The sequence below is a fragment of the Hyperolius riggenbachi genome, chromosome 2 (assembly GCF_040937935.1).
Source record: "Hyperolius riggenbachi isolate aHypRig1 chromosome 2, aHypRig1.pri, whole genome shotgun sequence".
NCBI classification, from domain to species: Eukaryota; Metazoa; Chordata; class Amphibia; order Anura; family Hyperoliidae; genus Hyperolius; species Hyperolius riggenbachi.
Window position 1 is genome coordinate 358,664,607 of NC_090647.1, and position 243,246 is coordinate 358,907,852.

At 44.5% G+C, this 243,246-nt stretch overlaps 1 protein-coding gene across 2 annotated transcripts; it reads right to left on the reverse strand.

Annotated features, from left to right (window-relative positions):
* Nucleotides 1-905: 905 nt before the first annotated feature.
* On the reverse strand, nucleotides 906-229,417 carry SYCP1 (synaptonemal complex protein 1). Of its 2 annotated transcripts, XM_068269680.1 has the most exons (33): nucleotides 229,271-229,417; nucleotides 220,153-220,269; nucleotides 207,961-207,997; nucleotides 207,838-207,884; nucleotides 198,858-199,022; nucleotides 181,956-182,023; nucleotides 177,978-178,051; nucleotides 163,507-163,565; nucleotides 143,125-143,194; nucleotides 139,709-139,782; nucleotides 122,310-122,418; nucleotides 108,658-108,752; nucleotides 104,491-104,675; nucleotides 92,919-92,986; nucleotides 87,836-87,897; nucleotides 71,119-71,235; nucleotides 70,402-70,506; nucleotides 69,542-69,645; nucleotides 65,291-65,366; nucleotides 60,288-60,355; nucleotides 52,883-52,964; nucleotides 51,316-51,378; nucleotides 47,629-47,691; nucleotides 42,087-42,149; nucleotides 40,377-40,493; nucleotides 39,240-39,350; nucleotides 36,188-36,280; nucleotides 16,155-16,229; nucleotides 13,272-13,322; nucleotides 12,993-13,184; nucleotides 12,534-12,677; nucleotides 10,463-10,549; nucleotides 906-2,889 (listed from the first exon to the last, which is right to left on the reverse strand). In XM_068269680.1, exons 2-33 carry the CDS (start codon nucleotides 220,261-220,263, stop codon nucleotides 2,749-2,751), a joined length of 2,976 nt encoding a protein of 991 aa, XP_068125781.1. In that variant the 5' UTR covers nucleotides 220,264-220,269; nucleotides 229,271-229,417; the 3' UTR covers nucleotides 906-2,748. The 2 variants fall into 2 exon arrangements, with proteins under 2 accessions (XP_068125781.1, XP_068125782.1); XM_068269681.1 differs by lacking the exons at nucleotides 143,125-143,194; nucleotides 163,507-163,565.
* Nucleotides 229,418-243,246: the final 13,829 nt, after the last annotated feature.

Consider the following 243,246-nt stretch of genomic DNA (forward strand, 5'->3'; position numbering starts at 1 on the left):
ACAGTGTAAGAATTGCAGAAATTTAAATATTCCCCTTGAAAACCAAAAGGTGAATTTTAATTGGCTATTGTAAGCCCCACCCACTTTCCTGAATAATAATCCCAATTTAATAGTGGCTACAGGGAAAATTTTAGAAGGCTCTAGCTACTGCATTTGGACGAATAAACGTTTATTCGTCACACTGTGATTCTGAAGTGTGCCACAGAAAAGAAAAGTATTTATTTTTGATCTCCTCTGCAGAATTTGAATCATTTCCAATGGACATAGATGAATATTTATGTTATCTTTTCTGCAGGCTCTTGAGCTTTGTCCACAAATTAACTTTAAAGTATATTTCCATGTTAATTTTTTAAAAGACTGCACTAATACCAGCGCTGCGTAATATGTTGGTGCTTTATAAATACAATGAATAAATAAATAAATAAAAATACTCCAGTTAGCCATGGCAACAGTTCACAATTTGCAGCCTTGACAAATTTTCGCTTTTGCGTCCCTATTTCTGTTATTATGCAGTTCGGTGTACTCACAGGCATTTTATTAATGCCAAATGTCTGCTCACAGCCCATATGGAAAAAAACACCCAATTCTATTTCAGCAAAGTTTGGCAATGGAGAGACAGGTTGAGGGGATTGTAATATTTAGACATGCTTGATTATACATGCTTAAATATATGCAATAAGTCTACTTTCTTCAAAGGAAATTTACATGTAGCCACAAAAGTGAATCGATACTCTTAAGATTTGCAAAAACCAGAAGATATTTGGACTTTTCTGTTGCATCATTGGCTATTCTATAGGCTTATAGTTTTTCACATTGCACTGTATTATATGGCTGAGTCCATCCCCATTAAAAAAAAGTGAAAATACACCTTCATGGAAAATAAATATATTAGATTAACCATGGAATTTGTTAAATGGCTTTAATTTAATAAATAACATTTAATATATTTGGTCAAACTGAATAGATGAACACAGAAACTAAGAAACAATAATATATTGATCTGTTATGTATATGTTACAACATTAATCCTCCAAACTCCTCAATTAGTAAATTATGCAAAACGTTATAATAAGCCAGCTACAGCAGGTGGGTATGTACTCAGCCCTTCGAAAGGAGTAGGAGCACTCACATGTATAGTTCAAAGGTTTGCCTAAACCAGCACCCCGGTGCTGTGAGGGGCCAAAAATGGTCGGCACCACCAACGGTATTAAAAGTTCAATTGCATTTATTCATGCAAAAAGGTATATGAAATAAAGCAACAGACTGCTGTTTTTTTACTGAAAAATAATTTGTCAAGTTGCATTAAGTGGTCACTATATACAGCTTGAAAAAGGTTTTTCCAAAACAGCAGTCTGTTGCTGCTTTATTTCATGTACCTTTTTGCATGAATAAATGTAATTGAGCTTTAAATACCGTTCGTGGTGCTGACCCTTTTTGTCTTTGGTGGGTATGTACTGTTGGCTGTGTGGATCCGAAATCCCTAGCTTATACAAATCTAGCTCATGTACATAGAAAACTACTGCAAACAACAATAACATGCTAACAATCAGCTATGTTTGAAGTAAATGTAAAGCCAAAAAAATCAGGTACTTACCTATGTACAGGGAAGGCTCTGGATCCTATAGAGCCTTCTCTGTCTTATCTTGCTCCTCTCTTTCCAGCATTGTCACTCCCGTTGTTTGTACTCAACCTAGTGGTTTAATACATGTCTGTTAGGCCTTGATAGGCTTCAGAAACACTTGTGTCCCCGAGTGCTTCTGAAGACGGGTGGCTCTGTACTGCGCATGCGTGAGCGTGCTTGTGAGGGCACTCACCATGTACAGTGCAGGCCCATCTTCAGAAGCACTCGGGTATACAAGTGCTTCTGGAGCCTCCCGAGGCAGAAAATTAAATGGGGTGATGATGGTGAGAGGACAGGGAAGGCTCTATAGGATCCAGAGCCTTCCCTGTCCTTGGTAAATATAACTTTTTTTTTTTAGCCTTTACATGCACTTTAACAGGTTCTGGCATTCCGCAAGTACTGAAATCTTCATTTACCAGGTTGTCCTTTTGAAGTGTATTGTGTAATATACAGTGCTCTATACTAAACAAGAAATGCTATGTAGGTGTGTGTGTTTGTTTAACACTTTTTTTTTGTAAATACAGGAAAACTACAAGTATGTTGTTATATTAAACAGTGTCTAACATACACATGTCAAGTAGTAATGGCTATATCAACAGAACTTCATAACACACAGAAATGTGGTGTGTGTGTGTGGTGTGTGTGGTGTGTGTGTGTGGTGTGTGTGTGGTGTGTGTGTGTGTGTGGTGTGTGTGTGTGTGTGTGGTGTGTGTGTGTGTGTGTGTGTGTGTGTGTGTGTGTGTGTGTGTGTGGTGTGTGTGTGTGTGTGTGGTGTGTGTGTGTGGTGTGTGTGTGGTGTGTGTGTGTGTGGTGTGTGTGTGTGTGTGTGGTGTGTGTGTGTGTGTGTGGTGTGTGTGTGTGTGTGTGGTGTGTGTGTGTGTGGTGTGTGTGTGTGTGTGTGGCGTGTGTGTGTGTGTGCGCGCGCATGCGTTTAGGGATACTATTTTTAATGGCCTATGATAAATATATTTTAGCTCTACAACCTTTCTCAAAGGTACTTATAAAGTGAAACCACTTTTACAAACTTACTTAAAACTTAGATCATGAAATAATTGCAATGTTCAAAAAGTAAATGTCAAAAAGTAAACAATTAGGAATGTCTTGCATATTTCATCAGTTTAAACATTTCAGCGAAACAGTTTTTCAGCAATTTTCATTTTTCTTTTTCGGTCTACTTTGGGGAAAGCAGTGAAGTTTGCTTCTTTCTTCTTTTTCATGGCAGACACTTTGATGGCAAGACCATGCTTTGAAGATGTTTCTGTTACAATCTAAATACATAAAGATCAGTAAATACACATATCCTGTACAATAGTAACACATGGTGAAGTATCTTAATTATTCTGTATTTTTATTATGTTCGATTTCTAGGTGAGAATGATAATATCAGCTGGCAGTGCATACACAGCTGTGTATTACCCCCTTAGACTGCCGCCGATGTCTATAGGTGCTCTGTGTTTTCCCATCCATATGTCACGGATGCATGACAGGGATGTCTATTGGCATTTTTATGTCCCCATATTCCTTTGCCACAGATGTCTAAAAGCAGGGGTGTTACAGCTGATAGGGGGCCCAGTGGGTACCTAATGTATTCACCAATAACTTTTTTGTGTTTCTCAACCCTCTGATTTTGTCTCATTGCCCATAAACTATGAGCAGTGTTGATTGCATGATAATGTAAATTGCCCTATTAACTCATATTCATAAGGTAGGTGGCATTGCTTAAGAGTGCCTCCATCTGAGGGCCACGTGAAAATTTTGCTAAGGGGCCCCATGATTTCTAGCTACGCCACTGTCTAAAAGGCATTTAGTACAAAGTATTCGCTCAGTGCCAACTTTCCACTTTACTTGAAATATGCAAATGTTGATGCAGAACTATGCAAATGTTACTGCAAATCTATGCAGCTTGAAAATGGACCAGAGAAATGCTTTTATTGCAAGATTTCATTAGTCCATTTTACAATAGAGTTTCATAATAATTAGTATAATTCTGTATCATAATAATTAGTATAATTCTTAATTATCTCAAACTTATTTGCACCTTAATAACAATCCTATTGACTACTTTGGAATTTGGTACATGTAGATTTGGACAAGACATTAACTAAACACAATGAAAACAAATGGCTCTGGCAAGTAGCTTTTGTAAAAAATAGCTGGCAGACTAAAGGTTAATAGGTTTAAAGCTAATGGGAACCGTATGGTAAAAAAAAGCCAGATAATTACCTAAGGAGAGGGAAGGCTGTGGATCCTAATGAGCCTTCCGTCTCCTCTTCGGTGCCCTCGGTGCAGCAATGTCCCCGGTGAGCAGTATTCAACTAATTCAGTCAAATACTGCTCACTCCGCTGCCGAAGGAGGCTTCGGAAAGTCTTTTTGAGCCCGAGTGCTCCCAAAGACGGGCTCACTCCATACTGTGCAAGCACACTCTCTCGTACACAGGAGCGTGCGCAGTATGGAGCTGCCTGTCTTCGGGAGGACTTGTCTCACAAAGACACTTCTGAAGTCCCCTGCAGTGGGGGATTCAAACACGGGAGCCAGCGCTGCACCGAAGGCACCAGGAGAGGAGAGGGAAGGCTCATTACGACCCACAGCCTTCCCTCTCCTAAGGTAAGTAAGAAATTATCCTTGAGCCTGGCTTCACACTGTAAAGGCTGGTTTCACACTGGTTTCACCTGCACCGCATGGCACCATCAAAAACAGGCCTTCAGGGAACCTTCAGGTTCCCTGTCTGGCCACTGGCCAAGCAAGAAGTGACGCGCGCTTGCCATTACTTCCTGCTGCAGGTATGCAGAAGCATATTGTTAAAATACGCTTCCGCGCCGCGTTAGTGATGGTTTTAAAATCTACCACCATAGACTGACATGACTTCTGGGACGATGCAGATCGCGTTAGTTGACGCATCACCGTAGTGTTAACATGAAAACGCCACTTCCTTCATATCGCACCGTACCGTGGAAGTATGAAAGTCTTCATAAACTTTCATTGCCCGGCGGTGGGGTGCGCTAAAAATACCGTACTGCCGCAGTGTGAAAGGGCCCTTAGAATACACATTGGTGAAAGGTAAAACTCTCCTTGTTGCGAACACAGAAAGTACTAAAATATGATTTGGGTGTATTGTGATGTCAAAAAGTTTGAACAACTCTTCAAACATCTTGCTCAATATGTCCTACATTTTTGGACAGGACCACACCATATGCATAAACCTAGCATCTTTAAGTCCACATCTGGGGAACCTAAGTGAACCTCCACTGTGAATTCCAAAGTGAAAAAGAGTCAGAATGACACTTACTATGACTGTTCCCCCTCTTTTTTTACCCAATGCAGCAAAGGTTGATAATTCAATAAAGCAGCAGGTAAGCTTTGTGTCAGCTCTAGAATGCAACATACTGTGGCTGGCCCTGCACTACTTCTTTATTCACCTCACCTTTCTGAGAAAGGCTGGCTCAGTGGCACAGATAGAAGCAGAGTACCTCTCAGGCCACACCATGAGGCTCCTCCCACCCACAGATGACACAATCTCTTAGCAGTCTTTGCAAATGCAGAAAACTGTCATGGCAGTTTTTCAGAAAGGGGGTGTGGTTTATAAACAAAACCTGGATTTTATGGCATAAGTGGTCAGTTTTTAGACATTTGTCTTGCTACTCTGTTATAACATCTGTTTCCTGAGCCTGTTTTTTTTTTTTTTTTTACACCAGAGGTCCCATTAAAATGCCACCACCACTCCTGGGGAGCACATGCATGGCACCTGCAGCTCCCTCTGTGTGTAGTAGTGTGAAGGCCAAGGTTATCAAACCCCATAAAACTTTGAGAAAGCCCCGTGGGTGGGGCAAATCACATTAGCAGGCAGGGGAAGTGAACAGCACGTGTGAGCGCTCACTAAGCCTGGGATGCCGGGCAACTTTACCACTCTCCCCTAGACTAGAGTGACGAGCAGCCGGAGTCGTGTAGGAGCGGTGGATGTTGGGCAGCAGCCCTGGACGTAGCTCACTCTAGATGGTCTGAACGGCAACAAGGTCGTGAGTACAGGGGAGTGATCCTCCCGTTCCACTGCACACAGCACCTCTGATGTCAAAAGGAGGTAGATCATTTCTTGATGCCTCACAATACATTTTAAGAGGACATAGCCATGGCAGCACAATGAACGACAATTGCAGATCAAGCAGGTTACAATGACAAGACATGGAGAGGTGTTTTCCAGGATTGTTGTGGCAAATTGTGTAGAGACTCGCTATTGGCTGTAATGGCCAGAGTTCATAAGCAGGTGTATGTATAGGAGTCTGGAAAGATCATTGCCATCTGTTGCAATAATAGAAGAGCAAGATTATCTCATTGGGGAATTGCAACTATTGAGTGCATAACACTGGAACTGTTAATTGGGCTTAAAGTGGATCCGAGGTGAACTTTTACTCATTGCATAATTGTGTTCCTTTCCTATTGTTTATAGGGCATTCCTCAAGTCAAATACTTTTTTGTTTTTGTTTTTATACTCTAATTCCCAATAAACTAAATAAACCATGCCCACAGGTTTTCAGAGAGCCTTGGCAGTAGCAAGGGCTCATGGGAGCTCAGGAGGAGGTAGAGGTGTTACTAGCCATTGATTTCAGAGGCAGAGGGGAGGAGGGAGGAGGAGGGGGATTAGGTTTTTTTCACAGGCTGAGTGCTCAAGAAACGGATAAGCCTGCCTCTGTGTAATGTTTACAAACAACATGGCTGCTGTCATTGTATCACAGGAAGACATAATCATATTCTATTAAAGCTGTTTGCAGCTAGATTTGCTGTGTAAACCATCTAAACTTTAGATAAGATATATAGACAAGTTACTTGTTATAGTTAGTTTTTCATCTCGGATCCGCTTTAACCTGAGATCTCAGTGGTGCAATGTGAGTGTGTGAGAGGCCCCGAGGTGTGCACTGGTGGAGGGCCCTCATATGTCACATAGTGATTGGGGGAGCAATCTGGTTTGCATAGGCGAGAGCTGGCCGACCAGTAGGGGTCAGATCCCTCACTATGACAGTGGGATTTTATATGAAGATCACTAGTAATGGTCATTGTTTTTATGGGTAATTTTATGTAAGTCAGTAGATTACCACATACTATATTTTGTATGCCACCAATTCATAAATATTTTCTATAAGCACATGAGCAGCTTCAGTTTGAGTTTTTTTAGTAGAACTGAGTGGTCTGAGATACTAAAGCAGCTCCTCTATTGAGTGGTGCAAGTAATAAGTGTTGGGCACCCACTTTTGATTGTGTGTTTTTTATTTAAATCCTGACCGAACAGCGCCTCATCTATAGAACAGCGGCATGTTGCTGCACTATTTGTCAGGCGGTCCTGTCCTGTCAGCTACAGTCCTGCCACTCATAGCCATGTCAGTCTATTCAGTCAGACCTGTTGCAATGTATGCATTACCTACATAATGCAAGTTGTGTTATGTGCACAACACACTATGCTTCACTACTTAGCATAAAAACTGACATTCGCTATCTGCACACAACAGTTTTACTTATGTATAGTGAATCAAATCCTATGTGAGTTCCTACATGTTTGAATATCTCACTAAGGCCCTTTTCACACAGGCAACTAACAATGGGTAAATTCAGCTGCTCTCCTTGTTAGTTCTCGGTACCGACGCTGAACAGGCAGCCCCACCATAGAGTCAGATCTGAGCAGAGATTCGACATGTTGCAGTCCACTGCCGCCCTGTAACACTACGTGTATCAGTGCTTGACCCGCGTGGTGTTACAACTGCTGCAATTTGGTTGCATTTAAATTGCACCCAATTGCATTGGCGGGCGGCAGATGGGAACCTGACTGCTCTTCAAGTGCGCAGTTCAGCCTCCCATCTGAAAGAGGCCTTAATCCCACACTGCCACAACTCAGTTTTGTAGAAGAGAGTATTACTAATTAATGAACTTCCCTCCAAAGGCTTGAATTTTAGTAAGGGATTAAAAGTGTAAAATACATACTGTATGTATGCATATGTATAAAATGAACATCAGTTCCAGAATAACATGCCCTACAAATGTATTTTCTCCTATGTTGCTGTCACTTACAGTAGGTAGTACAAATCCTACAGATATGACAGGGTTTGGATCAGTCTCCTCATAGGAAATTCTCAGGGCTTTCTTATTTTTAAACACACTTACTAAACAGCAGTTGCTCAGTCTAATTGCCGAAATAATGTGCAAGGAAGTAAGGAGATTGGCCAGCCACATGTGTATACAGTACATTTATTTTCATTTTTTATTTTTTTGTGATAGTGGTCCATTAATCAACTGAAGAATTGCTGATTTCAATTTTTTTCTCATCCTAGGTACACACCTCAGGAAGATTAATCAATCCACTTACAAAATCCAACAACAATTGTGGTAGTACAAAATGACACATTTATCTTTGAGATAAATTGCTCATGTAGCCCTGACATGTTATCTGTAAACTACTCTGGAAATAGGGTTGGCACTATACATGCACAATAATAGTTCATAAATCAGCAACTAAAAAACAAGAGGAAAAAACACTTAATTGTCTTAAAAAATCTATCACTGCATTTTGGCAACCTAGGGATGCAGACAGCAGTGCTGAAATGATTTTTTCCCAATACAATACTTAGGCCACATTCACATCATGAAACTCAGATGGCTGTGCGTTCGAAATGCAAAGCGCACGAAATCTGTGTTTCTATGCGTTGTGTGGCTGATCCCATTTTCTGAAAGTGAATGGGTCAGCCGCGCATTTTGGTAAAAATGCGTGCAGCATGCGTTCCCAGACAGCACTGGTCCAGAACGCATGCAGTGTGAACATCAGACAGTGCAGTCTATGCACTTTCTGATGTCATGCGTGTCGGCCTCCTGCACAGATGTCGGCAACGCGTGTAGTGTGGACGGGGCCTTATTAGTCAAGCACAGTTTTTTTTTTCATAAGCATATAAATAGAGACAATGAAGCAAAAAAAAATATATGATATAATGAATTTGTTGTGTACTATGAATAATTACTAGAAGATTAGCAGCAAAGAAAATATTCTCATATTTTTATTTTCAGGTATATAGTGTTTTTTTCTAACATTGCATCATTCTCTAATATGAGCAGATTACACAACACTCAGCATTCAAAATGATTCTTTCAGAGCAGTCTGTGAACTAATGACCTCTCCTCTGCCAGTGAAAAAGTAAATAGTTAAGGAACAGTTGAGATAATAAAAAAGTCAGAAAACAGCCCTCTCCACGACTTTGAAAGTCGTAGAGATTAATGGCTTTTTTGTATAGAGATAACAACTGGAGTTTCTTAACTCTTCCTGTACTGGAAACAATTAGACTGATGTATCTGATCTGAATGTTTTATTTCTTAGCTGTACTACACATACAAATCATAATATCATAATTTTTTTTTCATTTCAGTGTTTCTTTAACAGGACACTGTCCCCCACCCCCCCAATTATTCTGTCCCCTGTGCCCTCTGTTCCTACTTCCTGGCCTCTGTCTGTCCCCGTGTGACTTGGCTGTACCCTTGTGTCACCTGTCCATACCCCCTATGGCCTCTGTCTGTCCCCCTGTGTCAACTGTCCATCCTGTGTCCTCTGTTTGTCCCCGTGTCACCTGCCTGTACCTTTGTGTCACCTGTCAGCACGCCGTGTCACCTGTCCATCCTGTGTCCTCAGTCTGTCCCCGTGTCACCAGTCCGCACCCCCTTTGTCACCTGTCCATCCCGTGTCCTCTGTTTGCTGATCCCCGTAATCCCCGAGCCAGCTTCACAAGCCATTTACCGCATGTTCAGCTGGAGAAAGCATGCTTTTTTTTATCCCAGCACTGACGGAGGCAGACATCGTTGCACAGCTTTTCTTCCGTCCGGTCTGCCCCCCTCCACAGCATCTGGCACACTGCATGTTCAGATGGAGGAAATGCTTCCTTTCATCCCCGCGCTGACAGTGGCAGACACTCTAATGCACCGGCTCTCCGGCTCCAGCCCTGTCTTTGGAAGCTTCTCTTCTGTCTGGTCCGCCCCTCCACAGCATACTCTGCCATTCACTGTTTCCTATCCAAGCCACTAACCAACTACCAATCAGGCGAGGCCAATCAGGGAATAAAGTGATTGGCCAAATGACGAAGCCTTGGTCCCGCCAGGGAGACCATTGCGTCCAATAAGGAAAGGAGAGAAGGGAGGAGGGCGGCCCTGATTGGCGGGTCTGGAGCAGCGCCCCTCTTTGATTGGTAAATAGCTCAGAAAGGAAACAGTGGGTGGCAGTGTACCAGACGCTGTGGAGGGGAGGGGATCGGATGGAATTGAAGCTTCCAAAGACAGGGCTGGAGCCAGAGAGCCGGTACAGAGAGTGTAGTCTGCCACCATCAGTGCGGGAATGAAAGGAAGCATTTTAAGCATAGCAATTCTATGGGGACATAGTGCTCATTGTTATAACTGATGACATTGTATGACGTGTCCACAAGATGGGACACTGATAATAACATCAAGCTCAAATGTCAGTGTGAATGTCATCACAGAAATAATCTATTATTTTGATCCAAGATCACCTGGTGTTCTTTTGGTGATGGAAACAAGAGGGACATGTAGGCCTTTGGTGCTAATGTGAACCTAGCACAAGGAAACTGAGGGTTGCATTCAGGCTAAGAGCACTTGAAGGATTCAGTATAGTGGTACAAAGCTTTGTCTACTGTTAAGGCCTTTTCAGTTTCCCATAGCAATAGACAAGATTCTGGCAAGCTTCCTTCTTTATTTACATTTATGCTACTGGTCTGTAAACATGCTGTTATCTGTTTGAAGAAAGCAGTAATGTTTTGGTTGTGTGCAAGCTACTGTTCTCAACCACTCTTACATTTCAGGACACATACCTTTGTTGGAGTTGCAGTGTAATTCTTCGGGAATGCTTGTGACGTCATACGCAGAGTTTTGAATACACCATCATTTTTGTATAATCCCTATAATAAATTAATAGAAAATAGCTGTTATACAAAAAAGAAAAGTTAAGCAATTTGAAGGAGCAACCCTGGCAAAAAAATCCACGGCTGTTTCTGGGGATATATGTACATTTTCACTACCCATGGGTAGATACAATATTTCACTATGATGGATAGATACGTTATTAGTCATTGAACCACATTAAAAAAAAAACATGTTTCCTATTGTATCTTTTAAGTGTACCTGAAGGCAAACAAAGTGCCCCTAGGGAGTACTTACCTCGGGAGGGGAAAGCCTTTTGATCCTAAAGAGGCTTCCCCCGTCCTCCTCAACAGTGGGGATCCAGCACTGGGACCCCTAAAGATCCGCCGGCAAGGGCTTGTCATAGGTGCAGGCAGACGCAGGAGCAGATTTTGGATGGGCTCTGGCAGAAATAGCCAAGCCCGATTGGGTCCGCTCTGCTCAGTAGAGTGGATCTGATCAGTTTTGGCTATTTCCACTGGAGCCCAATCGGGAAACCACTACTGTGCCTGCACACACTGGCTTGCACCGGAGTTGTTTTTGTTGTGGGGCACTAGTGCTGGAGTTGTTTTTGTTTTGGGGCACTAGCGCTGGATCAGGCCTGCAGAGGAGGATGGGCGAAGCCTCTTTAGGATTTAGAGGCCTCCCCCTCCCGAGGTAAGTATCTGATTTTTTTTTTTACTTAAAGTCGCAGGTGTACTTAAAAATTAATTTGCTCAAAACTACAAGTTCTTTTTGATTTTTTTTTTTTTTACCTTTGTTACCCCTGCAAAGTTGGCGATTCTAGCTTGTAATTACCAATTTTTTTTATTTTGTACCACTGTCTATATTTGGTGTACACCCATTGTCTGTATTATTATGTACACTGCCCCATGTTTGTTTCTTACTTTTGTACAGCGTCCTTGAATATGTTGGCCCTTTATAAATGAATAATAATACAGTAGAATTTCATTATAGTAAACTCTAATATATTACAATTCTGGATTAATAAACTCAGTCCTCAGGTCCCAGTAAATGCGTTTGTATAAATATACAATATATGGCCAATTCTATTATAGTAAACTACTTTTCAGGATCCCTTGGAGTTTACTATAAAGGGATTCTACCTTAATAATGTATGGGGGCTTTGCTATTAACCACTAAAATTGACAACATTGACTTCAATGCAGTTTGGGAAAAAGTGCTCCTCTGGGGAAGAAGGGCAAATGACATTATTGCCATGGCAAAACAAAACTGAGGGGGTGGGGCTACATACTAACATCCTGTTCATAAAGATACATACTAACATCCTGCTATATATAGATATAAAAAGTGATTTTACTCCTGAAACCAGGGTAGAGAAGAGAAGGTGAAGGTGGAAATCCAGAATAATATAGTACGATCTGCAATGTGTCATCAAAGTGCGTTTTTAAATAAAGAGACGAAAAGAGCTCAGTGCAGACTGCTGCTGTAATTGATCAACCAAACATTTTTAAAACAATAACATAGATTTACTTAAAGGGCCCAGTTTGTCAAGACCCTAAAAAATGAAAAGCATCTAAATCCATACAATTCATGCACATCGTCTACAAGTTTTTTTTTCTTTTTGGGGGGGGGGGGGGGGGGTGCAATTACTACAAGTTACATCCCTATTTCTGATGCTGAAACCAGGATGATAAAGGTGATGGTCCTGTGCCTGTGATAAACACTTCTATAGATGCTTTGAATAGTAGTAATCGTCAACAAACTGCTCCCCATCCCCTTTTTGGACCTCTGGCACTGTCCTTTGCAGGATACGGTACACTGTATCAATTGTTACGTATAGAGTGCTTGTGGGGCCCCAATGTAAAACTTTCACTGGGGCCCATAGCTCCTTAGCTACGCCACTGCATAAATACTAGGGACATAGATATTTATGAAATGTGATCTTACTTTTTAAAGACATGAAATTTGTATGAAAAAGAAGACAAAAAGAAGTCAAAGTAGAGTCTAGGGGCATTTTACCAGAATGTCTGTGCGTTCAGAGCTATCAGAATTAAATTCAAATTCCAAGGCAACTTTTCTTTTCTTCTGTCCTTTATCTTCTGGACGTGCTCTAAAGTTGTCAGGTAACTTCTCACAGGGTGGAGGGGTCTTCACAGAATATGTCTAAGAAATAAATACATTCAAGTACATGCATATAGTATACAGATTTATGTATACACAGCATAGTATATTCGACATTGAATCTGTTGTCAAAGCCAGAAATGTATGTCTAGAAATCTGTGCATAAATAGTCTATTTACCTTATATTATCCCCTAAGCTAAACATAACAATAGTCTTGTCTATAATGAGAAGATACTTTTTTTGTTGGCATGTCTTCTGATTAAGCGTGAATGAAGAAAAATGACATAACTGGAGTTACATGTCCTGCCTAAAACCAGAGATGGTTACACAGAACAAAAAGACATAACGGTACATACCTTTGGACCTGTGTTCTTGAAAATGTGAGAAGAGGTCCGTGGAGTAGTGTCTTTATTTTCAGCTTTGTTATCAGGCTCACCTTGGGATAGTAAGTCTGCCAGCATTGTTCTCCTTGAATAAGATGATGATGTTTGTATGTTACCCATTTTGATTGGTTGCTTTGGAGTTTCTGAGAAAACAGTTTGGACTTCCTATGAAAGAATCACAATCTCTAGAAAGTTTGTATTAGAGATATACATTTTCACCACTTTCTTTTAAAGTTATAAAATCTAACCTACCTTGTCTTTTACATTTGCATTTACTTGTATTTTCTCCTTCACAATTTTTTCCTAGAAGAAAATATTTGACAAAATCAATTACATAAGTAGAATAAATGTTTTTACCCTACAGGAAGAAGTAAATACTAAAAGTTGTTTAACCACTTCACATCCAGACCTTGTTTCCACCTTATGGACCAGAGCAGATTTGACATTTGAGCTATGTCCCTATTTAAAGGGACCCTGAGCAGTAATAAGAAACGAAATTGGTACATACCTGGGGCTTTCTCCAGCCCACCGTAGTTCTGGAGGTCCCCCGGCTTCCTCCTGGCTCCTCTCCCGGTCCCTCCGCCTCATACAGCACCGCCGACACCCGGTGTCGCGGCATGTGCAGTACTGTCACGCCGGCCGACCGTGATGACGCACCGAGTGATGAGAAAGAGTGTCACCATTAAGAAAGTGGGAGCCCGACACCCGTCCCGGGTGTCACCGGTGCGATATGCGGCGGAGGGACCGGGAGAGGAGCCAGGAGGACGCCGGGGGACCTCCCGACCTACGGTGGGCTGGAGAAAGCCCCAGGTAAGTACCAATTCCATTTATTGTTACTGCTCGGGGTCCCTTTAATCAGCAATAACTTAATTCCTTCTTAAAGCATCTTAAACTAGGCTTTCATTGTATGGTAATTTTTTCAGTCGAACAATTTTATTTTCTATGCATTTTAATGGGAGAAAAAGAGGAAAAAAATAGAAAAAAACACATTATTTCTCAGTTTTACCAATTCCAGTTTAAAAATAAAAAGCGCTACTGTAGGTAAAACACACAAATTTGCTTTGGCTATTTCTACCGTTTATCACAAAACTTAGATTATGTTCCTGTCACAATTTATGGTGAAGATATTTGAGTCTGAAAAATACTGTGTGTATTTTTCACTATGAACTGAGAAAATGAAAGTATTTTCAATGGTGAAAATCAATCTCATTGGCTCAGGGAACATATTTTACCTTTCATCAATTAGTGCAGCAGCAGATAGTGCTGAAGGTTTGCACAGAAGCAAGCTCAATCGTGCACAGCTGTGCTTCAACTACAAGACGTACATCCACGTCCTGGCTTAGATGAAGTCACAGAGGACATAGATATACTGTAGTGGTGGATAAAGTGGTTTCAATAAATATTTAATATTAACAATCTAACCAATATGAATGTATTATCTACACACATGGACAGAAATAGAAATCTTTTACTGGTAAACCATTCACAACACAGTAATGTAATATACTTTGTATTTAGCGTATCATTCCTAGTATGGAGGCTTTTTGGTCTAATTAGGCCACTTACAAAATTATGATGGTTCTGGTTCCCCATGACTTCACCAATAACCCTGAAACAGGGCCAACCCATGGGCCCTATCAAAGTAATCCTATCTATCCATATCTTGCAGGGCATAGCAGTGAGTTAGTTTAAGAACCTGTACATTCTAGCAAGAGGATGTAGTATGCATTTGCTGTGCTACTTTAATTTGTCAACAGACATTTAGACAGCCAGACACACACACACACCTCTTTTTTTTTTGAATGCATTTCAGTGGCTCTGCCTTTCTGTGGTGGTGTGGAGGATGTAGATGGCGGCCCTGGTGGTGGGAGCTCCTGGGGCGGCTGCATGCACCCCCCCCCCCCCCCCCATCATTGGGTGATGAAGCTCCCAGGTCATGCATCTTGCATATTCTTGCAGCTGGTTGCAATTCGCAATTAAGTAGGAATCTTTCCTGTGGGGGCAACATGGACTGTCCCCCGGGTGGCCAAACCTGGGGGTGGGCTGTCTGCGGTCCTCTGCTCTCCCCAGCAGGGGTGCAGTCACTATGTTCCTGAGCTGTGAGAGTGCTTTGCTTTGGGTGCTGTCAGCGCTGCCCCCCGTTTCTTGGGGGCATGGGAGGCCTACACGCAGTGCCCTAGTTGAGATGCAAGGAAATTTCTGTGGGCCAACTCCTGCAGGTCATAGCAGCGAGTTCGTTTAAGATCCTGCACATTCTGGCAAGCGGATGCAATATGTATTTGCAATGCCCCCTTAATTTGTCAATAGACATTTTGGCAGCCAGTATATAAGTTAGGGGATTCCTGGTATGAGCACACACCTCTCTTTGCATTTGAATGCATTTCAGTAGCTCTTCCTTCCTGTGGTGGTGAGTGTGTTGGGGGTGTAGGTGGTTCCCCCGGTTCTGGCAGTGCCTGGGAGCTGTCTGTACCCCCCATCATTTGGTGATGTCGCTCCCAGGTCATGCATCTTACATACTCTTGCAGCTGGTTGCAATGTGCAATAAGGTAGGAACACTCCCAGCCATGGGAGCACAACAGGGGTGCACGCATGGCCAAGTGGTGGAATTACTGGGTCGCCCAGCGGAGGTCCCAGGTGGCCTGGGAAGACAGCGAGGGACTGATCAGCCTGAACGGGGCTGGAGCAAGCTCCAGGTATGTATACATTTTTTCTTTTACTCGTCTCAGGTACACTTTAATGGCAATTTTTTTTTATTTGTTAGTTTGCTTTTATCTGCATACAAAACACAAGCAATTCACACTGCTTCTAGCAAAAAGGAACAGTTCAATTCTTATATAATGTGAAAGGAGCAAAGCTATTATAACCTAGAAACAGACTAATGCTGGGCATACACGGCTCATTTTCGCCGCTCGATTCTCCCATTCGATCGCTTTGCCGCTCGATTCTGCAGTCAATTCTCTTACCTTCCGCTCGTTTTACTTATCTTTTTTAACTCACTACTATCACAAATCGAGCGGCGAAACGATAGAGCGAGAGATCGGACATATCGGAAATTATCTATCGAGCCATCTAAATGGCTCAAACATGAACCATGTATTCCCAGCATAACAGTGCCATCATGTTACATGAAATTACCTTTTCTTTTCTTTCATGCTGTAGCTGTGCCTTCAGTTCAAGCATTTCATTATTTTTGTCCATCAGATCTTTCTCCTTAGAATAAAGAAGTGTTTAATGTTAAAATTCTAATCGACAATCCATATATAATGCACTACATCAAGACGATGTACATATATTACTGCGCTATAATTATTTACATGATGGACAAATATTCGTGAATACTTACTGTATTGAAATAATCTCATGCTTTTCTTAAAGAGACTATGTAACAAAAAAATCTCCCTCTGGAAGATACCTGGGGAAGGGGGAAGCCTCAGGGTTCCAATGAGGCTGCTTTGTCCTCTGTAGCCTGGGGGAATCCAGCGCTGGCTCCCCCAAAACTTTCTTGACAAAGCCTGACAATTACTGCGGAGGAGTGGCAATATTTACCTACCGCGATCCTGGACAGGCGCAGTAGCGGCTCTTCATCTGGGCTAAGGCAGAAATAGCCGAGCCCAATCGATCCGCTCTACTGCGCAGGCGAAAGGGGGGGGGGGGGGAGGCGCATTCATGACTTAGAGGTGGGGTTGGAGGAGGTTAAGTCTTTGTATGCAACAAAATCAAGACTTAGCTGACATTCACACAGACATCCAAACACTTAAAGATGCTCAGAAAGACCAACAGAAAACAAGGACAGAAGGAGTAACATCTGCATAAGGGGCATTCATTGATCCTTATCTTGAAGCTTTGTTTATTTCCCTGTTCCTTAATTTGCCTACTGCAGATATGTGGATGGATAGAGCCCACAGGGCCCTCAGGCCAAAACCCAAAGAAGGGGAACCACCTTGTGATGTGGTCATCCGCTGGCACTATTACTCTACAAAAGAAGCTATTCTATCTGCAGCCTATTCTAATCCGGACTTCTCTTATGGCGATGACACCCTGTCGTTTTTTCCTGATCTTTCCCCCCACAACATTGCAGAGATGCAGGGAGCTAAAGTCTCTCACCACTCTTTTGAAACATAACAAGATTAAAGAGATGGGGATTAACATTCAAACTGTCGATCACACATGGAATGGAAGGCAGCTAACAGTGTTTGGCCCCCACATGATCTGAGATACTCTTCATAGGCAAGGACTTGCTGAGTCGGCCTCTTCTCCACCACCGTTGCCCCGGGAACGGTTATCCCTCCCAGGGTTCCTTGAGTACTCTGCAGGGTTTCCTTGGCATTTTCCCCCATCGTGGGGGGAAGTATAATAGAGCACATTATAATAGGAGGTACTGTAAAAATAAGCACTAAATTGGGGGTGAGAATAATAAGCAAATTAATAAAAAGCACTAGGATAATTAAGGAGACAGTATAATGAGTGGCAGTGTAATAAGGGATAGTGAAATAAACAGCCTCACCTACTTTTGAAAACCATGCCCCCTGCAAAATAAATGCAGGGGTTCCTCGAGATCAAAAAATTGTTTACATGGGGTTCCTTGAGATCCAAAAGTAATTTGCAGGGTTCCGCCAGGGTAAAAAGGTTGAGAAAGGCTGATTTAGATGGTATTACTCCTGCTACGTCCAAGTGGCAAGATAGATTAGGCAATGTTTGGACTGTGAAGGAGAGGGACGATATTTTTCTTGATTTGGCTAGGTCTTCTATCAATTGTGATCTTAAAGAGAGAAGCTACAAAATTCTGTATGACTAGTATAGAACTCCTGCTTTCCATTTTAAGAAGGCCTTCTCCCCTCTAATACTTCATTTAGAGGATGTGGTCGACCTGCAGACCAGGAACATTGCTGGTGGTCTTGCCCATTTGTCCAGGCATTTTGGGCTAAATGCTTCCACTAGGTTTCTTTGGTCTTGGATGCAGGTATCATTTCAAATCTCTGGACAGCCTTATTCTGTAAGAACAGTCTTACCCTCACTAAGTCTAAAAAACAAATTATTGGTCCACCTTTGCAATGCAACTAAAGCCATCATAGCTAAAGAATGGAGGTTTCCTTCCATCCCTTACTTATAAAATGACAGAATTTTATTGGCTGGAAAAAATCACATCTTCCCTGCTTGAGCAAGACGATCGTTTTGACGAGGTGTGGTCCCCTTGTTCAGCTCGATATGTCCCTTTGTAGTCTTTGTTCCTGGCCTGCAGCCCCTTCGTACTTACATAAAGTGCCTTGCTTATCTTTGTTTTATTGTAATCTGGATCTACAGTTTTTCTTCATATCTCCTGAACGGGTTCTTGCACGCCCAATATCTGATGTGTACAGTGATTAAAACTTTGACAATTTTGCACTATTTGTACCATTTCATTTTATCTTATTAAATAAACTTTTTGTTAAAAAAAATATCACTGTATAATTTGTTTAGATAATGTGCTCTGTTAAAATGCAGAGATGCTAACATGCATACAATTGTAGGGGCACTGCAATCAATTGCAGCATGAAGCAATCTGCAATAGTGTAAAATCACCTTTAAGGAAACGTATGTGTGCATGCTCCAACATTCAACCAAATACAGTGGGATGCGAAAGTTTAGGCAACCTTGTTAATCGTCATGATTTTCCTGTATAAATCATTGGTTGTTACAATAAAAAATGTCAGTTAAATATATCATATAGGAGACACACACAGTGATATTTGAGAAGTGAAATGAAGTTTATTGGATTTACAGAAAGTGTGCAATGATTGTTTAAACAAAATTAGGCAGAAGTAAAAATTATGCACCACAAAAAATAAATGAAATCAATATTTAGTAGATCCTCCTTTTGCAGAAATTACAGCCTCTACAGTAAATGCTTCTTGTAGGTTCCAATGAGAGTCTGGAATCTGGTTGAAGGTATTTTGGACCATTCCTCTATACAAAACATCTTTAGTTCAGTCAGGTGTGATGGCTCCCGAGCATGGACAGCTCTCTTTAGCTCACACCACAGATTTTTAATTACACTCAGGTCTGGCGACTGAGGTGGCCATTCCAGAACGTTGCACTTGTTCCTCTGCATGAATGCCTTAGTGGATTTTAAGCAGTGTTTAGGGTCGTTGTCTTGTTGCAAGATCCAGCCCCGGCGCAGCTTCAGCTTTGTCACTGATTCCTGGACATTGGTCTCCAGAATTTGTTGATACTGAGTGGAATCCATGCGTCCCTCAACTTTGACAAGATTCCCAGTCTCTGCATTGGCCACACAGCCCCACAGCATGATGGAACCACCACCATGATTTACTATAGGTTGCAGGTAAAATGTAACAGGTCCCCCCTCTGTGCCCGCACTCACCGGAAGAGCGTCTTGCTCAATTGCGTATCAGATCAAACTGCTTTGCCAGCTAAAGAGATTCAAGCAGGTGATAAAAGCACATCCATTTATTGGATTAAAAGCATCCGCAGGCTTACAGTTCCAAGGACACAAGTTTCGGCTCCACCGCGGAAGATCTAGAGCCACTCGCTCCCACTGCTTGTCCTGCTTCCGGATTACGTCAGTGCGCTCCTCCGACTCCGCCCTACGCATTTCGTCACGATCCGTGACTCATTCAGGGGCTGGAGGACAGCACTGACGCAAGACTCTTAAGGCTGCATGGCGTTCCCCCCGCCCTGGCTCCACCCGCAACTACGCCCTCTCTTGCTGCTAGGTTACCATCAGAGCGTGCTGGCTCAGTATCTTCGCCGTGCAGCCGAATTACAGATCAAATTAAAACATGATAAATTACCATACAGTACTAAAACACTAAAAGCCACAACCCAGTGACATCTATCAACAGGGCACCCAGCGCTTTACATTAATCTGTGTTAGACATCCCTCGTACTAATCATCAACCCATACACATACAATCCTTCCGATATCCACCTAATTATCTAATTAATACATATTACAGTAGTGCATACCACCTATATTACTATTATTGCACCCCCCACCCTATTGAACAATCCCACTTCAATCAGCAGCAGTGCGCAACCACTTATCATCAAAGTGACATTCGTCACTATTTCTACCCAATGATTAAACCAGTGGTCATTATAATATACCTACATGTGACATTACTCCCTCCAGTGATGCCACCCATTCAATTCATTTGGCTACTCAGTATCACTGTGATTAAGTGATTAAGTGACAGTGCCTCCTCTAAACCAATACCAAAATTTAATCCTTATTGCTAGATCAACTATACTACCCCCCCCCCCCCTTGGTGTAAACAGACCCCCCTTTTTTAATGTGACATTGCAGATCCTTATACAAGCTACATCCATAGAACTAATCTATTCATATAAAGTAACCAAACTTACTACATTCTAATGCAGTTTAATCTACTATACAGTACATAACCCCATCCTCTATCGCCAGGCAATATAGAGCTTATCAAAGTTTATCTCCGTGCCTTCTATTCTTGAAGTGACAGTGCTCAATCTTCATATTAACAAACATCCTAACCCAATTTTATCATTTCATAAATTTGCCTCAGTGCAACTTGATGCCAAACCTAAATAAGATACATCGTGTAAAACAGTGTAAAACAAGCTGTGTGTGATAACCCTAATTATTTGCAATAAAACAATTGATGTCTAGTTCTATATTCAGACCTCTTGGCGTGAAAGAGCCCATTCTGTAGATCCATTCGGTCTCCTTTTTGCAAAGCTGCTGCAGCCGATTAGACCCACGCCAATGTGGCCTTACATGTTCCACTGCAACAATTTTCAGACTTCCTGGATCCTTATTATGTACCTCTAGGAAATGGGCCGACACACTATGTCATGTATACCCCTTTCTAATATTATACATATGCTGGTACATTCTTTTCTTTAATGGCTGGGTGGTCCTCCCAACATAATGTAAACCACATTCACAAGTGAGGACATACACCACATACGTTGTGGCACATGTCATAAATTGTCCAAGTTTGAATTCACGTTGGTAGACATTAGATCTTATCACATCCGTACTCACACTTGCAGTATCACTACAAATACAGCACCCCCTGCATACATGGTAACCCGGCCTCTGCCACGGAATGACCACCCGTCCTGGAGGGTTGACACAACTTGGTACCAAAACATCCCTCAAATTGGGCGCCCGTTTGTAAATGAACTTAGGTTTCTCTGGAATAATGAGATTTAATCGAGCATCCTGCTGAAGTACCGGCCAATGTTTATGAAAGATCCTTTCCACCCGTTTAAACTGATTATTGAACGTGGAAATAAAGGGGAGCTCGGGAGGTTTAACATCCCTATTTCTTCTCCCCCCTATCAACCCGTCCCTATCCATATTGCCCACTTCTTCCTCCAATAAGTGGATCTTTCTCGGGCTGTATCCCTTCTCCACAAATCTACGTGTGAGTACATTCGCTTGCTCAACATAATCTTTTTTCTGGGTGCAGTTCCTCCTAATCCTCTGGAGTTGGCCTTTGGGGACCGCCCTCAGCCAAGAAGGGTGATGACAACTCCCCATCGGAATAAATCCATTTCTATCGGTCTTCTTAAAAAAGCACCGAGTAGATAACTGCCCTCTATCTTTGTAAATGGTGAGGTCCAAAAAGTCAACACTTTCTTGTGTCAACCACTGCCTCCAACTTTATATTGGGGCACAATTCATTCACCCTCTCCAGGAACTTACTCCACTCCTGATCCGAGGCCCCCCAAACTATAAAGAGGTCGTCGATGAATCTCCGCCATTCAACAACCTCCCCAGAACATATCTGAATGGCCCTTTCCTCCCACTCTGCCATATATATGTTAGCCAGGGCCGGGGCGAACGGCGCCCCCATGGCACAGCCTTTGATCTGTACATAGAATTCACCCTTATGCCAAAAATAATTTCGGGACAGGGCAAACTCCAGTAATTCCATCAAAAATTCAATTTGCTTCAATGGGAGACCCCCCTCTCTTTTGAGGACTTTTTCAACTGCACTAATCCCTCCCTTATGGTCAATGTTCGTATACAGGGATGAGACGTCCGCTGTCACTAGCAGCGCCCCATCCCTTACTTCCATCCCCTCCAGGACCTGTAAAATGTGCAATGTGTCCTTCAATACCCTTGGTAATTTAGCCACCATAGGTTGCAGGAAATAATCCAAATACCTACCCACCCTATACGTTACTGAGTCTATCCCATTTATTATGGGACGACCCGGGGGTTGGGACATAGACTTATGTACCTTAGGTAATTGGTAAATGATTGGGGTTCTCGGATTCCTCGGTACCAGATGCTCAAATTCTTTCTCATTTATTAGACCCTCATCCAATCCCCCTTTTAAAAGATCAATCAACTCCTTCTTATAGGCAGACACCGGGTTACCATCCAACTTCCTATAGGCTGATACATCCCCCACTAGTCTATCCAACTCTCTAAAATACTGTTCATGATTTAAAATCACAACCCCCCCTCCCTTATCTGCTGGTCGGATAATTAACTCTCTCTCTTTCAGCAGTTTGCAGACAGCCCGATCGTTAGTCCTGATCTGGGCGCTCTGCACCCGCTCCAAATCTCCTATCACCAGATTTTTAAAGACATCTATAACCGGTTTACTAGCATTATTTGCTGGATTAAAAATAGAATTATTACGCATAGTGGAGTGGACATAACCCCCACCCTTATTGGCTTTGTTATTTGGACCCTCTTTGTCCAAAAAGTATCTTTTAAGATTCAGTCTGCGTACAAACTTATGAACATCGATGAATGTTTCAAATTTATCTAAATTATTTTTAGGGGCATACTTCAACCCCTTATCCAGCAATTTAACCTCTGATTTCTCTAATTGTACTCCATTCAGATTGAAAATACCTTCCCCCTTTGCTACTCCCTTCTTTTCTTGTACCCTCCTTCCTCCACTGATTCCTCTTCTGGCTCTCTTTTCCTGATGTTCTTTGGAGTGAGGTGGGGGTCTAGGTACCATTCGTCCTGGCGATATCGGAGTTTGTGAAAAAAAGGAGGAGGAGGCTCCTCATTCACATAGGACTGTAACGGCTCATATCTATTATAAACTGGAAGGTCTGGTGGTCCCAGATTTTCCAATAGTGGTCTACCCCCATTCAAATATGGTGCCCCCCTACCCCCCCTGACAGGTCTGGGCGGGTAACTTGATGGATTGCGTATAAATGGGCGTGCAGGATACTGACCATATCCCCTACCCCTCCCCGATCCCCCGCCCCTCCCCCGGTTGGGGGCTCCCATAGGTTGGGGCTGTGGTCTGGGCTGTGGCTGCAACCTTAGCTGGGCTGGACTCGGTCTTATTGGTTTGTACCCTCCCCCCCCCCACGCCGCACCCCCTTGGGTCAAACTCCCATTCCCCCTCCTTTTTGCTCACCCTGGGGTTCAGCTGCTCCCCCACTATTCACCTCCATTTTGTCAGATACTGCATCATCATTCTTTACTTTTTGCCATTTATAGGCCTCATGATTTTTATATGCTGAAATATCCTTACTAAACTGTTTCTGCTTATCCAAGATTATGTCTTTTTCATTAGCATTCAAAATCTCCTGTAGTTTCGAAGATCTTCGTTGAAACTCCTCTGTTTGTTTAAATGGGTCAAGTTTGACCTTTAACACATCAATTTCACCCCCCAGGCGTTCCAGCCTCCTAGTCTTCCTTTTGATCAACAACTTAACCATGCCCACCCCACATGTTTTAGCATACTCAAACCATTCAGTATTATTATCCACCCCCTCCTCCCCATCTGTAGGCATAATGTCCCAATGATATCTCTTAGGTACTAGACCTTTTTTATCATATTTATGTAAAGCAGCAAGGTCCCACCAGGTTTGTAGTTCTTTCACCATATTATGCTGTAAAAGCTTTAAGTCCTGATCCAGATCTGTTAGAATAGGAAGTTCCTCATTAAAGATTTTATCAAGGTCCACATTCCTGTGTTTCCTGAATTCGAACACCTCCATGTTTGCAGCAGTATAAAAGTGAATAGTCTTACCAAATCTTCTTTATGAAAATACTGCGCTCCACTCGAGAAAAAGCTCACACCACCAAAGTCAGGGGATCGCAATTACCAAAGGTTCACTCCACCTTGATCAGTAATACTCAAGTTCAATCACTGCGCATACTTCAATCCCTGTAAGGTCATAAAAACATATAGTGCCCAATATTGTTTGCATCAGGCTATATCTAACACCCGTGCTGCACACCAGGGGGTAGTGCCACCACCTTACAGGGGGGGTGGGGGGGCACCATATTTGAATGGGGGTAGACCACTATTGGAAAATCTGGGACCACCAGACCTTCCAGTTTATAATAGATATGAGCCGTTACAGTCCTATGTGAATGAGGAGCCTCCTCCTTTTTTTCACAAACTCCGATATCGCCAGGACGAATGGTACCTAGACCCCCACCTCACTCCAAAGAACATCAGGAAAAGAGAGCCAGAAGAGGAATCAGTGGAGGAAGGAGGGTACAAGAAAAGAAGGGAGTAGCAAAGGGGGAAGGTATTTTCAATCTGAGTGGAGTACAATTAGAGAAATCAGAGGTTAAATTGCTGGATAAGGGGTTGAAGTATGCCCCTAAAAATAATTTAGATAAATTTGAAACATTCATCGATGTTCATAAGTTTGTACGCAGACTGAATCTTAAAAGATACTTTTTGGACAAAGAGGGTCCAAATAACAAAGCCAATAAGGGTGGGGGTTATGTCCACTCCACTATGCGTAATAATTCTGTTTTTAATCCAGCAAATAATGCTAGTAAACCGGTTATAGATGTCTTTAAAAATCTGGTGATAGGAGATTTGGAGCGGGTGCAGAGCGCCCGGATCAGGACTAACGATCGGGCTGTCTGCAAACTGCTGAAAGAGAAAGAGTTAATTATCCGACCAGCAGATAAGGGAGGGGGGGTTGTGATTTTAAATCATGAACAGTATTTTAGAGAGTTGGATAGACTAGTGGGGGATGTATCAGCCTATAGGAAGTTGGATGGTAACCCGGTGTCTGCCTATAAGAAGGAGTTGATTGATCTTGATCTTTTAAAAGGGGGATTGGATGAGGGTCTAATAAATGAGAAACAATTCGAGCATCTGGTACCAAGGAATCCGAGAACCCCAATCATTTACCAATTACCTAAGGTACATAAGTCTATGTCCCAACCCCCGGGTCGTCCCATAATAAATGGGATAGACTCAGTAACGTATAGGGTGGGTAGGTATTTGGATTATTTCCTGCAACCTATGGTGGCTAAATTACCAAGGGTATTGAAGGACACATTGCACACTTTACAGGTCCTGGAGGGGATGGAAGTAAGGGATGGGGCGCTGCTAGTGACAGCGGACGTCTCATCCCTGTATACGAACATTGACCATAAGGGAGGGATTAGTGCAGTTGAAAAAGTCCTCAAAAGAGAGGGGGGTCTCCCATTGAAGCAAATTGAATTTTTGATGGAATTACTGGAGTTTGCCCTGTCCCGAAATTATTTTTGGCAAAAGGGTGAATTCTATATACAGATCAAAGGCTGTGCCATGGGGGCGCCGTTCGCCCCGGCCCTGGCTAACATATATATGGCAGAGTGGGAGGAAAGGGCCATTCAGATATGTTCTGGGGAGGTTGTCGAATGGCGGAGATTCATCGACGACCTCCTTATAGTTTGGGGGGGCCTCGGATCAGGAGTGGAGTAAGTTCCTGGAGAGGGTGAATGAATTGTGCCCCAATATAAAGTTGGAGGCAGTGGTTGACACAAGTAGTGTTGACTTTTTGGACCTCACCATTTACAAAGATAGAGGGCAGTTATCTACTCGGTGCTTTTTTAAGAAGACCGATAGAAATGGATTTATTCCGATGGGGAGTTGTCATCACCCTTCTTGGCTGAGGGCGGTCCCCAAAGGCCAACTCCAGAGGATTAGGAGGAACTGCACCCAGAAAAAAGATTATGATGAGCAAGCGAATGTACTCACACGTAGATTTGTGGAGAAGGGATACAGCCCGAGAAAGATCCACTTATTGGAGGAAGAAGTGGGCAATATGGATAGGGACGGGTTGATAGGGGGGAGAAGAAATAGGGATGTTAAACCTCCCGAGCTCCCCTTTATTTCCACGTTCAATAATCAGTTTAAACAGGTGGAAAGGATCTTTCATAAACATTGGCCGGTACTTCAGCAGGATGCTCGATTAAATCTCATTATTCCAGAGAAACCTAAGTTCATTTACAAACGGGCGCCCAATTTGAGGGATGTTTTGGTACCAAGTTGTGTCAACCCTCCAGGACGGGTGGTCATTCCGTGGCAGAGGCCGGGTTACCATGTATGCAGGGGGTGCTGTATTTGTAGTGATACTGCAAGTGTGAGTACGGATGTGATAAGATCTAATGTCTACCAACGTGAATTCAAACTTGGACAATTTATGACATGTGCCACAACGTATGTGGTGTATGTCCTCACTTGTGAATGTGGTTTACATTATGTTGGGAGGACCACCCAGCCATTAAAGAAAAGAATGTACCAGCATATGTATAATATTAGAAAGGGGTATACATGGCATAGTGTGTCGGCCTATTTCCTAGAGGTACATAATAAGGATCCTTGTTATGCCCAAACTCAATTTTAGTTTCATTAGTCCACAGCACCTTGTTCCAAAATGAAGCTGACTTGTCCAGATGTGCTTTAGCATACCTCAAGCAGCTCTGTTTGTGCTGCGGGCGGAGAAAAGGCTTCCTCTGCATCACTCTCACATACAGCATCTCCTTGTGTAAAGTGTGCTGAATGGTTGAACGATGCAGTGACTCCATCTGCAGCAAGATGATTTTGTAGGTCTTTGGTGCTGGTCTGTGGGTTGACTCTTACTGTTCTCACCATTCATCGCTTCTGTTTATCCGAGATTTGTCTTGGTTTTGCCAATTCAAGTCTTAACTTGAACTGAGCCTGTGGGCTTCCATTTCCTCAATAGGTTCCTAACTGTGGAAACAGACAGCTGAAATATCTAAGACAGCTTTCTGTATCATTCCCCTAAACCATGATCGTAAAAAATCTTTGTCTTCAGGTCATTTGAGAGTTGTTTTGAGACCCCCACACTTAAAAGAAAATTAAAAGAGGAGGGAAACTTACAATTGACGCACTTAAACACGCTTTCTCATAATTGGATTCACCTATGTATGTAGGTCAGGGGTCAATGAGCTTACCAAGCCAATTTAAGTTCCAATAATTAGTTCTAAAGGTTTTGGAATCAATAAAATGACAACAGTGCCCAGGTGTACGCACCTGCCTAATTGTATTTAAACAATTATTGTGCACTTAATGTAAATCCCAAAAACTTTCACTTTTCAAATATCACTGAGTGTGTCTCCTATATGATATATTTAACTGACATTTTTTATCGTAACAACCAACAATTTATACAGGAAAATCATGACGATTACCAACGTTGTCCAAACTTTCGCATCTCACTGTATTAATTGATCAAAAGGAGTCAAAACCACATCAGATATTTAGACACTGAGGCCCATATACAATTAACTTTTCCTCTTGTGATTTCTCCAAAGAGATAATTTTCATATTCTCTTTAAAATAACTTTTAAGCATTTTACAATTGGAACAGTACTTAACATTTGGTGGAAAAGTACTGTCAAAATAATTTTGAGTATTTTTTGCTTGCTGGTGGTTTAACCAGCTTAGCAGTATGGATGAGCTCAGCTCGTCCATGACCACCGCGCTGGATTGCTCTGGCCTTGGTGGGCCGATTCTCATAATTTTTTTTTAAAAACCGCTCCCCGCCGATGCGCCCCTACTCGCTGTGTAACAGCCCCCCCCCCCCGAGACCCCGTGCGCAGCCTGGCCTATCAGCACCAGGCAGCGCTAAGGGGTGGATCGGGACTCCCTCCAACGCCATGACGATGACGTCTTCCCGATCGTTGCCATGGCGACGGGGGAAGCCAAACGGGAAATCCCGTTCTGAACGGGATTTCCTGTTTGCTCCGATTGCCAGAGGCAATGGGAAGGGACGGGGGGATGCCGCAGCACAGCGGCTATCAAGCAGCTAGCGCTAGGCTAGCTACATGATTTTAAAAAAAAAATTTAAAATGTGCAGCGCCGCCGCCCTGGCCGTTCTAATAGAACGCCAGGGTGGTTAAAAGGCATTTTATAACAAGGTGTGAAAGCATCACCTAGGAGAAAACTCAGGAGAAAAAGTTGATTGCATATGGGCCTGTATATGTACAGATCTACACTTCATATTGATCTTTTTTTTTTTTGCAGAATTAATTAATAAATGAACGGACTGATTGGCAGTCAATTCAAAGGAACAAATAGACTGCCTGGTCGAATAAAGAAATTGACTTCTATATGCCTGGCTTCAAGTTACACTGAAGCAAAAAAACACTACCGTACTGCTTTCTCATCTATAGATAGTAGAGTTGGACCGAACCTCCGATTTTAGGTGCGCGAACCGGGTTCGCGAACTTTCGCGGAACGTTCGGTTCGCGTTAAAGTTCGCGAACCGCAATAGACTTCAATGGGGATGCGAACTTTGAAAAAAAAAAAATAATTATGCTGGCCACAAAAGTGATGGAAAAGATGTTTCAAGGGGTCTAACACCTGGAGGGGGGCATGGCGGAGTGGGATACACGCCAAAAGTCCCCGGGAAAAATCTGGATTTGACGCAAAGCAGCGTTTTAAGGGCAGAAATCACATTGAATGCTAAATGACAGGCCTAAGGTGCTTTAAAACATCTTGCATGTGTATACATCAATCAGGTAGTGTAATTAAGGTACTGCTTCACACTGACACACCAAACTCACCGTGTAACGCACCGCAAACAGCTGTTTGTACTAGTGACGGCCGTGCTGGACTGGTGCACACCATGGCGAGAGTGCAGGTTTTGGTGGCTTTACAGCCCATATGGTCGGCCTGGCTGATGTAGCTGAATGACAGAACAGTGACTGTCCAGCTGATCAAATTTGGTCTGACCACAATGAAGCAACGACCTTATTATCTTTTGTGTGCCCCCCGAGACACTCATCTAGGCGCCGGTCATTGCTTCATTGTGATACGCAAGCCCCTTCACCACGGCAAGGTAATGATCACGAAGGGGAATGGGCGCATGTACATGCCTTTTCTTTTGTTGTTGCAGCTGCCCTCAGTGCAGCCAGAAAAATTAGGCAGTCATGTACACGCACCATAAAAATTATTACAGCGGCCGCTGCTAGCAGCGGCCTAAAAAATTCAGCAATCCGCCTGGAGTCCCGGACCCTGTTGGTGGTGGTGGAGAAGGTAGTGAAGCGGCCTGCAGGCAGACATGCTGTGTGGAGGGACTGGGAGCGACTTAGTCTTTTTGGGGCAGGCCAGGCAGCCAGTCACACGGCGTGCAGGCAGAGATGCTGTGTGTGCGGGGACTGACTTAGTCTTGGGGCGGGCAGCAGCCCTCCGGGATCCATGCCTCATTCATTTTGATAAAGGTGAGGTACTTAACACTTTTGTGACTTAGGCGACTTCTCTTCTCTGTGACAATGCCTCCAGCTGCGCTGAAGGTCCTTTCTGACAGGACGCTTGCGGCAGGGCAGGAGAGAAGTTGGATGGCAAATTGGGACAGCTCTGGCCACAGGTCAAGCCTGCGCACCCGGTAGTTCAAGGGTTCCTCATCGCTGTTCACAGCAGTGTCTACATCCACACTTAAGGCCAGGTAGTCGGCTACCTGCCGTTCCAGGCGTTGGTGGAGGGTGGATCCGGAAGGGCTACGGCGAGGCGTTGGACTAAAGAACGTCCGCATGTCCGACATCACCATGAGATCGCTGGAGCGTCCTGTCTTTGACTGCGTGGACACGGGAGGAGGATTAGTGGCAGTGGTACCTTGCTGGCGTTGTGCTGTCACATCACCCTTAAAGGCATTGTAAAGCATAGTTGACAGCTGGTTCTGCATGTGCTGCATCCTTTCCACCTTCCGGTGAGTTGGTAACAGGTCCGCCACTTTGTGCCTGTACCGAGGGTCTAGTAGTGTGGCCACCCAGTACAGCTCATTCCCCTTGAGGTTTTTTATACGGGGTCCCTCAACAGGCAGGACAGCATAAAAGACGACATCTGCACAAAGTCGGATCCAGTACCCTCCATCTCCTCTTGCTCTTCCTCAGTGACGTCAGGTAAGTCAACCTCCTCCCCCCAGCCGCGAACAATACCACGGGAAGGTTGAGCAGCACAAGCCCCCTGCGACGCCTGCTGCGGTTGTTTTCCTGCCGCTGTCCCCTCCTCCTCCTCCTCCCCCAAAGAAACACCTTGCTCATCATCCCCTGAGTCTGACTCGTCTTCTGCACACGACCTCTCTTCTTCCTCCTCCTCCCCCCTCTGTGCTGCCGCAGGTGTTGAGGAAACAGCTGGGTCTGATGAAAATTGGTCCCATGCCTGTTCCTGCCGTAACGGTTCCTGGTCACGCTCATTCGCAGCTTCATCCGCCACTCTACGCACAGCACGCTCCAAGAAGTACGCGTAGGGAATTAAGTCGCTGATGGTGCCCTCACTGCGGCTCACCAGGTTGGTCACCTCAAACGGCCGCATGAGCCTGCATGCATTTTTCATCAGTGTCCAGTTGTCGGGCCAGAACATCCCCATCTTCCCAGACTGTTTCGTTCTACTCCAGTTGTAGAGGTACTGGGTGACGGCTTTCTTCTGTTCTAGCAGGCGGGAGAACATGAGCAGGGTCGAGTTCCAGCGAGTGGGGCTATCGCAAATGAGGCGTCTCACCGGCATGTTGTTTTTACGCTGAATTTCTGCAAATCGTGCCATGGCTGTGTAAGAGCGCCTCAAATGCCCACAGAACTTCCTGGCCTGCTTCAGGACATCCGCTAAGCCAGGGTACTTTGCCACAAATCTTTGAACCACTAGATTCATGACATGTGCCATGCAGGGTATGTGTGTCAGCTTCCCCATATGCAAAGCGGCAAGCAGATTGCTGCCGTTGTCGCACACCACGTTGCCTATCTCCAGGTGGTGCGGGGTCAGCCACTCATCCACCTGTTTCTTAAGAGCAGCCAGGAGAGCTGCTCCAGTGTGACTCTCCGCTTTGAGACAAGCCATGTCTAAGATGGCGTGACACCGTCGTACCTGGCATGCAGCATAGGCCCTGCGGAGCTGGGGCTGTGTAGCTGGAGAGGAGAACTGCCACTCAGCCAAGGAGGAGGAGGAGGACAGCGAAGAGCATGTAGCAGGAGGAGAGGAGGTGGCAGGAGGCCTGCCTGCAAGCCGTGGAGGTGTCACAATTTGGTCCGCCGCTTTCTGCTTGCCATCGTTCACCACCAGGTTCACCCAATGGGCTGTGTAGGTAATGTAGCGGCCCTGCCCGTGCTTGGCAGACCAGCCATCCGTGGTCAGGTGTACCCTTGACCCAACGCTCTTCGCAAGAGATGACACCACTTGCCTCTCAACTTCACGGTGCAGTTGGGGTATGGCCTTTCTCGAAAAATAAGTGCGGCCTGGCATCTTCCCCTGCGGTGTTCCGATGGCCACAAATTTACGGAAGGCCTCAGAGTCCACCAGCCGGTATGGTAACAGCTGGCGAGCTAACAGTTCCGCCACGCCAGCTGTCAGACGCCGGGCAAGGGGGTGACTGGCCAAAAGTGGCTTCTTCCGCTCAAACATTTCCTTCACGGACACCTGACTGCTGCTGTGGGCAGAGGAGCAGGAACCGCTCAAGGGCAGAGGCGGAGTGGAGGAGGGTGCCTGTGAAGGTGCAAGGGAGAGAGCGGCAGAAGCAGATGATGCACCTGAAGGAGGAAGAGGAGAAGGAGGGTGACTTTTCTTTTGTGTGCTGCTGCTGCTTTTGCTCAGGTGGCCATCCCATTGCTGTTTGTGCCTTTTCTCCAGGTGCCTTCGTAAGGCACTTGTCCCTACGTGAGTGTTGGCCTTTCCACGGCTCAATTTTTGTTGGCAGAGCGAACAGATGGCTTTGGTCCGATCTGAGGCACACACATTAAAAAATTTCCACACCGCTGAGCCACCCTGGGATGTGGGCACTATGGGGACCTCAGCAGCTGATGCTGAAGGGCAAGTTGGCTGGCTGTACATAGGTGGCGATACATGGTGCTGGACTCTGCCACCAGCTGTTTCTGACGAAGAGCTGCCCCAGCTTCTTTCAGCAACTTCTCTCCTCCTACTACTCTCTGACTCCCCCTCTGAACTGTCCCCCTCTTCATCTCCTCTATTGGGAACATACAGAGGATCCCTATTACCGTCATCATCGTAGTCATCCTGCCCAGCTTCGCTTGCCTCAGACAAATCCAAACTTGCACCATCAGTAGGTCCTTCATCCTCCTGACACGTTACATCCATAGTGTTGCCGCGTAACTCAGACATATTAGCTGGTGAAAATTCATCTGGCTGTAACAACAATGGCTGTGCATCAGTGATTTCAACACTAAATAATTCTTGCGAAGTGTCAAATGCAGCGGAAGTGGTGCTAGTAGTAGCGCTGGTGGCTGAGCAAGATGAGGTGTTCTGTGTCGCTAAATACTCAACCACGTCCTGACAATCTTGGGAGGTGATGGGACGTGCCTTCTTCCGAGCACTGTACTGTGGGCCAGGTCCACACGAAATTACATTTACACGACCTCGCGCAGACCTGCCGGGTGGCCTTCCTCTGCCTCTGCCACTACCTCTTCCTCTTCCTCTACCTGTTTTGTCCATATCGGGTATGCACGGAGTGGTATATCACTCTGCAGTGGCGGGTTCACTGAACAGGTATACAGTGGCGGGTCCACTGAACAGAACAGGTATACAGTGGCGGGTCCACTGAACAGAACAGGTATACAGTGGCGGGTCCACTGAACAGAACAGGTATACAGTGGCGGGTCCACTGAACAGGTATGCAGTGGCAGGATCACTGAACACAATAGGTATGCAGTGGCGTGTTCACTAAACAGGTATACAGTGGCGGGTCCACTGAACAGAACAGGTATACAGTGGCGGGTTCACTGAACAGGTATACAGTGGCGGGTCCACTGAACAGAACAGGTATACAGTGGCGGGTTCACAGAACAGGTATGCAGTGGCAGGATCACTGAACACAATAGGTATGCAGTGGCGTGTTCACTAAACAGGTATACAGTGGCGGGTCCACTGAACAGAACAGGTATACAGTGGCGGGTCCACTGAACAGAACAGGTATACAGTGGCGGGTTCACAGAACAGGTATGCAGTGGCGGGTTCACTGAACAGGTATACAGTGGCGGGTCCACTGAACAGAACAGGTATACAGTGGCGGGTCCACTGAACAGAACAGGTATACAGTGGCGGGTCCACTGAACAGAACAGGTATACAGTGGCGGGTTCACAGAACAGGTATGCAGTGGCAGGTTCACTGAACACAACAGGTATGCAGTGGCGGGTTCACTGAACAGGTATACAGTGGCGGGTCCACTGAACAGAACAGGTATACAGTGGCGGGTCCACTGAACAGAACAGGTATACAGTGGCGGGTCCACTGAACAGAACAGGTATACAGTGGCGGGTTCACAGAACAGGTATACAGTGGCGGGTCCACTGAACAGAACAGGTATACAGTGGCGGGTTCACAGAACAGGTATGCAGTGGCAGGATCACTGAACACAATAGGTATGCAGTGGCGTGTTCACTAAACAGGTATACAGTGGCGGGTCCACTGAACAGAACAGGTATACAGTGGCGGGTCCACTGAACAAAACAGGTATACAGTGGCGGGTCCACTGAACAGAACAGGTATACAGTGGCGGGTCCACTGAACAGAACAGGTATACAGTGGCGGGTTCACAGAACAGGTATACAGTGGCGGGTCCACTGAACAGAACAGGTATACAGTGGCGGGTTCACAGAACAGGTATGCAGTGGCAGGATCACTGAACACAATAGGTATGCAGTGGCGTGTTCACTAAACAGGTATACAGTGGCGGGTCCACTGAACAGAACAGGTATACAGTGGCGGGTTCACTGAACAGGTATACAGTGGCGGGTCCACTGAACAGAACAGGTATACAGTGGCGGGTTCACAGAACAGGTATGCAGTGGCAGGTTCACTGAACACAACAGGTATGCAGTGGCGGGTTCACTGAACAGAACAGGTATACAGTGGCGGGTCCACTGAACAGAACAGGTATACAGTGGCGGGTCCACTGAACAGAACAGGTATACAGTGGCGGGTTCACAGAACAGGTATACAGTGGCGGGTCCACTGAACAGAACAGGTATACAGTGGCGGGTTCACAGAACAGGTATGCAGTGGCAGGATCACTGAACAGGTATGCAGTGGCAGGATCACTGAACAGGTATGGAGTGGCAGGATCACAGTACAGGTATGCAGTGGGCTGAGGGCTCACTGAACAGAACAGGTATGCAGTGGCAGGATCACTGAACAGGTATGGAGTGGCAGGATCACAGTACAGGTATGCAGTGGGCTGAGGGCTCACTGAACAGAACAGGTATGCAGTGGCAGGATCACTGAACAGGTATGCAGTGGCAGGATCACAGTACAGGTATGCAGTGGGCTGAGGGCTCACTGAACAGAACAGGTATGCAGCCAGGAAGAAGTTAAGCCTAACTAATCTTTCCCTATGAGAGACAGTCTGCAGCAGCTCGCCCTACTCTCACTAATGCAGGCACACGAGTGGCCGTAATGGCCGCCGCTGCCTGCCTTATATAAGGGGGGGGGGGGGGGGGGTGGGGCTCCAGGGGCTAGTGTAGCCTAATTGGCTACACTGGGCCTGCTGACTGTGATGTAGAGGGTCAAAGTTGACCCTCAGTGCATTATGGGGCGAACCGAACTTCTTCCGCAAAAGGTTCGCGTGCGGTACCCGCACGCGAACCACCTACGTTCGCGCGAACCACGTTCGCCGGCGAACCGTTCGGCCCAACTCTAATAGATAGTTTCCAAAACTATGTGCAGTTTAATAGCTGAGCTTTCAACTGTGTTTATGCAACTGTATGTACCACATATTGTCTATTGAATACCTATGTTATCAGCTGCACAGGTTTTGAACACTCTGTCTGGTCAGCCGACCATTTATTTATTTGCAAATAACTTGAGATCCAACTCTAGAGACAAAAGTTAGACATGACACTGAAGCGAAAAAAAACGTATAATGCAATGAATTATATGTATAGTACAGCTAAGAAATAGCATAACATTGGTAGCAAAGAAAATAGTCTCATATTTTTCCAGTACAGGAAGAGTTAAGAAACCAGTTATCTATGTAAAAGAGCTTCTCTGAGTTCTTCAACCCAACTTGGATGGAAGACAGTCCTGTTATCTGAAGCACTATACATAAAAGAAAAAGTGAGAGAGCTTCAGAAAAGGTTTTACTGCAGGGGAGATCAAAGAGTCATTAGCTCTGCTTTGTTTTATAGCTTAAAATAGTGTGTGGTTTGTAAACTGCAAATATTAGCGAAAGATGCAATGTTAAATAAAAAAAACGATATAACTGAAAATAAAAATATGAGACACTTTTCTTTGCTACAAATGTTCTATTTATTAGTCGTACTACACATACAATTCATTATATCATATGTTTTTTTTTCGCTTCAGTGTCACGTCTAACTTTTGTCCCTAGAGTTGGATCTCAAGTTATTTGCAAATAAATAAATGGTCAGCTGACCAGACAGAGTGTTCAAAACCTGTGCAGCTGATAACATAGGTATTCAATAGACAATATGTGGTACATACAGTTGCATAAACACAGTTGAAAGCTCAGCTATTAAACTGCACATAGTTTTGGAAACTATCTATAGATGAGAAAGCAGTACTGTAGTACATTAAAACTAGCCATACACACATCTATTTACCTGATTGATTTCTGGCTGATAATATCACTTTGCTGAAATCTGCCAGATATCTGTTGCTTCAAAAATACTAATAAATATCCCTTTCGATCACTTTTGTGGTGTATTGTCTGATAGTATAATAGGTGTGGTGGGTGATTGATGCCCAATATTGTTGCACTGCATGGACCAGTACAATGCTTGCAGTTCGAATGATGCCCAATGGATTTCTGCTGAAAATCCACAGAAATTTGAGTTTGTCATGAACGGTAGGGATCGATCATTATTCGGCTGCATGCCAATCGAATAGGGATCAATCAGCTTGACATTTCAGGCTATAATTGACCCATATATGGCTAGCCTAAGATAGTCTGGTAATCACAAACAATAGAAACATTGAAATACCAGCAGCGCTTTGGAACAGGTTGTTTCCTGGTTTCTTGCTCTGAGTTGTCCCAATTCTGCATCCTTCTCATCAATCATTTTATCATACTGATGCTGGCAGGAAAAATAAAAAAAGTAAAATTTTAGTCAACCACTAAAGCATGAGACATTGATAGAGAACAAAAACACACAATCAGCTACACATTCACATATCAGTTTAGTAAGGCATCTTCAAGCATCTCCTGATTTTTATGCATTGTCATTTGGGATTTCCAGGATCATTTAGCAAATGTGGCAACAAAAAAATGTGCCCCTCGGGGGTACTTATCTCCGGAGGGAGAAGCTTCAGGATCCTAATGCGGTTTCCCCCGTCCTCTGTAGCTTTGGGTATCCAGCGCTGGCTTCCCCATAATCCCGACAAGTACCGCGCAGGCGCGGCAATATTTACCTTCAGGGATCCAGAGCAGACGAAGTAGCAGCTCTCCTATGGGCTCCAGCGGAAATACACAATCGGGTTCACTCCACTGCGCAGGCCCTTGCTTCTGCGCAGTAGAGTGTACTGGATCGGGCTCACATATTTCCGCCTGAGCCCAAACAGAAAACCGCTACTGCGCCTGCAGTGGATTGTGGGAGGTAAATATATACCTCCCTGGTGTTCCAGGGCTTCAAGCGCTGCACGGAGGGATGAAGGAGGGTGGGAGAAGCCTCGTTAGGATCCAGACGCTTCCCCCTCCCGAGGTAAGTACCCCCCAGTGGCTGTTTTTATCATTACAGGTTTAATTTAAGGTAAAAAAAACCTGCTGCCAGGTGATAAAATATTGCAAGCCCCACTTGTCATTGACATAGCGGGGAATGCTAAAGATTAAAGTCTAACACTTTGATCACTGCCGTCCCCGCACTGCACCACCTAATATAAATATTATGCAGGTGTATGAGGGCTACCGATGCTTGCCCCGCTGCTGGATCTAGTCCGGCATGGCATCAGGCCACTCTAATCTAAGGGCCTCATCCATCAAGCTGCACTGCTAAAGCTGCGCAACTTAATGTGCAGTAGTGCACGCCTTACATAGCACCGCTCACTGCTATGTAGGAGCGTGCCTTCACTTATTTACGCGCATTGCTTCCTTAGCAATGTGCATAACTTTCAATTCAAGCGGTCCTGTGAAGTATCGCTACTGCGATACTTCACTAACAGCCGCTAATATGACAATGAACAATGTTAGTGAAGTATCGCTGTAGCGATACTTCACAGGACCGCTTGCATTGAAAGTTATGCACATTGCTAAGGAAGCAATGCGCGTAACTAAGTGAAGGCACGCTCCTACATAGCAGTGAGCGGTGCTATGTAAGGCGTGCATAGCGCGCACTACTGCACATTAAGCTGTGCAGCTTGATGAATCAGAGCCAAAGTGTCAGACTTAGTCTGACACTTTCATTCTCACCAACACCACACTGCGCCCCATAATTACGCTTGCACACGTGTATTGCGGGGCAAAGCAATGGCTTGTGCTATCCCCACCTCCTGCTGATGGATGGGTCGCCTCCTTGCACTAGTGTGAGGGGATAAAGGCACACACGGCAGCAGCACAGGCTGTCATGCATGTTAACTGATATCAGTTGTCTATCAACTTGCTTTAGTAAATTTTAGATCAGATTTTAGATAAACAAGAAGTAGAAAGGTTGGTCAGCACACCAGCTTCTCAATGAGCAAGATTTAATGAATCACATGTCAACACCAAAGTTAACAATTGTTTCGGGGCCACAAAGGGTCCCCTTCATCAGAACAGTGCAGACAAACAATATTACAAGAAGTTGCACCAAACATATATACCTTGTGACATAATAAAAACCACCCCTCATGATCCAAGGCACTCCCCCTCCCTCCACAATGTAAACATTACCTTCCTCCCCATATACAAATGATAAAAGGCCAAAAATTGTATATATAACAATGACCCCAATATGGGCATGAGACTGCACATAAAGATCTATTACTAAATAGAGCATAATCCATGCACCTACCCAAATCTATAGCAGAAGCCCTCCTGTCAATCATATATCGTGTTTGAATCCATTGGCTCCCTCAGCTCGCGCCAAGCCGCCGTCACCCGCTTGTTCAGCCGCTACTCTTACCGGCTCTGCCTCCGTCGAGGGTTGCCATAGCAACCCCCTTCCCAAGAGGCCACACTGCGGCCTCCTACCAATCAGCGTACCATACGCTGGTTCCACTCTGCCCCCAGCGCACGTCACCAACTACGTGGGACCACGCATGCGCAGAGAGAGCTGCGTCTCCGTAACCATAGAGATGTCCGCATGGTTACTTGCCGGTGGTCGCGCATGCGTCTGAACGTTCGCGTTAAAACAACCATAAGAACGCCAAGAGCCAGATTTTAGATAAGACTGACAGTGGATGATTGAATAAGCACTGTTACACCGATGGCCACAAATGTCACTTTATCTACCAAACTGAGCACCTATAGCTACAAACACTGTAATGTCTGTAGACTTCCTTACATAAAGGAGTTATACAATTGGCAGGAAATGTCTTAGAGCAGGAGCAACAGCACCAAGTGGACTCAATCCTGATCATGTCATACTGCAATACAAGAATTTGTACCATAACAGTGAGGCTAGGTTCACAGTGCTCAGTTGCGTTGCAAAAATATTCTGCATGTCAACTCTCTGCTCATACAAATCTATGGGCCTGTTCACAGTAACGGATCGCATTATTCTAACTTGCTGCACGCAGGCTTTGCATTAAAGTCTATGTCCAGTCTCAATTGCAGTTCACACACATTCCAAACACATGCTTTGTGCAACTGACCACTGTGAATCCAGCCTGAAAAAGTAGTTATGCACACCAGTTAATTTGAGTGCCACCATAGCCCACAAAATAAATTTGGCACCGGACAATGGGGGCCAGGCTGAGGCAATAGGGTTTGCGTTCCAACAATGTAAAATACCGGCTACAGCTGGGGTGACTAAAGCTTGAACCCCAAGAATGTAAAACACCGACTGCAGCCGGTGCTGGTGGCTTGAATTTGTTTATTATTATTACCCACTTTCAGCTTACCTTATGTTTTTCCATTAGTGCCACCATTTCAGCAATCTTGTGCTGACATTTAATGTCTGTCTCTCTTTGTAGTGTCATTGCTTCCTCAGATGCTAACTTTAATTTTTGAACCTTGGAAAAGAAAACAGTAAGTACATTCAAAATAGTACCAGAGAACCAGATGACAAGTCTTTTAAATCAAGTTTAATTCTTAATTGAGAAAAAAGTATCAGATCTACATATAGCAACAGCTAAGCCCAAGATAATTCAGGACCAACATACAATGTATTAACGTGAACCTGAGTTGAATATAAACCAATGAGATAAACAATTGTGTCTATCCTCCTACTCCTAAAAAGGACCGTTTTTTAGATATCCCAGTTTTATTTTATACTTAAAAAGTAAAAAAAAAGTAGATTTAATGTTTTAGTATCTCTGCTCATTAACACAGCCTTTCCCAGAGCTAAACTATATGAACTATTGACCTTTTTATCTTTTTATCAATCAGAAGCAGTTATTTTCCAGCAAAGAGTTTTATGGCTATAATTCCTTATCAGCGAGAGTTGCGCTACAGTCCGGCTAGGTTCCTACTGGAGAACTGCTGAGATCTGCAAACCCAAATGTTTAACTCTTTAACTCTTTCAGGCAGGAAAAGAAAAAGGAACACAGCCTAGTTATTAATATAGTTGGCACTGCAGTGATAACAGATGTGACAGAAAGGGATGGGAGTCTTTTTCTGCACTCACTTATAAATAAAAACATGGTTAAAAATAAACATTAACTGAAATAAAAACACAATAACATTTTTTTTTTTACTAAAGATAGTAAACCACGTCATTAAAAAAAAAAAAAAAAATCCACACTTACAGTGAATGCATATAAAGTACGGTAGATGTTTTGCCACTGAAGATAGTGAGAATTTACTCCCATAAATATTTCCCCAGCCATGCACCACTTTGGTTTTCTGTATATTATACACCTGTTTTTTTGTACACGCACCTTTACGGTACTTTTGCAAATCACATGCAGTGCAAAACATACAATATTTTAAGAACTATAATAAAGCATTGAAACAACCATGTGTAACCAAGCATTGAAACAACCATGTAAACAACCAAGCATTGAAACAACCATGTGTAAAGCAGTAATGTGCCAAACCTCTTCACGTAGAGCTTCATCTGTAGCTGTCCTATTTTCAATTTCCATTTGTTTGCTGCAGATTTCTGCTTCATGTTCCATTGTAGCATTTTTGATGTGAGCTTGCAATTTAATTACCTTTACACATAAACATAATTCATCAGTTTTCAGTGTTAAAAGTCAACAAGGCAACAGGTTTAAAAGCAACATTGGTATGAGTATAGTTATTTTGGTTGAAAAAAGACATACGTCCATCGAGTTCAACCAGAGAACAAAGTACAACACCAGCCTGCTCCCTCACATATCCCTGTTGATCCAGAGGAAGGCGAAAAACCCTTACAAAGCATGGTCCAATTAGCCCCAAAAGGGAAAAAATGCCTTCCTGACTCCAGATGGCAATCAGATAAAATCCCTGGATCAACATCACTGGACATTACCTAGTAATTGTAGCCATGGGTAGTACTAATGGTAAACAGAACGTTAGTTACAGAACTGAGTCTCATTTTTGTTATTTTCATTATAAAGGCTTCGTGTTTTAAGATTGAATTCTGCACTGTAGTCATGACAGTCTGATGTTAAATCTGATTTTTTTACAACTGCAAAACAAACAGGAATAATGACCTGTTGAAGTTTCCAGCAATAAAGCCTTCTAATCTTATCAGCATTCTTTTCTCAGTCAGATAATAGCTTTTTGCCTTCTATTTAAATTTCAGGACTTACATGGGTAACGCAACAGCAATGCAAGTGTATGGGGCCTTTTACATCGCATTGCATTGCGCCAGAAGCTTCCGAATTGCCTCTGAACCAACACAAAGTCATTGGAGTCAATGGGCGATGCGTGAACTTAATCGACAGGTGCCCATATACGCTGATGACGGGAGTCCCAGTGACGTACTACCTGTCCAGCAGGGAGCATGTTAACTGGAGGGGGCGGCTGTATGCATATGACCCTGTCGGCGCACCTCGATGCAGAGTCATATATTTGTAATTTGTGGCGTTGAGGTGCAATGTGACAGGAGCATCGCACCGCAACGCCAAAATTAAGAGTAAAACCGACCTTCAGGGACTTTTTAAACAAAAGTACCATATTACCAACTTACCTCCGCTCAATGAAGTCAGGACTGTATAAACATATCAATAAACTCAACTTAAACAGTATATACAGTACATTCAGTTTTAGTATGTAACAGTTTAGAGCACTTGCAACAATAAAATTGACTCCTCTTTTAAACAAATTCTTTTATTTCTAAATATTGTTAACTAGACCTTAGACCCGTTACAATAACGGTCACTAGGCTTCGACCGCTACACCCCTCTCAACCCCCCTCCCCCCACCATGCCCCCGCCGCATCACAGTGCACGGTCATTGCACGGCTGTAATGCGCACACACAAGCCCCCTCGTCCTGTCGTTCTGTAGTGTCCAGCGGCCGCCAGCATGCCGTGCATGCGTGCTGGCAAAAAGATGTGGCGGGTTTTATTGTATAGGATAAGTGGGTTGCAGTGAGTATGAGACACATGCTTCTGTTTCTATAAATACAATTTCACCCTCATTGTGGAAATACTTCAAACATAGATAGAAGTACAGGACTGAATGTTTTGTACAAGTTATTAATTTACTAAACAGTGAAACAATACATGACAAGCAGTCAACTTGCATCAAAAATTAGCTTTGGAAGGGCTTGTATTTCTGTCAAGTCAGTTTCACTATAAGAAGCAACGTAGAAAAATACCTCAGCTTCTAGAACACTACATTGCTTGCAGCCTTCTTTTGTTTTCCTCTTGAATACTTTTATCTAAAAATAAATATGTAAGATGGTTAATATTATTTGTAAAATGTAACTTAAGTTGAAACTTTACAGTACAATTTAAGCACACCTGACCTGTGCTTTTAAACTGTTGTCTTGTACTTACCTGGGGTTTCTTCCAGCCCCCAGTAGTCCGTTAGGGCTTTCGGTATCCTCTGGGTCCCCTCTGTTCTCCCGCTGGAAGGATGGGAAACTGCAGCTCCAGTCGCGCCGACTGCACACGTGCAGCCCTGTACCCACACCCCCTTCTTGATCAGCTCACGTCACCGGGAGCGTTTGACAGAAGCGTCGTTCATTCTTTTGAAAACTATGCAAGTGCAGAATGCTTCTGGTGAGGGAAGTGCAATCAAGAAGGGCGCCCAGATGGGACCACGCATGCGCAGTCGCTGCGCCTGGAGTTCCAGCTGCACATCTTATGGCATTGCCAGCGGGAGAGTGAAGGGGAGCAAGAGGAAGCTGAGGGACCTCATGCACTACAGGGGGGCTGGAAGAAGCCCCAGGTAATGAAAAATTAACAGTTTTAAAGAGACTCTGAATCGAGTCTAAATTCACGGTTTGAACGTTTATTAATGCTAAGCACTATAGCTAGTGCTAAACTGCCACATCCCCGCGGCAAAACAAGGGGTTTATACCCCCCAAATCCCCTCTGCAAAATTCACAACTTTCTTGGTCATGGATTTTGCTGCCCATGAAGGCAGAGCTTAGGTCTGTAGCTCTGCCTCCATGCGCTTCAATCTGCCCGCGGATCTCCACCGGCGGGCGATCAGCGGGATTGACGCGCTAAGAGGCAGAGCTACAGCCCTAAGCTCTGCCTCAAGCAGTAAGCCCTACCCGGATTTAGCAGAGGGGAGTTGGGGGGTATAAACCCCTTGTTTTGCCGCGTGGATGTGGCGGTTTAGCACTAGCTATAGGGCTTAACATTAATAAAAGTTAAAAATGTGAATTTAGACTCGCTTCAGTCTCTTTAAGCACAGTTCAGGTGTACTTTAAGTAGTAATATTCTTACTTAAGAGCCAGGAAAGTCACGGAGAACCAAAGCCAGTAGGATTTTTATAAACAACCTAAAAGCAAGCACTTTCGCCTTCCAAAAATAGAAGGTATTCACAAGTAACTTGTATTCAGCTTTATATGAGCTATAATTAAATCCATTATCTATTACTTCAGGAATGTGGTGAATATACAAATCATTCCTTTAGGTCTGTATATAAAGACATACAGTGGCTTGCAAAAGTATTCGGCCCCCATGAACTTTTCCACATTTTGACACATTACTGCCACAAACATGAATCAATTTTATTGGAATTCCATGTGAAAGACCAATACAAAGTGGTGTATACGTGAGAAGTGGAACGAAAATCATACATGATTCCATTTTTACATTTTTTACAAATAAATAACTGCAAAGTGGTGTGTGCGTAATTATTCAGCCCCCTGAGTCAATACTTTGTAGAACTACCTTTTGCTGCAATTACAGCTGCCAGTCTTTTAGGTTATGTCTCTTCCAGCTTTGCACATCTAGAGACTGAAATCCTTGCCCATTCTTCTTTGCAAAACAGCTCCAGCTCAGTCAGATTAGATGGACAGCGTTTGTAAACAGCAGTTTTCAGATCTTGCCACAGATTCTCGATTGGATTTAGATCTGCACTTTGGCTGGGCCATTTTAACACATGGATATGTTTTGTTTTAAACCATTCCATTGTTGCCCTGGCTTTATGTTTAGGGTCATTGTCCTGCTGGAAGGTGAACCTCCACCCCAGTCTCAAGTCTTTTGCAGACTCCAGTTTTCATCCAAGAATGCCCTGTATTTGGCTCCATCCATCTTCCCATCAACTCTGACCATCTTCCCAGTCCCTGCTGAAGAGAAGCACCCCCAGAGCATGATGCTGCCACCACCATATTTGACAGTGGGGATGGTGTGTTCAGAGTGATGTGCAGTGTTAGTTTTCCGCCACACATAGCGTTTTGCATTTTGGCCAAAGAGTTCCATTTTGGTCTCATCTGACCAGAGAGCCTTCTTCCACATGTTTGCTGTGTCCCCCACATGGCTTGTGGCAAACTGCATACGGGACTTCTTATGCTTTTCTGTTAACAATGGCTTTCTTCTTGCCACTCTTCCATAAAGGCCAACTTTGTGCAGTGCACAACTAATAGTTGTCCTATGGACAGATTCCCCCTTGAGCCGTAGATCTCTGCAGCTTGTCCAGAGTCACCATGGGCCTCTTGACTGCATTTCTGATCAGCGCTCTCCTTGTTTGGCCTGTGAGTTTAGGTGGACGGCATTGTCTTGGTAGGTTTACATTTGTGCCATACTCTTTCAATTTCTGAATGAGCACTTGAACAGTGCTCCGTGGGATGTTCAAGGCTTTGGACATCTTTTTTTAGCCTAAGCCTGCTTTAAATTTCTCAATAACTTTAACCCTGACCTGTCTGGTGTGTTCTTTGGACTTCATGGTGTTGTTGCTCCTTCATGGTGTTGTTGCAACCTCTGAGGCCGTCACAGAGCAGCTGTATTTGTACTGACATGAGGTTACACACAGTTGCACTCTATTTAGTCATTAGCACTCATCAGGCAATGTCTATGGGCAACTGACTGCACTCAGACCAAAAGGGGCTGAATAATTACGCAGTTATTTATTTGTAAAAAATCTTAACACAGGGTCCCTCACTAGATAGTAGCTTTACAATTTGTGCATCTTAATTCTTGAGAGTTTTTGGAGAGTTTCTGCACATCTTCCAGCAGGACAACGATCCTAAACATAAAGCCAGGGCAACAATAGAATGGTTTAAAACAAAACATATCCATGTGTTAGAATAGCCCAGCCAAAGTCCAGATCTAAATCCAATCGAGAATCTGTGGCAAGATCTGAAAACTGCTGTTTACAAACGCTGTCCATCTAATCTGACTGAGCTGGAGCTGTTTTGCAAAGGAGAATGGGCAAGGATTTCAGTCTCTAGATGTGAAAAGCTGGTAGAGAAATACCCTAAAAGACTGGCAGCTGTAATTGCAGCAAAAGGTGGTTCTACAAAGTATTGACTCAGGGGGCTGAATAATTACGCACACCCCACTTTGCAGTTATTTATTTTTAAAAAACTGTTTGGAATCATGTATGATTTTCATTCCACTTCTCACGTGTACACCACTTTGAATTGGTCTTTAATGTGGAATTCCAATAACATTGATTCATGTTTGTGGCAGTAATGGGACAAAATGTGGAAAACTTCAAGGGGGCCAAATACTTTTGCAAGCCACTGTACATTGAAAACTGCAAGTGCAAGCTATAAATGAATATACTGTAGCTCTACAGGATTTGTGACATGGAGTTGTTACATTGTACACAGTTAAGTCACAAGAAACCAGGACTTCTAAGATGTTTGTAGAGGACTGATATAAACAAATGTATGTACAATTTTGCCTTACTAAAACAATGCACTGTGATAAGCATATATCCAGAACCACTGGTTTACAGCACACCTAAAACCTATTTATTAAAAAAAAACAATTTTAACCATACCTCTAGACAGCTGCTGATAAAATAATTATACTAAAATGTAATTTTTATTTTAGGAACTGCCAATTCAGTGTAATGGCAGCTGCCATTTAAATTATCGTCAGTTCCCTAATCTAATTACACTGCATTCCAAATGATTATGCAAATTCTATTTAAAGCAGAACTGTAGATACGTATAAAACACACTGTTTCACTTACCTGGGGCTTCTGCAAGCACCCAGCAGTTGTCCTGTCCCGCGCCTGTTCTCCACAAGCCTCTGTTCTCCCGCCTCCGCTCCGTTCCTCAACTTGTAAGTTGAGGCCAGCGCAGCCCTGCCAAGCGTATCCTTTCTTCGCGTTCCCCTCTGCAATACCGCTATTGCAGAGGGAAACACGAAGAAAGGATACGCGTGGCCAAAGCCGTGCAGACGCAGTGGCTCGACGGCGAAACCGAAAGTAGCTGGCGGCGGGAGAACGGAGGCTCGTGGAGAACCGGCGCGGGACAGGACAGCTGCTGGAGGCTTGCAGAAGCCCCAGGTAAGTGAAACAGTGTGTTTTATATGTATCTACAGTTCTGCTTTAAGTCTCATAAAGATTAAATATTTAGTTTTACAATTAAACTCATGGATTGTATTGTGTTTCAGGGCTCTTTTGATCACTGAAATCAATCTCAAAAACCTCTGATAACTAGTTTGACAGGTGAGCCCAATTAAAGGAAAATTACTAAAAAAGGGTGTTCCACATTATTAAGCAGACCACCATTTTCAAGCAATATGAGAAAGAAAAATGATGTCTCTGCTGCCAAAAAGTGTGAAATAGTTGAATGCCTTGGACAAGGTAAGAAACGTAAACGTAAGCATGATCTTTGTACTGTTCAAAGATTTGTGGCTGACTCAGAGCACACACCGGTTTGTGCAGATAAAAGCAAAATGAGAAAGAGTTCTGCCAAACAAATACATCAGATTGAGAGAACAGATGCTAAATGCCACTACAAAGCAGCGATCACATATTTGAAGCTGCTGGTGCCTCCGGAGTCCTTAAAAAATTCAAGTGCAGGATTCTCCAGAGGATTTCAGTGCATAAACCTTCTATTCAACCACCCCTACCTAACCTAAGGTCACAAGCAGAAGCTGTTGCAGTGGGGCCAGAGCTACAAAAAGACTAATTTTAATACAGTGTTGTTTACTGATAAGTGCCATGCAACTCTTCATGGTCCAGATGAATGGAGTGGTGGATGATTGGTTAACAGCCACCACATCCCAACAAGGCTGCAATGTCAGAAAAGAGGTGGCAGAGTAATGTTTTGGGCTGGAATCATGGGGAGAGAGCTGTTTGGCCCCTTTAGGATTCCTGAAGGTGTGAAAATGACCTCTGAAAACTATGTGGAGTTTCTGACTGACCACTTTCTTCCATGGTACAAAAAGAAGAACCGTATTTTCTTCAATAAAATAATCTTCATGCATGACAATGTACCATCTCATGCTGCAAGGATTACCTTTGTGTCACTGACTGCTATTGGCATAAAAGGAGAGAAAATCATGGTATGACCCCCATCCTCCCCCGACCTCAATCTTATTAAGAACCTTTGGAGCAACCTCAAGCAAAAGATCTATGAGGGTGGGTGGCAGTTTACATCCAAACAGCAGCTCCGGCATCATGCAAAGAAATTCAAGCAGAAACTCTCCAAAAACTCACAAGAATTGAGATGCACAAATTGTAAAGCTACTATCTAGTGAGGGATCCTGTGTTAATATGTAACTTGACTTGTTATGATGTTTTTAATTGAAAAAGCGCATCGCTAATTCCATTCACTTTTATGAATGGGATCAGCAGCGCAATGCATGTCAGCGCAGACGGCATGCAATCGGCTGCCCTTGGGTCTCGAATGCACGGCAATATGCATTGCCTAATGTGAATGAGGCCTTAGAGCATGACCAAACTTATATATAAATATTTATATAGACGTTTAAAATACATACTTCCTGTTGTAGCTCTTCAATTGCCTTATTTTTGTTTTCCACTTGTTTCTTCATGGTGCATAGCTATGATATGAAACAATATAAATAAAGTTGAAATGCATAATGGACAATAGCAACTTATACAATGAGCCGATTTGATTTGTTGCTAGTTAAAGATAAATTTGATTTCTTAATCTCACAAACACGTGAGTGAGAATCAATGTCCACATTGTATCACTTCAAGGCAAACCCTAATCCACTGTATTAGTTATGATCTGCATGATCCAGCAATTTAACCTTTTGGGGACCAGCAGGTGGTGCTGCCGCCCTGACTGGACGTTGATTCAACGTCCGCGCTAATGAACCGTCCCGACGTGATCGTGAGCACCGGGGAGGGGAGATTAAGCTGTCATATGACAGCTGACACCTTCCCTCAGTGATCAGCAGCCATTGCGCATAGATAGAGCCTATCTATGCGCCCCCGCACAGCAAAGCTAGAAGTTAAGGTTTTCTGTTTTAATGACCTGAGGAAGCGGGCTGCGTACCGTGAAACGCGTTGTCAACAGTATAACCGTTTTGTAATAAAGACTCCCTGTTATCCACCCCAGCGAGTCTTCTTTAGAGGTAAGAAACCTCTTTTTATATATATTAATAGTTCTTATACAGTTAGTATCTACACCTTGGGCGCCTCCCCACAACCTTTTGCAAGCAATTGTAGTTATGCTTATTGTTTGTGAACATTGGCGCTCCCTTCCTCACCACTGACCCCAGCAGCCTGACTCACACTGGTCCTGGTCAGGTAAATATACGGTGTCACCGTTATCATTGTGCCACCTTGCACAGATTGCCTCCTTATTATTGCACTTCATTAACCACTTGAAGACCACAGGCTTACACCCCCTAGTGACCAGTATGTTTTACAATTCAGGCCACTGCAGCTTTAAGGGCTCGCTGCAGGGCCGTACAACTCAGCACACAAGTGATACCCCCCCTTTTCTGCCCTCCAACAGAACTTTCTGTTGGTGGGCTCTGATCACTGTCCAGATGTTTGTATATATTTTGATCTTATTTTTAAATAAATTTGCCTATTTTTGGAACACAGTGTTGGGTCTATAAAGTAGCCAAGCGCCTCTGCCTCCCAGAGGCGCTTGGCCACTTTATAGACCCAGCACTGTGTTCTCCAAACCTATTGCCTGATGGAGCGGGATAGTGACCTGTGAAACGCGTTGCATACTTGGAGCTTCTTAATAAATTGGTACTGTTATTTATAGCAACAGTTCACTGTCTGGTTCTTTTCTACCAGAGGGAGGTGAGTCCACCAATTTCCCCCTTTTAAACAGATTTTAATTATTTGACTCTTGTTTGGCTCCTCTGTTATACCTTTCTTGCGATTGATCTAGTCCAACCTGGGTGGAGGGCTGTATCCCCATTTTTCTTGTCTACAGAGAGCGACTTTTTATTACCTGAGTGGGGTCAGGTCAAAATTCTCCCCACCTGCCTTTCCAGTGGTTGCCTTTGCGGCGACCTATGCTTGTGAGTATAATATCATACCTTCTTACATTGCACCAACAACTGATTGAAATACTACACCATATTTGGCTCTCGGTTTCATTTCTGTCTTTTTCAAGCCCTGTATCACTTTTATGCTGCTGACATGCACTATGCACTTTATTCATATATTTTTGAATCACAGTCAATTGTTTACAGCCTGCTTGGGTTAGATTTGTTTTGTTATTCACTAACTGAATTCCTAAATATAGGTTAATTGTATATTCACACAGAACCTGCCACACATTTGATCTTATGCCACATGTTATTTTACAATTTATAGCTAATTGGAGTGTGGCATAACTGTTTTCCAGATCAGGTCGTGGCAGATTCCTGGTGACGATTGCTGAGTGTTAGCACATTTGCACTTAAATTCTCTAGTCACATTAAGATAGTTTATACAGGAGGCAATTATTCCTCATTTTCACTTAACGTACCGTTTTCTGGTCCATTGCCACGTCGTTTATATATTATATATAGATAGCTGATTGTGGTGTGGCATTACATTTTCTGGACCAGCTCGCAGTGGGTTGTAGTGATGGCTGAGAGAGCACCTTAGATTTTACATTACTGGGATCAGTGGGCCCGGGGGGGGCCATGCATCGTTTTTAAATTGTTGGTTCAAAAAAGTTTTTGTATTCAGATTCGTTGTTGGCTATGATCTTAAAGTGGACCTGAACTCTTGCACAAGGCAGAAGGAAAACACAAACAAATGTACCCTTTAACTTTAGGAACTACCCTAATGGAAATGCTTCGATTTGTGTCTTTTCATGGTAGCTTTAAACATGTAGAATGACACTTTGCCATTATTATTAATTACTCTTATTGATTTATAAAGTGTCCACATATTCCATGGCATTGTACAAAGTTATCGGGATGCAATCCTTGGACCCAGTGTCAGACCCTACGCTGGTGCAGTAGGTCCTGGGTTCCTCCTGGTGTACGACAATGTCCAGCCTTATGTGGCCAGAGTATGCAGGCAGTTCCTGAAATATGAAGAAATAGATATGACTGACTTGCCCCATGCTTGCTTGACCTAAATCTAATAAAACATCTCAGGGACATCATGTTTTGGTCTATCTGACAGTCAGGTTGCACCTCAAACTGCCCAAGAGCTTAGTGATGTCCTGGTGCAGATCTGAGAGAGGATCCCCCAGGGCACCATCCATCATATCATTAGGGGCATGCCTTGACTTTGTGAAGCATGCATACAAGCATTTGGCGGATATATAACCTACAAAGTACGATTTTGCTCTGCTACAATAACATTTTGGCAAAGTGGACAAGCCTGCTGCCTCATTTTTCCACTTCAATTTTCAGGATGTCTTTGAATTTAGCTTTTTGTAGGCTGATAATTATGATTTCCATCAAACAACATGCCATCCTTTTTTTGACACATTATGCAGTCCACATCAGTATAGATATCCAGCATGCCATTTTTTTTTACCATTGAGATCTGATGTGTTTTAAAGTAAACCTGAAGGGAAAAAAGACCCCAATTAGGGTACTTACCGCGGAAGAGGGAAGGCTCTGGATCCTCCTGAGGCTTCCCCGTCACTCTCCTCCTCAATATTCCAGCGCTGAGACTCCTGCAAGCTTGTCTGCGCATTAGCACAGTGCTGAACAGCGGCACCATGCGACTGTGCAGTTCGGGCAAGCTCCATGGAACTTTGGGGGTCCAACAGAGGGATGAAGAGGGACCGGGGAGGATCTAGAGGCTTTCCTATCCAGAGGTAAGTATGTACATTTTTACGTTTAGGATCTTCCAGGTTAGCTTTATGGGAGGCACTGAATGCTCGGCTGTTCACATGTCAGACACTGAAAATTGGCCTGAAGAAGTATATCTTATACCTCCAGTGTAAATAAAAAAAAATATATATTTTTTAATTTATTCTATATCATCCCTGAGGTAAGCTACCTCTTTTTTTCTATTATTACTTTTAACACAGTTTTTATTATAACCTGGCCGCCTCTTTTCTGATGTTTTCAAAGAGTTCCTTTAATTATTTTTTTTTTGAGCAGTGGATTTTGTGGAAATCATATAAACTGCAATAGTGGAATGTCTTGAATGAATCACATTAGAAGTAAATTCCACTAAGATAAGCAATAATTATTAAGACTATATTGCTAAATAATTGTTTTATATGGTTTAATAAATACCTTGCTTTCCGACAGTTTTTGCTGCTTTTCCTTCTTGGAAAATTCATTTTCAAGTTTTCTTTTCTGTTGTGCAAACATTTTACCAAAAATAAAAATGAAATGATTGATTTAACTTTATAAAAAAAAAAGGCGCTTCAAAGTAAGCTAGTTCCTCTTAAATCAGCGTACTCAAATCACATGTTCTGTGAAAACATACATATAAACCAAAGAAAAAAATGTGTTGCTTTTAATAATCAACATAATATACAGTTAAAGGGCCAGAAATAGGCCAAAATATAAAATACAATAAATCAGAATCAAATGCTATGATATGCTTGATACAGATTATTAATGCACAGGATCATTCAATCTCTCATACACTCATGGACTTCCTCCTTTATGAAAAAAACATGTTATATAGCTCAAAAAAGGGAATAGTTTCCACAATGGTACTCCACAGTATATAATCACCATCATCACGTACTTGCTTAAAGGTTGTGCAATCAGCCTACTCTTTTGATATGCTACAGGATAGGTTTCAGCTTGGAATTTACACACAGATCTATGTAATTTTTTGAAGCAAGTGCCTGAACTTTGTTTACATTAACTAATGACAGGATCCAGCCAGTCTACCAAGTATCAAGTACTGTATCAAGTATATCGTAGCATTTGGTTCTGATTTATTGTATTTTATATGTTTGGCCAATTTGTGGCCTTTCAACTGTAAGTTACATTAATTATTAAAAGCAAATCTTTTTTAGCATTACTATTTTTTTTTCTTTTAAATTATTGATTGCTGTTATATTACACTAAAAACTAACAGAAAAGCAATCAAATGTATTTGTTCATTTTGTATATTCATCTGCCTTTCCTGGGAATGGAAAGGAGAAAATGTGTTCTGTGCCTTAGTAATGTAATATCTGTTTATTCGATAGTTCAGAGGATTCCTATACCCATCTCTTGTATGAATGTCTGTCTGTGTGTTTGATTAATTCTGATGTCTGATCTGGGTATGGCCCTTAGTGTAGTTCAGAAGCATGTCCCAGAATTGGTAGTTTGTATTGTTCATTTGAATTTTTGAGCCAGCTGTGGGGGTGACCTGGCAGCTTGCTATGCCCATAGGTGTGGGCAGGCAGGGACATGTTCATTTGTGGCAAACCAAGCCAACTCAAGCAAGCGTTCGGGGCATTTGGGTTCACAAACCAACATTTATAAAATGCGTTTAAGTACACAAACAGGTTTACTAATATTCTAGTATTCTGATATTCTAGGTTTATTTATCACATTTTATAGGTCTATCAAATTTATATGTAAAACCAATTGTGTATAACAGGGCTATGGCATTAAGGTTTTGCACAGTCATCTCAGTATCCTCAGAATCCTTACCATGTCATAATGTCTCTACTATATTCAAGTCTTGGGGAAACTAGATAAATGATTAATTTCTTTTTGGAATAAGAGAGAAAAGGTGTAGAAGAAACCAGCACAAATATAGGGAGAACATATTGTACATACTCATTGCAATTAGGATCTGGCCTCTCAGACTTTCAGCGCATAATGCAAAATAAAAAACTAATATTACCCATACCTCTTCTTCATACTCATTTAACTGGCTCCTAAACTGTTTTTCCTTGTCCTTCATTTGATCCGTTAAAGCATCATTTTCTTTTCTGTATATAACATAAGGGCAAAAGGTAATTTTTCAAAACACAAAATATTTCATTAACAGTTTATCTCAAATTGTACAGCTAGGCATTCAACTGGCACTTGATTTTTCAAACTTCTTGAATACTAGACTAAAAATGATACAATTTAGGTTTACTACAAATCTTCAGATAGATACAATATATACAGAATAATCAGTGACCAGACCATTCAGCCAAAGGCCTGGGGAACCCTCTAGTGTACAGGGTGTAATACTGCAAATTCTTAGGCCTCGTTCACATCATTTATCGCAGATGGCTGTGCGATCGGAACGCAACGTGTCCGATCGCACGCCATCTGCACTACTATGCGCTGTGCTGCAGATCCCATTCATTACAATGAATGGGATCTGCGCTGCGATTCCCAAAAATGCATGCAGCACACGATAGCGCAATTGCGCTGCTGCGCAGTGCATATGATGATAATTGTAGAAGGGCTGTCTAATCCCTTCTACCGTTCTTGCGTGTTGCACACTATACGCGCTGCCAAAATGCGCACGGCAGCGCGTATAGTCTGAACGAGCCCTTAGGCACTAGGCAGTCTGCAGTGCACAGCATACCGCTATTGTAACTTCCATAGTAGTGTGTCCTGCTTGTTCTCCCTTTTTCAACTTTGCCATTACATATATTTGTGCAGGGCCGGATTTCTTTGAAGGCCACAGAGGCCATGGCCTAGGGTGATAAAATCAGATAAGATAAGAAGGGCGGCATGACTTGAAGAGAGAAGAGGTCATATGTCAAAGTAAATCATCTCTTCTGGTCCCGCAGCGCAGCCATCCAGCACCCTGCTCTGCACTAATAGCTGAATTCCAGAGTTCCCCAATCCATGCTTCTCTCTCTCACATTTCCTGGTGTGTTATAACAATCAGGATCAATCATAACTGTCACCTGATAATCTATTCCTCTGTATAATGGACATACAGATGATGTGAGAAATACCAGAGATTTACATTACAAAGCAGATATTATTATTATTTATTGTATTTATAAAGCGCCAACATATTACGCAGCGCTGGACAATAAATATATACAATGATAAAAGGATGACATACATAGGGTTATACACATAGAACAAAGTTATACATGCAAATTGTACAAAATACATGATCATGCAATATGGGCTGGTTAGGTAGGCCCAGTAATACAATTACAGGCTGTCATAGGACAGGAGCACATGATCCTGTAGATTACACTAGGGAGTGGAGGACCGTGCCAGAGGCTTACAATCTAAAGGGAGGGGTGGAAACACTAGGTGGGGCTGTTAAAGATTCCTTAGAGAGTTACTGTGTGGTAGGAGGTAGGTAGGCCATCATAAAGAGGTGGGTTTTGAGGGCTTGCTTGAATGTGTTGAAAGAGGGAGCAAGTCTGATGGGTGGTGGAAGGGCATTCCAGAGGGCCCACCCTCTGGAGAAATCCTGCAGCTCTTGAGAAATCCTGCAAGCGGGCATGGGAGTGTGAAATGCGTGGGGTAGTGAGGCGAAGGTCGTTGGAGGAACGGAGGGGGCGACCTGGTGTATACCTGTGAACAAGCTCCGAGATGTAGGTAGGGCAGGTTTTGTGCACAGATTTATACGCCAGGCATAGAATCTTGAAACTTATCCTGAAACGGATAGGGAGCCAGTGCAGGGATTCACAAAGGGGAGATGTGGATGCAGAGCGGTGCGAAGAATGGATGAGTCTTGCAGCCGCGTTCATCACTGATTGAAGGGGGGCAGTGCGTTTCAGGGGGAGGCCAGAAAGGAGGGAGTTACAGTAATCAAGGCAGGAGATGAGGGCATGGATGAGCAGTTTGGTCGTGTCCGGGGTTAAGAAGGGGCGGATCTTGGAGATGTTATGGAGGTGGAAATTGCAGGCTCTGGTGATGTTTTGGATGTGTGGGATGAAGGAGAGGTCAGAATCCAAGGTGACACCCAGACAGCGGGCCTGGGAGGTAGGGAGAATGGTTGTGTTGTCGATTGTGAGGTGGAAATCTGGGAGGGGTGCAGCAGCATGGGGTGGAAAGATCAGGAGCTCAGTTTTATCTAGGTTAAGCTTTAGGAACCTAGCTGACATCCAGGAGGAAATTGCTGAGAGACACGAGGAGACCTTGTTTATGGTGGTGGAAGAGACATCGGGAGTATGGAGGTAAATCTGAGTGTCATCTGCATAAAGGTGGTAATTGAAGCCCAGGGAGGAGATAAGCTTGCCAATTGAGGAAGTGTATATGGAGAAAAGAAGGGGGCCTAGAACAGAGCCCAGGGGGACCCCAACTGAGAGGGGGCAGGGGTTGAGGAGGAGCCATTGAAGAAAGTGGTGAAGGAGCGATTGGAGAGGTAGGAGGAGATCCAGGCCAAGGCAAGACCATGGATGCCCATGGACTGTAGTGATTGGAGGAGGAGGGAGTGGTCAACAGTGTCAAATGCTGCAGAGAGGTCAAGGAGGAGCAGGATGGAATAACTGCCTTTGGCCCTGGCAAGGGTAAGGTCGTTGACCACCTTGGCGAGGGCTGTTTCAGTTGAGTGCGCCGGTCGGAATCCAGACTGTAGGGGGTCAAGTAGGGTATTGGTGTTGATGTATTGGGTAATGCATTGGTGGACTAGGCGTTTGAGGAGTTTAGAAGCATAGGGAAGGAGGGAGATTGGGCGGTAGTTTGAGGGTAAGGATGGGTCGAGTGAGGTTTTTTTCAGCAGGGGAAGTACAGTGGCCTGTTTGAATGCTTTGGGGAAGATGCCTGTGGAATGGGAGAGATTGAACAAGGAGGTGAGGACTGGGGCCAGGTCAGGGAAGTGGGGACGAAGAGTATTCGCAGGTACCGGATCACAGGGAGAGGATGTGGGAGGGGGAAACCACTAGCAGCAGGCTGACTTCATCAATGGTGGCAGGAGCAAAAGAGGATGGGACAGGGGAGCAGCTGGGAGGGAAGGCAAGGGGACAACCTGAGAGGCGTTGGGAAGGGAGGGATGGAGGAGGGAAATTTAATTGCGTATTGTTGCAATTTTAGTGGTGAAGTGGTTGGCAAAGTCGTTGGCTGAGAAGAAGGAGCTGGGAGGGGGAGGAGTGGGGTTGAGGAGGGAATTGAAGGTAGCAAAAAGCTGTCGAGGGTTGGAAGCTTGGGTTCCAATCAATGCTGCAAAGTACCTTTGTTTAGCCTCAGAGAGGGCAGTGTGGAAGAGTAACAGTTTGGCCTTGTAATCTAGGAAGTCAGAATTGAGATGTGATTTCCGCCATTTCCGTTCGGCTGCTCGAGTTTCTTTCCTGAGGTTACGTGTGTGGGTGTTGTGCCAGGGTTGGGGGGCTTGTTAGGGCGGAAGATTGAGGGGGCAGCTTGATCTAAAGCAGATGAGAGGGCAAGGTTATATTGTGCAGCCGCTTCATTGGGGCATGTTAGGGTGGGTAGGTGGGAGGAGAGGGAGAGAAGGGGACTTGCTAGGACATTTGGGCTGAGGTTACGTAGGTCTCTCTGCCATCGACCAGGCTGAGGGGTGGGGAGAGAAGTTGTTGGTGGGGAGATGGTGAAGGTGAGGAGGTGATGGTCAGAGATAGGGAAAGGTGCGATGTCCAGGTTGCTGAGGGAGGTGGACTTTGAGAATATGAGGTCAAGAGTGTGACCAGCGTGGTGGGTGGTGGAATTTGTGTGCTGAGAGAGACCAAGGGATTTGGTGAGGGAGAGTAGCTGCTTGGCAGCCGTGGAGATAGGCTCATCGATAGGTAAGTTGAAATCCCAGAGTATGATGGTTGGGAGGTCAGATGACAGGATGTGGGGGAGCCAGGAGGCCAGGTTGTCCAGGAAGCGTGAAGTTGGAGCAGATGGGGGGTGATATAGGACCGCAATGATGGCTGGGAGAGGTTGGTACAGGCGGATTACATGGGCCTCAAAGGATGAGAAGTGCAGAGAAGGGGGCAGTGATAGGACCCGGAAGGTGCAGTATGCGGAAAGAAGCAGGCCCACTCCTCCTCCAGACCTGTTGTCAGGTCTGGGGGTGTGACTGAGATGCAGTCCCCCATAGGAGAGAGCAGCGGCTGCGGTACAGTCAGAGGGGGTGAGCCATGTCTCTGTGAGGGCGAGGAAGGTGAAGGATTTGGAGAGGAAGAGCTCATGGATGGATGTGAGCTTGTTGCGGACAGATCTGGCATTCTATAGACCACAAAACAGAGGGAGAGAGTGCCTGGGGGTTGTATGGATGGGAATGAGATTATTATGGTGTGGTCTGCGGATGCAAGAGGAGTGTGGAGGGGCTGGAAGGGGGGTGGCTGGGAGTTTAGGAACCAGTGGGGGTCTAGGGATGGGTGGGTTGAGGATGGAGGAAGAAAGTACTGGGACCAGCTGGAGAAGCAGGTGGAGGAATAGCATGTGGTAGTGGTGGAGGGGTGACAAAGGGTTGGTAGGAATATAGAACTAAGTTCCGCTGAGTTTTAATGCAGGCATTCACAAACATCAGTGAGCTCTGCTAGTTTCTTCACCTCTTTTACAGCTTTGACACTGACCCCAGCAGTTGTTAATTACTTAATCTAACCCTAATTTATGTTTCTCTTTTTTTTCCTAGCTAGCAGTGATCTCTTGTCTGCTTCAGTTAACTCCTTCCTGGCTCATTTTCTGTCCTTCAGCTCCTACCATCTATGAGAACTGCAGGAATAAAAATGCTGTTTGCTTCCCTTTCATTGCTAAACTGTCACTTTAAAGGACACCTGAGCTGTTACTATCTCCATGCTCGCGTGTTTGGTTTGGCATAATTCTCCTTTCCTGTAGCAGTATAGCGATGTACCCTCTTAGCCATCAGCAAAAGCAGATAGTTTTGAATCAGGATGATACCATTTATTGGCTTAAAAGAAAAAGAGTAATCTTTCTGCTAATAAACCTTCCTCAGACTTTGTTCTTGTATACTGTCAATATGTTAGAGCACACCACCATATGTACATTCAACATTCAAAAGAGATGCATAGATTTTTCAGCAAATATAAATAAATGTCATTCAGATGCTTTAAAGTGGAGCTGAACTCTTGCACAGGACAGAAGGAAAACCGAGAAATGTACCATGTATGTATTTAGAGAGCCTGTATAATTCCCCCACCTCTGCGTCTAATCACAACTTGTAATTTATCTCTACACTTTGTCACCTGACTGCCACAACATCTAAGCTCATTTGAAAGCACAGGATGTTAAAAATATGTCTTCCATAAAAGCAGGAAGTAGACACACTGCAGATTTATTGCAGGATTTGTATCAGCTGTAACAAAGAAATGTTTTTATTTAAAGGTTATGTTGTTGCGTATCTTATCAGAGAGGAAGTTCTGAGTTCAGGTCCACTCTAATTACAACAGAACATCCAAAGTGGCTCTTGACAGGATGTTTGCTACTTACCTGTTCTGTGTTTTGGATGGGCTTCTCTCCATTGCACTGCCCTGCCACCTGTTTGTGGCTCCGACTGCAGCCAGTCTCACAGAGGACAAATAAGCAGCACATGATCTGGCCACTCGCGCTCCCTGTAATTTCTCGCTCCTGCCCATGGCCGGTACAGTGTTATGCATTCTTAACAAGTACCGGTCATACATCAGCGTCATTTCTCTAGTATGCATGCCCAGAACACTATTGGCTGCTGTGCACATTCGGGCAGGAGCGCAAATTACAGGAATTATTTGTTGAATGGGGGGCAGAGCAGCACAACTGAAATGAGCCCATTCAAAACAATGATCGCTAGTCAGTGTTAGACAAAATATTTTTTTTTTTTGGGAGGGGGGGGGGGGGGGCACTTGTTGACAGCAGGCGTAGGGCACTGGAAAGTACAAATCCGGACCTGTATGTGTGAGTGTGTGTCTGTATGTGTATGTGTGTATGGAGCAAGAAGGCTTGGATATTTGTTAGATATGTATGTATACATTCTTTGTGATGTTTTTAATAGAATATGGTTTTTAAAATCAAGTTAGCCTCTAAAGCAGGCTTTCTCAACTAGGGTTCCCTGGAGCCCCAGGGTTCCTTGAGCACTCTGCAGAGGTTCCTTGGCATTTTCCCCCATCGTGGGGGAAGTATAATAGAGTACACTATAATGGCCTGAATTAACTAAGCAGTTTAGACTAGTGTACAGATAGGTTTTAGTCTACTGATTGTTTGGTATAATGTTTTAGACCTGTTTTTAGACCTAACATTCAGTAATTACACAATTCAAAAAGGCAAACAAGGAGTATCCACATCCACTTTTTCTGACAGAGATTAGACCAGCTGATTTCTTGTCGGTAAAGTAATTCTGTGAGGTATATTAGATGTGAGGATGGAACCTTTTGAATTAATTATGCAGGAGTTTAATTGTATGCAGAGGAGAGCTCATCAAAGGAGAGGATGTCAGTCATAGCTACTTGTTTGTGAATTGCACCTTTTGATCATTTCCCCTGCTTTACCCACCTAATTATCAAATATTTTAGACCAGATTTAAAAACAGGTCTAAAACATTTGGTAATAGTGAATTCCCCTTTGATGCAACTGACCAAACCATCAGTAGACTAAAAACCATCAGTAAACTAGTCTAAACTGCTTAGGGAATTAAAGGGACTCCGAGCAGTGCAAAAACTATGCAAAGATGCATATCATTTTAAAGCTCTCTTTCTCCTCTTTCCAATGATATATAAACCGCCACCCTACGCCTTTTATTTTTCGCTATTTTCGCAATTGAAATTGCCGCGGCCACGATTTCGATCACGAAAATAGAGAAAACTAAAATGCGTAGGGCTACGATTCTGGGGTCGTCAGAGAAAGAGGAGAAAGAGAGCTTTAAAATGATATCCATCTTTCCATAGTTACATTGCATTACACAGGGCGACTTTTTCTCAAAGTCAGCAGCTCCATTCAGCAGATCGAAATCGCGGCCGCGGCAATTTCAATCGCGAAAATAGCGAAAACTAAAAGGCGGAGGGTGGCGATTTATATAACATTGGAAGGAGGAGAAAAGGGCTTTAAAATGATATGCATCTTTCCATAGTTTCTGCACTGCTCGGAGTCCCTTTAAGGCCAATAGGTGGGTACGGTAAAAAGAAGCACAAAATTGGGTGTCAGAATAATGAGTACATTAGTAAAAAGCACTAGAATAAAGAGACAGTAAAATGAAGGCCGATGTAAAAAGGGGTAATGATATAAGCAGCCACTCCTACTTTTAAAGACCATGCCTCCAGCAAAATAAATGCAGGGGTTCCTCGGGATCCAAAAATTATTTGCAGGGCTCCTCCAGGGTAAAAAGGTTGAGAAAGGCTGCTCTAGAGAGTCTGCAATTTACGCATTAATACAGGAAAAATGTTTTTGTCCACAACATCGAGCTTTATACTTGCCTTAACAGCTTGACTGTTTGTTCTAAGCTTTCAATTTTCTTCCTTGTTTGATCATTTTGTTTGCTAGCCTAAATGTACCATAAAAAACAAATTACATCAGACCTACATGAACTAATTTACTCCAATGGTAAAAAAAATGCTGATTATAGATAGACTGCTACATAAATTGTTGTTGATATACGATGAATACAGAGAGAGAGAATGGCCGGCACTGCTGTTCATGCGTGTTATTGAAAAGTTGTAATCAGCACTTACATTTGCAGGAGGTAGGTACTATAGGAGGCTGTGTGGGCGTCAGGGCCGATGATCCCTACAACCATTTAGTGTAATGGTTAAGGGCTCTGCCTCTGACACAGGAGTCCAGGGTTTGAATCTTGGCTCTGCCTGTTCAGTAAAACCAGCACTTATTCAGTAGTAGACTTTGGGCAAGTCTCCCTAACACTGCTACTGCCTATAGAGCACGTCCTAGTGGCTGCAGCTCTGGCGCTTTGAGTCCGCCAGGAGAAAAGTGCAATATAAATTTTCTGTGTTTGTTTTAAATGGCCAATGTAACTTTTAAATGGCCAATGTAACAGCGGCACTTCTGCCTACGTGTGTGCACTGCACCCCATGCAACCTTAGGCGCCAAGATTTGCTGTACATACTACATATGTCAACACAAAGACAAATGCAAATAGCTCCACAGAGGCAGCTGTAGGAAAACCAACTTCTTTGAACTGGTCAGGAAGCAGCTGTTATTATGTTGCTGCAGACCTGAACACGTTTCAGCTGTTTTTGTACACTGTCAAAACTGTTGGAAAAGAGGAGGAGCTCCAGTATTAGAAGTCCCCAAAGCTGACAGGGATAGAATACAAAGGAAGGAAGGGAACACCCCCTTACCTAATAAAGCCGCTGTGCACCTGGAGCATTGTGCATAAAGAAAAAGGAATCCAGGTGCACACAGTTAAAAACATGAAGCTAGATAGGCTACATAGGAGAAAAGAGCAACAGAAAGGACTTGGCCCTGATCACACATGCAGAGACCAACAGATTAATATGGCCAGATAGGGGAAGGAGTTGTGTACATGTAAAAAGAAATGTAAAAAAGAGGAAAGGGACAGTGATGGCTATTTCTCAAGGAAACAGTTTAGACTAAGTGGCCCAAGGGCACTCGTTTGTATAATCCAGTGTGCTGCAGACTGCAGTAGGAGATGTTCCCTGAACTCTACCTCCCCCCATGGTAAATATGTGGGACAGTTTTTAAAGCAAAAAATTTTATGCAGTCTGGGTCATTCCTTTGACATGAAGTACTGGAGCTGGAGAAGAGGGAGGACGGCAGTGTGGGAGCGATCCGCGGGCATGGGACTGGAGGAAGTCCCAGGTATGTATAAAACTTTTTTTAGTATGTCTCTGGTTTCCTTTAAGTGTTGGAAAGTGTTCCTTCACTCTTGTTTGCATCTCTCGAGTGGTCTCGCCGATTTAGTATCGGTTACAGGGGCATAGCAGACAGTTAACAACAAACTTACTCCTGCATGATAACACATCTTTTCACGTTGTAGCCTTCCAATCTTACTGTGACAATAGGTAATTACTCACCTTCCTCTGCAGCCTGCGCCGGCTTCTGTTAGGACGGCGGAGGGTAACGATCGCTCGTTACCCTTCAGCTGCTGAGTCCCATGCAGCTCCTTGCCTCTTCCTCCTGCATGGCGAAGGACACTGATTTGACGTGCTTCTGGGTCAGGTATCCTCTGGTGCTAGGCGCATGTGTGCGCCTTTTCCTGTTTTATGCGGTGGCCGTAGGCGGCAGGGTTGCCAAGCGTCCGTCAAAAGACGGACTGTCCGTACAGAAGCTCTTAAAATAGAGCTGTCCGTACTGCCCGTATTTCCTGGGCAGTCGTCCGTCCAAAAGTGCATACATTATTAAAATCTATTCTGCGCATGCGCCTTTCACTATGCGCGCTCTTTTTCCACCCTCCCTCAGTCTCCCCTCAGCTGCCCTCTCCTCCCCGGGTGTCCCCTCCAATCAGCTAACCTCATTTGGAGCCGGTGACTCGTTGCCCAATAAGAGATGCAGGGAGCCGGCCCAGCCCACTGAGCACAGCAGTGAGACGAATGTCACGTGGAGGAGGACAGTGAGGAGAGTGTCACACGGGCAGCAGCCAGGTCAGAGCTGAGGTCGCAGCATAGACAGCACAGCACTCAGGCACACAGACACAGCCGCCGAGCCATGCAGCAGAGCAGAGCAGATCAGCAGCAGCCGACCGAGCACATGCCATCCCAGCTAACAAGTAAGGAAAAGACAGTCCCAGGCTCGCTGAACTCCATGGCAGCAGCAGGCTCTGTAATAGCTTTCCCTCATCTCATGTTTTATTAGGGCTCGCCTCGCTCCAGTCTGATAGCTGGCTGATTGTGACCACTGGCCACCAGGTCACAAAGTTCATTCATACATCATGCCTGTATTCAGACAGCAGGCGATGCAGAGGGAAGGGACAGCTTCAGCTTTCTACTGCACTGTGAGGTGAGGGGGGCAACGTAGTTCTTTCATTCCTAAAAGTGTTTGTGTGAACAGAACAGAAGGGAAGTATGGAAAAATACACCCTGTATGTATTTAGATAATTTAGCCTGTTTAATTCCTCCTCATTTGTGTCTATTTATTATTATTTAGTATTGCTGTAGCGTGACATCTTCTGCAGCACTGTAAAGAGTACATAGTCATGCCACTTAACTGTCCCCAGAGGAGCTCACACTCTAATCCCAACTGTAGTTATGTGTCCTCCATTGTGTATGTCAATACAATAGGCCAATTTTAGGGGAAGCCAATTTTTTAGTTATCTGTATGTTTTTGGGGTGTAGGAGAAAACAAGAATGTCTGGAGGAAACCCACGCAGTCACACTGAGATAATACAAACTCTTTGCCATGGCTGGGAATGGAACTAGGGACCCAGCGCTGCAACCACTACGCCACTATGCTGTCCACAATTTGTAATTTGATCTCTCCCTGTGTCACCTGACTGCCATGGCAGATAAGCTCATTTTAAACCACAGTATGTTAACAATATGTTTGCTTCCAATAAAGCAGGAAGTAGATACACTCCAGATTTATTGCAGGATTTGTATCAGCTGTAACAAAGAAATGTTTTTTCTTTAAAGGTTATTATGCTGTTGCTTATCTTTCAGAGCATAGAGGAAGTTCTGAGTTAAGGTCTGCTTGAAAGGGAACCTAAAAAAAGCAAGAGTAACTTATCTGGGGCTTTTACAGGCCCCCTCCCACCATCCGCTCTGTGTCCGACTCAGTCCGCGCGGTCACAAACAGATTCTCTGGTCCCCTGCAGCGCCCCACTTTTGGTTCCAGCGACTCAGCGGGTAAATGGGCCACTGGGCCTGTGCAGCCAGACAGGGTCGCACAGGTGCAGTCAGTGACTATTAACTTGCTGAGTGCCGGAACCAAAAGTGAGGCGCTGCAGGGGATCAGAGGATCTGGCATCTTCTGCAGCACCTTACAGAGTACATAGTCATGTCACTGACTGTCCTCAGAGGGGCTCACACTCTAATCCTACCATAGTCATAGTGTAATGTCCTACCATATTATTATTATGTATTTATATAGCACTGACATCTCCTGCAGCACATTACAGAGTACATAGTCATGTCACTGACTGTCCTCAGGGGAGCTCACACTCTAATCCTACCATAGGCATAGTCTAATGTCCTACCATATTATTATTATGTATTTATATAGCACTGACATCTCCTGCAGCACATTACAGAGTGCATAGTCATGTCACTGACTGTCCTCAGAGGAGCTCACAATCTAATCCTACCATAGTCATGGTCTAATGTCCTACCATATTATTATTATGTATTTATATAGCACTGACATCTCCTGCAGCACATTACAGAGTGCATAGTCATGTCACTGACTGTTCCTCAGAGGAGCTCACAATCTAATCCTACCATAGTCATAGTCTAATGTCCTACCATATTATTATTATTATTATGTATTTATATAGTACGGACATCATGTTTATTTTATCGGGAAACAAGCCTTCTCAGTTCAGGTGGGCTGTTTCACATGAGCCATATGCAGTAATCACCTGCTCCAGCTACAGTATGTTTCTTTCCTCCCGAAATTCACAAGAAGTTCCCTAAAAAGCCCGCTACTGACTCCGCCCCTGACTCCGCCCCCTGTCCGTCCAAAATTTGGGCTGTCCAGATTTTTTGACCATTTTGTCCAGGAAAAATGAGAAATTGGGTTGGCAACCCTGGTAGGCGGTACTGCACTTATGTATATTTTTCCCATATAAAATGTCTATAAAATTAAACAATTCTTGGAAAAAATATTACCCCAAGAAAGCCTAGATTGTCCTAAAATAATATATGTATCACTTTGATGTCATAAGTAATAAAAAAAATGTATTGCTGTATTATATAGTAATACAGTTGAATGCCAAGATTGTCGGGAAGCGTGAGGGGTAAAACCGAGGAATTTAAAGTGATTAATGATGTTTTATATAGTGCCATCATCTGCGCTCTCCTTCAACACCTTCAAAAAGGCCCTGAAAAACCCACCTTTTCACTCTGGCCTACCCCCCCCCCCCCAACCCCACTGGTGCTCTAAACCCGCAGCTGAACTCTGGTCCCCTACCTTTCGTGTCCCTACCTCTTCCTTTAGATTGTAAGACGCAGATTGCAAATCAGCAAGGTACTCCTCCTTGTGTCTCCTACCTGTTCACGCATCACCATTGCCGTACACCCATCCTATGAATCTGAGTGAACTCGACTTGCCTTATCTCCATGCTCCCATCCAGTAACTGACTAAGCATTACCTTGTACTCATACTGTGCTGCATGATCTGGTCTTTCTTGTATTCCTGTATTATCTTATTGCTGTGTTTCACCTCTAAATATTGTGTGTAACCTTAACTAATGTCCAGCGCTGAGTAATATGTTTGAGCTTTATAAATACAATAAATAATCATCTTCCATGGCACTGTGACATACTTATTCTACATCAGAATAACTCACCTTTGTTGTTTTTAAGGCATCTGCATATTCTTTGGCTAATTTTTCATACGACTCTGTAAGGTCTGCATGTTTCAGCCTATTAATTTGAGTACAAAATAACACAATTATAAATATGTCTGACTTACTGTATTAGTACTTAATAATTTGTGTTTATTATCTGTGATTTTGGGTAAAAAGTTTTTCAGTGTTAACATGGAGTGCTGGGGAAAACAGTGTGATTGTAATATCACATGACAGTCCCATGTACCCATTAAAGTGGACCTGTAATGAGAAAGATATGTATGGCGTAGATAAGTGTGGGAGCAAGAAGGCTGACCATCCCACATCTTTGTAAATATGCTTGCCAGAGAGTGCTTTTAGAAGAATTCAGGAAACCTTTAGGTCTCCTCATGAGGGGAAGGACTGGTCCAAAGCCTGTCAGTAAAAGGTAAGAACCATCAAATTAAAAACACTTACTGTAAACCACAGCCACATAAAAATAATTTACAGTGCACTTTACTCTGGAACAAATGTAAATCTATATTAATATATACAGATGAATTTAAAATGTTATAGTTTTTGTCATAGTGCCACTTTAGAAGACTTTCTAATTAAACATTAAAGAGGAGCTGTTAGGTATAGGGTCTCAGAGAAAAAAACACATATATCAGTAGCTAAATATTGGCTGTACTTACATTACATATGCATTTCACTGTCCACGTTTGGATTTCACAGAATTTTTATATAGTATTTGCAGAGATTGATGCTCCTGACAGCTCATGGCAGGTTCCATGTTTGCAGGGGTCTAGTCCTGGGAAAAGAGGTGAGTGGACTCACACGCCAAAAAATGGGCATGGTCAAGCATAATGTGGGCGTGGTCATGGGTGGGGCCAAATATACATGACCTTAGCAGTGATGTAAAAGGTCTGCCGCGGAAGTTTGAGCTCTGCCGTAGTGTATTCCCCCAAAATAGATGTAATCTGACAGCATTTCACCAAAAAGACACATAATCTGGTAGAAGTTCCTCCAAAATACAGATAATATGGCAGTGGTTCCCCCAAAATAGATAATGTGGCAGCAGCAGTTCCCCCAACATACACATAATTTGGAAGCAGTTCCCCAAAATACGCGAAACCTGGCAGCGGATAACCCAAAATACACGTAACACCCAAAATACATATAATCTGGCAGCAGTGGTCCCCCAAACATACACAATCTGGCAGCAGTTCCCCAAAATACCCGCAATCTGGCAGCAGCCGTTCCCCTAACATACACATAATCTGGCAGCTGTTACCCAAAATACATGTAATCTGGCAGCAGCCGTTCCCCTAACATACACATAATCTGGCAGCTGTTCCCCAAAATACATAACAGCGGTTCCACAAGAATGCAGATAATCTGACAGCAGTTCCTCCAAAATAGGTACCCTCAGCATAGGCAGCCAGGTCTATAGGTGTCCCCAGTATAAGTAGCCATGAGTATAGTAGTCCACAGTATATGTAGCCAGAGGTATATGTGCCTAGTATATGTAGCCAGGGGTATATATCCCCAGTATATGTAGCCAGGGGTATATATCCCCAGTATATGTAGCCAGGGGTATACGTGCCCAGTATATGTAGCCAGGGGTATACATGCCCAGTATATGTAGCCAGGGGTATATGTAGCCAGGGGTATATGTGCCAGTATATGTAGCCAGGGGTATATGTGCCCAGGATATGTAGTCAGGGGTATATGTGCCCAGTATATGTAGCCAGGGGTATATGTCCCAGTATATGTAGCCAGGGGTATATGTCCCAGTATATGTAGCCAGGAGTATATGTCCCAGTATATGTAGCCAGGGGTATATATGTGCCAGTATATGTAGTCAGGGGTATATGTCCCAGTATATGTAGTTAGGGGTATATGTGCTCAGTATATGTAGCCAGAGGTATATGTGCCCAGTATATGTAGTCAGGGGTATATGTGCCCAGTATATGTAGGCAGGGGTATATGTCCCAGTATATGTAGGCAGGGGTATATGTGCCCAGTATATGTAGTCAGGGGGTATATGTGCCCAGTATATGTAGTCAGGGGGTATATGTGCCCAGTATATGTAGCCAGGGGTATACGTGCCCAGTATATGTAGCCAGGGGTATATGTAGCCAGGGGTATATGTGCCCAGTATATGTAGCCAGGGGTATATGTGCCCAGTATATGTAGCCAGGGGTATATGTGCCAGTATATGTTGCCAGGGGTATATGTGCCCAGGATATGTAGTCAGGGGTATATGTGCCCAGTATATGTAGCCAGGGGTATATGTCCCAGTATATGTAGCCAGGGGTATATGTCCCAGTATATGTAGCCAGGAGTATATATGTGCCAGTATATGTAGTCAGGGGTATATGTCCCAGTATATGTAGTTAGGGGTATATGTGCCCAGTATATGTAGCCAGGGGTATATGTGCCAGTATATGTAGCCAGGGGTATATGTGCCCAGGATATGTAGTCAGGGGTATATGTGCCCAGTATATGTAGCCAGGGGTATATGTCCCAGTATATGTAGCCAGGGATATATGTCCCAGTATATGTAGCCAGGGGTATATGTCCCAGTATATGTAGCCAGGGGTATATATGTGCCAGTATATGTAGTCAGGGGTATATGTGCCCAGTATATGTAGCCAGAGGTATATGTGCCCAGTATATGTAGTCAGGGGTATATGTGCCCAGTATATGTAGGCAGTGGTATATGTCCCAGTATATGTAGGCAGGGGTATATGTGCCCAGTATATGTAGTCAGGGGGTATATGTGCCCAGTATATGTAGTCAGGGGGTATATGTGCCCAGTATATATAGCCAGGGGTATATGTGCCCAGTATATGTAGCCAGGGGTATATGTGCCCAGTATATGTAGTCAGGGGGTATATGTGCCCAGTATATGTAGTTAGGGGGTATATGTGCCCAGTATATATGTAGCCAGGGGTATATGTGCAAAGTATATGTAGCCAGGGGGTATATGTGCCCAGTATATGTAGTCAGGGGGTATATGTGCCCAGTATATGTAGTCAGGGGGTATATGTGCCCAGTATATATGTAGCCAGGGGTATATGTGCAAAGTATATGTAGCCAGGGGTATATGTCCCAGTATATGTAGTCAGGGGGTAAAAGTCCCCAGAATAGGTAGTCAGGTGTCCCCCAGCAGGAGGGGAGCAGTGCAGTGGAAGGAGAGCTGTGAGCAGCGGTGGAGAAGGGGGGACATCTACCCCCCTTCCCTCACCTTAGGGTGCTCTCTTTCCCTTGCTCCCCCCTCCTGAAGTAACGTGCGGGCAGCCGGCAGCGGGCGGGACTTACCTCTGCTCGTCGTCGGAACACCGGATCTGCGTGCCGCAAGTCTGGTCTGGTCCAGATCAGAGCAGCGGCACGCAGATCCGGCGCCGGAACGAGGAGAGGTAAGTCCCACCCGCTGCCGGCTGCCCGCACGTTACTTCAGGAAGGGGGAGCAAGGGAAGGAGAGCACCCTAAGGTGAGGGAAGGGGAGGGGAGATGGCCCCCCTTCTCCACCGCTGCTCACAGCTCTCCTTCCACTGCGCTGCTCCCCTCCGAACATGGCAGGGTGAACGGCATCCACGCTGTGGAAATAGTAAGTGGACGCCGTTCACCCGCGTCCACGCACCACTCGACCCCTGCATGTTTGTCTGTCTTGTATAAAGCCAATTGTGATGTAATATCCTCCCTTACTCTGCTTCCTGATGATTCGACTCACAAAAAAGATCCGGAGATCCGAATGATTCGGACAACACTACTGTGCAGTGAATATTAATTAGCCATGTGGCTAGGAACAATACCGGACTCGTGCAGTATACTCTTAAGGAACATGTGCCCTGTAAACAGCACACTGAATTTTCAGTGCTGTGAGCTGGGCTGCAAGATACAAGCTGCTGTAACATAAGACTGTAACTTCTCACTGTGAAAGCAGCCTTAGGGCGGGATAGGGAAATGAAGGGGAAGACCAAGGGAGTGCAGTAGGGAGAAGAAGCAGCCCCAGCATGCTTTGCAGTATCTGTTATGCGGCCCGCCGGCCTCCTTAGGAGCTTGGGAATAAAGAGGCTTGCTGTTCAGCAAAAATCAAAGTAAGAGAGATTTTTAACTTCAGTATTGCCTTTTTGGCTTCCTTCTAAACTGTTTAACACAGGAGAATAGAGGTTTACATTAGCTTTTGCAGCCTGACAGTTACTCTTTAAAAGTACTTTTATCTTTTAATTCATTTTAATGCACAATAGTAATGTTCACACTTACTCTCTAGAGTTCACTTCTGTCTTCAATTCTTCAATCTGTTTAGACAAACTGTCTGTATTCAGAGTTGAAGCATTCATTTGTGTCTTTAGAACATTAATTTCCATCTATGATGAATAGACAGTTAGAAAACAGATGATAATAGTAGATATTAGAAAGCAGAAAATGTAGTATAATGACAAGATAGTGCATGTATAAATTGCCCAGCAATGAAATGTACATGCATGTATTTTATATGCAACACAGATGCACAGGCATGCACCTTTGTGTGTGTTTGCATTTAGACAGCACCCTGAGGGCTTGTTCACATTATTTATCGTATGTGGCATTGTGCTGCATTGTAATGCATTGCTTTGCTAAGCTTAACTGAATAAGGCCACATGGTACATTCATTTTTCTTGTAATTTTAGACAATACTAGTTTCCTGGCTGTTCTGCTGATTCTCTGCCTCTTATACTTTTAGCCATCGACCCCTGAACAAGCATGCACATCAGGTGTTTCTGACAAAATTCTAACAAGTTTAGCTGCATGTTTGTTTCAGGTGTGTGATTCAGACTCTGTTGCAGCCAGACTGATCAGCAGGACAGCCAGGTAACTGGTATTCTTAAAAAGGAAATACAGGTCAGCCTCCATATACCTCTCACTTCAAGTTCTTTTTAAATAAGTGTCACAAAAATAAACCTGTGTTCTAATCCAATAATGTAAAAGTCTGCTGTGAAAACATTATACAGGTGTATTGTGGAGCAATGTATCACTCTGAAAATGTGTGTTTCAGTAAGGACTGGCAAGACAAATATAACTCGGGCAACATAATAAATAAATAATAAATGTTGCAGGTATGATATCGCCATTGATTTTCTCACATCTTTGTCTTTCAAAGTCTCTAACATCTGGCTCTGAGTTCCTTGCAATTCATCAACTAACTTGTTAAAACGTGTGTTTTCTGTCACCACATTGTGAAACTGAAGCTAGAAAAAAAGAACACAGTTTAAGTCAATTAGCAAAATTTAGTTACAGGAAAACTATTTTTCAGTTTTTGGCAGAATGTGAAAAAGTTGCAATCTCTTTTTATCAGTAGAATATTTTTTATTAATGAATCCTTTATTAAACAATCAGTACTACATGATAAAAACAAACAGGATTAGGGGGTGGAGTAGGTACAAATTATCAATAATTTTAGTCTAGTACACGGAACAAAGATACATGATCAACACTGCAATGATTTGATAATTAAACTGATATCAAATAGTAAATCACAATCAGTTGGGATCTGTTAGAATAGTTCCAGTAGTGCAAAAATTCCAATAACGTGCAAGCGCTAAGAAAGCAAGAGCTTAAATTAAATTGATAAAATGACAGTGCAAAATACCAATGAACCAAGTGAGTTTGCACGTATGTGGCAGTTGCAACAAGTCCGGGGGTGTTTGGGACACTGCAACAGGTGCTTATACACATGACACAGGGCACAGTGCCCATAAATGCAGAGCACATACCCCAAATATATGCAGCTAGCAAAGCACGTGTACATATATTTAAATCAAATTAAAAAATATTACTTAATAAGGTATACGCTACTATACCTGAAGATCTGCTAAGCTGGAAGCAAGATCGTGCTCTTTTTCCACAATTACTTGGTTTTCTGACTTAGCTTTTGACAACTGCCCTTCTAAATCTCGCAGATCTTGTAAGGACTGGTTCTAGATAAACATATGCATGTTATGGCTATTTTTACAGACAGCTACAAATTAACATTTATTTAAGTATTAATGCAATGCTACATTACACATCTGAAGTCCTAGTTCAGTCTCCCATATTTTTCTGCATATGATACTGAATTAGTAATGTACAATGTTTTGTGCACTGGGTACATTTTGAAATATATATATATATATATATATATATATATATATACACACATATATATATATACATACATATATATATATACATACATATACATATATACACACATATATATACACACACACATACATATATATATATATACTGTAAGGAAGCAGCCAATAAATCTTTTATCAGGCACATAACCCAAGCAACGCATCCCATAAAGCACCAAAATTTAATGGCAATCTGCCAACTTTTTACAGACTGAGCAGGTACAAGGAGACAGACAAGACTGAACTGTAGAGCTGGCAATAAAGAGCTCTCACCCTAACTATGTCGTTTGAGGGTAATAGTGGAACGGGGGAGTAGTCTAGATGCCAAACTTTTCAGTAAAATTGTAAAAACTGTAATTTCTACAGTATATAAAGCTGCAGGCTTAGAACAGCAAGGTATTTTAAAAGAAACATGTTTTGTAAAAAGGAAATATACGTGGGCTCTGTCTAAAGGTGCATGAGGTAACGTTGCAGTGTATGTAGCCTGATCCTTAGCAGACATTTAGTCAGGTTTAAAACAGGTTAACATGAGTTTATGTCAAAGTACTGGGAAGTGAACCTGTAAAACCATTATCAGACATGTCCTATTATCCTTTCTTCTGAGTTTTCTCCAAGGAGATATTTGCAAACCTTATCAATAAAATACTTTAGCTATTTTCATTTGTGGCTGGAGTGAAACTTTGGCATGAGCCATAAATTATAATAGAAGCATCCTCCCTTACTAAGATGCTTCTATTAATCAATGGTCACCTTTGACATTGGTGACACATTCCACTGAAGCTACATCTTGCCTGTCTACCTCCCATGCCATTATATCCATGCAGAAAAAAGTTGCCACTTTCCCACACTTGAGTGAGCTTGGGTCCATTGGGGAGAAAGAGGTGGCATTTTTGTGTGTGACAATGAGGTCCATGAGCCAACACAGAGTCATTACAGCAATTGGCAAGGGAAGGAGTAAAAAGGATTTTACACAAGAGCAGCATTTTGGAAAGAGAAGTGCCATGGACTATTGATTGCTACTATTTAGCAGGGCTGCGACTGGAAACTGTTCCTATTCTGAGTGCTGCGAGTAGGCATTCTCCCTACTGTTGTTATGACCTTCTGCCAAATAGCACTGACTATTCTCTGCAATTGATGTATACAAATGCCAAACAGGAATTCCTATTTATTAAATGCAACTCACCCCAGCTGGATAATCATTGATGATCACCCTGGATTTGTTCATTGACCCATTAGCAGCCATATATAGAAAAGCTATATGTGTGCTGCAGGGCCGATTTTTTTTTTTTTTGCCGCTGGGGAAGTGTGCCTTTGCCAGCCTGGCAGTGTATGCAGCGCGGTGCAGGGAGCTATGACAGCTATAAATACCTGCTACGGGTGGCTGGATCTGCTTCTTCTATCCTCCACTGGCAGCGCTGCAATGCCGACATCCTCTTCGGAGTTCCAATCACAAGATATGATCAACGTTGCAGCCAGGGCCGGATTTACAGCTCAGGAGCCTATAGGCACATAAGGTCTGGCGCCCTAAACTCCGCCCCTTAACACAGGCCACACCCCCAAACCACAACTCCTTTTATTACATAAAATCACACAAGGTAATGTAGATATTACCGAACACAAGTAGAGAATACCAACAATGCAGATATCACCAACAGAATGTAGAATTTAGCAAATCTAGGCTGATATTGCTAAAAACAAGCAGATAATACAACTGTAATCCAGATAATAATCCTGCAACAGAGGCAGAGATTACAAAGTGCACCCCACATAAGCAATACTCCAGAGGCTTCTCACATCCTCCTTCAGACTACTGCCGCTGTCATTCTCTTGAAAATCATGTTCCCACCTCTCTTCATGCACAAACGTGGTCGTGCTGCATCTGCGCAGTAGCACAGAGCTGCTCGTGGACAAGCAGCTACGGCTTAGTTACTGCACAGGTTTGAGTGTACTTGTACAAGCATGACGAGGTGTGTGGCAGCATAACCTATCAGACATGCTCCACTCAGATACAGCAACAGTGGGGGCCAGGAGGACAGAAGCCTCCACAGGATCTAAATGCTTCCCTCTTCTTAAATATGTGTTTCTTTTTATTTAAAATAGTGCCTTGGGTAAACATTAAGTACACATGTAAAAACGTAAGGTGCCCTTACACTATTAATCTGCAGAAGCTGCACTAACATACTGCTTGATTGTAATTTTGATCAATTTCTAGTTGAAATAAACTGACAATAGCAATCGGGCAGGACAGTTCCTTGCTGGTAGATTGAGAACAGGCCTGTGACACATCTTCCCTCCTAATGCTGGTCTTCCTGGGGCTTCATGCAGAGTATTAGCAAAGCGGAGCGGTCTCGTTCACCTCTCCTCTGTGCTGCCATCATCTCCTGCTCCACAGGGTGAGCCCGTGAACTGGCATGGTATGTGAGTGCATACATGCTGCCGTGTCATTAGAAGACAGAAGCACACAGGAATGAACATGCAGGCTGAAAAGGTGAGCAAAGCCCTTCACTGTGCTAATACTCTGCAGAAGATTATGCTCAGAACAAAATAATGATGATAATGATAACAGTCTGTTAGGACATTAGCGTATGACTACGATAGGATTAGACAGTGATCTACTCTGAGTACAGTCAGAGACATGACTATGTACTCTGTAAAGTGATGCAGAAGATGCCAGTGCTATATAAATACATAATAATTATATGTTAGGACATTTCACTATCAGTATGGTAGAATTAGAGTGTGAGCTCCTCTGAGGACAGTCAGTGACATGGCTATGTACTCTGTGCAGTGCTGCAGAAGATGTCAGTGCTATATAAATACATAATAATAATAATAATATGGTAGGACATTAGACTATGACTATGGTAGGATTCGATTGTGAGCTCCTCTGAGGACATTCAGTGACATGGCTATGTACTCTGTACAGTGCTGCAGAAGATGTCAGTGCTATATAAATACATAATAATAATAATATGGTAGGACATTAGACTATGACTATGGTAGGATTAGATTGTGAGCTCCTCTGAGGACAGTCAGTGACATGACTATGTACTCTGTAAAGTGCTGCGGGAGATGTCAGTGCTGTATAAATACATAATAATAATATGGTAGGACAGACTATGACTACGGTAGGAATACATTGTGAGCTCCTCTGAGGACAGTCAGGGACACGATTATGTACTCTGTAATGTGCTGCAGAAGATGTCAGTGCTATATAAATACATAATAATAATATAGGAGGAAATCAGACTATGACTATGGTAGGATTAGAGTGTGAGCTCCTCTGAGGACAGTCAGTGACATGGCTATGTACTCTGTAAAGTGCTGCAGAAGATGTCAGTGCTATATAAATACATGATAATAATAATAATAATATAGGAGGACATCAAACTATGACTATGGTAGGATTAGATTGTGAGCTCCTCTGAGGACATTATCATAGCTTGTGTGATAGACAGTTGGTTACTCTCTTTCCAGCCAGCTTGGACCCATGTCTCTTGTCTGTCTGAACTACAAAGTTTTTAGTACCTCTCACTGTGCTTCACTCTGTTCTAGTCCTCCATCTCTTCCTGTGCAGTCATGGTCAGCTACATGTGCCCTCCTCCTCAGGATGATACAGTAGCACAGTGGTCTGGCAGTCTCTGTCCGCTGACCTGGCTCAAGACAGTCCAGACCTCTCTCTCTCTGGCAGTGTCTGTCAGTCACAGTCACAGGACTCAGCGCAATGAGACTCACAATCTGCAGAGTCTGTGAATCTCCTCTCCCCTTTCCCGCCAGATACTGAACCTAGTACAGGGATATGTCAGGCGTGACAGGATGCGTGCGTGTCACTTTACTGAGCCGAAGGGAAGAACATTTTTTCAAATACCTGCCACTCGTGCATTCTGCATTTAGTGCCAGCCTGCTCTTCTCATCCTTGCACAGTCACACTCAACCCCATCCTCTTCCAACAGGAAGAAGCCGGGTTCTTTCTCCAATGCGGAGCCGGCTTCCTGCAGCGTTGCCTAGCAACGTTAACGCTACAAGCAGGTTTTGTCTGTATCTCTTAGATGAAAGTGCGGGCTGCGGCATGTGACACGGAGGGCGCCGCTGACCGGGACACGGGGACAGACATTCAGGATGGCGGGTGGGCGGCGATCAGAACTGAGGAACATGCGCCCCATGGAGCTGCACTTCTCCAGCCTCTGGTTCAGGCACTACTAACGGCGCTCTTCTCTCTGCACAGAGAGAGAGACAAGGGGAGTCAGGGGACACTTTGGGCGGCTACTGACCCGCCTTTTACAAACATGCCGCCTGTAGGCACGTGCCTAGAGTGCCTAATGTTAAATCCGGCCCTGGTTGCAGCACTACCCGGTGGGGGAAGAGTCTCTTCCATCACCCGTCTCCCACCACCGGGTGGCGCTGCAACACTGACACCATTCACTAGGTTACAATCACATGTCATATCATGTGACTGGGACTCCGAAGAGGATACCAGAAGTGCATCATCGCCGGTGGATGAAGAGGAGAATCCGATCCAGCCGCCCGGAACAGGTAAATATAAAGACACTCACTGTGCCGCTCTGCATAGCTGCATTATGTTGTTTGAAGACGCCCTGGCATGCGTTATCTATCTTAAAGGGAAGGTTCAGGGAGGGTGGGTTAAAAATAAAAATCAAATTCCACTTACCTGGGGCTTCCTCCAGCCCGTGGCAGGCAGGAGGTGCCCTCGCCGCCGCTCCGCAGGCTCCCGGTGGTCTCCGGTGGTGCGCCCGACCTGGCCAGGCCGGCTGCCAGGTCGGGCTCTTCTGCGCTCCAAGGCCCGGAACTTCTGCGTCCCACGCCGGCGCTCTGACGTCATCGGACGTCCTCCGTGCTCTACTGCGCATGCGCCCCAGGTAAGTGGAATTTGATTTTTATTTTTAACCCACCCTCCCTGAACCTTCCCTTTAAGATAATGCATGCAGGGCTGCTAATAGGTCAACAGCGAATAAAACTAAGGGGCACCTGTAGCTATCTATGACTGGCGAGGGAAGTAAGACAGAAGTAAGAGAGAAGTGACAGCTGGACCGGCCAGCACATTTTCGGTGCAGTTTGGTGGGGGTTTGTAGGTTCATGGAGGGTGAAGTCTAATGCTAGGTACACACCATACAATTTTCTGGCAGATTTACCTGCCCGACTGATTATTTCCAACATGTCCGATCTGAATTTCAATAGATTTTTTGATAGTTTTTTTAACCACTTCCCCACCGAGGGGATTTACCCCTGAAACACCAGAGCAATTTCACCTTTCAGCGCTCTTTCCATTAATTCGTCTATAACTTTATTATCACTTATCGCAATGAAATGAACTATATCTTGTTTTCGCCACCAATTAGGCTTTCTTTAGGTGGGACATTATGCCAAGAATTATTTTATTGTTGTGTTTTAATGTGAAAATAGGAAAAAATGTGGGGAAAAAATCATTATTTTTCAGTTTTCGGCCATTATAGTTTTTAAATAATGCATGCTACTGTAATTAAAACCCATGAAATGTATTTGCCCATTTGTCCCAGTTATAAAACCATTTAAATTATGTCCCTATCACAATGTTTGGCGCCAATATTTTATTTGGAAATAAAGGTGCATTTTTTCAGTTTTGCATCCATCCCTAATTACAAGCCCATAGTTTATAAAGTAACAGTGTTATACCCTCTTGACATAAATATTTAAAAAGTTCAGTCCCTAAGGTAACTATTTATGGTTTTTTTATTGTATTTTTTTTTTTTATTACAAAAAAATAAATATTTGGGGAGTGTGGGAGGTAATGAGTTAAGTTTATTGTGTAAAACTAATGTATTTGTATATGTTAAATGCTTTAGGGTGTAGTTTTACTATTTGGCCACAAGATGGCCACAGTGAGTCTTTGTTCATGCGACTTGTAAGCGTCCGGAAGGACGCTTACAGGAAGCACTATGAGGCTGGGAAAATCACGATGTTTCTCATAGAAGCAGCAGATCATTGCGGGGGCTTAGATCAACGAACGGGAATGGATTTTCCCATTCATTGATCTCCGGACGAGCGGGCAGCGGCGTGCACGAGCGGCGGGAGCGCGCACACAAGTGGCGGGAGCGCGGACAGCGGCGGTAGCGCGGGAGGTACGGACTTCTCCGTTCCTTGGTTTTATAAGGATGGAAAAAGGGACGGAGAAATCCGTACCGCGGGGGGTAAAGCGGTTAATCTTTTTTTAATCGATTTTCGTCCAGTTCTATGAAAATAGATTAAAAAAAGGATTGAAAAGACAATTTAATAAACGATCGGGAAATCGAAAAATCTATCGAAATTCAGATCGGACATGTTGGAAATAATCGATCTGGCCGGTAAATCTGCCAGAAAATGGTATGGTGTGTATCTAGCATTAGACTTCACCCTCCATGAACCTACAAACCCCCACCAAACTGCACCGCAACTGTGCTGGCTGACCCAGCTGTCACTTCTCTCTTACTTCCCTCGCCAGTCATACAGCTACAGGTGCCCCTTAGTATTAGCTAGAGGTGCCCCAAGTATTAAGTAGCTAGAGGAACTTCACTATCAAGTAGCTAGAGGTGCCCCTGACTGAAGGGACATCTCCGCAGTGAAATGCAGAGAGCTGGGTGAGTAACCTCTCATTCAAACTCTCATCAGGACTCTGCATGGGGAAGGAGGGAGAGAGGCACTGGGGAGGGGAGTGAGCCGCCTTTTCATTATCAGGCGCCTGTAGGCACGTGCCTACAGTGTCTTATGGTAAATCTGGCCCTGCTGTGGGCACCCATGCCTGGCAATATTGGGGGCACTTGTAACTGGCAATATTGGGGGTACCTATACCTGGCTATACTGTGGGCACCTATACCTAGCTATACTGGGGGCACCTATACTTGACTATAGTATAGAAACCTATATCTATCTATACTGAGGGCACCTGTACCTGGCTATACTGTGGGCACCCATGCCTGGCAATACTGGGGCACCCATGCCTGCATATACTGGCGGCACCTCTACTTGGCTATAGTGGGGGCACCTATACCTGGCTATCCATACTGGGGGCACCTATACCTGGGGTGGGGTGTAGGGAGGGCCCCATCCAAAGTTTCCCAGAGGAGGCCCAATGATTTCTAGTTACGCCCCTGCATAGGTGATTCAGTATACTTTGCCTGAATGTATTAAAATTGTTTGATATCAGTTGGCAACCCCTGCCTAGGCTATGAACTGTAATGAAGGTTGCTGAGAGGTTAGTGAATGATCAGCTCTATTAATCTAGTTGCTTGCCATCACCCACAGAAGTAACACAAATCTTCTTTATCCTGGATAGATTTCAAAAAGTTACCATAGTTTTAAGTTTTTAAGTGAGGTTATATATATATATATATATATATATATATATATATATATATATATATATATATATATATATATATATATATATATATGTAACGCTCGGTGAAGCACAGAGAGGTCTGATCACCGGTGACCAGCAGCGTCACGGAGAATACAGACGTATACCAGATTATATGTGATCTGCAGTATCACCGATAATCCAATATACCAGCTAACCTCTGTTCACCGGAGTAGAGTGTAGTGTTTTGGTGCAACAGTAACACTTAGAGGACTAGGCCTCAGTACAGTAAGACGTACTGTACAGATTACTTCCGCAACCCTGAGCTCTCCAAGACGGGAGGAGTCAGACTGCTAGCAGGAAGTATCTTCTGAAAGTCACCCTCAGGCGGAAGGGTTACTAACAGAACGAAGAACCTCCTCCAATGATGAGGTCGGTTCTCGAGGTCGGACAAGCCAGGTCGTACACACACAGACAGATAAAGTACAAGATCGAGAGGCAGAGACGGAGTCAAAGTACAGGCAGGGTTCGGCAACGGGGTAACAGGTATATCGGGGTACAGAATCAGGAGGCAGAAACAGAGTCTAGGAGCGAGCCGGGGTTCGGCAACGGTGTATCAGAAATAACGAGGTACAAGATCAAAGTTCAGAAGAGTAGTCAAGGCAGGCAAGAAGTCATAACAAATAATCACAATCAAACTAGTACTTTAAGCTATCAACAAATCTATCTTAGTGTAGGATTACAGCTCCAGCTGGTCCCGGCACACTAACGGATCTGACTAACGGATCTGGGTGCTCCCACATATGTGAACGCAACGCCAGACAAGGAACAAATGAACAGCTAGCAGTATATATACACATATCCCCTCTCCAGCACCTCCCTAAGTGCTGGACCAATGAGGAGTGAAGCTATGGTCAGCTGACCTGCCTGGTCAGCTGACTCTCCCCTGAGAGTAATAAATTATGTTTGAGTGCGCGCGCGCGCGTCACTCTGAATCTTGTGGGACTATGAGTCCCAGCAACAGCAGCCCCGTTCTGCGGTGTCCCCGCAGCGGGGATCTGCTGGCTATCTGCCGCATTCAGCGCGGCGGTTTCGCCGCGTTCTGCGGCCTGATGCACGGAGGCAGCCGCCTCATGATGCGAGGAGGCGGCTGCCTCTCCGTGCGAGAAGTTCCTGTGTGCGGAAGGAGCCGCCCGCCGCTGGCTCATGGCGGCGGCTCCTCCGCGCTTTCTCACAGTACCCCCCCCCCGAGGAGTGGACTCCGGACAGCTCCTTCCAGGTTTTTCTGGATGTACAGTATGAAATTCTTTCACTAACTCGTCCGCATGCATGCGATTCCCCGGTACCCATTGTCTCTCCTCAATGCCGTACCCCTTCCAGTGTACGAGATACTGCACCGAGTTCTGTACCGTACGTGAATCTATAATCTTTTCCACTTCATACTCGGGTTGGGCATTGACTAAGACAGGAGGAGGGGGGGTGGGACCCACCTGGACTGCAGGTTTGAGAAGCGATACGTGGAAAGACCTCACTCCACGCATACTGGTGGGAAGATCAACGGAGTATGTGACATTGTTAATCTTCCTAGTAACTGGAAACGGACCCACGAACCTGGGACCAAGTTTGTCCGAGGGTTGTTTCAGGGTCAGGTGACGGGTTGACACCCAAACCAAATCTCCTGGTTGGAATTTCCATTCCAACGAGCGTCTCTTGTCAGCCTGACTTTTCTGACTCTGGAATGCCTTTACAAGGTTATTTTTTATGATCCACCACATGTCCTTAAATGATCTCAGCCACATCTCCAAGGCTGGGAACGGAGTGGCCGCAACTGGCAGTGGGGAGAATTTAGGCAGTTTACCGGTCACAATCTGAAATGGGCAGAAACCTGAGGACGAACTCTTTAAGTTATTGTGGGCAAATTCTGCATAAGGTAAATATTTCACCCAATCATTCTGTGCCTCAGCAACGTAGCATCTCAAAAATTGCTCCAGCGACTGGTTGACCCTCTCCGTCTGGCCATTTGTCTGTGGGTGATACCCTGAGGAAAATGACAATTTCATGCCCATCAAGTGACAAAATGCCCTCCAAAATTTCGAAATAAACTGAACTCCCCGATCAGATACTATGTCCTCTGGAATGCCATGTAGCCTGAAGATATGGATGATAAATAAATCGGCCAGTTCCTGGGCCGAGGGGAGTCCTTTCAAAGGCACGAAGTGGGCCATCTTGCTAAAACGGTCGACCACCACCCAAATAACTGACATGCCTTCAGATCTGGGAAGCTCCCCCACGAAATCCATGGACAAATGGGTCCATGGTTCGCTCGGGGTGGGTAAAGGCTGCAAGGTACCTACAGATGCCAGCCGGGAGGGCTTGCTTTTTGCGCACACCGCACATTCCCTGACAAATTCTTTACAGTCAGCGGCTAGCGAAGGCCACCAAGCACATCTGGCCACAAGATCCTGCGTCCTAGATGCTCCTGGATGTCCCGCATTCTTATGGGAGTGAACCATCTCCAAGATCTGGAGACGGAAGGGTAACGGAACAAATAACACCCCGTCTGGTTTCCCCTCTGGGATATCCTGCTGAAAAGGACTCAAAGTCTCTTCCCAGTCCTCCCAAGTCTCGGTGGCGGCTAAGACCACATTTCGTGGGACAATGGTCTCAGGAACAGGGGGCTGTGCTGTCTCTGGCTCAAAACACCTAGAAAGAGCGTCTGCCTTGGTATTCTTACTCCCTGGCGTATAAGTGATCAAAAATGTAAATCTCGAGAAGAATAGTGACCATCGAGCCTGCCTTGGGCTCAATCTTTTAGCCCCCTCGATGTATTCTAGGTTCTTGTGGTCGGTATAAACTGTGATAGTGTGCTCCGCTCCTTCTAGCCAGTGACGCCACTCTTCGAAGGCCAACTTGATGGCTAAGAGTTCCCTGTTGCCTATGTCATAGTTTCTCTCTGCCGGAGAGAACCTTCGGGAAAAATAGGCACACGGGTGTAGTCTACCCTGGAGACCAGAACGCTGGGACAACACAGCCCCCACCCCGATCTCTGAGGCGTCCACCTCAACAATAAATGGAACGGAGGTGTCAACGTGTCTGAGTATGGGAGCTGAACAGAACAACCCCTTTAACTTAGAAAAAGCCTGTACTGCCTCGGGAGGCCAATGAGTGGTGTCTGCCCCTTTTCTAGTAAGGCTAGTGAGAGGAGCGACCACTGTGGAATACCCCTTTATAAACCTTCTATAATAGTTCGCAAACCCCAAGAACCGTTGCAATGATTTTAACCCCACCGGCTGTGGCCACTCCAGGACCGCGGAAACCTTGGCAGGGTCCATAGACAAACCTGAGGTGGAGATTATGTACCCCAAAAACGCAACCGACGTGACCTCGAAAATACATTTTTCGAGCTTGGCGTATAACAAATTTTGCCTCAGTTTGTCTAACACCATCCTGACATGGGTTCTGTGTTCCGAGAGGTTGTTAGAAAAAATGAGAATGTCGTCAAGATAGACTAGAACGAACTTTCCCAATACCTCCCGAAACACCTCATTGATGAGTTCCTGGAAGACGGCCGGGGCATTACACAACCCGAAGGGCATCACCCTATACTCGTAGTGCCCATCGGGGGTATTGAAGGCCGTCTTCCATTCATCGCCTTTCCTTATACGCACCAGGTTGTATGCCCCCCGTAAATCCAGTTTAGAAAATATGCTAGCCTCAGTGACCTGTGTGAACAAATCGTCAATAAGTGGTAACGGGTAGCGATTCTTCACAGTGATTTTATTGAGACCTCGATAATCGATGCAAGGCCGTAACCCCCCATCTTTCTTTTTGACAAAAAAAAAACCTGCCCCAGCGGGCGACCGGGACGGCCTAATGAAGCCCTTTGCCAAGTTCTCACGAATGTATTCCTGCATGGCAAGTTTCTCGGGGCCAGACAAGTTATATAAATGACCTCGAGGAGGCACACAACCGGAACGAAGATCAATGGGACAGTCGAAGGGACGATGCGGGGGCAACTTATCCGCGGCCTTGGGACAAAATACATCGGCATAATCTGCATATTGCTTTGGTACACCTTCCACCTGTACCTTGGTTAGACCCAACATTAGTCTCCCCAAACACTGCTGGAAACAGTGAGGTGACCATGCCGTCAACTGTCCTGTGGCCCAGTCTATCTGTGGGGAATGTACCTGCAACCAAGGCATGCCTAGGATAATAGTGGAGGTGGACATCTGCAACACATAAAACTGTAACTGCTCCCCGTGTAAAACCCCTATGGTGAGTCCCACAAACGGAGTCTGTGACAGGGGACAGTTCCGCTGCAAAGGGGAGTCGTCAACTGCCGTGACCTGGATGGGGGGTCTCACAGGAGTGAGTGGTAACCCCAACTCCTGAGCAAACTCAAAATTCATAAAGTTAGCCGCTGAGCCGGAATCAATGAAGGCTTCAGTGGCAACAGATTTATCTTCCCATGTGACCGTACATGGGAGAAGTAATTTTTTTTCCTTAAGGGGTGAAGTCTGTGTGCCTAGGGTGTCACCCCCCACTACTCCTAGGCAGACCCGTTTCCCGCCCTATTGGGGCAGTTTCGCACCCTATGCCCTGCCTCTGCACAGTATAGGCACAGTTGTTCCGTCATCCTCCGCCTTCGCTCCACCTGGGTCAATTTTGAACGACCAATTTGCATCGGCTCTGGTGGAGGCAAGGCCGGAAAGGGTGAGACAGGCGGAGGTGCTGGTTCAGAGGCTGCAGCAACCGGTGCCGTATACGAAGTCACCCTGACACGGTGACTTCCCCTAGCCTGCCTCTGATGGCGTAGCCTGCGATCTACACGAATGGCCGATGATATGGCCTCATCAACTGTCTTGGGCTCTGGTACTGTCAACATTAAGTCAGAGACCTCCTCCGTCAACCCAGACAGAAAATAATCCATCAGAGCGAAGTTATCAAATCTAGAGGTGATTGACCACCTACGGAACTCCGCCGCATAATCCTCGACCGACCCTCTGCCTTGCCGCAAAAGCTTGAGTTTCCGCTCTGAGGTCACAGCAAGGTCAGGGTCGTCGTAGATTATGGCCATGGCCTTAAAGAACTCGTCTACCGAAGTCAGAGCGGTATCGGTAGCAGGCAGGTTATATGCCCAGGACTGGGAGTCCCCAGTCAACAAGGTTTTAATAAAGATGACCCGTTGGGCCTCAGTCCCCGAGGATCGGGGTCTCAATTCAAAATACGACAATACTCTACTCCTGAAATTCCGGAAGTCAGACTTGTGGCCGGAAAATTTATCAGGGACAGGCATACGGATGTCGTCACTAGGAGGGGATCGCACTGAATCGACTGATGTCTGGAGGGTTCTCACAGAGCCTGATAAGGCATCAATTAAGGCTTTGTGCTGGCCTAGTGCTTGATGAATGCTATCCACCGAAGTGGCAAGCACAGTCAGAGGATCAGTGCGTTCCATCGGTATTTTTGGTCTGGCGTTCTGTAACGCTCGGTGAAGCACAGAGAGGTCTGATCACCGGTGACCAGCAGCGTCACGGAGAATACAGACGTATACCAGATTATATGTGATCTGCAGTATCACCGATAATCCAATATACCAGCTAACCTCTGTTCACCGGAGTAGAGTGTAGTGTTTTGGTGCAACAGTAACACTTAGAGGACTAGGCCTCAGTACAGTAAGACGTACTGTACAGATTACTTCCGCAACCCTGAGCTCTCCAAGACGGGAGGAGTCAGACTGCTAGCAGGAAGTATCTTCTGAAAGTCACCCTCAGGCGGAAGGGTTACTAACAGAACGAAGAACCTCCTCCAATGATGAGGTCGGTTCTCGAGGTCGGACAAGCCAGGTCGTACACACACAGACAGATAAAGTACAAGATCGAGAGGCAGAGACGGAGTCAAAGTACAGGCAGGGTTCGGCAACGGGGTAACAGGTATATCGGGGTACAGAATCAGGAGGCAGAAACAGAGTCTAGGAGCGAGCCGGGGTTCGGCAACGGTGTATCAGAAATAACGAGGTACAAGATCAAAGTTCAGAAGAGTAGTCAAGGCAGGCAAGAAGTCATAACAAATAATCACAATCAAACTAGTACTTTAAGCTATCAACAAATCTATCTTAGTGTAGGATTACAGCTCCAGCTGGTCCCGGCACACTAACGGATCTGACTAACGGATCTGGGTGCTCCCACGTATGTGAACGCAACGCCAGACAAGGAACAAATGAACAGCTAGCAGTATATATACACATATCCCCTCTCCAGCACCTCCCTAAGTGCTGGACCAATGAGGAGTGAAGCTATGGTCAGCTGACCTGCCTGGTCAGCTGACTCTCCCCTGAGAGTAATAAATTATGTTTGAGTGCGCGCGCGCGCGTCACTCTGAATCTTGTGGGACTATGAGTCCCAGCAACAGCAGCCCCGTTCTGCGGTGTCCCCGCAGCGGGGATCTGCTGGCTATCTGCCGCATTCAGCGCGGCGGTTTCGCCGCGTTCTGCGGCCTGATGCACGGAGGCAGCCGCCTCATGATGCGAGGAGGCGGCTGCCTCTCCGTGCGAGAAGTTCCTGTGTGCGGAAGGAGCCGCCCGCCGCTGGCTCATGGCGGCGGCTCCTCCGCGCTTTCTCACAATATATATACAGGATCTTTGAAAAGGAATAGAAAAACCCATTTTTTGCAAAAGTATAAACCAATTTATTAATAATCTTAAAAAAGACACGCAGTGTTTGTCCCTAAAGTGCAAATCCCCATAAGTTAAAAAGACCCAGGAAACATGTCCTAATCACCAACTGCATGTAATAACCCTGGCAGAGGAGAGAGATCACTCCAGGTAACGCTCCCTGCCTTAACCCTAAGTGCACTTTGTAAAGCAGGCCTGCAAATAAAGTTCCTGTTGCTGTGAATAACAGGAATAGAGGAATTTATAGATTACAGATTAGTGGGAGACGGGGCGATTTCGATAAGATTTTATATCAGAAGGAATGTATGTGGATTTACAGATGTGATAGTCTAGTGCCCAAAGGTCTCATTTCTGATTTTAATTTAAAAGTGTTCCTGTAGCTGTAGCCCACGTTTCTCTCAAGCTATTTATATTATTGAGGTAAAGTGTGAGTGATGAGTGTGTGGGGTTTGGTTTATTTCTCTCCCCCCCCCCCCCCACCATCCCTCCCCGAACATTCACTTATTGTCTAATTAAGAGAAAGAATAAGAAATTTGCACATAAATGAAAGCCATCATTGGATAGATAAAAAGAAAGCAACTTGGCAGGGAAAGAGTTAATGGAAAAATCCTGTGATGCACCTACTATATAAGGCCACTGGATGGCAGCACAAGTGCTTTTGATACTGAAGAAATCTGGCACTCAGCTGAAACGCGTTTATCGATTGTGGTTGTGTTGGGCCACTGTTGCTGGAGGAGGTGTGAGAAGCCTGTGCTATTTGCAGCATCCATGTGAGTGGAGAGGAGAGAGGCTGCTGCGTGTCCCCCTGACTACTTCGATACCATCTTTCCCCCACAGGGAGACGTCCCTGATGGGGCAGCAATCTGAGAAGCCATCTAAACTCACCTGCTCCTCTGCAGCCTTAGTGGGGTAGAGCACAGCGTGCGGTGACTCAACCACCTAAGGCCCGGAACCTGTGTCGTGTCACTACTGCCTGCACCCAGGAGGGTGCTGGTAAGCTAAATCACAACTCTGTTGATTGATTATTATAACCCTTAAGCACATATTTGCATTGTGAACTGCAACCTGCTGCATATGCTTTGCATCCCTGTTTGTGCTGGATAATACTATACACAAGCTTGCTGCTGGAGTAGCTTGCACTTGCATATTAGGTTGGATGTATTCATCATCCTGAAGCATATATTTGCATTGTGAACTGCTACATGCTGCATATGCTCTGCATCCCTGTTTGTGCTGGATAATACTATACACAAGCTTGCTGCTGGAGTAGCTTGGACTTGCATATTAAGTTGGATGCATCCATCATCCTGAAGCATATATTTGCACTGTGAACTGCTACCTGCCGCATATGCTTTCCATCCCTGTTTGTGCTGCATAATATTATACACAGGTTTGCTGCTGGAGTAGCTTGGACTTGCATATTAGGTTGGATGTATTCATCATCCTGAAGCATATATTTGCATTGTGAACTGCCATTTGCCGCCTATGCTTTGCTTGTGCTGGATAATACTATATACAAGATTCCTACTGGAGCAGCTTGGATTTGCATATTAGACTGGATGCACTTTGTGCTTGCCATTTATAGTGTGAACGCAGTTGATTTGCTGCATGTTGAACTTATCCTGCTTATTGTTCACAGCACCAGTGTTATTCATAGCAACAGGAACTTTATTTGCAGGCCTGCTTTACAAAGTGCACTTAGGGTTAAGGCAGGGAGCGATACCTGGAGTGATCTCTCTCCTCTGCCAGGGTTATTACATGCAGTTGGTGATTAGGACATGTTTCCTGGGTCTTTTTAACTTACGGGGATTTGCACTTTAGGGACAAACACTGCGTGTCTTTTTTAAGATTATTAATAAATTGGTTTATACTTTTGCAAAAAAGTATAAAAAAAAAGATCCTGTATATATATATATATATATATATATATATATATATATATATATATATATATCTATATATCTATATATATATATATATATATATATATATATATAAATAAATAGTAGCTCACTAGCTTTTTAGCAGCTGTGACCAGGTACCCAAGCAAGGGTTGGAAACATCAGCCCTTGCATAGCAGACAATAAATCAAGGTCATGTTTGTATGTTTATTTATAAATGGCAATCTTCTTCAGTTTAGGAGAGCAACTGATAGCACCATGTTGTTCCTCACTCTTCCAGTGTGTGCGTTTTTCTGTGCAGGAGAACATAGGTAACAGTTTTTTTATGATAAACATATGTGGGATAATGGATTGATCATACTTATCTCCATCATAGGGAGCTCAACACAACTAAATATGATTTAGATGTTTTACTATACTAGTTGCATATAACAGACATTATAATATTTACATTTAGCTGAATTCCTGACTAATATATTTTTGTAAACTTACCAAATCACATCTGAGTTGTTCTATCTCTTGTTTAGCACTGTCATTTGCTTTGGAAAGTTCCCCTAAAAATCATCCACAATAAACAACTGCATATTGTAATCATTAAACATTAACTTAAAAAAAATGTATTCAGTTACTTTAAATGTACTTTCGTATCTGTATAATTCAAGTCCTTGAAAAACAAAAACACTGTTTTAGTAGATTCCAGAAGGGAATCTTTTAAAACAGTGGGGTAATTGGGCGGACCATATACCGTAGATGGTGCTATATATGAAATAACAGCATTTGTTTATTTGAACTGAGATGTTAGTGTATGTCCTATATTGCTAGATATTCCCACTGTTTCTTCCTTTTTTCCCTCTTCTCATTTCCTCTCTCTCCATCTCCCTAAATTATGTCAATTTTATATTCATGGAGACACCTCCATGAGGCTCAGCAGTGAGTAAATGGAGATGTGTCCTCTTTTAAGTTTTAGCACCATCTAGCTGCTTTTGGTAATACTACATGCCAAGAAAGTTTGCTTTAAAGCAGATCCGAGATGAAAAAGTAACTATAACAAGTAACTTGTCTATATATCTTGTTTAAAGTTTAGATAGTTTACAGCTTAAAACGTTTATGATTATTTATTGCTGTGATACAATGAGGGCAGCCATGTTGTTTGTCACACTACACTGAGGCAAGCTGATAGCATCTCCAGCCCTCAGCTTGTGGAAAATTTCACTCCCCCCCCCCCTCCTCTCCTTTCCCTCTGAAATCTCTGGCTAGTAACCTCCTCCTCCTGCCTAGACTGAGCTCCCATAAGCTCTTGCTACCTGGGACTGAGTGCCAAGGCTTTCTGAAAAGCTGTGGGCGAGGATTGTTTAGTTTATAGGGAATTAGAGTATTAAAACAAAACAAAAAAAATATTTGGCTTGAGGAATGCCCTATAAACTATATGAAAGGAACACAATTATGCAATGAGTAAAAGTTTATCTCGGATGCACTTTAACTATGTTGAAGTGCAGACCGCTTCCTGATAAGACGTACGCAAGTGCAACGTCTTATGTGTACTAACGTACGCATCACATGGGATCAAGCGGTGGAGTTAGCGGCGTGATAAGCATGGAAGGTCGGAGCGGACGCCCGACAGGTATAAAGAACCCCGAGAGAGGACAGATAACGTGCACGGAGCCTCTGAAGATGCTCAAGTGAGCGAAACGGTCATAAGGTGGACCGCTGCTCCCACATTGCCCCACAACTTAACCGCTTTCAAGGGTATGTTACCATGTTGAATATGCTGCTATGATGGAAGAACCTGTTTTGAATATGTCATGGTTTTAAGAAAGCCTTTCACATTAAAGCTTTTTTATAAGTAAACCACAAGAAGTGCCGGATACATAGATTTCTAATTCTAGATTAAAATGGATTAAACTGCAGCATTGCACTGTTCAATTCAGTGCAGTGCTGTGGGCTGTTGATCTACCACCGCTTCTGCCCCACCCCAGATTGACCTAAATTTTCCATCCCGTTCGTTCGATATTTTGATAGATTTTTGGTCCATATCGATTGAAATGCGATATCATTATACATCAAATTAGATTCTGCCAGTAATGGGAAAATTGATGTATGTATGGGCATTTTAACCAGTTCACATTCCAAGGTTTTTACCCCTTAAAGGGAAGGTCTGAGCTTAAAAAAAAACAAGATCTACTTACCTAGGTCTTCCTCCAGCCCCAGCAGCCTATCTGTCTCTTGCCGCAGCTCCGCTCCCAGCCGGTGTCCGGGATCCCCTCCGTTGCAGATGCAGACCTCGCCAGGTTGGCATCTTAAGCTCCTGCGCAAGTACGCAGCTGTGCCGATTGCACTCATGTGGCTTCGAGCGTTCTGTGCCTGCGCAGAACACTCCAGACCACGTGAGCACGATCACGAGCAGTGCTGCTGCGCGTGCAGGCGCAGAAGATGCCGACCTGACCAGGTCGGCATCTGCAATGGAGGGGATCCCGGCACCCCGGAGCTGCGGTGAGAGACACATTGGCTGCCAGGGGCTGGAGGAGGCCCCAGGTAAGTAGATCTGTTTTTTTTCAAGCTCAGATGTTTCCTTTAAAAGGGTTCTGTGGGGGTTTGCTAAGGATAAAAAACGCCACTTACCTGGGGCTTCTATCAGCCCCCTGTAGCAGTAATGTCCCACGCCGTCCTCCTCCGATCTGCCGTTCCTGCTGCTGGCACCGGGCATTATTCATCTGGCATCGTCGAATAATGCGTGCTGCCGTTCGCATCATCAGCAGCTTACTGCGCAGGCGCAGTACGAAGTTTTCTTGTACTGCGCCTGCGCAGTAAGCTTCTGATGACGTAGGCGGGAGTGAGCACGGCCGCAGTTGGACGGCGTGCCGTGCTAGACTGGGACTGGCAGCGGAGAACGGCGGATCGGAGGAGAACGGCGTGGGACATTACTGCTACAGGGAGCTGATAGAAGCCCCAGGTAAGTGGCGGTTTTTAACCTTACCAAACCCCCACAGAACCCCTTAAGGTTCCTGAGATTTTTGACACTTTAGCTGTGTCGCTTTGGATACAGCAGTACGTTTTTAATTGCTTTTAGCATCTTTGTGATATTTACTTTGTTATTTTTCTGTACAGTCTAGGCTTTCTCTGAGTAATATTTTTTCAAAATATTTTATTTTATAATCATTTTACAGGGACAAATTAGGCGTAAATGCAGAAAATACAGTTTTTTTTTTTAATTTTCACCCTTTCTAATTTGCACGTTTGTATTAACTGGATGCATTCACTAGGGCAGTGTTCCCCAACCTTGTCCTCAAGGCCCACCATCAGTGCATGTTTTGTGGAAATCCAGTGAGGTAGTAATTACCTCATCTGTGCACGTTTGTGGTTTTCTGCAAAACATGCACTGTTGGTGGGCCTTGAGGACAGGGTTGGGGAACTCTGCACTAGGGTGACAGTTCGCTTGCACCAGTGCTGTACAGGCAGTGGCAGAGCAATGCATCTGTGGCCCCAAACTCTTGTCCTAGCGATCGTATCCGATGGATACAGGCGGCAATCATTAAATGTGTATAAACAGGCACAGGTATTGCAGGGATTATTAGGCTAGGCTAGGTAGGGGCTAAAACTTAGGGGGGGGGGGGGGGGGGCGGGGTAAACAATTTTCATCTTATTGAGACCCTGTCACTTCAGTTTTTTGTTTGTTTGTTTTTACTGATGATTGTCGCTATTTGATGTAGCAACAATCATTCACTTTCACAAAGAATCGTGCACTTGCAGGAGAGCACAATACACGAGCAGCGGTGAAACGGAACGGCGTTTTTTAATCTTGGACGTAGATTCTATGTCCTGTATCATACAGCAGCACTTTTAAGGATGTAGAATCTAACGTTAATCTCCAGATTTTTCTTATTAGCCACCAGTCAATAAAATCACACTAAAGAAAACATAGGCAGGTTTGCAAGGTCCAGGGAAAAAGACTTCTTGCTGAAACTGAGTGACTTCTTAGGGTGCATACACACATCCAAGTTTATGTATTATGAGGGCCAACAGATTCTGAATACTATGAACAGATAGATTATGTAGGCAAGCTCTCCTACTACATGGAAATGGTAAAATTGATCAGTCATTGACCAATTAAAATTGGATGTGTGTACACACACTTCGTATTTAATTGTATCAGGGCATATCTCTGGAACACCAACTTGTTTAGTTTTGCATTATTTTACTTAAGTTAAAGAGAAACTCCAACCAAGAATTGAACTTTATCCCAATCAGTAGCTGATACCCCCTTTTACAGGAGAAATAGAATGATTTTCACAAACAGACCATCAGGGGGCGCTGTGTGACTAATTTTGTGCTGAAACCCCTCCCACAAGAGGCTCTGAATACCGCGGTACTCTGGGCAAACTGCCACAATGTAACAATGTTCACAGACAGGAATTGGCTGTTTAAAGCTGTCTGTAACAGCCAGAGCAGCTAGAAACAGCTACATAACTTGCCCACAGTAACAATGTCACCATGTAATACATGTCAGAATGTGAATCTGGGAGAGGAAAGATTTTACAATGAGCAAACACTGACTAAATCATTTCTACATAATTATTGTAAAAATGAAGCACTTTTTTTATTAAATTATTTTCACTGGAGTTCCTCTTTAAGCTCTAGTTCTGCACTTTATCCTTATATGCTTACTTGGGAATTTGGTGGCAAATGTATTTGACTGGTGCTAGTACCAGTGATCACTCTACATCATTGGTAAGTTCAACCACAAGCCATCACCGCAAGTATTAGTAAGGCCCCACCATTACCTGTGCTCTCTTAATTTGCCTTTTCATCACTATCTACGAAATACATCCCAATGTATGTGTCTTATTTAATTACTGTACTCTAGCATTTCCTTATAGTCAACATTTTACTATCCTATCTGTGTCGGTATGAGGGAAAGTGGTTATACTCTATACTTAGTGGACAGAATTCTGAATAGGAGTATGCTAACTCTGAATCTTGAATGGGAGCATTCTAACTCCTGAAAAGAGTATTTACACTTTAAAATTTGAAGGGAATATTACAATGAAATTACTGGCCCATTCCCCACACTTACGATGCAGGCAACACAGGTGGCCATCACAACTCCCAGAACTTGCATTGCTACATAATTTTTCCTAATGTGGTTGTTATTTCCATTCATTATAATAAATGAAAAATCGCAATATTTTGCTGGTAACTATGCCTTGCAATTTGACAATAAATCCCAACGCATGGATGGAAACATCAGACAGAGCAGTCTATACGCTTCTGATGTCCATGCGGATCAAATCACCGTGCATTGCCAAAAAAAATGCTTTCTCACGACGAGAATGTGGAGAAGAGGCCTAAGAGGTAAATCTAGCCTTGTCTCTGCATTGCACAGTTTTGTTGTTTTTGCATACTACTATTTTTTTTTTCAAAGTTTGGGTCTCAAGCTTATCTACTATCAGATATTTTACTGCACGTATCAAGCTTCATTCATTCAGAACAATTATGTCTGTGATATTTAGCTGCAATATTCATATAACACTACAGAATAAAAAATACATTTATTTAGCAATATAACCATGGGTTTTACCAAGTTGAGCAGACGTTTCTTGTGTTTTCTGTGCAGCATATTTCAATTCATTATCTTTTACTTGTAACCTAAAACAATAGATTTTTTTTTTAAATTATCAGAATATAGTTTAATTTATTTTCTAAACATCTTATCTATCTGATGGTCAGATCTGGTAACCATCTGCCAGTGTATGGGCACCCTTTAAAGAGGAACTTCAGCCTAAACAACCATACAGTCATTAAGTTACATTAGTTATGTTAATTAAAATAGATAGGTAATATAATCTCTTACCCACCCTGTTTTAACCGGTTCAGCACCGCAGTGCCGAAAATCTCATGCATCCGAGCAACGTTCACCTCCCATTCATTCGCCTATAACTTTATTGCTACTTATCACAATGAATTGATCTATATCTTGTTTTTTCCGCCACTAATTAGTGTAACGATCAGTGAAGCACAGAGAGGATCTGATTACCGGTGATCTGCAGTATCACTGGGAATACAGATGTATACCAGATTATAAGTGATCTGCAGTATCACCGATAATCTGATATACCAGCTAACCTCTGTTCACCTGAGTAGAGTGTAGTGTTTGGTGTAACAGTAACACTCTGAGGACTAAGCCTCAGCGCAGTAAGGTATACTGCACGGATTCCTTCCGAAGACCTGGACTCTCCAAGACGGGAGGAATCAGGCTGCGAGTAGGAAGGATTGTCTAAAAGTAACACTCTGGAGGAAGTGTCACTGATAGAACGGGGAACCGCCTCCAACAGTGAGGTCGGTTCTCGAGGTCGGACAAGCCAGGTCGTACACACACGGACAGATAAAGTACAATATCAAGAGGCAAAGGCGGAGTCAGGTACAGGCAGGGTTCGGCAACAGGGTAACAGAAATATCGAGGTACAAGATCAGAGTTCAGGAGGATAGTCAGGCAGGCAAAAGGTCAAAACAGATAATCACAATCAAACTAGTACTTTAAGCTTTCAACAGAAACTAGCTAAGTGTAGGATTACAGCTCCAGCTGGTCCCGGCACACTTGCGGATCTGACTACGGATCTGGGTGCTCCCACGTATGTGATCGCAACGCCAGACAACCAGCAACTGAATAAGCAGCAGAATATATAGTTGCTGGACTCTGCTGCCCCGCCCGAACCATTCAGCCAATCATGAGTCCTGCAGGAATCAGCTGACCTTCCTGATCAGCTGACACTTCCTCTGCAGGTATAAAGGTCCTGAATTCAGGCCCGCGCGAGCATAGCTCTCCATCTGCCTAGGTGCACTAACAGACCCAGCCACACCAAGCACATGCTGCTGCATGCAAACAGCCGCTTTGCTGTCAGGACATGCGGCGGCTTTTCCGCGTTCCACCACACCACCAGACGCGTGCAAACCGCCGCGTATGACGCGGAGTCAGCCGCCTAGCTCTTGGCACACGCGGCGGCTTTTCCGCGTTTCCTCACAGTACCCCCCCCCCCTCCGAGGAGTGGACTCCGGACAACTCCTACCAGGTTTCTCGGGATGTAAAGCGTGAAACTCTTTCCTTAATTCGTCCGCATGCATGCGGTTCCCAGGTACCCATTGTCTCTCCTCAATGCCATACCCTTTCCAATGCACCAGATATTGTACTGAGTTCTGTACAATGCGCGAATCTAAGATTTTCTCTACCTCATACTCGAGTTGGTCCTCCACCATCACAGGAGGAGGAGGAGTAGGACCCACATGAACCGCAGGTTTGAGTAGGGACACGTGAAACGACCTTACGCCCCGCCTGCTGGCAGGAAGATCAATGGCATAAGTGACGTTGTTGATCTTCTTGGTCACAGAAAATGGACCCACAAACCTGGGGCCCAGTTTGGTAGATGGCTGCTTCAGGGTCAAGTGACGTGTGGACACCCAGACTAAATCCCCTGGCTGAAACTTCCATTCCATGGAACGTCTCTTGTCCGCTTGACCCTTTTGACTTTGGAGCGCTTTCTGCAAATTCTCTCTAACAATTCCCCAATTGCCCCTGAGTGACTTCTGCCAATCCTCCAGTGCGGGAAACGGAGAAGAGGCAACTGGCAGCGGGGAGAACTTGGGCGACCTCCCTGTCACAATCTGGAACGGAGAAAAACCAGAAGAAGAACTCTTCAAATTATTCTGTGCGAATTCTGCAAAAGCCAGAAACTTTACCCAATCATTCTGTGTCTCCGCAACGTAACATCTTAAGAACTGTTCTAAAGACTGATTAATTCGTTCGGTCTGCCCATTGGTCTGTGGGTGGTAGCCTGACGAGAAAGACAGCTTCATGCCCATTTGGTGGCAAAATGCCCTCCAGAATTTAGAGATGAATTGGACTCCCCGATCGGACACAATGCTTTCCGGAATGCCGTGCAGCCGGAAAATGTGGATGATAAATAGGTTGGCCAATTCCTGGGCTGAGGGGAGTCCTTTCAAGGGCACGAAATGGGCCATTTTGCTGAAGCGGTCGACTACCACCCAAATGACCGACATGCCTTCAGACCTGGGGAGTTCACCCACAAAATCCATGGACAAGTGGGTCCATGGTTCACTCGGGGCGGGCAAAGGCTGCAAGGTACTGACAGGTGCCTGCCGGGAGGGTTTACTCTTGGCACATACCGCACACTCCCTGACATACTCCTTGCAGTCTGTTGCCATAGAAGGCCACCAAGCACACCTGGCGATCAGATCCTGCGTTCTGGCAGCACCAGGGTGACCAGCATTCTTATGGGCGTGAAACATTTGTAAGACCTATAGACGAAAAGGTAGTGGGATAAACAAAACCCCCTCTGGTTTTCCCTCAGGGACATCCTGCTGAAAGGGACCCAAAGCTTTTGTCCAATCCTTCCAGGTCTCTGTGGCTCCTCAAAGGAGCTATGTGAGAAATTTGCCTGCTACTTTGCTGACAAAGTATCTTTTATTCGGTCTCTCATTCAGTCCACAGCACCCAAGACTCATGCAACTAATGGAAATAGCTGCAAAAACAACCTAACACCCTGGACTGATTTCAAAAGTATTAGTGAGGAAGAGATCTCAGACACCCTCTGTCGTCTCCACCAGACAACCTGCGACCTGGACCCTGGACCAACTAAACATATGCTGAAATGCCCTGACCTGCTTGGTCCAGCATTTCACAAAATAGTAAATTGCTCTCTGCAAGCAGGGAGGATTCCTACCTCTCTAAAAGAAGGAATCATCAAGCCCCTTCTCAAAAAACCTTCCATGGATCCAGATGCTATGAGCAGCTACAGACCTGTCTCCAACCTCCCCTTCTTAGGTAAAGTTATTGAAAAGGCTGTCTATCTGCAACTTGAAACCAGGCTGTCAGTAAACAACATCCTGGACCCTCTACAATCTGGCTTTAAGAAACACCACAGCTGTGAAACAGCCCTCATCCAAGTCTGCAACGATCTGCTCATGGCAAGGGACAGAGGGGCATGCTCCATCCTAATCCTGTTGGATCTCTCAGCTGCTTTTGATACAGTTGACCATGAAATCCTGCTTAACAGACTGCAGGAGTACTGTGGCATCAGTGGATCAGTCCTCCAGTGGTTCAGATCATTCCTGACTGACAGAACACAGAGAGTATCCCTAGGACCTATAATGTCCAAACCTGCACCTCTACAATTCGGAGTGCCACAAGGATCAATCCTATCCCCTCTGCTGTTTGCAATCTACATGTTGCCACTCGGTACACTTATCCAACGACATGGCCTGACATACCACTGCTACGCCGATGACACACAGCTATACCTGTCCTTCAAACCTGGTGGAACAGACCCTACCCCAAAAATAAACTCTTGCTTAGCTGAGCTTCAGGCATGGATGAATGATAACTGGTTGAAACTGAATGCTGACAAAACTGAGGTCCTGTTTGTCCAAAGCCAGTGCTCGCCATCAAAACAGCTCTATCCTAAAGCAACACCAATCAGGATTGGGAATTCAGACATAAACAGCTCCAACCTTGTGCGCAGCCTTGGCGTACTAATCGATGGGGAATTGAGTTTCAGAAACCAAATTTCATCTGTAGTTAAATCTTCCTTCTTTCATCTGAAGAACATTGCAAAGATTAAACATCTGATTCCCCCAGAGGATCTTCAAACCCTAGTCCACGCCTTCATCACATCACGGCTGGACTACTGCAATGCCCTTTATGCTGGCCTCCCCAAAAAAGACTTGCGTCGCCTGCAATTAGTGCAGAATGCTGCTGCCAGATTGCTAACAAACCAGCCTCGCCACTGTCACATTACACCGATCCTTCGCTCACTGCACTGGCTACCAGTAGAATGGAGAATACTCTTCAAGATTGGACTGCTGACATTCAAATCCCTGCACAATCTGGGCCCTGGATACATGAAGGACTTGCTGAAGCTGCACCACACCTCTCACAACCTCAGATCAGCAAGTTCTATAAACTTGGTCACTCCCAGAGTGCACCTCAAAAAATCTGGAGACAGAGCCTTCTGTCATGCTGCCCCTACTCTTTGGAACTCCCTACCACACCCAGTAAAGACAGCACCATCCCTGGAGCTATTCAAATCCAGACTGAAAAGCCACCTGTTTAGCCTGGCATTTCCAGATTTATAAAATTCTTCCCCTGTACCACGATGGTCGGAGCCATGCTTATGCGCTTTGAGTCCCACGGGAGAAAAGCGCTTTACAAATGTTATTTGTTGTTGTTGTTGTTGTAATACCAGCCTTTGCGGGATGATGGACTCAGGAGCGGGGGGCTGTGCTGTCTCTAATTCGAAACATCTGGACAGGGCATCTGCCTTGATGTTTTTGCTGCCTGGAGTGTACGTGATAATAAATCTGAATCTCGTAAAAAATAAAGACCAACGGGCCTGTCGGGGACTTAGTCTCTTAGCCCCCTCAATGTATTCCAAATTTTTGTGATCAGTATAAACCGTGATCGTGTGCTCTGCCCACTCCAACCAGTGGCGCCATTCTTCAAATGCCAATTTAATGGCCAGAAGTTCCCGGTTGCCTATGTCGTAGTTTTTCTCTGCCGGAGAAAACCTACGGGAAAAATAAGCGCATGGATGCAATCTGCCTTGTAACCCTGACCGCTGAGACAGCACCGCCCCTACCCCAACCTCCGAAGCGTCAACCTCCACAATAAAGGGAAAGGACGTGTCTACATGTCTTAAAATAGGCGCTGAGCAAAACAATTTTTTCAAGCGCGAAAAGGCTGCCACAGCCTCAGGAGACCAGTGGGTGGTATCTGCCCCCTTTTTTGTGAGACTGGTGAGAGGGGCAATTATCGTGGAGTACCCCTTTATGAACCTCCTATAGTAGTTCGCAAAACCTAAAAATCTCTGCAGGGGCTTCAACCCCACTGGCTGTGGCCATTCCAGGACAGCTGTGACCTTGGCAGGATCCATTGACAAGCCTGAGGTGGAAATCACATACCCTAGAAATGTGACAGTGGTCACCTCGAAAATACATTTCTCCACCTTGGCATACAGCATATTTTGCCTCAATTTGTCCAACACGAATTTAACGTGGACCCTGTGCTCGGAGAGGTTGTTGGAATAGATCAGTATATCGTCAAGGTATACTAGCACAAATCTACCCAACACCTCCCTGAATACCTCGTTGATTAATTCTTGGAAGACGGCTGGCGCATTGCACAACCCGAAGGGCATCACTAAGTACTCGTAATGCCCGTCGGGAGTGTTGAAGGCCGTCTTCCATTCATTGCCCTTTCTAATGCGGATCAGGTTGTATGCACCCCTCAGATCTAATTTTGTAAAGATCTTGGCGTTCGTGTCCTGCGTAAGTAAATCATCTATCAATGGTAACGGATATCAATTCTTCACCGTGATTTTATTCAGGCCACGGTAGTCGATGCAAGGTCGAAGCCCTCCGTCTTTCTTCTTAACAAAAAAGAAACCGGCCCCTGCAGGCGACCGGGAGGGGCGAATGAACCCTTTGGCTAAATTGTCACGAATGTACTCCTGCATCGCTATTTTCTCTGGTCCAGACAAATTATACAGGTGACCCCTAGGGGGCATACAATCGGCACGGAGATCGATGGGGCAATCGAAAGGGCGATGAGGAGGTAACTTGTCAGCAGCCTTGGGACAGAATACATCCGAGAACTCGGAGTATTGCTCGGGAACACCCTCCACATGAAACTTGGTCTGACCTAAAGTCACCTTCCCTAGACACTGTTGGGAACAGAAGTCTGACCAACTAGTTAATTGTCCAGCAGCCCAATTAATCTGTGGCGAATGGAGCTGCAGCCAGGGCATACCCAAAACAATTGTGGAGGTGGTCATGTGTAATACAAAGAAACTTAGACTTTCGTTATGCAGAACCCCAATAGTGACTTCCACCTCTGGTGTCTGAGACAGCGGACGGTCCCTTTGCAGCGGGGAATCGTCCACAGCAGTAACCTGGATAGGTGGTCCTACTGGGGTGAGCGGAATGCCCAACTTTTCTGCGAACTCTGAACTCATAAAGTTAGCCGAAGAGCCTGAATCAAGAAAGGCCTCTGTGGCTTCAGATTTGTCCCCCCACGTAATCGTACAAGGAAGGAGTAAACGTCTTTCTTTTAGGGGTGTGAGTTGGGCGCCCAGGGTGTCACCCCTTACAACTCCTAGGCGGTAGCGTTTCCCGGCTTATTTTTATCCGGTTTAATGGGACAGTCTCGTACCCTATGCCCCCCTTCACCACAGTATAGACATAATTGCTCAGACATTCTCCGTCTTCTCTCCACTTGGGTCAACTTAGACCGACCGATCTGTATCGGTTCAGGTGGCGGCAAGACCGGAGACGATGAGACAGCAGGAGATGAAGTTACTAGGGGTGCAGCAGGAGGTGCTGCGTAGGAAGTCACCCTGACACGATGACTGCCCCTAGTTTGTCTCTGATGGCGTAGCCTACGGTCGATTCGAATGGCTGACGAGATGGCCTCATCGACTGTCTTGGGCTCGGGTTGGCTTAACATTAGGTCGGAGACCTCATCCGACAACCCAGACAGGAAGTAGTCTAACAGGGCATAGGTGTCAAACCTGGCCGTAACTGACCACCTACGAAATTCGGCCGCGTAATCTTCGACTGGACCCCTGCCTTGCCGCAAAAGCTTAAGCTTCCGCTCAGAGGTCGCAGCAAGGTCAGGGTCGTCGTAAATCACTGCCATGGCTTTAAAGAATTCCTCTACCGAGGTAAGGGCTAAGTTACTGGCCGGCAAATTGTACGCCCAGGTCTGGGAGTCACCAGTTAGTAAGGTCTTAATAAATATGACCCGTTGGGTCTCAGTTCCCGAGGATCGGGGTCTCAGCTCAAAATATGATAACACTCTACTCTTAAAATTCCTAAAGTCAGACTTGTGGCCGGAAAATTTATCAGGTACGGGCATACGTATGTCATCACTAGGAGGGGATCGCACCGAATCAACTGACGTCTGAAGGGTTTGCACAGAGCCTGATAGGGCATCAATTAAGGCTTTGTGCTGGCCCAGTGCTTGATGGATGCTATCCACCGAAGTGGCAAGCACAGTCAGAGGGTCAGCGCGTGCGTCCATCTGTTTTTTGGTCTGGCGTTCTGTAACGATCGGTGAAGCACAGAGAGGATCTGATTACCGGTGATCTGCAGTATCACTGGGAATACAGATGTATACCAGATTATAAGTGATCTGCAGTATCACCGATAATCCGATATACCAGCTAACCTCTGTTCACCTGAGTAGAGTGTAGTGTTTGGTGTAACAGTAACACTCTGAGGACTAAGCCTCAGCGCAGTAAGGTATACTGCACGAAATTCCTTCCGAAGACCTGGACTCTCCAAGATGGGAGGAGTCAGGCTGCGAGTAGGAAGGATTGTCCAAAAGTAACACTCTGGAGGAAGTGTCACTGATAGAACGGGGAACCGCCTCCAACAGTGAGGTCGGTTCTCGAGGTCGGACAAGCCAGGTCGTACACACACGGACAGATAAAGTACAATATCAAGAGGCAAAGGCGGAGTCAGGTACAGGCAGGGTTCGGCAACAGGGTAACAGAAATATCGAGGTACAAGATCAGAGTTCAGGAGGATAGTCAGGCAGGCAAAAGGTCAAAACAGATAATCACAATCAAACTAGTACTTTAAGCTATCAACAGAAACTAGCTAAGTGTAGGATTACAGCTCCAGCTGGTCCCGGCACACTTGCGGATCTGACTACGGATCTGGGTGCTCCCACGTATGTGATCGCAACGCCAGACAACCAGCAACTGAATAAGCAGCAAAATATATAGTTGCTGGACTCTGCTGCCCCGCCCGAACCATTCAGCCAATCATGAGTCCTGCAGGAATCAGCTGACCCTTCTGATCAGCTGACACTTCCTCTGCAGGTATAAAGGTCCTGAATTCAGGCCCGCGCGAGCATAGCTCTCCATCTGCCTAGGTGCACTAACAGACCCAGCCACACCAAGCACATGCTGCTGCATGCAAACAGCCGCTTTGCTGTCAGGACATGCGGCGGCTTTTCCGCGTTCCACCACACCACCAGACACGTGCAAACCGCCGCGTAGGACGCGGAGTCAGCCGCCTAGCTCTTGGCACACGCGGCGGCTTTTCCGCGTTTCCTCACAATTAGGCTTTCTTTGGGTGATACATTTTGCTAAGAATTATTTTTTTCTAAAACCATTTTAACAGAAAGATTAAGAAAAAATTCATTATTTCTCAGTTTTTGGCCATTATAGTTTGAAATTAATATACGCTACCGTAATTGAAACCCATGTATTTTATTTGCCCATCTGTCCCGGTTTTTACACCGTTTAAACGATGTCCCTATCACAATTTATGGTGCCGATATTTCATTTAGAAATAGAGGTGCATTTTTTCAATTTGCGTCCATCACTATTTATAAGCTTATAATTTTAAATAATATAATAACATACTCTCTTGACATGCATATTTAAAAAGTTTAGACCCTTGGGTAACTATTTATGATGTTTTTATTTTTCTTTTATTGTATTTGTTTTTATTATTTTTTTTAATAAAAAATGTATATGGGTAATTTTTGGTGTGGGAGGGGAAACTGCTTATTTTAAATGTAAAATAATAAAATTGTTTAATTAAAAATGAATGTGGGTGCAGTTTACTATTTGGCCACAAGATAGCCACAGTGAAAAAAGTCCTGGATGCGAACGATCTCGCATCCAGGAACTAAAATTCAGAGGAGAAGTTTCCTGGGGGCAGAAATACCGCGCTCTCTGGATAGAAAGCGTCGGTATTTCTGCGGGGAAGTTAGATCGGTGAATGGGAATTATATTCCCATTCACTGGTCGGGGGGCTAGCGGCGGATGCGCCCGATCACGCGCACCATGCGGCGGGAGCAGCAGTGCCTATCTGGACGAGGAAGCTCGTCCAGATAGGCCGAACTGGTTAAAAGAACAGGCAAATGTTTGATTTCACGAGGGCAGCCATCTTTTTGGTTGAAAGGAGGTGACAAAGAGCATGAGTGTGCTGATCACCCCTCCCAGTTGCTAGGCAATGTGAATAACAACATAGGAAATCCCATCATGCTCTGCACAACATCAGGGAAAAAAACCTGGGCAGTTTTCTATGATGGGTGGAGCTTAGCTAAAAATGATGCTTTGGTAAGAGGAACAAAGTTCTGATGCTGTGAAACTGTTTAAAGAAACACCAAGCCTTTTCAGTTCTGCTGAGTAGATTTTTAGTCCGGAGGTTCACTTTAAGGAAACATGAGACAGGGAAAAATAAAAGCATTTATATGTACCAGGGGCTTTCTCCAGGGCCACCTCGATCCTCCATCTTCCAATCGCCACCTGCTGCCACGTACTCAGCATGCGTGACACAGCCACACTCATACGCCCCCATTTGCACCTGTGCAGTAGTACTCCTGGCGACAGGTGTACAATGGGCAGCACATGTATAGTACGTGGCTACTAGAATCTACTAGAAGATTTAGCCGGACAGCGAGAGGTTTGAGGCAGCCTGGGAAGAAGGCGAGGGAGCCAATAGCCAGAAAGGTGCTGGGGAAAGCCTCAGGTACATATACGGTAAATGTTTTCTTTTTCTCATCTCAGGTACACTCTAAGTGTTCCCAAGCGAACTGAGCTCATAATCCTTCAGACCTTCAACTTCAAAGTGCACGCAGAATCCCCCATAGACAAAATACAAAGTTGCAAATAGTGCTCAATACTGCGTGGTAAAATGCACAATGTGCCTTAAACAATCAGCACTCTCCGGCAACGTGGTGCCACCAGGAAGGAAGTATCTCCCTGCTCTCCCTGTTGTGGTTCCACTCACCAGACTGCTTCTCGATTCAAGCATGTCATCAATATGTCATCAATAATCTGGATCCTGTCTCAACCAGCCACGATATCCAAGGCGGCAAAGAAAGTAAAAAGGAAATCCAGAGCCCCAATAGTGCAGTAAATCACTTAAATTGTGTATATGAGCTCATACTCAAAAATCTGGTTTACCCCACAGGTAACCACTGGAAAAGCAGGTGGGGAGATTAGACCCGACTCCAGTAGAATTAAAAATGTTGCTCGCCGTACAAGCAGAAAAAGGGGATAACACCCCTTTACCAAGGGTAGACTCACAAAATTAATGTTTTAAACAGGCGTCAGGGGGTAGTGGTGGACTTATCTCCCCATGTAGACTCGACAGTCTGTATTCAGTGAAAACCATTTCTTTATTCAAGGGTACTCCTTTTTTAGAGTACACTTGAATAAAGAAATCCATTTTACTGAATACAGACTGTCGAGTATACTTATGGGAGATAAGTACACCACTACCTTCCTGTTTTTAAAGTTTTTTTTAATGATTTTATCCCACCTCTGTTTAAAACATTAAAGGCAGCAAAGGTTAAAATCCAAGACTTTTATGTCATATGCGGGTAATAACAGGAGCAGTGAACTTGCCGTGCGGCTAATTCGCAACACACCTCACTTCCTCCGCCGTACTCGAGCATGTCACCACATCAGTGTCAGCCTGGCACCCTCTGCTGTATTCAAGCATGTCACAGCATCAGCATACATTCAGGCTGACGTGCTCAAGTACGGCGAAGGTGACAGAAGTGAGGCGTGCCACCTGACGTCTTCAGCTTAGCCGCACTGAAAGTTCACAGTTCCTGTTATGTTCCGCATATTAAATAAAAATCTTGGATTTTAACCTTTGCTGCCTTGGATATAGTGGCTGGGCGAGACAGGTTCCAGATTGTTGATGACATGCTTGAATTAAGAAGCAGTCTGGTGAGTGGAACCACAACAGGGAGAGCAGCTGGCTGTTGATACTTCCTTTTTGGTGGTACCAAGTCTCAGGAGAGTGCTGATTGTTTAAGGCACATTGTGAGTTTTACCATACAGTACTGAGCACTATGTGCGACTTTCTATTTTGTCTATAGCGTATACTGTGTGCACTTTGAAGTTGAAGGCCTGAAGGTCAGCAGGGTTTGTTTGGGAACAATTTTGATCATAAAAGTTTGGTTGCTCTAATCTAAACTGCGAACCCCTATCTTTCTATACATTTATAGTTCTTGGAGCACAGTTTCTCTTTTCTCATACTGTAAGTGCAAATGATTCCTGAACTACCATTATGAATTGTTAAAAAAATGTAAAAAAAAAAATGCTTACTTTGTTTGTTCAGACATCAACATTTCTGTCAGGTCTGCAATTTTAGATTGAAGATCTGACAGCTGCATGGCATGGCAAGCTTGTGTTTCTTCCATTTCTTTCTCTTGTTTTTCTTTACATTTGTTTGCTTCGTCCAGCTTTGTTTCTGCAGTTTGTAACTGAATTTGTTTGCTGCTCAGTGCATCCTACAGAAAAACATAAAAAGGTCTAGAAATTGAGCATTTGATTTTTTTCAAATTAAAAGTAAAAAAATTAATTAATTAATTAATTAATGAAAGCTCACGGATTGTAAATACAGTATATATGGCCGTGCCCTTCACCCCGTGCGCTTAGCTCCTTCACCATATTTCCCTACATTGTTACATCACTATTTTGTGTTCCTATTGTGTAACGCTGTAATGTCTCTGTGTAACACTGTGTAATACCGTAATGTCTCTGAAAGGTATTGTACGGCCCTGTGTAATATTTTAGTGCGTTATAATCAAAGTTTTATAATACAATGGATCTTCAAAAGTCAGTCTCAGAGGTTGTATTAAGTGTACCAGTGGAACGCCATTCCAGCTAAGGATGCCCCTTCGTGTTACACAGAACATACATGGTCTGTATTTTCCAACAAAAATGATTTTATTGAAGCATGATTAAAAAACAATATACATCTCCATGCACATAGAAAAAATTACCTTACAGCAAATAGCAGCATCACATGGACAACATTGATGGCATTGGTACATTAAAACTGCATCATAATGAAACTGCAAGCGATCAATGGTATTCAAACGTAGACATAGGTGGCTTCATCAATCATCATATAATAACATTAAAACCTGAGCATATAACATCCCCGAATGAGGCAGTCTATATGAACACATTAGTCTTGTTTTAGCACTACATATTTGTGGCTCAGGTCCAAAGCATCCAGGCACACCCCCACATTGTATCTTTATTTAATGCTCAAGCCACTTAACCCAAATTTTTGGAACTTAGGGGACGTTTCCTTGTTTTTTATTTTCTGCCACTCAAGGTATATGGATGTCTATAAACGTCCTACATGTGCACCTAAATAGGATGTTTATACTGCAGGAAACGTCAAAGGGTCATTACTACTGCTTCTTTTTCAACTTAAAGAGAACCTGTAACAAAAAAAGTTCCCCTGGGAGGTACTCACCTCGGGAATGGGAAGCCTCTGGGTCCCAATGAGGCTTCCCCCACTCCTGTAGCTGCAGGCAGTCCAGCGCTGGCTCCCCCGAAGCGTCCCGGAATCCTCCCTCGACAAGGCTGACAAGCGCTGATAAGCACTGACTTATTTACCTCCCCGGCTCCAGCGGGGGCACTGTTGCGGCTCTTCACATGGAGATAGGCGAAAATAGCTGATCTCCATCGGATCCGCTCTACTGCGCAGGCGACTATTTTCTATCTCCATGCGGAGAGCCGATACTGAGCCTGCGCTGGAGCCGGGGAGGCAAATATTTACATCGCCGCCGTTCCGAAAGGAATTTCGCTGCCGCCGTGGGACCAAGGAGGACGGGGGAAGCCTCAATAGGATCCGGAGGCGTCCTCCACCCGAGGTGAGTACCCCACAGGGGAGGTTTTTTTTGTTACAGGTTTTCTTTAAAATTGTGAAGATTCTAACTGCTATTGTGATAGTCTGGGGCAATATTTGAAATAACGCTATAAAACTGAAAATAAGAATTTGAGACTCTTTTCTACACTACTAATGTTCTACTTATCTTCCTTACTACACACACAATCCATTATGTCATACGTTTATTTTCACTTCAGGTTCACTCTAACATACATCTGTCTCTACCTGCGCCACTTGGCACATGACTGCAGAACACTAGTAACTGTTTGTTCAGCAGCATTAACATGAAGCCCCCCCCACCCCACCCCACCAACCCATAGGTGAGAAGTGTGATTCTACTTGCAAATGAAAAACATGTAAAAAGATAAGATACATGCTTACATAAAGTAGGTGATTATGTGGAGAAATAATAGAAGATACAGTGAGCCAAAAATGAAGCAAACAAATGTTTGCTTAACCTCTTAAAGACTGCAGTGTTAAACCCCCCAAACGACCAGGCCTTTTTTTGCTGAAATGGCCACTGCAGCTTTAAGGCCAAACTGCAGGGCCGCACAACACAGCACACAAGTGATCTCCCCCCCCCCCCTTTCTCCCCACCAACAGAGCTCTCTGTTGGTGGGGTCTGATCGCCCCCCGCATGTTTATTTTTTTTTAAATAAATATTATTGTTGGTGATTTTTATTTAAAAATCACTGTTTGTTTAAATAAGTTCCCTCCCTCCCTCCCCGCAGCCAGCCAATTACGGCGATCGGCTGTCATAGGCTTCTGCCTATGAGAGCCAATCGCTCTCTTGTCCCCCAGGGGGACAGCTGTGTGACACGGCTGTCCCCAGTACAGCGATGAAGCCGATCGCAGCGCTGTACACAGAAATAGACGGCGATCTCACCGTCTAACAGTCTCCCGAGCGGCAATAGCCGCTCGGAGACTGAAGGCGGGGCGGAGCTCCGCCCCCCCCAAGCAGGAGATGCGTGAGCAGCCTGCGCGCGATCTCTTGCATTAGCTGGCCCCAGGACTTTACGCCGCGTTAGGCGGTCTTGGGGCTGCTGCCGCGGCCACACCCATCGGCGTGTCGCAGTCGGCAAATGGTTAAACGATTAACTGAAAATGGCTGTGCATATTTACTTTTTTTAAAATTTATATTTGCTGTTATAACAATCAACAAAAAGCAACAAAAAACGTCGTTTTCCTCTTTTCAATACTTTTAACCTTTTGTCTGCCATGCAGGTTGGAATGGCCACACAATGGCTGAGATGGACAGCGCGGGGCTTTACCATACATTGTTATACAAGCCTGAATGGTCCATGACATGGGAGGGGACCTTGGAGGAGAGAAATCTTTACCCTCTCCTGCAAAACTCCTGACCATTTCATGAAGGGCTCATTCCTTTCTCTTGTGCCCAGGAGAAAGTAAGGGTTAACCATGTGGGGAAAGGTCCCGTGGGAACTTTTTTCCTCAGTATACTTCTTTAGTTTGACATCATCTTCTTATTTATGCTTCTTTTACCCTTTGTTACGTCTTCCAACTTGAAGAGTTCCAGCTGCATCTTCGTGGAACCCACTGACATTTCTGCTCCCCGCTGCACTACTCCAGCACTGCTGAAATCCGCTGCACCCTCAAGAGGTCACTGGAAATTTGGGCTATAGCTACAGTGGCACTGAGTATGTAATTTAGGTGCTGTAAAAAGACGAAGTCTAAATCACGATAAAAACAGTGTCATTCGGCGGCCAGCAATAGCGAGAAGCCGAATTGCATGTTACCCCCAAATCAATGGCGGCCACGAGCGGGAATAATAATTAACAACACCAGGATTTTTGCAATAGCAGGGTGAGACGGTTTTTCTGCATTACCCTGCTCCTAGATTTCATGGTTCTATAATGAAATGTATGTATATATACCTGTACAGTATATATATATATATATATATATATATATATATATATATATATATATATATATATATATATATATATATATATATATACATACACACACACAAAGAGAGAAAGAAGTATTTGACCTGATGCTGATTTTGAGTACCCTCAAAAACCCAGTGCCCCAAAGTCAGAGATTGAGGTGCATAGTAATCATTAAAATAAGTATTTGATCCCATATCAAAAGATGCCTTAGTGCTTGGTGGCACAACCCTTGATGACAATCACAGAGGTCAGATGTTTCATGTAGTTGGCCACCAGGTTTGCACATATCTCAGGAGGTATTTTGGCCCACTCCTCTTTGCAGATCCTCTACAAGTCAATAAGGTGTTGAGGATAATGTATGGCAACTCGAACTTTCAGCTCTTTCCACAGATTTTCTATTTGATTAAGGTCAGGAAAATGGCCAAGCCACTCCAGAACCTTCATGTGCGTCCTTGAGGGACAGTTAATGAAAGGGCTATTGACTCAGTAAAGTGATGTGGAAGATGCCAGCACAATATAAATACACTAAGTTAATAATTATAACCTGCACAATATCAAGACAGGTAGTTGTAATGTTTTGGCTGACTTGTGCTGCGCATATAAGCATACACAGAGGAATAACCTACATAGATGTTACACATGATCTCCAACATTCAGGTAAGCCTTTACCTTAGTGTTTTTTAGCAACATATTCACTTCTTTTAATTCTTGGGTTAGCGCTTCAGTTTTCTTTTGGTAGTCCTCTAACTCCAGCTGACGATTTTCTGTCAAATTAATTAAAAGTACATTTAAAGGTGCTCACTTTTTCACTCAAAGTAACTCTGTTATTTGCATAGTGTGCAGAAGTCAGTTTTGATACAGAGGAGATATTTAACTTAATATGGCTACACACCTTTTTTTAAAGTGTCAATGCAGTGCAGAGGTATGACTGTATAGCGACAAACAGCAATGGAGCAGAAGCAGCACAGAAGTTACCCACTCTAAGGGCCCTTTTTCACTAGCAATCGCAATCACAAATGCCAGTGATTGCGATTTTTAGTTCTGTTATGCGATTGCGATTTTCACTTGCATTGCATTATCATTGCAAAAATCGCTCCAGAAAGCGATTGCGATTTGCGATTTCCAAATCGAATCACTGTAGTGGAAAATACTTCTCGTGATTTCTATGATAAAGTAACAACCCTAGCGATTTAAAAATCACTAGCGATTTGCGATTTTGCGATTCAGCAATCGAATCGCTCTAGTGGAAAAGGGCCCTAAAGTACACATTTGTGAGATCAGGTGAACAGTCAGCATCTTCCTAAAAGTGGCCATAGCAGATTTATTCAAATACTTACATTTTTTTTAATTTGCAATCAATTGTATAAAAATTGAATGTAATTTCTTTCTATCAAAAAAATCTATCAAATTTCAAGAATTTAAAATCTTTTGATCTATCGGCCATGCCGGAAAATTTTGATCAGTTTTAGTGTATGGTGGATTGGATTGAATTTTCAAACAAAACAATAAAGACAATTGATGGAATTAAAAGATCTAAAAAAAAGTACAGAAAAAATGTATGGTGTGTGGAAACTTTAAAACTAATGGTTTACCTGGTCCCCCACCTTACAGCAATACAAAACAAAGTAAATACTTTGCATTAACCAAGGAAAAATGAAAGTCCAATAGACTTTCATTTTACCTTTCACATCCAACGCTGCATTTTGGTGCATTGTGGTACGACGCAGCCGGGAGCTTTTAATCATTCGGCATCTGCGTTTTCCCATCGGGTGAATTAGAACTACCGCCGCTAGTCAGCATTGCACCCCAAAATCCTGATGTCCACGCTGCAGATCATAGCGCTTGCAGGAAATCGGCTCCTGCAAGCGTTATGTAATGTGAAAGAGCCCAAAGAATGGACATGTCCAATTAATATTGGATTCATATTTTTATTGAAAACAGATTTGCCCTAATCTGCATGGGTTTTAAAGGGACTCAGAGCTGAACTATAAAAAAAAGATTTATACACACCTGGGGCTTCCTCCAGCCCCATCCGCTCGGTTGCTCCCACGCCACCGTCTTCCGTTGTCTGCAGCTTTGGGAACTGGGTCCCGTCGCTGCCATCAGTCGGCTCCAGTCTACGCATGAGAAGTGCGCCCCCTATGTATCTCTCCAGCAGCGTAGAGGGCACACTTCTTGTGCGTAAACTGGAGCCAAGTGACAACAGTGATGAGACCCGGTTCCCAGAGCTGCAGACAGCGGAGGACGGCGACGTGGGAGTGATCCGAGCGGATAGGACTGGAGGAAGCCCTAGGTATGTATAAATATTTTTTTATAGTTCAGCTCTGGTACACTTTAAATTAGATTTAAGAAGCATATTGAATCTAGCATTTTATACAAGAAGCAAAATGGAACTCTTCAGAATTGTGGCTGCAGTGCTGGCCAGAGAGTGTTAAACTATCAGCAGGAGTTGGGGAAGGTGGTCATAGTTATGTAATGGCTCTGTCCTGATGAAGAACTTCCACTCTTCTAGAAGTTCCATACTTTGTTCACAGGTCTCTTTGTTGTGTGACTGACTTCTTCTAAAAGAAAACAGTTGCATCAATCATAAAAAAAACGAAGTAGTTATCACGCTGATACGTGATGAGGTAACGTACAAGTGTATGCACAAACAGTAGTACGTAAGGCGCAGTCAGGATCAGGCCGTAGTCGTACACAAAGTCATATATCGAGGTACAGAGTAGCAAGGCAATATCGTAGTCAATAAACAGGCAGGGTCATACACATAAGTCAGATGTCAGTCGTATTGTAAGGATCAGGCAATAACGAAGTCAGGGACAGGCCAAGTCGAACACGTGTATCAGATGGCAGTGGTACAGAAGGACGAGATAAGAGCTACTACACAGTAGTAAACTGTACGCAGATAAATATACAATAAGATGGTACACAGTACACGGTACACAGATAAATATACAATAAGATGTTACTTCAATATATTACGATAATATATAATATAACTACAAAATACAAGACTGACTAACTAGAGTACATATAAATTGTGCGTCTACACAATATATTAATGTAGCTCTCGAATCTCACTAGCTAGGTGTAAGGATCCGCTCAGCTGGCTGCACAGGCAGACAGCTGTTTGACCATTCCTTGTGTCTGAGGGATGCAGGTCTCTGGATAAGAGACCTGGCTCTGTCTTGCAAGTTCCAGACCTGCTCTGCTGCTGAGAGATTTGCATACATTGGTTATGCAAATCATCTAGCTGCTGGCAGTATAAAGGTTGGGATCACCCACAATCCTTTGCTGGTCATTCCTTCAGGGTTTGTTGAAACACTCCTAGAGTGTCAGCCATGCTATATCTTGTCAAAGTTATCTTAGAGTAATTCCTGGGACTGCACTAGGCAGTTTCCCTAGTGCAGTTAGATTGTATATCTGTTTTTGTCTGTCTGTTGTGATTGTCCTGTCCCAGCGGTAGTCGACAGGAAATCGTTCTGTTTGTCTGGGTGCTAACCGGAGCAGTGGTTGCTACCGGTAGTCCCTTTTGATCTGTCTTGCCTGGATCGCACTAGCCTTGTGCTAGTGCTGTGGATCCTTCTGTTCTGTCTTGTCTGGATCGCACTAGCCTTGTGCTAGTGCTGTGGATTCTTCTGTTCTGTCTTGCCTGGATCACACTAGCCTTGTGCTAGCGCTGTGGATCCTTCTGTTCTGTCTTGTCTGGATCGCACTAGCCTTGCGCTAGCGCTGTGGAACCTTCTGATCTGTTTTCTTGTTCCTGAGCTTAGATCGCACTCGCTCTGACGGAAAGAGCAGTGGGTCTTTCCTCTCGTATTCCTGTTTACCGTTTGTTGGTCTTGTCTTATACGAACGCTTGCTGTAGGCTCGGTGAGGTAACCGCTAAGCAAGCGCTCGCGTTCTTTGTGTCGTGTTTGTCTGTCGATGGTTAGTTAGGCGTGCTTGTCTCTGTTGTGCTTAACACGCGGAGACCGCGCTATAAACGCGTTCGCTGTTGCGAATGAGTGCGGTGTTCGCGTTTAGTTAGTGTTTGTTATTTTCATTACTCCTCATTGTCGTTTGCTGTGCCTTTGCTCCTCTCGTGTTCTGTTCTGATCTGTCTTGTGTCACTTCTGGCGATCGCCCATCTCGCGATCGCATTCCTACTTTTGTTTCTGCTGATGTGTGTTCACCGCCGCTGGGTCGCGACTAGATTGATGAACACACATTCATCCTATACCTGTGCTCTTTCTCTTTAAGGGCTGTTCAGCCCCACATTGTCTTGATCTGTACAATCTCCATCTGGCATTTGTGGCCGTGCAGCGATTGTACTCGGCTGCACTCCACAGCGCCATCTGCCGGTGGGAATTGCCCTCTGCTGGTGCATTGCACCTAGCCTGGGTTCACCCAATTATACGCTTGTGGAGGGTTTTCGCTGTGTCAGTGCGCATCTCGTGCGCTGACTACGAAAACGATTCCGCAATCGTTACACTAGGCCAAGAACCAGCGAACTGATTAGTATCAAGGCCAACGAGCAAGTGAATACTCTGGCCTTAAATACCCAGGAGGCAGAGCACAAGCCCAGCCCCCAGAAATGACAGCACCTCCTGCAAAAAGGTGTCAGCTGATGACATCACCGCTGACACCCCATCAGACACGCCTCCTCAGCCTATAAAGACAGCTCTGAGCTGCGCGTGTCCTGCCAGAACCAACACCCCGACTCACATCTATAGGGGAGGCGGGGATGCCATCATACTGATTCATGTCTACAGGGAAGCCGGGGGTGCCTTTGATCAAAGAGGAGAGGAAGCTTGCTCCAGCTGCTCCAAACTATCAGAGCAGCTTGCAGAGACTACACCAGGCAAGTTTGTTACAGTAGTAATGGCATGCAAGACATTAAAAAAATATTACCTTTCAGGACTAGCGTGGATGCACACGGCTGGCATGGAAGCATGCTCTTAGAAGAGCATGTGTGTACATGCGCTGTTCCGTGCACCTGTCTGCCTGTCAATCAGTCCAGTCACGTCAATCCTGTCATCAGCCCTGTCATACCAGTCCATATTTGATCATTTTGTGGATAAAAAAAAGATTTATTGGGAAAGGCTGTTCTGTGTCCGAGTGAGCAGGGAGAAGCATGATGGGGCTGTGAACAGGAGTGACATAAGAGCGAGACTTCACATTGCAGTGAGCAGAATGGATCTTGTGGTTGCAGTAGGAAAATGGATATCAGATTGGATGCCTGCTGAGATTTGATCTAATAGGGCATTGTGACAGGGTGGCAAATTATTGATATCAATTAGATAGCATTTGTTTACTTTACCACATTTAAAAAGTAATGCCCAGACTAAAGGTCATCCAAAGGCAGTCTGCACACATTCACACTAAAGTCAAATTAAACTTGTAGGATTGTGTTCCAGATGCAGGATTTTAACCCTGCTCATTGCCTGTGAAAGTACTTAATTGAGGTTTGCGTACAAAAATGTTTCTAAAACACAACACTGGCATAAACTTAGGATAGCCTGTAGTGATAAGTGGGCAGAAAGGTTTAGTTCTTCATTAATCATTGTAGGATGTTAAATATATGAAAATAACAGCACTAGATCAGGACAAAATAGCTGTGGACAAGGGCTGGGGGAGACTTTGTTGCCCCTCTCTTACAGAGCCCCCCCATAACATGCACCAAGTGAGCTAGTATGGCTAGTTTTGGTGGAGCTTCATACTGGTCGCTCAGCCATCCTGGCTATACCAGCCTGCATGGGTTAGTGTTATGGCGAGAACCAGTTGACCTTCCCACTGAGGAGAGGATCCCCCAAGAGTGTAGGATCTAAGTGCCCACGGGTGTTCACCAGAGCGCCCCGCAAGGGACGATGGACTTTCAGCGGCCTATTGTTCACCAGGTTACACTCAAGGAAGGACCCCAACAGTGAGTTAGAGAACAGGCCACACCAAGCGGTGAAGGGCTGGAGTCCCAGATGATGCTGAGGTAGGGAACACCTCGATGTGGAGGTTGGCGTGGAAGCTGAGAACAACTGAGAGTAATCCGTGTCCAGGCGAGGGTCAAGGCAGGCGGCAGGCAAGAGTAATCCGTATCCAGGCTAGGGTCGAGGCAGGCGGCAGGCAAGAGTAATCCGTATCCAGGCTAGGGTCGAGACAGGCGGCAGGCAAGAGTAATCCGTGTCCAGGCTAGGGTCGAGGCAGGCGGCAGGCAAGAGTAATCCGTGTCCAGGCTAGGGTCGAGGCAGGCGGCAGGCAAGAGTAGTCGGGGTCACAAGCAGGGGTCAGATCAGCGGAGAGAATCGGAGTAGTCAGGCAGGCCGGGTCGCAACAGGAGTCTTAGCAAGAAAACCAGATAAGGTCACAGCAGGGAACACAGGAACCACACTAGCTGTCAGAACGAACAGCACCTGACTGCTGGAGGGACTGGCCTTTTATACAGGCAGGACGGCTGATTGGCTCATACGTGTGTACGCCACGCATGCGTCCATACGAACGCCATACTCCGCGCATGCGTACGCAGAGTCGCGTCCGCCATGACGTAAGCGCGCACACGCCCCCCCATCACAGGCTTCAAGCTGCGGCGAGTGACGCGCGTACTACACGAGACGGAGGCCAATACCGAGCTGCGGAAGCGTGAGTATGACATTGCCCCCCCCTTAAGGGCAATCTCTGAGTGCCCTCAGGCTTGGGTTTTTCAGGAAATTTTTTGTGAAAGGAACTGACCAGTCGAGGGGCATGAATATTACGTGCAGGTTCCCATGAATTCTCCTCAGGACCAAATCCCAGCCACTTGACCAAGTACTGCACCATCCTTCCCCGTCTCCTGCTATCCAGAATCCTCTCAACTTCAAATTCCTCACTGCCATCGACCAAGACCGGTTGGGGAGGTTCCAGTGCTCTGCCCTGAAATGGATCCCGTACCACTGATTTCAAGCATGACACATGGAACACTGGATGTATACGTAAGGAATCAGGTAGATCCAGTTTAAAAGCAACATCATTAATCTGTTTAGAGATCGTATAAGGGCCAATAAACTTTGGTCCAAGTTTCCTGGAAGGACAACGAAGTTTCAGGTTAGTTGTAGATAACCAGACTCTATCTCCCGGCCTGAAGACAGGACTATCCCTTCTTCTCTTGTCGGACTGAAGCTTAGCCCTTGCCTGTGCCTTAGAAAGATTTTCTTGAAGATCTTTAAAGTTCTGTAACAACCAGGTAAGTCTTTCTTGGACCATCGGAAAATAACTCACTGTCTTAATGTTGGGAAATGTCGTCGGATGAAATCCATAATTAGCAAAGAAGGGGGATTGACTTGTGGAGGAATGGACGGAATTGTTATATGCGAACTCCGCTAAAGGTAGTAAAGAGGACCACTCGTCCTGTGCTGCAGAAGAGAAACATCTTAAATATTGTTCCAAAGTCTGGTTGGTTCTCTCCGTCTGCCCGTTAGACTGTGGATGGAAACCTGAGGATAAGGAGGAACCAATCTTTAACTTCTTACACAACTCCTGCCAGAATTTAGAAGTAAATTGTGATCCTCGATCAGAAACAATATCAGAAGGTAATCCATGGAGCCTCACTATTTCTGTAATAAAGGTCTCTGCCGTAACAGCCGCTGACGGAATCTTCTTCAATGCAATAAAGTGGGCCATCTTAGTAAGCCTATCCACCACCACGAAGATACAAGTATTCCCAGAGGATAATGGCAATTCAACGATAAAATCCATGGTAATCTTATCCCAAGGGCGGGAGGGGATGGGGAGCGGAGACAACAGCCCCCAAGGCTTCAACCTCAGACTCTTAGCCCTTGCACAGGTAGAACAAGAATTAACATACTCCACGCACTCCTTCCTCATTTCTGGCCAGTAGAAGTTTCTTTGAAGTAATTCAAGGGTCTTGGATACACCTCCATGGCCTGCTAACAAATGATCATGACATGCCTGAAAGACCTTGACCCTGAGTTCCTGAGGGACGAAGATTTTGTCCTCTAGCACAGGTATGCCTTCTTGTAAATACACCCCGGGAAGCTGATCCAGAGGAAGGGACATAGCGGCTTGTTTAATCTGTGAGAAAAGGTCAGATTGTATCATCAAGAAATGATTAGGTGAGAGAATAGTATCCGGCACTTGAGAAGAATCATTCCCAGGGAACATCCTTGATAGTGCATCTGATTTAGCATTCTTGGACCCAGGCCGGTAAGTCAAATGAAAACTGAATCTTGAGAAAAACAAAGCCCACCGAGCTTGACGAGGGCGGAGACGTTTTGCTGTTCGCAGGTACTCAAGGTTACGATGGTCTGTAAAGATAAGAACAGGGTGCTGTGCTCCCTCCAGTAGATATCGCCATTCCTCCAGAGCAAGCTTAATAGCCAACAATTCCCTATCTCCGATATCATAATTCCTTTCAGCAGGGTTAAGTTTCCTTGAAAAGAAGGCTACGGGATGCAACAGAGATTTTGGCCCGAAATGTTGAGACAGAACTGCTCCAGTGGCATTTTCAGAGGCATCAACTTCTAAAACAAATGGTTGACTAGGATCAGCATGACGAAGGATAGGGGCCGACGTAAATAATTTCTTTAGATGGTCGAATGCGGCTTGGGCTTCCGATGTCCACAGGAAGGACTGATGAGCTTTAGTGAGGCGAGTAATGGGAGCAACTACCGCGGAAAATCCCTTAATGAATTTGCGATAGAAATTAGCAAATCCTATGAATCGCTGAACTCCTTTCTTGTCCACAGGGGCTGGCCAGTCTAATATCGCTGCAACTTTTTGTGGATCCATGGATATTCCATTCGGAGAGATATGGAGACCTAAAAATTGAATTTGCTTCTTGTCAAACTCGCATTTCTCTGGCTTGGCATATAATCCATGTACTCTTAAACGACCCAGAACCTTTCGGACTTGTAGTCGATGCTCCTCCAGAGTGTTAGAATAGATCAAGATGTCATCCAAATAGACAATCATAAAATCTTCTAAGAAATCCCTAAAGATATCATTGACTAGGTGTTGAAAAGTTGCCGGGGCATTGCATAGTCCAAAGGGCATGACACGGTACTCATAGTGGCCGAATTTGGAACGAAAGGCTGTCTTCCATTCATCCCCCTCTCGAATTCGCACTAGATTGTATGCTCCTCGAAGATCCATTTTAGTGAAAATCTTAGCATCTCTCAATTTCTGGAAAAGATCAGGGATGAGGGGTAAAGGGTACCGATTCTTGACTGTGATTTTATTTAATTCTCGGTAGTCCACACAAGGCCGAAGTGATCCATCCTTTTTCTCTACAAAAAATATGCCTGCGCCTGCTGGAGATTTGGAGGGCCTGATGAATCCTTTTTGTACATTCTCATCAATATACGCCTTTAAAGCCTTGGTTTCCGGTTCAGATAGTGGATATGTACGGCCAAAGGGAATCTCAGCCCCGGGAAGTAGATCTATCGGACAGTCGTAGATTCTGTGTGGAGGAAGAGTATCTGCCCCCTTCTCATCAAATACATCCAGGAAGTCATGGTAAATGGAAGGGACAAGGTTCTTGGTAGCTTCATTCAGACAAAGAACATGACTGATCTCTGGGAGGCAGTAACGAGCACAGTAACTGGAAGGAAATGAAACTTCTCCTGAAGGCCAATCAATTTGAGGGTTGTGCGCCCGGAGCCAAGGCATTCCAAGAACAACAGGAAACAACGGAGAGGGAAGTAAATCCAGGCTGAGATATTCCTGATGTCCCGATTGGGTAACAGTAAGGAGGGGTAATGTTTCTTGAGCAACAGATCCGGTACTAATTGAAGAGCCATCGGCCAGTAAAACAGGAAAGGGCCGGGTTTTGTTACGGAGAGGCAGTTCAAGTTGTTGAGCCAGTGAGATGTCGATAAAACATGAACATGCCCCTGAGTCGATGATGGCCTTAACTTCTTTCATTCCTCTTGGACCCTGCAAAGAGAGGAACAAGGATACATGAGCAGATGAACCCATCTGGACGTTACTAGAAATTTCACATACAGCATCGTTATCCTTACTTGAAGGCCTTACAGGACAGGCCTGACGAAAGTGTCCAGCAGCTCCACAGTAGAGACATAAGTTAGCTGAGATGCGACGCTGACGTTCTTCAGCAGATAAAGAGGCTCTGGCTAGCCCAATCTGCATGGGTTCTACCACATCACCAGAAGAACTTGCCGGAACTGAGACTGAAGGTGTCAGGAGAGGAGCCGGATAAGAAGTCCCCGAAAAGCAGAACGAGGACCTCCAGACCGCTCCAAACGTCTTTCCCGGAATCTTCGGTCAATAGAAATGGCCAATTGAATAAGGTCCTTCAGGGAGTCCAGAATTCCTACTCGGGCCAACTCATCTTTCAGTTGATCGCTAAGACCTAGCCGAAATTGGAATTTTAAAGCTGCCTCATTCCACTGTGTCTCATTGCTCCATCGACGAAAATCCGAAATGTAGTCCTCAACAGGCCGCTTTCCTTGTTGGAGAACACATAGTGCCGCTTCAGCTGATGCCACACGACCAGGGTCATCGTAAAGTTCGGCTAAGGCTTTAAAAAATTCCTCTACTGAAACAAGGGCAGGGTCATCTTGCTCTCTAAGCTGAAGGGCCCATGCCAGCGGCTCCCCTTGAAGAAGGGATATCACAGTTCCCACCTTAATATGTTCAGTAGTATAAGTCCGAGGTTGCAGCGAGAAGTAAAGAAGACAGGCTCCCTTGAATACCCGGAATTTGCCACGGTCCCCGGAAAATCGATCCGGGAGGGGAATCTTAGGCTGAGGAGCTAGGTCTGGAGCATGTACCGGAGGAACCAGGACCTGAGGGGCAGGAGCTAAGTTCCCAATTTGTCCCTGAAGCTGATGATAACCCTGCTGGACTTGTTGTACCGAGATCCGTAATTCCGAAATCTGCTGACAGAGTTGTTCTATAGGAGATAGTTCGGTGTCAGAACCTCCAGAGGCGTTCATTGTAATGGCTGTTCGTATCTGTTAAGGCGAGAACCAGTTGACCTTCCCACTGAGGAGAGGATCCCCCAAGAGTGTAGGATCTAAGTGCCCACGGGTGTTCACCAGAGCGCCCCGCAAGGGACGATGGACTTTCAGCGGCCTATTGTTCACCAGGTTACACTCAAGGAAGGACCCCAACAGTGAGTTAGAGAACAGGCCACACCAAGCGGTGAAGGGCTGGAGTCCCAGATGATGCTGAGGTAGGGAACACCTCGATGTGGAGGTTGGAGTGGAAGCTGAGAACAACTGAGAGTAATCCGTGTCCAGGCGAGGGTCAAGGCAGGCGGCAGGCAAGAGTAATCCGTATCCAGGCTAGGGTCGAGGCAGGCGGCAGGCAAGAGTAATCCGTATCCAGGCTAGGGTCGAGACAGGCGGCAGGCAAGAGTAATCCGTGTCCAGGCTAGGGTCGAGGCAGGCGGCAGGCAAGAGTAATCCGTGTCCAGGCTAGGGTCGAGGCAGGCGGCAGGCAAGAGTAGTCGGGGTCACAAGCAGGGGTCAGATCAGCGGAGAGAATCGGAGTAGTCAGGCAGGCCGGGTCGCAACAGGAGTCTTAGCAAGAAAACCAGATAAGGTGACAGCAGGGAACACAGGAACCACACTAGCTGTCAGAACGAACAGCACCTGACTGCTGGAGGGACTGGCCTTTTATACAGGCAGGACGGCTGATTGGCTCGTACGTGTGTACGCCACGCATGCGTCCATACGAACGCCATACTCCGCGCATGCGTACGCAGAGTCGCGTCCGCCGTGACGCAAGCGCGCACACGCCCCCCATCACAGGCTTCAAGCTGCGGCGAGTGACGCGTGCGCGCACTACACGAGACGGAGGCCAATACCGAGCTGCGGAAGCGTGAGTATGACAGTTAGAAGGGATTAAAGAAAGTTTAAAGGGATAGGGGGCATGCCATAAAAAAAAATATATATATTCTAATAACTAACCCTTTCTCACCCAGGCAGGCTAATATAGCCAGGATGGCCAAGTCAACCTAAGTGGGGCTTCACCATACTGACCATATCATCCCACATGGTACATGGTATGGGGGTTTTGTAAGAGAGGGGTGAGAAAGCATCTCAATCTTCCACAGGGCCCCTGTCTATATCATGAATGTTTGCATGTCTGCACTATGCATGTTACAGGGCCAGAGTTAGGACACCTACGTTTACCTGGGTACTTCTGCACAGTGTAGGTGGCTAAGCATAAGAATGCATTCTTCTGTGAACGAAGACCCCGGCTTTTAACTTAGCTGTAGGGATAACAGTGGTGCCTGGATGAGTGAATCTGTGAATGCATTTGTTTGAACATTTGCATGCGAGAGTGTGAAGGGTTACTGATTTTTGTCTATATTATCCCAGCCAGTGCACTATCTGCAAAGAGTTTGTATGTTCTCTCCGTGTCTGCATGGGTTTCCTCCGGGCACTCTGTTTTCCTCCCACATTCCAAAAACATACGGATAAGTTAATTGGCTCCCCCTAAAATTGGCCCTAGACTACAGTACTTACACTACATAATATAGACATATGGCAATGGTAGGGATTAGATTGTGAGCTCCTTTGAGGGACAGTTAGTGACAAGACAATATATATATACACTGTACAGCGCTGCGTAATATGTCGGCGCTATATAAATACTAAATGATAATAATATATAATGGACAAGGGGTTCTTCCCCACCTTCGGTGCCCAGGTGGAGGTGGGGGGGATAGGTCCTGAGGAACTTATAAAGGAATCTGGGAGCACCATTTAATAAGGAGACCCCAGATGTCTGGCCCCTTCCAGTTAAATAAGTATAAAGGGTCAATTTTGGCCCTATACCTATTTAGTGTAAAAAGTACGCAAACCTTATAAAAAGAATAAAATACTTTCATATTTTTTTTTTTAATCTGTCACCTCTTTATTCTTTTCTTTCTTTATTCTCCTTTAAATCTTGATTTAAAAAAAATCACCTTCGGCAGCTGGTCCCCATCGCTAGCCACTGCTTCAGCCCCAGATACCCTGGGAGCTAACCGGGCTCTCCAGGCATCATCACGACCGACCAGACCAACTGAAACCACCACTGCTCTCCTCTGCTTCTACTAACACTGGAGCACCAGTAAAATCATCTTCATACCTCCTGACAGGGCTCTAGTGTTATTAGAAGCAGCAGCTGTCTCAGCTGGTCTGAAGAGTCAGTGCAGAGCGATGGAAAAGGACAGTGATGGACAGTGCCAGGAGAGCCTGGCATGCAGCAGTGGATGTGGGGTGACAGCGATGCATGCACGCACATCTCCAGGGGAAGCAAGGCAGCAGTGCCGCTGGGCTTAAGGACAGCACAAATGCCTCCCCCACCCCACCGCTGGACACACAGGAGCATCAGGGAAATAGCTACTATTCACTTGAGTTATGCTCTTTGTGCTCAGACATCGCTCAGGTGAAGCAATTAATTGAATTAGCTGGTGAATTCTGAGTGCTGTCAGGTGATAAAAAGCTCTCGTGCTGCTAGCTTCTTATCACCTTAAATTGCACCAGATATCTATAGTTATCTCCCTTTCATGCTGGGGTTTGTTTATAGTTGAAGATTGTGATTGAAGATTGTGATATAGGGATTGAAGGGAGAGTGGTGTTCAGCCCCATCTACAAGATACGATTCTTTGTGCGATTCGATTACGATTCTATTTACGATCCGATTAAATCCAACATGTCTGATCGGGATTCGATTTGATTCAATTCGAGTTGCCATTGTTTTGCATTGGAAAATCGAATCCTGATCGGACATGTCGGATTTAATGAGATCGTAAATAGAATCGTAATCGAATCGCACAAAGAATTGTATCGTGTAGATGGGGCTTTCATCCTAAGATCCTTAAGATGTGTACACCCCTTTGACTGATGTTGCCCATCGTTGATCGGAACCCCATCTTCTAGGGTGACATTGCTGGGCAGTACAGACACGAAGTTTACGACGTGCTCTATTGCTATACAGAACGGGGGGAGGGACAATGCAGTGGCACATATGTATGTGACTTATGTAGCAGGCAGCGGAAGGGCATGCACAATGGAGTTGGCCGTCATTCGGCCAAGTTAATCAGCCGGTTGGATCACTTGTGGGGTGGCGGTCGGGTCTACTGTACATATATGCCTGACTGAGACAGTCGTTATCGTCCACCTCAGTCGACTTTAGTCATGCGTGCGTACATAGATTTCCAGTTTCTGTTTATGAATGCATCCTTACATGCTTAAACATGGAAAGTGCAGCCAAACCTAACAAAAATAACTTGCTTTACATATTGTAGCTGAGTTTAACGTTGTTATGCATTAGAAAAAGGCTGTATTAAATTATAAATAATACATATCAATAGCTAAGACTTATATAAAGTTTCCTACTTGATGCTTCTTCTAGCTCTTTAGCCTTGTTTGTGTATTCCAAGAACTGAAGCTTTAATTCAGACATTTTGCTACTGAGGTCTTCCTTTTCTTTTATCAGATCCTGTACCTGGGAGAATCGAGAGATTTCATCACTTTCAGGAAGTAAAAACATAAAAACTAAAACATAGGCTGCACTATGTTCCTATGAGTGTACAAAATACAGTTTCCTGTATGCTGTAATAAAGATCATAAGCTGCTTTCTAATAGAATGAACCTTTCACCCTTTAGATTAACTAAGGAAAGGTTCACACTTATCAAAATTGTGTGAGAATTGCGAATTTGCAAAAACACATTCACGGCCCACACAATGAAAGTCAATAGAGATTTCCAATTCTGTTTTAAACTTGCATTTGCATGCACAAAAAAACCCCGCACATCATGCAGCATAAATTCCCACACCCCATGCAAACTCTCATTGACTTTCATTTGATACTATGAAAGAACATGCTGGAAAACGCAAACCAACTCAAATATCCGGAAAATTTGTATGCACAAAAAAGTTTGCACTGAGAACTGTGAACTCTGCCTTACCCGTCCATGTTCCTGGTTTGCACCAACATAACCAACTTTTCCTGTTCTTCATGATTCTTTCATTTAGCCAGATGCCCCCGGTCTTCAGCTGCGCTCCCGCAGCACAGTAACAGTCGTAAACAAGAATACCAATGCTGACCATACGTGAGACAAAGAACCGTGCATGATCGTTAAAAAAAAAACTACTCATGCATGAAGGAAAGTGGTTACTTTCAATGGGCATGCGAGGTTCATGCACTCGCACATGTTCAGCACAAGTATGCTATTCATGGCCCTCCCTGTGCTACAGGAGCACCGCTGAGGATTTAGAGACTTCAAGAATGGATGAGAAGAATTATCCATAATCTAGAAAGAAATTGATGGTGGAGCAAATCGGGAGTTTAGGATGATAACTTAAAACAAACCTGATGTAACATGATATACAGTATTTATTTCCATATGCCTCCATGGCAGCATATGTATGGAACATCCCTATGCTGCCATGGAGATGCACATGGAAAGGAAAATTACCGTTAGGTGAGTATACAATTTTTTATAGGTACATATAGAACTAGTTCTACTAAGAAATTGACTAAAGTCGAAATCAAACTAAAGCAAATCTGTTAAAGAGAAACTCCGACCAAGAATTGAACTTTATCCCAATCAGTAGCTGATACCCCCTTTTACATGAGAAATCTATTCCTTTTCACAAACAGACCATCAGGGGTTGCTGTATGGCTGATATTGTGGTGAAACCCCTCCCACAAAGAAATTCTGAGTACGTACTCTTGGCAGTTTCCTGTCTGTGAACCCTGCTGCATTGTGGAAAATAGCTGTTTACAGCTGTTTACAACTGCCAAAACAGCAAGCAGCAGCTACATCACTTGCCAGCAGTAAAAATGTCACCATGTGATAAATGTCAGAATATAAAACAGGGATTTAAAATATTTTACAATGGGCAAACACTGACTAAATCATTTATACATAATTATTGTAAAAATGAAGCCCTTTGTTATTACATTATTTTCACTGAAGTTCCTCTTTAACTATGCAAATGAGCTTGTCTACCAGCTTTTCTATTTTATCTGGCTAAAAAAAAAAAGGCTGCTGAGTTTTCATGCAGGGTACATACGATACAACTTCCCATCAGATCGACAGGCTCAGGCCTCTTGCACACTGCAAGCGATTCAGATTCAGATTCCGCTTTTTAATCAGTTTTTACTTCAGATTCAGATTTGCAGTTTTCTCCCTGCACACTGCAAATCGGAATCTGAATCGGATGTAAAAACAGATTAAAAAGCGGAATCTGAATCGGAATCGCGTGCAGTGTGCAAGAGGCCTTAAACTGATTACTTCAGACATGTCCGATCAGCTCCTGATTGATCACAGGATCAATTTTTGCTAGGTAACATCAGAAAATTGATCCCGTTATCGATCCAAAACAGTTTGGACATGTACACATGATGCAATTTACTGTCAGATCAACAGATTCCCATTGATCTGATGGGAAATTGCATTGTGTGTAACCAGCATCAGAGCTGAAAAGTTGAAAGGTTCAGTTTGTTTTGTCAGAAATAATCGATCTGTTGGGAAATTGCATGGAGTGTACCAGGCATTAGACTGTCATATTTAGAATTCAATCTTGAAGATGAGACTTTATTCTATGTTACTAATATTTTATTAACCATTAGTAAAATACATACAATCAATTATCTCATAAGTTTATTTTCAGTTTAGGTTTGCTTTGAAGTTAGGGGGACAACACCACACTATTTAGCAGCAGCAGATGGCCCCCTTAATCTATGGCCCCTCACTGCAGTTATTTGGTCCACCTGCAGGTGGTATCTTGAGTTGTGTAAATTGTTGCTGCAGTTTATCAGGCAACCTGTGAGTGGTACCAGGAGTCCCAATGAATTTACAGAACAAATCACATGACTGGACTGCCTATTAAACCACTTCCCTTCACTAGGTTATTTCGCCTTAAAAACTAGAGAAATTTTCTACATTTCATACTCCTCCCATTTATAAACCAATAACTTTACAACTACTTATAATGCCTTATTTTTAATTTTATTTTTTTGCCGCCAATTAGGCTTGTTTTGGGTGGCACTTTTTGCTAAGAATTACTTGAATTTTTTATGCATTTTAAAGGAAACAAGGAGACAAAATTGACATAAATCACAATTTCTCTATTTTCAGCCATCACAGTTTGAAAATAAAAAGTGCTACTGTAGATTAAACCAACAAATTGTATTTGCCCATGTGTCCTGGTTTTTACAACATTTAAATTATGTTCCTAGTACAATATATGGCGACAAAATTTTATTGGAAATACATTTTATTTAGAAATAAACTGTGCTCTTTCCATTTTCTGTTTTTGGTGTTCTTATTGTACTGTATTAGTAATTACAAGCCCTTACTTGCTAAAATACCAATAATACATCCTCATGGTGTACATATTTAAAAAGCTGCGTCCCTGAGGTAACGAATTATGATGTCTCTTTTCACTTATGTCTATTTTTATTTTTTGGGTATATGAAAATAAAGTATATGAAAATAACAATTATATTGCTTTTGTTTTTTTTTTTTTATTCTTTATTTATCCAACAATAAATATTTCCCATCATCTTACAAAAAGAGACAAAAAGATACCAGTACAACATCTTATACATATACTCCTAAAAGTGTGTCTACCCCCCCCTCCCCTTCCCCAAGTCTGACCCACCTCCACTGTTCCCAGGACAGTACTTCTTCTCTCGCCTCTTCCTACACCAATTCTTATTAGCCCTAACTCCTTCCTGACCTTTCTCCCATCTTGGGGAAGAAGCCCTTTCCTTCTCCTCAGTTTACAACCCCCTCTAAGAGACACTGGTACAAGATTTAGAGCCACCACCCAGAGAATTAGATCACACCCAGTGTAGTGAATAGATACCCACCGGTCCCACCTGTCTTTCTCTTCATGGTGACCAAGATTTATACATAATGGCCTCGGCCCCGGAACTCCACCGTGTGCCACCTCCACCAACCGCCCGGCCACCCGCAGATACCTACGAGCCCAGGCCTATGTCTCCCTGCCCATAGGCTCGCCTCACATCCCCCTCTGGACACTATATCTTACCCTTCTCGTATTCTTCTGTTTCTCTGAATTCTAACCATTTATCCCACCCCCGATTTTCTTTTCCCTTAATTATACTTGAAAGTTCTTCCATCTGATAGATTTGGTCTATTTCTATAAACCATTCCCTTATGGTGGGGGCCTGTTGACACTTCCAGTTTCTTGCAATTAGAATTCGAGCTGCATTAATTAAGTGCATCCCCAATGACCCTCTATACTCTTTAATCCCTTTTTCCACCAGATGTAGCAAATATACCTCCGGACCTGACTGAACTGGAATTCCAGCCAGTTCCCATATATATTTCTTTACCTTCTCCCAATATCCAGCGAGGCCTTCACATGTCCACCAAATATGCAGCAACTCTCCTCTTTCCTTACCACACCTCCAGCACATTGGGCTTGCCCCATTCATCTTGTTTAATCTAACTGGCGTATAATACCACCTCATTACTAACTTATACCCAGATTCCTGTATTCTAGTGGACATCGAGGCCTTGTGTGTCATCCTCAGGATTCTTTCCCATTGGGTGCTCTCCCAGTTCCTCCCCGTGTCCCCCTCCCACTTTATTTTGTACTTTAGAGTATGGTCTTCCTCTTCCTCCAATATTTTATAAATTTTTGCTAATGTTCCCTTTGTCGGTCCCTCCATCAGACAGAGCCTCTCAAACTGAGTCAGTTCCCTTGAAAGTGTCTCCCTCGTGCCCAATGTGAGAAGGAAATGTCTAAATTGATACATGCTCCACCTATCTATCTGCGTCACCTGAAGTTGTTCTGCTATTTCCCTTTCATCCAACCATCTACCTTTTCTAATCATGGAGCAAATCTGTGGGCTTCTTCCCGTCCTCCATTCTCTGTACCCTCCTTTAAGGCACCCCGGTGGGAATCTGTTATTTCCCAACAATGGCATGAGGGGAGAGGGGCTCATAGAAATCTCCCTCCTACTACTTACCTTCTTAAAAGTCTTCAGGGTATTTTCTACCAGTGTACCTGGCATTCGGTAATCCTCCAGTACATATGGGAGCCAGGGGGCTTCCCTCAATTCACCCTCCACAAATTCCTTTTCCACCCCCACCCACTGTTTAGAGGCTTCATTTCTGTTCCAATCAACCACCCTTGAACAGACAGCCGCCTGGTAATATCTTATGGGATCCGGTACCGCAAGACCCCCTTTATCTTTTGACTGTGAGATAAATGCAAATTTCAACCTAGCCCTTCTATTCTGCCATATAAATTTTGTGAACATCCTTCTTAATTCATCCAGGTAGCTCCTGGGTAGAGGAACAGGGAGGGCCTGGAAGACATATAACAGCCTCGGCATAATATTCATTTTAAGCACATTAATCCTTCCAAACCAGGAAAGTTTCAATTTAACCCATCTTTCTAGATCTTTTTTCAGAATATTGAGCAATGGATAGTAATTTAATCTAATATTCTCCTGCGTATTTCTCGCCAGTTTTATACCTAGGTAATTTAAGGAGTCTTTCATCCATCTAAATGGAAAATTTGTTTTTATTTGTTCTACTTCCTCCTCCTTCAACCCCATACTCATCGCCTCACATTTATCCCAGTTAATCTTAAAATTTGCAATCCTCCCATATTCCGTAAATGCCTTCATTAAGTTTGGCAGAGCTATTCTGGGCTTTGTCAGATAGAACAACAAGTCGTCCGCGTATGCAGCGATCTTATGCTCTGTCAGACCTATTTTTACTCCTGTAATATCTGTGTTATTGCGGATTGTTCTCAGGAAAGGCTCCAGGGTTAGGGCAAATACCAGGGGGGATAACGGGCAACCCTGCCGGGTTCCATTTGTTATTTCCAGGGGGCTAGACAATATTCCGTTTACTTTGACTCTGGCCGTTAAATCTTTATACATAGATGCTATCCAGGCTCTCATGTTTTCACCCAAGCCTATATGTTCCAACACCACCTTAATATATCCCCACCTGACCCTGTCGAATGCTTTTTCCGCATCTGTAGATAGCAAGACAACAGGGCCAGGTGAGGATCCAATCCACTGAATCACATCTACCGACCTCACGGTGTTATCCCTTGCCTCCCTCCCCTGTATAAATCCCACCTGGTCATAATGCACCAACTCCTTTAATACTGGGTTTATTCTATTTGCTAAGATTTTTGCTAGCACCTTTAGATCTATGTTGAGTAAGGATATGGGCCTATATCCCGCGCAGGATGCCAGATCCTTCCCCTCCTTTGGAATCACCGAGATATGTGACACCAGGGATTCCCGACCCAGTCTGCCCTCACAGTTATCCTTTGCCTTAATGGCATTTAATGCCCTCACCCAGTACGGCTTCAAGATTTCTCCAAATCTCCTATAATATTCAAGGGTGTATCCGTCCGGGCCTGGGGCCTTCCCCCCTGGCATTTGCCCCAACGCTCTATCCAATTCCTCCACAGATATTTCTCTCTCCATATTATCTGCATCCATAGGATGTATTTTTCCCATGCCAGAGGCTGTCACATAGTCCTGCATGCCCCCCCTGCTCCCCAATTCACCCTCTTCCATCCCATACAATTTAGCATAGTATTTATGGAACAACCTGCATAAGGACTCATTCCTATAATGCTTCTGCCCTTTATTATCGCACAGAAATGGAATGTAATTCGCCGTCTGTTGCTGCTTTAGCTGTCTCGCCAGCAACCTACTTCCCTTGTTTCCAAACTCATAGAAATTTCTTTTACATCTAGTTGCTGCAAATTTTGCTTTTGAGAATAGCAGATTCTTAAGCTTTTCTCTTTCTCTTATCAGGTCTGTCCGTACATTTTCTGCTAACGTTTTTTTATGCTGTCCCTCCAGCCTTGTTATTTCTGCCAGGCACCCTGCTATTTCCCCTTCCCTCGCTTTCTTTATTCTACTCCCCTCTCTTATCAGGATTCCCCTCATTACCACCTTATGGGCCTCCCACACCACTATCGGCGATATCTCACCTCTGGCGTTCTCCTCGAAGTAATGTTTCATCTCCTCCTCAAGCATCCGCACCCTCTCCTCTTTTCTCAACAATGATTCATTTAACTTCCAATTCCATGGGCCCCTCTCCCTTAATCTAAATCCCACCTTGATACTGATCGGGGAGTGGTCTGATATTACCGATGATTCAATTCTTGTCTCAATTTCTTCTGATAATAAATTATGCGAGACCAGGAAGTAATCCAATCTCGAATATGATTTATGCGGGGGCGAATAATATGTATAATCCCTTGATGTGGGGTGTTGGATCCGCCAGATGTCCACTAATTGGCGCTTACTTAATTCCCTCCTGACTCTTTGATGGGCTCCTCTGGTGAGGGATGACTTCCCCGTGGAAGTATCTACCTGGGGGTCCATTACAAAATTTAGGTCCCCTGCCACCACTATTGTTCCCTCTGCAAATTCATCTAATTTATTCAAAAACTGCTCCATAAATCCCACCTGTCCCGTATTTGGCGCGTATATTACCCCTAACGTCATCCTTCTATCATTAAATACCCCCTTTATTATTAGATATCTTCCCTGTGTATCTTTACTTATTTCGATCTCCTCTTGACGTATACTATTTGCTAGTACTATTGCTACTCCTCTACTTTTAGCTTCCGTATTGTTACTATAGTATGCGATCGGGTACCTTCTATTGGTAATCCCTGGATGTTGCTCCCCTCTCAGGTGTGTTTCCTGCAAGAAAGCAACGTGGATTTGTTGTTTATGGAGACTCTGGAGTAATATAGCTCTCTTTTCTGGGATATTCAGCCCATGGACATTCTGGGAGACCATATTAATTTGTGTCATCTTTTTTGTTTGTCTACTCTTCTTTTATGGACCGGTGGGGAATTTCCGAGACAGTGCCAAAGTAGTGAAAGAAAGAAAGAGAAGAAGAAAAGAACACCAAAGGAAAAGTTTAAAACAGCCAGCCTTCCCAGCCTATTCTCGTTTAGTGGACGTCGTCCACTCTCCCTTCTACCGGGGTGTATGAAAATCCTTCTATTTTGAGGGTTTTTCTCCCCTCCACTATCCAGGGCTCTCAGCCCTTTAAGAGGCTGAAGACGGTACATCACCACACATAAGACGCCCCCCCCCCCCCCCCACCAGACGGATCATCTCCTCTTTGCCTTCCCTGCTGTTACCTACCCAATACGCCTCCCCCTACTTTTCCCCTATTCCTCCTCTCTCCCATTCCTAACCTCCTCCTCCTCCCCCACACTACTCACTCCAACCCTCCCTAGTGCTGGGCTATTATTTACGGTTCCAGGGAGATGGGTCAGGAAAATTATAACTTTCCCCTTTAACCACCCCTACTGGTACTATCCACCTTTTACAATTTCAAACAACAGCTCTTCACCCCCCCACCCCCCCATCATTGCACATCACCTCCCAAATTCTTATCCTTAAAGAGAACACTCAAAAACACACACAGTGTATTTTCCCTTTTGGAGTATATATCAATCCCCCCCCCCCCTAAACCTAACCACAACCCATGTGTCACTCTATATCCCCCATTTCCTCCCCATTATCCCCTCCTAACAGGACCTTCTACATCCCCTAACCTACACTTTAGGATTTTAATTAACCACCTCTCTACTTTAATCGTGTGTATTCACCTTTTCAATCCTTACAACCACCCTGTACGATCTGTGGCAATCCACCCCGCGGTTCTAATCACCTCACACATTGCTCCCCTGCCCCCCCGTTTCTGCACCCATACCCCCCCTCCGCTGTCCTATACACTTTTATCCTAAGCTTAGGGCCTTGTTAGCACACCCCTTAACTTTAACCACCTCTATTTCATAGTATCTTCACCTGATGTGCGTTATTACCTATCCTTAGATCGCTCCACTCTCCCTCCCCCCCCCCTCTACCCCCTGGTTTTCAGGCTGGGCGAGGGGGGCACCTATGGTGCGCCCCCCGTCCACCCCTACCGACCGAGGCACAATTGTATGAATACATTTCACACCCATTCATATCCCCTATACCTCCATTGTGTCTTCACATATTATGTGTAAATCCATACCATTATATCACACCACTCCCCTTCCCCCCCCCCCTGGTTTTCAGGCTGGGCAAGGGGGGCACCGCGGTGCATCCCCTGTCCACCCCTACCGACCGCCTCCCTCCCCCACCCCCAAACCCCCCCCCCCCCTGCCAAACATAATTTGTCTACATGTATTTCACACCCACACACAACCTATATACCTCCCTTGTATCTTCCCATATTGTGTGTAATTACATGGCATTATATCACACCACTCTCCCTCTCCACCCCCTGGTTTCCAGGCTGGACGAGGGGGGCACCCAGGTGCGCCCCCCGTCCACCCCTACTAACCACCTCCCCCACTCCCCCCTCCCCTGCAACCCACCCCTCAAAACCTGGTTGTGTACATCAGTTTTACACCCAAACATATCCTAGATACATTTCTCTTCCCCTCCCACCCCCCCCCCCCCCAGTCCGTATCACTTTCAACCCATCCCTCGGTTGGAGATATTACTTAATGTGGAGGTTAGTACTCCTTAGGCATATAATGTTCAGTTCAGCAGTATAGAAATGTTGTCGAATAACTTTCAGCTTCGGCGGCCTAGCCGCGTCTTACCCAACATTATCCCCTCCATGTCCCAGTCAGGAAGCTCAACCGCTGCAATATCAAATGTTCTGAAAAGTTCGGGCAGGTCCTCGGGCTTTCTAAGAGTAAACGCAAGAGCTCCCCTTTTAATTTGCAGAGAAAATGGGTACCCCCATCTATAGATCGCTCCTTCCCTCTGTAGCACCTGAATCAGGGGTTTAAGGGCTCTCCTCTGTTGAAGCGTTGACGTTGCCAGATCTTGAAAAAGTTGTAGCGATTTGCCTTCGAATTCTATTTCTGGATGTTTCCACGCTGCTGTCATAATTGCTTCTTTTTCCGTGTAGTAGTGTAGGCGACAAATCACATCCCTATCTTTTTCACCTGTTCTTGGGTTTAGTCCCAGCGCCCGATGAATTCTGTCAATAACAATCGCTTGATCTTCCGGCCTTTTCAAGATCCTATTAAAGATAATCTGAGCAGTTTGACGCAGCCTCTCTCCTCCTATGGATTCCTGCAGCCCCCGAATCCTGATGTTTGAGCGTCTGGAGCGATTTTGCATATCTTCTAGTTGGGTATACACCACCCTATTAATTAATTTTTGATTATTTCTTTCTTGCTGTAGCTCCATCAGCGTTGTTTTCACACTAGAGAGTTCCTGCTCTAGTGCCTCCGCCCGTGCGGTTAACACTCCCACCTCTTCTCTTAATGTGTTCACCTCTACACGTGTGGCGGCTAATATTTTTTCCGTCTGATCACTTAAGTCCTGTTTTGTAGGCAACATTTGTAGGTATGCCCACATTTCTTCTAGGCTAGTGGATTTTCTGTTTGTGTCAGATTGAGGTAGGCTCTCCTGGGTTGTGCTGCTTGTCTTTGCTGCTGTTCTTTCGTGCGGGCTACCAGTGTTTGCCGGGGTAAAAAAGTCTGCTGCACCCCTCTGTGGTGTCTTAGTCCCGGGACCTGTTGCCCCCACGTTGCCCGTTTCAGTGCCCTTTTTCTTTGTGCCCCCTGCCATCTCAGGATGTTCAGCGCGGCCTTTAATATACTTCAGTGTGCAAGCTGACAGACACTTTTGGGTTCACAAGAACAGCTAAGGCTTAATACAGCACGTCACACTTGCTCCTACTGCTGCCAGACCATGCGTCACTTCAGGTTCCCGCACTCAACCTGCTATCGTGTTTTATGTGGAGACTTCGCAGTACAAGGGGGGCAGGGGGGGCAACCGTCTCACCTTCACAGCTGCTTTCAAATTTCCGTCCTCTCACAGCTCCAGGCTGACAGGATCGCTCAGCGTGACACAGATGGACGTGAGCAACTCTCCGGGGTCACTCTACTCTCTTCACCCCCTCTCAGTCAAGTCCTCCAGGCCCTTCCTCCCTCAGCCTGCTAGAGGGGATACTCTTCGCCTCCTCCGCCTTGCCTCCACTTCCGCCGGGCAATCTTGGCGCACTCAGCGCACTCCAGACTCAGAGCCTACGGCGTCCAGCCGCTTTCCGCTCCACTCCGCCAGCTGTCGCCGCCCGCTCCGGTTCCCTTCCGAGCCGGGGTGGCCGCCTCTCCTATCGCACCCCCGGGCGTCTGGTTCCTCTACCGGGCCAGCTCCACAAACGCCTTAGCTCCGTCTCGTGGTGGGGAAGCGGCGCGGACGAACCTACGTCATGACGTCCGCTCCTCCTCCTCCTTCTGCTCCAATTTTATGCATTTTAAAGGAAACAAGGAGACAAAATTGACATAAATCACAATTTCTCTATTTTCAGCCATCACAGTTTGAAAATAAAAAGTGCTACTGTAGATTAAACCAACAAATTGTATTTGCCCATGTGTCCTGGTTTTTACAACATTTAAATTATGTTCCTAGTACAATATATGGCGACAAAATTTTATTGGAAATACATTTTATTTAGAAATAAACTGTGCTCTTTCCATTTTCTGTTTTTGGTGTTCTTATTGTACTGTATTAGTAATTACAAGCCCTTACTTGCTAAAATACCAATAATACATCCTCATGGTGTACATATTTAAAAAGCTGCGTCCCTGAGGTAACGAATTATGATGTCTCTTTTCACTTATGTCTATTTTTATTTTTTGGGTATATGAAAATAAAGTATATGAAAATAACAATTATATTGCTTTTGAATCAGTTGGTCACTAAAATAAATTAACATGACATCGCTCCACCACGGCAGATCCCCTCCTAGAATCCCTCCACTGGCTTCCTATCCAGTCCAGAATCAAATTCAAGATACTGTGTCTGACCTACAAATCTGTCCACAAAACTTGTCCAACCTACATTTCCGATCTTACTCAGAGGTACACACCTAGCCGCTCACTCCGCTCTTCCAATGAACTTCGCCTAACCGCCCCCCGCATCACCCAGTCCCATGCACGCCTCCAGGACTTCTCAAGAGCTGCTCTAACACTATGGAACTCCCTACCTCCACCCATTAGGGCAGCCCCCTCCTTCAACATCTTCAAGAAAGCCCTCAAAACTCACCTTTTCACTCTGGCCTACTACCCCTCACAAGTGCTCTAAACCTACAGCTGAACTCTGGTCCCCTACCGTTCGTGTCCTTACCTCTCCCTCTAGATTGTAAGCCTTTGGGCAGGGTCCTCCTCCTTTTGTGTCCTACCTGATCATGCACCTCCATTACTGTGAACCCATGCTATGCATCTGAGTGAACCTAACTTGCCTAATCTACATGCTCAATCCAATGACTAAGCATTACCTGGCACTCATACTGTGCCGTGTGATCTGGTTTTCTGTTATTCCTGTATTGTCATATTGCTGTATGTCACCCCTAAATATTGTCTGTAACCTAAATTAATGTTCAGCGCTGCGTAATATGTTGGCGCTTTATAAATACAATAAATAAATAAATAAATAAATAAATGACATAGGCCTCAGACCTAAAACACCTTAAATTCTATTCTCTTGCCACGGTTAAAATGATGCACCATATACATAATCAAAAAGCTTTTTGGCCACACAGCAGACTGTTAACCATGAGTAGCACCAATCAAATGGCTTTTTCAAGGCCATTTTTCAAAAGTAATAGTCATTTTTTCTTAGCAAAGCCCCTGGAGCATCTGAACCTTCAAGAAAAGCCATAAATGTCACCATTCTGAAAACTACAGACACAGGCCTACTCAGATATTACTATTTTGCAACATTTGGACTTGCGGTTTTGCTGAAATGTGACCATACCTTTGAAAATTTTATTTTTTACAGTTTTTTTCCTCACTTTGTCACAAAAAAAAAAATCACATGACATAGGCCTCAGCCCTAAAACACCCCAAATTCCATTATTTTGCTTGACAGAGTTAAAATGATACACCATATACATAAATAGCCTTTTGGGCAAACAAGTCCATTTTTCTCACCAAAAGTAATAGAGTAATTCTTTTTGAGCAAAGTCCCTGGAGCATTGGAACCTTGAAGAAAACAAAGCAGGGCTTTTCGACACCTTCTGCGAAGCCGCGTAGCGCCGAAGCTTGGTGCGGCTATAGCAGTAATGCTATAGTCTGCACCCGCGCATGAGGTATCTCGGGGATTCAGCTTTTGCTGGACCCCAAATTACTTCTTCCTCTGAGTTGCAAGAAGTCGAAGGGGGAATAGTATTTAACACCCCCCCCCCCCCCCCAATTTGTGCGGCAGCAGGGTGAGCCATCATTCGGCTCACACTGCGCCGAAAAGCCCTGGCCTCCAGAACGCCATGTATGCCAAGAAAAGCCATAAATGTGTCACCATTCTGAAAACTAGAGACCCAGGCCGGTTTTGCTGAAATTGGAGCATAACTTTCAAAAATTTTATTTTTTACAGTTTTTTCACTTTGTCACCTAATTTTTTTTTTACATGACATGACAGGGATAACTCAAACACCACAAATTCTATTCTCTTGCTTGTCACAGTTAAAATGGTACCCCATATGCTTCACTTTATAGCTCTCTGGGTGGTAGTATACAGTTACACCCAAGGTGCACAAATGGCTTGTACAGCATACACATGATTCCCAAATTTATTTATTTATTTAATTTATTTAAAGTATATATATATATATATATATATATATATATATATATATATATATAGCGCCGACATATTACGCAACGCTGTACAGAGTATATTGTCTGGTCACTAACTGTCCCTTAGAGGAGCTCACAATCTAGTCCCTACCATAGTCATAAGTCTAGGTATGTATGGTGTAGTGTATGTATCATAGTCTAGGGCCAATCTTAGGGGAAGCCAATTAACTTATCTGTATGTTTTTGGGATGTGGGAGGAAACCGGAGTGCCCGGAGAAACCCGTGCAGACACGGGGAGAACATACAAACTCCTTGCAGATGTTGGCCTGGCTGGGATTCAAACCGGGGACACAGCGCTGCAAGGCAAGAGCGCTAACCACTATGTCACCATGCTGCCCGAATGACAAATAAATTGTAACTCACCACTAGAGATCTAGGAGTAGCACAAGATTGGAAGGATGATGTGAGCCAATACAGGAGCTAGAAGCTGGAGAAGGGCTGTCAGCCAATTCAGAGGTCAGAAGTAAAAGAATGGTCATAAGCCAAGCCAGGGGTCAGAAACCAAAGACTAGTTGTCAGCCAAGCCAGGGGTCAGAAACCAGAGAAGTATTATATGTAGGCCTCAGTTGCCTGAACTGAGGTTAGGTAAAAGGCTTGGTTTGCAGAGTCTAAATTTAAGAAGACTTTCTCGCAGAAGAGATGATGCGGTCAGTTACCAGGAACATGTTCCTTGTGGAAGGCCACAGGTCTAAACTGCCACGACCGTTAGACGACAGAAAGGTAAACAAAGCCGATATTTACAAAACATTGCATTCTTTGTAACTAGGGTATAAAGCAAGGGAATATTAATTAATAAGGGGGGTCACATGCCCATGCCCGCCAATTGTAGGCTTGGGGGGTATGGCTCAGATGATGTCACATTTAACTCTTTTCTGACCAGTATTAAAACAGATGATAGGCTGCAGAGAGGCAGTCTTCTGCTTCCTGTCATTGCTGGCTTCAACCCTTTTATCTTTATTTATGTCTTGTCACCTTATCTAACTGTATGCTGTATATACGTAGTCTAGATATCACGTAGCCTAGATGTAACGTAGGATAGATATAAGAGGAAACCTGATTCCATGCAATGGAATCAAGAAGCTGCAATGCAACGGACTTACTACAGAACAATCTGCTTTACTAAGATGTAACAAAATGTACTGTCTTATCTGTTGACTGAATAAACTCCTAAACTTTGAGGGTGCCTAAAATGTTCTATCTCCTATGCTGTTGCTGTGATGAGAGTCGTGTTTGCAGCTCTTATTAATGAGTTGCTGGTGTCGGAATAACTTTGTAGTGTTGTTGCCAATAGCAATCAATGTATAGTTTCTTACAGGGATCAGCCACGCAACGCATACAAACGCGGATGGCATGCGTTCGTATGCGTTGCGTTCCGAATGCACAGCCGTCTGTGTTTGCTAATGTGAACAGGGCCAAAAGGCTTATTGGCTCACTTTTTTTTCCTTGTAGGAATGGGAAAGCATATGAAAGATCAAAAGATACACTGTAACTAGCAATGCAAAGAGATGGAAAAATTCTAGATTTTGATTCTTTATGTATTGTATTCTCACATATTCCTAGTTTTAAGTGCAAAAATGTCACAAATACATTTACTGTATTTTTTGGAATATAAGACTTTTTCTTTACCAAAACTAGGGAATTCTCAGGATTTTTTTATTTTCAAAAGCACTTAGTAAATGGCAGTTGCTCTGTCCAACTGCCAAAAAAGTGTGCAGCGACCAGGGAGGCTGGCAATCATCTTTGTATAAATCATTTTCAGGGAGTGTCTTTATAAAGAACTAGGCAACCTAAGCCGTTTAAAAAACCGCCACATGTCAGCGCACATGCGCCCGCCGCGTACACACCCTAAAAGTAAATAGTTCAGTCAAAGCTATTCTGAGTATTTTCTTGCTTGCTGATGGTTTAAAATGCATTTTATTGACAATTTTGGAAAATATCACCTAGGAGAAAACTAAGGAGAAAACGTTAATTGCATATAGACCATGGTGTCCAGTGAGATACAAAGTCAGTTTACTTGGGTAGATTTCCCTACAGATGCAATTCAATGACAACCCAGATTTATCTGAGGGATCTATGCATTAAAGAGACTCTGAAGCCTCCCCGACAAACCTGTTTTTACTTTAGAGACCTGTTTAGCATTAATGCCCTAGCTGAAACGCAGCATTCCCGCGGCTGAACACTAAATTAATCACCCCTAAAACACGGATGACCGTGCATTCGGAACGCAAAGCATACGAATGCACACCGTCCGCGTTTGTATGCGTTGCTGGCTGCGTGGCTTTGTGCAGTAGCCCTGCCTCTACTTGCGTCAATCTGTGCGGATCTACGCCTCCTCCCGCCGCTTTCAGTCTTCTTTCACTGAGAGGGGCGGCTAGAGGCGGCAATCCATGCAGATTGACGCAAATGGAGGCAGAGCTACAGCCCAAATCTATGCCTCCCCCGGGCAGCAAAATACACAACCTGGAAAGTCGTGGATTTTTGCATCGGGAGTTTGGGGTGATTAATTGAGTGTTCAGCTGCGGGGATGCTGCGTTTTAGCTAGGGCATTAATGCTAAACAGGTCTCTAAAGTAAAACAGGTTTTTGGGGAGGCTTCAGAGTCTCTTAAAGCCTATAAGATCAGGGGTTACAGAGGCTTAACGGACTTGGCACATGTGCTGGATGTAAATGGAAATATAGTTCCATTTGATGATATGCTCAGCCCCACCCTTCAAAAAAGTCTCTTTAAACAACAAGTTTTCAAACAGAGTTACTCAATCAAGTATGGAATGAACTCAACGTACTCAGGTTTTTATTTCTATTAAAGAGTAATATAACCTTTAGGAGGGGTCTAATACTCATGGCTGCTCTAAGGCCTCTTTTCCATAGTCAGTTGAACTGTGTGCTCAGCAAGCAGTTACCAGGCAGCAGCAAGCATTTGTGAGAGTTTGAGAGGCATTTCACTGCCTATCAACTGAACATGAAAAAGAGGTACGGTTATTTAAATTCAGATTTAAATAATGTGATATGGTAGTGTCCTAAAATTAAATTACTCTGGAAACAAACACTTGAGTTGATGGGAATGGTGACAAGAACAAAAAGGCCTCAATTCACTAAGCTTTATCAAACACTTTATCGAATGTTTGATAATTTACCTCATGGGTAAAATCTAATTTTGAATTCACTAAGATGTTATAGATTTATTGAACGTTTTATTGATAAAACATTCGATCAATATGTAACATCTTAGTGAATTAAAAATTAGATTTAACCCATGAGGTAAATTATCAAACGTTCGATAAAGTGTTTGATAAAGCTTAGTGAATTGGGGCCAATATCTGTTGTACATTTTAGTATACATATTCCATAGTATAGACAACCTAAGAGAGGAGGAGTCAAAAACCTTGTCTGAGTTTGAACATCTAGTAATCCTGTCCACAAAAAAAAGTATTCTTAGCTTTTGGATAAATCCCATTCGCTGATTAACTGACACACTGACATAAGAATCAGACGGTAACCTTAAAGGCGCGTTCACACGCCGTATTTTAGCAAATGATGGGTCCGTCAGACCCTCCTGTGGGGCGGTTGTTCTGCCGACAGTAGGACGTGAGTACAGGCTGTCGGCAGACTGATAAGACAGCCTGTACACACGTCCTACTATTGTCAGAACGACCGCCCAGCGGGAGGGTCTGACGGACCCATCCTTTGCTAAAATACGGCGTGTGTACGCGCCTTTAGATGGATATGGAGAAGTACAAAGAAAAACACTTTAAAACTCTTACAAACCTGGAGAAAATATCTATTACTAATAGTCACTTCAGAATAAATCACTGATGACAGCTTTATTTAAAAGACAATCTGATGACAGCTTTATTTAAAAGAGCACTATGACAACCATGATGCTATTAAATTACCCCTGTTAGCTGAAAGTTGCTAAGCAAGGACAAGCTAATATTAGCATAAGTAATGTGTACTGCAGCATTGCTGTTTCTGCTTTGTCTGTCAAATGTGTAAAGGTTTTCATTTGTTTTTCAAAACTGATGTAACATGGTAATTATAGCTTTGTTTAAATTAAATGTGTTTAAAATAGATGCAATACACAAAGGTTGCTTTTTAAAATGTACCTGCTTTGTACGTCTATCCAGTTCAAGGTTATTTTCCTTTTCCATTTCTTGTCTTCTCACAGCTTCATTGTTTACTGGAAAACACAGAGGAAGATAGTGTATGCTTCAGAATGCGTCAGATAGCTAACCCAAATTTAGAACTTATAGCAAACCTGAAGTGACAATAGATGTATGGTATAAGATTATTATTACTATCATTAAGATTATTAATTGTATATGTATAAGTGTGAGTTTTCACTTGTGCTGGCATCTGTCTCTGTGACAGACACAGGATGGGCACTTGGTTTGATACGAGTACACATCCGAATCCATGCATGGCTATAGAGATTTGCATGTGTGATGAGGAAAAAAGCTGATGACCGTCCATTAGTACTGGTGAGTACAGCCAGCTTTCGTGGTTTATACAGACCTGAATAGCGTTAACATTTTTTAATTTTCCTCCCCAGACTAAAAGACACGTATTGTTCAACACAGACTGAGCTTTGTAAAGTAGAAGATGTGGTAGCGTGGCTACAAAAGTACCCATCAGGTCCTAACTATACGAAGTTTTGCTTCTGGATGCCCTTTACAAGGCCGTGCAAAGTCCGAATTTCTTCAGCAATGGCTGTAGAACTAGTTCAATGGTTTTCCATGGGTCCACAAGTGCCGAAAAAGCTGGCAACACTCTGATAGGCTACCACATGGGGGAATGGTTCAAATGTGATCAGTAGAGAGCCGAAGCCCGGAGTATATACCGTAAGGGCTTTTTGTGAAGACTGGAACATAAGCTCAGTGGTCCGAGGAAAAGCAAGGGCTCTGAAACAATGGGCTGTAGCTCCTGTAAAAGCTCTTTTGTTATATTATAATGCTGGAACAGAGCTAGATACAGTGGCTTGCAAAAGTATTTGGCCCCCTTGAAGTTTTCCACATTTTGTCACATTACTGCCACGAACATGAATCAATTTTATTGGAATTCCATGTGAAAGACCAATGCAAAGTGGTGTACTCCTGAGAAGTGGAACGAAAATCATACATAATTCCAAATTTTTTTTTTACAAATCAATAACTGCAAAGTGGGGTGTGCGTAGTTATTCAGCCCCCTGAGTCAATACTTTGTAGAACCACCTTTTGCTGGAATTACAGCTGCCAGTCTTTTAGGGTATGTCTCTACCAGCTTTGCACATCTACAGACTGAAATCCTTGCCCATTCTTCTTTGCAAAACAGCTCCAGCTCAGTCAGATTAGATGGACAGTGTTTGTGAACAGCAGTTTTTAGATCTTGCCACAGATTCTCGATTGGATTTAGATCAGGACTTTGACTGCACCATTCTAACACATGGATATGTTTTGTTTTAAACCATTCCATTGTTGCCCTGGCTTTATGTTTAGGGTCGTTGTCCTGCTGGAAGGTGAACCTCCGCCCCAGTCTCAAGTCTTTTGCAGACTCCAAGAGGTTTTCTTCCAAGATTGCCCTGTATTTGGCTCCATCCATCTTCCCATCAACTCTGACCAGCTTCCCTGTCCCTGCTGAAGAGAAGCACCCCCAGAGCATGATGCTGCCACCACCATATTTGACAGTGGGGATGATGTGTTCAGAGTGATGTGCAGTGTTAGTTTTCCGCCACACAAAGCGTTGTGCATTTTGGCCAAAAAGTTCCATTTTGGTCTCATCTGACCAGAGCACCTTCTTCCACATGTTTACTGTGTCCCCCACATGGCTTGTGGCAAACTGCAAATGAGAGTTCTTATGCTTTTCTGTTAACAATGCCTTTCTTCTTGTCACTCTTCCATAAAGGCAAACTTTGTGCAGTGCATGACTAATAGTTGTCCTATGGACAGATTCCCCCACTTGAGCTGTAGATCTCTGCAGCTCGTCCAGAGTCACCATGGGCCTCTTGACTGCATTTCTGATCAGCGCTCTCCTTGTTCGGCTTCTGAGTTTAGGTGGATGGCCTTATCTTGGTAGGTTTACAGTTGTGCCATACTCCTTCCATTTCTGAATGATCGCTCGAACAGTGCTCCGTGGGATGTTCAAGTCTTTGGAAATCTTTTTGTAGCCTAAGCCTGCTTTACATTTCTCAATAACTTTATCCCTGACCTGTCTGGTGTGTTCTTTGGACTTCATGGTGTTGTTGCTCCCAATATTCTCTTAGACAACCTCTGAAGCCATCACAGAGCAGCTGTATTTGTACTGACATTAGATTACACACAGGTGCACTCTATTTAGTCATTAGCACTCATCAGGCAATGTCTATGGGCAACTGACTGCACTCAGACCAAAGGGGGCTGAATAATTACGCACACCCCACTTTGCAGTTATTGATTTGTAAAAAAAACCACAGCATCTCATCCATGTCCACTCTGGGTATGTGCCACTTTTGCTACATATGCATGTTTTATATGTTCATTATGATGGATTTATGAATAAAGTAAATGACAGCAGTGCCAGCGCTTTTCTCCTGCATTTAGACTTATCTTATGCCTGAGCACGCTGAAGATTCACATCATTCATACCCGGCTGTGTGTGACAGTGCCGCCCCCTCCCCTCTCTCCTTCTCCTCACAGGAGGACAGTGACTGCAGTGCCAACGTTTCTGTGCACCTTTTCTTTATGACACCGTAAAAAATGTTTGGAATCATGTATGATTTTCATTCCACTTCTCACATGTACACCACTTTGTATTGGTCTATCACATGGAATTCCAATAAAATTAATTCATGTTTGTGGCAGTAATAGGACAAAATGCTGAAAACTTCAAGGGGGCCGAATACTTTTGCAAGCAACTATACATTCTTTTAAACAATGCTTTTGATTATAATGTTTACTAGATGTAATGCAAAATGTGCATGGGTTATAATGCTCTTTTATTGAATTTTTAAGAATCACCTGATTTTAAAGTGTATTACAAAGTTTTCCAAGGAATAAGTATTGGACAACCCGCGAGTATGACACCCACAAGGAAATGTGAGATTATTGACAGACACCTCTCAGCACACTGATGCCTCCAGGCTCATTTCTAGTTTGTGTAGTGCTATGTCTGTGTTTATATGTTCAAACCACCCCTGTTAGCATGTTTAGATGTAGATGTAAGGGAGGTGGGGAGTGGTGAACTCAAGGAATAATACCTCATGCTCAAGTGTGACTTTTTGTTTCTAAGTTTGCAGAGAAGCAAGACACCACTTTAGACAGGTATATTGAAAGCTTTTTGGTTTACAGTAGATAAAAGACACTTTACAATGTAATTAAAAACCATTTCTAAGAGGTTAAACTTTGCATCAAGAGTTTAATAACATAGATTTATCTCATTAACAGTCCAGTTTAATAAAATAAGGGAAAAAACGTATGGAAAATGATTCAGCTCTTTCTCATTTGTTTGCAATATGGAAGTAGTGAATTGATATTACAATTAAACAAGATCAACAAATTCAAGGTCATACTTATGTCATAGATTTCTTGTCTAGAGTTCTCAGCTTGCTCTCGGAGCTCTTCAAATGCCACTATCATTCGCTACAATGAATTCACAATAGGAAAACTGTAAATATGCTTTTACATTGTAATTTAAATGTTGCTAGTTATAATTATTTTTAAATTTGCTTGAATGAGATAATATTCATATTCAGCTGCCTGTTGATAAACTAAAGAAAACATTACAGCACAACATCATAAACTCTTTTATGTTACAACTCATTTAAAAAACAATAAGGTTTAATACTGAGTAAAATCTAAACAAAATAAAATGCCATATTTTGACCATAACTTAAATCATATATACTGTATAGTACACAGACAACAAATTAAACGTTGAAATGCTGCATCCAGGGAAACAAATAGTGTGAAAAAAGGGTACATTACAGTAATTATGGCGTCAATTCACCAGAGGAGAGTTAGTAAGTGATAAAGGGTCGTTTCTTTTTTTTTTTTTTTGCAATTCACCACTGTGCGAGGATAGTTAGAGGAGAGAAGGTGCGAATGGAGCGATATGGATGTGGAAATTGAGTCAGTAGTTATGTGGTGTTAATGATTTGCATGCGATAATTTGCCGCTCTGGATGCTGGAAGTAAAGGATTGTGGGTATCACGCTTGGCTCTAGACGTATACACTGAGGTCTAGATAGAACGTAGTCAAAAACATAAGCTAAGGTCATACACGTGAAATCAGATGGCTGAGGTACAAAGGCTGAGACAAAGGCTAGGTCGTTCAACAGGCTAGGGTCATACACAGGAGATCAGATGGCTGAGGTACAAAGGACTTGGCTAGCGCGTGGTCAGTAAAGCTAAGGTCAAAATCTAAAGTCAGTCAGGCAGTCGCATTAATATACAATAATTGAGTAATGAAGTCGCTTTCAAATACAATAAGAAATATATCACAGAGTGACAAAGTGGCCAGCAGACCAGCGTACTGATTGCTATCACGGGCAATGAATGAATGAGAGACAAGGGTTTATTAGATCAGGATCAAGGCCGGCACACAGCCAATCACAATGGCTACCTAAATGTCAGATGCTAGACATGTCAGTTGACACTACAGACACTGGCGTCTGAGGCAATAGGACGGGCGCGCGGTCACATGCCCCCGTCTCCTAGCAACGTTGGGCGGACGCTTCCCTCTCCACAACCAGGAAGCATGCGCCCACCCCTGTTGCTATGAAGATCGGGAAAACGGTGCACACGCGAGAGTTGCAGCGAGACGGAAGAGCCAGGACGCAGAAGTCTGCTGGAGGAGACGGTTGCACCGGTGTATCCCGAAAGTAAGCTCATTACATTACAACCCCCCCCCCCCCCCCCCCCGAGGAGAGGCATCAGAACACTCCAAACGAGGTTTTTCAGGAAAGCTCGAATGAAATTGCCAAACTAAATTCTTAGCATGAACCCAACACCTTTACTCTGGGCCGTAACCCTTCCAATCAATGAGATGTTGTAAAGAATTACGTACTTTACGGGAGTCAAAAGTTCTTTCCATTTCATACTCATTTCATTTCAAAGACAAAAGGTCGAAGAATATCCGGATGAGCTAGGACGGGGCAGAACAAAAAACTTTATTTAAGGCTTCAAAGGAATGGCAAGCCTGAGAAGGCCAGTGGACAGGGTCTGCGTCTTTCCTAGTCAAATCAGTCAAAGGGGCGACCAGAGTGGAGAAATTCTTGTTAAATTTCCGATAAAAATTAGCGAAACCAAGGAATCACTGGAGGGCTTTAAGCCCTGTGGGTTGGGGCCAGTCTAACACAGCAGATAACTTAACAGGGTCCATGGCAAGACCAGAATCAGAGATGATGTAACCCAGGAATGAAACTTGATTAGTTTCAAAGACACATTTTTCCAACTTGGCGTAAAGAGAGTTCTCCCTTAGCTTCTGCAGTACAGCTTTTGACATGTTCCCGATGTTCAGTAAGTGAAGCAGAGTAAATTAAGATGTCATCTAAGTAAATGACCACAAACCGCCCTAAAAAATCTCTAAAAACATAATTCACAAAGTCCTGAAAGACAGCCGGAGCGTTACAAAGTCCAAAGGACATGACTAAATATTCGTAATGCCCGTCCTTTGTATTAAAGGCTGTCTTCCATTCGTCTTGGGAGCAAGTGAGCTCTGCCCTGGCGTTGTTGTCTAACTCGCCTGTCCACACGTATAGCTAAAGTTATGGCGTCCTCTAAGGTCTTAGGATCAGGGTGACTAACCAAAATGCCATTGACCGTATCAGAAAGACCAAACAGATATTGGTCCAATAAAGCTGCCTGACCCCAATTGGTAGAAACTGACCACCGTCTCCACAACCAGGAAGCGTGCGCCCACTCCTGTTGCTATGAAGATCGGGGATCGCGAGCGTTGTAGCGAGCCAGAAGAGCCAGGACGCGGAGTCTGCTGGAGGAGACGTTGCATCGCTGTATCCCGGAGGTAAGCTCATTACATTACACACGAAGCCCCCCCCCCCCCCCCCGGGGAGTGGCCTCAGAACTCTCCAAACGAGGTTTTTCAGGAAAACTCGAATAAAATTGCCAAAATAAATTCTTAGCATGAACCCAACACCTTTACTCTGGGCCGTAACCCTTCCAATCAATGAGTTGTTGTAAAGAATTACGTACTTTACGGGAATCAAAAGTTCTTTCCATTTCATACTCTGGTTCCCCATCAATGATGACTGGGGGTGGTGAAGAACCAGACTGACATGTGTTAGCAGCAGGTTTCAACAAAGATACATGGAAAGAATTAACACCACGGGTAGAATGAGGTAAGGTTACTCTATAAGTTACATCATTGATTTTTTCCGCTACTGGATAAGGCCCGATGTATCTGGGACCCAACTTAGAAGGCTGTCACAAGGAAATGTTGCGGGGTAGATACCCAAACTAAGTCACCAGGAGAAAATTCAAATTCAGGAGACCGATGTCTATTGGAAAATACTTTCTGTTGTCTGACGGCATTCTTTAAATTTCTTTGTACCTGATCCCATAGGGACACCATATGCGATAACCAGTCTTCCAAAAGCGGAAACCCAGATGCTGGACAAGAGAGAGACGAGAACTTGGGATTCTGGCCCATAAAAATTTGAAAAGAAGACATTTTGGTTGAGGAACTGACAAGATTATTGAATGCAAACTCTCCAAAAGGTAAAAACTCGGACCATTGTTCATGACAATCAGACACTAAACATCGGAGATATTGCTCCAGGGATTGATTGGTTCTTTCAGTCTGGCCGTTAGTTTCTGGATGAAAGCCAGAGGAAAATGACAGAGATATTCCGAGACGTTAACAAAAAGCTTGCCAAAATTGTGACACAAACTGAACTCGTCTGTCAGAGACAATGTTCTCCGGAATACCATGCAATCGAAAAATGTGTTTAATAAATAAATCGGCCAGATTTTTGGCAGAAGGTAATTTATTCAAAGAAACAAAATGAGCCATCTTGCTAAATCTATCAACCACTACCCAAATGACGGTATTTCCTTCAGAACATGGCAAATCAACAATAAAATCCATGGAGATATGGGTCCATGGTTTATCAGGAATGGGCAGTGGCTGGAGACTACCTCTGGGAGCAACATGAGAAGTTTTATTTCGAGCACAAACTGGACAAGATTTGACAAAGGCCTTACAATCAAAGATGGCCACCAGACATGATGGGACAACAAATTCAAAGTTTTTCTTTCACCAGGGTGACCCAACAATTTTGACTCATGAAACTGTTGAAACACTTGTAGGCGAAGATTAAGAGGGAGAAATAGTAAACCTGGTGGTTTCTCTGGGGGAGAATCATCCTGACAGAGTGCCAATTGTGCTGAGAGATCAGGTAATAATTGGGTATCAGTCAGTGCAGTAACAACACAGTGCTTAGGTACAATAGATTCTGGAGATACTGGTTGACTGGATTCAGGTTCGAAGTACCGGGACAACTCATCTGCCTTAGTGTTTTTAGAACCTGGTTTATAGGTGATCGTGAAATTGAACCGGGAGAAAAATAATGCCCAACGAGCTTGTCTGGGGTTCAGTCTTTTAGCACTCTCAATGTACTCTAAGTTTTTGTGATCAGTAAAAACCGTAACAGGATGCATAGACTTTTCCAACCAGTGTCTCATTCTTCAAATGCCATTTTAATTGCCAAAAGTTCTCTATTGCCAATGTCATAGTTTCGTTTGGCAGGGGAGAACTTACGGGAAAAAAGCACAAGGATGAAGACGTTCGGGGCACACTGAGTACTGGGAGAGGACTGCTCGTACGCCAATTTTGGAAGCATCTACTTCAAAGACAAAAGGTCGAAAAATATCCGGATGAGCTAGGACGGGGCAGAACAAAAAACTTTCTTTAAGGCTTCAAAGGCATGGCAAGCCTGAGAAGGCCAGTGGACAGGGTCTGCGTTTTTCCTAGTCAAATCAGTCAAAGGGGCGACCAGAGTGGAGAAATTCTTGTTAAATTTCCGATAAAAATTAGCGAAACCGAGGAATCACTGGAGGGCTTTAAGCCCTGTGGGTTGGGGCCAGTCTAACACAGCAGATAACTTAACAGGGTCCATGGCAAGACCAGAATCAGAGATGATGTAACCCAGAAATGAAACTTGATTAGTTTCAAAGATACATTTTTCCAACTTGGCATTAAGAGAGTTCTCCCTTAGCTTCTGCAGTACAGCTTTTGACATGTTCCCGATGTTCAGTAAGTGAAGCAGAGTAAATTAAGATATCATCTAAGTAAATTACCACAAACCGCCCTAAAAAATCTCTAAAAACATAATTCACAAAGTCCTGAAAGACAGCCGGAGCATTACAAGGTCCAAAGGACATGACTAAATATTCGTAATGCCCGTCCTTTGTATTAAAGGATGTCTTCCATTCGTCTTGGGAGTAAGTGAGCTCTGCCCTGGCGTTGCTGTCTAACTCGCCTGTCCACTCGTATAGCTAAAGTTATGGCGTCCTCTAAGGTCTTAGGATCAGGGTGACTAACCAAAATGTCATTGACCGTATCAGAAAGACCAAACAGATATTGGTCCAATAAAGCTTCCTGACCCCAATTGGTAGAAACTGACCACCGTCACCACAACCAGGAAGCGTGCGCCCTCCCCTGTTGCTATGAAGATCGGGGAGGAAGTGCACACGCGAGAGTTGCAGCGAGCCGGAAGAGCCAGGACGCGGAAGTCTGCTGGAGGAGACGGTTGCATTGCTGTATCCCGGAGGTAAGCTCATTACATTACACACGAAGCCCCCCCCCCTCCCCCCCCCGGGGAGTGGCCTCAGAACTCTCCAAACGAGGTTTTTCAGGAAAGCTCGAATGAGATTGCCAAACTAAATTCTTAGCATGAACCCAACACCCTTTACTCTGGCCCGTAACCCTTCCAATCAATGAGATGTTGTAAAGAATTACGTACTTTACGGGAGTCAAAAGTTCTTTCCATTTCATACTCTGGTTCCCCATCAATGATGACTGGGGGTGGTGAAGAACCAGACTGACATGTGTTAGCAGCAGGTTTCAACAAAGATACATGGAAAGAATTAACACCACGTGTAGAATGAGGTAAGGTTACTCTATAAGTTACATCATTGATTTTTTCCGCAACTGACCACCGTCTGAATTCAGCAGCGTATTCTTCTACTGTACGACGACCTTGTTGTAAATCTCTTAATTTACGAACTGCCGTGGCAGTTATATCAGGGTCAGTATATAAAACAGACAAGAAGTTGTTAACAGAAGATAGTGCTTCATGTTCAGGAGGCAGGCCATAGGCCCAAGTCTGTGGATCTCCCTGTAACAGAGATTTGATTAACAAAACTTTCTGTGATTCCGATCCTGAGGACATAGGCAGAACTTCAAAATATGTCAAGCAAGTGTTCATAAAATTGCTGAAACTTGCCCGGGATCCTGAGAATTTCTCAGGAAGGGGCATCTTGGGCTCCATGAAAGCATGGTATATAGGAACAGAAGGAGGCACAGGTTGCTCATTAGGAGCTGGAGGAGCCTCAGCATGTGGTGGTGCATTAGCCAACTGATTCAGTTGTTCCTGCTGATCAGCTACTGTCTGAGTGAGTTGATTCACAGCCCCTGTGAGGAGCATAACCTGATCAACTCCTCCATAAGTATAATTATTGGCCCATGATAATATCACGCTTGGCTCTAGACGTATACACTGAGGTCTAGATAGAACGTAGTCAAAAACGTAAGCTAAGGTTATACACGTGAAATCAGATGGCTGAGGTACAAAGGCTAGGTCGTTCAACAGGCTAGGGCAGGCATGGGCAAACTTGGCCCTCCAGCTGTTAAGGAACTACAAATCCCACAATGCATTTGCCTTTATGAGTCATGACTGTAGCTGTCAGACTCCTGCATTGCATTGTGGGACTTGTAGTTCCTCAACAGCTGGAGGGCCAAGTTTGCCCATGCCTGGGCTAGGGTCATACACAGGAGATCAGATGGCTGAGGTACAAAGGACTAGGCTAGAGAGTAGTCAGTAAAGCTAAGGTCAAAATCTAAAATCAGTCAGGCAGTCACATTAATATACAATAATTAAGTAATGAAGTCGCATTCAAATACAATAACAAATATATCACAGAGTGACAAAGTGCCCAGCAGACCAGCGTACTGATTGCTATCACGGGCAACGAGTGAATGAGAGTTAAGGGTGTAAATACTCTTAAATCCGGATCAAGGCCGGCCCACAGCCAATGCCTACCTAAATGTCAGATGCTAGACATGTCAGCTGACACTACAGACGCCGGCGTCTGAGGCAATAGGACGGTCGCGCGGTCACATGCGCCCGTCTCCTAGCAGCGTTGGGCGGACGCTTCCCCAAGCTCCCACCACAACCAGGAAGTGTGCGCCCGCCCCCATTGCTATGGAGATCGGGGAGGCGGTGCGCACGCGAGAGTTGCGGCGAGTCGGAAGAGCCAGGACGTGGAAGTCTGCTGGAGGAGATGGACGCATCTCTGGATCCCAGAGGTAAGCTCAGGGAGTAGGAGGTTATTACCAGCACGTGACTGCAGAGGGTTTCCCTCCCTGTTTTTTTTTACCCCCTCCTTCCATTACAAATCCCTCCCTCCGTTCTGCATATTAAGCAATATTAAGCATTTACAATATTAAGTGGATGGGTGAAACGGAGGAGGTTTTTGGATACATTCTCACACTCCCTCCAGATGAAAAATGTATCCAAATTCCTCCTTCGTTTCACCCATGCACTTAATATTGTAAATGCTTAATATGCTTAAAGAGAACCTGTACTGAGTAAAAATATTTAAAATAAACACATGAGGAAACTTCAAACGAACATTACATAGTTACCTTGCCATCAGTTCCTCTCAGAAGCTCACCATTTTCTTCTGACAATAATCCCTTCCAGTTCTGACAATATTTTGTCAGATCTGAAATATATCAGTTGCTGTCAGTAAAATATCAGTTGCTGTCAGTTATAGCTGAGAGGAGAACTGATGTACTAGGTAATGTCCATGTTTCCCTATGGCTCAAGTGGGCGATGTTACAGTTTAACTGTGTGCTGACCAGAAAGCTGTTATGGGTAATAACCATTTTCAAAATGGAGGACGGAAAATTCCCTTGAACACAGTGAACAAACAGGATGCTGGACAGGTGAAAGACACTGAGGAGTAGACTACATGGAAGGTAAGTATGACTTGTGTATGCTTATTTTGACTTTTAATTTTCAGTTCAGGTTTTCTTTAATATTGTAAATGGGCTGTTCTCTGCTGCCTTAAATATGTACAGTATAAGCTGTTACTGTTTGCTGCTAGTAAACTAGCTGCAGAGCAGGGGCGTAACTAGAAATCACTGGGCCCCCCTGCGAATATTTGGATGGGGCCCCCCCCCCATAGGTGCCAAATAATCGTAATGGGGCAGCGTTTCACTGTAAATTAATTGTAAAGTGGGCAGCATTTTACCAGACAATCGTAATGTGGGCCAGAAAATCGTAATGTGGGCAGAGTTCACCAGAAAATCGTAATGTGGGCCTTTAGAAAATCATAATGTGGGCAGAGTTCACCAGAAAATCGTAATGTGGGCACCACTCACCAGAAAATTGTAACGTGGACAGCATTCACCAGACAATCGTAATGTGGGCAGCGTTCACGAGAAAATCATAATGTGGGCAGAGTTCACCAGAAAATCATAATGTGGGCAGAGTTCACCAGAAAATCGTAATGTGGGCACCAGTCACCAGAAAATCGTAACGTGAGCAGCAGTCACCAGAAAATTGTAACGTGGACAGCATTCACCAGACAATCGTAATGTGGGCAGCGTTCACCAGAATATCGTAATGTGGGACAGAAAATCGTAATGTGGGCAGAGTTCACCAGAAAATCGTAATGTGGGCAGCGTTCACCAGAAAATTGTAACATAGACAGCATTCACCAGACAATCGTAACGTGGGCAGTGTTCACCAGAAAATCGTAATGTGGGCCAGAAAATCGTAATGTGGGCAGCGTTCACCAGAAAATCGTAACGTGGACAGCATTCACCAGACAATCGTAACGTGGGCAGTGTTCAGCAGAAAATCGTAATGTGGGCCAGAAAATCGTAATGTGGGCAGAGTTCACCAGAAAATCGCAATGTGGGCAGCAGTCACCAGAAAATTGCCATGTGGGCAGCAGTCACCAGAAAATCGCCATGTGGGCAGCAGTCACCAGAAAATCGCAATGTGGGCATCAGTCACCAGAAAATCCTAATGTGGGCAGCAGTCACCAGAATATCGTAATGTGGGCAGCAGTCACCAGAAAATCCTAATGTGGGCAGCAGTCACCAGAAAATCCTAATGTGGGCAGCAATCAGTCACCAGAAAATCCTAATGTGGGCAGCAGTCAGTCACCAGAATATCATAATGTGGGCAGCACACACCAGAAAATCCTAATGTGGGCAGCAGTCACCAGAAAATCCTTATGTGGGCAGCAGTCACCAGAAAATCCTTATGTGGGCAGCAGTCACAAGAAAATCGCAATGTGGGCAGCAGTCACCAGAAAATCGCAATGTGGGCAACAGTCACCAGAAAATCGCAATGTGGGCAGCAGTCACCAGAAAATCCTAATGTGGGCAGCATACACCAGAAAATCGTAATGTGGGCAGCAGACACCAGAAAATCGCAATGTGGGCAGCAGACACCAGAAAATCGCAATGTGGGCAGCAGACACCAGAAAATCGCAATGTGGGCAGCAGACACCTGAAAATCGTAATGTGGGCAGCAGACACCTGAAAATCGTAATGTGGGCAGCAGACACCTGAAAATCGTAATGTGGGCAGCAGGCACCTGAAAATCGTAATGTGGGCAGCAGGCACCTGAAAATCGCAATGTGGGCAGCAGACACCTGAAAATCGTAATGTGGGCAGCAGACACCTGAAAATCGTAATGTGGGCAGCAGACACCAGAAAATCGCAATGTGGGCAGCAGTGACCAGAAAATCGTAATGTGGGCAGCAGACACCATAAAATCCTAATGTGGGCAGCAGTCACCAGAAAATCGCAATGTGGGCAGCAGTGACCAGAAAATCGTAATGTGGGCAGCAGACACCATAAAATCGCAATGTGGGCAGCAGACACCAGAAAATCCTAATGTGGGCAGCATACACCAGAAAATCGTAATGTGGGCAGCAGACACCAGAAAATCGCAATGTGGGCAGCCAGCAGACACCTTAAAATCGTAATGTGGGCAGCAGACACCAGAAAATCATAATATGGGCAGCAGACACCTGAAAATCGTAATGTGGGCAGCAGACACCTGAAAATCGTAATGTGGGCAGCAGGCACCTGAAAACCGTAATGTGGGCAGCAGGCACCTGAAAATCGTAATGTGGGCAGCAGGCACCTGAAAACCGTAATGTGGGCAGCAGGCACCTGAAAATCGCAATGTGGGCAGCAGACACCTGAAAATCGTAATGTGGGCAGCAGACACCTGAAAATCGTAATGTGGGCAGCAGACACCAGAAAATCGCAATGTGGGCAGCAGTGACCAGAAAATCGTAATGTGGGCAGCAGACACCTGAAAATCGTAATGTGGGCAGCAGACACCTGAAAATCGTAATGTGGGCAGCAGACACCAGAAAATCGTAATGTGGGCAGCAGACACGAGAAAATCGCAATGTGGGCAGCAGACACCTGAAAATCGTAATGTGGGCAGCAGACACCTGAAAATCGTAATGTGGGCAGCAGACACCTGAAAATCGTAATGTGGGCAGCAGGCACCTGAAAATCGTAATGTGGGCAGCAGGCACCTGAAAATCGTAATGTGGGCAGCAGGCACCTGAAAATCGTAATGTGGGCAGCAGGCACCTGAAAATCGCAATGTGGGCAGCAGGCACCTGAAAATCGTAATGTGGGCAGCAGACACCTGAAAATCGTAATGTAGGCAGCAGACACCAGAAAATCGCAATGTGGGCAGCAGTGAACAGAAAATCGTAATGTGGGCAGCAGACACCAGAAAATCCTAATGTGGGCAGCAGTCACCAGAAAATCGCAATGTGGGCAGCAGTCACCAGAAAATCGTAATGTGGGCAGCAGACACCAGAAAATCGCAATGTGGGCAGCAGTCGCCAGAAAATCCTAATGTGGGCAGCATACACCAGAAAATCGTAATGTGGGCAGCAGACACCAGAAAATCGCAATGTGGGCAGCCAGCAGACACCTGAAAATCGTAATGTGGGCAGCAGACACTAGAAAATCATAATATGGGCAGCAGACACCAGAAAATCGTAATGTGGGCAGCAGACACCTGAAAATCGTAATGTGGGCAGCAGGCACCTGAAAACCGTAATGTGGGCAGCAGGCACCTGAAAATCGCAATGTGGGCAGCAGACACCTGAAAATCGTAATGTGGGCAGCAGACACCTGAAAATCGCCATGTGGGCAGCAGTCACCAGAAAATCGCAATGTGGGCATCAGTCACCAGAAAATCCTAATGTGGGCAGCAGTCACCAGAATATCGTAATGTGGGCAGCAGTCACCAGAAAATCCTAATGTGGGCAGCAGTCACCAGAAAATCCTAATGTGGGCAGCAATCAGTCACCAGAAAATCCTAATGTGGGCAGCAGTCAGTCACCAGAATATCATAATGTGGGAAGCACACACCAGAAAATCCTAATGTGGGCAGCAGTCACCAGAAAATCCTTATGTGGGCAGCAGTCACAAGAAAATCGCAATGTGGGCAGCAGTCACCAGAAAATCGCAATGTGGGCAACAGTCACCAGAAAATCGCAATGTGGGCAGCAGTCACCAGAAAATCCTAATGTGGGCAGCATACACCAGAAAATCGTAATGTGGGCAGCAGACACCAGAAAATCGCAATGTGGGCAGCAGACACCAGAAAATCGCAATGTGGGTAGCAGACACCTGAAAATCGTAACGTGGGCAGCAGACACCTGAAAATCGTAATGTGGGCAGCAGACACCTGAAAATCGTAATGTGGGCAGCAGGCACCTGAAATTCGTAATGTGGGCAGCTGGCACCTGAAAATCGCAATGTGGGCAGCAGACACCTGAAAATCGTAATGTGGGCAGCAGACACCTGAAAATCGTAATGTGGGCAGCAGACACCAGAAAATCGCAATGTGGGCAGCAGTGACCAGAAAATCGTAATGTGGGCAGCAGACACCAGAAATTCCTAATGTGGGCAGCAGTCACCAGAAAATCGCAATGTGGGCAGCAGTGACTAGAAAATCGTAATGTGGGCAGCAGACACCATAAAATAGCAATGTGGGCAGCAGTCACCAGAAAATCCTAATGTGGGCAGCATACACCAGAAAATCGTAATGTGGGCAGCAGACACCAGAAAATCGCAATGTGGGCAGTCAGCAGACACCTGAAAATCGTAATGTGGGCAGCAGACACCAGAAAATCGTAATATGGGCAGCAGACACCTGAAAATCGTAATGTGGGCAGCAGACACCTGAAAATCGTAATGTGGGCAGCAGGCACCTGAAAACCGTAATGTGGGCAGCAGGCACCTGAAAATCGTAATGTGGGCAGCTGGCACCTGAAAATCGCAATGTGGGCAGCAGACACCTGAAAATCGTAATGTGGGCAGCAGACACCTGAAAATCGTAATGTGGGCAGCAGACACCAGAAAATCGCAATGTGGGCAGCAGTGACCAGAAAATCGTAATGTGGGCAGCAGACACCAGAAAATCCTAATGTGGGCAGCAGTCACCAGAAAATCGCAATGTGGGCAGCAGTGACCAGAAAATCGTAATGTGGGCAGCAGACACCAGAAAATCGCAATGTGGGCAGCAGACACCTGAAAATCGCAATGTGGGCAGCAGACACCTGAAAATCGTAAGGTGGGCAGCAGACACCTGAAAATCACAATGTGGGCAGCAGACACCTGAAAATCGTTATGTGGGCAGCAGACACCTGAAAATCGTTATGTGGGCAGCAGACACCTGAAAATCGTAATGTGGGCAGCAGACACCTGAAAATCGTAATGTGGGCAGCAGACACCTGAAAATCGCAATGTGGGCAGCAGTGACCAGAAAATCGTAATGTGGGCAGCAGACACCTGAAAATCGCAATGTGGGCAGCAGACACCAGAAAATCGTAATGTGGGCAGCAGGCACCTGAAAATCGTTATGTGGGCAGCAGACACCTGAAAATCGCAATGTGGGCAGCAGACACCTGAAAATCACAATGTGGGCAGCAGACACCTGAAAATCGTTATGTGGGCAGCAGACACCTGAAAATCGTAATGTGGGCAGCAGACACCTGAAAATTGTAATGTGGGCAGCAGACACCTGAAAATCGTAATGTGGGCAGCAGACACCTGAAAATCGCAATGTGGGCAGCAGTGACCAGAAAATCGTAATGTGGGCAGCAGACACCTGAAAATCGCAATGTGGCCAGCAGACACCAGAAAATCGCAATGTGGGCAGCAGACACCAGAAAATCATAATATGGGCAGCAGACACCTGAAAATCGTAATGTGGGCAGCAGACACCAGAAAATCGTAATGTGGGCAGCAGACACCAGAAAATCATAATATGGGCAGCAGACACCTGAAAATTGTAATGTGGGCAGCAGACACCTGAAAATCGTAATGTGGGCAGCAGACACCTGAAAATCGCAATGTGGGCAGCAGACACCTGAAAATCATAATGTGGGCAGCAGACACCTGAAAATCGTAATGTGGGCAGCAGACACCTGAAAATCGTAATGTGGGCAGCAGGCACCTGAAAATTGTAATGTGGGCAGCAGGCACCTGAAAATCGTAATGTGGGCAGCAGGCACCTGAAAATCGCAATGTGGGCAGCAGACACCTGAAAATCGTAATGTGGGCAGCAGACACCTGAAAATCGTAATGTGGGCAGCAGACACCAGAAAATCGCAATGTGGGCAGCAGTGACCAGAAAATCGTAATGCGGGCAGCAGACACCAGAAAATCCTAATGTGGGCAGCAGTCACCAGAAAATCGCAATGTGGGCAGCAGTGACCAGAAAATCGTAATGTGGGCAGCAGACACCTGAAAATCGCAATGTGGGCAGCAGTCACCAGAAAATCCTAATGTGGGCAGCATACACCAGAAAATCGTAATGTGGGCAGCAGACACCAGAAAATCGCAATGTGGGCAGCCAGCAGACAGCTGAAAATCGTAATGTGGGCAGCAGACACCAGAAAATCATAATATGGGCAGCAGACACCTGAAAATCGTAATGTGGGCAGCAGACACCTGAAAATCGTAATGTGGGCAGCAGGCACCTGAAAACCGTAATGTGGGCAGCAGGCACCTGAAAATCGCAATGTGGGCAGCAGACACCTGAAAATCGTAATGTGGGCAGCAGACACCTGAAAATCGCAATGTGGGCAGCAGACACCAGAAAATCGCAATGTGGGCAGCAGTGACCAGAAAATCGTAATGTGGGCAGCAGACACCAGAAAATCCTAATGTGGGCAGCAGTCACCAGAAAATCGCAATGTGGGCAGCAGTGACCAGAAAATCGTAATGTGGGCAGCAGACACCAGAAAATCGCAATGTGGGCAGCAGACACCTGAAAATCGCAATGTGGGCAGCAGACACCTGAAAATCGTAAGGTGGGCAGCAGACACCTGAAAATCACAATGTGGGCAGCAGGCACCTGAAAATCGTTATGTGGGCAGCAGACACCTGAAAATCGTTATGTGGGCAGCAGACACCTGAAAATCGTAATGTGGGCAGCAGACACCTGAAAATCGTAATGTGGGCAGCAGACACCTGAAAATCGCAATGTGGGCAGCAGACACCAGAAAATCGTAATGTGGGCAGCAGACACCAGAAAATCGTAATGTGGGCAGCAGGCACCTGAAAATCGTTATGTGGGCAGCAGACACCTGAAAATCGCAATGTGGGCAGCAGACACCTGAAAATCGTAATGTGGGCAGCAGACACCTGAAAATCGTAATGTGGGCAGCAGACACCTGAAAATCGCAATGTGGGCAGCAGTGACCAGAAAATCGTAATGTGGGCAGCAGACACCTGAAAATCGCAATGTGGCCAGCAGACACCAGAAAATCGCAATGTGGCCAGCAGACACCAGAAAATCATAATATGGGCAGCAGACACCTGAAAATCGTAATGTGGGCAGCAGACACCTGAAAATCGTAATGTGGGCAGCAGACACCAGAAAATCGTAATGTGGGCAGCAGACACCAGAAAATCATAATATGGGCAGCATACACCTGAAAATCGTAATGTGGGCAGCAGACACCTGAAAATCCCCCTGCAGAATTTCAGCGCGATCACCCCCCCCCCCCCCCCCCCCGGGGCCCGCTCGTGGCCGGTTTTTGGGGGCTGGAGGGGTGGCAGCATGAGGGGAAAGCCTTGCCCACAGTCGGCGGGGAGAGGGGAAGTTTCCCCCTCTCCCTCACCTCGGGGCTCTCCCCTCTGCGCCCCCCTCCAGCTAGTGAATGTGTGTGGGCAGCGGGCAGCAGCGGCGGCGGGAGGCTCCTTCCTTGCGTTCCATCGCCGCCTTCTCGCTCTAGCGGCTGACGTCACTTCCGCTTCCGGAAGTGACGTCAGCCGCTAGAGCGAGAAGGCGGCGATGGAACGCAAGTAAGAAGGTATGTATCCCGCCGCCGCTGCTGCCCACACACATTCACTAGCTGGAGGGGGGCGCAGAGGGGAGAGCCCCGAGGTGAGGGAGAGGGGGGAACTTCCCCTCTCCCCGCCGACTGTGGGCAAGGCTTTCCCCTCATGCTGCCACCCCTCCAGCCCCCAAAAAACGGCCCCGAGCGGGCCCCAGGGGGGGGGGGGGGCCGGGCCCCCCCGCGGGCGCAGGCGCTGCAGGGCCTATTGTTACGCCCCTGCTGCAGAGTGAGCTGCAGCAGCTGTGCGAAAAACCACATTTAAAGAGACTCTAACAAAATTTTCAGCCTTAGTTCTTGTATCCTATAAGTTCCTTTGCCTGTTCTAATGTGCTCTGGCTTACTGCAGCCTTTCCTAATTGCACAGTGGCTGTGTTATCTCTGTTATATGATATAATCTGTTTTCTTCTGTCGGCTCTGTTGGGTTAAGGCTGGAATGTGTGGAATGTGCAGGGCTGCTTGTGATTGGATAGAAGCGATACACACCCTCTGCAGGCCCCCTGCAGGCTCTGTATGACTCACACACTCTGCTTATGTGAGCCTATCACAAGTTGGTTAGTTTGTTTGTAAACACTGCCTAAAACTGTTAATTACAAGCCAGGATTGCAGCAGAGAGTGGCAGAAACAGCACAGAGGGGCCCAGGAGAACATAATGAATAGAATGGTATGCTTTTTGCTGTACAAATTTTAGAGTACAGATTCTCTTTAAGGGGCCCATACACAACAATTTTCCCACTGATATACAGCAGATTCGATCACTGTGATCGAATCTGCTGTGAAATCGTTGCGCAAATGCTGACAGAATTATCGATTTCCGTCCAAAAATCAATAGTTCCCATCGATTCCCGTCGATCCGTCCATGCGGAAGATTTTGCTAGATTGCCGGCGGGTCGGGAGTGCATCAATAACAGCGTTTGAATGCCCGATGACCAACGCAATACAGCGGCAATACATTACCTGCTCCGGCCGGCGCGAGTCCCCCCGGTCTCCGCTGGGTTTCGAGTCCGGCAGGCTTCACTGAACTTCCTGTCCCGGCAGGAAGTTTAAACAGTAGAGCGCCCTCTACTGTTTAAACTTCCCCGGACATGAAGTGAAGCCAGCCGGTCCAGAACCCAGCGGAGAAGAAGACAGCGGAGACCGGGGGGACTCGCGCCGGAGGGAGAGCGCAGACGGGGGGACACAGGTGAGGAAGGGGGGGTCCGACCCCCCTCCCCACTGCTGTGCCCGCTGCCCCCCCTTCCTGTCTGCATCCCCTCTCCACTCTCCTCACGGCTGGCCCCCTCATGGCCAGGCAGACTTCCTGGTCCTGCCTAGCGCCACCCCAGACTTCTGCCACCTGAGGAAGATGCCTCACTTGGTGTCATCAGTGGGACGGGCCTGCCTAGGTGCATCTTATATGTCGGAGCATCTTATATTCCAAAAAATGCGGTACTTGGCTGAGAAAACACTGCTTTTCACCTGAATAAAGTGAATTTTAGAACAAATTGTCACGGCTGCTGTTTAGGATCCATTCTTAAAAATTCAGATCTAAAAGGGATCTAAGCACTGAATCACTAAAATATATATATAAAAAAACCTCCACCAAAAGGAGGTTTGTAAATAGTGTAGGGGATTTGGGGCAACAAGCATTACTTGGGCTGCTCCCCCCCCCCCCCATATGTGCTTCCCCATCTTCTCCAGTTTAATATATAGTTGGGTAAATTCCCTTTCAAAAGGAAGGGCAAAAGCAATTAGTCCACTCAACAGGTGATCCACCACACCCAACTTGACTACTCTTTTCTTTAGGGAGAAGACTATGATTAAATATAATGTGATCTTGCAGTGCAAAACTTTCTTCAATTTGATTGACACATATGCAAAAAGGTACAAAAACCGTAAAAACTTTTTTCCGAAAAAATCTGTGACATCAATCTTCATATGTAATATTAAAGTACATCCACACAGGATATATATTATAGGCCTCTACTAATCTTTGTACTACGTCAAGCGAGATTATTGGTATTGACAGTCTTATGAAAATTTCCTATGTGGATGCACTTAAATATTACATATAAAGAGTGATGTCACAGTTTTTACGTTTTTTGTACCTTTTTGCATATGTGTCAATAAAATTGAACAAAGTTTTGTACTGCAAGATCGCATTATATTTTATTCATAGTCTTCTCCCTAAAGAAAAGAGTCCCCATCTTCTCCAGCCAGACCTGCAGTTTGAAGTACCTGCGGCAGTGTTGTGCATTCTTGGCCGCTAAAATGCATGCCAGGAAATGTGGATTGGGATTGCGGTGAATGGGGACTCGTGACACCACCCTGGAGGCTTGAAACTGCTGTAGCTGTGTGTCTGGCTGGAGAAGATGGCAGAGTGCATACAGGTCAGGGGCTAGGGGGCAGCTCCTCTGAAGGTAAGTAATGTGTGTCACCCCCTTAAAAGCCCACACTATTAACAAATCTCCCTAAGGCACAAATCTCAGTCCCCAGAAGACAAACATGCCCTAATCTTCTACTTGAAGAGCTACCAAAAGGTAATCACAGGAAAAAAATCATCCTTTCTATCACAAGAGATTGCAAATGCAGTTAACAAACCAGCCCAACTGTTCCGCACAGTGGAAAAACTCTGCAACCCGGCATGTCAAAAACTTAATATCGAGTCTTCAAAGGACCTCTGTGACCAATTTGCCCATTTCTTCACAGACAGAGGGCTTGATTCACAAAGCGGTGATAACTCAGTTATCACGCCTAAAAGACTTTAGGCGTGATAAGCGGTGCAAAGCTGAGTTATCACCGATTTGTGCTGCTCTTCGCGCGAAGCTCCCGCGCGCAAAGTTTTGCGCGCGTAGCGCACCGCGCTGCGCGCGCAAAGTCCCATAGGGCTCAATGGACGCTGCGCGCGAAGCACGGCACACTGCGCGCGCAGCGCGGTGCGCTACGCGCGCAAAACTTTGCGCGCGGGAGATCGCGCGAGTTTCTTCTTATCACTCCTAAACTGAGTTTAGGCGTGATAAAGGGCTTTTCACAGACGTGCAAACACTTTGCACCGCTTTGTGAATCAAGCCCAAAGTCTCCGCTATAAGGTCCGCCATCCAACTTACAGCATCTGAGCCTAATATAGCGCCGAAGACCATTAGCAGAGACAACGTAACACCTTGGTCAAACTTCAAAGAAAATGATGAAGAAGTCACATCAAGCATCCTCCTTCACGTCCGCCTAACTACCTGTGACCTGGATCCTGGCCCAACACAGTTCATGTTGAACTGCCCCGACCTGTTCGTACCGGTATTCCTCAAAATTGTTAACTGTTCCTTACAATCAGGGATATTTCCTGCTTTACTGAAGGAAGCAATCATCAGGCCTCTCCTCAAAAAACCCTCCCTGGACCCAGATGCAATGACCAGCTACAGACCTGTCTCTAACCTCCCCTTTCTGGGCAAGCTAATTGAAAAAGCTGTATACCTCCAGCTAGAAGCCAGAATCCTACAATAACAGTTATGACCCATTCCAGTCTGGCTTCAGGAAACACCACAGCACTGAAACTGCCCTCATCCAAATATGCAACCACCTGCTCATGGCAAGAGACAGAGGAGAGGGCTCGATCCTCATACTGCTAGACCTTTCTGCAGCCTTTGACACAGTTGACCATGACATCTTGATAAACAGGCTACAGGAATACTGCGGCATTGATGGCATAGTACTTCAGTGGTTCCAATCCTTCTTGAGTGGCAGAACCCACAAAGTGTCTATGGGGCCCTTCCTGTCCACCCCTGTAACACTTAAGTTTGGGGTGCCCCAGGGCTCAATCCTCTCTCCCCTGCTTTTCACGATTTACATGCTACCGTTGGGAAAACTAATCCAAAAACATGGCCTGACATACCACTGCTATGCAGACGACACCCAACTATATCTTTCCTTCAAGCCTGGTGTGACAGACCCAACTCTAACTATAAACGCCTGCTTACGTGAACTACAGCAATGGATGAATGACAACTGGCTGAAACTAAATGCAGACAAAACTGAAGTCCTTCTGATTGGAGGGCAGAGCATGATAACAAAACAACTTAACTTGCAGTCTTCACCACTGGGAATAGGAGGCACGGATCTACGCAGCTCTGATCATGTGCGTAGCCTGGGAGTTCTAATTGATGGGGATTTAAACTTCAGAACTCAAATCTCTGCTGTGGTGAAATCATCCTATTTTCACCTGAAGAACATTGCAAAAATCAAGCACCTCATACCCCCAGAAGATCTGCCAACCTTAGTCCACGCCTTCATCACATCCCGACTGGACTACTGCAATGCTCTCTACACTGGCCTTCCAAAAAAGGTCTTGTACCGCCTACAGCTGATACAGAATACTGCTGCCAGACTGCTAACCAACCAACCCTGTCACTGCCACATAACGCCAGTCCTGCACTCCCTTCACTGGCTACCTATAGAATGGAGGGTCCTATTCAAGATCGGCCTACTGACATTTACATCCCTGAATAATCTAGGCCCTGGATACATGAAAGATATGTTACAGCTGCGTAGCAATCCCCGCATTCTCAGATCCACAGGTTCTAATAATCTAGTCATACCCAGAGTCCACTTGGAAACTTTTGGTCCCAGAGCCTTCTGTCATGCTGCCCCTACGTTTTGGAACTCCTTACCTCAACAGATCAGGACAGCCCCATCCCTGGACGTGTTTAAATCCAGACTGAAAACCCACCTGTTCAGTCTGGCATTTGCAGAAATATAACTTTTGTTGTGTGAATACTTCATCCTACTAATTACTGAATCTGAGAGTGCCTAAGCGCTTTGAGTCCTATGGGAGAAAAGCGCTATAGAAATGTTATTGTATTGTATTGTATTGTTTATGTATTTTAGTTATTAAACTGAAAATAAAAGACAAGACTCTTTACTATGTTACTAATGTTATATTTATCATTAGTACTAAACATACAATTAATTGTCATTGGTCTATTCTGAAGCTGGACTGAGCAAATGTTTTAGTAAGTGCTTTTGCACATAAAGAAGTACTTGAGAATCCCCCACTTGAGATTTTTTACTGGCTACTGTAAATGACAGCAACATAGAAAAAACAAATATAAATTGTATTTTTCTGTTGGACACGTGTACATTTATTTATTTTTGTTTTAAATTTTAAAAATAGTTGTCCTTTAAACATACAATTATCTCAAAAATCCATTTGCAGTACAGAATTGTTTTGAATAAAAGTAATAATTTAAGAAAAAGAATTAAACATTTGTATATCACCATATCTATTATTATTATTAGTAGCAATAGTAGTATATTATCTGTAACGTCACTTGCCTTAATGTTGTTGTTTAGGTCTACATACATTTGTCTTGTTTCTTCCATTTCATTTTCATCTAAAATAAATATGTAATGAATAAAAATATATCAAACTTACAAATTAAAATGGTTTTGACTAGATAACTGTTCATTCTATGCCCAAAGTTGCTGTAGTATAGTATTGCTTATCTGATGTATCAATTTGGTTTTGCTTCATTATATTTCTTGCTGTATATTGTACAGGGTAGCAAAAAAAAAAAATGAAATGCCGAAATTAAAATGAACCTGTAAAGTCATTAAAACATTGGCTGCACGATGGCATCCCTAACAGTGCCCTACATCTCCCAGGATTCAGCCTCATCCGGGAAGACCACGACATCTCTCTCTCTCTGGGATAAGGAAAGGGGGTGGCATCTGCCTATACATCAGCTCTGCATGGTGCTTCAACACCTCAACACTTGTCAAGAAATGCTCCCTGGAACTAGAACTCCTACTTGTGAACTGCAGGCCGACATACTCGCCCAGCGAGTTCTTCTCTTATGACCTCGTTGGTGTGTATATTCCACCCGATGCCGAGGTCAAAGCCGCCCTGTGTGATCTCAGCGATACCATCCTGAAGTGGGAGTCAGCCCTCCCAGACTCGCTGTTAATCATCATGGTGGTTTTAAACAGAGCCAATCTCCGCCAGGAGTTGCCACGCTTCCACCAGTACGTATCCTGCCCCACTAGGAACTCCAACACTCTAGACCACTGCTATACGGTCCTAAAAGATGCGTACAAGGCTACCCCGTGGGCAGCACTGGGCTCTACTGACCACTGCCTCATCCATCTGATACCCACGTACAGGAGGGGGCTGGAAACTGCAAAACCAGTCCTCAAGTCCAAGTGATGGTATGGTCAAGTGATGCTAAACTTCAGCTTCAAGCATGCTTCGACAGTACAGATTGGAAGGCCCTGGAAGCATCAAACCTAGACGTGTGGGCGGACAATGTTGCCTCGTACATCAGTTTTTGTGAGGACCATACCAAGGAAAACCTTCAAACTTTACCCAAACGACAAACCGTGGTTCTCCAACAGACTATGACAACTGCAGAGGTGCAAGGAAGCAGCATACAAGTCCGGCAACCAGGAGGACTACAGGAGAGCAAAAAACATCCTAAACAAAGAACTTAGAGTGGCCAAAAAGAACTTTGCAGAAAAACTAGAACAGAACCTCACCTCAAAGGACTCACGGGCAGAGTGGAAGCGGCTAAAGGCCGCCACTAAGAACCAGGGGGCATCCGCACATCCTCCAGAGCCCCCTGCTCCCTCCTCTGCCCTAGCTGTCCCACAACCAAGACCACCGCCTCTAGCTGTGAATGAGGGTGAAGTTCTGCAACATCTGTTAAGACTAAATCATAGGTAAGCTTCTGGCCCAGACGGTAATCCACCGGCCTGCCTGAGAACTTGTGCACAACAGCTCACTCCCATCCTCTCCTCTATCTTCACCAAATCCATTCAGGAAGGGAGAGTCCCCGTGTGCTTCAAGAGGTCCACTATCATTCCTGTCCCCAAAAAACAGGGATGTCTCCAACCTCAAGAACTACAGGCAAGGAAGGATCCGCAAGCCAGACAATGGATGATGAAAAAAGCTGGTATACTTCAGGAAAACCTTACTGCGCTTGAGGTCCACCCTACCCTACGCCTGTGGATCACAGACTTCCTCACCAACAGATCCCAGGTCGTGAAGCTAGGAACTATACTCTCACAACCAAGGACCACCAACACAGAGGCCCCACAAGGATGTGTTCTGTCGCCATTCCTATTCTCCCTATACACAAACAACTGCAGATCCATGGCAAACTCGGTCAAAGTGATCAAATTTGCCTGACGACACCACCATTGTGGGTCTCATCACCAAAAATGAGCGGGAGTACCGTCACCAGGTGGACAAAATCTGACACTGGTGCAGGGAGAACGGCCTGGTCCTCAACACTGCAAAAACTGTTGAAATGGTCGTTGATTTTAGGACGCACGCCCCCCCACCTCCAATCTGCATCGACAACACAGAAGTTGAAAGAGTGCCTTGTGCGCGCCTTCTGGGCACTACAATCTGAAATGGCCTAACTTGGAGAACAAACACCACCTCCATCCAGAGGAAAGCCCAACAGAGACTATTCTTCCTCCGCCAACTGAAGAAGTTTGGTATGTTCCAGAAACTCCTGATGAGTTTCTACTCCGCCACAATCGAATCTATCCTCTGCACCTCCATCCTGATTTGGTAGGCCAGTTCCTCTGCCAGTGACAGAGGGTCATGAGATCAGCAGAGAGAATCATCAGCAAACCACTCCCCCCTCTGGACCCCCTCCTGGCTGCGATCCAGGGCTTTGAGGATCGCCAATGATCCCTCACATCCAGGCTACCGCTTCTTCAGTCGGCTTCCTTTGGGCAGGAGATTCCGGTCTATCGCCACCAAGACCTCAAGGCACAGAAACAGCTTCTTCCCCTCAGGCGTCAACTCACTGAACTCTATGCACTTTATTCCCATCCGTTGATCATTCTCATTCTACACACTCTCCCCCTACACGCAGGCTTTACCTGTACAAGCCTGACCATGATAGAAACTGTAGCACTGTGAACTTTGCACAATCTGTGATTTAACTCTGTGTGTTACTCTTTTCTGGTAAATGGTAATTGTTGGAATTGTTGTGTTTTGTGTATTGCTACAACTAGCCCTGTGTATGCCAAGCCCAATTCCAGGCAAAATCCAGTCGTGCTGGGTGAAATAAAAATATTCTGATTCTGAATATAGATGTTAGCATGTTTGTGTATATATACAGGCAGTACTTGGATAGATTTTTATCTAGATGTTTTTGCATGTGGGAGGACACCGAAGTGCCCAGAGAAAACTCACAGGCGGGGGAGAACATGCCAATTCTGTGCAGATAGTGCACTGGCTGAACCAGGGATCTAACCCTGCAAGGCAAGAGTGCCATCTACATCCTACATAATATATCTATATCTATATATCCTGAACTGGCATCTTATTTGGTTACACAGATATTACTGTAGGGTAATAATGCTATATGCTGGGAATATGGAATGACTATATAGAAATATAGTTTACTTTTTAAAGATTAATTGCTTCATGTTATTGTCTCTCTGTTCCATTATTAACATTTTCCCTTTTTGATACTGTTACAAATTATTTTTCAAAAAGACCTGCAACTGTGTCTGCTTTACTTTAACCATGAAGATTTATTTGTACAAGATTATTGCATCTGTATAGTATATGCTTAGACAATTGTGTTTACCAATTAGCTAGATAGCATATGTAGGATTTGAGCCTTTGGCCAGGGATCAAGTCCGGTATGCAAGACAGGAGAATTTAGGCAAGGCTCCCTAATGATCCTGGTCGCCCGTGGAGCCCTGAAGTGCTTTGAGTTCACCAGGAGAAAAGCGTGATATACAGTAAATGTTCTGTGTCTTCTCAATTATTTCTCATTTTTAAACATTTATCAATTTAATTAGACCTATTATTGACAGCACTGACAAATTTACCACAGCTCTTTATAAAGTATATTTACTCCTTCAGAGCCTAGCAGCTATGGCTCCTTGAGGACTAGAGCCATATTTATCTCTTTCAACAACCGTTCCATGCCAATTGGCGTGGACGCGGCGGCAGCCCCAGGACCACTCCACACCAATTGGCGTGAAATCCTGGGGCGGGGTTTTACAGGAGATCGCACACACCGATGCGTGGGCATCTCCGCTTCTCCCAGCAGCGATCGCCGCTAGAAGACTGTCTATTTACACTGTACAGCGCTGCGATCTACAGCAGAGCTGTACTGGGGACAGCTGTGTGACAATGCATGTCTCCCTGGGAGGCTCAGGAGTGATCAGCTGGCAGGGGGAGGGAGGTCCAAGTATAAATATTTAAAAAAATAGTGATATTTATAGAAATAAAAATAAATAAAAATAAACATGCCGGCAGGGATAAGAGCCTACCAACAGAAAGTTCTGGTGGGCAGAAAAGGTGGGGGAATCACTTGGGTGCTGAGTTGTACGGCTTTAAAGCTGCAGTGGCCTAATTTGTAAAAAAAAAAAAAAATAGCCTGGTCACAGGCCCGTGGTCCTTGAGTGGTTAAAAAAGTTTCCTATGTGTTCACTGTAATTGGCTCACAACATTACAGGTTCAGGAACGAAATGAAGTTTGGCTGCTGAATGTTGCATGAAATGCAGCTGTCTTAAGACAGCTGAGCTTAGCAGTGGTGGGCGCACATGATTGCCTTAGGAGCACAAGACACGGTGTAGTTGAATCTACAATGCCCCATGCGTAAAAGACATCCGAGGTGAAAATAAACTGATGAGGACAACAATTGTATCTATCCTCAGTCTCCTAAAAATAACTTTTTTTTAGATATCCCAGTTTTATTTTATATTTAAATCTAGTTTCTACGTTTTTACTGTTTTATTGTCTCTGCTCAATGACACTTTCATTGAAGTATGTCAGAGCTCAAATCTATGAATTATTGACCCTTTTTTTAATCTCTTTTCTGCTTTCAGTAGCCATTTACTGAATGGAAAGCATTTTGTGGCTGTAATTACCTATCAGTGAGGGTTTTGCTATAGTCTGACCCAGTCCAGACCCGGACAGAAACTGTCACTTGCATACCTGATGTTTAACTCTTTCAGAGAAAGATAAAAAGGAACACTGCCTAGTTATTTGTTTGCTTGGCACTGTACATACACATGTTTATCTAATCATGTCACATCTCACCTCGGTTTTCCTTTAAGCAGGTGCAAGGGACGCCTATTTTTTTACTATGCACGGTCTGTGGAAGGATAAACAATTCACATCACTAAAGATCCTTTAGATCTTCTAGATTGTAAGCCTTAAGGCAGGGTTCTCCTCCTTATGACTCCTACCTGGTCATGCACCTCCATTACTGTACACCCATCCTATGGATCTGAGTGAACGCTTGAGTGAAGTTGACTTGCCTAATCTCCATGTTCCCATCCAGTGACTGACTAAGCATGACCTTGAACTCATACTGTGCTGTGTGATCTGGTTTTCATGCATGCGTTATATGTTGGAGCTTAACCACTTAACGACCGCCCCCAGCCGATGGGCGGCGGCAAAGACCGGGCCCAAACGACCGCAATACGCCCATCGGCGGGGGCGGCTGCGGGAGTGGCTGTGCGGCGATCGCGTCATTCGTGACGCGATCAGCCGCCGGGGACTGGCTCCGCCCACCGTTCGTTGTAACCCGCCGGCCGTTCGGAAGCGCCGGCGGGTTACTAGCACCCGGATCGCCGCATGTAACAAGTATAATAGGCTTTGTAATGTATACAAAGCCTATTATACTGGCTGCCTCCTGCCCTGGTGGTCCCAGTGTCCGAGGGACCACCAGGGCAGGCTGCAGCCACCCTAGTCTGCACCCAAGCACACTGATTTCCCCCTCCCCTGCCCCCTGATCGCCCACAGCACCCCTCAGACCCCCCCCTGCCCACCCCCCAGACCACTGTTTGCACCCAGTCACCCCCCTAATCACCCATCAATCACTCCCTGTCACTATCTGTCAACGCTATTTTATTTTTAAGTCCCTAATCTGCCCCCTACTCCCTCCTGATCACCCCCCCACCCCTCAGATTCTCCCCAGACCCCCCCCCCGTGTACTGTATGCATCTATCCCCCCTGATCACCTGTCAATCACCTGTCAATCACCCGTCAATCACCCGTCAATCACCCCCTGTCACTGCCACCCATCAATCAGCCCCTAACCTGCCCCTTGCGGGCAATCTGATGACCCACCCACACCAATAGATCGCCCGCAGATCCGACATCAGATCACCTCCCAAATCCATTGTTTACATCTCTTATCTCCTCTAAACACCCACTAATTACCCATCAATCACCCCCTATCACCACCTGTCACTGTTACCCATCAGATTAGACCCTAATCTGCCCCTTGCGGGCACCCAATCACCCGCCCACACGCTCAGATTGCCCTCAGACCCCCCCTTATCAATTCGCCCATGCAATATTTACATCTGTTATTCCCTGTAATAACCCACTGATCACCTGTCAATCACCCATCAATCACCCCCTGTCACTGCCACCCATCAATCACCCCCTGTCACTGCCACCCATCAAACAGCCCCTAACCTGCCCCTTGCGGGCAATCTGATCACCCACCCACACCAATAGATCGCCCGCAGATCCGACATCAGATCACCTCCCAAATCCATTGTTTACATCTCTTATCTCCTCTAAACACCCACTAATTACCCATCAAACACCCCCTATCACCACCTGTCACTGTTACCCATCAGATTAGACCCTAATCTGCCCCTTGCGGGCACCCAATCACCCGCCCACACGCTCAGATTGCCCTCAGACCCCCCCTTATCAATTCGCCCGTGCAATATTTACATCTGTTATTCCCTGTAATAACCCACTGATCACCTGTCAATCACCCATCAATCACCCCCTGTCACTGCCACCCATCAATCACCCCCTGTCACTGCCACCCATCAAACAGCCCCTAACCTGCCCCTTGCGGGCAATCTGATCACCCACCCACACCAATAGATCGCCCGCAGATCTTCTCTCCTCTAAACACCCACTAATTACCCATCAATCACCCCCTATCACCACCTGTCACTGTTACCCATCAGATTAGACCCTAATCTGCCCCTTGCGGGCACCCAATCACCCGCCCACACCTCAGAACGCCCTCAGACCCCAGCCCTGATCACCTCGCCAGTGCATTGCTTGCATCTATTTCCCCCCTCTAATCACACCTTGAGACACCCATCAATCACCTCCTGTCACCCCCTAGCACACCTACCCATCAGATCAGGCCCTAATTTGCCCCGTGTGGGCACCTGATCACTCGGCCAAACCCTCAGATCCCCCTCAGACCCCCTTCCGATCACGTCCCCAGTGCATTTATTGCATCTATTTTCCCCTCTAACCGCCCCCTGAGACACCCATCAATCACCTCCTGTCACCCCCCTAGCACTCCTATCCATCAGATCAGGCCCAATACATCCTGTCATCTAAAAGGCCACCCTGCTTATGACCGCTTCCACAAAATTTGCCCCCTCATAGACCACCTGTCATCAAAATTTGCAGATGCTTATACCCCTGAACAGTCATTTTGAGAAATTTGGTTTCCAGACTACTCACAGTTTTGGGCCCGTAAAATGCCAGGGCAGTATAGGAACCCCACAAGTGACCCCATTTTAGAAAGAAGACACCCCAAGGTATTCTGTTAGGTGTATGATGAGTTCATAGAATATTTTATTTTTTGTCAAAAGTTAGAGGAAATTGATTTTTATTGTTTTTTTCACAAAGTGTCATTTTTCACTAACTTGTGACAAAAAATAAAATCTTCTATGAACTCACCATACCCCTAACGGAATACCTTGGGGTGTCTTCTTTCTAAAATGGGGTCACTTGTGGGGTTCCTATACTGCCCTGGCATTTTAGGGGCCCTAAACCGTGAGGAGTAGTCTAGAATCCAAATGCCTCAAAATGACCTGTGAATAGGACGTTAGGCCCCTTAGCGCACCTAGGTTGCAAAAAAGTGTCACACATGTGGTATCGCCGTACTCAGAAGAAGTAGTATAATGTGTTTTGCGGTGTATTTTTATACATACCCATGCTGGGTGGGAGAAATCTCTCTGTAAATGGACAATTGTGTGTAAAAAAAATCAAATAATTGTCATTTACAGAGATATTTCTCCCACCCAGCATCTGTATGTGTAAAAATACACCCCAAAACACATTATACTACTTCTCCTGAGTACGGCGGTACCACATGTGTGGCACTTTTTTGCACCCTAAGTGCGCTAAGGGGCCCAAAGTCCAATGAGTACCTTTAGGATTTCACAGGTCATTTTGCGACATTTGGTTTCAAGACTACTCCTCACGGTTTAGGGCCCCTAAAATGCCAGGGCAGTATAGGAACCCCACAAATGACCCCATTTTAGAAAGAAGACACCCCAAGGTATTCCGTTAGGAGTATGGTGAGTTCATAGAAGATTTTATTTTTTTGTCACAAGTTAGCGGAAAATGACACTTTGTGAAAAAAAACAATTAACATCAATTTCCGCTAACTTGTGACAAAAAAAAAAAATCTTCTATGAACTCACCATACTCCTAATGGAATACCTTGGGGTGTCTTCTTTCTAAAATGGGGTAATTTGTGGGGTTCCTATACTGTCCTGGCATTTTAGGGGCCCTAAACCGTGAGGAGTAGTCTTGAAACGAAATTTCTCAAAATGACCTGTGAAATCCTAAAGGTACTCATTGGACTTTGGGCCCCTTAGCGCAGTTAGGGTGCAAAAAAGTGCCACACATGTGGTATCGCCGTACTCAGGAGAAGTAGTATAATGTGTTTTGGGGTGTATTTTTCCACATACCCATGCTGAGTGGCAGAAATATCTCTATAAATAGACAATTGTGTGTAAAAAAAATAAAAAAATTGTCATTTACGGAGATATTTCTCCCACCCAGCATGGGTATGTGTAAAAATACACCCCAAAACACATTATACTACTTTTTCTGAGTACGGCAATACCACATGTGTGGCACTTTTTTGCAGCCTAACTGCGCTAAGGGGCCCAAAGTCCAATGAGCATCTTTAGGCTTTACAGGGGTGCTTACAATTAGGCACCCCCCAAAATGCCAGGACAGTGAACACACCCCACAAATGACCCCATTTTGGAAAGTAGACACTTCAAGGTATTCAGAGAGGAGCATAGTGAGTCCGTGGCAGATTTCATTTTTTTTTTGTCGCAAGTTAGAAGAAATGGAAACTTTTTTTTTTTTTGTTGTTGTCACAAAGTGTCATTTTCCGCTAACTTGTGACAAAAAATAAAATCTTCTATGAACTCACCATGCCTCTCACTGAATACTTTGGGATGTCTTCTTTCCAAAATGGGGTCATTTGGGGGGTATTTGTACTATCCTGGAATTTTAGCCCCTCATGAAACCTGACAGGTGCGCAGAAAAGTCAGAGATGCTTGAAAATGGGAAAATTCACTTTTGGCACCATAGTTTGTAAACGCTATAACTTTTACCCAATCCAATAAATATACACTGAATGGTTTTTTTTTATCAAAGACATGTAGCAGAATAACTTTCGCGCTCAAATGTATAGGAAATTTTACTTTATTTGAAAAATGTCAGCACAGAAAGTTAAAAAAGTCATTTTTTTGACAAAATTCATGTCTTTTTTGATGAATATAATAAAAAGTAAAACTCGCAGCAGCAATCAAATAGCATCAAAAGAAAGATGTATTAGTGACAAGAAAAGGAGGTAAAATTCATTTAGGTGGTAGGTTGTATGACCGAGCATTAAACCGTGAAAGCTGCAGTGGTCTGAATGGAGAAAAAGGCTCTGGTCCTTAAGGGGCGAAAAGACTGTGGTCCTGAAGTGGTTAATAAATACAATAAATAAATAATAGTGAAGCTCAAGTTCTAATATCCCCACCACAGGTCAGTAAGAAAATTAACCTTTTAATCACTGAAGAGGGAGGAGACCTAGTTGTCCAGAAACAGAATCAGAATCAAGTTTAATGGCCAAGTACAGGGGTTGCACTTGGAATTATTTTTGGCACAGGCAGGCTCGAGTTGTACACAAGACAAGTAATACAGATATACATTTACCGTAAACAGATATACAACATTAGTACAGGAGGGCAGTAGAGTAGTTAAATAACTCTAGAATAGTTGAGGTGGTGTACCATGGGCGGGCTACTGCCCGGGTGTCGGAACAGGAGCTAGGGAGTGCGCTTGGGAGGGAACGTTGAGGAGGTCAATGGCTTGTGGAAAGAAGGTGTTTCTGTGTCTAGTGGTCCTGGTGGGTAAGGACCTGTAGCGGCGGCCTAAGGGGAGGAGACTGAAATAGCGGTTGCCAGGGTGGGTGGGGTCACTTGCTATTCTAGCGGCCCTTGAGCGTAGTCTGAACGAGTAGAGAATGTTGAGTGGTGGGAGGGGAATACCGATGATCCTTTCGGCAGACTTTATGACTCTTTGTAGTCTGTACACGTCGCTCGCAGAGGCCCCTGCATACCACACGATGATGGAAGAGCCAAGTATTGACTCAATGGCAGCAGAGTAGAAGCAGGTCATAATGTCTTGCGACATTCCAAACTTTTTCAGCTGTCGTAGGAAAAACAGCCGTTGTTGCGCTTTCTTCTGTATCATTGTGACGTTTGCCTCCCACCTTAGGTTGCTGGATATGGTGGTGCCTAGGAAACGTGCATGCGGGACCGTGGCCACCTCAGTGCCTTCGATGAGGACCGGAGGGAAGTTCGGGACGGCCTTTTCTGAAATCAATGATCAGTTCTGCGGTTTTAGCTGTGTTCAGTACAAGCTTGTTTGCCTTGCACCAGTTGCAGATATTCGCAATCTGTTGGCGATAGGCTCGTTTATCGCTCCCTTCTATAAGACCAAGGATGGTGGTATCATCTGCAAACTTGATGACCTGGACCGAGCGGTTTGTTGAGATGCAGAAGTTTGTGTACAGCGAGAACAGCATTGGGGACAGGACACAGCCCTGGGGGGCACCCGTGTTGGTGACTCGCATTTGCGAGGAGAAGGTGCTCAGCTTGACTGTCTGAGTCCTGTTTGAGAGTAAAGTCCTTCAGCCAGCTACAGAGGCTGGGATGCACATTGAGGAGAACTAGCCTGTCAGAGTCCAAGAGGAGGATCCTGGCATAGGTGTTTGGCCTGTCAAGGTGGCTCAAAACGTGCTCCAGGCTGATATTAATGGCATCCTCCACGGACCTGTTGGCCCTGTAGGCGAACTGATAAGGATCCATCAACTCCTTGGTGGTGTGTTTCAGGCGGGAAAGGACCAGCCTCTCGAAGACCTTCATGATGTTTGAAGTTAGTGCGACCGGTGTGAAATTATTTAGGTCAGTGGCACCTGATTTCTTTGGGATGGGGATGATTGTGGAGATTTTTAGGCAAGAGGGAACCCTGTGTTCCTTTATGGATTGTGAGAACAGGGAAGTGAGGACTGGGGCCAGTTGGTCTGCACAGGTTTTTAGGCAGAGGTTTGACACACCATCTGGGCCCAAAGCTTTCCGGGGATTGAGTAGTTTAAGGTATCTCAGAACCTCGGCCTCTGAAACCATCAGTGCGGCTGGGGGGCCTGGGCTAGTATGGACCTGGGAGGTCATGACCGGTGGCACCTGGTCGTGGGGTACATCTTCTTGGTTGTCTTCAAACCTACAGTAAAACCTATTCAGATCTTCCGCTAGCTTAGCACTGGGAGTCATGTGATGAGGGGGAGTCTTGAAGTTTGTGGCCACCTTGAGACCTTTCCAGACTTCGCGCGAGTTGTTTGAGCAGAGACTCAGCCGCATTTTATCAGAGAACCTTCTTTTTTCCGCTCTCAGTTCTTTGTTGAGGGTGTTTTTGGCCTTCCTGAACTCCTCAAGGTTGCAACTCTGGTGGGCTCCCTCCTTGGCTCTTCGTAGCAGGCGAAGCTTGTTGCTGAACCAGGGTTTATTGTTGGGGTACACTCTATAGGACTTTGACGGGATGCACATGTCCTCGCAGAAATTGATATAGGATGTGACGATATCTGCCCATTCATCTAGGTCGCCGTTCGGAGGGGCAAGGGCTGACCAGTCAGTGCAGTCAAAGCAGGCCTGTAGTTTTAGCTTTGCTTCCGTCGTCCATTTCTTGGTTGACTTTAGGGCTGGTTTGGAGTTCTCAAGTCGCCTTTTGTAGGTAGGAATCAGTTGGATGAGGCAATGGTCCGAGTTGCCAAGGGCTGCTCGAGAGATAGCCTTGTAAGCGCTCCTGAGGATGGTATAGCAATGATCCAGAGTGTTCTGGTTCCTGGTTGGGCATGTGATGTGCTGTACGTAGCGTGGCATCTCTGAGTGGAGGTTGGCTTGGTTAAAGTCTCCCATGATGATGAAGAGGGAGTCTGGCAGGGTCGTTTCCCATTTCGCGATGATGTCACTTAGGGTACGTGTGGCACTCTTGATGTCTGCGTCGGGGGGGATGTAGACCCCGGCGAGTACAAAAGAGGCAAATTCCCTCGGTGAGTAGTATGGTCTGCAGTTCATTAGGAGGACTTCAAGGTCTGGAGAGCAGCTTTTGGTCAGGATGGTCAAGTCGCGACACCACTTAGAGCTGATGTAGAAGCAGACCCCTCCACCCCTCTTTTTACCAGATGAGGTGGGGTCTCTGTCCGCACAAAGGAGGTTGAAGCCTGGCAGGTGCAGAGAATGTTCTGGGATACTGTCATTTAGCCACGTCTCTGTAAAGCACAGAACAGGGGTGCTCTTTTCGATCGAGGGCTTGTGGCTCAGTAACTGAATTTCATCTAGCTTATTGGGAAGGGAGCGGACGTTGGCTAGGAGAATGGATTGAATGGGTGACCGCAGCCCTTTCTTCTTCAGTTTCACCAGTGCTCCTGCACGCTTCCCTCTGTGGCACTTTCTCTTGTGGCCTAGCGCATAGTTCCTCATAAGGTGGTCTACATGCTCCCATGTCCACAGGACACCCTTAAAAATGCAAGGAGAACATATAAACTCTATGCAGAAATGTTTTTTGGGTTGAGATTCAGACTTGAGTGCAGCAAGGCGAGAGCGCTTACCACTTGGCTACCATATCCCCCACTGGTTATGCTGCTCCCTCTACTATAACTGCTGCAAATTAAGTGAGAATCTTCTTAAAGAGACACTGAAGTGTCTAAAAAAACATCTTTTTATTTAATAAATGTGTTTAACCTAATAGCCCTAACTAAACCACTGCATCCCCGTGGCTGTAAGCTATCTAAATCCCCCCTAACTCCCCCCCTCCCTCTCCCCTGCAAAATCCATGACTTTCTTGGTCGTGGATTTTGCTGTCCTAAGCGCTTCCGTGTTAGGCAGGGCTATGAGCTGCAGTCCTGCCTCACACGTGTCTGTCAGCGGCGGATCTCCGCCTCTCCCCCGCCCCTCTCAGCGAAGGAAGACTGAGATGGGTGGGGGAGAGGCGGCGATCCGCAGCTGACAGACGCGTGTGAGGCAGGGCTGCAGCTCATAGCCCTGCCTCACACGGAAGCGCAGCCCGGATTGCCCCCCCGGGGAGTGTGGGGGGATTTAGTTAGATTAGAGCGGCTTGAATGCGGCGGTTTAGTTAGGGCTATTAGGTTAAACACTTTCATTAAATAAAAAGAAGCTTTTTTTGAGACTTCAGAGTCTCTTTAAAACAAGATGGGAAATGGTAATAAAAGGTTCTCCATTGCAGAGCCTAGACTAAAGGTGCCGATCAAGGATACAATCTTGACTGTACAATCTTATTAAATCTATGTAGTTGACAATTAAACTGTGTGAATATACATTAAATTGATACTTTAGGTAGCCCTTCATATAAATGTGGTAAGACTGTACTGTGAAAATTGATGGGCACATTTATAAAAAGCAGTGCAAGGAAAAGTAGGTGCTAATTTAGAGCAGAGAGAGATCTGTCACCCTGAACAACTGCTCCACATTTGCACTAGTTTTGCTCGGAGCACAGCTAGGGTTTTTCTGCATGGGATCATTATGGGAATATCTTTAGAATGGCATTCTTTTCTTTTTAAAGTACACTAGTGTTCGTTTTTGGGCTGACTAATGAGGATTAACACGTATAAGGCTGTAATATATCAGATTCTGAATGGGTTATATAAAGCACAATTGAATACAAAGAGATTTGCACACCTGTCATAAATAGATTTGCCTCAAGCTAGAAAGGGAAAGCAAAAAATGGGTGCAAAGTCTATAAACCGGACCGGGATAACAGTCCTACACATACATAGAAAAAAATTGACTCACACACAAGCAGAAGTTGAATGCATAAAGTGTATATTGAAAAACGTATACAGCAGATCAATAATCAAATAGTAAAATCGGTAGCTGTCAGTAGCTGGCAAACATATATTACAGCAGTATACAGAGAAATACACCCAAGTGGGAGCAGATCAAGAACCATGGACTCATGGGGGGTTCTTGATCTGCTCCCACTTGGGTGTATTTCTCTGTATATTGCTGTAATATATTGTTGCCAGCTACTGACTGCTAAAAATGTCACTATTTGATTATTGATCTGCTGTATACGTTTTTCAATATACACTTCATGCATTCAACTTCTGCTGGTGTGCTAGTCAATTTTTTTCTATGGGCTATATAAAGCACCATAACAGGTGGTGTAGCATTTGCTAACCTGTAGGGCCAATAAGCTCAAACTATTTATTTATACCATTCAGCATGGATTTATTTATTCATTAATAAATATGTACTTCACAATAAAAAATAAAAGGAAACCAAGTGGTTTTATTAGTTACGAATATATCTGCAAGTTAAGTGCATGCCGGGGCATACACAAACTTGGCTTAAACTATAATGCTACAAAATAAAATAACATTATTCTGTGAACCTCACAGGTAAACTAAAATATGTTTATTCTCTAACCATTTTTATTAACCTGGATATAATTACATCATACATACAAATAATTCCTTTGTCCATAGCTCTGTCACATGTGTCCTTCAGAAGATTACAGATCTGTCTTGTTGCATTGGTCCTGTGGAAATAAAAACGTACCTTATGCATTTTAGATCTCATGAACTAGATTATGTTTTAGCTAACACATGCTAATTCTATTTTATTCAATAATCTTTACAGCTCATTGCATTACAGAGGATAAATAATCATAATATACATTTCACAAGTTCCTGCTGTGGAGATAATTAACTAATGCAAGGTATGCAGTGGTTAGCCCATGATAGTGGATTTACTGTGAGCAACATGCAAAGTCACTTCAGTAATACACTTAGGGCCCATTTCCACTAAATATGAATTTGTATTGTGATTCTTGTATCAAACCTGAAACCAATGCATGTCAATGGAGTCATTTCCATTGAATGTGAATTCTCGGATGTGATTCTGAAAAATTATGGACTGCATGCTGCAGATTCTGCTCCATGCATCCATTCCCCATATAATGACTGTTAGCTGCATATGAAAAGTCTCTGTAAAATTTGCATAGCAAACACGGAAATCTGCATACAAAAAAATGTATGTGAAATGTAATATCGTTATGAACTAAACCCTAAGTGATTATTATTATTCACACCCTAAATGATTCAATCTGAACCATCACTATGGAGCTTTATTTTATTACGGTATTTATTATTTACTTCCAGCTGATGGACCCAGTGAGTGAGGAGGTTCAGGAGGAGCAAATGTGGGGTTGCTTCCTTGACCAACACCAATCCACATTGCTTTTAACACTGGAATGTACTTTGCAAGAGGAGTGGCAAAAGCTCTCACCTCCCCTCCTTTGCAAAGCACCCATGTCCTAATGTTAAGGATGAGGGGCTCCTGCCCACCTCTAGTGTCCCAAAAAGGAGGCAGAGTAATAGCATGGGATGACTTATGGTGCTATCAGGTCACCCTTTTAATAGCCACTGTTATGCAGGTAAATAAGTAAAAGGTTGCCAATCCTGATTCCAAGCATATTTACCAAAAACGGCTAAAGCATAAAAAATATATACACTCGCTAGCCATTGTATTAAATACACCTGTTCAACTGCCTGTTAACACAAAAAATTAGCCAATCACATGGCAGCAACTCAATGCATTTAGACATGTACAAACTGTGCAGATAAGTTGCTGAAATTCCAACAGAGCATCAGAATGGGGATTTAAAGGACTTGCTTGATGGTGCCAGAAGGACTGGTCTGACTATTTCAGAAACTGCAGATCTACTATGATTTTCACATACAGCCAACTCTAGGGTTTACAGAGAACCATCCAAAGAAAAAAAATACAGTGAGTGGCAGTTGTGTGGGTGAAAATTAGAATGAGCAGATTGGTTTGAAAAAGTAGCCGTATTAATAACAACAATCCCTATGACGTAGTCAATAGCCTTGCAGTGCTGGACCCCCTGTTTGAATCCCAGTCAGGGCACCATCTACATGGAGTTCGTATGTTCTCCATATGTCTGTGTGGGTTTCCTCTGGGTTTTCCAGTTTCCTCCCACATCCCAAAAACATAAAAAAAAAGTTAATTTGCTTCCCCCCAAAATTGGCCCTTACCTACAATGGACATGTAACTATAGTAAGGATTCGTTTGTGAGCCCCTCTGAGGGAGTTAAAGTCAGTAACATGCCTAAGTACTCTGTAAAGAGCTGTGGAAGACGTCCGCCCTATATAAATACAAAATAATAATAATGGAAAACTTTTATTTAAAAATAATTAATTGAAGGTATAATTATTTTCTCCCTGTAATGTGCCAATATTTACAGTTCAACAGTAAAAACAGTGAAAGGAGTTTTATAGCGAATTTACTATAACTGGTTATTTTATTGTGCAAATGCCATGGTTTTCAAAGTGGGTGTGTTTATAGGAAGGAGGTAAACAGTATTTTCATTGTAATAACTCCTATGTTTAATTTCCATTTGATATCACCTCTATGATAGTGCCTTTATTCCATGTTTCTGCCCTTTTATAGTGCCAACAGTAGTGCCTCATACTGTGATCCTCAAAACAAGCATTAATTACAGGTAGTGGCTAAGCAGTATTTTAATTGCAATAACCCAAATGTATGATTCCCATTTGCAATTCTTCTATGATAGTGCCCCCATTCCACGTCTCTACCTTTTGACATCTCCTGGCTTTCTCCTACCAACCACCCCCACTGTCCAGTCACAGAGGAGGTAGATAGGGGACTGAAGGTCAGGAAACACAGTATGGCAAAGGAGAACACTGGCTGGGCTTAAGAATTTTGGTAAGGCGCTATTATCCTACACCAGCCAGTGACAGTGGAAGAGAGAGTATGGCGCAGGTGGTCTAATTTGGGGTCTGCCATAGGGGGAGCTATTACTGGGGAGCTTTCATAGGGTGGGTTACTTGGGGATTGTTATGGGTTGCTGTCTATTACTGATAGTCTGTTATGGGGTGCTGTTACCATACCTGTTCCAGGCATCCACATGTATTCATGTGCACTAAAATGAAAAGTTTCTTTTATGCTCTCTAAATGGTAGCTGAGGCATGTGCAAACTCGTTAATGTGCATGCAAGACAATTTGTGTGCTAACTATCTCAGATCCTTGGCTATGTAAAGCTATATACCCACGTCACGGTTTTACCGCCGATTTTCCTAATGACCTGTGATTTTTCTAGCACCGAGCAGTCAATTCCGCGATATCACATCGTGGGTTGAGGTGTACAATCACGCGACCGTTGCATAGCTTCACGCAGCGATAACGGCCCTCATGGCAGATCTGATCTTTAAGATCCCTAATGTCTCCTACACAAAGTACCATGACCGCTTGAAGTCTCATTCACGTCCAACATGTAACATCACGTAATGTCATGCATACTCGCCGGCAGGAAGAGGAGTCGCTGAACGACCGTAGTCAAGGGGACATCGCTGGACCCGTCGGGTGGCGAGTACGGAGCTTTAGACTCCATCAGAGAGCATTTAGTGCTGTTATTTGTGAGAAGCTAGGTAGCTAGATGCGTGTTACCTTGCTAAAGCCAGTTATCAGCTATTCTGTCTTGTTATTGACCCAGCTTGCCCTAACTACATCTAGCTAAAAAGTTGTCTGTCATTAGTTAATGTCTATCACTGAGTATCTGCCATTAGATACTGTTTGTTACTGGGGTCTGTCATGGAGTGCTGTTTGTTGCTGGGATCTGTCATAGGTGTTGTCTGTTACCAAGGGTCAGCCATAGGGAAACTGCCTGCTAATGGAGTCTGTCATGAGGGTGCTGCCATGGGGTGTGTTTTCTGTCATGGCATGCTGTCTGTTAAAGTGAACCCAAAGTGAAAATTATATGGAGGCTGCCATATTTGTTTCCTTTCAAACAATACCATTTGCCTGGCATCTCTGCTGATCTATTTGGCTACAGTAGTATCTGAAGTACACCAGAAACAGTCATGCAGCTAATCTTGTTAGTTCTGACAATATTGTAAAAAGCACCTGATCTGCATATACTTGTTCAGGATCTATGGCTGAAAGTATTAGAGGCAGAGGAACAGCAGGACAGCCAGGCAACTGGTATTGCTTAAAAGGAAATAAATATGGCAGCCTCTATATAACTCTCACCTCAGGTTCACTTTAAGGGGACCTGTCTGTTTCTGCAAGGTTGTAGATTACTGGTGGGATCTCAAGGGACGCTGTCTGTTACAGGGGCATTCTGTTATGGGGGCTGCCATGAGGTGCTGTTACTGGGGTCTGAAGGTGACTGGGCGGGGGGTGCTCATGACGTACTGTCTGATATTGGGCCTCACTTCAGGCATTATTACTCTCCACTTCACGCAGTATCAGAGCTTGCCCAGGACACTATTCTTCCTAGCTACGTCATTGCTAATATCATACACAATTGCTAACCGGGATCACAGTGTTAACTTCAGCATTTAAAAATCTACCTTTGATGATCAACACAGAAATCACTGCAGTTTATATTCACAGAAACTTACTGGTTTACTAGATCCTCATTTTCATTTCTTACATCTCCCAAACTTAGTCTCAACTTTTCATTTTCAATCTAAAAAATAGAAAAACAAATGTGAGAGAGAAAATTGTCTTCTAGAATTAAAAATTATTTGATAAGTTAAATGCCCTAAAAGACAGAACCCGGCTTAGAAAATACCGCAAGTCAGAATTTATGGTATAGCTACTTTTACACTGTAGTAAAATAAAACATGTTATTTCAGAAGTCTGAAGCATCAGATGTTATAAGAACTGGAGTTATTTCCTACTACCTATCTGTCAGTGACAGATATGTATGAGCTAAAGAAAGGTGGATGCAGACTGAAACGACAATGGCGCAAACACCAGTCCTCAAAGCAAAAACATTCTCTAATTCTTCATCAAAAAAATTACCAGGCAATGGTCAACAAGAAAAAGTTCTCATTTTTATCACAGAGTAACCAAGCAGCTCGGGGTGACCCAAACCGCTATGAATGTATAGGGTTCTAAAAGAGACCGAAAAGCCCTCCTAATAAAATCAATGCTTTGTGTGATTTGCCTTCTTAAAACAGAAATAAACTTGCAATAATTCAGCTTTAAGTGAACATTTGTGGTTACCCACAATGCACCACTACTGAATATGCAAATTATCTCTTTTTTGCCCCTGTAAGCCAGAAAAGCATCCATAACTGCTGGTGTATAGCAAGCCTATAGCTTTTAATTTTACACAGCCACATCAACCCCACATGTAGACAGCCTGTTTTGAGCTTTTGGCCCTCATCAGTACATCGCAGGGATTGATATGGCTGTATGGGATAGGGCTTGGACCAGTACAACAGAGTAACCAAGCAGCTCAGGGTGACCCAAACCACTAGGAATGTATAGGGGGCTAAAAGAGTCCGAAAAGCCCTCCTACTAAAAAACAATGCTTGGTGTGATTTGCCTTCTTAAAACAGAAGGAAACTTGCAATAATTCAGCTTTAGGAAAGTAAAGAAGACAGGAGGCATAACCACTTAAGGACCACGCTAGTTTGTAATGATCGGTGCTGCATGGGCTCTACAGCCCACAGCACCGATCAGGAATGTGGCAGGGCGATCAGACTCCCCCCCCCCCCCCCATTTTTCCCCACTAGGGGGATGTCCTGCAGGGGAGGTCTGATCGCCGCCGGCTACTATTGATTTGCGGGGGGGGGGGGGGGGGCTCCTCAAAGCCCCCCTCCGCAGCGTTTCCGGGCTCCCCTGCTTTCCCTCCCTCTCCCTTCTCCTCTGAGCGGCGCAGGACGGATATCCGTCCTGCGCCTGATAGGATAGGCTTCTGCCTATCAGATGCCGGCGATCCCCGGCCAATCAGAAGCCGGGGATCGCCGATCTACGTCACGGCGCTGCTGCACAGCAGCGCCGTGTGATGTAAACAGCGGGGACTCCTTCCCCGCGTGTTTACATTATGCGTGCGAGCCGCGATCGGCGGCTTGCACACTGTTCACGGAGGCAGTCTCCGTGAACTGGCATGGAAAGGCTGCTCGATCGAGCGGCCGTTTCCATGCTATACCACTAACGACCCGCCGACGCCAATCGGCATTAGGCGGTCGTTAAGTGGTTAATGTCTTATTGGCTGTGGACCAGCTTAGACGCGCAAGTTATTATTAGGGGTTCTCAGTTCCTGGGCCCTGTATGTAAGTCTTTGTTTTTAATCTTGTTTTTACGGTCTACTCTATACCGATTGTTTTTACAATAAACGGTTTACACTTAGAGTTGCCGTTTTTGTTGTGTTTAGAAGTTTATTGGCCTTCCTGGATACCATACCATATTTCGGAGTGAGGGAGTGGTGGAAGTTTAGATACATATCTGCTCGAGGTTCGTTAAGATTACCACTGAATGCAAGACATACAACCTTATAATGTGGGTTGTTGGCAGCTGGTCAGCCCCTCTTACTCTTTTCTGGTGATGGTTGGCCACGAGACCATGTGAGGTTGGAATATCACCGTGGTGAAGTTTTATTGACTGTATTTATTCCACTTTGATCTGTGCTGACTTCTTAAAGATAACCCGAGGTGGGTTCTAAGAACGCAATTAGCACACAGAGGCTGTGTCTGCATATACTGCCCAGCCTCTGTTCCTATACTGACCTCCCCACAGGTCCCCCTGCGCTCTGCTGTGCCGCCCATAAATCATACGCTGAGCTGTCGACACGCAGCCAGCTGTTTACCTTCCATCTGTCACTCTCGCCGCTCCCCCACCTCCTCCATAGAGCCGGTCCCCGCCCGCGTCCCTTCCCTCTCCGCTGATTGGAGGGAAGGGACGCGGGCGGGGACCGGAGCTATGGAGGAGGCGGGGGAGCGGCGAGAGTGAAATATGGAAGGTAAACAGCCGGCTGCAACACACTGCGTGTCGACAGCTCGGCGTATGATTTATGGGGGGTAAGCAGAACGCAGGGGGGCCTGTGGGGGGATCAGTATAGCAACAGAGGCTGGGCAGTATATGCAGACCCAGCCTCTGTGTGCAATTAGTGTTCTTAGAACCCACCTCGGGTTCTCTTTAATACTAATTTTGTGAACTTTGGACTTTGTTCATTCGCGGCAGCGATCATATGTTCTATTTCCTTGGCGCTGATAAACTGTTTGCTTGTAATAATTCAGCTTTAACCTCCCTGGCGGTTAATTTTTTTTTTCAAATGATGAAAAAAACTTTTTTTAAATTTTTTTTTTTGTTTCATGTAAAGCTACCAGAGTGGTAGCTACATGAAACACCACTAGAGGGCGCATGTGGCCCTCTAGTCCGATCGCCGCCGGCAACAATAGCAAACAGGGGAACGCGTATATAACGCGTTCCCCTGTTTGGCTTCTCCTGTCGCCATGGCGACGATCGGCATGACGTCATGGACGTCAGCCGACGTCCTGACGTCAGGCGCACTCGATCCAGCCCATAGCGCTGCCCAGAACTCATTGGTCCGGGCAGCGCAGGGCTCTGGGGGGGGGCCCTCTTCTGCTGCTGCGTGCGGGCGATCGCCGCAGAGCGGCGGCGATCGAGCTGTGCGCCCAGCTAGCAAAGTGCTAGCTGCGCGCACAGCACTTTACATTGTGAAAATCGCCCCACCTGGGGCTGAGATATCTCCCTGTGCGGCATAGCCCGAGCTCAGCTCGGGCTTACCGCCAGGGAGGTTAAGTGAACATTTGTGGTTACCCACAATGAACCACTACTAAATATGCAAATTATCTCTTTTTGCCTCTAATCCAGACTCAGTCAGCACCACTGAGGGTAGGGAACTCAGACCTTATTAGCTCTAACACTGTGCGCAGCTTGAGTGCACAGATTGACAGAGACTTTAACTTTAGGAATCAAATTTCAGTTGTTTTGAAACTTTCCTGAACAATAGATGGATCCCACACATTTTCTGAGCTAATGGCTCTGCTGAACATCATGTGATTGTGATGGGAAGTAATTTTTTATGTGTCTTTCAACTGCTGCACTAAGTTACCTTGGCCAACCACTGCATCTACTGTCCTTGATGTTGCCCTTTTCTTTTGTGCTTCTTCAAAAGAGCTTGAACTGCATCTTGAAACCCCAGTCTGCTGTTTAATATCTGTTAAATATTTGCCTGAGAAAGAGCTTATTGCAGTAATATAAATACATTGTGTTTTCTTGATGTGCTCAGTGTTGTCATGGTGTATGACCTGTGAAATTAAACTTCTCCCTGGTAGCAGATCTTGACTATACCTAGCCTACTTCTAAGCCTACTACACAGCTGGTTTAATCTAAGTGAAAAACAGGTACAAAGCTGCTTAGAGTGGCCAATCAGAATTTTTGAACTTGGCATCTTCACTACTTTGCACCAGTTTTTCTTCAATTTCCCTTGCATTAGTATTGATAAAGCCTATAAATCTGCAACTATGTTTCAACCCACTTAAAGCAACTGTGTTCACAAGCACCTGCTTGGTATAATTTGTCAATCATACATCTGACTATAATCCTACAAAGTACTGTTTATTATATTATTAGTGAAAGCATTCTTAATTTCCAGCATTTTTCACAACTGCCTTTACCTTATGCACAGCACTGTACATAAATGTGGGTAATACAGCAATACCAAGATTGTCTAGCACTCTGTGATGCCACAGAATCTATACCAGTACAGGAGTGAGCTAGTCTTAAACTGAGCTCCTGAATTTGCCAGCAGTCCAGTCAGCTGATTATTATGATGGATTTTTATAGCCGCAGCATCTTCCATGGTTTCTACTGATCCAAATTAGTGACAAAGGCCTCAATTCACTAAACTTATCTCCTGTCTTTCATAACTCTCCTAGAGCTGTTACCATGGTGATAAGGCATGTAGTATTCAGGAAACATTTTACCTCAGGCAAGCCTAAAGTTAACTCTTCTGTCTTTAAATTAACTCTCCAATCCTTAAAATAACTCCAGAGTTAAAGACAGGCTGTTAATTAGCTGCATGTGAAAATAACTACAGAGGAGGTAAATTAACTACAGAGGAGGTAAATTAACTACAGAGGAGGTAAATTAACTACAGGAGAGGTAACTTAAGGAATGAAGAGGTAAGATAACTCTCTCACCTGTGGAGGTAAGTTTTCTCTTGCCTTATTATCTCTAGCATGATCTTAGTGAATTGAGCCCAAAGTCATGAAACACGTCAATCTCTCTCAACACAGCAGCGGCCAGGCTGTGTATGGGATTGAGCGGCTCCAAGATACATTGTAGGCAACAGGAGCAATGGAAAATTGGGTGAAATTAATTGGTAAGGCGAACTTTTTCATTAGCTAGTTAAAGTAGACCCAAATTAACCACTTCAGCCTTCAGTCATTTTCACTTTATGCATCCGAGCAATGTTCACCTCCCATTCATTAGCCTATAACTTTATCACTACTTATCACAATGAACTGATCTATATCTTGTTTTTTCCGCCACCAATTAGGCTTTCTTTGAGTGGTACATTTTGCTAAGAGCCACTTTACTGTAAATGCATTTTAACAGGAAGAATAAGAAAAAATGGAAAAAAATTCATTATTTCTCAGTTTTCAGCCATTATAGTTTTAAAATAATACATGCCTCCATAATTAAAACTCATGTATTGTATTTGCCCATTTGTCCCTGTTATTACACCCTTTAACCAGTTCACCCAAGGGTTTTTATCCTAACGGACCAGAGCAATTTTCAGTTGTCAGTGCTCCTCCCTTTTATTCCCTAATAACTTTATTACTACTTATCACTAGAAAATGATCTATACCTCGTTTTTTTCGCCACCAATTAGGCTTTTTGTGGATAGTACATTTTGCTAAGAATTTTTTTATTCTAAATGCGTTTTAATGAGAACAACAGAAAAAAAAGAAAAAAAATCATTATTTCTCAGTTTTCAACCATTATAGTTTTAAAATTAAACATTCTCCTGTGGATAAAACAAACACGTTTTATTTGCCAAGTTGTCCCGATTATTAAACAGTTTAAATGATGTCCCTATCACAATGTATGGCGACAGTATATTATTTTGAAATATAAGTGTTAATTTCCCCCCATAAAATATAAATTAACAAAGCTGAGTCCCTAAGGCAACTATTTATTTATTTTTTTTAGCTGATTTTTTTTTTTTACAAGTGTTTTTTTTGTTTGGGGGGGTTGGAAGTGTAATTTTATTAAGATCTGTATGTACTTGAAAATGAATGTATTTTGTAGGTGTAATGTACGTTTTGGCCACAAGATGGCGCTAGTGAACACTCATAGGAAATGTTCACTTTTTTTTTTTTCCTTCACTTTATTTAATTGTTACATTTCCTGTTATTGTGAATGGACGTAGCCGCTGTTCGCGGTCACGTCCATTCACTCCAGGCACTGCGGTTGTGTAGAGGACCGTTCGGCCCTCTTCCCCAATCACCCAGCACGGAAGCCCGATGGAAAAAGCGGCAGTAGCAGCGCACACACGGCGGTAGCATCGGCGGGAACGCGGGATGTATTAAAACGTCATGTTGCTGTTAATAGCGGTAAGCATGACGTTTTAATACGTTAGGATGTCAGTAAATGGTTAAATTATGTCCCTATCACAATGTATGGCGACAATATTTTATTAGGAAATGAAGGTGCATTTTTTCCGTTTTGCATCCATCACGATTTACAAGCTTATAATAAAAAAAAATAGAATATTTCATCTTTACATTGGGATTTAAAAAGTTTAGACCCTTAGGTAAATATTTGTGTTTTTTTGTTTTTTTTTTATTAACCACTTCAGGACCACAGTCTTTTCGCCCCTTAAGGACCAGAGCCTTTTTCTGCATTCAGACCACTGCAGCTTTCACGGTTTAATGCTCGGTCATACAACCTACCACCTAAATGAATTTTACCTCCTTTTCTTGTCACTAATACAGCTTTCTTTTGATGCTATTTGATTGCTCCTGCGAGTTTTACTTTTTATTATATTCATCAAAAAAGACATGAATTTTGGCAAAAAAATTATTTTTTTAACTTTCTGTGCTGACATTTTTCAAATAAAGTAAAATTTCTGTATACATGCAGCGCGAAAAATGTGGACAAACATGTTTTTGATAAAAAAAACCCCATTCAGTGTATATTTATTGGTTTGGGTAAAAGTTATAGCGTTTACAAACTATGGTGCCAAAAGTGAATTTTCCCATTTTCAAGCATCTCTGACTTTTCTGCGCACCTGTCAGGTTTCATGAGGGGCTAAAATTCCAGGATAGTACAAATACCCCTCAAATGACCCCATTTTGGAAAGAAGACATCCCAAAGTATTCAGTGAGAGGCATGGTGAGTTCATAGAAGATTTTATTTTTTGTCACAAGTTAGCGGAAAATGACACTTTCTGACAAAAAAAAGAAAAAAAAAAAAGTTTCCATTTCTTCTAACTTGCAACAAAAAAAAATGAAATCTGCCACGGACTCACTATGCTCCTCTCTGAATACCTTGAAGTGTCTACTTTCCAAAATGGGGTCATTTGTGGGGTGTGTTCACTGTCCTGGCATTTTGGGGGGTGCCTAATTGTAAGCACCCCTGTAAAGCCTAAAGATGCTCATTGGACTTTTGGCCCCTTAGCGCAGTTAGGCTGCAAAAAAGTGCCACACATGTGGTATTGCCGTACTCAGGAGAAGTAGTATAATGTGTTTTGGGGTGTATTTTTACACATACCCATGCTGGGTGGGAGAAATATCTCCATAAATGACAATTGTTTTATTTTTTTTACACACAATTGTCTATTTATAGAGATATTTCTGCCACTCAGCATGGGTATGTGGAAAAATACACCCCAAAACACATTATACTACTTCTCCTGAGTATGGCGATACCACATGTGTGGCACTTTTTTGCACCCTAACTGCGCTAAGGGGCCCAAAGTTCAATGAGTACCTTTAGGATTTCACAGGTCATTTTGAGAAATTTCGTTTCAAGACTACTCCTCGCGGTTTAGGGCCCCTAAAATGCCAGGACAGTATAGGAACCCCACAAATTACCCCATTTTAGAAAGAAGACACCCCAAGGTATTCCGTTAGGAGGATGGTGAGTTCATAGAAGATTTTTTTTTTTTGTCACAAGTTAGCGGAAATTGATTTTAATTGTTTTTTTTCACAAAGTGTCATTTTCCGCTAACTTATGACAAAAAATAAAATCTTCTATGAACTCACCATACTCCTAACGGAATACCTTGGGGTGTCTTCTTTCTAAAATGGGGTCATTTGTGGGGTTCCTATACTGCCCTGGCATTTTAGGGGCCCTAAACCGTGAGGAGTAGTCTTGAAACCAAATGTCGCAAAATGACCTGTGAAATCCTAAAGGTACTCATTGGACTTTGGGCCTCTTAGCGCACTTAGGGTGCAAAAAAGTGCCACACATGTGGTACCGCCGTACTCAGGAGAAGTAGTATAATGTGTTTTGGGGTGTATTTTTACACATACCCATGCTGGGTGGGAGAAATATCTCTGTAAATGACAATTGTTTGATTTTTTTTTACACACAATTGTCCTTTTACAGAGAGATTTCTCCCACCCAGCATGGGTATGTGTAAAAATACACCCCAAAACACAATATACTACTTCTTCTGAGTACGGCGATACCACATGTGTGACACTTTTTTGCAACCTAGGTGCGCTAAGGGGCCTAACGTCCTATTCACAGGTCATTTTGAGGCCTTTGGATTCTAGACTACTGCTCACGGTTTAGGGCCCCTTAAATGCCAGGGCAGTATAGGAACCCCACAAGTGACCCCATTTTAGAAAGAAGACACCCCAAGGTATTCTGTTAGGAGTATGGTGAGTTCATAGAAGATTTTTTTTTTGTCACAAGTTAGCGGAAAATGACACTTTGTGAAAAAAAAAACAATACATATCAATTTCCGCTAACTTGTGACAAAAAATAAAAACTTCTATGAACTCATCATACACCTAACAGAATACCTTGGGGTGTCTTCTTTCTAAAATGGGGTCACTTGTGGGGTTCCTATACTGCCCTGGCATTTTACGGGCCCAAAACTGTGAGTAGTCTGGAAACCAAATTTCTCAAAATGACTGATCAGGGGTATAAGCATCTGCAAATTTTGATGACAGGTGGTCTATGAGGGGGCAAATTTTGTGGAACCGGTCATAAGCAGGGTGGCCTCTTAGATGACAGGATGTTTTGGGCCTGATCTGATGGATAGGAGTGCTAGGGGGTGACAGGAGGTGATTGATGGGTGTCTCAGGGGGCGGTTAGAGGGGAAAATAGATGCAATCAATGCAATGGGGAGGTGATCGGAAGGGGGTCTGAGGGGGACCTGAGGGTTTGGCCGAGTGATCAGGAGCCCACACGGGGCAAATTAGGGCCTGATCTGATGGGTAGGTGTGCTAGGGGGTGACAGGAGGTGATTGATGGGTGTCTCAAGGTGTGATTAGAGGGGGGAAATAGATGCAAGCAATGCACTAGCGAGGTGATCAGGGCTGGGGTCTGAGGACGTTCTGAGGTGTGGGCGGGTGATTGGGTGCCCGCAAGGGGCAGATTAGGGTCTAATCTGATGGGTAATCGTGACAGGTGGTGATAGGGGGTGATTGATGGGTAATTAGTGGGTGTTTAGAGGAGAGAATAGATGTAAACAATGGATTTGGGAGGTGATCTGATGTCGGATCTGCGGGCGATCTATTGGTGTGGGTGGGTGATCAGATTGCCCGCAAGGGGCAGGTTAGGGGCTGATTGATGGGTGGCAGTGACAGGGGGTGATTGATGGGTGGCAGTGACAGGGGGTGATTGATAGGTGATTGACAGGTGACGTAGCTGCTACGTCCAGGAGGCTTAAATGGTTAAAAATACAAGATTTCAGAAATAAAATCAATTTTCTAAATTATAATAATAAATAGCAGCCTTTTTTCAGCTGCATGATGACAAATATAAAATATTTTACATTTATTGGAGGAACCCCTCCCTTCCTTTCATATTGCCGGGACAGAATCCGGCAAACTGGTGGAGTAGATGGTGTCCAACAAAGGAGGAATTGCTAATGGCTGCCACCTGTATAACCCTAGTTATGAAAAGAGGAGGGTGAAAAGCTTGCACTGAAATGCTCATAGGCTTGAAGGAGTGTTTATTTATCTTTGTATGTGTCAGAGTAGTGCAACTAAATATTTTGAATCAAAAAAATGTTTGGTTTGGGTCCGCTTTAAGACATAATTTGTTATGCAAATGAGCTATTTCAAATTCAGTCCTGTTTCCTGAGAAAGTGAACAGATTTCAAAATAGTTTTATTTGTCAGAGAAAAACCCTATTGATCAGAGCCTGATCGGGTTTGTTCTACTGCGCAGGTGGCTTGTTGATGTAGATTTAACCACTTTACCCCCGCCCGTACGAATTTCTCCGTCCCTTTTTCCATCCTTTAACCCCCAGGGACGGAGAAATCCGTACTTTCCGCGTTCCCGACGCTGTCCGCGCTCCCGCTCGTAAACACGCCGCCCGCCGCTAGTAAACACGCCGCCGCCCGCTCGCCCGGAGATCAATGAACGGGAAAATCCATTCCCGTTCATTGATCTAAGCCCCACAATGATCCGCTGCTCTCCTATGGGCAGCGCGATCATTGTGAGAAAAAACTCACGTGTCCAGCCTCCTTATACTTCCTCCAAGCTTCCGGAAGGACGCTTGGAGGTCACATTAAAACAAAAAGTTACTGTGGCCATCTTGTGGCCAAATAGTAAACTACACCCTACACATTTTTCACATACAAATAAATGATTTTTACACAAAAAATTAACTCATTACCTCCCACACTCCCCTTTTTTTTTTTTTTTGTAATTAAAAAAAAATTCAAAAATTTACAATTAAAAAAATACATAAATAGTTACCTTAGGGACTGAACTTTTTAAATATTTATGTCAAGAGGGTATAACACTGTTACTTTATAAACTATGGGCTTGTAATTAGGGATGGACGCAAAACTGAAAAAAATGCACCTTTATTTCCAAATAAAATATTGGCGCCAAACATTGTGATAGGGACATAATTTAACTGGTTTTATAACCGGGACAAAAGGGCAAATACATTTCATGGGTTTTAATTACAGTAGCATGCATTATTTAAAAACTATAATGGCCGAAAACTGAAAAATATTTTTTCCCCCACATTTTTCCTATTTTCCCATTAAAACACATTTAGAAAAAAATAATTCTTGGCATAATGTCCCACCTAAAGAAAGCCTAATTGGTGGCGGAAAAAACAAGATATAGTTCATTTCATTGCGATAAGTAATGATAAAGTTATAGACGAATGAATGGAAGGAGCGCTGAAAGGTGAAAATTGCTCTGGTGCTCAGGGGGTAAAACCCCTCAGTGGTGAAGTGGTTAAAGAAATACTTAAGTCAAACTGAAAAAATGACTTTTACTCACCTAGGGCATCCCTCAGCCTCCCGAAGCTGGATGGTGCCCTCGCAGCCCCGCTCCGACCGTCCTGTCCCCTGCCGCTATTATCACCCTCTATGCTGCTATAGCGTATATATATATATATACGCTATAGCAGCATAGAGGGTGATAATAGCGGCAGGGAACGCGGAAAATCAGCCGCGTTCCCAGCCTGTCGGCGGCTGTCGCCGAACCCGGAAGTAGCCGCCGGCGAGGACAGGACGGTCGGAGCGGTAGCAGCATAGAGGGTGATAATAGCAGCAGGCAACGCGGAAAATCAGCCACGTTCCCAGCCTGTCGGCGGCTGTCGCCGAACCCGGAAGTAGCCGCCGGCGGAGACAGGACGGTCGGAGCGGGGCTGTGAGGGCACCATCCAGCTTCGGGGGGCTGAGGGATGCCCCAGGTGAGTAAAAGTCATTTTTTCAGTTTGACTTAAGTATTCCTTTAAGGGCAGACCATATAGATGAGACTTTTTGTCTGTGAAGAGGGCAAATTTATCACATAGGTCCTTTGAAGTGATGTTGGTTTTCTGGCAAGATTGGTTGCATAGACCCCATTGGGCTCAGCTATTTCTGCCGGAGCTCAAGCGAAAAAAGCTGCTAGGGTGCCTGTGCACAGCACTGACAAGCCCATGTTGCTGGACTTTCAGGGCTCCCATTGCTGGAAAGGGGCTGAAGGGGAGGACGAGGGAGGCCTCTTTCTAATCCATAGGCTTCCCCCACCTGAGTTTAGTACCCCCTAGCATCTCCAAGTGTTGCTTGTGTGTTAAATCGTATATTTTCACTGCAGAGAGCAGTAGAAGCTTGCTTATTTCTGGTCATCAACAAAGGCACGAATCTCACTGTGCTTGTGTCTTCAACGTGCCCCCTTGCCTCTCCTGAATATGCACATCGCCCTGACAACAGCTGAGTCACTTCAGCAGAAAAGGAGGAGGCAAAGAGAAGACACAAGCACAGGAACATTCTTGCCTTTACCGATGTCCAGATAAAGAATGCTTTTACTGCTCTCTGCAGCAAAAGTAATTGATTTTACACACAATGGGCCTGATTCACAAAGCGGTGCTAACAGTTAGCACCGTGGTGAAAAGCCCTTTATCACGCCTAAACTCTGTTTAGGCATGATAAGTTTAGGTGTGATAAGTTTAGGCATGATAAGTTTAGGTGTGATAAGTTTTTAGGCGTGATAAGTTTAAGCACCAACTGGGTTAGCACCACAGTGCACAGCTGATCAAAAGTTTTGCGCTAGCAAAGTCTGGTGCACTTTGCATAGAGTTTAATGGCGCTGCTTTGCGTGCGGGACTTTGCGCGCGTAATAAACTTATCTAAACTTAGCATGCCTAAACTTATCACACCTAAACTTATCATGCCTAAACTTAGCATGCCTAAACTTATCATGCCTAAACTGATGGTTATCACGCCTAAAGTCTTTAACTGGGTTATCACCGCTTTGTGAATCGAGCCCATTGAATACTTTCAAATATTCTTTCAAATAACTAGAAGTAGTTAATGAAATCTTAGTTTTGCGAGTATAATTCCACTTTAAGGCCTTCAGTACCTTCCTGGATCGATTAATGATCCAATAGTGTGGTTTGTGCAGGCTGCTTCATCGCGATGACGATTTGTGGTGCCAAATTCTGACAAGACCATGACATCTTTAAAGCGGATCCAAGATGAAAAACTAACTATAGCAAGTAACTTGTCTATATATCTGATCTAAAGTTTAAATGGTGCACACAGTACATATAGCTGCAAACAGCTTCAACAGTAGATTATTATTTCTTCCTGTGATACAATGAGAGCAGCTATATTCTGCTTGTCATCAGTACATATGCAAGCTGCCCTGCATCTCCACCCCTCAGCTTGTGAAAACTCCACTCCTCTATCCTCCCCTCTCCGCCCCCTTGCCTCTAAAATCTTGTGCATGCTTCAGCAAAAGCCTCCTCCTTCCCAGGCTGAGCTAACATGAGCACTTGCAGCATGGGACTCAGAATTCCTGGGGGCGTGGATACATTCATTTACATGCAATTAAGCAATAAATAAAATAAAAAAAAAAGCATTTGGGGGAAGAATGCTCAAAAAACTATATGTAAGGGGCAGAAAACTGAAGGCAGCAAATGTTTGTCTCGGATCAACTTTAAGCAATGCCAAATGTTGCCGTTGCCAGAAAAGTCCAAAGGTCAAATGGAATTGAACTATTCTGAGCATCTAAATTGATACAGTACCTTAGCAATAGAATACTGACTACATAAATACATGATCTGGATCAAATCATTAATAGGGCTCAGAGAGCCCAAAAGTGGACACTAAAGACACGGTCTTGTAAGATAACATTAATTTTTCATGTAGAATTATGCTGATGGGAAGGATATTCTGCCCCTGGCTTAACTTTCTGATGGCAGGCATAAGGCAACCAGGTTATATGCATGACCAGGACCTTCAATTATTTAGAGGTAAGGCAGCATCTGTGTTTTTTTTTTTTTTGCATTTTCCCAGGGACAGTGATGCCACAGGCAGTGTTGTTATAGTCACCATTCAGTAACACTTGGATGATGATGTCATATTATCATCCAGTAGTAAATTTGGTTTGGCACTTCATTCTACAGTGTTTGCGTCACAACATTGAAGTAACACTCTTGTGCCTCCCTCTGCCCGGACTCTCTGCTGCTACACCTTCCTTCACCCGGGATCGTTTTTTTTGGTACAGTATGTAATACTTATCCACCTAATACCATTTATATGCCTGATCATCCATTCCAGTTTACACTTTTTGCTTTTTTGGACATGACTATGAGCATATCGTCTCCCTTCATTCTCTCTTTACTTTATATCCAGCATTGCATGTTTTTCTTGCACATTGAGGACTAGCACTTTGATTTTTGGATACCAGGTAGGAATTTATCGAATTATTGAGCGAACCCGGGTTCTCACTGTCCATTTGAGGCTCCTGTGTGAACCCCAGTTTGGATGGGTTTTTTTGCAACACAAGGCTTATCTGTATATCTTGAGGTGAGGCACTGTTGTTGATATTCATTATTGAGCATTATCGTGTCTAAAAGGGGTGTTTTTGGTGTTTCGGTAACACTTTTAATTGTTTTTAGTGTTTAAACTGTTGTTCAATAAAGTTTGCATTTTTTAGGTTATTTTGGTGGTGCAGTCTATATATACAGGATCCTATGCTCTTTACTATTCATGTGGCTTATTTATCCTGTTTAGGCACGCCATCGTTATTAGGGTGTGCAGATGTATTCTATTAATTTAAACATTGAGGCAGGGAACACACTTGTCTTTCAGTTTTCTGCGCGCGTTTTCCTGCATACTTTTTCTGCACACCAAGTGTGTTTCTATGCAGGAAAACGCGCACGTTTTTTTCACAGCAGCTGATGTAATTGATAGAGAAAACTGACAAAATGTGCAGAATCAGGATGCAGAATGTCAGTTTTTTTTCTACGCGCGAACAGCATATTAAGTGTGGACTAGCCCATTGATTAACATGAGTTCTCAGTTTTTCTGTGCAGAAAACGCGTACGAAAACAGTCAAGTGTGTTCCCTGCCTCAGGGCCTGCTCACACCAGTGTCCCATGACGCTAAGGGATGGGCCACCTCACTCACTGTTTGAGCGCTGTTCATCTGAACTGGGCCTAAAGTTAGAGCTGTCCATGTTCCAGAAATATTAAATGATACAGCTAATGCCTAGTCATGCCTCCATGTCTCGCTATTGACGCCTCTAGTCCTCCTCGGGGTCTGCTGTGCTCCCCCGCCTCTGTCCCCGCCACTGCCTGCCTCCGTGAGCTTCCTCCAATCAGAAGCTAAGCCATGACCTGGGAGGTACTTCCTGGGTCGCAGCTTAGCTTCCGATTGGAGGAAGCTCACAGAGGTGGGCAAAGGCGGGGACAGAGGTGGGGGAGCACTGACTAATTGACAGGCTGCAGGTAAATACAAGGCTAGTGATAAGCAGATTGTCGCTAGCCTTGTGCTTTTTACAGGAGGGCACAGCAGACCCCGAGGAGGACTAGAGGCGTCAATAGCGAGACATGGAGGCATGTCCTTGTGCAAAGGACATGCCTCTGTGTTCTCTTAGGATTTAAAATACCTCCCTCAGGTTCTCTTTAAATATGTATATAAATATATATTCACAGAAAAAAGGTTCATGGTAATAGGCAGTAGGATACTAGAATTGTCCTTGTCCTCCTTTTGGATGAAAAGCACAAAACAGGAGATTTAACCTAGGATCTAGAGAGGGAGGTGACATCTTGGAATTTAACTGCCTCCTTCAACAATAAGATGAACCTGTGATGTCTGCTTCCTCTCAAAAAGCAATAACTGCTCACTCAGCTATGGTGCTTACATCTTAACTACAGGATCTTCTAAAAAAATTAGCATATTGTGATAAAGGTCATTATTTTCTGTAATGTACTGATAAACTTTAGACTTTCATATATTTTAGATTCATTACACACAACTGAAGTAGTTCAAAACCTTTTATTGTTTTAATATTGATGATTTTGGCATACAGCTCATGAAAACCCAAAATTCCTATCTCAAAAAATGAGCATATCATGAAAAGGTTCTCTAAACGAGCTATTAACCTAATCATCTGAATCAACTAATTAACTCTAAACACCTGCAAAAGATTCCTGAGGCTTTTAAAAACTCCCAGCCTGGTGCATTACTCAAAACCGCAATCATGGGTAAGACTGCCGATCTGACTGCTGTCCAGAAGGCCATCATTGACACCCTCAAGCAAGAGGGTAAGACACAAAAAGAAATTTCTGAACGAATAGGCTGTTCCCAGAGTGCTGTATCAAGGCACCTTAGTGGGAAGTCTGTGGGAAGGAAAAAGTGTGGCAGAAAACGCTGCACAATGAGAAGAGGTGACCGGACCTGGACCGGAAGATTGTAGAGATGGACCAATTCCAGACCTTGGGGGACCTGTGGAAGCAGTGGACTGAGTCTGGAGTAGAAAAATCCAGAGCCACCGTGTACAGGCATGTACAGGAAATGGGCTACAGGTGCCGCATTCCCCAGGTCAAGCCACTTTTGAACCAGAAACAGCGGCAGAAGCGCCTGACCTGTACTTGACACTGGACTTCAGGCATTTTGGCATTTCCCTCTCCCCAGTCTTCCTCCAGACTCTTGCACCTTGATTTCCGAATGACGTGCAAATGTTGCTTTCATCCGAAAAAAGTTCTTTGGACCACTGAGCAAAAAAGTCCAGTGCTGCTTCTCTGTAGCCCAGGTCAGGCGCTTCTGCCGTTGTTTCTGGTTCAAAAGTGGCTTGACCTGGGGAATGCGGCACCTGTAGCCCATTTCCTGCACACACCTGTACACGATGGCTCAGGATGTTTCTACTCCAGACTCAGTCCACTGCTTCCGCAAGTCCCCTAAGGTCTGGAATCGGTCCTTCTCCATAATCTTCCTCAGGGTCCGGTCACCTCTTCTCGTTGTGCAGCGTTTTCTGCCACACTTTTTCCTTCCCGCAGACTTCCCACTAGGGTGCCTTGATACAGCACTCTGGGAACAGCCTATTCGTTCAGAAATTTCTTTCTGTGTCTTACCCTCTTGCTTGAGGGTGTCAATGATGGCCTTCTGGACAGCAGTCAGGTCGGCAGTCTTACCCATGATTGCGGTTTTGAGTAATGAACCAGGCTGGTAGTTTTAAAAGCCTCAGGAATATTTTGCAGGTGTTTAGAGTTAATTAGTTGATTCAGATGATTAGGTTAATAGCTCGTTTAGAGAACTTTTTCGTGATATGCTAATTTTTTTGAGATAGGAATTTTGGGTTTTCAAGAGCTGTATGCCAAAATCATCAATATTAAAACAATAAAAGGCTTCGAACTACTTCAGTTGTGTGTAATGAATCTAAAATATATGAAAGTCTAATGTTTATCAGTACATTACAGAAAATAATGAACTTTATCACAATATGCTAATTTTTTGAGAAGATCCTGTATAAGAAGGCTGATTCTGGTTTACAAGTAAGAAAAGACACAAGAAAAACTTCTGACTGCATTTTATCACAGGTATTCTTTGAAAATAAGCTACTTACTTGTAATTCTCTTATGACCTTTCGGTGGGCATCTGCCATTTTTCTTTCTTCATGCATTTTTGCTTCTTTTTCCTTCATCTCAAGCTCTATAACAGATTTCCATTTCTTAATTTTTTCAGCCTCTGCACGGAGGTTGGAATACAGATGATGAATGGATTCTGTGTTCTGTAGAATATAGAATTTTAAATTATTAAAATGAATTGTTGTAAACTAATTAAGCTACAGTTGTAGACTGCTGAGATGACTGAATAATGTATAAAATAAAAATGTGAATGGTGAAGCTAAACCCCATTTTATAAACTGGAACAAGTTGTGTAAACAGCTTAGGTAATGCATAATACAGTATAGCCTCTTTAAAACAAATTGTAACTGCGAGGTATCTTTACCAACTTGCTGGACTGGCTGTGAGCCAGCGCATTCGAACTGGGCATATGTGAGTTCACAAACCGTGTATGCCCAGTAAGTGTGTAAGTGTTTTCTTTTACAGGGCACACTCAGTTTGTAAACTTGTGCATGGCCAGTTCAAATGCACTCTTTCCTGGATACTGGGCACTTCCAATTTGTGAACTCATGCATGATCAGGCTGCTTTCACAGTGGGACGTTACAGGCTGACGTTACAGCAGCCTGTAACGCAGCCCAACTCACAGTAATGTAAAATCAATGGGCTGTTCACAGTGGCCACATTGCGTTACAGGGTAACGCTACACGTTCAAATAAAGTGCAGCATGCTGTGCGTTCTACTCGGTTTTAGCCGTGTTAGACTGTTTGCACATGCGCAGTGCAGGACAGGAGGAGGGGAGAGTCCACTATTGTAGCAAGCCACATGGCTAATTAATATTCACTGCACTGTGTGACGTGCTGTTTACTTCCTGGAGCGGCCGCTTTGCGCGGCGAATGGCTGGCAGGACCACGTGATGCAGAGTGTTCCAATCACGTGGTCTCCACCGCCGCATGCATCAAAAAATACGCATCACGGACGCATCAAGAGCCGCATAACGCGGCTGTATGTAGCGTCCTCCTAATACCACCACCATGTGTTGCGTTAGGGGACGTTATGCGACCTTAACGTCCCCTCTAACGCAACGTCCAAGTGTGAAAGAGCCCTCAATGTGAATGTGCATATTCACAACACGGGCACCTCCTGGTGACTGGATCCCAGTCACAGAAATAACGGTGGTTAGAGCATGTGAACGGGTGACCCTGTAGCCAACAGACATCTCTACATAATTCCTAAAAAGGTAAAAATGAAGGCCCAAGTCCTAAATTTATTATGTAGATTACTCAGAAAAGGAAACCCGGAATTGATTGGGAAAAATGAATTAAGTAAAGATAATTATAATAGTCAAAATACTTATTTCATGCATCCTGCCAACAATAATTATGAAAAGCAACAAAAAAGAGAATTGGCTCTTGGGTGCATGAAAATCAATAAACAACTTTATTAATGAATAAATACCAAAATCCTAAAACTAGACCTATACACAATCTAAATACATAAACATTAAAAATATATATATATCACAAAAACCCCGCCACAAGGGCCATTAGAGGCTCAAAATCTCCATCATGATGGAGATTTTGAGCCTCTAATGGCCCTTGTGGCGGGGTTTTTGTGATATATATATATATTTTTTTAATGTTTATGTATTTAGATTGTGTATATGTCTAGTTTTAGGATTTTGGTATTTATTCATTAATAAAGTTGTTTATTGATTTTCATGCACCCAAGAGCCAATTCTCTTTTTTGTTGCTTTTCAGTCCTAAATTCATGTTTTCAGTCAATTTAGGGATCCTTTAAGATGACAATTTGTAGCATTTACTTCAAACCCTATTCACAATTTCAAGGGCTTCAGCCTTCCTCCCTTATTTACTCACTGGGCTCCCTGAAATCTCCAGTGATAATGTTACACTTCACTACTTGAGTCTGGACCCACAGCAGTTTCTACAGGCAGAATACCACATTTTTGAGTTGGTCCAGGGTAACCACTGACTGGAGGGGCATGTCCTTGTAAGACTATCAGTTCATCACCTGTCCTGGTCAGTCAATCTGCTTACAGTCCATGCTTGTTGATCTTCAGCCTCCAGCCTTGTCTTGTCAGTTCCAGTACACAAATCATGCCAGTCAGTTGCAGTTTGCCAGTTCTTTCAGTCCCACAATGCCAGTCCTGTCAGTTGCAGTACGCCAATCCTCTCGGCATGCTAGGCCTGTCTGCCTTGTCCTTCCACCGGGGGGCGGGATGGGGGGGTGAGCATGGGATGGAAGAAATTCAGGTCCAGCGCTTCCATAGGGGCAAACTAAGCAATTGACCAGAGCACTAGAGCCAGCTGACAGGCCTCCCACCACTTAATAGTGCTCCCCAGGAGCCCCTGCAAAATATGAGCGCGCTCCAATCCTTCTAATTCCCCCCACAACCCAAGATGGCAGTATTCACCTGCCTCTGCGCCTGGCCAAGATGATCTAGATCTTGTCATGAACAGGGCAGCTGCGGCGAACAGCGCCGCCGCAGCTGTCTCCATGCTGCCACCTGCCCTACCGGCGTCTAGGACGCCGAGGACGGAACGTTCGTTTAGGAGGGAGGTCACTGTCTCCGCGCGCGCACAGACGGGACCTTTATGCGGGGAGGAAGCCGATCAGCTGACCTGCTGGTCAGCTGCTCAGAGGAGACTCACGGCGCCCAGGATTGGCTGTGCGCAGGGGGGAGTGCCAGTGAGGTCTCCTCTGCTTCTTAAGCCTCCGGCATTCAGTCTGGCGCTGTCTGCTGTCGTGAATGCCTCGTGTGTTAGCGCTCAGACCTTAGACTAGATCCCAGGTGTTGATATCAAGGACTTCACACCTAGACTAGGATATTGTTATATTGTACTGATTACCTGTGTATGACTCTTGGCTAAACTCTGACTCTGATCTCGCTTCCTGATTCTGTACTTCTGCCTATCTGCCTCTCTGTTGCTGAAACTCTGCCTGATTACCAATTACCCTCTTGCCTCACGATTCTGTACCGATACTTACCTCTCTGTTGCCGAACCTTGCCTGTCAGACCATTCTAAACTCACCAGCGGGCCCTCGCCACTGGTGAGGTGCTAGCTTCACCAGCTCCTCTGGTGAAGTTTTTCTTTAGTGTAGTACTGTTTGCGTTTCTGCTCCTAGGCTGCAGTACAGTCTGAATCACCTGCTTCTCAGGCGATCCTTAGTGCAGTACTGTTGTATCTCCTGCTCCTAGGCTGCAGTACAGTTTGAGTCACCCGCTCCTCGGGTGATCACTCGGCTGCAGTACACTCTGAATCACCCGCTCCTTGGGAGATTCAGTCTCTTCAGTATTGTATCTCCAGCTTGCTGGAGCTTGTACCCTATTACACGGTCAGTGTACCGAAAGTACCTCACCAGCCCCTCTGGTGAGGTCTCACAAAACTATTAAAGTTACGGTTGCACCAATCACTACACGCTCAGCTTTTTGTGTTGCTATACCCGTATTATTGGTGATTCTGCAGATCACACATAATCAGGTATAGCGTCTGCATTATTGGTGATTCTGCAGATCACCAAATAATCAGACATCTGAGTTGCGACACCCAACCGTTACAGAACAGCAGACCAGAAAAAATATGGAGACACTCTGCACACGGGTCGATGTATTAGCCACCACTGTTAATGAACTTATTAAAACAGTTAACCCGCAACAGACTCAGATTGAACAACTAACTGAGTCAGTTAGCCGCTTACTTGACCCTAATACTCGAGTATCACCTGCTCCTGTGATCGAACCGAGGGTGCCCCCACCTGAGAAGTTCTCAGGGCATCGCTCGGATTTTCGTAATGTTAAGCATAGATGCTTATCGTATTTTGAATTACGACCCGTTTCTTCAGGTACAGAAGGTCAGAGGGTCACTTTCATTAAGACTTTGTTGTCTGGAGATTCCCAGTCCTTGGCATATAGTCTCCCTACAGGGCATGAGGCCTTGACCTCAGTGGAGGAATTCTTTAAGCTATGGCCGTAATTTACGACGATCCTGATTTAGCAGTAACTTCTGAAAGGAAGTTAAAGACCCTCAGGCAGGGACACAGTCCAGTTGAGGTTTATGCTGCTGAGTTCAGGAGATGGGCAGTGTCAGCCAGGTGGGGGCAGTACGCACTCTTAGACTGTTTTTTATCAGGATTGTCTGACGCTGTGTCTGATCTCATGTTGGGTCATCCAGAACCCAAGACTTTGGATGAGGCCATATCTTTGGCTATCAAGATTGATAGGCGAGTTCGCTATCAAAAGCAAACTCGGGCTAAGCCTTCAAGAAGCTTTTCTTCTTGTACTTTCTCAGATCCTACGCCTTCCTCTCCACTTGCTGACGAGCCAATGCAAATTGGACAGGTCAAACTCTCAGAAGTGGAGAAAAACAGAAGGCGTGCAGAAAAACTATGTTTGTATTGCGCCGACAAAGGGCATATGGTTTCTGCTTGTCCTAAGAAGGCGGAAAACTCTATCGCCTAGGAGTGGCTGGAGGTACTACCCTAGGCGATCCAGATTTACCTCTAAATAATAAACATGTGCTGCTTCCATGTATTATCACCTGGGAGGACCAGGTTCACACTACCCAGGCTTTTATAGATTCAGGGTCCGCTGAGACGGCGTGGAGTGCAGAGCTAACAGCGGGGCAAACGCGGAAACTACACGGAAGGCTGACCGCGCGGCAGCTAGACCGAGTAGCAACATTTGGGGAGCCCTTCGGAGGCCACCAATACGGGGGAGAGCCCGTTGAAAAACTCATGCTGTCTTTTACCTGGAGAAAATTGTAAGTGCAATAAATTTTTAAGGCTTTTAAAGCCATACAGTATTACGCTATGTGAGATTTTTTATTTGGAGGTTATCTGTCAGCACTTGTGGATTGGCCTAGCCCTCTAAAGACACAGTTCGATAAGGTCGGGGGTGACCTGGGAACAACCCCAAGGCGAGACTAAGACCTAATTGGGGGTCTTAGAAAAGGGTGAGTCCCTTTCCAATATTTGGTGTGGTGGTGGTGAGAACCATTTTGGCAACACAAAAGAACTTTTGTGATAGAGAGGATTTCCCTCCTTCAGGAGCAGGATTGTGTAGCGCTTAATATCAAACCCAACGCTGTAAATGTTATGTCTAGAAAATTCGCTGACCAATTTGGATTTCCTTTGGTTCCTGTGGGGGAGCAAATTAAGATTACAGCTGTGGACGACTCTTCTGCCACTCACCATCACTCAGACTCCTCTACTGTTGTGCCAGATTGGGGCCCTGCACAGGGAACAAATGCAGTTCTTGGTATTAGAGATGTCCACATCCACGGTCATCCTGGGGATGCCGTGGTTGAAGAAGCACCCCCCGGACATTGATTGGAGTACCAGACAGTTAATAAGCTGGTCTCCATACTGCCATGTCCACTGTCTAGAACAGATTCCCCTTGCAGCTACTGAAGCCCAAGTAGTTGAAGCCGTTGAACAGGATGTGGAACCCTCTGGAGAAGAGGTTGAGTTGAATTGGGCATCTGAGTTGGCCCCTTTTCAACAGGAAATCCCTGAAGGCAAACCAGAGGGGGTTCGTTTTGTTCCCCTCCAGCTTAGATTCAGGGTCTTGCAGACATTTCATGCCCACAAAAGTGCGGGTCACCCTGGAGTGGCTCGTACCCAAGAATTATTAAGTCGGAGTGTATGGTGGCCCTCAATCGATTCTGATTGTAAGGAATTCGTGGGAAGCTGCGCCGTTTGTGCCAGGAGGAAAGCTTCTAGGCGAGCTCCTGCAGGCACCTTACAGGCTCTTCCAGTGCCCGAGGAACCTTGGACCCATGTGTCCATGGATTTCGGGGGCGAACTGCCTCTCTCTGAGGGTAAAACGGTCATATGGGTGGTGGTCGACAGGTTTAGTAAGATGGCACACTTCATCCCCTTGAACGGACTCCCCTCTGCACAGGAATTGGCAGAGCTGTTCGTACTCCACATCTTCAGGCTGCATGGGATTCCCCAGGATGTGGTGTCAGATAGGGGAGTCCAGTTCACTTCCCGCTTCTGGAAAGCCTTCTGTCATCAATTGGGGATGAAGTAATTGTTTTCCTCCGGCTACCACCCACAGACCAATGGTCAGACCGAAAGGGTAAATCAGGCCCTCGAGCAGTTCCTCAGGTGTTACGTGGCTGATGCCCAAACCGACTGGGTCAAGTTTTTACCCTATGCCGAGTTTGCCCACAATAACTTGAGGTCTGCCTCCTCAGGGTTCTCCCCGTTCCAGATTGTCACGGGGAGATCACCCAAATTTTCACCACTGCCAGTGGTGACGTCACCATTTCCAGCTCTGGAACACTGGTCAGAGATCATGAGAGACATCTGGAAAAAGGTGAAGGGAAATTTAAAGAGAGCCTTTTCAGTTCAAAAAAGGCAAGCCGACAAGAGACGTTCCGTGGAATGGAAGTTCGTACCGGGAGATTTGGTGTGGATTTCCACTCGACACCTGTCCTTAAAGCAGCCCTCTGTTAAACTAGGTCCCAAATTTATAGGGCCCTATCCTATTTCTAGAAAAGTGAATGATGTTACTTATATGGTATCGCTTCCACCCAGTTTCAGGGGTGGTAAGACGTTTCACATATCACTTTTGAAACCTGCTGTGTATGTGGATTCCACTCCCACCAACCCCCCCCCCCCCCCCCCCCTATACGAGATAGAGAAAAGATTTTGGATTCCCGGCGAGTGCGTAACTCTTTGCAGTATCTGGTCCACTGGCGAGGGTATGGTCCAGAGGAGAGATCTTGGGTACCACTCTCTCGCATGCACGCGGAGGAACTCAGGGAGGACTTTCATAGGTCGCATCCAGATAGGCCGGGTGGTGCGTGTTTGGGGTCCACGCCTAAAGGGGGGGGGGGGGTACTGTCATGAACAGGGCAGCTGCGGCGAACAGCGCCACCGCAGCTGCCTCCATGCTACCACCCGTCCTCCCGGCGTCTAGGACGCCGAAGACGGAACGTTCGTTTAGGAGGGAGGTCACCGTCTCACGCGGACGCGCGCACAGACGGGACCTTTATGCGGGGAGGAAGCCGATCAGCTGACCTGCTGGTCAGCTGATCTCAGAGGAGACTCACGGCGCCCAGGATTGGCTGTGTGCAGGGGGGCGTGCCAGTGAGGTCTCCTCTGCTTCTTAAGCCTCCGGGATTCAGTCTGGCGCTGTCTGCTGTCGTGAATGCCTCGTGTGTTAGCGCTCAGACCTTAGACTAGAACCCAGGTGTTGATATCAAGGACTTCACACCTAGACTAGGATATTGTTATATTGTACTGATTACCTGTGTATGACTCTTGGCTAAACTCTGACTCTGATCTCGCTTCCTGATTCTGTACTTCTGCCTATCTGCCTCTCTGTTGCCGAAACTCTGCCTGATTACCGATTACCCTCTTGCCTCACGATTCTGTACCGATACTTACCTCTCTGTTGCCGAACCTTGCCTGTCAGACCATTCTAAACTCACCAGTGGGCCCTCGCCACTGGTGAGGTGCTAGCTTCACCAGCTCCTCTGGTGAAGTTTTTCTTTAGTGTAGTACTGTTTGCGTTTCTGCTCCTAGGCTGCAGTACAGTCTGAATCACCTGCTTCTCAGGCGATCCTTAGTGCAGTACTGTTGTATCTCCTGCTCCTAGGCTGCAGTACAGTCTGAGTCACCCGCTCCTCGGGTGATCACTCGGCTGCAGTACACTTTGAATCACTCGCTCCTTGAGAGATTCAGTCTCTTCAGTATTGTATCTCCAGCTTGCTGGAGCTTGTACCCTATTACACGGTCAGTGTACCGAAAGTGCCTCACCAGCCCCTCTGGTGAGGTCTCACAAAACTATTAAAGTTACGGTTGCACCAATCACTACACGCTCAGCTCTTTGTGTTGCTTTACCCGTATTATTGGTGATTCTGCAGATCACACATAATCAGGTATAGCGTCTGCATTATTGGTGATTCTGCAGATCACCAAATAATCAGACATCTGAGTTGCGACACCCAACCATTACAGATCTCTCGCTGACACTTCAGGGCCAATGCAAAATGGAAATTGATATAGTAGCAGCCAGTTAAAAGCAGGGAGCACAAAGTGCACATATTATAAGTCTTTGGGTTGCAAAAAAATTGCATCGGTGTGCGAATCACAATGCGATTTTGTGAATTTTAACCACTTCACCCCAAAGTGGTTTTTACCCTAATGGACAAGAGCAATTTTCACCTTTCAGTGCTCATCCCTTTCATTTGCCAATAGCTTAATCACTACTAATCGCAATTAAATGATCTATATCTTGTTTTTTTAACTACCAATTGGGCTTTTTGGGGTTGATATTTGTTTTCAGTAATTATTTTCTATGCATGTTAAAGGGAAAAACATGGAAAAAATGAAAACATTTTATCTGCCTATTTTTCCTGGTTATCACAAAATTTAAATTATATCCCTAGTACAAAGTATGTTGACGATATATTATTTGGAAATAAAGGTGTATTTTTTCTATGGTGTTTTTTTTTTTTTTTTACTATTTTCACGTGCACGTGTGCGGGAATGCACGTGCACGCACAGGAGAACGCACGTGCGTACTGTATAAAAACCTCCTGGAGCCGTTAAGAGGCTCTAGCAGGACATTTTTTATAAGTCAGCTAGTAATTAAGTGGTTAAAATTGAACAGCAAGTTCAATGCAATTGTATGGGAAATCAAAAATAAACCGCTTGCATTTTGAAAAAAAAAAAAATCTGATTGTGTATTTTTTTCACTTTTCAATTGTAAATATTATAAAATGTAAAAGCAGGAATAACGCACATAAAACACAAACGGAAAAAGAAAACGCAGGAAAACAGCGGAAATGCACATGGCAGAAAACTTCCGCACAGACAAGTGTTCTTCCAGCCAAAGGAATGTCTAAACTTTAATCATAGTTGTGATTTAATTATGTAAATCAAAATGTACGCAATAATTAGACAATGTAAACATACATTAATTACTTATTTAAACTCACACATACCTCTTCCTCGATGACAGGCAAAGGTGATACTTTATGGGGAAAGCGATCTGTAGGAAAATACTTATATGAATATTGGCACACCTAAAGTCTATAATACGACTACTAATTAAATAATCTTAGTACCTTGTGCATTTTCAATTCCCAGTGGAGATTTCAAGTTCTGTTCAGGAACAAAAACAGGCCAATAATATTAGTCCTAATACAGTGAATAATAAAGAAAAACAAATACATATTTTGCCTATTGCATCATTTTACCCCTCCTGCATTATTTAATTATCAAATCCATTATTTCCCACATCATACAGCAATTTACTGACCATTTCAGTAAAGGAAGGATTGAGAAAATTAGAGCAAACTTGAGTCCAATAAGTCAGAGGGGAGAAGAGGACAGTGACAAGAAATACTGATAGCATCCAGCACAGAATATACAGTGCAGTGATATAAAATATACGGTATATACTATAATGCATATTATGAAGCAGATTAAATGTATAGAACTCTTTTTTAATTTTAAGTGCATACTTACACATTACAGACATGTAAATGGCACAGTCATTCTTACTAGTATTGTTTTTAAAAAAAAAAAAATGTATGGGCAAGATCATATTGCAATTGATGTCAACGCTATTCACAAGCCTCAGGCTGCCTTGCTTTTCACATGTATCTGCCATGTAGATAGTTTAATTGGCTCCCCCATAAATTTGGCCTAATGGTGTCTGAAAACAGATTGATCACATCGATCTGATGGGATTAGTTAACAGGTTTTCAGCTATTAATGGTAACTTCCAATCAATTACCACAGTCATTGGAAATGATCGTCTGCGGGATGGTATCTACAGCCCTTGACAAAGCTTTTTGAAAGTGAAACTGGTTGGACGAGGTGGACGTATGGTGGTGGGCGGCACCCTGTGTATTTGAATACACTTCACAACTGCTGGGTCCCTGTAACAAGGGCCCATATGTAAGTGTCTTATACTTATTTCTTATGTGCAATATCTGTGTAAATGACAAAAAAATCTTTTCAAAGTATACACTTAGAGGTGATTCTCTATTTCATTTTAAAACGTATGTCATATATTCTGGAAATATATGCAGTGGATTTCTGTGTATGAAAAGGAGGGGAGAAGACCAGCAGAGAGATTGCCAGCTACTGATCTGTTCTGAGCCTGTGCAGATATTGTGATTCAGGTCTCTTATCTCTGGTAAGAGTTTCCATTATCTGGTGTTGTGGTGGACTGTGCCTGCGCTGAAGTTTTTTGATCCATATATGAAGATAAGTTCTAACAAAAAAAAAAAAAAAAAAAAATCGAACTTTGGATGGCATCTACTTGTTTATATTTTACTGTGTTTAGCACGTATTCTGTTCTTGTTTGTTGGGATTGTATTGTTAATGGCCACCTTTAGATCCCCCTAACACAATGACCAAATACTAAATTCTGGGTCAGCACTCCTTCAGTCCCTGAATGCTCTACTCAACTACTACTTTCTGCCACTGAAAGAGGTTTTGGAAGTCTTCGGGAGCCCGAGTGCTCTCAAAGACGGGCGGCTCTGTACTGCACCAGTGCAAGAACACTCTTGCACGCATGCGCAGTACAGAGCCATCCGTCTTTTGGAGCACTCATCCCCCGAAGACTTCCAAAGCCTCCTCCGGCAAGGGATTCAAACAGGGGAGCCAGCGCTGCAACGAGAGGACCGAAAGAAGAGCGGGAAGACTCTATAGGACCCAGGGCCTTCCCTCTCCTTAGGCAAGTATCTGTTTGATTTTTTTTTTCAAGTTCCCATTGACTTTAAATGGACATTATGGGGATTGGGGGAGCAAAACTGATATATATATATATATATATATATATATACACAGAGGTATGTACCTTGCTTGCAAGCACATCTCTGTCCTCAATTTTAAGTTTGATCCGGGTCAGTTATCCTTTAAAATCTTCATGTGTACAAAGTCAATAAATGTGGCAAAAGTAGAATCAAATCCAAGGTAAATAAGAGCTCAATTCCATGCACTTACAGCATATATAAACATGAATTGAAGCTTATCTGGCACTGCAAAGTTAACACACATATGGTAGCAGTCATTTGTGGCCCAGAAACTGCACTCATAGGGGTCGATTTATAAAAGGCTGTGCAGAAAAAAAATCTGGTCAGGAAAATACTGCATTCGGTATTTTAGACTTTTGTGTGCTAATTCATAAAAATGTTCACAGGTACGGTAAAAGTTTGGTGAATTACCGAAGCCCATTAACAAAAACCTGTTAGTAGAAGCAGGAGAGAGTTAAAATCTGTTCCGTGCAGTGAGGGCATTACAATAGAAAAGGCATCCCAGATATTCCTTTAGATGTAAATGTTTTGTTATAATGTCTCTGCTTGCTCTAAATCTGTCTATTAGTCTTCCTTAACATTCTATTTAATTGCCACAGCTTAGAAGAACTTCAAGAAACTTTACACATGCCATGCTTAGGTTATTTTCCCCACTAGCTCCTGCACATCTTCAAAACAGAAAACCAAGAGGTTAAAAAGCCACACAACCTAAGGTATTCAGGGGAAGCCTGTTTTGTTCCATTCTCACCCTGCTGCTGGCTGGGGGGTTTAAAAGCTTGTCCCGCTGGAGAAAGCTGCGGGTCCTATCAGATTCCATCATTCAGACTTGCAGGAGAACAGGGGCTGTTTTTATTGGCTCCCTGCTCCTGTCAGTCACAGCTGCCTCTGCTTCTGCTTGTAAGTCATGGCTCCCAGCACAGTCTCCGCACTCTTTTCTCCACTTCAAAGCAGACAGTATTGCTTTGTGGCTTTACAGCTTGTTGTAGGCTTTATGAATTGACATTTACTGACATGTATCGAGGTATTTACCGCACAAGTCGGTAATTTACCTCACTGCTCGATAATTTCAGCTTTTCATGCATTGACATTTTCCTAAGTGCTCGGTAAAGTCAGCTGTTTTCTGCATTACCAAATGCGGTAATACTTTATGAATCAACCCCATAGTGGTAACAGACTCAAGCCAAAGACAAGTCTATTGTCACCATGACTGGAGCCATTCAAACAGAGCAGCACATACTCTGTCCCACTCCTTGCTCCCTGTATGCCCACACTTCTAACCAGCAGTGTACAAAAGCCACAGCCAGGAACATTCTGGGCATGCGCACTTCAGAAGTGTACATGTCTACAGCACTCCCAGCCACGGAGCAGGACACAGCATTTGCCATTACTTCAGCTTCTTCTATAACAGACACAGCGGGCAGAAGCCGAATGATATAGGGGGAACCTGTTAGTATCAGGACCCCATAATACATTCATTTTTGCATTTTGGTTTCAGTTTAAGTGTCCTTTAAGTAATACATCGAAGATTAGTTTTATGAAACTGCCAGTGCTGGTTGGAATTTTGAATATTGTCTCGAAACCTGCGGGTGTCCAATGAGGATACGGAATGTACATAGTCTGAGTGAAATGCTCAGCAGGAAGATCTCTCTACATGTACATGCATTTTGTCCTGCCCAACCAGCCCTATTAAGTTAGCGGAGCTACAGCCAACGGAACTGATGCGTACCTTATGACGTAACATCCTGGAGCCGCACGAACCCGGGCTGATAACCAGCGCACTCAGCATGGAAGAAAAAACATGCGGCGGTATACACACCGACAGCCTGAGTGGTGACCGGGCCCGCCATGCGCATGGTAAATTATCGCTACAATACTACTGGAAGTGTCAGCGGAGCTGCTGCAGCCTGAAAGGGGACATCTCTACGGGTGAGACCCATCCATGTTTTTGATATGCCATAATCTAAGGCAAATAACTTTAAAAGTTATCCGGAATTTTTCTATCTTTAAAATTAGAACTTGGTGCTAATATATGGACACTCTCATTCTGTATGGTATCTATAAGGAGAGAGGCCCCCCCCCCCCAAGATTTAGAGACAGTGTGGCAGTATGGATGATGAATGAATGTGCGGACAGATGAGTGTGATTATATAATTCTTTGGCCAGAGATAAGTCATTATCTTGTCTGCTGGTTACTGCATCCCCACTGTATGGCTAATTGCTCCGCCATGTTCTTTGGTTTTATTAATTGGGAAGAATTGCTATTTTAGAGGGTTTTGTATTTGGGGGATTGTGCTTTGAAATTTTGTAATTAATAAATTGATTTTGGTATAATTATGGTGGCCTTATTACCTGTGTGGTTATATTTAGTTGATCTATTAAGTTATTCACCTGGATGTTGGAGGCAATTCAAATGAACTCCTTAAGAACCCAGATAGCACATAAATCCTCACCATACCTTATGGTCCCCTCCTCTCTGGGAATGGAAGGTGGACAAGCGAAGCAGGTAATTTTGGCATGCGCTCTTCCCCGCACTGGGCACTGCCACAGACATAATGTTATGTCTATGACCGTGCAGCAGTGTAATTCGGGTGCCGGAGATCATCAGACACCAAATTATTTCTCCCTCCGAGTTGCTACGACTCAGAGATTAACGTCACCTGGAATTTGTCTGGCAGCAGGGTGAGGCGTCATTTGGCTCACCTGGGTAGTATCCACGTATGCATGGAACAGAGCTCTTTGTCTCTCAAACTTGGCAAAGGTGCTCTGCAAAGACATTAGAATTTTCCACACACCCCTTGGTTGGGGAGATAAGGAAGTGGGGTGTCAAAATCTACATCTGCTGGTGATGTTGTGATTTGCAGGAACTTCCTCCTTTCTACCAGCAGATGTCAGGATTCTCCTCAGAAGATTTCACATCTAGAACTTCTACCTGCCCACCAGCAGAGGGCCCTCTGCTCCAAGAACTGTGTATGTTACAGACTATTGCTGGGAGGAGATCGGTCACCTGACCTTCCAGCAGCTGTATTTAAAGGAAAATTTAAGTCAAATATAAAAAAATGATTTTTACTCACCCGGGGCATCCCTCAGCCCCCCGAAGCTGGATGGTGCCCTCGCAGCCCCGCTCCGATCGTCCTGTCCCCGCCGGCGGCTACTTCCGGGTTCGGCGACAGCCGTCGACAGGCTGGGAATGCGGCTGATTTTCCGTGTTTCCAGCCGCTAAATCACCCTCTATGCTGCTATACCGTATATATTATACGCTATAGCAGCATAGAGGGTGATATAGCAGCTGGGAACGCGGAAAATCAGCCGCGTTCCCAGCCTGTTGGCGGCTGTCGCCGAACCTGGAAGTAGCCGCCGGCGGGGACAGGATGATTGGAGCGGGGCTGCGAGGGCACCATCCAGCTTCGGGGGGCTGAGGGATGCCCCGGGTGAGTAAAAATCATTTTTTATATTTGACTTAAGTTTTCCTTTAAGGCCAGCATGAACTATACTCAGTGCTAGTTCATTGTATCTGCGTACCTGTGTTCTAGCCCTCTGAGCCTGATTGGCGGCCTCTCTTCATGTATGCTTACCCGTGTTTTGACCTGTGCCTGCCTTGTGACTATTTTCTGCCTAGCGATTACCTTATACTGTATGATCTCCTGGTTTATATTCTGCTTGTATGACCATCCGTTTTCCTGTTGCCTTTAGTACTGCGAATTATCTGTGTATTGTATATAATCTGTATATTGCTTGTATATATCTTCCTGGGTTTGGGGTTTGTGTGCACACATTTGTATATACACTGGGTTACTCTGCATTGTCACCTTATGCAGAGTAGACTAACTGTATGTACTCCAGGTTGCAAGTGTATGCTTAGAATACATTTGCTTACAGGGAGATTGTCTTGTTTTTGCATATCTCAGATTGCATGTGTATGCATTCAATACACTTGCTTACAGGGAGATCATCTTGTATTGCATATCTCAGATTGCATGTGTATGCATTCAATACACTTGCTTACAGGGAGATCATCTTGTATTGCATATCTCAGATTGCATGTGTATGCATTTAATGCACTTGCTTACAGGGAGATTGTTTCTTGTATATTTTTGCATGTTTGTATGTTGAAGTGCATGAGGTTTATGCATGCTAATTTATGTTCCTTGCATTTGTTAATAAATCAATCTCTCAGTTTTTCCTCAGTGACATTTCCTGCAATATTGCATCTTGTGCATTGCCCATGTTGTCTCATGTGCAATGCATAAATGCAATCCTTAGATGGGGAAAGAGAACTGCTAACCCCCTAGCATTCATCGCCAAATGCTAAAATGCATGTACCTGCCCACTGGGCTAGTTAAAACTTAAAGGGAACCAAGTGCCACTTTTTTTCTGGTCTCTAATAGTTATAGGAGCTGCCATGTTCCCCCCTCCTCTTCTAGCTGCCCATTATTTATCCAGGGGAAGGTGTGAAGATAACATCTGTGACTTCTGTAAACCCTTTAAAGCAGAGTATTCTATCTAACACTGCTGAAAGCTTTTGTTTGCTCTCTGCTAATGTGTGCAGTAAAATAATTGCATCAGTCTTTATCTGACTAACACTTCTGTGGTCGGGCAGGCTGTGGAAGTAGGGTAATAAAACCCTATGCTAAACTTAAGTGTAAAAAGAGGTAAAATTGAAGTTTTGTTTTTTTTACATTAATAATCCTCATTGTTGGCTTGCACATTTAATGTGCTATTGAGACGCCCTGGGTGCTAAAAATGGTGCTTGGTTCACTTTAACAGGGAGGACCCCTGTGATGAAGACAAACAAATGATAAAATTAGCTAGGACATTTTACAATAAAGGAGTGCAAAGGAAGCCATAGGAACATTTTAGAAACATGATTTTTAAACAGGGATCAAGACACACTGGGCTTGATTCACAAAGCGGTGCTAACGGTTAGCAGGCTGGTGAAAAGCCCTTTATCACACCTAAACTCAGTTTAGGCGTGATAAGTTTAGGCGTGATAAGTTTAGGCGTGATAACTATAGCACCAACTGGGTTAGCACCGCAGTGCACAGCTGATCAAAAGTTTTGCGCTAGCAAAGTCTGGTGCACTTCGCATAGAGTTTAATGGCGCTGCTTTGCGTGCGGGACTTTGCGTGCGATCTAAACTTATCTAAACTTATCACGCCTAAACTTCTCCCGCCTAAACTGGCTTTTCACCAGCGTGGTGCAATGGTTATCACGCCTAAAGTCTTTTAGGCGTGCTAACTGGGTTAGCACCGCTTTGTGAATCAGGCCCACTATGTCCTGTTTTCTGTTTATACAGGCAGAAAATAACTGTGTACTGCACTGGGATGGTATGCAAGTACAGTAAAACCCTGGTTTGAGTGTAACTTGGTTTGAGAGCGCTGTGAAATGCAAGCAAACATTTTTGTGAAATTTTGACTTGATATACAAGCAACGTCTCAGTATACAAGCAAATGAAAAATAAACACGTAGCCTCAAAGACTACAAGAAGAGCCCTAAATAAGTAAAACTTATTTTCCCCAATTCAGGTGTGCTTTAAGGCCGGTTTCACACAGAAGCACTTTCCAAGCAGTTCGGCCTCCAGTCTGACAGGCAGTGAGTGTCCTATGGCTGTGAAATAATGTAGCTAAACGGCAGTGTTGGAACCTACATGCCTGTCAGCATTTTGACATGTGATGTGGTTACCCAGCAGCAAGAAACCACCTCATGTCAGAGATGAGTGCAGCAGCACTTAGGTGTGTCTTCATGGAATGGAAGCCTCTCCATTGCCAGTGCCAAACACTAACATGTGCCTGGCTGATTATTGGAAGAAGCTGACAGGCAGTGAATACAGCACCTGCAGTTGCCCATGGGAAAGAGGCCTAGGGAAGAAACTGCATTTAAAAAGGATTGCATTAGAAAACAGTAAATGGCAATTAGGGCTGCACGATTTTAGGGAAAAATCGAAATCGCAATTTTTCTCTCAGAAATTGCAATTTCGATTTTTCCCCGATTTTTCTCAAAACATGCTTTTTGCACTTTAGGGCGCCGGGGGGGGGGGGGGGGGGGGGGGGTGAGTGTATGGGCGATCTGGTGCAGCAGCAGCTTTCATAGTGCCCGCACTGCCCAGTCTGCTATCTGTAGTACCTTATGTCTGCTTGGCCCTGCTGTGCGCGGATTGGCCAGAAGCAGTGAATATGTATGAGTGTTAATGAGCGGGGGGGGGGGGGCGGATCCACTCGAGCGAGCGGCCGGGCACATACAGCTTTACCAATCACTGGATAGCAATGGAATGACAGCAGCGGTAGGCGGAGCTGTATGCTCTGTTCAGCTCCGCCTACCGCTGCCGTCATTCCATCGCTATCCAGTGATTGGTAAAGCTGTATGTGCCCAGCCGCTGCTCTAGTGGATCCGCCCCCCGCTCATTAACACTCATATATATTCACTGCTTCTGGCCAGTTCATGTTGACGATCTGGTGCAGCAGCAGCTTTCATAGTGCCCGCACTACCCATTTCGCTATCTGTAGTACCTTATGTCTGCCTGGCCCCGCTGTGCGCGGATTGGCCGCTCATTAACACTCATACATATTCACTGCTTCTGGCCAATCCGCGCACAGCGGGGCCAGGCAGACATAAGGTACTACAGATAGCAGACTGGGCAGTGCGGGCACTATGAAAGCTACTGCTGCACCAGATCGTCAACATGAACTGGCCAGAAGCAGTGAATATGTATGAGTGTTAATGAGCGGGGGGGGGGGGGGAGGGGGCGGATCCACTCGAGCAGCGGCTGGGCACATACAGCTTTACCAATCACTGGATAGCGATGGAATGACGGCAGCGGTAGGCGGAGCTGTACAGAGCATACAGCTCCGCCTACCGCTGCCGTCATTCCATTGCTATCCAGTGATTGGTAAAGCTGTATGTGCCCGGCCGCTCGCTCGAGTGGATCCGCCCCCCCCCCCCCCCGCTCATTAACACTCATACATATTCACTGCTTCTGGCCAATACGCGCACAGCGGGGCCAGGCAACCGAAAAACCGAAGGTACTGACGATCAGGAGATCGTCTTGCCATGAACCGCGGTTTCAGTTTTAAACCGATAAACCGTGCAGCCCTAGTGGCAATGATGGTATAATTTTCTATGAGAGTCAAGTGTTGCAATTCACACCATTGTTTATTTTGTATTGTACAGGCTGTATACAGACGATTTACAGTGTTAACAGAAAATAACAGGTAGTAAAACAAACATATTTTAATCGTTAAACATATACAAAGCTCTGCTTGAATAAAGGTGTTCATCTTAAACATATTAGTTACATAGTTATTTGGGTTGAAAAAAGACATACGTCCATTGAGTTCAACCAGAGAACAAAGTACAACACCAGCCTGCTCCCCTCACATATCCCTGTTGATCCAGAGGAAGGCAAAAAACCCTTACAAGGCATGGTTCAATTAGCCCCAAAAGGAAAAAAAAATCCTTCCCGACTCCAGATGGCAATCAGATAAAATCCCTGGATCAATATCATTAGGCATTACCTAGTGATTGTAGCCATGGATGTCTTTCAACGCAAGGAAAGCCTCTAAGCCCCCTTCAAATGCAGGTATAGAGTTTGCCATAACTACTTCCTGTGGCAATGCATTCCACATCTTAATCACTCTTACTGTAAAAACCCTTTCCTAAATAAATACAATAATACAATACAATAACATTTCTATAGCGCTTTTCTCCCATAGGACTCAAAGCGCTTAGGCTCTCTCAGATTCAGTAATTAGTAGGATGAAGTATTCACACAACAAAAGTTATATTTCTGCAAATGCCAGACTGAACAGGTGGGTTTTCAGTCTGGATTTAAACACGTCCAGGGATGGGGCTGTCCTGATCTGTTGAGGTAAGGAGTTCCAAAACGTAGGGGCAGCATGACAGAAGGCTCTGGGACCAAAAGTTTCCAAGTGGACTCTGGGTATGACTAGATTATTAGAACCTGTGGATCTGAGAATGCGGGGATTGCTACGCAGCTGCAACATATCTTTCATGTATCCAGGGCCTAGATTATTCAGGGATTTAAATGTCAGTAGGCCGATCTTGAATAGGACCCTCCATTCTATAGGTAGCCAGTGAAGGGAATGTAGGACTGGCGTTATGTGGCAGTGACGGGGTTGGTTGGTTAGCAGTCTGGCAGCAGTATTCCGTATCAGCTGTAGGCGGTAAAAGGCCTTTTTTTGGAAGGCCAGTGTAGTGAGCATTGCAGTAGTCCAGTCGGGATGTGATGAAGGCGTGGACTAAGGTTGGCAGATCTTCTGGGGGTATGAGGTGCTTGATTTTTGCAATGTTCTTCAGGTGAAAATAGGATGATTTCACTACAGCAGAGATTTGAGTTCTGAAGTTTAAATCCCAATCAATTAGAACTCCCAGGCTACGCACATGATCAGAGCTGCGCAGATCCGTGCCTCCTATTCCCAGTGGTGAAGACTGCAAGTTAAGTTGTTTTGTTATCATGCTCTGCCCTCCTATCAGAAGGACTTCAGTTTTGTCTGCATTTAGTTTCAGCCAGTTGTCATTCATCCATTGCTGTAGTTCACGTAAACAGGCGATTATAGTTAGAGTTGGGTCTGTCACACCAGGCTTGAAGGAAAGATATAGTTGGGTGTCGTCTGCATAGCAGTGGTATGTCAGGCCATGTTTTTGGATTAGTTTTCCCAGCGGTAACATGTAAATCGTGAAAAGCAGGGGAGAGAGGATTGAGCCCTGGGGCACCCCATACTTAAGTGATACAGGGGTGGACAGGAAGGGCCCCATAGACACTTTGTGGGTTCTGCCACTGAAGAAGGATTGGAACCACTGAAGAACTATGCCATCAATGCCGCAGTATTCCTGTAGCCTGTTTATCAAGATGTCATGGTCAACTGTATCAAAGGCTGCAGAAAGGTCTAGCAGTATGAGGATGGAGCACTCTCCTCTGTCTCTTGCCATGAGCAGGTGGTTGCATATTTGGATGAGGGCAGTTTCAGTGCTGTGGTGTTTCCTGAAGCCAGACTGGAATGGGTCATAACTGTTGTTTTGTAGGATTTTGGCTTCTAGCTGGAGGTAAACAGCTTTTTCAATTAGCTTGCCCAAAAAGGGGAGGTTAGAGACAGGTCTGTAGCTGGTCATTGCATCTGGGTCCAGGGAGGGTTTTTTGAGGAGAGGCCTGATGATTGCTTCCTTCAGTAAAGCAGGAAATATCCCTGATTTTAAGGAACAGTTAACAATTTTTAGGAATACCGGTACGAACAGGTCGGGGCAGTTCAACATGAACTGTGTTGGGCCAGGATCTAGGTCACAGGTAGTTAGGCTAAATGGCTAAAGCGTTTTTCCTCCATGCGCAGATCATGTCCTCTAGTCCTTTGAGAAGGCCTAGGGACAAAAAGCTCATCCGCCAAGCTTTTATATTGCCCTCTGATGTATTTATACATGTTAATTAGATCCCCTCTAAGGCGTCTTTTCTCTAGACGAAATAAACCCAGTTTATCTAACCTTTCTTGGTAAGTGAGACCTTCCATCCCACGTATCAATTTTGTTGCTCGTCTCTGCACCTGCTCTAAAACTGCAATATCTTTCCTATAATGTGGTGCCCAGAACTGAATTCCATATTCCAGATGTGGCCTTACTAGTGAGTTAAACAGGGGCAATATTATGCTAGCATCTCAAGTTTTTATTTCTTTTTTAATGCATCCCAAAATTTTGTTAGCTGCAGCTGCAGCGGCTTGGCATTGAGTGCGATTATTTAACTTGTTGTCGATAAGTACTCCTAAGTCCTTCTCCAAGTTTGATGTCCCCAACTGTATCCCATTTATTTTGTATGGTGCTAGACCATTGGTACGACCAAAATGCATGACTTTACATTTTTCAACATTGAATTTCATCTGCCATTTATGTGCCCATATAGCCATCCTATCCAGATCCTGTTGCAATATGTCCCTGTCTTCCTGAGAGTTGATGATTTGTGCCATCTGCAAAAATAGCAACATTGCTCACTACTGCATCTACTAGGTCATTAATAAATAAATTGAAGAGCACTGGACCCAGTACAGACCCCTGTGGGACCCCACTGCTAACAGTCTCCCATTTTGAGTATGATCCATTGACCACAATTCTTTGTTTTCTGTCCATTAGCCAGTTCCCTATCCATGCAACAGACTCTTCCCCAGTCCTTGCATCCTCAACTTTTGCACCAGACTTTTGTGGGGAACAGTGTCAAAGGCCTTTGCAAAGTCCAAGTATATCACATCTACAGCATTCCCAACATCCACATTAGCGTTCACTAGCTCATAAAAGCTGAGCATGTTAGTAAAACAGGACCTGTCTTTAGTAAACCCATGTTGATGCTGAGAAATAAGATTGTTTTCTACTATGAAGTCATGTATAGTATCTCTTAGTAACCCCTCAAATAGTTTGCATACAACTGATGTTAAGCTTATACTTCTTTGAAACAAAACAAGCACAGTTGTACTAGAACTTTGTTGATACTATATATTTTACCTGAAAGAAGGAAGAAGCATTGTCCACAATAGTATGAGGTTTAACTGCAGACACATGACTACAGCTTAATCTTGGCAATGGGAAAATTTTAAATGGAGCTTCGTGTTCCATCACTTGCTATGAATGGACATAAAGGAATAAACGCATTATTCATACTTTATTATTACACATGTTCAAGCAATACAGTAAAAAAAAAAAAATAATAATAATCCTAGCACATGCCATTAATTACTTATTTGTGACATGCTCTGGATGTGTTGTGTTTATCTTATGTGTTAAATCAAAAGTGACTGCAATACAATGTCATGAGTAGCGGTGAGATACGGGTAGCTCCGCTGCTTGTAATCAAAATTACAACTAGGACTTGCTGGCCGCAGTGAAGGGGTTTAAAGGGGAACTGAAGAGAGAGGTATATGGAGGCTGTCATGCTTATTTCCTTTTAATCAATACCAGTTGCCTGGCAGCCCTGCTGGTCTATTTCTCTGCAGTAGTATCTGATTAAAACCAGAAACAAGCATGCAGCTAGTCTTGTCAGATCAGACTTATAAGTCTGAACCACTGAAACACCTGATCTGCTGCATGCTTGTTCAGGGGCTATGACTAATAGTATTAGAGGCAGAGGATCAGCAGGGCTGCCAGGCAACTGGTATTGTCTAAAAGGAAATAAACATGACAGCCTCCATATACCTCTCTCTTCAGTTCCCCTTTAACTTACCTATATTTCCACCTATTGCCAGTGGACTCGTGTTCCACATCACCCACATGCTTCCTCCTTCCAGGTTTGAAGGAGGAAGCATATGGGTGATTTGGAACGTGAGTGAACAACATTGGCTATAGGCAGCAACATAGCTAAGTTACCCCCACCTCTGCCGAGGCCAGCAAGTCCTACTCATAATGTCGATTACGAGCAGTGGAGATACCCGTAGCTCACCTCTACTCATGAGAACTTTTGGTTTCCTTTTTAAAGTACAACTTTCTAAAGTTCCCCACTAATGATCCAATCTTGATTGGACAATCTTACCACTTCTATGTAATATGAGGGATGACCTAAAGTATCTATCCAAAGTATGTTTACTCAGTTTACCCTTATACAACATACATTTGGTAAGATTGTACAATCATGATTATATCATAAATAAGTTATCACCTTAAAGGACATTCGAGGTGAAAATAAACTGATGAGAAAAACAATTGTATCTATCCTCATTCTCGTAAAATTTACTTTTGTTGATACCCCACAATATATTTAAATCCATTTTTTAAGTTTTTACTGTTTCATTGTCTCTGCTCAATACACCTTCATTGAAGTAGGCCAGAGCTCAGATGATGAATTATTGACCTTTTTTTTTATCTCTTTCCTGCTCTCAGAAGCCATTTACTGACAGGAAAGTGTTTTATGGCTGTAATTACTTATCAGTGAGAGTTATGCTATAGTCTGACCCAGTCTGACAAGGTCCCAAAACGGGCAGAAACTGTCACTTTTCATACCTGATGTTTAACTTTTTCAGGCAGAGAAAGAAAAAAAGGAACACTGCATAGTTATTTGTATGCTAGGCACTGTACATACACATGTCTATCTCATCATGTCACATGTCACCTCAGTTGTCCTTTAAGACTAGCCATACACTTCTAGATTGCCACCGGATGTGGCGAAATCATAAATTCCTCTCTAATAGGAATTCATTCACAGAAGAATTGATTCCTACCACACACTGTACATCAATTAAAAATCTATAGAACTGCGTTGCACTGTTTGATGCAGTGCAACGCTATAAGCTGTCAATAAACCACCACTACTGCCCCCCAAACCACTCGACCTAGATCTTTTGCCCTGCCCGATCGATACTTATGATATATTTTTGGTTAAAATTTGATGGAACTGACATTTTTGAAAGGAATCGATTCAGAGGAGATTGATTGAATCTCCAGGGAAGCAAACAGGAAAATCGTTAAGTGTATGGGCACCTTACCTCATGAACACACAGACATTATAGTGTCCCCCATTAGGGCCTTCTCAAAACCCCTCACCTCCCCCATTAAGACCACCATTAGTACAATGCCCCTACAGTGACTTACTCATTGTGTTCTCCCTGTTCCATTATACTAACTCAAAAGCTAGCAGTATTAGGGTTGCAGAATAGCGTGGACACTAAAGTGAAGAACTGAACAATAGCAAGGCGGCACTATAAAGAAGTACTATAAAGGGAGCACAGTAGTGCGGGACACTAAAGGACAGCATAGTAGTAAAGAGCACTAAAAGGGAAGGACGGGACTACACCACTCTGGACATAGTACTGCCCTACAGTAAGGTGGCACTAAAGGAACACCACAACAGTTGGGACTCTAAAGGGGCACTCTGCATAATATAAGGAGCAGTAATTAAAGCGGAACTGAAGTAAAAAAAAAAAAAAAAAAAAAAGTTTCACTTACCTGGGGTTTCTGCCACCCCTAGCAGCTGTCCTGTCCCGCGCCGGTCCTCCGCGATCCTCCGTTACCCCGCCGCCAGCTAGTTTTGGTTTCACCGACGGGCCACTGCATTGTGCAGCTCTGGCCACGGGTAGCTTGGCTCTATTGCGGATGGGAACGTGAACAAGGCTACGCGTAGGAGGGCTGGGCAGGCGCAGTGGCCCATCGACTTACAAGTTGACCTAAGCAAAACTAGTTGGCGGTGGAAGAGCAGAGCATCGTGGAGGACCGGTGCGGGACAGGATGGCTGCAAGGGGCAGCAGAAGCCCCAGATAAGTGAAACTCTTTGTTTTTTATTTATTTTCAATTACGCTTTAAAGTGAACCCGAGGTGAAAATAAACTAATGAGATAAACAATTATATTTATCCTCTTACTCCTAAAAATGACTTTTTTTAGACATTCCGGGATTTTATTTTATATTTAAATTTAAACATTTAGAAAGTAGATTGCATGTTTTGTTGTCTCTGCTCAGTTGCAGTCTATTAAATGTCCCTAAATTAAAATAGATGAACTATATTGACCCTTTCTCTCTCCCTCTGCTCTCAGAAATATGTAGAAAAATGTATTCTGCCAGCCAGGAAAACTTTTATGGCTGTAATTTGCTTATCAGTGGTGTTTACTTTATTCCTGACAAGCTACTGACAAGACAAAAGCTGCCACTTCCATCCTTAAAAATAAACTCTTTCATGCAGCAAAATAAAACAAGTAAAACACCCTGGTTATTAATATGTTTAGTACTGTACATACACGTTTATCTCATCATGTTAAATGTTGCCTCGGGTACACTTTAAGCAGTACTATAAGGGAAGCACAATAGTCCAATTACCACCAAAGGGTAAAGACAGGTAGTGAAAGGCGGTATTACTTACATGGGCACTTATTAGATAAAGGGCCAGAGGTGCCCCCATTGTTAAAGGGGCACTATAGTGAAAATTATGCTGTTCCATTATCCCCATCAACAGTTATTTAATATGGACAGCATACATTTTACCATAGAGCTCGTGTTGAAAAGAAAAATAGCTCCTAACACCAATTCTACTCTCCTATACAGCTGAGCTGTGTCATTACATCAGCTTATCCGGATAAGAATGCAACAGGCTGGGCTTTTTCCCTGCTCTCTGCTAGCAGCTTCTGTCTCTGCAACAGATGATTTATAACTCGGCTCACACACTCCAGAGCCGTGCTTTTGCTTTTCACATGAAGTAAGTAACTAATTAGCAGCTTGTATAATTAGCAGCCTGTTTATTTATTTACTTTATAGCTACAAAAGCAATACCACGGCTTTGAAATGTGTGAGCTACGTTATAAATCCTCTGTTGCAGAGACAGAAGCTGTTAGCAGGGAGCAGGAAAACAGCCCAGTCCTCGCATTCTTATCAGGATAAGCTAATGTAATGATGCAGCTCAGCTGTGGAGAGTAAAATTTGTGTTAGGAGCTATTTTTTTTTAACACAAGCTCTATGGTGAAATTTATGCTGTCCATATTAAAAAAACTGATGGTCGGGATAATGGAACAGCATAATGTTTGCTATAGTGCACCTTTAACAATGGGGGAACCTCTGGCTGCCTATACTACACTTGCAGTGCGGTTTGGCAGGGGTTTGTGGAGGTCAGAGTCTGGGATGCCAGAGCGTAAGGGCCTATAGGCTCCTGTGATTTAAATTCGGAGTCACGTACATGCGCAAAATGGCACCTAAAGATGAGGAGATGAGAAAATGCCTGTTTCAACATACCTGAAAGACCAAGCAGAGTAGGTGCCATGGTAGGCTAAGACTCTGCATGAGATGTACCATCAAAAGATAGCGGAGGTGGGTGAAAATGGAAAGCCCTACCAGAGACTTGACTTATAAACAGCACTAAAGCACTGATCACGGCAGCACAAGAAAAGGCAGTAAGCACCAGATCCATATAAGCAGAAAACGACCACACTAATCCACAGTTGTAAGTATGCACGGATCCGGAAGCTGACAGATCACCATGACAACCTGGCAACTGTCATCTATTATATTACAGTACCAGTATTATTTCAAACTCGTTCTATATACTTATCTTGTAAACTAACCGAAGATTGTAAACATGGACTGGGAAGCCGTTGTGGGCGGTGGCTTAGCTTGAGAGGTGCAGTTGTGAGCGGCAGCATACTATGGGCTTGATTCACTAAGACAAATAGCATGCCTTATCAGTTATCATGCCTTATCAGAGTAGCATAGCGAGTGCTACGAACTTATGCCTGCTAATTGGCAACTCACAACAAAAACAAGAAAACTAGAGTTCCCCCTTATGTATAATAGTGGAAAAATGAGCAAACTACAATGATACAGGATGTTGAGAAAATGCAAAAGTCTTTATTTATGAACCAACCCCAAATTTAAAAACAATTAAAAACAAAGCAGCCAGACCTGGGCCATGGGCCCCTAGTGGTACAATAATTGGCAACTCCACTCGTCCTGCCCTGAGCCCCTACGGGTTTTTAGCTCTCGCTATGCTACTCTGATAAGGCACGTTAACTTTGATAAGGTGTGTTAACTTTGATAAGGCATGCTATTTTTCTTAGTGAATGAAGCCCTATGGGTGGCACAGTTGTGTGTGGCAGCTTACTGTGGGCAGCAGTTTAGTGTGGGTGATGGCTTAGTGCAATGGTTTGGGTGTGTGAGATAGCACTGGGGATAAATGTAGCAGTGTCAAGTGCTAGCAACATCAGTAAGAGAAGCAGGACACGTACCAAACCTCAAAAGAGGTACTAAAGAGGATGTGGAAATCCCAGTAGTGGTAGGAGCACTAAGGAAAGATACTTCTAAGCTAGGGAGTGGCTCCAACACATCCCAGCAAATCTGTTCAGAAGAGTGCATTGCTAGGAACAGCTAAGATACTGTACTGGGCAAAACCGTCAAGCTACCAAGCCTCTGTCACAGCAGAGGACAAAACACATACCAACCACATTAGGCGAGATATTATTACATAAAATATTGCCTTTTTACCAAACAATGATTGCTTCGTGAGGTATTACAGTATGTAGTTTGAGTGTGTTTTCCTGTGTAAAGTTACATATATCTCATAGAGATAAATAAAATGATAGTGGTTAGTGGACCAATACTACCGTAGAAACTACTAACTAAACAAGCACAAAATATACAAAAATATGCAGTACAGGATCACTAGGCAAGAAACAGAACCAAGGCAAAATACAAGATCAGGACTAGGTAGACAAGTAGCAAAGACAGATACTCAAGGCAGTTTACCAAACAATCTGGCAAGGCCTGAATCCTGAAAAGGACTGTAAATAGGAAGACCCTTCTGCTGAATTATTAATCCCCAGGCTAATGGAGAACAGCTGGTGGAGAATACAAGTCCATCAAGCTTTAGACATCACTCACAAGTGACCCAAGGAATCGCAGCACATTAATGTCTATAAAATAGAGCTTGCGCCTGCATTTGGGAAGTGGGATGTCACCGCTATCTATACAAGCTGCCACTGGTCAGCAAAATGTATAACTGTTCCTAACATAAGCTGAGCAGCTTTTGCAGTGGCCTGGGTGTGCCTGAGCGGGGCAGAAGCAGTAATCAGAAGCTGGGGACAGAGAATAGGCCTGGGTCACTAATGGTGCAAACATGTCCATTAAGCTCTACGAGCTTATTATCAGATGCTTCTTTCCTTGTGACTTTATCTAAATCTGGCTTCTATGGCAGGCCTTGATCTGGCCTTTTTCACAAGCCATAACAGCAACCCTAAGTCATCATGAGTGCTGGGTCAAAGCTTTCTGCTCATCAGCGTGGTTGAAAAAGTGAATTAACTACTTAACGACCGCGTCACACCGATGGGCATGACCGCGGTGGCAGCCCCAAAACCGCATAACACCGATTGGCATCAGGTCCTGGAGCTGCAGTTTAGCAGGGAACGCGCGCGTGCGCGATCGTTCCATGCTGCGATCGCGGCTAGCAGACTGTTAAGAGCTGACGGGAAAGAATTCCTTTGTTTATAATTGTACAGCGCTATCTCATGCAGCGCTGTACGAGGGACACTGGGCTGTTCCTCAGAGCGGCTCGATCTGCGTGGCCTCTCATAGGCTGATGCCTATGAGAGGCGGGCAGCAGTGTCGATCGACATCCTATGGCGATTAGGACGGCACAAGGGGGAGGGAGGGAAAACCTTCCTTTTGTTGAATAAAAAAGAAAAGGAAAAAGAGATCACAGCAGCGATCAGAGACCTCCGACAGTGTCCTATTAAGAACACAAAAAGGAGGTGAAATGAATTTGTGTGGCAAGGTGTAGGGCTGTGGAGCACCCTAACAAAGCTGCACAGCCTTATGTTCTGAATAATCACCTGGTCACTAGGGGGGTGTAAGCCTGAGGTCCTGAAGTGGTTAAAGGAATACTGTAGGGGGGTCGGGGGAAAATGAGTTGAACTTACCCAGGGCTTCTAATGGTCCCCCGCAGACGTCCTGTGCCCGCACAGCCACTCACCGATGCTCTGGCCCTGCCTCCGGTTCACTTCTAGAATTTCAGACTTTAAAGTCTGAAAACCACTGCGCCTGCGTTGCCATGTCCTCGCTCCCCCTGATGTCACCAGGAGCGTACTGCGCAGGCACAGACCATACTGGGCCTGCGCTGTACGCTCCTGGTGACATCACCGGAAGCGAGGACATGGCAACGCAGGTGCAGTGGTTTTAACACTTTAAAGTCTGAAATTCTAGAAGTGAACCAGAGGCGGGGTCGGAGCATCGGTGAGTGGCTGCGCGGGCACAGGATGCCTGCGGGGGACTATTAGAGGCCCTGGGCAAGTTCAACTCATTTTCCCCTGACCCCCCTACAGTATTCCTTTAAAGACACCAGGTTCCTTTACTTGGCAAAACTAGAAAATAACGTTTTATTTTATTAAGAAGCCCCTAGGAGTCAGAATCTGTGCATTTTCTTCATGACTCCAACCTCAGGAACCAAAATTTGCTCTAACTCCACAGCCCTGGTTTGTTGTATACTAGTATGGAAATGTGAAAGTAGACTGAGGAGATACTCAACTTATCAGTCAGCATTAGACCTAATGAGAAAAGGCAGTTATTGTCTTTGGTGGATTTATACCTTGTGAGCCCATTAGTATGCATTTGCATATATCTGAATATCTTGGCAAGGCTGGACAATTGTAATTTTTTAATTATGTTACCGTAGCTTTTTGAGAACCAGCAAATCCTATTTTCAACAATACTAGCAGCTCTTTTATTGTTGTCTGAAAAATCTTAAGAGGCCCATAGATCTATTGATGATGGGCAGATTTGACCGAGAGCCTGCTGCCCATACATCGCAAGCCTATTCCTGATCGATTTCAGCATGAAACACTTGGGAATTGGCAGCATCTGCTGCTGCCCCTCCTCCAACCCCCCCCCCCCGATACAGTTCAGTCGTAAAAATTGCATTGAAAGATTGCATTTGGTGAAAAAATTGTACCGTTAATGGGAACTTTAAATGCGCCACCCATGTGAATTTATACATTACCTGTCCTTTGTCACCCACTATGCGGTGCACAACCATCCCCCCTATTTGCACTATACGCGTGTATTGTGTTGTACAGATCGACTAAAAAGACCTACCTTCCATGATAGAAATTAGCTTTATGCTGGGAATACACGGAGCGATAGTTCCTTATCAATCGAGCCGCTGATGGCTCGATTGATAATATCCGACAGGTCCGATGACAGCGCTGATCGATTCCCCGCTCGATACCCGCGGGCGGACAATAGCGGGGAATTGAGCGAAAGATAAGGAAGAGTCCGCGGGGGTGAGCGGGAATCGATCCGGGCGGCCACGGGGACGCGGCGGGAGTCGATCCGGTGGCTAATCGAGCCTCGGATCGCTCCTTGTATTCCCAGCATATCACCATTACAGCACTTACTACTAATTTTCAACACTTGGTCCAACTGACTGATGACGAACACCAAGCTAAAGGCTACTTTCAAACAATATACTTTGCAATGCACATTCTGAAAAGTAAGATTGCAATGTAAAGTCACATTGCACCGTACCACTGCCATGCAACCTGTACAGTGCAGCATACAGTCCATAAATGTTATACTTGCACCGCACACGTTACCCGGTAATGCACTACATGCTGCGCATTATTCTGTTGCACAGCAAAACCAGTGTTAAGGCCCAATATTATATAATAATTTCCTTGTGCCTGCTGCACATGCAGTCATGATGGGTGCCGTGCGGCTGTGGACAGCCCGTCCCCTAGCGCCCGTTATTAAACGGGCTTCGGGGCTAGTTGAAATATAATTGCATCGTACTGTATGATACGATTGTATCTGTGTGCCCACATTTGAACCTACAATGGAAATAATCAATGTGCATAGGCAAATGAGGTGTTGGGCACAGGACAGGAGAGGTTAGTTAGGCACAACAGACATTGACTCTTTCTAAAAAAAAAAAGTATACTAAATGTTTGCCATGTATAGTTTTAACTCAAACACTTAAAATTATCGTGGTGGCTTCGTAGTTAATAAAAGTACATTACAATTAAATGGGTGTCGTGTCGAGGATGCAGAACGTTATTAAATATACAAAGCATGACCTCGTTATGAATTTGGCGTCTCTCCTCTGCCCAGAGAAACCTAGCATTCATTTGTTCCATAACAAAAACGAAGGGAATAGCTGTCTCACTCACAATGCAGATGTATTAGCACCCTGGGCAGACAGGGGTGCGCGCACAGTAAAAACTCCTCTATAATAGCCGAATTCCAATACATGCAGCACCCGCGCGTACTACTGAACCGTTCCTAACTACTGCGCCACGGGCATATAACTCATGAAAATGCGTCACCAGCCCCGCCTCTGAAAGGCGGGAAATGGAGCAACTCCGCCACGGGGCTGCTGGACCTCGGCAGCCAATCAGAGACAAGGAATCAAAGGACAGCGGTTAAAAACTACCAATCGAGTCCTCTTCTGTGTGCTCTGCTCACTACCGCCGCAGCAATAGGTGGTAACGTGCGGCTTGGCTTCTCAAGCTATCACTAGTACTACTACTGCGGTTGCCTTCTCTCCAAGAGCAGTTTTGCCGTATACCATGGGGTCTGAGGAGGACGTCACACTGCTCACAAGTTTTGAGTGGGAACTTGAATTATATAAACGTTTATTTTGTAGTCACTGGCACATGGAGGTGATTTGTCGGATATGAAGGGAACTTCATGTGCAGAAATTGGGGCTTGGTGACTATTTAAAGGAATCAACATTTCATACATCTAAAGTTCACAGGGGTTAAGGATAGATAACTTGGATCATCAAAACAGGAAAAAAAGGCACCTATTTTCCATCACCGGGAAGGTGATGTTAAAATAATTCTATTAACCATACGAATTCCTGTTCTGGTTTCTACTTCACAAATAATTTTCCTTATAGTGTATAAATAATAAATGCAGTCATCTAGGAGTCATGCTGGGCATACACGGCTTGAATTTGAGCCATTAAGATGGCTCGCTAGATAATTTCCAACACGTCCAATCTCCCGCCTGATTGTTTTGCCGCTCGATTCTGGATTGCAGTGAATGGAAAAAGATAAAGACGCGCGGGAGATAAGAGAATTGACTGCGGAATCGAGCGGCGAAACGATCGAGCGGCAAAATCGAGTCGTGTATGCCCAGCATAAATGAGTACTCCAAGTTCAGTACATGCTGTAGTTATGCAGACACTAGGTGTACAGTTCCGTTCCAGTCCTGTGCTGTCAGTTTTCTATGGCTGGTTCCACACGTAAATCTGTACAGTCCCAGTCCTGTCCAGTCAGTTTTGTATGAGTTTTCTAGAGCTGGGTTCACACATGAAAGGTGTACAGTTCTGTTCCAGTCCTTTCAGTTTTGTATGAGTTTAGGGATATGAGGAATCTGCCTGTTACTGGGGAATCTATCAGCCTCTGGGGAAGAGTACTTATCTGTTACTGAGGAATCTGCTTATCACTGTAGTACTCCTCAGTTACTAAGTAATCTCTAACTAGAGTACCTGGCATTGGGGATCTTGTCTGTCACTGGAGTTAATGTATGTAAGTTAGGGATTTGTCGTTGAGGTACCTGCATGTTAGGCCTGTGGCCCACAATTTGTCAAATCGTGGAAATGACGCCATTTCACTACTTTCCATTACTGAAAAACTTTAGAAATGTTATTAAAGACAGGAGATAAGCTTAGTGAATTAAGGCCATTGCATGTTTACCAAGCCTTAAAGGAACACTATCGATTAACATTTTAGGGAAGTGAGATAGGAATTGTTTGGGAAGTGCTTTTAAGTACTGGTGTATACATTTCAATGCTTATCTCTTTGTTTTTCACATTTCAGTGTTAACAAATCTGACGGCCCAGTGAATCATGAGGGAAGGGGGAATCACTCACACTACATCTGTTAACCTTGTGTCTGAGACAGGTCTCACTGCAGCTGCCTGTTTCTTACAGAACTGCATGCAGAAAGAAGAGGAGATGTAACTTATGTGCAGCATAAACATTTGTAATAGTGTGTGAAACCTGACACCAGATGCATTTCTTGTAACTCTGCTTTAATATTACACTGGTCTTAGCATGTCAGACTGCAAATATTAACCTTTGCAAATGAGACATTCCAAATATAGCTAAAATCTACACATTTTGGCCTCAATTCACTAAGATCATGCTAGAGATAATAAGGCAAGAGAAAACTTACCTCCACACGTGAGAGAGTTATCTTACCTCTTCATTCCTTAAGTTACCTCTCCTGTAGTTAATTTACCTCCTCTGTAGTTAATTTACCTCCTCTGTAGTTATTTTCACATGCAGCTAATTAACAGCCTGTCTTTAACTCTGGAGTTATTTTAAGGATTGGAGAGTTAATTTAAAGACAGAAGAGTTAACTTTAGGCTTGCCTGAGGTAAAATGTTTCCTGAATACTACATGCCTTATCACTATGGTAACAACTCTAGAAGAGTTATTAAAGACAGGAGATAAGTTTAGTGAATTGAGGCCAATGAATTAAAGCTTTTGCATCTAAATTTAAAGAGAACCCGAGGTGGGTTTGAAGAATATTATCTGCATACAGAGGCTGGATCTGCCTATACAGCCCAGCCTCTGTTGCTATCCCAAAACCCCCTAAGGTCCCCCTGCACTCTGCAATCCCTCATAAATCACAGCCACGCTGCTGACAAACAGCTTGTCAGAGCTGGCTGTGTTTATCTCTATAGTGTCAGTCTGCTGCTCTCCCCGCCCCCTGCAGAACTCCAGTCCCCGCCTGCATCCCTTCCCTCCCTGCTGATTGGAGGGAAGGGACGGGGGCAGGGACCGGAGCTATGCAGGAGGCGGGGGAGCAGCTGAGACTGACACTACAGATGTAAACACAGCCTCACAGCATGGCTGTGATTTATGAGGGATTGCAGAGTGCAGGGGGACCTTAGGGGGGTTTGGGATAGCAACAGAGGCTGGGCTGTATAGGCAGATCCAGCCTCTGTATGCAGATAACATTCTTTAAACACACCTCGGGTTCTCTTTAAAGAGAATCTGTATTGTTAAAATCGCACAAAAGTAAACATACCAGTGCGTTAGGGCAGTGTTTCTCAACATTTTATTAGTGTGTACCCCTTTTAAAACCCTGTACTCATCGAGTACCCCCTAGCATAGTAAACATGATCACAAGTACCCCTTGACAAATATATATTTAATCGTAGTACATGATAATTGGTTCTAAACAATGTGCAAGCATTTATTATTGCTTTTAATTAGCTAACATACTAATTTGGTGTTGTTTAAATAAGAATTATAAATTTCTAAATCTCTAAATTTGTTATTCTTGGTTAAGTATATCAAGCCCGAGTACCCCCTGGACCCATCAGAAGTACCCCCTGGGGTACGCGTACCGCATGTTGAGAACCTAGGCGTTAGGGGACATCTCCTATTACCCTCTGTCACAATTTCGCCGCTCCCCGCCGCATTAAAAGTGGTTAAAAACAGTTTTAAAAAGTTTGTTTATAAACAAACAAAATGGCCACCAAAACAGGAAGTAGGTTGATGTACAGTATGTCCACACATAGAAAATACATCCATACACAATCAGGCTGTATACACCCTTCCTTTTGAATCTCAAGAGATCATTTGTGTGTTTCTTTCCCCCTGCATCTCTCATGCACTGAAGTTTCAAGCTGCTCTTTTCTTCCTGCAAACAGCTTTGCCCTTGTCTGTAATTCTTCAGTATGTGAAAGCCCAGCCAGCTCAGAGGACGATTTATCCAGCTTGTAAAAGATAAGAGAGAAGCTGCTCTAATCTAAACAACACACAGGCAGTGTGCATAGAGGGGCCTGGAAGGGGGAGTTCATAGCAGAACCACAACACTGAAGAACTTGGCAGCCTTCCAGACACAGGCTGACAAGTCTGACAAGAGAGAGATAAGTTGATTTATTACAGAGACTGTGATAGTACAACGTGCTGCAGTAAGCCAGAACACATTAGAATAGCTTTTGGAACTTGTAGGATGATAAAAAACAGGATGCAATTTTTGTTACGGAGTCTCTTTAACATGAAAAGTAGGAAATGTTTACCAAGCTACTTAGACATTGGCCTCAATTCACTAAGATCATGCTAGAGATAATAAGGCAAGAGAAAACTTACCTCCACACGTGAGAGAGTTATCTTACCTCTTTATTCCTTAAGTTACCTCTCCTGTAGTTAATTTACCTCCTCTGTAGTTAATTTACCTCCTCTGTATTTAATTTACCTCCGCTGTAGTTATTTTCACATGCAGCTAATTAACAGCTTGTCTTTAACTCTGGAGTTATTTTAAGGATTGGAGAAGTAATTTAAAGACAGAAGAGTTAACTTTAGGCTTGCCTGAGGTAAAATGTTTCCTGAATACTACATGCCTTATCACCATGGTAACAACTCTAGAAGAGTTATTAAAGACAGGAGATAAGTTTAGTGAATTGAGGCCATTATTTGTACATTGGCCTCAATTCAGTAAGCTTCTCTCCTGTCTTTAATAGCGTTTCTAGAGTTATCACCATGGTGATAAGGCATGTCGTATTCAGAAAACATTTTACCTCAGGCAAACCTAAAGTTAACTCTTCTGTCTTTAAGTTAACTCTTCAATCCTTAAACTAACTCCAGAATTCTAAAGTTAAAGACAGGCTGTTAATTAACAGCGTGTGAAAATAACTACAGAGGAGGTGTAATGATCCGTAATGGATCTAATAATCCGTACTAGCTCTTACAACACAATAGTCAGTATTTTATTCAGAGTGTGATCACACGTGTATTAGTGCACAGTATTCTTCAGTACTGAAGGAAGTGATAGCCCTAAATGGCAGGGGCTATCACTTAGCAGAGAGAGTGGTCGTTCAGTCAGAGTCAGTAACAGATCGGTCGTATAGTGGTACAAAATCGTTAGGCAAAATCATGGTGAGTATACAGGCAGAAGTCGGCAGCAGATCAGATAGGCAGAGGTACAGAATCGTAGGGCAAACTCGTAGTCGGTATTTCAGGCAGAAATCGGTAACAGATCAGATAGGCAAGGTACAGAATCGTAAGGCAGAGAGTAATCAGAAGTACAGGCAAAAGGTCATACACAGTAATAATTAATTTACGATAATTACAATAAAAATAATAATCCTAATCTAGTGTGGAATCCCCGGGGTCCTGCCGGATCAAAGCACACAAGGATCTGACTAAGGTCTGAGCGCTAGCACGGTGAAGTATTCACAACAACAGACAGTGAGCAAATGACATCTCCAAGCTTAAATACAGAAAGCAAATTCAAACTGCCCGCCCAGAGGGCTGAACCAATCAGCAGCGTGTGATTGGCAGGTCGGTGTCAGCTGACCGCAAGATCAGCTGACCCGCCTCCTCAAGTTATAAAAGTCCTGCCGCCCTGCCCGCGAGCGTGCTGACCTAATCTGATCATGGGCGTCCGCAGAAAATTTTCCAGGGGGGGGCAAAAAGTGGGGAGTTAAAAATTTGGGCTGGAGTTGTGTGGAAAAAAATGGAGCTACGCCGAAAAATGGGTGTGGTCATGAACCAGAATGTGGGTGTGGTCGTGGGTGGAGACAAGTTTACATGAACTAAGCAATGGTGGGACATTAGATTAGGACAGTGGTGGCGAACCTTTTGGAGGTCGAGTGTCCAAACTGCAAAGTCACTTTACTATCACAAAGTGCCAACAGCAATTTAAACTAAATACAAACGTTTTAACTCATACATGAACATTATGGAAAATTAAGTTGAAAATAAACTGTGAAGATAAACAATTTCATCCATCGTACTCCTGAAAAAAATTATTCATTTTTTTTAGAACCTCCCAGTTTCATTTTCTGTTTTAAAAAGCAGAAAAAGTAGGTTTAATGCTATTGTCTCATATGATGATGATTCAGCTTTTTCCATAGTCTCGCAGTTAGCAATCATGTGACCCCCAACAAGACAAATTCAGCAATCATGAGGCCCCCCCCATCAAGACAAATTCAGCAATCATGAGGCCCCCAACATGACCAACTCAGCAATCATGAGGCCCCCAACAAGACAAATTCAGCAATCATGAGGCCCCCAACAAGACAAATTCAGCAATCATGAGGCCCCCAACAAGACAAATTCAGCAATCTTGAGGCCCCCAACAAATCATGAGGCCCCCAACAAGACAAAGTCAGTAACCATGAGGCCCGCAACAAGACAAATTCAGCAGTCATGAGGCACATAAATAGACAGCTTTTCACATAAATAGGCAGAATGCCCCCTTAATATGTAGACACCTCTCACCTGGCAGCAGTTCCCCAAAATACACTCAATCTGACAGCAGTGGTTCCCCAAAAATAGGTAGCCCCAGGTCTATAGGTGTCCCCAGAATAGGTGGCCAGCGGTATAGATGTCCCCAGAACTGGTAGCCAGGGGTAGAGATGTCCCCAGAACAGGTAGCCAGGGGTATATGTGCCCAGTATATGTAGGCAAGGGTATATGTCCCAGTATATGTAGGCAGGGGGTATATGTCCCAGTATATGTAGCCAGGGGGATATGTCCCAGTATATGTAGGCAGGGGTATATGTCCCAGTATATGTAGCCAGGGGTATATGTCCCAGTATATGTAGGCGGGGGTATATGTCCCAGTATATGTAGGCAGGGGTATATGTCCCAGTATATGTAGGCAAGGGGTATATGTCCCAGTATATGTAGGCAGGTGTATATGTCCCAGTATATGTAGGCAGGGGTATATGTCCCGGTATATGTAGGCAGGGGTATATGTCCCAGACAGTATATGTAGGCAGGGGTATATGTCCCAGACAGTATATGTAGGCAGGGGTATATGTAGGCAGGGGTATATGTCCCAGTATATGTAGGCAGGGGTATATGTCCCAGACAGTATATGTAGGCAGGGGTATATGTCCCAGACAGTATATGTAGGCAGGGGTATATGTCCCAGTATATGTAGGCAGGGGTATATGTCCCAGTATATGTAGGCAGGGGTATATGTCCCAGACAGTATATGTAGGCAGGGGTATATGTCCCAGACAGTATATGTAGGCAGGGGTATATGTAGGCAGGGGTATATGTCCCAGTATATGTAGGCAGGGGTATATGTCCCAGACAGTATATGTAGGCAGGGGTATATGTCCCAGACAGTATATGTAGGCAGGGGTATATGTCCCAGACAGTATATGTAGGCAGGGGTATATGTCCCAGTATATGTAGGCAGGGGTATATGTCCCAGTATATGTAGGCAGGGGTATATGTCCCGGTATATGTAGCCAGGGGGATATGTCCCCAGAAAAAGTGGCCATGTGTGCAGGAGGAGGGGAGCAGCGGAGAGAAGAGGGAGAGCTATGGGCACTCACCTTAGGGGGCTCTCCCTCCCTCTCTCGCTCTCCCCTCCGGAGTCCGGAATGAAGTGTGCAGCGGCTGGCGGAACTTACCTCCTCTCGTCGCACGCGCCGGATGGATTAGCCGCTACTCTGGCCTGATCCAGACCAGAGTGCGGCACCAGAACTTCCGGCGCAGGAGCGAGAGGAGGTAAGTTCCGCCCACCGCTGCCAGCCGCTGCACACTTCATTCCGGAGGGGACAGCGAGGGAGAGAGAGACCCCTAAGGTGAGGGAAGGGGGGGGAGACGTCCGCCCTTCCCCACTGTGCCCATAGCGCTCTCTCTCTTCTCTGCGTGTTCCCCTCCTGCTGGCTGCACGGGCACGCGGCCAGGGGGGGGCAGCGGGCGGCCAGGCTCGGGCAGATGCCCGGTTTTGCCATATGTGCGGATGCCCATGAATCTGATGTGCAGAAGAGAGATCTGTCCTTCCAGAGCCCGGAGCTGCACAAGATGTCTGAGAGGATGTGGCGGCCGCCGCGGTGACGTCAAAGGAAGGAGCGGCGGACAAAGGCCTCAATTCACTAAGATAATGCTGGAGATAATAAGGCAAGAGAAAACTTACCTCCACACAGTGAGAGAGTTATCTTATCTCTTCATTCCTTAAGTTACCTCCTCTGTAGTTAATTTACCTCCACTCTAGTTAATTTACCTCCTCTGTAGTTATTTTCACACACAGTTTATTAACAGCCTGTCTTTAACTCTGGAGTTATTTTAAGGATTGGAGAGTTAACTTACAGACAGAAGAGTTAACTTTAGGCTTGCCTGAGGTAAACATTTTCCTGAATACTACATGCCTTATCACCATGGTAACAACTCTAGAAGAGTTATTAAAGACAGGAGATAAGCTTAGTGAATTGAGGCCAATGTCTTCTCCGCCGCTGAGGTAACATTGCTGTACCTGACAGGAGGTAACTTAACTACAGAGACGGTAACTTAAGGAATGAAGAGATAAAATAACTCTCTCACTGTGTTGTGGCAAGTTTTCTCTTGCCTTATTATCTCCAGCATGATCTTAGTGAATTGAGGCCATTGTCATTTTAGAACCATTGGTTTGATAATGTTCCTCTAAAGCAGACCTGAACTGTGGTCCTCTAAAGCAGACCTGAACTGTGGGGAAAAAGTTGACTTTTACTTACCTGGGGTTTCTTCCACACTCCCGTAGGCTTTGAGGCCCCTCAGTGTCCTCTGGATCCCCTCTGTTGTGGAACTGTCACACTAACAAAAGTCTCCAATCCAGCTTTGTCGTGCACCAGGGCGCTTGTGCTGTACCGGCCACACACCTCCTCAATTGCGCTTCCATATCATTCTGCACATATGCGATTCCTAAAGGCTTGTAACCATGCCTGTGCAGAAAGTTCCCGGCCACTGGAGCACTATCAAAAAAGCAAATAGCGCATGTGCAGTAGCTCCCGATCCAGCTGTGTTGGAGACTTTAATTAGGGAAACAGCACCACAAGGCAGGTGATCCAGAGGACACTGAGGAATCTAGGGGTACTGGAACAAGCACCAGATGCGTAACTTCAACTTTTTTCCCCCAATGCAGGTGTGCTTTAATGTTTAGCACTCCCAGTCAATATACAGATAGCAAATTGTATGTTTTTAAAAATTCTTTATAGGTTTTGCAGACGGGGGCAGGGTTTAACAATAACACTCATTTCCCAGCAAGCGGATCTGTTCAATTGTCGTAGCTACCTTCAGGTACAATAATACATGATGCATGAATTGGATTTAAAACATGACTTGGATTTAAAACTTCACTGCAATGTAGTTTTAAATACAATTAATGTATTATTATACTGTACTCACTGCAGTTGCCATTAATATAAGGAAGGGGAGAGAGGCAGAGGGAGGGGACCCAGGTGAGGGAGGTAGGGGGTCTGGCCCCCTCCCTGCCACTGTCCCCACTGTCCCTCCTAGCTATACTGGGGGCAACTATACTACCAACACTGGGTACGAATAAACTACCTACACTGGGGGCAATTGTATTACCTACACTGGGGGCAACTGTACTACCTACACTGGGGGCAACTAAACTACCTACATTGGGGCAACTGTACTACCTACACTGGGAGCAACTGTACTAGCTACACTGGGGGCAACTATACTACCTACACCGAGGGCAACTATACTAGCTATACTGGGGGCAACTATACTACCTACACTGGTCGGCAGCTATACTAGCTATAATGGGGACAACTATACTAGCTATACTGGGGGCAACTAAACTACCTATACTGGGGGAAACTATACTACTTCACTGGGGGAAACTATACTAGCTATACGGGGGCAACTATACTACTAATACTGGGGGGAACCATGCTACCTTTACTGGGGCAACTATATTACCTGTACTGGTGGCACCTATATCTGGCATTACCGGACGTGGCGTGCTTGGTATGCCGCATTTGCTCCTTTCCTTTTTTGGGGGGGGGGGGGGGAGAGGGGGCTTTGCATAGTGGAAATCATTTACAGTATGAATTGTTCCCAGCTCTGTGCTTAGGCATCTCTGACTACAGCTTTTCTTGGGGAGCAAGTTGTGATGGGGAAGAAGGCACACTTAGGGCACATTGCTTTGTAGCTACCACACTGGCCACTCCTCATATATAGCTCAGCACATCTCTGTAGGTACCCATTCAGAGGCGGCCAGGTAATGCGCTGATTTTTCCCTTTTTGTATGTGTAAAACTTTCACGTCTAGTTGCATCTGGTTTGAATGCAAGGGGCTTGATTCACAACAGTGATAAGCCGCTTTGCACGTTATATCATGCACGCAAAGGTTTGCGCGCGTAAAGGTATGACTTGGGCTTGATTCACTAAAGTGTGCACGTTGCCTGCAAGTAGGCTCTACACGCTTGCAGCTAGTCATTTGAGTGTAGTTTGTCCTAAGAAGTGCTGCCTTTTTCTGCTGTGTCCAAAAATGTAAGTTTATTCTGCTGCCAGCTGCTCCCATTCATATGTTTGCAACTAGTGCTCCTGCATGTGCAAAGCTTCTGTTTTGGATTGAAGGTGTGTTTTTTTGTCTTGGGGGGGGAGGGCTCAGCACATCTCTGTAGGTACCCATTCAGAAGCGGCCTGGTGATGCGTTGATTTTTGCCTATTTGTATGTATAAAGCTTTCACATCTAGCCGCACCCAGGTTATGCACAGGGCCAGTTCTACACTTTTTGCTGCCTGAGGCAAACTTGTGCAGATGCATTTTTTGAGAATGATCGCACAGCACCCGACAATTTGCTCTACTTCATTTAATTTTCTCACATGACATGCTCCAGCTCAACACTATAGCACACTGGCTGGCTGTGGGTCTGTGGGGGAGATTTATCAACGCATTATCGACAGTTTTTTCTTCTTAATCTGTTCTAACCAGCAGGGAGAACAGTTCTGCAAGATAATAAGAACCTTCTTAAATCCTAGGTAATAGTGGCAGTTTAGCATGAATTTCTAGAGCTGCACTACAGTTAAGAAATCCGTAAACTGGCGCAGATTAAGAAGTGCTTGATAGCAGTTCTACAGATGTAGAACTACTGGCTAGACATGATTGCAGAGTGCAGGCTATACATGATTTGTGATGTGCCCCTTCCACCTGCTGAATTCCTCCTCAGAGCCTGCTGCTATCAATACAGCAGGTGTGTTGGTTACCTCAGCAACAGCAATTCCCCTCACACACTGCACTGTCTGAGAGACCTTCCTAGCTCCTCCTATTATACAACAGATTTAGAAGGAATCTGCACTAATCTAATGATTTCTTAAGATGCCATAGACAATTCTGCATGGATTTCTAAAAACCTACTAATATTTTGTCTCAGACACTCTTGATAAATCTGGCCCTGTGAGTCTCGTTTCTCCTCCTACTCTGACTGCATGCTGTTAGTGTAAACACAGTACAAAAATGTTGTCCCTGTAATCTCTGTGCCTGATGCAAATGTTTCACCTTGCTTCATGAGAGAACTGGCCCTGGTTATGCATATGCATATTTTTTTTTATTTAGTTAGAGGTTGGGGCTCCTCCCACAAAGGATGACCTCATCATGGTGGTAGAGTCAAGTACTTGCATGCAAACTATTTTGGAAACTAACATCCTCCATTAATTGTAATTTGTTGCATCTGGATTGAATGCAAGGTGTGCATATTGTCTGTAAGTAGGCTCTACACACACTTACTTATGCAAATAGTCATTCCGATGTTGTTTGACCTAAGAAGCGCTGCCTTTCTCTGCTGCTATAAGAGTAGCACAATATAGTGTTTGTGAAGTGTTGGGAAAATGTGACAGTGCCATCTATATAACTGCATAGATGAAAATGAATAGGATAACAGAAAATACATGAAAGAAATACCAGGAATAAAAAAAAAAAAATTTTTCTGGGAAAATATTCCTTTTATACTTAAATATTTCACAGTGTTACCACATAGACCATAATCCAAAGAAAAAACATGTAAAGCATTAGATATGCACCACAGAACTATTTTACATAATAAACAAGAAAGATTTACAAAAGTAAATTAATATAGAAATATATATACTTAAATATCACTGAATTAAAGCCATGCTTGAGTCTAGAAACAGGTCATAATTAAAGACACTTTGGAAGGATTGAAAAAAGCAGTATCCCTAAGCAATCCTTGCTCTCTCTACAGCTACCCATACACTATGTCGATTTCCCATCCATATACATGGGATTCGATCACTGATCAAATCTGCTGTGAAATCGATAACGCAAATGTTGACTGATCGATCAATTTCCATCCAAAATCGATGGATTCAGTCGATCTGTCCTGGCGGAAAATTTTGCTCGATCGCGGGCAGGTCGGGAGCGCGTCGTTAGCGGTGATTGATTGGGCAATGACAGACACAGCATAGCGGCAGCAATACATTACTTGACCGCTGGCGTGAGTCCCCGGTCTGTGCTGACACTTTCTCCGGCTGGCCTGTCTCCTCATTACTTCCTGTCTCCTCCTGTGACAAGCCGAAGTTTAAATAGTAGAGCGCCCTCTACTGTTTCTACTTCCGCTCGTCACAGGACGGGACAGGAAGTGAAGAGGAGACAGGCCAGCCAGAGAAAGTGTCAACATGGACCGTGGACTAGCGCCGGCGGACAGGTAATGTATTGCTGCAAGCCGGAGAGCACACCGGGGGCGGTGAGCAGACGGCAGCTCCACAGGTTGTGAATTGATTTCAAGTTGAAATCGATTCAAAATCTGTGTGCAGTAATGGGCAGCCAGTAGATCCCTCTGTGATCAGACTCCAACAGAGAGGGATCTATCTGTTGGTCGATCTGGTGGCAATCGACCAGTGTATGGCTGCCTTACCAGTGCATATGCCTCTGCACAGCCACATGGGGAACTCCTGTTAACTTAACTGGGGTCCTATCCTGTGGTCTACTGGGGTCCTAACCAGAAGCAGACAATTATTTTTATGCAGGCTGTATAGATGGACAAGTAAGTTAGACTGCCGCTAATTTAGCCTTTCTTTTTCACTTAAAACTCTGTTCAAGTTCACTTTAAAGTGGCTTTATTTATAAAATCAGTTGTCACCTGAATCATTGCCAAAGGTTAAAACAGCCTTCAACACCTTTCTGCAAATTGGATTATGTGGCACTGTAAAGTTTTCAGGTTGTGGGTGTGCTGTAAAGCAATGTTTCTGGATGTGTGACTTGCTAAAAGAAGAAGATATAAAAGAATGCTTTGCAATTGTGAAAGAAACGTATTGCTCTTGTGTAGCTGAATTATTTAGTCCCTTCTATTTTAGAAAAGGAAAATTGTGCTTGGTTTTAATTTATTCATTAAGGGACTTTTTGTCCATCTCTAAATGTCCTAGTATTTCTGGTTCTGCATGACTTTTCTGGGTTTAAAAACTGTTTAAAATTACTTTTCAGTTGAACATTGGACCTTAGAGAGAATTGCTGAAAAGTCAGCCGTCTTGATTGCAGTCACATTCACACACCTGCAGAGAAACCGTAAAGCTACATAAATTGCCTTACAACGAGCAGCACTGGTTGCAGTTATTTATCAGGTTCTCCTAAGCCCTGCTGAGTCCAAAAAGTCAGATGAAGATGCAACAATAGATTCAAGCACTAAGCCTGGCGTTCTTCTGCACCTGACTGTTGCCTGGGCTCTGCATTTATGAAGAGCTAAGGCTATGACAAGGCTAGAGAGGTGAGATGAATGGTTGTGGTTGGGTGGGCAAAACTGTGGCATGATCAAGAGTTAGAGGGTTCTAGGCTGGACTTCAGCAAAATGCAAGAGCCTGCTGAGGGCTGGTTCACATTGGGGCGATTTTTCAGCACTTTGCTGATCGCCGGCGATCAGCATAGCGCTGCTACAATGTATTGCTATGGATACATTCACACTGCAGCGGTTGGGATTTCGATTAATCGCAAATGCGCTGCATGCAGTGTTTTGGGCATGATTGCTCTGTGATTCTTGTTCTATTGAACGGGAATCACAAGTGCAAATCGCACTGAATCGCGGCAAATCATGAGATTTGAGCTGCCAAATCGCGGACGCAAACGTGATCACAGTATAGCGCCCACTGTGAACCGACCCTGAGGCTTAATGGAGTCCTGGGTTTATAAAAAAAAAAGATATCACTACAGGTGCTTGCATGTGACTGTAATCACACAACTGCTATTTCATTAACCTTTCAGCAATCCCTGCCAGGATCGGATTTACCATAAGGCACTGTAGGCACATGCCTACAGGCACCTGATGATGATGGTGGCTCACTCCCCTCCTTACCTAAACAGAGTCCTGAGCAGGGTGTAAATGAGAGGTTACTCACCCAGCTCTGCCTTCCACTGACAAGATTTCCCT

Excerpts from the sequence above, each read along its gene's own strand:
- SYCP1 (XM_068269680.1), bottom strand. The coding sequence starts at position 220,263 with ATGGAACACGAAGCTCCATTTAAAATTTTCCCATTGCCAAGATTAAGC. Across the intron at positions 52,965-60,287 it reads CAAACAGTCAAGCTGTTAAG|AAAAGAAAATGATGCTTTAA; the intron begins GCAAGTATAAAG and ends TGTTATATACAG. Across the intron at positions 47,692-51,315 it reads AAAAACTGTCGGAAAGCAAG|CTATGCACCATGAAGAAACA; the intron begins GTATTTATTAAA and ends TTCATATCATAG.